The sequence below is a fragment of the Cyprinus carpio genome, chromosome A17 (genome assembly GCF_018340385.1).
Source record: "Cyprinus carpio isolate SPL01 chromosome A17, ASM1834038v1, whole genome shotgun sequence".
NCBI classification, from domain to species: domain Eukaryota; kingdom Metazoa; phylum Chordata; class Actinopteri; order Cypriniformes; family Cyprinidae; genus Cyprinus; species Cyprinus carpio.
The window spans coordinates 8476657-8765014 of NC_056588.1; the positions used below are offsets into that span (position 1 = coordinate 8476657).

The 288358-nt window shown below is 36.7% G+C and overlaps 13 protein-coding genes, 2 long non-coding RNA genes and 1 pseudogene across 28 annotated transcripts; 4 read left to right on the plus strand and 12 right to left on the minus strand.

The window, feature by feature from the left end:
• Positions 1-9771: 9771 nt before the first annotated feature.
• LOC109050938 (ryanodine receptor 2-like) lies at positions 9772-36082 on the minus strand (the record flags this gene model as incomplete). The annotated part of the gene is given in 35 exon segments (XM_042773385.1): positions 9772-9948; positions 10457-10600; positions 10703-10769; positions 10968-11095; positions 12036-12115; positions 12147-12306; positions 13496-14019; positions 15011-15136; positions 16290-16418; positions 16705-16805; positions 17090-17277; positions 18906-19001; positions 19258-19346; positions 20463-20518; positions 20799-20863; positions 21008-21066; positions 21967-22066; positions 22163-22215; positions 23734-23743; positions 24293-24373; positions 24469-24519; positions 24626-24690; positions 24693-24774; positions 25063-25140; positions 25882-25969; positions 26042-26271; positions 26460-26971; positions 27649-27728; positions 29024-29145; positions 30320-30396; positions 31016-31125; positions 31219-31342; positions 33391-33549; positions 33793-33907; positions 33998-36082. Coding segments are annotated over 25 exon segments (2796 nt in total), but the record flags the coding sequence as incomplete, so codon positions are not given.
• On the minus strand, positions 19838-23670 carry LOC109073360. Of its 2 annotated transcripts, XR_006162123.1 has the most exons (6): positions 23646-23670; positions 22983-23091; positions 22266-22359; positions 21967-22066; positions 20787-20863; positions 19838-20314 (listed from the first exon to the last, which is right to left on the minus strand). It is a non-coding gene; the product is annotated as an uncharacterized LOC109073360 (long non-coding RNA). The 2 variants fall into 2 exon arrangements; XR_006162122.1 differs by having other exon boundaries at positions 19838-20863.
• A 297-nt stretch (positions 36083-36379) lies between the features above and the next one.
• Positions 36380-41248, minus strand: LOC122148145. Of its 3 annotated transcripts, none has more exons than XR_006162120.1 (12): positions 41101-41248; positions 39795-39894; positions 39576-39680; positions 39147-39233; positions 38954-39059; positions 38419-38586; positions 37973-38200; positions 37752-37856; positions 37571-37674; positions 37096-37220; positions 36752-36905; positions 36380-36444 (listed from the first exon to the last, which is right to left on the minus strand). It is a non-coding gene; the product is annotated as an uncharacterized LOC122148145 (long non-coding RNA). The 3 variants fall into 3 exon arrangements; XR_006162121.1 differs by having other exon boundaries at positions 38396-38586; XR_006162119.1 differs by having other exon boundaries at positions 37973-38586.
• Positions 41249-41628: 380 nt separating this feature from the next.
• LOC109074501 (actinin, alpha 2b) lies at positions 41629-58892 on the minus strand. 3 transcript variants are annotated; one of them, XM_042773847.1, is made up of 22 exons: positions 58585-58892; positions 56044-56158; positions 55700-55819; positions 55421-55507; positions 55141-55228; positions 54903-54981; positions 52131-52212; positions 51546-51631; positions 51366-51458; positions 51040-51270; positions 50276-50423; positions 49999-50149; positions 47753-47861; positions 47511-47651; positions 46018-46200; positions 45714-45848; positions 45443-45622; positions 44740-44886; positions 44157-44234; positions 43842-43907; positions 43209-43367; positions 41629-43087 (listed from the first exon to the last, which is right to left on the minus strand). In XM_042773847.1, exons 1-22 carry the CDS (start codon positions 58711-58713, stop codon positions 42929-42931), a joined length of 2766 nt encoding a protein of 921 aa, XP_042629781.1. In that variant the 5' UTR covers positions 58714-58892; the 3' UTR covers positions 41629-42928. The 3 variants fall into 3 exon arrangements, with proteins under 3 accessions (XP_042629781.1, XP_042629778.1, XP_042629777.1); XM_042773844.1 differs by lacking the exon at positions 44157-44234 and having other exon boundaries at positions 58585-58886; XM_042773843.1 differs by lacking the exon at positions 44157-44234 and having other exon boundaries at positions 51366-51631; positions 58585-58891.
• A 1411-nt stretch (positions 58893-60303) lies between these two features.
• On the minus strand, positions 60304-69703 carry LOC109074500 (prolyl 4-hydroxylase subunit alpha-1-like). Of its 2 annotated transcripts, none has more exons than XM_042773849.1 (15): positions 69507-69703; positions 67472-67548; positions 67181-67277; positions 66915-67066; positions 66546-66683; positions 65829-66068; positions 65194-65408; positions 64929-65105; positions 63587-63657; positions 62019-62118; positions 61836-61889; positions 61589-61654; positions 61303-61371; positions 61114-61210; positions 60304-60966 (listed from the first exon to the last, which is right to left on the minus strand). In XM_042773849.1, the coding sequence occupies exons 2-15, from the start codon at positions 67545-67547 to the stop codon at positions 60896-60898; spliced, it is 1623 nt and encodes a 540-aa protein (XP_042629783.1). In that variant the 5' UTR covers position 67548; positions 69507-69703; the 3' UTR covers positions 60304-60895. The 2 variants fall into 2 exon arrangements, with proteins under 2 accessions (XP_042629783.1, XP_042629782.1); XM_042773848.1 differs by lacking the exon at positions 63587-63657 and adding an exon at positions 64620-64690 and having other exon boundaries at positions 69507-69701.
• A 611-nt stretch (positions 69704-70314) lies between these two features.
• LOC109053151 (serine/threonine/tyrosine-interacting-like protein 1) lies at positions 70315-74225 on the minus strand. The gene is made up of 5 exons (XM_042773850.1): positions 73566-74225; positions 73138-73277; positions 72833-72986; positions 72544-72680; positions 70315-71860 (listed from the first exon to the last, which is right to left on the minus strand). The coding sequence occupies exons 1-5, from the start codon at positions 73583-73585 to the stop codon at positions 71208-71210; spliced, it is 1104 nt and encodes a 367-aa protein (XP_042629784.1). The 5' UTR covers positions 73586-74225; the 3' UTR covers positions 70315-71207.
• Positions 74226-74468: 243 nt separating this feature from the next.
• LOC109052959 lies at positions 74469-81731 on the plus strand. Of its 4 annotated transcripts, none has more exons than XM_042773852.1 (7): positions 74469-74621; positions 77111-77212; positions 77463-77535; positions 77817-77941; positions 78194-78401; positions 80083-80380; positions 80522-81731. In XM_042773852.1, exons 4-7 carry the CDS (start codon positions 77910-77912, stop codon positions 80908-80910), a joined length of 927 nt encoding a protein of 308 aa, XP_042629786.1. In that variant the 5' UTR covers positions 74469-74621; positions 77111-77212; positions 77463-77535; positions 77817-77909; the 3' UTR covers positions 80911-81731. The 4 variants fall into 4 exon arrangements, with proteins under 4 accessions (XP_042629786.1, XP_042629788.1, XP_018925942.1 ...); XM_042773854.1 differs by having other exon boundaries at positions 77821-77941; XM_042773853.1 differs by lacking the exon at positions 74469-74621 and having other exon boundaries at positions 75964-77212.
• Positions 81732-82169: 438 nt separating this feature from the next.
• On the minus strand, positions 82170-87768 carry LOC109058650 (protein ecdysoneless homolog). Its single transcript, XM_042773851.1, has 13 exons — positions 87613-87768; positions 87267-87497; positions 86939-87144; positions 86550-86728; positions 86255-86447; positions 85997-86125; positions 85688-85813; positions 85470-85555; positions 84368-84474; positions 83979-84189; positions 83816-83883; positions 82771-82982; positions 82170-82683 (listed from the first exon to the last, which is right to left on the minus strand). Exons 2-13 carry the CDS (start codon positions 87469-87471, stop codon positions 82474-82476), a joined length of 1932 nt encoding a protein of 643 aa, XP_042629785.1. The 5' UTR covers positions 87472-87497; positions 87613-87768; the 3' UTR covers positions 82170-82473.
• A 752-nt stretch (positions 87769-88520) lies between these two features.
• LOC109053713 (progonadoliberin-3) lies at positions 88521-90336 on the plus strand. Of its 2 annotated transcripts, none has more exons than XM_019071035.2 (4): positions 88521-89019; positions 89611-89755; positions 89943-90017; positions 90116-90336. In XM_019071035.2, the coding sequence occupies exons 2-4, from the start codon at positions 89618-89620 to the stop codon at positions 90185-90187; spliced, it is 285 nt and encodes a 94-aa protein (XP_018926580.1). In that variant the 5' UTR covers positions 88521-89019; positions 89611-89617; the 3' UTR covers positions 90188-90336. The 2 variants fall into 2 exon arrangements, with proteins under 2 accessions (XP_018926580.1, XP_018926581.1); XM_019071036.2 differs by having other exon boundaries at positions 88522-89019; positions 89617-89755.
• Positions 90337-93120: 2784 nt separating this feature from the next.
• On the minus strand, positions 93121-100936 carry LOC109053710 (BCL2/adenovirus E1B 19 kDa protein-interacting protein 3-like). Of its 2 annotated transcripts, XM_042773858.1 has the most exons (6): positions 100721-100936; positions 100053-100200; positions 99882-99948; positions 98798-99027; positions 98638-98712; positions 93121-93149 (listed from the first exon to the last, which is right to left on the minus strand). In XM_042773858.1, the coding sequence occupies exons 1-5, from the start codon at positions 100761-100763 to the stop codon at positions 98667-98669; spliced, it is 534 nt and encodes a 177-aa protein (XP_042629792.1). In that variant the 5' UTR covers positions 100764-100936; the 3' UTR covers positions 93121-93149; positions 98638-98666. The 2 variants fall into 2 exon arrangements, with proteins under 2 accessions (XP_042629792.1, XP_018926577.1); XM_019071032.2 differs by lacking the exon at positions 93121-93149 and having other exon boundaries at positions 98150-98712.
• Positions 93937-96083, minus strand: LOC122148146 (annotated as a pseudogene).
• A 640-nt stretch (positions 100937-101576) lies between the features above and the next one.
• On the plus strand, positions 101577-104821 carry LOC122134107 (survival of motor neuron-related-splicing factor 30-like). Its single transcript, XM_042773857.1, has 6 exons — positions 101577-101742; positions 102250-102369; positions 102647-102789; positions 102931-103089; positions 103881-104034; positions 104126-104821. Exons 2-6 carry the CDS (start codon positions 102250-102252, stop codon positions 104261-104263), a joined length of 714 nt encoding a protein of 237 aa, XP_042629791.1. The 5' UTR covers positions 101577-101742; the 3' UTR covers positions 104264-104821.
• A 56-nt stretch (positions 104822-104877) lies between these two features.
• LOC109053718 (gamma-adducin-like) lies at positions 104878-114454 on the minus strand. The gene is made up of 15 exons (XM_042773855.1): positions 114321-114454; positions 113200-113447; positions 111418-111553; positions 111103-111254; positions 109813-109893; positions 109503-109652; positions 109206-109349; positions 108848-108946; positions 108407-108577; positions 108002-108262; positions 107434-107550; positions 107248-107337; positions 106696-106813; positions 106156-106263; positions 104878-106032 (listed from the first exon to the last, which is right to left on the minus strand). Exons 2-15 carry the CDS (start codon positions 113419-113421, stop codon positions 105692-105694), a joined length of 2190 nt encoding a protein of 729 aa, XP_042629789.1. The 5' UTR covers positions 113422-113447; positions 114321-114454; the 3' UTR covers positions 104878-105691.
• Positions 114455-127081: 12627 nt separating this feature from the next.
• Positions 127082-182982, minus strand: LOC109106647 (VPS10 domain-containing receptor SorCS3-like). Its single transcript, XM_042773859.1, has 27 exons — positions 182090-182982; positions 164633-164700; positions 159197-159296; positions 158949-159107; positions 158682-158755; positions 156246-156310; positions 153430-153548; positions 151792-151881; positions 151528-151707; positions 150680-150826; positions 149524-149626; positions 147514-147590; positions 147269-147360; positions 144911-145018; positions 144503-144620; positions 143260-143393; positions 141756-141869; positions 141412-141583; positions 140408-140594; positions 140007-140140; positions 134914-135037; positions 134655-134767; positions 133787-133918; positions 132555-132654; positions 129378-129483; positions 128940-129175; positions 127082-127954 (listed from the first exon to the last, which is right to left on the minus strand). The coding sequence occupies exons 1-27, from the start codon at positions 182669-182671 to the stop codon at positions 127893-127895; spliced, it is 3696 nt and encodes a 1231-aa protein (XP_042629793.1). The 5' UTR covers positions 182672-182982; the 3' UTR covers positions 127082-127892.
• A 39915-nt stretch (positions 182983-222897) lies between these two features.
• LOC109074496 (E3 ubiquitin-protein ligase NEURL1-like) lies at positions 222898-234239 on the plus strand. The gene is made up of 6 exons (XM_019090515.2): positions 222898-223356; positions 227448-227656; positions 227993-228314; positions 231926-232555; positions 233127-233282; positions 233398-234239. The coding sequence occupies exons 1-6, from the start codon at positions 223326-223328 to the stop codon at positions 233631-233633; spliced, it is 1584 nt and encodes a 527-aa protein (XP_018946060.1). The 5' UTR covers positions 222898-223325; the 3' UTR covers positions 233634-234239.
• Positions 234240-234549: 310 nt separating this feature from the next.
• On the minus strand, positions 234550-248276 carry LOC109074498 (SH3 and PX domain-containing protein 2A-like). 3 transcript variants are annotated; one of them, XM_042773862.1, is made up of 8 exons: positions 248201-248276; positions 242898-243038; positions 240226-240330; positions 239028-239145; positions 237765-238360; positions 237536-237585; positions 237251-237370; positions 234550-236491 (listed from the first exon to the last, which is right to left on the minus strand). In XM_042773862.1, exons 2-8 carry the CDS (start codon positions 242998-243000, stop codon positions 235007-235009), a joined length of 2577 nt encoding a protein of 858 aa, XP_042629796.1. In that variant the 5' UTR covers positions 243001-243038; positions 248201-248276; the 3' UTR covers positions 234550-235006. The 3 variants fall into 3 exon arrangements, with proteins under 3 accessions (XP_042629796.1, XP_042629795.1, XP_042629794.1); XM_042773861.1 differs by lacking the exon at positions 248201-248276 and adding an exon at positions 243353-243778; XM_042773860.1 differs by lacking the exon at positions 248201-248276 and having other exon boundaries at positions 242898-243779.
• Positions 248277-288358: the final 40082 nt, after the last annotated feature.

The window sequence follows — 288358 nt, forward strand, 5'->3', positions numbered from 1 at the left end:
AATGTTTTACTGTGTGGTGTGTTGATTTATTTTTTTGCAACTGTCCCACAACAAATAAATCATTAGATGATTAAATAGAGATTAAATGATGAAAGTGTTTATTAATGTTAACATTTTAAATTGTAGGTTTGGGTGATATAATCTTTTGAATGAACTGAATACAGTACCTGAAATCACACAGAACAGAATAAAAGAGGTAAAAGCATTGAATCAGTGTAACGGCACTAATAGAAATGAATAATTTTATTCAACACGCATGCATTAAGTTGATCAACTGAAGGGTAAAGACTTTTACATTGTTAATAAAAGACTGCATTTCAAATAAATATATTATTTGATGAATAGAAAGAACAGTATCTAATATATATACACACACACAGGAGTAATGACTGCAGTTTTGCCATCACATTTTACATTATATTTTAAATTAAAAAAAAGTTTAAAAAATATTTCACCATATTGCTGTTTTTTGATACTTCTTTCAAAAACAAAATCTTAAACCCAAAATTTCGAATATTATTTAATCTCAATGGCTAAATACAATAAAATCAACCTATTAAATTTCATGAATTCAGTGTTCTGAACCCACAAAGATTTGTAAACCTGTGTGCATCTCTAAAGTTGCCCATATATAAAATGCTTATATATTTTAAAATGCTGAATGTGTTATTTACATTAAATAAGGGAAATGTACAGTGGCTACAGAAAAGAATCATTAACCTTTTTCTCCATTTTGTGATGTGCTTTGGGTCATTGTCATGTTGGAAGGTAAACCTTCTTCCCATTGACAGCTTTCCAGCAGAGAGCAGCAGAATTTGACAGTATTTCACCCCATCTATTTTTCGTTCTATCCTCCATGTGCTCCAGTCCCTGCTGCAGAGAAACACCCCCATAACAGGACATTACCACCTCAACAGACCACTGCTTTAGGGTGCAAATCGTCATTGTGATTATTTGTAGAAAACAAGCCATGAGATGTAGAAAGGAGGGGTGGAAATTAAATAGAAATGGAGCATGTCATTATTTGAGGATGACATGGGGATGTAAATACAAAGAAGATGAGAGAAAAGTAAAAAGAGAGGAGTGAATGTGGGTATTGGAGCAATCCTCATGCGCTGGCTTTGTGTCTGCATTCCTGCCATACTGGGCTCATTCACGCAGGCAACCATACAGAAGTAGCTGGATCAGGTGGATGCTTGACAGATGTGATCACACAATCTTCTATCATTTGCTTTTTATAGCAGGAAGATTAGCCTCATTCACACAGGTTTTTAAAGGGGGGTTCAGAAAATCTGGAGGATTTAAAAGATCTAGATTAGAAAGTTTGGAAACATTTGAAATGGTTTTAAACATGGGCATATTCCAAATGCTACAAGTAGCCAGACTCCATGAGGATTGGTTTCTAAATCTCTTCTTTCATTGCTTGTTTCAGCACTTTTAAAGTCACCCGGGGGTGGGATCTGGAAGTTTGAACTGAATCCCCTGCTGAAAACACTCATTTAGAGACAATCCTCTGTTAATTTATGGAGAACTATATTTCTTTACTTCATTAGCAGTTTATGAAAGTGAACGATCTGCATTCAAATCCATAAAGTAAGAGCGAGTTCCTAACAGAAGGTGTGTGTTGACTGGGCTGATAGGTTTGCTGTTGGCATCAGGGTTTGTAATCTAAATGGTAATGTCAGGAACTCTATTCGAAGTGAAGGTACGGAGGGCCATCAGCTGCATGCTTTACAACTTCAAGTTGGCAAGACAACCATAAAAACTGCATTTAGGGGAGTGGGTGTGTGAAGAAAAGGCTGATGGATGCATGCCGTGCCCCCTTTAAAATAATTTAATAGAATAAAACTGAATAATAAAATACTTACTACCTCAGTTAATTTGCAAATTAAAAAAAAAAATCAAATAATAAAAAAAATTCTAATGTTACAATATTACTGTTTTTACAGTATTTTTATTAAATAAAATAAAAAATACAGTAAAGTGGTGAGCATAGTTCACACAAAAATTTTAATTCTGTCATCATTTACTCACCCTTACATCGATCCAAACCTGCATGACTTTCTTTTATTTGTGGAACAGAGAAGAAAATATTTTTAAAAAAAATGTCTAAATGTCTAAGTTTAAGTTCAATCAGTTCACTTCATCTTCACAAATGGCACTGACCTTGGAGGCTCTTGAAATGAACCCAAATCCAATGAATCCAAAGGTCACTTTGTGTTTTTGGCCAAGTAGGGCTGATCTTTAAATTAGTCTTTATTGAAACCTGGTGACATGTCTCAACAGGAAGGATGACTGGGCGTACTTTAAATACTCTCTGTTGCCTATTTTGAAAAATGAAAGGATTGAGTTTGTGTCCTTCTCCTTGGAATACATGTGTTTTGTCATCAGATGTCCGTTATATTCAACACTTCATTTTTCAGTGCTTATTTTCTGATAACATGCCAGGCAGATGTGACCTTGGATGCCACATAGCTCATCCGTAATGCATCTGGCATCCCCTTACCTCTATCAACTTTTTAAATGTTACTTTCAGCAAGGATATCTGCAAAATGACTAAATCGAAATTGTACATTTTTCCACTTGTGGTGCCATTTAACTGTCAACCTCAAAGTGACAGTTAAATTCCCCCGCTTCGGTGCCAAACGGAGTGCAGAGAGCCATACTAAGCAGCAAAGGAGCATGAAAAGTCAATTCGCTGGCATATTAAACATGAGGGTGGATGTAGCCTAAGAAGCAGCTTCAGGAACAAATTCTGTTCTTCTAGAGTCATACATAAACTCAGTACAACATAACAAATGTTATAAAGAAATACACAAAGCCATAGGGGGTGCAGTAGTTAAGGGGTGCATTTGTCATTAAGGATCGCAGGAGCCTTTTTTGTAATGCTGTCATTTTAAATTTGAGTTTTGTCATTTTTCAGCTGACAAAACAGCACAGAGGAGTGATTCTAGTGAGTGTAAACCTGCCAAAAATAAAATAAAATAGAATATAAAAAAAAAAAAAACTTAAAGAAATTAAACATGAAATAAAAAACTGATAATCCCTAGTGAGTGGTAAAAACCTGTCCTAAAATAAAATAAAATAAAAATAAAGAGTAATGAGATTTTGAGATCTTTAAGCAAATTAATAACATATTTTTTTAGATTGTGGGGTGAAATATAACCTGAATATTTCCTTTAACTCTCCCTCTCTGTCTACATTTACACAGTTACATGCATTCATTTAGCAGATGCTTTCATCCCAAGTGACTTATATATGAGGAACATCACAAGCAGTTTGTCACAGAGCCAACAATATTCCTATTGCACAAGGCCAAGTTTAGTATCAACTAGATTAGTAAACACACTACAGCAGAAGTGAAACACACAAAGGATCAAAAAGAGAACTTTTGGACTGTATAAATACACAGGGGTAATAATTGTAATAAGTGATTTTGTTTATAGTTATGGATTAGTTAAGTGCTTGCAAAAAAACATGCATTTTTCTCTAACACATGCACACACACAAAGATTCTTATTCCTCTGAAAGCAAAAACTTTTCTCTCTCTCTCCTGTACTCTGTGACTGTTCATGTCCTTGACATTTTGTCGTCATAACTCCTGCATTACTGGTTCTATATGTTTGTATTCAGTGCATTTGTATATTCTTTCTGTATTCTCTCTGGTCAGCTCTGAAGACTGACTGAGAAATTCTTTTGAGATGATGGATCCTGAGAGGAATAAAGACAACTCAGGAGACTGACACAAAAGAAAAATGAGAAGCTAGACGTGAAAGAAGTGAGTCTCCGGCTTCGAGATTTACTTCAGACACTTGATGCCTAAGGCAAATACGCAAACACACACAAATGCACAGTAATTAATTTCATGTGAAGGGTCTGTTGATAAACTTCCACTACGGTCGACTTCATAGTTCCCTCATTAATTTACCCTCATTTTATTGTGAAGAATTCATAATATGTTCTGATAGCCAAAATACTCCATGTCCCTCTTAACCTAGACAAGCTCACATAATAAACGAAAGAGTGAAAACAATTCTTAGTAAAAAAAAAAAAAAAAAAATTACAGTGACGTGACATACAGTGTCCCATACTCAGAATTCATGCTCTGCATTTAACCCATCCAAAGTGCACACACACAGCAGTGAACATACACACACCCGAAGCAGTGGTCAGCCATTTATGCTGCGGCGCCCGGGGAGCAGTTGGGGGTTCGGTGCCTTGCTCAAGGGCACCTCAGTCGTGGTATTGCCGGCCCTAGACTCGAACCCACAACCTTAAGGATAGGAGTCAAACTCTCTAACCATTAGGCCACAACTTCCCCAGTCGTGGACTATAGGGTAGGTCAAAGAACAAACATCATTTGTGAAATAACTAGTGGCTTATGAAGTGTTTACACACCAGCTAGAGTGTCGTAATGACATGCTTGGGTTTGACACTGATACAAATGAAGCCAACACTGAAGACTCTTCATTCTTCTGGAGAACTGCACCAGCTGCTTCAGAAAGAAGCACAACTGAATGTTTGTTCTTTATAAAGTCCTTCTAACTCTTGCAACTCTGCTAACTAGTGCTGAAATGGATGATGGTGTGAGTCTCCTCAAAAACCTTGTTTGAATTTTGTTAAATATATGTTGTAATACTGTATACATTTTAAAATATATTTTCAAAAAACATGCAAAATACATTGGTAGAAAATATATTTACATAAATATATAAGAAAAATTTTAAAATGTTTTTGTTTATAACAAAAATTAGCTGTATAAGTGTATCTGTGCTGTATATCTAGAATTTCTGCCATATTATCCGGTAATACATCAAGTCGTCCAATTAATTTTTGGGGTCACTCACTGTATATCTATAAAAAAAAATAAAAGAAATAAATAAGTACTGTATATCTAAATAATATATATAATGTATATAATTATATTGAACGATAATATAACAATAATATAAAAATATAAAAATGTTAAATGCAATTTTATTTAAAAAATAATACAATTACACATTTTAAATAAATATACAATAAAAATACATTTTTAATCATTAATTATACGTCTCATATAAAACCCCAGCATGATAAATTAAAGTTCTTTGCAGCATCGCAATCCCAGACAAAAATCTATTGACCTTTCAGCCTGACATTCAGTACCTAAAGGATTCAGCAGTTCTTAGATGGGAAGGTTGTTTTATCCCAAAGGTCATGACCGTAGAATCTGAGAAGGACACTTCCAAAACAGGCAATTTTTCTGTCCCAGAACTGCCTTTTCTTCCGTGGAAATACGCAAAATGTAGACAGATGGGACACTGGCTCTGGAATCAGTACCTGGATGGATGGATCCAGAGCCCAGTTCTTCTCTGTCCATTCTCCTCAACCTACCCTATTCAGTTAACCTTCTCTCCGCCATTACTTACAATTAAAACCACCAATATGCTGTAGATTACAGTCCAGTCACTGGTCAGAGCTGTGCAGTGAGCAGACCACAGGCTGGGTACATTACAGAGAGCCCTGACTCATCAATACCTCTGTTCACTCATGCACATTCACAGTCAACCACAAATAGGCCATCCTTTCCAAAAATGACACGATATGATATTTACACAAATATGATATTTTCTTTGGTCTAATTTCTGATTTTAAAAAAAGAACTCCGTAATCATAAAAAGGTTATTCCTATAAATAAATAATATATAAATATAAATAAACTATAATATTTCTATATAATTATTATGTAATATATATTATATAAAAAAAATTAAATAGCAATGCTTAAATAGCAATGTTATTGCAGTACTGCTGATGCTTTTTTCTCTCATTTTCCCGATAATGGTAATCAGTTCTTTTTTGCCTTTGTAATAAGGCTGACAGTAGCAGGACTGCGCAGAGCTCTCGTAGAGGGGAGTTAATGCTTTAACAGCACCTCTGGAATGGCTGGAGATCAATGCGTCATGCCCTGCAGCAGCAACAACTTCGACCAGCCGCATGTGATGTGGGCTGCCGTTTAATTTCACGCTCAGGATCTGAGTGCTGCCTCTCAAGCAGAAGACAGAGTGAGAGAGAAACAGAGAGACGAGAGATGAGAAGCGGAGAGGATGGAGTGGTTGTTGAAAATAAGGTGAGGAAAGGGAGAAGGCTGACAGTGGATGAAGAGATAAGCAAGTAAAGAGAAAGAGATAGAAAAATGATAGGTACAGGTAATTATAGGCAAACAAATGAATACACTTACAGTATATATTTTAAGAATGTTTAGATATTTTTACTGGAAAACAAGGATACTGATTAAGAACTGAATTGCAGCTGAAGGAGTGAGATTCTCCATAACTGATTAATATCAGAAATCAAACATTTAAACTTTATTTCACTAATCGTCCTGTGTCCTATTTGCGCTAAAGACATGAATAATATATCATTACACAAGCGCCACTCATTTTTTTTTTTGCAACAAAAATGTAAAAATCTAGCAATTTACTAATATTTTCAGTACAATGTTGGTTAACCGTGAACATTGACATGGGTTCTGTAACATTTCAAGCTAAAGAAATGCCACATATTACATTTCTACTACTTGCATTCAATCTAAAGTGACAGATTAGATAAAATTGCATTTCATATGCCCAAAAAGTGCAGCATCAAATTAGTTCCTTAAACTCAGCAATACAATTTATTACTAAAATAAATCTGTTGTGTAGAATAAATAATAAGCACCAGACATGCACTCAAAACAGTACTGAGTCACACACCAGCTTCTTATTATCAGAGGAACATTACAGGCATACTTCAAAAGTATTTACCAGCTGAACTATATAAATTGAAATGGAATTCTTCAGCTGAGTTGATCCTCATACAGATACTTTCTCCAACAGGAAAGAACTCCCAGCAGCGTTCCTGGAACATCTTCCACACGTATGATTCCTGTTGTGTGAAAGAGTGCAGCAGTCACAATTCAATTTATAATATATAGTGTATCTCAAGGATCATTTGTCAGTGGTTTTCTCATTTTAATGTATTAAGCACACATCTTTCACTCTGAAAGTCCAAATATCTCTTTTCAAAGATTCATGGCAAGCTGTACCTGTCCGGGATGTTCTGTGACATCCTTATTGATGAGATACATCAGAAAAAACTAGACCTTCTTCCATCTTAATTAGGATTTTTTTCAATGTAATCTGGAGCTGTCTGACCCAGCATAGACAGCAATGCAAGTCCAGAAACGTAGCAAGGAGATCTGTGAATTAATCCATGTGACATCAGTGGTTCATCCGCAATTATACGAAGCTACGAGAATACTTTTTGTGCGCAGATGAAAAAAAAATAACGAATTTATTCATCAGTTTGTCTCCTCCGCATCACCCTGGTGCCATTTTGTAGAATATCTCAGTTGCGTCATGCCGATACGCTGTTTCCATTCAGATCAAACCACAACAACGTAGGAAACATTTCACGGTTGTGACGCAGCTGAGATATTACTACTTGTATAGCCTAGTTCCAATTCTACCAGAAAGTGATGATTTTGTTCTCTTTGTTTTATGCGATATTTCAATTTTGCGCATAAGTTAAATTTGCAATTTGGATGGAAACCAAACCCGGCTAATGATCGCTTATCAGGACCAAAATGCTGGATTTTCAAATCTATGTGAAGTTCTCAGCACCATTGTTCAACGATCATGAATGAATTGCATGTCGGCCTGTTATTGTAGGGACATCGACTTTACATTTTTACATCCCTAAACATGACACTGAATAAAGCGAACTGTGAGTGGTCGTTTTACATGTCGGTCAGAGGTCCCTCTTGGGCGGTCCTTTGGTTTTTGTTGTTGGGGTGAAGTCGAGTTATTATTAGTTTATTTTGTAGGTCTGGCTCAGGAGACTAGCTCTCTGTCCTGACCAGCTGCACAACAGACCAATTTTCCACCAGAATACTAATCTCAGAACAGCCTTTTAAATTGTGACTGGAAAAAATGGACGATGGAAAAGAGGCATAACTGATCTCAGACCTGTTTTTCAAGTCTTTTGTACTCACAGATAGTTGGCCAGGTTGTGCTCTTGCAGCATGTGCAACTCAAAGCCATGGGGCACTGTGTCAAAGAACTTGCTCCCAATGCAACAGATAAAACAATTAGTCTGCAGGAAAAAATCAGACGCCACATTCACTATTTAATTATACATGATCAATTAGCATAAAACCCATAGCTACACCGAAGAGCGGCTGACACAGATTAATGATGTATTTACTCACAGAAATAAAATATTAATTTACAAGTGCAGTGTGGCTCTGATTTATAATTAAAGAAATGTTTAATTTTCGATAAATTAATTTAGTCTGTTAATTGGAACACAAGATGACAGACATCATAAATCTGAATGGATTCACAATGTAGCTAGGTGTTAAAAAAGGCAAATAATTTTAATGTGAAAACTCACCTCCATGTCCTCTTTAACCTGCTCCTGCTGGTCTCTCAACTCACCAAATGCATCAATGATCAGACCTTTCATACTATGACAACAGAGCAATTCACCAGTCACAAACCCAATTTAGTTTATGCCAAATATTTGAATCCTGCGACACTCCTTTAGACACTCCTTTAGCATCATACAGTCCTCAGATCTCTTCCCATAAACCACTCTCAGCATGTGGGAGTGTGATCTTTTAATGAAGCTCTTCAGTGCTGCTCAGCATGACTTGAGTTAGAGGATAAATTAAATAATTAAAACCGAACACTTCGGCTCATTGTCCTTTATTGAAATTTAGTGCACATATTCATTTAAAGTGCTATTTGCAATTTCAGTAAACTGACTCTCACAATTACTCTATCTCTTGAATGATGGTGAGAAGGATGACGATGATGAAGGAGAAGAAATTGATGTCAAAGATGATACGGTAGAACTCAAACTCGTCACCGGGTCTTCGATCTCATCTCCAATCCCTCCTCCGGCTCGCACACCAACGTACATGTGGAACACACATGAACATTAATATTTACAGATTTATTCACTATTTTTTTTTTTTTTGCATTAGTCCTGTCTCGAAACAGTCATAATTTTGTTTCATATAACCATTTTCCACTACGTCTCCTGTTTTTGCAACTGCACCTTTAATGAATCTATATTGATTCTGTAATGATTGGTTACCATTTTTACATGAGAAATTAGCATCAACACCCCTTATAGGTTGCTGAAAAAGAAAGAAATACTTTAATTTACCAAGGATGCATTAAACAGTAAAGTAATTTATAATGTTTCAAAAGATTTATATTTCAAATAAATGCTGTTCTTTTGAACCTTCTGTTCATCAAAAAATTCCAAAAAACAGCACAATTGTTTTCAAACATTCATAATAATAAGAAATGTTTCTTGAGCACCAAATCAGCATATTAGAATGTTTTCTGAAGGGTCAAGTGACACTGAAAATTCAGCTTTGCCTTTTAAATTGTAATAATATTTTACAATATTACTGTTTTTACTGTATTTTTGATCAAATAAATGCAGCCTTGATGAAATAAACCTCAAACCTTTAAACATTAGTTTAAAGGAATATTCCACCCCAAAATTAAAATTTGGTCATTAATTACTTACCACCATGTCATTCCAAACCCATAAAAGCTTAGTTCGTCTTCAGAACACATTTTAAGATATTTTGGATGAAAACCGGGAGGCCTGTGACTGTCCCATAGACTTAAATATCTTAAATTGTATTTCGAAGACGAACTAAGCTTTTATGGGTTTGGAACAACATGGGGGTAAGTGATAAATGAAAAAAAAAATTCATTTTGTTGTGGAGTATCCCTTTAAGTTAATGGTAAAAGATAAAAGAGGGATACTCACTGTGAGCATATCGTCACATTTCATGTCCACTGGTTCGGCGTCTTCACTTTTATTGTAAAATTTGAAGTTAAAGGCAACCACAGTGTAGAGATACAGAACCATGGCCAACAACCCCACTGTCAAAACCAGCTGAAAGACAGGCAACAGCTTTTCATCACAGCTTCTCACATATACAGTGACCCAAACATCTGGACAGTGTCACACTAATAGTTTTATCAACAAAGACATTAAATTGCAGCAATCCTGAAAAAAAAATGTATCATAGTTTTCACTAAAGTATTAATAATCAACATTTTCAATGCTGATAACAATAAGAAATGTTCTTGAGCATCAAATCAGCATATGAGCATGATTTTTGTAGCAACAAGTGGCACTGAAGAGTAATGCCTGCTGAAAATGCCATGACAGGAATAAATTACATTTTTTAATATATTAAAATAGAAAACAGTTGAATGGTAGTATATAAATATAAAAATATAATAAATAAAACCTGACCAGTTAGTTCTAGCATATTTTTGTTACAATAACATTATAATCACAGTATAATGACATTCATATCAAGTGTGACTTGAGGGTCTAAATACATTTTGGGGCCACTATACTGTATATACACACAAACACACACCAAATGTAATACCTCTTTGCCATTATGTGTAACAGATGACAGTATGGTGCGCAGTGTTTTGAAGCCCATGGTGATGTCTAGCAGGTGGGCAGCAAAGAAGAAATTGTTATAATGACCCAGGAGTGACACAAACATACCATGTCAGGTAAAGAAGAACTGAGAGAAAGGAAAACACAATTTAATTTCAAATTTGACTCAATGATGGCCAATTTCTTCAGGTATAATATGTTCAGTATTCAAAGAGTCAGGGGACCTTACATTGTCGGTGAAAAACACTCCCAGCTTCCATATCTGGTACTTCACATCAAAGGTGTTTAATCTAAAGCTGAAAACATGAGAATGATTTATTTGATTTATTTTAAGCCTATCAGATCTAACACTGATGCCATCATCTGGCAAAACAGAAATCATTTTTTCATTGTCAGTGTCAGCAGATGAAGTGATTGGGCTGTTTTGCTGAACAGAAGCTGGTTTGGTTGGTGAAATAAATATGGTAAATAGTCAAGACAGGGTCGTAGCTCACAGGGCAACCTTTTGCACAGATCTCTTGCTCTCCTGAGCCTCTGAGCTGAAGTCCAGAGCAGCTTTATCAAAACCCAGCAGCTCATTGACACGTGCCGATCCATACAGCTCTCCATATTTTGCCATCACCTGCAGCACAGAAAGCCATCACAGAATGAATCAAGCACAGAAAAGCAGTTTGAACCCGCACCTCAAATCACACAGCTTACTGTACCACATCCAGGGAGTAGATTATTATTAGTGGTGCTTAACCCACTAATTAAATTCAGCATGTAATTCATCCCACACCATTCATGCTACAGTTATGAATGATATCTCAAAGCATGTGTCCTATTGTGGAGAGGTCTGCTGTTACTTATAGACACTGGATGTATGATTTCCACCTGGCGGATGATAAATATTTAGCATCCCGCAGAATGACACTGAAAAAGGGACTTGAGACCGTGTCATAGACACTTGGGGGTAAGCCAGTAAATAACCACAAGCAACCAATCAGAACACCCTAGCAACTGCATAGCAACACAGCCAATCACCCACAACACCCTATCATGGCAGTCATTTTTTTTCTTCTAAAATATGTAGAAATCTGTTAAAAACCATAAAACAGAAATTTTACCTGTAAATAAACAATATTTTAAATTGGAAAAAATAAAAAAACTAAGGAAGGATGACCTATGACCTTAAATGAATAAAAATACTTCTGATTCTGCACAATTTCTAGGTCACTTATAGTAAGTACATTTGTGACACTGATCAAGTTACTCTTTGTAGAGATGGTCAGATTTTCCAGAAATGCTCTTTTGATAATCTCCAGACATGTTGGAAAACATGATCTGATTTATGCAGTTCAAGTCAAAAATAGAAGTATTCCTCTACTGTTTTCAGACTTGTGGACCCCTCTGTATGTCTGAGAGGTTTAACAAAAGCCAGAAAGGCGAATTCATTATTTAGACTATCAAAGATATATGTTTAGTTTCCCCACAAGAAATATATAGTGGGTTATTTGCACAGGCACAAAAGTGCCTGTTGTGCTGCGTGAGGCGTGTGTGAGAGAGAGTGTGTGTATAACCTTCAAACAGTAGCCGATGATACAGCAGAGTGAGATGAGTGTTTGCAGGACAGCCAGGCTGTGAAGAATCATTTTCATGTAGCCATTCTTCTCTTCTAGTTCAAAATAAACTTCCTGTGAAAAAACAGACCAGCCTGACCAGCAACATTAAAGCTGATATTTTAGCAGGGAAATCAATACTCACCTTGTAAAACAGAAGAATACAATTGATGGCAAAATTAAGGAACAGAGCCAACAATCTCATGTTGTAGAAATTTCTTGCAAAACAGTTCTGCAGAGAAAAGACATTGCCGGTCATCAGATCACATATGGATGTTCAGGTCCATGTGGTTAAACATATGTTAGTACAGTGTGCTTGTATTGTGCAGCTGGAAAACAATAGAGACAGAGAGAGAGAGAAACATGCCAGCAGTTTGGTCTACTGAGAGCAGATCATTTTCCAAACAGCTGACTCCTGGATTTCAGTTTCATCTAGTTTTGAAGAGCTGAGCTTTCTAAGTCTACATTTAGGCTTCTTTTCCCTTTTATGTTTATCCTCGTCACTGCAAAACTGAAATGCAATATCTTAGTATATAATATTTTCTAACATTGTAAATGTCTTTACTGTCACTTAATCAATGTAATGCATCCTTGCTGAATAAAAGTATTAATTTCTTTCAAAAAATAAATCTTACTGACCCCAGAACTTTGAACAGAGATAGTGTTTTAGACTGATTCAAACCGGCTCATGAGACTAGGAAATCAGACTACACTGGTCACGGTGTATGTTTTTGATTCAAACTATCCAACAAGTCTTCATGTCAAAACTAATTACACCGTTGTCCATTTAGTGACACAAAGTGACACAATTGTAATGTTTTTATTTAAGTTGACAAAGGTACACTCAAGACTATTGACCTGATATTTGGATGCATTAAGAAATTCATCCAGACTGGCATGTTGATCTCTGCTCGACAGTGTGTACTTTCCTCCTTCCTTCTTCAAACACAAGCCAAAAATATCTGTGAGGAGCTGGGGGTCCCTGGACACAGCAGACAGATCCAAACTCATGCCTCTAAGATTGCAGTGATTAGAAAAGGTACGTGTATGACGTGTTATTCTCTCTGACCGCTCCTTCTCCGAGCCCTATGGTTTCAAACATGGTATGTATCCCGAAGGTCACCTAAAAGGGTCGGCCACCTTCATCTCTTTAGCAATGCCAATAATCCATCCTTTCAGGACGATGTGGTTTTAATTATTTTCCACCTTGTCTTTCTCCTCTTTGTCATCCTTCGCTTTCAGTTCCTCTCCACTCTCTGAACCAGATATCTGTGCAGCAAGCTGCATTTCAAAGACGATGTCTTCACAGAAGTGAACAAACAGCTTCCTCTTTTCCTTCTCTCCTCCCTTATTCACAACATCAAAGATATTTGTATAAGACACACATTAGTAGACCACAAAAGCACATGATTGTTTAATACCTGTGGCTTCTCCCACTGTGTGCAGCTGGATTCGCTGATCTCAGCGTAGTCCCTTTCAAACCGTTTCCTGCTGCCCATTATTTCGACCCTTCCCAGGTGAGGATGGAAATACTTAATCATGCTATCTGCCAGCTCTTGGAAATTCTGCAAGCGGGGATCACTGGGCATGTGCTCAGACAGATTGGTCAGAAGAACAGCCATGTTAAAGCCAATATCTTTGGCCAGCTCATGAAACAGCATCACAAAGTTTGGGTAATCCAGAAGCTCGCTTTCTGCTGTCTCTGCACAGGATAACAGGAACTCAGTCTCTGATTGAGTGTAGCACTTGAAACCTTCTGGGTGGAAGTCCTTCTTGGTAATGAGTCCTCTGCCATCTGGGTCATAGTCACGAAAAGCTTCAGATGATGTGAGGTCTTTGAGTTTGAGGAACATATCAAAGAACTTGAGGATCATCTTCACATTGCTGGATGATTCTACTAGCATATCTACCATTTGTTTGCCAATGGTCCCATTCACTACATTTCCTAGAAACACAAAGAAAAATGTATGCACGTCTTCAATAAAGCTGCTTATCACTGAATTGAACTTGTTTCATAATGAATGTATTTTCCACAGTTATTGAACTAAACTGAACCAACACTGAACTGAATGGAGCTGAATAATGGTAATGGAATTTTGGATTTGACTCATTTTCCAAGTTCAACATGTATCTTAATGGATCTGTTTTTTGGTTATGGAATTTTGGATTTGACTCATTTTCCAAGTTTGCATCACTGATTTTTCAGGTAGGATAATTAGACTCTTTCTTCACTGAAGCTTTGCCCGGTTCATTCGAAATTGGTTGGTGCTCTCTGCTTTCCGCATATGGCCGACAATACGGGTTCACAGTTGGTATGAAAAACAAGCCTCCAGCTGGTGCATTAAAAAATGAAGACTTTTGCGATGAGCTCGGCCTAACGATTAAGATGGAAAGCCGGCGCTTTCACCATGCTTTTTGCAGAGTCAGTCTGAAAGCCTTCAGAAGCTCTATTTGGTAGATAATTGCGACACAATTCCCTGCTGAGTTCATCATTTTTCTTTGCAATGAATAACTAGCAAATAATATTTAAAAGTTTTTCTATAGGCTAACCTGAAAAAAACGGCTCAGGTTTACGACTTGTAACGGATGTCTACCTGGTAGGAATGAGACCACTGCGTCCTCAGGGTCGCTATGGGGCACCTCGTCGTAGCCGTGTTTAGCATACAAAGAAAAATACACCAACGAGTTGTGCGCGAGACAGCCTCTACGTCACTACCGGTGCTGCGAATTAAAACAGGCCCGCGACAAAGAAACTTCACCTCTTTCATTTCGCTGCGTTCAAGCCTGCAGGGAGCTCAGGGAGAAGTGGACTCGTTCACCTATCTGGAACGGGCATGGCCGTTACATCGTAACCTCAGACGTTCCCTCCATAAGCGCCAAACGCTTATACTACTGCGGGTCGGAGAAATTGAGAACAGCCTACAACGCCTTCTCACCATGCTGAAGGGAGTGCAGGCCAGAATCTGGGGAAAAACCCAGCAGAGTACTACCTTGTATCAGAAAGGTAAATATACCATTGCCCCCGGACTCTCTTCGTCCGCCGCCATTTGTGAAATAGCCCTCTTTAAACCAAGACAGCACCAGTAATGCTCACGAGCTTAATTCCTCCGTGCTCAGCAACGGCGAGTTAGAAAAGGCTTGAATCAGATGGAAGAGTCCTTTAAAGGGATCCAGCAGGAATAGCATTTTTTACGGATTCTAGCGAAATGACACAGCGGAGATGTTTTTTTCCAGCTTTTTTCGAAAAAAGCTTGCAAGCACGGAGGATTGTCTCCTCACAGAATTCCAGTCGAAACCCTCTTTACGAAGGGGAATCCGACGTATAAGAATGGTGTGTCATAGTGTCAAATAACGCCGACACGGGCTTTTACCAGCTCAAGAAAGGCTACGAACGCAACCGCGCGAAGCCCGGGCCATGATCGACAGTTTAAAAGAACGCCTTAGAGTACTAGGTGATGATCTTACCACAATGTGGATTTCAGAAATGACGTGAGAAAACTTCAGGCACATTACCATATGCTGATTTCATACTGTTCACGGTTAGTGACGTCCGTGGCTGGCAGCGGCCAATCGTTGGTCAGAGATTTATTGATGCATCTCAGACAAGTAGTCACGACGGGGGTCATCAACTCGACCCTAGTGGACGCAGTTCGAAGTTCCCTTGAGCGCTTGGGATATCACTTGTGAACTCAGAATACCATTGAGAGGCGAACTACTAAACCAGAGTTAGACCAATCTCATGTTGTAGACCCTTATTGGAAAAGGGGAGCGCTGCTAAACTACCCGAGAATCGCCCGAATATCAGATATGTTGAGGGAAGCAGGTGCTTGAAGGTATAAACAAACTTAACACAGGTGCCCATGTATTGTGCAGCAAGAAACAATAGTTAATCCTCAAGAAAGAGAACATGCGGAGCGCGTTTGGTCTTACAAGCACAGGATTTTCAAAACAGCTGACGCCTGGATTCTTGCGTGCACTACTTCCCAAGAGCTGTGCATTTAGAAATCTGCGCAAAGTGTTCACGGCACATGACATGCATGTGGTTTCATGCAAAAAGGACACAGCTCTTATCTTGTGTAATAATATTTTTATAACATTGTAAATGTCTTTACGCTGAACCGCACGGGAGATCAATGGAAGAATTTTTATAAACCTGAATAGCGAGGGAAGCAATCACCTGACGGCAGATATACAAGAGACTTCTGTAACTGCCACCTTCACTTTCCCTGAGCATGCGATAGTCAACTAAGCGGCCACGGAGATTCAGGGTGGAACATGCGGACATAGGGAACTGCAGTGCTGTGCAATGGCACTGAGTGTCAAAGGGAGGGGGCCCCGCAGAAACTGTCCAACAGCGTACCGAACATGAAGCAAAAAAAATTAACACTGACGTCCATTTAGTGACACTGTATACTGAGCACTGATCAAAGGATTCTCCCGAGTTTGTTACAAACATAGTAACCAACAGCCATGTAAACATCGTATATTCAGAAAGGGTAATGTTTATACTTTTAACTCCTGCGCTGGAAGCAAAGGTACGGGGCGCCTAAGGACAGTTCCGGACCTGATATTTGAGTTGCAATTAGAAGTAGATCCAGACAAAAACATCATAGGTCTCTGCATAGGAGACTATGCGTGAGGTTTTCCTCCTTCCTTCGATCAGGTGGGAAGCCAGAAAATGGGTCTGGAGAATTAGGGGGGCCCCTGATTATTACAACAGAAGACCGATCCCTAAAGGGAACGAGAGATACTCGGTTATTGGACTCAGAACTGAGAACGCGTTTCGTCTATCACATCCTTAGGACGATTACCCCCTTGTGACATTGTTCTTAAAAACCTCTGACCGCATGTAGGTCGTGAGTTGCTACACTGCCTTCTGTGCCCGCTTTGATACTCGATGAGGACATCCGAAGGTCTATTATGTTCGGCTCAGACCTGCATCTTCGTTTTACGAAGGGATCTGAAAGCAGCGGAGTGCGCCTTCGTATCCCAGGACTTCTGGGTTTCACACTTACGGAAATACCGAAAAGGTCAGAAGGCGAAACATGGAGCAGCCCGAGTTAAGCCTTCTTTCTTCCCGGGATTCTGCCAGGTTATCCACAGACGTCTCTCCAACCCCACACCAGGAACCATAGTACCTGCTGCTTGGCAGACGCTGCCATTTAGCCTGAGAGCGGCATGTGTGCTCGGTTTTGCAGCTCGGCTACCGATCAGTGAAAAAAACATTCGCCACTTTCCAGGTCTCTTAGCAGATCCGTTATTCACAAAGCATGTATATTCAGATAGCCACAGCCTGACATGCTGCTGCGTATGCCTTGCCACAAAAGCACATGATTGCTTTAATTAGATGGCAGGAGGGAGATTCCCAGAGGATGGTCCCAGCAAGAATGAAAGGGATTCTGCAGGGGGCTCCTTCATGTTTCGCTCACGCCTCGATAGTTAGTCACAAATATTATGCTGAACCGATTTCTGTTGAGGAAGGAAACCGGCTCGTTTCATTTCCAGGTGATCTCTGTTAGGAGATACTTGAATCATGCTATATGCTCAGCTTTGGAAATTCTGCAAGATAACGATCTCATGGCGCGGTCCTAGGACTCCAAGTTGGCTACATAAGAACAGAGAGAATTAAGGCTCAGCATCAAGGTTCCGCATCATGAAACACCTATCTCAATGCTTTCTGGTGTAAAAAACCCAGAAGAGCACTCGCCTTCATATCAGAAAGTGTTGCAAGGTATACATCATCCTCTCCGCGGGCCTGAGTGTCGCGCTGCCACATTAGGCGCGAAAGGTAAGTCCCTAATTAAACCTTCATGACGATCCACCTGAAATTTCACGAACGCATATTCACCGTGCCTCAGCAGTGATGCGCGGTCCTTGAACCGTTTGAAGCAGAGGCGCCTTTTTGTTTTTTTTCGGAAAGAGTGTACGAACTAGATCGTCACATGCTTTGGATGAAAAATGCTCGCCATGCATCAGCCATTTGTTTTGCCAATGGCTCGACATTCACTAACTCTTTACCCTCAGAAATCAGTCTCAAGATCGTGTTGTGTATCGGCCGTCAAAGTAAACGCGTATCACTGAATTGATACATGTGTCATAAATGTATTTCATAGTATTCGCCATGAAACAGACCAGACTGAATTGGAGCTGATCTGGAAGGATATTGGCTTTGACTATTTTCAAGTTTGACACGCTTCAATTGTGTTAAAACAGTAAGTGAAGACGAAAGCAAGAGAATGACGGTGTTGTTCCGGTGCTGTTTTATAGTCGCACCTATATAGTCACGTCAAGCTTCCCCAGAGGCTGTCGCCGGCCAAATCGTTGGTAGGTTTTTTCATTTGTATGCTTCAGACACAGGTCACGACGAGGTGTCCCCCATAGCGACCCCTAGAGGACGCAGTTCGAAGTTCCCTTGAAAGGGAACTTCATTTACATATGGGCAAACACATGGAGGAAGTCAACTACAGCGTCCCAGAGACAACTGTAGGCCAAACTCTGCTGCTTACCTTTTTTAAGAAGGTTTTTTTTTTTGTTTTAGAAAGAGATTTTTTTTAAGAGTTTTTTTACAATATAAAAATAATATCCCCACATTATGGTGTGTAAATGAAGACAGACACAGCAGGTGTGGCATTTGGCCTCTAAGTGCATTCATTTGAAAGCAAATATTAAAAGGAGAGAATAACATAGAATCTTAGGACACAGTTATCAAAATATTACTCGGTATCTTTACATTTTGACGAAGCAGATTTTTCACGCAAGCCCCATCACTGCTGACCCATTTGCTTATGTGCATTTACCTGAATGTATTCAGTGAGTGTGTTGAACACTTGCTTGGCCACGTTGATGGCTTTTGGAGAAGTTGTACTGACCACGCTCATCAATCACATCCTTCCCTGAATAATACCAGTAGAAATCGCTGATGGACTCCTGTAGATATGAGGCCATCCTTCATTCTCAGTATTAGACAAACGAAATGGAGGTGGCCTGTCAGCGATTAATGGTTTTATGGAAATATTACTTGGCAACAAGCTCTGTCTCACTGTTATGGGCCCTTCTCCATTCGGTGCTGAAACTCTCAAAATAATTACAGCAGCAAACATGCATTTTTCATTCCTTTTCATGTATATTACAGACAGGCATAATGAAAAATGTAAGAAACTAGGGTTTGAGTCAGTGGGCTTGCCTGGAGCCTGAGCAGATAGTCCACAGTAGAGATGATAATGCTGACTGTTGTGTTGTTTCCAGTTTGAGTCCGCAGGTAGTTCTGGAAGTCTGTGGGGGAAATTTCATTTGTCTCCAGTTTTTACAAAATTAAACCAGAATATTGATGGTGTTTAAGATTAATATGTGCAAAATAGAGCTGTCAATAGAGTACAATAATCAATAATGAATAATCTGGTGATTTTTTGCATAGTTAACATCTTACATTCAGAAGGTACAGACTGTTTTTCCTTTTACAATGACGATATGAAACAAAACAACAAACATGTTTCGATTGCTAGCCTGCAGCTGCAGTACACCAGTGGGCTTCCAATACTTTTGCTTACTGCCAATACTTTGTGGTTCAGAGTGTGCAGATCTGTAAACTAATATATACAGTAAAAATACAGTAAAACAGTAATATTGTAAAATAACATTACAATTAAAAAAAAGATATTTAAAAGTTAATATTACTGAATATAACTGAATTTTCAGCAGCTGTTATTCTAGACTTCAGTGTCACATGATCATTCAGAAATCATTCTTATATGCTGATTTGGTGCTCAAGAGTTGTGCTGCTTAATATTTTTGTGAATATTTGAAATATATATATTTTGTAACATCATAAACTATCACTTCTGAAATCAAAGTTTTTCAGTTTAAAAAAAATCTTACTGACCCCCAGTTTTGAAGGTAGAATAATTCCCATACTGCCATTGCTTGAGCAACTGCTGATATGTTGGACCACTGTTGTGTAGCACTACAGTGTGTACACTCTTTAGGGAAATCAGTTTACAAATGGCTTACTTATAGTATGGTTAAAGTTGGATAGGAGAAAGTATTTTAACAAAGCATATTACACTTCACCTTTTGACGTTGACAACCAAGGTGCAAAAGAACCTTGCATTATAAAACAAAAAAATAAAAATTAAAAAAAAATAAAACATGTTTGTTCTAACCATTATTATGGCCTTCACAAAGAAGCTTGAGGAATCAGAAAAGATCACAGGTCAGCTGTTCATCTGCCATTACTCTATCGCCTGAGAAAGAGAGGAGGAGAAAGAAAAATGCAGTACAAGCAAATCAAGGTCAATAAAAAGAAAGTATCTGCCTCTTCTGATAGACACATTCGTTTTTCAAAGCACTTTGTTGTGGATGTCAGTGATGTAGCTGAATTGTCCCCAGCACCCACTCCTAAACTCTCTGCTTTGATCTGCCTCTCAAATGCATTCAAATCCAGCACGCTGTGACACAGAATTACAACAGCAACATCAAAAACACAGTCCTATTCTTTTTAAAATACAAACTAACACAGACACTTCCAATTACAGCAAAGGAACAGATTGAAAGGTGAAAAAAGTGATAGAAAACTATGTTCTTTTCTCTTGATTATACTAAGTAACTTTGAAATTGAACACAGAAAGACAAAGTATTTATCCACTTTTAGGTGTTTGAGCAGCTGCTTTCTGTCAGGGAAATGTCTCACAATGCATTAGCAAATAACAACTGAACCTGCAAGACTACATTAGGCCGACCAGACTGTGAAAGAAGTCCACATCTCTCTTCTTTCGCGGGTAATCCAGCATTTTCTAGAGAGAATTCAACAACAGAGAGAATAAACATGAAGAAGTTGTTATAGAAAAGTTGGTTTTGGTTTTAAATGTCAAAATCTTGGGGATTTTATGTTGTCGTCCAAACATATCTGTAATCCAGCCTGACCTTTTCAAACCTACCTGCTGGACAGACATGTTTCCTCCATTCAGGATTGCAATGCCCAGCTTTAATGTGGCTGCTACCAGAGGCCCCATATCACATGGTTCAAATATCACATACAACTTAACAGCATAACATTTGAGCACTGACAATAATAGAAGTCATTGCCAGCTGACTCAAGATATCAGGATAAAGTCATGAATGGTGACCTGTGTCTTACACCAGAGGGTTTTCAATCTTTTTTACGCCAAGGACCCCCAAATATGATGGTCCCCATGTGAGGTATCCCTATTCCTAAAATTTTATGGAAGCTTCTTATTCTTTTATATATATATATATATATATATATATATATATATATATATATATATATATATATATATATATATATATATATATATATATACTGTATATAAATGAATACATTTGAGTAATGGTGCATCAAATTAATCAAAAACAAACAGTAAAGACACTTATAATGTTACAAAAGAATGCTATTTAAAATAAATCCTACTCTTTTTAACTGTTTATTCATCAAAGAATCATGAGAAAATGTATCACGGTTTCCATAAAAATATTAAGCAGCACAAAAAATGTAAAAATTTTAAAAATAAGAAACGTTTCTTGAACATTAAATCAGCATATTAGCAACATTTTTGATGCATCATTTTCATGTGACACTCAAAAGTACAGTAATGGCTGTTAAAAAAGTCAGCTTTGCCAGTTTATTGGACTTCTATTGGACTATTGAATATTACCAAGGACAGGGATTAGCCAGGACATTTTGAAAAACAACTCCAATTGTATTCATGTGAAAGAAGAAAATCATATACAACTAGGATGGCTTGAGGGTGAGTAAATCATGGGGTCATTCTTCTTCCCTTTTTTCCATGGACCCCCTTGGGGGTTCTCAGACACCAGTATGAAAATTCCTATCTTAGGGAGAAGATAAAGGAACAGTATGTGTTTTGACTGATACCTTTGCTGGTGCTGAGGTTCTGCAAGACCATCTCAGCAGCTCCGTGTTCATGAAGTCGGGCCTGCTGATACAGCAGCCTCTGCTTTTCCATCTCTTTATCCTAAGACTATTAATTAGTTACTCAATCAATTCACTAAGAAATAAAACATGCCAACTGTGTCTCACTCTATAATTCCTGAAGCCAATCATTGATTACATAATTAATGAACCCACTGTACAGAACTGTGTCAGCATCCTCAGCCTTTTCTCCTACAGTTAAACAGAAAATAACTCAGATTCCCTTCATTTCCATTGTTCACCTCAAATGATTTCAGGCCATCTTTATCCTGGTCTTCCTCACTTTGGCAACTCTGCAATGCAGAGTTACATTTCAGCTTGAATGCTGAATGTGTTCTGCAACAAAAAGGAATAAACTTGTTTAGAAACTCCCAGCAGTGCATCTTACTTTGGCCATTACTTCAGCATAGTACTGTACATGTACAGGTCATCCTTCTCAAGTTTACTGTAGAGACAAGAGACAATAGTGTGAACCAGGTGGGTTTCGATGTGTTTTACAACTTTATCATTTTCAGGCATGGTCCCAATGGAAAAACCAAAATTTAAGCCAGCATGAAATATTTTACATTTTATATATCAAGCATCTCCTTCTATATTAATCTAAGAATGCAATGAGAAACAAGGCAATTTAATATAAATACACTTTTTAGTACCAAGTAAAATATATTGATAGAAAACTGTTCTTATTTCTTCAATATTTGTGTGTGCTACATAATATTTTTCCTGATTTAGCTTAACGACATGTTAATTTGCATTTAACCGTGCTAGCCAAATATCTTGTGGGCCTTTTATGAGACAAGTTGGTCAGGTTGCTTCCAATGTAGACATCTTCCTAGGTTTTCAAACAGAGCTGAAATACTTGCTAAATTGATGTTGAAAATGGTTTTGGCTAGCCTTGATCTACACGCAAACACAAACAAATGCATGAATCAATCACACTAAAACACACACATACAAACCTCCTCTCAGTCAAGGCACTTTGACTGAAAAGACTGATAAGCTGACGGAGTGATCAATGTTGTTTCTCTGCTTTGCTCCCTCCTTCAGGATCTCTACATGAGCTGCTTTCTGATGGGGATAAAAGTATTCCTATTACTATAAAATCAAAAAAAGCTCATGGGTTATATCTGGAATTTTCTTTGGATTCTTACAATTTGAGGTTCACATAACTAGACGAGACTGTCCCATTTTGTTCTAAAACATAAATTATACAGTTACACTACTGTTCAAAAGTTTTTATTTTGTGAAATATTATTACAATTTAATATAACTGTTTTCTATTTTAATATAATTCCAAAGGTAATATATTTCTGAGATGGCAAAGCTGAATTTTCAGCAGTCATTATATTCCAGTTTTCAGTGTCACATGATCCTTCAGAAATCATTCTAACATTCTGATTTGGGGCTCAAGAAACATTTATTATTATCAATGTTTTTGAGTACATAAACTTGCATCATTGTGGTTATATTAATTGTACTCATAAATTGAAAACTGTTATTCAAAAAACCCATTACAAAAACTTCCAAGGGAACCTGTGGTGAATTAGCCTTCCTGGTTGGGCTACAAATACGTCATAATTAAGCAGCTCATCTGGGGAACACAGCCAATCAGAAACACTCACAGCCAAATCCTTAATTAGTCTGTCCTCAGGTGAGTCATGCTCTGCCTTCAGCCAAGCTCTCTCATAACTCCTGCAAGAAAAGGTTCACCACTCAGTGCCTGCAGAAAAAGACAAATCTCATGTTAAAAACGAATTAATGTTGGTTTCAGCCAAATAAAACATAAGGAAGATGACAGAATGTCCTCTTTATCTGAATTAGTTCAACAACATTGCAGCTCTCAAGTATTTCTGCTGCCTTCAGCTTTAATAACTTGGGTAATTCATAATGCAATATGGAGAGTAAATGGACTTGTCATAACTCTCTTTGCAGCAAACCTGGGAAAACTGTACAAAGGAACCATTCTCAAACAAACAACTACAGCCTGTTTGCTCTGCTTAGACAACATCTTATGCCACACTGCCCTCTTCATCTTCTGAGGCCGCTCCACGTGACAAAAACACAACTTTATGTCAAGCATTTATTAGAAAAGAACCATACAAACACCAGAAGTGGGCAAAAATCTCCACCAACGTGCACTGGTTCATGTTTGAATGTATTAATGGCATGACCTTAAAAATTAAATTTTATAGTTCACATCCATTCAGATATCGACATACACAATTTATGCCATCAATTATCATTTGCAGCAATTCATTGCCAGTCTAACCTGATTCAGATGGAAAAGAACACAAGCGATGTTTAAGATCCTCTCAACACTGAGGGAAACTGCTGAGTTTTCACATTGATCCTGGCAAAAAGAAAGAAGAAAAGTGAGCTGAGGAGGCTCAAATAGCATTTTCACAGGACTTTATCGGCTCTTTCACAAGTTGTCTTCTAACTCACCTGTTGCAGGTTGTTGCAAATGTACGCTCTTACCTCATCTTCTGTGTCCCTCTAGAAATAGATGAATGTTTCAGGTATCAGGAAAAAGAATTACAATATTTTTCAAGATGAGGAATGGATTGATTTTGTCATTATTGATCAGTATGAACAGACGTACCTGAGAGAAATGGCTTTTGGGATGACTGACCAGGCCCTGATCTCCATGGTAACACCCATTCATGGTGCCGCCACAATGAGAGAGGTGTGTGTGGAGTAACAATCACCCTTCCTCTTCACCTTTCTCCTCTCCTGGCTGCACACCCTTCCCTAATGAAAAATCATACAATTTAGTTTCATTCAATATTATTGAACAGCATATTTGGGTTGAATAATGACTTGGGCGTTTATTAAAGCCCCTACAGGCCTCTGAGTTTACAGACCAAAGATTAATTTATTTTAAAAAAAACAGTGTAAAAAATTAGGACAAAGCAAACTTGGTCAGAATTTAGAGGAACTAGAAAGCAAAATGTAGTACACAATCATTTACAGAGTTAATGAAGGGAAAAACCGTGTGTGTTCTAAACAATCAATACAGTATTAGTGAAATGAAGAGACCTTATCCATCCTGCTTTTGCTGCTGTTCTCCAGGAATGTCGTGTTGTTGACAAAGCTCTGTTCTTCCCATTTGAAATTCTAAAGAAAAACAAACAAGTGTGTAAATGATGCATTTTTTAAAAATGTAATGAATGCACAAAAGGTACAAATGTATGTCAATAAATTTACATTTTTAACCTTAAAAATAAATATTAACCATAAAAATAATAATGTACATTTTTAGAGATAGATGATACAAAGGGGACATACACAATTTGTTTTGTTTTTTTCTTTTTTCATCATTTGAATTTTTTCCCTGAGGTCATTTTATAACATTAGTCAGACAAAAAATGATCATATCTTTTTTTTTATTACATTATTTGAATTTAGTGTTCAAATAGGCATCATTGACATGTAAATATGGGTGAACATGTGCTGTGTGATGTATTTCTCATGGCAGAAAATCTAATATTTTGGAATGAATATATTTTGGATCCCTGCACATGACAAGAAAAAAATACATATTGTGGCTACAAATTCATTCAAACTATTTATTAATTAATGGCAAACTTCTATTAATTTGTTTTTTCGTTTTAGTTAAATCACGGCCATGTTCTACTAATTTGTTTTCTCATTTCAATTTAGTTAATTTGTGGCCACAGTTAAACAAAAACAAGGGAACACATGAGTACAATATGCCCACAATTGCACTAAAACAAGGGAATTTGTTATTAAAAAGTGGCTATGATTTTATTGTGTGGGTTTCGTATATTTTAGCTTCAAAACATTTTTCAGGACATCGATGACATGGATATCATAAATATCATAAATATTGCTTACATGAGATTTAGCCCAAAAAATGAAGACTTCAGCTACGAGGGAGAAAAGCTTCTCAGCATCTGTGTCCACTTCTCTCACCCAACTCATTCTGATGATACCAAAGATTAACCAACGGTGACTTTAAAACTGAAAACAGGTTGAATACTGCACTGTTTCTCACCTGTAAATGGAATGAGTAAAGGGTAAAATGCATAGATATCTTGGACCAACACAGTAAACCTTTCCTGGATGTCAAACTCCTGCTCTGAGACATAGCTACGCCCCTCTGTCTTCAAATGCTCCTCCTCCAGGAGCACTGACTCCGCCCTCTTCCTTAACGTTTCCATCAAATGAAGGAAATGGCTCTTCAGGAAGTGTGGTTCTGCTTGCTGATGTGAGGCTGGCCAAATACTAAAAGAAATGCTCTGCTATTTATGGCATTTGTGGTTATATTTGGACTTTTCTATGTAATTTGCCATTTGTTATAATCACAAAGTTTTTACAGCACTTCTTTTGGATTTCTTCTAAAATAGATGCTTCAATGACACATTAAAATCTCCATAATCTAGTTATTCACTTCTCTAGTAGGACCAACTCACCTGCGAGACGTTTCGTCCAAGCACTGTCTGCAGTACCCAGGTGGGCGTGGATGATGGAGAGGATGTGACCCAGTAGGGCATTTGCATACTGGGGTGTGACAGAGGAAGAATAGCCCTCCTGGGATGCTTGGTTACCAACCTCCCCCATCGTGAGACATATCTACACAGCAGAGGAAGCGTCACTTCAGTAACCTTTGTCAAAAGGGCATGATGGGCCGCTGGTCCTGCCTCTGAAAGCTCTTCGACCTCTGAGAAAGCCTCCTGCAAAGTGGGGAGGAGCCTACAGGCTCTCCCAGATAAAAAGACCACACCAAAATCCATCAGGAAAAACAGCATGCAGCAACGTGAGTGTGTTCACGTTTTGGCGTTCTATCGAACTTTTCTTGCCTTTACCTTCACCCTCTTCATTACTCATAGTGTCGGAGAGGGAATGAAGGTCAGTCAGCTCCAAGAAACACATAGGAAAGGCTGCAGATAAAGCAGACAGACACTCCCCCAAGACCGACCTCTGCCTATCAAAACAGAGATAAAGGCTTATCGACAGATGAACCAGAAACCTAGACATGAGCTGATAACTATGGAGCACACAAGTTTCATAAGGACAAACTAAACAATAAGTAATAACAACAATAAATAATCAGAATAAAATAATAAGAGCCAAACACCCAAAGTAACATAATTTGAACAACATAAATAAATTTCCTTGCCATCATGTCTGTCCAAACCTGTATGCTGTTTTTTTTCATAGAACTCAACAGGATTTTAGTAGATTATTTATGCATTTATTTTCAATACAGCTGATAGTGACCGTGTCAGAAAAGCCACAAAATTGTTAAATATTTCACAACATTACTGTTTTTAATTATTTTAATGAAATAATTCCAGGATTAGTAAGCATAAGAAAACATTTTAAAAAGTCTTACAGACCCTCAAACTTCACTTGTGTAAATAGTCATCATATCACTGCAGAAGACTTGACGTGCAAAAGTATAGACTACTTTTAAGGTGATTTTATTATGAGTTTTTGGAATTGACAGGCATGGAATAATAATAAAAAAAAAGTTGCATTAACTTCAGCATTTCTTTTTGTTCCAATGAAAAAATAACAGCATGGGTTTGGAACAACATGACAGCAAATACTGCCAGATTTTCATTTTGGAGTGAAATAATCCTTAAGTGACAATGTTACCTCAATGAATGTACCACTGCAGGTGCCAGGAATGTATAAACAGCTGAGGATCCTGTAGCAACAGGAGTGCACTTCATCCACTGAAAGAAAAAACAAATCATAGATTTAAAAATATATATTTTTTCTTCTATAGTTTTTGCAAGCATTCTTGAATCCATGAAGTTCAATGTAAATAAAAAAGCATCTCTGACACGTATGTAATCCTCCAGAAGAAAGGCTGGTTTAAAGTGTTTTTCAATTCATTATGGCATAACTGCACATTTCCTATTAAAATATACACCCAGACACACATGCCCATGATCAAACAAAAGAGGGGTCAAACACAGGGCTGAATCTCATGCAGACATCAAGTGCCATTCTAAATGGCAAAACAGAGGTAACTGGAAAAGGGAAGTGATATGCTCATTCCAAAACTTTTGAGAATATTTTTCAACTGTCTTTCCACAACCTCCATTTATTTTCCCTCCATCTGTTCATTCATCATAGGACACACTAATCTATTCATTATTCATCCAATTAGCTGCAGTCATTTCTTCCACCCATTCCACCCTCTCCCCTTCTCTCTTACCGATCAGTCCCCCTCTGTGCTGCTTCTGGGCATCGTGCAGGAATAGAGCAGTGAGCACCGGGATCAGGACGGAGGTGGTGTATTTTATGACTTCACTGTCTCCCCTGCTCTGGGCTCAGTTCAGTCCGTACTCATCCCAGGTCACATAATCTACCGTTAGCTCGAGATCTTCTGCCGCGGCTTAAAAAAACGACCACAGCAACACCCTGACAGATTCTTTAGCAGTTTTCATTAACATCCTAGAGTCAAATAATTATTTTCAGATATTTTTTACAGGTGCACTCAATAAGATTTTGTTTATGCTTCTCTATCTAAAAAAGAAAAAAAAAGTCTCTTCAATCCACATTTAACATGTTTTTAAGTCATAAATGAACTCTTTCAAAAAGAGTATAAACTCAATACTTGAAATTCATTTGCTGTGTATCCAAAAAAGGATTACATGCCGAGATCTTCTTTTTATTTCAAAGTAAATAATAAATAAATAATAAAGTTATAGCCGTCTTAGACACCAAATGGCATGGATGCACAATCATGCACGTTTTCAGTTATTGATATCATTGCATAAATGCTCTATACTTAGTCGCCCATGATTTATTCCATTAGCAAAAGCTTTCAAATAATGGATGTTAAACTGAGTAGTATTTATCTGGTCATGCGATCTTAACATGGCTGGCCCCATAAGGGGACCCACTCCATGTAAAATAAAGCAGCTTTTATAAAATGACTGAGGACCATTGGCTTATGTAAGAAAAACCTGACCCACATAATCACATGCAAATGTAATGGCAGCCTGTCATCACAAATTACCTTGTGGCCATCTCTTTTTCTTTATTGGTGGACTGGTAGCCATCTCTAAGTGAACACATTGCAGTGGAGAGGAAGTAGAGATTGTGATTTTTGAATTATTGCTCTAATAGTGGCAATACAACCTGGGACAGAAAGAAAAAGAGGCTTGAACACAGACTAAACAACAGAATAAAACAACAGTTACCAGCTGAAGAAATGTTCACTTCAGATTTTTGTAGTTAGGTTTTAAAGATTTTTATTGCACATTAATGAGACTGATAGCTGAGGAGGTCAGGGAACAGCTGACCGTTGTTATTGATCTTCTGAAAGACTCTTAAACGGCATGCAGCATATTGTCTCAGAACAGGGATGGACAGCAAAAAAACATGACATCTAATCAATAATGGAATCAGCAGTGACATGACCCACAGAGATGTCCCTATGAACAACACAAAAACCATAATTATCTGCAACTACACATATTTACCATGACAACTGTGATTCAATTACAACAACATGTAAATGTTAATTGCAAAGCTTTGAAGAAGCTGAGATGTCAGCCTGGTTATCACTTAAAGGGTTAGTTCACCCAAAAATTAAAATTATGTCATTAATGACTCACCCTCATGTCGTTTCAAACTTGTAAGACCTCCGTTCGTCTTCGGAACACAGTTTAAGATATTTTAGATTTAGTCCGAGAGCTTTCTGTCTCTCCATTGAAAATGTATGTACGGTATACTGTCCATGTCCAGAAAGGTAATAAAAACATCATCAAAGTAGTCCATGTGACATCAGAGGGTCAGTTAGAATTTGTTGAAGCACCGAAAATACATTTTGGTCCAAAAATAAAAAAAATTACGACTTTATTCAGCATTGTCCTCTCTTCAGGGTCTGTTGTGAGTGCGTTCAAGACGCTGCTGACGTGTTTTCTGGTGCGCCCAGACAGTATACCGTACATACATTTTAATGGAGGGACAGAAAGCTCTTGGACTAAATCTAAAATATCTTAAACTGTGTTCCGAAGATGAACGGAGGTCTTACGGGTTTGGAACGACATGAGCGTGAGTCATTAATGACATTTTTGGGTGAACTAACCCTTTAAGATACATTAAATAATTCCAATGTACAAACTACACATCTGCAGTGTCTAAAAATAATCCAAAAATCCATTTCATTTGGATAATTATTTGGAGTTCTAATCAGGCAGTCATTTAAATATGTCTGTCATTCTACATTCACTTGGCTGCTATGCCGTAATGAATACCCTTTGATATCAGTTCTGTTCCAAATGTTTGACCTGCAGTAAAGATAACTGACCTTTATTAAAAAATGAATTTATCACTCACAGGGAACTTTCTCAGCCCTGTCAATCTGCCCTCGAGCCTGAGCAACCTCTGCAAAACACAACACATAAATTAAATGAGCAGATTTCAATGCAAGGCATTAACATGCTTCAGACATTAAGAGACCACATAGCTGAAATTAACTGATATCATGATCATTTTAAGGAATAGTTTGCCCCAAAAAAATGTTTTATTCACTTGACAAGGCAACTAACTGAAGTTGTAATTGTAATTTGTTTAAATTTGTAATAATTTTAGTTAAAAATGACCACTGATTCCCACTTTTACTTATTGAACATATCTTTCATATTTGAATATCAACAATGGCTCTATGAATGCTAGTTAGATTTGAAAGCAGATTGAATTACTGATATTAAATGTTGGTCTGTCCCTCTCATAACACTATTATATGACTACTGTTAATGATTTTTCAAGCTTCCAATTCGATTATATAAAAAGAGCTATGTGAAAACTTTTTTCATGAGAATTTGGAAAGGCATGAAGATGATTAAATAACAATTTTCATTTTTGTTTAGACTATCCTTTGAACACCCCTTTCAGATGAGTGAGGCCTTAAAATTACAAGGCAGTTAGATAAAAAGACAGATGTGCAAATAAATAATTGGAGAGAAGTGGAGTGGAAGAACAGGGGAAAGTGTGTGTGTCTAACCCAGGTCTGGTAACAGCTCCTGGGCTTGCTCAGTGAGACAGGGGGCTTGCTGGAGCAGGCCTTAAGCGAATCAGCTTGCAATTGCTGGGAAATCTGCCACCTTTCTGTTCCTGTGCAGTGAGAATCCAGTCAGTGAAAATGAAATGGACACTTCAAAGGGATAATGCTCATTCTAGTATCCAGTAGCAGGAAAGGATCCTCACCTCCTCACTGAGTACCCATTGATGTGGAAGAACTGGAGAACATCTTGAGCTTTGTCTCTGACTCGACTCTTGTCTTTAACACTCAGAGCATCATATGGAACAAGCAGAGGGTGACTGCCCCCACCTGGACAAAATCAGCATCAGCGTAAACAGACTATGGCTTTGCCGCTGTTAAAAGTGTTTTATATAAGGAATGCATTATAATTCATTAAAGTGGTGACAGTTATTAATATTAATTAGTAATTAGTGCATATTATTACACAGCTCTCCGCAATAGCTGATAGTGACTGGTCATTCTAGGTCAAATATTTGTGCATAACTGATTATTACAACATATATATATATATATTGTAATAATCAGGATAGCGCACAATCAGCTGGTTATTATAGCAAATAAATAAATAACCGCACATAAATAAATAAAAAATTCAGGGTGCCACTGGTGATTATTTTGCAACATTATTAGTTTATAAAATATTGTAAAATATGAGTATAAAGTAATTTATTCCTGTGATGGCATAAGTTTGTGGATCATTACTCTAGGTTACAGAATCACAAGAAACTTTAGAAATCATTGCTCAGTTGCTGCTCAATAACTTTTTTATTATTTGCAATGTTGATGTTGTTGGTACATTTGTTTCAGGATTATTTCCTGAATAGAAAGATCAAAAGAATAGCATTTATTTGAAATAAAAATATTTTGTAACATTATAAATGTCTTTACTGTCAATTAAATTTAACAGCCTTGCTGTGTATAAGTATTAATAATTATTTTTGAATGGTAGTGTATATATACACCTGTACAGTGTACATCCACACACCACACACCCAGTATTCCTATTTCACAGTGTTTTTGTTTCACTGTAATACGCAGGTGGCTGCAGGAACCCTAATTTATTTCACTGTATCATTTCTCACAGCGCCCCATCTGTAACAATAGACAGCTATGAAGACAAAACACAATTTATGTTCTCCATAGAAACAAAGAATTTATCTGGTTTGATATCTGTATTGAATGCATTTCTGAATTAGCAATGTCTTTTAAAAACCTAAGAGCTGTTAATTGGTCTATTCTAAACCCCAGTTGCTTTGTGCCATATCTAATACAAAACAGCTGTCCGTACAATTTATGCAGAAAGAGTTTGCCTTGATGTACAGTTGTCAAAGTGGAAAACAAAAACAGCACATTATTGGTCTACTGAAATGCTAAAACATTTTAAGATATGTATACACTGAACATAATGGAAAACAATTATACAAATAAAACAATTAATATTATTTAATATCAAAGTAGTATTGTTTATAATAATATACATTTTTTTATATTTTATTATTAAATGCTGTTCTTCAAGTTCAAAAAAAGTGGAAGCAAAATCACTGAATGTGACTTATACACAGTTGTGAGCCGTATGGAGAATTTTTGGAAGCACGTTTAAGCTTTTATGGATATATTTAATCTTTTCTAATGCTCCAAGCAGGGACCAGCACTGTTTAGACAGACATAGAGCAGCAGTTCTCTGTGAAAGTGTCCATTACCATGCCAGACTGTGAGATCCTCCTAGCTGGGTTGTGAAAGCCTTGTGACTCGCCCTCATTGGTACTCTCAATGGTCCAGCCCAATACCAGCATGCATTTCACAGTCTCTTTAATGACCCCTCGATAACCTTCTTTATCCTCACATGCAGAGCAGCCTCACTGTGTGACAATAAACTGCATGTTTCTTTTTTTATTTCTTTGAAAAATATTGAATATCTGATATCGTTATTTGCAATGTTTCTACATGCTTTGTGTATGAGGAAGCTACCTTCTCAGAAAGAGCTCTGTAAGGTTTTAGGAGTGGATGAACTTTAGCACTCTCAGAAAACTGTTCTCCATAAACCCAGCCGTTACCAAACTAGAAAACAATTATTAAACACAAATGGCTTTAAAACTACAGAATTCCCAAGGTTTCCACAATATTAATAGTGGTTACTCTCAAAAAATTTATTTAAAACTAATGGATTTAAAAGTACAGAATTCCCAAGGTTTCCACAATATTAATAGTGGACTGTCACACTATAATGAATTAGGACTGGATTGTTATGGAACTTCAACTCTATAGAAGATTTCAATCTTACTTTGTTCAGCTGGTTTAGGATGTGTTATGGAACTTCAACTCTATAGAAGTCTTACTTTGAGGTGGCCAGGGGTCGAGGACAAAACTGTCTCTCTGAATCCTGAGTGTCTCTCTCGTCCTCCTGTGCAGCTCGGGTCAAGGTGGTCTGGAGGAATGGCCCCAGCAACTGCACTGAGACAACCCAGGGCCAGTTTGAATAGGTCTGCATCGTAAGACTGTGGACGACATTGAAAAGCAAACATTTTGAGTGTGCAATTAAATATGAGGTTCAAACAGTTTGATGCATAAAAAAAGAACAGACACCATATCCCACAAAAAAAGAAAAAAAAGAGAAAAAAAAACAGTTTAGCAAAATAAGTAAACGCTCTTTTGGAGAAATGAATTGTGGGGTCATATGGTTTGTAATGAAAGAGACTTTTCTGTCTTTTTCACTTTTTTGGCAAGAGAACTGAATGTACCCCAAAACAGCCTTATTGCCAGATGAAGTTCTTCCTCTGTGGCAGAGCCAAAGCCACCCCATCCATCATTCTGACAGTAGTACTTCCTGCTCTACTCATAATTATTGGTCAACAGCTGAAAGCAGAAGTGACCACAGTGATAAGTAGAATTGTTGCAAGAAAACTTTTTTTTATTATTATTTAATTTTATATTTTCTCTTTAGACCTTGAGTGGCATTGTGGAGTTTTCTGATAGTTGAGGGACGTCAAACACAAGATTATGCAGCAGAGATTGCAACATGGAGGGATTCCGTTTTCTGTGGGAAGAAAGTAGAGCAGAGAGGAATACTTACTTAGCAATGGCAGCAGAGCCACACATATGTATCAACTAAGGGGCCAATGCCATATCTGTTCCACCTAACCCCGTCTGCAAAGAGAGAATATATATACACAGCCATTTATGCTGCGGCGCCCGGGGAGTGTTTACTGTTACTTTTGATCAATTTAATGCTTCCTTGCTGAATAAAAGTATTAATTTCTTTTTTCAAAAAATATATTTATTAATCCCAAGCTTTTGGTAATGTGACTTCAGTTCTGCAACCAGAGGACCCACACATCAATAGTATGGCCTGTTTTAGGGGTGGTTGAAATTATGTTTTCTTTTTATGTTGCATTCAGACAGAGCTGTTGAAACATGTAGAACAGAGAGAGCTGTTGGAATATGTCAAATTAAAACTTCAAGCCTTTAGGACCCCCTTAACCTTTATTTTGGCTTCCACTGCGGGATTCAATCCTTAAATAGGGGGTCCACAAACTCAAGATTTTCAGTAAATAAATGACTTAAATTTCAGATTTATTCCTCACACAAAACAATTTGACTTCAAAAGACTTGGAATATAGTGCATGAGTTGAATTGCTTTGATGATGTTTTATGACATTTTGGAGCTCAATAGCTCCATTCCCACTTATTTGCATTATCCCCACTTATTATGGAAAAAAGCACCACAGAGATTCAGCTAAAATTCCTTTTGTGTTTCACAGAGGAAAGGTCAAAAAAAGGTCATATCAGCTTGAAATGACATTATTCAAATTAGGGTGAACTTTTCCTTCATATAATGCCTGTCCCTCTTACAGAATCCATGTTAACAGCTGCTCGCAGGTCCGGCAGGAAACCATTCTCCAGCAGACGTAGTAAGAACTGCATGTCCTGAACTCCGTAAACCTGGTCCAAAAACAGCACCATGGCTGCTTTGTGATCCGGACAAAATATGACATGTCAGACTCCACCACTAGATCATCTGAGTATAACAATCACAAAATATTTTCAACCACCAATGAATCACTTTTAGACATAAAACCTCTACTAACTATCTTTGCCAGCAGCCATGAACTAAATTTACTAAATTTACTGAGCTCAGACTCTCTCTTTACACTGATTTCAGTTAACAATCAAATACATAACAAACAAATGATTTTTGCATCATGAATGTATATTTTATGCACACATTCATACGCACAATTAATTACAATTGATAAACTAAAAGGAATATTGATGATTCCCTCCAGATCCTCTCTGTGGACGAGAGACCGCAAGATCGCCCTGATCCGGATGGCCTCACCCTTCCCCGCTTCTATGAGCTGCAGGCCATTTACACACATAACAGAGAGACCCATTAGCAAACCTTGAAGAACCTTTCAAACCTTTAATGAAAACTGACTGTGCCTTAAAAAGAAGATAAACCCAATAAGGGCTCTGCAACTCAATCCTTCAAACACATTACGAGGCTCTTATCTAGCTTTCCCAGCAGGTTTCCTGAAACACTTACATGCATCTCAGGGGTGCAACGACCCAACAGATCAATGAAAGCAGAGTAGAAGGTCATTATGGCGTGTCCCATGTGGATGACATCATCATCTTCATCATCAAGTGTGTCACTGGACATGCAGGTGAGAAAGAGACATGGACATCTCCAATGTGACCTCTGACCTGATCTCCTCAGGTATACTGTACATAGGGTCATGATCTGTTGGATCTGAGTGTAATAAGCTCTCCAGCCATATCTCTCCTCCAGATGGGCCACTTCCACAGGCTGAGCGTGGTCAGGTACTCGGGTACACCGCACAGTTGTTAGGTGTTGAACACACAGTCTAGGAGGGACCTGAGGCTTTGCATTTCTTCTTTCACTCCGAAAAACTCCAGCTGATAGTGGCATCACATTCTGTGGGCAGCAATACAAATCGATAACCTGCATCAAATATTATAGATAAAACTATATAAAAAAACAAAGTAATTTGATGTTTTCTTTCTTATGTGCAGAAATGAGTTTTTAACTGTGTTTATGTAAAGATAATAAAACAGAAACTTACGTAAGGATATTTAATATAATCTTTAATCTTGTTCTGATCCAAGCCAGAAATGTATGTGTTGTAATCAATTTTAAAAAGACTGATACTGCATTCATGGTTTTTATTTATTAATTTCAAAGGAGACTTTGCTGAAAATGAAATGTGCTATTTAGATGTGTTTTTTTTTAAAAAGATTTGTTCTTTTTGAGATTTTGAGGGTGTGCACTATGGTATAAGAGATTGAATTTTTTCAAAATTTATTTGGTATGGATTTGAACTGGTTGCTTTAGCAAATAAAGCAGGGAAGAGCTTGGTTCCAGGTTCCACCTACAAATGGAGAGACATTGCTGAGGTCAAACTAAAATAGGACAGAAATACTAAATAAGGAGAATGTATGAAAACTAAAGTGTGTAGAAAGTGATTTGCTGTTTGTTTATGGCTAAAATCACAACTAAATAGTCAAGAGATGCTTGAAATTATAGTATTTTTCAAAATATAAGCATAGGCTATTTTACGGGACAGTATAGATCCCAAGATTATTAGTAAACACTAATGCATAACCTAAATGATAAATGGTAAACTATGCCAAGCTAAATATTTGAATGGGACTGCTACACTTCTGACTTCTGTTTACCTGGTAGTACCTGTATGTTGCAAGCTCCTTGCCATGGTAAATGTCAGGAGCCCTGTTGCCGTTTCAACCAGACATCAGGCCACTGGTATTGTGACTATGGGACAAACTACTGCCCTCTGCTGCACACACCATGTAACAGCTGCTACGCTTGACACTAACAAATGAATAAACACATACTAGTATTATTATTAAATAACATACTATTATAGTATTTATTAATATTTTGATTGCGCTTTTCTTAGTAATTATGTTATGTGAGTGTCATTTTTAAAACATTTCTATATAGATTAAATTTTATTTTAAAGATACAGCATCTCTTAAAGGCCCTTTGAGTCTTACAGTACCTCTCATGAACTTTTATCAGCGTTGTTCCTGCTCCAGCGGTTCCACAGTATATCCAAACCTGTTTGATCTTCTCATCCAACAGGCAAAATGGCACTAATTGGGTACTTCTCTTATACATTACATCCTAAAACAAAAAAACAAAGCAGCTGTTAGCACAACACTGTACTGATCCACAGGGGCAGGTTTGTATCCATTCCATAGTTCATACCTGGACAGGTGATGTAATCAGGATTGATTTAACACAATTTTCACTGTTGCATTCATGTAAAGTTTAAATCTCAGATGTCTTAGTGTGGAATCCTATTTTGATATACTTATTTGAAAGGCGGACAGATTTTACATTCTCCTCTGCATGTTCATCAGAGTGTCCAATATGGACACCAAAAGCCAGAAGAGTTCTTCCACAGCACAAAAAGAAGTATGATTAATAATGAAGCGCTAATAGTTTATTAGGCACAATAATCAATGGCATACCTGAGGATATCCTTACATGACTGGAGGTTATGAATTCACTCCTGATTTGGAAGTTTGGAAAACTCAACTAGACACGAGTGTACTTTTTTGCTCTCATCTTTAACCTAGCAGAAGAGATGCCATTTTCAATATACATCAGAATGAGATGAAACTACTGAAAGGATGTTACTCAGTTACTTACAGGTCCGTAGGTCCAGCCCTGCTCTATTTTGTCAGTAAGCCAGAGTTCATGGAGGTTTTCTGCTAATCTTTCTCTGATCTGCTCCAGCTGTGGAGGATATTCAACCTGATAAGATGCAGAGTTGAGTTCAAGGATGTCAAACACTCATACAAGTTGATGCAAGACAGCCTGTAGCTTGAAATAACTGTACTGATGCTAAATTTAAAATAATCAGAGCATACTTAAAATTGAATGAGTACTTCGCTGGAATCCACTGGAATGGGGATAAAGGTCACTGGGCTTATAGGTACAACAGGGCCTAAGAAGTCACATTGACTTTCAGTGTGATTTCGTGAAACAGCTCCAGCTTGCAGCGGATTTTGGGGAGGATAGCTTCAGCGCATAGAGATAAGCCAGCTGGAGGAAGAAACCTAAACTCCCCCTGTTGACCTCCAAACATCACATGCACCCTGATGAAAAAATACAAAACAAATCACTATTAAGCTGTTTTAGGATGTACAGGTCAGATTTAGGGAGATTCATTTAAAACAAAATGAGGTAGAATTGGGGAATCAGAGCATATTTTTAATTGTGTGATGAATCGTGAGCAAACAAACCTACAAGTAACACAACATGCAAAATCAAAATCTATTCATAGGTAACACTGCACTCCCGCTGAGAAGCTGACCACTGGAAACAGCAGTCCATCCACATAGAAGTTCTCCAGCATGCTTTGAACTGGCTGTCCATTGACCCGGAAGGAGATGCAGGTTGAACTAAGGTCAAGACAGCAACTAATGACATCATCCTCCCTTAGCAAGTGCTGATTGGGTGAGGTGACCCTCTGACCTACGTCCTAGGAAAGAATACACAAATAGTGTTTAGATTTCACCAGGCTACATTTATTTGATAAATATACAGTAAAACAGCAATATTGTGAAATATTATTACAATTTAAAATAACTGTTTTCTATTGTAATATATACTGTAAAATGTAATTTAGTCCTGTGATGGCAAAGCTGAATGTTTAGCAACCATTTCAGCAGTCTTCATTGTCACGTGATCCTTCAGAAATGATTAGTTTATGCTCATTTGGTACTAAAGAAATGTTTCTTATGAATATCCATGTTCCAAATAGTTCAAATTTAAAGCATTCTCGCTGAATAACTTTCAAAAAAAGTAAACATTTGAACAGTAGTGTATGTGCTTAGTCTCCATCTTACCTGTCCAGAGCTGGAGTCCATCAAAGCCATAAGAGCAGAGGTCGTCTCGTACACTGTTCGACCCCCAGCGTGACCCCCTGTTGGGGAGGGATGGTACCCTTCAGTGCTTGCCCAAAAAAAAAAGTAAACAGCTCAGATATTATTGCAGTGTGTAGAAAGATAGATGAGCTTTCTCATTTGCTGCAGGTATTACCTCATCTTGGAAGAGATTTTGTCTGTTCTTCAGTGCTCTAATATCTCCCTGTCTGACCTCATGGTCCTTCCCCATTTCAGAACATACCTGAAATACCATACAAACATATCACATTAAAGAGCATGACTGTGAAAAAGGCCTTTAACTTTATACATGGTGTACTTTCAGATTTAAAACTTTGCAGGATGTTTTCATTTACTTAGTGCTGTGTTACACACTGCATGAAAGGTAACTTTCAAAAATCCATAATAGGGCCACTTTAATGCATTTTGTTGAATAAAATTAATGAATTCCTTAAAAAATGTCTAACTGACCCCAAACTTGAATGGTTGTTTATATGGGTGACATATTTAACTGAATATTCTTTGATAACTGTTCACTGTTGCTAAATTCTGAATTGTGTGAATCCCCTTTCACTACATTACCCACCCCTGCATACTGGTCTTCGTGGTTGGCCAACATCTCCTGCAGTGCTCGGACCAACAGACACTGGTCAAGAACAAACACACATACAGAAATGTCTGTGGGAACATTCTGTAAGCAAGAAAAAAGGTTTTTGAGAAGTATGATAATGCACACAGTAGACTGGTCTAACAAACAGAATAGTAACCTGGTTTCAAAATGTTAATAAGCAAATGCACATCGAACCTTTGAGTTGGACTCAAGATAAGACAAACGGTCACTGAATCCTTCTGCAGTTAAACACAGTTTCTGCTGATGAGCAACACCTCAATACCAGCTCATCTCTCTGAAAAACACATACACATTACAGACTGCAGCTACAGCTGTACTGAACTCATTAAAATAAGACCAAAAATGAGAATATGGACTGCTACGTGATCTGATAAAAACTGATCAAGCAAAATGATCAGTTATTCAATTTTAATAAAAAAAAAAAAGTGAACATGCTGCAAAGGCATTACACTCAAAAGGTTTGTATAAATGCACACACACTTCAAAACTAAATACACACACCTCATTTATAGTAAAAATGAACAAAAATCAAGTAAAAATCACAATTAGCAATGTTGTTTAATGAAATTGTTTTGACTATTGGTCAAGAATGTTTTAATGTAATTAATTCACTTTTTTTTTTCTTTTTTTTTTTGGTATCTGTGATTTGAAAAGCCCCACATGCTAGATAAAATGTAATTGCTCCTCTTACATTATAGAAAACAGCAGCAGTGCAGTCTTATAAGGACTGAATCCTGGCTTACCAGTCAGTGAATAGAGAATTCCAACACCTCCAGCTTGTCATATGAGTTTCACTGACCAGCAGTGGGACTCACACACACAAACACACACATTCAGACATTCATGTCACTTTTAAAACCTAACACAATGTGAAACAATTAATGGTTTCCAGCATGTTACAGACGCATGTGCTAAAATACATAGAGAATCATTGCATGTACTGTATGTGTGTGAGAAAGAGAGAGCACAGTATCCCATTTATCTCTTATTTAGAGATATGGAGCTGAGATTAGAGCTCACACATCCAACAGACTCTCCAGCTCATCTGTTACTGATATCACAAAGTAAAAATAGACACCAGTGATATGGGTCAAACTCTCTCAAACATGAATTCAAACACTGTGCATTTATAACCACATATATAAAAACATAGATCCAACAATTAATGATAAATTCACAGTTACAGAATGAGCAATTTATATGTGTGTAAACATACAGTTTGTATTATATTGTATTATATTGTACTAAATAACTCTGTTAAAGTCTGTGGTGCAGATCTAAATTTCGAATATGTTTCCAATATATATTCTTTTGTAACCCATCTGTTAACATCTAATATTAATGTCCAAGAATCTCATTAAGGTCCCATTACATCAATCAGCCCTTTTTTTCTGAAGTTACAAATGCAGTTCAGCGTAAATAGACAAGATATTATTCATTGCATTCAAATTTGTATTTCAATGCAGTCCTTTTTACTTACAGTTGGCAGAAACTGAATTTCATCTTCCGCTTCCCCTAAATCCATGTTCAGTGACTATGTAGCCGGACTTTGGATCTGGTCTGTTGAGGGACCTGTGTGTAAGAACCAGATGACTGAAGAGCTCCACTCACCCAGCCGCAGGTGCTGAACTCATCCTGGGACAGAGAGACCACAATACCAACCATCATGAGATAATGCTGCTGAGATCTGATAAACTTAAAGTGGGAAAGAAAGGGCTTTTCCATATTTGGTAAGTTACATTTTAGATATTTGGTAAGTTACTTTTCAATATTTGGTGAGTTACAGTGGAGAAGAAAAAAAAGAAAAGAAAGAAAGAAAAGCAAAAGAAAAAACAAGAAGCCACCTAAAAAAAAATAACAATTAATGTGAATGATGACCTATTCATTATACAAGTAAAAACATACCATATTATGCAAAACACTCTATTATGTATATACATATTTTAGGCCTACAATATGTTAATTGCATTCTATTCCAAACATTCAATAACAAATCAGAGACTTGGCATTTTCATAAGTAAGGTTTATTTAATTTATATCACTGTAAAACACACATTTGGCTTTCTTGTTCATAGAATTCAACAGCAGACATTCACAAATCACTTCTTTCACATTAAAACTAATTTGATAGGTTAACAAACTGACCAAAAATCAACCAAATGCACTGTCATTGTACACTGAACTAGTGTGACCTATCGAAATCTGCTGTATTCATATAAGCTTGACTGATACTCTGGGATTCACTTACTTTTCCAGTCTTCACTGTGAATGGTTTACATGCTGTTCAATACAGACAAGAAATCAATTGTTTGTGTGTTAAGCAGGCTGTGTTGTCTATTGTTCCAAAGGGTTCACATACTTTAACCCACAACTGTAAATGTTGTATTTTATCATAATTTCTGTTTTTTTTTTTTTGCTTTCTTTATTTGACCAGCCCTGTAAAAGTACATACATTGACACTTCATGTAATCACCAAATTGAAGAAATTGTGCAAGCATCCCCAATATTTAAAACGTCATGTACAACCAAATCAGCCGCTTGTGCTCTTATCTGACTCATTATTAAGAAGGACAAGGATCACCTCTTCCTAATTTATATAAACTGTTACTGCATATGAAATCAGGCACTGTAAGGGTTTTAGGTGATTATGTTGTTAAGAATAGAGCTACTATTCATGTGACTTTTTTTTAAGCAGGGACACTATAGTACACTACAGAAAAAAATAAGAGAAGCATAGTGGTTATGTGAATCTTTCTCAATTTGGGGATAATTCAAATGTGCAAAAGCTTACATAATGTAGGTTTAACACTACCACACAAAATAAATTTCGTTCTGGAAAACGCAAAAAACCTAAAACTACTTAAACGTATTTAATTCTGAATTTAGTGTAACTACAGATTTTGCTGTAATTCAAGTGACATAATCTTTGTAAATTTTCTCTGCATCATAATAGCCTACATGAAGGACAGTAAAAAAAAGTTTCCCATGCCTTGGAATTCGACAATTTATGAGAAAGTGAATCTAAAAATTCACAAGTTTTTTGGATTGCTACAGATAAATAGCTTTTTTTTTGTTTTGTTTCCTTCATTGAATTCTTTTCACTTCCAGACTGCATTCCATGTGTATTGACTTAAACATTTTATATCAATCATCTAGCAAAATACATCAAATAAAGTTGAAAAATGAAATTATGCTCATTTTGTTTATTTGCCATGTTTTCATTTCTTGAGGCTGTTGATCTGATGGGTAAAGAATTTTCTTGGTTAACGAGACAGACGGGGTCGAAAGGGTCAGAGTTGTTGAGAGAGTTAAAGGTCACTCTCTCCATAGAGGGCACTGGAGAAGGCAGTGTAGTCCAGGGCTCCAGGCAGAGCTCCAGGGCCAGAGTATGGGGGCATCCTGCTGATGCAGTACTCTGCCTGGTCTGGAGGAAGCTCTCGTCTCAACTCATCTGCCAGAATATATGGCTATTCAAAACACAATAAACAACAGTTAAGGAATACGGAAAGAATTTTTCAGGTACAAAAGACTGTTCTGAAGAGAACTGTTAAGGTTAAGTAAGCAGCACACACACACACACACACACACCTTGTCTGCAGCGAGGATCCTGAAGGAAGCGATGACCTGTTCAGCTGTGTCTGTGTCCGCTGTCTCTCTTGTCATGAAGTCAATGAAAGACTGGAATGACACAACGCCTGAAGCATTTGGATCAACCAGCATCATGATCCGAGCAAACTCCACCTCACCCTGAAAAAACACACACATACATTTATAGCACCCCACCATTGTAGTGTTGAAATTCATTTGTGTGTATACATTTATTTCTGCATATTATATATATATATATATATATATATATATATATATATATATATATATATATATATATATATATATAAAATAATAATAATAGAAAATTAATAAAATAAATATATTTGATAAAAGAACTATAAAATGAAGAGACTCGTTTTAAGAAAATAAATTCATTATACTTAATATAATATTTTTATTATATAAATTTAGATTTTATAACATTATTAGATTTTATCTTTTAAAAAAATGCCACTCATAAAATTAAAATTAACAGAGCAAAACAATAATAATACAATATAAATTAAATGTATTTTGCTTAGATATTTTATACTTGAAAACAACACAAAAATACTGCTTAAGAATGTTATTTTTTAGTTTGTAGTCAATGAACCCTATTTAAGGCCCTACCAGATCATAACCCATCGAGATCAGACAGGCCCTAAAGTCATCAGAATCCATCGCCCCATTCTTCTTCTGCATGGGAAAGATTTAAGGGCAAAGGTTGAGGATGTGTGGGTGACACAGCAACATGGTTGGAAAAATAAAGCAATGTGGAGCAGGGTAAGAAACAGCACCTAACACAGAAACACACAGACAGAAAAATACACAGGAGAGGTACAGTACATTAGAACTATATTCTGCTGCCCAGGGAATGCATATGTATAAATCTATGCAAAGAACTACACACTGGGGTCAAGGGTTAGAGGTCATGTTGGTTAGTACCTGTTTGTCACTTCCTAAATGTTCAAAACTGATCAGACATGCTCTAAACTCATCAGGCCTCAGTTTACCCCTCTCCTCCTGAGAGCAAGTATCCACAACACACAAAACCATGCACAGGATGTGAGCAAAAAAGTAAAAGGTTATTGATAAAAATAAAACAGCAAAAAATTTATTTGCAAGGATTCGGAAGTGCTATATTCATCATTTTATTAAAAATAGCTTCATTTAACTCTGGTCATCATTTTTAAGCAGATTTTAGCACAAATTGCATCTATTTCACATCTGATTTTAAACAAACTAAAAACAGCAAATGATCTCCCATGTCAAACTAAATATGTTCCAATAAGTGAACGGAAAGATAAATTACCACTCTTGCAATGTGATGCCTCTGAAGAAGTGAAGGCAAGACAACACAAAGCAAATATGAAATGAATGTGTCTCAGCTGAAATAAGAGAGATTTACAGATGTTTGTATAATGCTCAGTCAAAGTGGTGCAGGGTTTAATTTAGTTGGTATGGTTTAATGATGATTAGTATACCATCCATTCAACAAGGAAACAAGCAAGTAGTTAGAGTACAGCACCCGATCAAAGTGGTTGAAAGAGGATCGGAATTCATTCATCTGCTCCTGGCTGATGCCCTTTGCATCACGTGTCAGAATTTGAGTCTCGATTTCATTAATAGTGCGAGCGACTGTAGTCAAAAGGAGCTCCCAGCCAACACGAATATGCTGGAGAGAAAAGAGAAATACTGTTGTAAAAATTCATTGACAATTAAGTGAGAATTCAAACATGTGTGACATACATTTCTATGTACACTCCATTCAAAAGTTTAGGCATTTTTTAATGTTTTTGAAAAAAGTATCTTACTTTCATCAATGCTGCATTAATTTGATAAAAAATATAGTACAAACAGTAACATTGCGAAATATTATTATAATTTAATAGAATTGCTTTCTATTTTAATACATTTTCAAATCTAATTTATTTTTGTGATGGCAAAGCTAATTTTTAAGCAGCGATTACTCACACGGTCCTTCAGAAGTCATCTTTTTGTGATGATTTGTTGTTATTGAAAATTTTATTTTTTTTATTATCAGTGTCGAAAACAGTTGTGCTGCCTAATACTTTTGTGGAAATCAGATTCTTTGATGAATACATTCAAAAGAAGAGCATTTATTTGAAATATAATTTTTTTATAACATTATAAAATGCCTTTATTGACATTTTAGATCAATTTAATGTGTCCTCGCTAGGAAAAAAAAAGATAATTGTGTGTATGTGTACCTCCATAGTGTAGTTAGTATGCTTGTTGTCAAAGATAAGTGACTCCTGGATGAGTTGGTGATCTCCCTCCAGTCTGTCTATGTTGGGTTTATAGCTGACGATCACATGCTCACATTGCTTCAGCTGGGTCATCTGATCCTCCAAAGTCCCGCCCATCGCCATAGAACAACGACCAATTTCCTGATAGAAAGATAGATAGAGAGATTAAAAAACATGTCTTATTTGGGTATATCACATTAGCACAGGTGATGGCTGCGCTTATGTCAGCCACCTCCATCCTGGCCTGTATCCAGGGTCCGATGAGGTTGGCTTGAGCAGCAAACTGGCGTCTGAGCCTTTCGTTAGCATGCTGTAGCGCTAACTCCTCCTGCAGTGCACTGTCACGCTGGGGAACCAGCTTCTTCACCTGAATATACAAACACACATCATTAGCATCATGATCATGAAGACTACAGGAATTGTTTAGAATGGCTTAGAATTAGATATTAGAAGATAAATTTGAGTTTTTAACTTTAAGAACATTTCTGTGCAGTTTATGTGTGGAACAGAATTGAAGTCTGATTTTTGTGTTTGACCTTGTCCCACTTGATGGCAATCTCTTCTGTAGTTATGGTGCTGTAGGGGTTGGTGAGGTCTCCACGAATGCCGTAATTCTGAGAGATCTTCAGGACTTCCTGCTGTATGCCAAGGATCGCCTGCCTTTCTGCATCTGCCTCAGGAAGTGTGGCCTTAAACTGCTCGTGAGCAGCTATCAGAGTCTACACACAATGGATAACTTGTTTTTATATATACACTACCATTCAAAATCTGAGGTCAGTAAAAAAAATACAAATTTTAAGAAATTAATACTTTTAGTGGATAACTTGTTTTTATACGAACCCCGCCCACACAACATTTTTTGGACGGGAAGTTCGGTCTGGACTCGATCCATTGAGGAGTAATTATGCCAGGGCGGGCTTTAATCGATGATGGACAGGCTATCTGCGGTTACGTAAGATAGGGCGTCTTGGAAAGTAGGCTCACGATCTCTTTTCTCTGAAGCCTCAGATGAACACGCGCTTCTTCAGCCTTGTCTCTTTCGTCGTGTTTCCATTTTTTAAAGTTAGTCAAGTCGCGTTGCCAACCGTGTAATAAAGTTGAGACAGGGCTGACAAATGCGATAAGATTTATTTTCATTATTGTCGAGATCTAATCCTAAACAGAGAACTTGTTCGTATATACATGCACCTTTTGTGTTTCTCTCAAAAATGTTATTCGTGCTTGTAAGTACTCCGCGAATTCTTTAATTCTTTTTACAACAGCGGCAAAGATCGTTTACACTCATTACTTTCCTACTTCTTCCAGTTCCAGCGTGCGTGCGTGCAGTTGAACTCTGTTGACAACTATGCGTTGCTCAACATACGTCACTTACTGCGTTGTTCTGATTGGTTGTAGGTCCTATCCAATTGAGTGCAGATTTTTTTTTTTTTTTACTGGTTCGGTTAAGACACGCCCCATAATTCAAGTGCAATGGAGCAGTATCAGACTCACATTCTGCCTAGAATATGAGTATGACGAAGTCAGGCTTCTTTATGGTTAGTTTAATTCATTAGACATAATTAAATTGCAGTGTTTTACATTGTTACAAAATATTTATATTTCAAATAAATGCTTTTCTTTGGAACTCTGTGGTTTCCACAAAAATATTAAGCAACATCTTTTTCTGCATTGATAAGAAATGTTTAAGCACCAAATGAGCTTATTAAAATAATTTTTAAACGATCACGTGATGCTGAAACCTGGAGTAATGGCTGCTGAAAATTAAGCTTTGCCATCGCAGGAATAAAAAATACATTTTAAAATATATTAAAACAAAAAACAGTTATTAAATTGTAAAAATATTTTACAATATACCATTTTATTGCATTTTTATATAATAAAATAAATCCATCCTTGGTGAGCATAAGAGACTTCTTTCAAAACCTTACAAAAAGTCAAAAATACATACAGTAATACATATGTGACAGCAGGGAGCTGTGGAAATACTAGTCTGTTTCACAAAATAAGCATGTAAATTAATTGTGTGTACCTGGACCTCTTCAATGGTGTGCACTATGAACATATCCTGTAAGTCTTCCATGGCTCCCTCCATCCAGTTATTAAAGGGTGCAGATCTCTTTGCGTATTCCAGAAACAACTGCTCCACCGTCTCCAAAAGTTTCTCTGTCCTCTGCAAAAATTTAACACAGATTCAAACCTTTTGCTTTCTTTAATACTTGGATTTATCTAAAATATTCTAGTACAAAACAAGTTGCGACAAAGACAGCATACCTCCAAAGACTCTCTGCGTTTCTGAGTGAGTGTACCCAGTTGGTCCCAGAGGTCACAAATACTTTGACACCTTTGATTCACTGAAGCAACATCATGATAGTCCAGCTCACTTTAGAAATATAAAACAGAAGATAAAAAGATAAAAGACTTTATACCACAACATTGCATTTGATATTGACTCTGTCCCCCTCTACTGGTAAACAAATGTAGTACTCACTAACTTTACATTGATGCGGAATTTTCTACACTTTTGTATTAAATTTCTTTCCATGTAGATCATTTGATAATGTTAGTCAAGGTTTCTTGGATCAAAAAATGTTGTAATTTAGTTTTTCGTGAGCATTTTCCACCCTCTCTCTAAAGGCTGGAATACACTTCATGATTTTTGCACCAATGTTCCGCCGATTTGCAGCTTGGGTAAAGGCGGGTGTAAACAGTGAGATTCTGAACGTCGGAACGTCTTGAGCCCTCGCACAGGTCACGATTGAGTTTATCTGAAAATCGTACGGAGGCAGTCACACATGACACATATTTACTACAATTTTACACACTCTGGCGTAAGCATAACGTTTTTGCTCCATTCATAAAAATATGGGTTCTGAGGATGAAATAGTTTTCTTTGTGGCAGCTATGGCTTGTGACATCCAAAAAAAGAAATTAAGACATGGCAAAGAGAATGTCTGAAAAGCATGGACTTTCTGTTCTTCATAATCGACTCGAGGTGAGAAGGCTATTTCTGAATTTCTGCTTGTTTTGCCGGAAATACAACAGGTATATTCATTCATAAATCTGTTCGTGGCATCTGTGTGGTTGAACGAGATGATTTGGCAATCCATCTGAAGTTGACCAATCAGAAGATGAAAAAACCCACATGTTATGTGTATAAATAGTCTATATAGTAAATCGCACCATGTACGCCCGCCTTAAGTTGACACTAGTTGCCGAAAGTCAGAGTCAGTCTGCAGACTTGAGTTGACAAATTTAATAGAAAATTGTGTAATGTATGATGTTCAGAGACTCCAATTTTTTAGCTTCAGACGATGGATATCAAACATGTTTGATATTTTGAGGCAATTTTAGAACACATTGCTTTCAGTTGTCATGCGTCTCCTAGCAACAAGACACATTTCTGCAAGAGTTTGCTGTGATTGGAACGACTTTAAAGTCTGCTAGTGTATGATCCTCAGTCGTTTAGTGTACGATGACAAGTTTTTCGTCTGTAACTATTACAAAGTCAGTAATGAATGATGCCCAGTATTTTAAGAACTGTTCAGTGTAGTGTATTCCAGCCTTAGACTGTTTTTGATACTCTACCTACAACTGCTGTTATGATTAGCTATCTACATTTCTTTTCTGTGTGCTTTTTGTGTCTACATTAACATTATTATTCTAATCATCATAACTATGCTCCACAGTTTATAAGTAATATCACCCTGTATTAACTGAGACTACATAAAGGTCAGAAGCTGTCAGTTAAGTACTAAATACATGCACACACACACATTCTAACCAGGCCTGCAGGGAGATAATGAATGTTAAAATAGAAAGTCTGCAATATAAGCGTCAAAGTAGGGTGCGTGTATATGTGTGTCTAGTTATGGATAAGTAGTGTGACAGATATGAAGCTATTAAGACCCTGTAAAGTGATGAGATACTGAACGTGACAGCTTAGTTGCAAGGCCAAAGAACTTGTGCACTACCATTCAAACATCTGACATTTATAAGATAATTTTTAATATCTTTTATGCTCGCAGACATATTTATTTGATGAAAATACAATAAAAACAGTAATATTGTGAAATATGAATTATTTAAATTATTTTTTTTTTAAAGGAAATTGATTCTTGTGATGGAAAAGCTGAATTTTCAGCAGCCATTACTCCAGTCTTCAGTGTCCAATGATTTTTTTCGCTATCATTCTAATGCTGATTTGGCGCTCAAGTTACTCTTATCAATGTTGAAAACAGGTTTGTGGAAACCGTGATACATTTTTTTGCAGAATACTTTGAATAGAAAGTTCAAAAGAATAACATTTATTTGAAATAAGTTATTTTTTAATAATGTCAAAGTCTTTACTGTCACTTTTGATCAATTTAATGCATCCTTGCTGAATAAAAAATTATATTACTGACCCCAAGCTTTTGAATGTCAATGCACATACACATTAAAATTAACAGCTAAATTAAATGAAGATCAGCAAAGAAAGTCAAAGGATTTTTGAAGAGGATAAATCTAAAAGATCATACTTGAGCTCCTGAGCAATAGCAGCAATCTGCTCAACTCTGTCCTGGTGGGCGGAAAGGTCACTCTCAAATGCCTCGTGTTTCCTCAGCAAAGCTCGGACTTCCATTAAAGATGCTGACTCGTAGTCCTTCCGGGTCAACATCTCCTCCTTACCTATTGCAAAACACACATCAAGCATATATTAAGCATCATTTAGTGAACTTTCTTATTCAAAGTGGCCTATATTTCTTTTTTAATTAAGTGCAGAATGGTGGTATTTTATTGATGTTCGGGACTCACCTGCAGCCCAGCTCTGATGGTTGGTAGCCTTCTGCCTGAATTTCTCTGCTAGATGATCCAGTCGTTCCAGTCTCCTGATCTCTGTCAGCAGCCATTCCTCATAGCCCTTCTCTACCTGTTCCAGCCCCTGCCATGCACTTGCTATGTCCTAAACAGACAAACACAAACCAAATCATCAACTATGAAACCATTGAGAAACTGTAAGCTGTTACTTATGAAACCTTACTGTTTCATAAGAGTGTATTTGTGACTAATATACCTATAAATCTACATTTTTGTAGATTACTGTTTCATAAGAGTGTATTTGTGACTAATATACCTATAAATATATAAAAAAAAATAAAATAAAATACATATAAAAATAATATTTAATATATTAAATAATAATATATATAAATAAATATAAAATACATAATAAACATATATTAAACATGTATTGATTTATTAAATACGATAAAATATAACAAGCATAAACAAACTAAATAAATATTAAATAAGATTATTAAATATTAAAATAATGTTAAATAAATCAAATTAAATCAATACAATATAATAAACAAACTAGATTTCAAATAAAATAAAATAGAAAATACATATTAAAATAAATAATTCAATACATATAATACAATAAAAAAAAATCAATAAACAGTACAAATAAACAATAAAAAAAATAACCAAACACACAAACAACATCAATGGGAAGTGTACAAAATTAGACATCCAAGTAAAGATGTGTCACATGTAAGTGTGAGTCAAACTCTCACCGAAACCATCTTGCCCTCAGAGGGCATAAACGCAGGCCGGTTGCTAATGCGGAGTTTAGTCTGAAGGGTGTTGAAGCTGATTTCCAGTTGACACTTCTCCTGCACTTTGGGAGGTTTGTGCTTCCTGCGGTAATCTCGGAAATCCTCCAGCTTCCGCTGCATCTCCGACATGGTCTTCTCCGGCACACGATTCTCAAGCCAAGGAATTGTACGTCTGATCCACTCCAACAGCTACAGAGTAGAGGGAATATTCAGGTTAAATGCGTGTTTATGTGCTGTGTGTGGAGTGTATATGATGTGTGTTTAACTAAAATATGTCTCCTGACCTCACTAGCCAGTCTTTCATAGTCCTCCATCAGCTTCTCATTTTCCTGATTCACTCCCAGCACCTTACAGATCCTGTTAGCAGCAGTTTCAGCCTGAGGGAGAGAAACACAGTAAGAACTAAGGTAGAGATGGATGGAAAGATACGATCTGCTAAATCTAGCACATGCAAAACACAATACCTGTTCAGCTCCAGCAAAGGCATGGTAGAAACAGGACACATATGTCATAATAGCTCTCTCATCAGGCTTAGGGGTGTTCAGGATGTCTGCAGGGAGAAGAGATGAGTTAAGGGACAACTACATAAAGTGAAGGTGGAAATAAGGTGCGATGGAAGAAAATATAAATACCACAAGGAAACACAAGTCATGTTCATCTGCTAAAGTGGAAAATGAGGATACTAGGACTGTGGAGCAAAGGCCATATTTTGTAATATTATACAGCTAAAAATAGGGAGTTTGTTGCTTGAAATCTTTAGAATTTGCATCCAGCTTTTAGAATATTGTCTTATTGCTGCTTTATTGTAAGGAACAAAGGACTAGCCTGAGCCTAGAACTTGGTTCCTCCTAAGGTTTCCTACTCAAATAAATTTGAAGGAGTCTCTCCTTGCCACAGTTAACTGTGACATACAGACCTTACTCAGTGTAGATGCCATATTTAAGGTCACCATAACACTTTTGTGAAAGACAGTATAACTGGCTGAAAGCTCTGGATTTAGCTGGAATGTTATATGGAGTATTGGGGAACATCTTATGCTTATTGTTTACCCTCGGCATCCAGCATTTTGGGGATGTCCAAATGTTTTTCAGCAATGTCAAATGCCAAATTCAGATTACCCAGAGGATCATCCTGCAGACAGACAACAAGAGAGAAAAGGCATACTTTACTAATAAATAAAACAAAAGAAATAATCCGACACTAAAAAAAAATAATCAACATAAATCAAAATAATTTCCATGCAAAAGTGAGTGTCAGTATTCAGGTGTTACTAGAGGAAAGAGAAAATGTTTAGCCCTAAAAAAGGATTTCAATTGATAAATTAGTTAAAAGTCATCTGAAAAGGAGGGACTGGCATACAGAAAGACTGGGTGCCCTTTAAATGCAAAGTCTTTTTAAATTATAAAGAAAAAAAAAATAACTACACTACTGTTCAAAAGTAATACTTTTATTTTAGTTAATAAGGATGTGTTCAGTAGATCAAAAGGTACAGTAAAAACAAAAGACCATTTCAAAAAAATGCTGATCTTTAGACATTTCTATTCATCAAAAAATCTTGAAAAAATCTATCAAGGCTTCCATAAAAAATATTAACCGTTTTCAACACTAATAATATATAAAAAAAGGTTTCTTGAGCACCAAATCAGCATATTAGAATGATATCTGAAGGATCATGTGTGACGGAAGTAATGGCTGCAGAAAATTCAGCTTTGCTGTCACTGGAATAAATTTAAAGAATATTAAAATAGAAAAGTTCAAAACGGTACAAAAATTACTGTTTGTACTGTATTTTTCATCAAATAAATGCAGCCTTGGTGAGCATAAAATACTTCTTTCAAAAACATTACTAAAATAGTAATGATTTTTCCATTCTGCATTCTAAATGTGCATGTTTATGGTTATAATTTTTGCAAGTATTTGTGGATGTGTGTGTAAGCAGAGTCTGGGGATCAAGCTTTTGTTCTCTGTGTCAATAAAAGCCGTATTGCAGGACATCAGCAGCTGCAGGGGATCCACAGGGTCCTGGACCCTCCTGATGCTCATGTCCAAACTGGGACCACTGGGGTCCATGCTAAACACTGGATTACCCCATTCAAGCTCACCTGGAGCCGCCAGTGACAGCTGAAAGGGACAGGAATGTCTGTGTGGGGTGAGGGGTCTTTTAGTCACTCACAGATGAACTGACTGACACTGACAAGCTAAATAAATCCTTAATCTTCAACGGTCTGATCTAACCAACTAATAAAAACCATAGTGCACATACACTCATTCCCACAGACTTGGAACATGGCTGGAAAAAAATGCCACATCCTGCTCACCACGCCTTTATGATTCCCTATTCTGGGAACGAAGAAATCAAATCTAACATGTCACTAGAGTACTAACATGCTTCTAGCCCACTTAAAATCCACTTTGAAGGGTCCTGAGACGGAATAAGTTCTAATATGGATTCTTAGAAAGCATCCTTTAGAAACCGTTCTGGTGTTCCTGATATGTGGATTACTTTTTTCTAAGTTCTATTCCGGGTCAGGATTATTGTAAACCCAAACGGTCCTCTGAGAAAATGTATTATGGACCAGGTTTCTCCGATTGCCTCTTGACTGCCATAATTAATAATTTCTGAAGGATCACGTGACACTAAAGACTAGAGTAACGGCTTTTAAAAATTCAGCTTTGCTCTCACAGTAATAAATTAGATTTTAAATTACATTAAAACACGTATTTTAAATTGTAATAATATTTCACAATATTCCTGTTTTTACTGTATTTTAATCAAATAAATGCAGCCTAGGTGAGCGTGAGAGACGACTTTCAAAAACATTTAAAAAATCTTGCTGACCCCAACTTTTGAAAGGTAGTTTAACTACATCAGTATAAGCTAACACAAGCTACCCTCAAATTACAGCTAAAAAAAAAAAATGTCAGCTAACTACACAAATTTGCCATCAATAAAACATCCTGTCCTCAATCAATCCTGCTCTTATGAGATTCAGCAGAATTTAGCTCCAACCATAAAACATACCTGCTAATCAAAATGTAATCACTATATCAAGTCTATAACCTTCCAAATGTGAATTAGAAACACTCTATAGGCAGCAACACTTTTACGCAATAACAAGGTACACATGAAGTGCATAAAATTCTTACTTACTGTAACAAACACAAATGTTAGCCTACATAACACACACAAATAGGCAATTAGGATACTACTTGTTAAAATATAAAATATTGTTTCATCTTGTTAAATGTTTTCCAATCAACTCTGTCTGAGTGCTGTTCTGGATGCAGCCTGCCACTGAGATGACAGATAGCTTTCTCCAAGTACAAGAACTAAACTCTGCAGGAAGACAGATGTCCAGCAGGACTGAGCACCCCTAATCTATTAAATTCAGAGAAAACATTACATCCAACAATAGCATAATATAACACTTATACCACCTCCAGCTTATGAAAGTCAACCAGTTCTGGTTTGTGCCTGTGAATAAGTGCACAGAAGCCCAGTCCATCCTTCCAGCTATTGAAGCCACAAAAAAAGGGAATTTCTGATTGTACATGCAATAAATGAGATCTGGATCTACTACATAATAGAGTCAACCCTTAAATTTTTAAAGAAGGTCCTTAGATTCCTGAGGGTGGGAGTGTGATGAACTGTTGAGTGTATTGAAGATGTTAGACACACATACTGTAAGCACACACCATCTGTGCAGTGATATCAACAAAAGGGAACATCAGAATGTTGTGGCAGACATGCTATTTTTCTACCGACTGTTAGAACAAATGTCTCGGAGGATCAAAGGTTAATCTGGGGTCACACTTGAGACCTTGTTGAGTTTGGCGTAGTCAATGAGGTCAGGCCTGTGCCTGTGGATAAGAGCGCACAGCGCCAATCCATCCTTCCAGCTTCACCAGAGAGAGAGAATCAGGGTCATGTTGGAATTAACATAAAAACTGAAACTTTATAACTAAAAATAATAAAGTATCTGTTTTAACTCATATTAAAATACTCAACATTGATATCTCCTTTCAACGTTTTTTTGCACCCAAAAAAAGAGGCCTCACCTGACATGAAAGTTTTGAACATTGACATTCCTGTAGGGAGCAGTCTTCCTCTGACACCACAGCAGAAGTCCTTCTTTGGCCGAAGTTTCTGAAAGACAATTAGTGAATCATTATATAATTCACACATGACTGAACAATCTAATTGTTGTCATTTGCTATAAAATGATTTAAACATTTCTAGGGGTTGTGAAACGTGCCATTAATAATAATAATATCAGTATATTTTGCTGTTTGTGCAAATGTTTTGTGGCATTTTATGTTTGGGATTTGTTTGCTTTACCTTCAACAGAGATATCCTGAATGGCGAAGCGAAGGATGATGGTCCAGATCATTCCAAGAGTCATTTTCACATTTCCATCCACAATTTCTCAAACATATGAAAGGAAAATCATTGCTCAATAAAAAAAGTGCTATTATAAATAAAAAGATATATAGGATTTTAAAATACGCTATGTGACATGCAAAATTAATAACCTCCATCCCCTAATATTAAATCTGTTTATAAAAAAAAATAAAAATTTAAATACGGATTACATTACAGTTGTACAAAAAAGCATACCTTCAGCTCCAATGGAGACCAGTTTCACTCCTTTACTGGTGATGAAATCAAGGGCTTTGTTGACATTGGCTATCTTGTGAAAACGCATCTTTCCTCTGTCAGGCTTGGGTAACCTCTCACCTGCCAAAATACAACGCAGTATGAAAAATTTAATTGGTATATAGTTGATATTACATATCGTTGAGGAAGTTTACTTTGTATCTGCTTGACTGAACACATTACTTTGAAACATTCATCTCTGACTGATACTTTCTGATTGTAATACTGAAACGTGCATGCAAGCTTCTTTGAAACAATAATGTATTGTGAAAAGTGCTAAACAAATAAACTTAAGATGGATTTACCTGAGATGACTTCAAGCAGCAGCATTAGTTTAAGGCCATTCCTGAAGTCTTCCTCTATGTTCTCAATCTGTGTCCCAGCTTTCCTCAGGTGAGAGTTGCACCAGGCCGTGAACGTCTGGGAAACAAGTAAAATATACATCAACATACAGTTCTCCAACCTCACGTCTTACCTGTCATGCACACTAACATGCAAATCCTACACTCAATATTCATCAAATGCAGAATCCTTGCACAAAACCACAGTGTACAGTTACAAAAACAAATGTGTGACAGTAGACCAGATTTAATCTTAAGACTTAATTCTTAAATCTGCCTTTGACACCATTTTCAGGTCAAAACCTCAATGCATGTGTGACTGCAATGGACCATGCCAACAAAATGAATCTTATCTGGTGGCTACGCCAAGAGAGGAGGTATAGTAGGTAGTTCAACTAGTTCTCAAACTCTATATGAGAAAAGATGGGGAAAAAACATGTGACCGTAAATATGGTCCAAACTCCTGCACTTTATTTAATCAATGATCTTTGAAAGGTATTCTAATTATGAACAGGAAGTGTAATAAGATCAGTCAATAAGACAATAGAATGGCATTGGCATGATAAAAAAAAAACACACACACACACACACTTGCACTGAACACATGAGCATCTACACTTGAGTTGAACACTGAGTTCATCCTCCAAAAATAACCTGCACTTAACTACATGAACAATAAGCTACAAAGCTGGAATCTCCAAGCTGTTGTATAGCATCCTCTGCACCATCCTATGATTGCACTCCAGAACCATATATATTTATACAATATATATATACACGTTTTCTCATTTAAAAATAACAAAAATATTATTTTGGATTCTGCATACTGCATAAGAATAAGGGGCAACATTATGACCCAGTAATGCTGGGTACCGTTTCATGGAACAAAATGTGTCTGTACTGCTGCCCACATCTGTATTAGGTTGCACTCTCAAATCCACCGCTACCCTTTGGCCATTTTTTAGACTCAATGGAGCATCTTTTTAATCCCTCAAAGCAGGTTCAGTCATTGCTGGGCAGATGAAAGCTTTACTGTGGACCCCAGAGTGCATTCCTGCGAGGTACGAGTGTAAATTTAGCTCTCTCCGCAGAGTCTGTTTCTGATAAGAGACCTGATGAAGTAGGCTCACACTGAGGAGAGAGATTTGAGAGCTAATGCAGTGTATATAATGTGTTTATCGCACTGCTGCGTTGTCTAATCGGACAGGAAAGAATTTCATTCATTCTGGAAAACTTTAGGGTGTGTCTGCAGTAACATGCCTGCGTGGGGCAATGGTCTCTAGAAGAATGATTAGACCCTATCATCACAGATCAACAAGCCAAGCAATATAAGACTATGTTTAAAATTTGAGACAAACAGCCATTTATAAATATCTTCTAAGTTGCTTCGGTAAGAAAGGATCTGCTAAGTATAAATACAGTCAGTGAGGTTCAGTTTAAGGCCTAAATGAATTGTAATCTGACCCAACTTGGCCAACCAGATTTAACAGAGGATCTATAGGCAGACCACAAACTAACTTCCTTCCTAAACTTTATTTATTTACTAAATGGGCCTGTATTGTGTGAATAATATAGAAAAAAAAAGATCACTATGGTCATGTTATATTGCTACAACAAGAGAATGAATGAATCATTTTAAGTGAAGGTGAATCTGCAAGAGGGAGAAAGTTCACTTATGTGGTTCTAGTCTATAATAGGACTTAGGATGTGGATAGTTTAGATAAACCAGAGAGTTTAAGATCACCCTGCTCAAAGACAAAGTTTAGAGGCCCTCAAAACATAATCCCACATTAGGAATCCCTTTGTGATTACTCTGACCATTACCTGTCAAAATAAATATATATATCATACACCAAATGTAGAGTTTGATATAATACCAGTTATAGGAAATGACAGTAAAGCACCTGTCCACTTCAGTTCAGTATATATATGAAAACACTATCATAGACTACACAATAAATAAAAGAATTCCCTGCCAAGGACACCGGATTAAGCTACTATGATGACTTTTGGTGGTGTAGTTAAAATTAGCCCCTGCATCCATTCTAATCCCAAGGACGTCACCCTGTGTTGGAAGCATCTGTTGACAGTCCGCATTCCAATCGTATCAGCAACAGAGCCGCGCGCAGCTGCGCTATTGTTAGTTCGGTACCCGCTGCATCCATCCTCAGCGCGCGCTCCCGACAGCCGGAGTCAAACCAGACCCCTCACTGACAGACCACAAGAGCCCATAACGGGACGGGATTCCTTCGCAAACAACTGCTAAATCTAAGCTAAATGATAGTTTAAGATTGATAAATAAATAAATAAAAAAACTTTTAACTTACACTTAGTTAAATGATACATTTAATTTAGACCAAGTTAAATTATATTTCTACTTGAACTAATTATCTATAAATCATTAGCTATATAATTATAATATATATTTCTAAAAATAATATAGGCTATAGTGTGTGTGTGTGTTGTGTGTGTGTGTGTATATATGCAAACTCAACCTCTCCTTACCTTCCGTTGCTGTTTTTCCCAAGCTGGATCTAGCAGTAAATCCCGGTCCCATTCTTCCTCGGGCATCATGTAGTCGTCCGGTTCATATCCATTATCATATGGATCCGAAAGGTCGATCTGATTCATCATTTTCAACCGGTCAAGCGTTATATTCTCCTATTTGATGGGTAAATTGTGATAATCGGCTTCTGAGCTTGAGTTTTTGGTGTAAGTGCCTCAGGTATCTGTGTCTCTTTCGTTCGTGTTGGTTTCCAGTCTCGCGGCCGCAGTGCGCGAGCAGTGACAGCAATGAGAGGAGCGGCTGTCAATTAGTACCGATGGGTCACATGACGTCTTCTCGATCCTTCCACCCGCGGGACCCACAACACCCACAATCTTTATTTTAACGTTCATGCAACAGACAAGCAAACTTCTCCATTACATTTAACAGATGCAGTCACACATTAAAAGCTGCCTAAACTCATAATATTGCATAACTCACACAGATATATCTTTTCAAATTAAAGTAAATAAGTAAAGCGAGCTTCACGGCTTAATTTAATTTAATCACTGGTTCTACCAGAATTGCTTTGATTTTTTTTTATTATTGTGTTCTATTAAAAAGTTAATTTTAGGTATAAATAATTTATGCTGTCATTTCATAGATCAAAGTCACTTTAAATAGTGTTTATAAGGTAGGCTATATAATAGGGGAGGCAATACACTTGTTTTACCTCTTGATGTCCAAACTCAGTGAGGTCTGTCTCGAGATAAAGACACGTTGGTGTCCCATTCATCTCAATGGCAGTTGCCTGAACTGTGTTGTGTAATATTCAGTTCCTCTGAAAAGTGAGGTCTGGCTCGAGATAAAGACACGTTGGTTTCCCATTTTTCTTTTCTTTTTTATAATTGGTTGTTATGTTTTTTCTATTTTGTAATAGGTTTAAAATGTAATTGGAATATAAAAGCTTAGTATTGATTTAATGTGAGTTTTTGATGCTTAATTGGTGTATTAGTTTAGTTATTGTTGAATATATTGTTAAATATGTAAGTTTGTTAAAATTGTGGATATATTATTTTGAGGTTTGTTTTTATTATTAGGTTTCATTATTGAAAGTAGTTATTCCTTAACTTCCTTTGTATAGATTTTTTTATTAGGCAAAGAGTCTGCAGTTTGTACAATGCACAAGAAACTTGGCTATATGTGTATTATATGATCCTGAATGGTACAGAAAAAAAACATTCTTCACTTAAAATAGGGAAGAAAACAGAAAAGGAGGGGGGTAGAAAAATAGGAGGAAGAATCAGCAGAAATCCATCTTGATTACACTACAGTAAACTAACACTCTGAATGCAAAAGAACACATGAGGGTTTTTTATTGTACAAAAATGTTCTCCACAAGATGATCATTGTATTATTCTCAAATTATGCTGGAGAACACAAGTATGTTTTACACAAATGGAGTTAATGCAGCTCAAGTGATGCTCATTAAAGCAAAAGGGCTAAATACCACATTTTTCATTCAACTTTTAACTTAAACTGTTATGCTGTTAATACAATTTGCAATAGGAGACTCTTTATTCAGTCACACATCCTTGTTGTATACTGCTTGAAAATCAATCTCAGAATAACTTCAAGAACAGCCAGTCAACAGCATTTTCTCCACACCATCTTGCATTGTGCAAAATGTGCTCACACATATCATGATTACTTATAAACTGAGGCAAACAAAAGACAACTGAGACTGAGAGCATAGCATTTATTTCTGTAGAAAACTATCACACGCCCATACGCACGAGTACGACAAAAAAAAAAAAAAAAAAAAGAGAACAAATACAAATGAAAGTTGTTCGCATTGGCTGGAATGCAGAAAATACTCTTTGGTACTTTTGTAGGTGTTTCGGGGATTCGTAAAACATATTTTTGTAACAGATCTTTTGGTCTTGCAGTTCGCTGTGTTTCCTGTAACAGTTACACTGAGGTTTATGGAGTGTTCAGTGGTTTAAATGAAAGACTTAAGTAACTTCTCAAAAAATAGAGGTCTGTTGGAGTTTAAGACAAGACAGAAGTTAAAAATCAATTGTTAATAAATAAACTAAAATAAATCATTCGATTGGATCTCTGCATATTCATGGTGCTTACAGTCACGGTATGTACTGCCCAAAAACTTCACAACATTTCTAAGTCTAATATTTAGATAGAAGTGCACAGCGATACAAAAACTGCAAAGAATGATGCACAGTCATTCACTCCTTGTACAGACACTCATCCCATACTGACCAAAACTGACACCATGACACTAAACAGGAAATAAAAGAAGAAAGGGATTTATCATTCATTCTCTGAGATGTCACAGGGCCGTCTGAATTCTTGACCTCGTTCATGTATCCATTTGTTTGATACTGGAGGAAAAGAACAGAAGGAGAGAATTCAATAAGTGAGAAAAAAGTTTGTTATAGATGTTGTTGGCCAAGCATTTACTTTTGCATACTTGCTTCTCAACTAATTAAGGGAATAATACATAAATGCCATATTTACTACAGACTCACCCCATTTGTTCCCTACTAATACCGGACAGGCAGCATGTCTTGTGCTGTAGTCTCCTTCTCCACTGGCAAAAAGGTTATACCAGAATACTGCTGTACCCTGAAAGACAACAACCAAAGAGAGTGAATAGTAAAATTAATCAACTGGTTTACAGATTATGAAAAGTAATTTATTATTAATGGATTTTTAACCTTTTTAGGCCATACTGCTGCTCCGACATCTGTGAAGACTGTAGCGCCGCCTGCTGACACATCACTCATCTGGCAACATATCAAAAATCATGATAGTACAGCATATGTATAATTTTACATTACAATTTGTAGTGAGCATTTTAACAAGCATATTTAGTTATAAAATCAGACATGATAAAGATCATTTTGAAAACCATAAAATGGTTAAAGTAATAGTACCTTATAGTAACAGTGTGTGTTGACAGTGTTATATAAAGTGTGGGCATGTGAAAAACAGGTCACTCACATAAAAGAGCCAAGTGGCTATTCTGTTTCCTGTTCCAAGTTCTTTAAAGGCATCTGGTTCATCTTTCTGTACATATAAAAAAAACACAATGAATAACAGGAGACATATGCTTACACTACTGTTCAAAAGTTTGGAGTCTGAAAGATTATTTTACAAGTTTTCGAAAAAAAATAAAAAAGCTCAAGCTCATCAAGGCTGCATTAATTTAATCAAAAACACAACTCGTGAAAGAAGGACAGGTACTCACTCTTCCAAAGTCAAAATGAGGTTCGTACTGACCGCCAACTCCATAATTTGCAACCAGGTGAAAAACATTGATTTTGACAACATTTTCAACAAAGCAATATTGCAATGGGTGGATTATTGTTACGTGAATGTGCCATCAAGCTAAAAGCATCTTATCGGCTGATTATGTTAAAGCCTCTCTTACCTGCAGTTCTTCTGCTGTGTCCATTTCCAGGCCTGTTATATCCTCGATACGCTGGTTAATCTTTTCAATCGTAGAATGCTCATATCCAGACAGCCAAGCGCTAGAATGAGGAAATGAGTGCAAGTTGAAAAAAAGTGAAACAAATATATACAAAAGCAATTAATATGTCATTTTATATAATAAACAAACCCCATGCCACTACATGCACATGAATGATTTTCAGATGTTTTCACTTCATGTTTGTGGTGAAAAGATTTCTAACGTGCAATAAAATGGATTCATTTATTTGATTTAGTTATTACTGTGAAAATGTCTGATTGTGGAAATGGACAAACAGGTGAAGAGTGGAAAACGGTATTAAAAACAGAAGACAGCAGTCAGCAAAATAAGTTCAATCCTACTTCACATTGAATATCAGAGTAAAGGAAATCAGCAACAGTGAATTCATTCAAGAGAGTGAGAGAGAGAGAGAGAGAGAGAGGCCCCTCAGCTACTGCAAATCAACTAAAACATTAAACTTAACCATATTTTCTCACATAAAACTTATTTTCCCCAAAAATTCATTGCTAACTGATACCTACAACACTGATTAAATGAACAAATTAATTGCATTTCATTCACATTACTCTTCAAAAGTTTGGGGTCAGTGATTTTTTAAAAATGTTTTTCAACAGTAATACTGTGAAATATTATTACAGTTAAAACAAATGTTTTCTATTTTAATAGATTTTAAAATGCAATTTATTTCTGTGATGGCAAAGCTGAATTTCCAGCAGTCATTACTCCAGTCTTCAGTGCCACATGATCGATCAGAAATCATTCTAATATGCTGATTTGGTGATCAAGAATTTATTTGAAACAGAAATCTTTTGTAACATTATAAATATATTTATTGTCACATTTGATCAATTTAATGTGTCCTTGCTGAATAAACGTATTATTTTTTTTTTCAAAAGACTCCTACTGACACAAGCTTTTGAATGGTAGAGTACATATAGTTTATTTTAATATATTTATTCTCTCTGCACTTCTTAAACTCAAAATCCAGCACATTCATAGCTTTTGATGTGAAAGGAATCCTTGAGTATTGCAGCGACTCCACCCAGTCTGTCCATGCTGAGACGTGTGTTCTCAAGCATACACACTCATAATAACTAGGATAAGTTAAACCACTTTGGTGTGGCTGGAAATGTGAGTGAGACAACAGAACTATGTATAGCTCTATTAAAAAAGATATTTTAGGTCACAGACTCCAGCAGCTTGTCATGCAGAAACTCAAGGCACTGTGCTGTACGTGCGCATCCACAATTATTTATTTATCGATTCTCAAATATTTAAAACAGTCAAAATATTAAAGGGATTGTAGTATAAAAAAAGACTCCAACATCTGTTGCCTGTGAAAGTGGGTCACCAAACCTCCTATGGCTAATTTACAGCCAAGTGAAGGTTGGATTTTGGGGCTTGATCCAGTGTCTGAACAAAGTATGAATTTAAATGGGCTCTCTAGAGATGATGATGATGATGATTTTAGATAGGAAGTTTTGACCTTTGACCTTTTGATCCCTTACCTCTTGGAGACTCTGTAATGGGCAGTGGTCAGTTTTCCCGTAACGGGATCGTGCACAGTGGCTCGCTTTAGCTATTCACCATTACACGAAGCAAAGAGAGAGAGAGAGAGAGAGAGAGAGAGAGAGAGAGAGAGAGCAAAGGTTGGAAGAGGAGCAAGAACACACAAAAACATGGACAAAGAAAGTGCAAATAAAAAGAATGAAGAAAAGAGAAAAGGAGAGAGAAAGAGAAAGAGAAGGAGAGAGGTCACTTTAGTGTCATTTCCTGAATTGAAGCTATATAAAGAGCAGGGTCAGAACTGTACACCAGCAGCGATGCAAAATTTCAAATAATTTTGACTCCTCAAGTCATATTTATTAGCATAAATGAATATGAGTTACTAAATCCTAAACTTTCAAATTGTAATTTCGCATCACTCTGTCCCTGTTCAAGCCCTCTGCACAGACCACATGACAACGACTGCAAGAAAAAGTAACAAAGTAGAGAATTTCTTACTCTTTCTTTCTTTTATACAGCACCATGACAAAAAGGCAGCAAAGCAAGACGGACAACTCCTCAGCACGAAAGCAATATCTAGTGTGCGTGTTTACAAAATTACAGTCACAGCTAGTGCCTGTTAACATGATATGAAATATTTTACAGTTTAGATTTCAATATGCTATTAAACAATACTTTTAAAGAAAATAACAAAATATAATTTTAATTATAATTAAAAAAATATTATTTTTTTAGTTATCTATTTAAAATTGTAATAGCAATTAATTGAAATATTTTTTATTCAAGATTTCAGTATGCTATTAAACAATACTTTTAAAGAAAATAACAAAATATAACTTTAATTATAATTATTTATAATTTAAAACTTTTTTGTTATCTAATGAAAATTTTAAAAGCAATTAATTTAACAATTGTGATTTAGGATTAACTATGTTTTACACTGTTTCTGCTAAGGAGTTCTCAGATTCTACGGGTCGGATAGGGCACGACGGTTGATTTTGCTGGTGTTCTAGACTCGCACACTGATTGCCTTACCTCTTACTGATCCTGTAGGGGGCGGTCTCAAGCACGCCCGTGGTGGGATTGGATATAGTAGCCCTACGGAGCTGAGGAGCCAGATAAGAATTACAGGCAGGCTCCTGTATACCATTTTCAACCCTCAATCATATTTACAAAAAAACTACAGTGGACCCTAAACCTCTAAACAGGATTTTACGTTGTTGAGGTGCACATATATAAGACACTGTCTGGAAAAATTATAATCAAAAATGTATAATATATTTATAATTTTTTGGAAATGTCATTATTTGAAGTTTAAAAAAAAAAAAAAAAAACACAACTCACTCTGGGTTTTGCTAACTCCTTCACTGTCATGATCTCACTGTCAGAGATGATGTCATGATAACGAACAATACGTGGGCGGTCCCATTCATCTTCTTGCTTCACTGGAGCCAAAAGCAGTCGTGGGTTACGGTTGTTGTCAAAGTAACGGCAAAACAGTCGACTCTGTCTGCGGGGTGTCTGCGAGTAAAACAAGCAAAAGAAAATTCTGAGAGAATTCAAAACATGTGAAGAGTAAAACAAAACATGTTTTAAAAGTTCTGCTCACCAGTTTGATTCCCTCTCCTCGGCACAGCATTTCATATTTCTTCCTCTCCGGCAGAGGGTCTTTGGACCGTTTCCTCTGAGCGTCACGTTTGTCCAGCACTTTCTTCTCTTTTTTTTTATCTTCCTGTTCCTTCTTCTCGGACTCTGCCTTTCTCTGCTTCTCCAGCTGGAACTCAAAGTACTTTAGGTTCCCATTGGCCCTCTGGTGATTCGGGTCTGAGATTCACACACACACAAAGGAAATTTCAAGTTAGAAAAAACATATTTCACTGCCATCAGTCATCATTTCCATGTCATGAAAGTTCATTGTTTCTGACATTGTCCTTACTAACCCATATATGTCATTCTAATCACTCATTCATTATATTTTAAGTCCCTTTAAGGCAAGTTAGTTCAAACGACAGTCATCATAACCCCAGGCAAGGTTATTTTATATGTAGGTTATAGCCACATGTCCTATCTACTCAAATAAACTAAAAATCAAAAAAATATATACTAAAATTCTGGCCGTTTCAACATCAACATTGTTTTGAACACTGATTGGTTACGTACTTGCTCAATAATTGATTTTGGATCATTTTTAACCAATAAAAAGTTACGCAATGCAGCTTTAAATGATTCGTTGGATTTTTTTACCTAGTTTCAGCATCCTCTTGGTGAGCTCGAGGGCACGCTCTAGTTCACCCTGTTGGTAGATGGCATAACTGAGGTAGTCCATGACTGTGACCTTGTCTATGGTGGATTCATCCCCTTCATCCAGCTGTGTGAGGGCCTGAGCCATCCAGAGCTCTGTATGATAATAATCTGCCTCAGTGTAAGCAATCTTCCCCAGCTCAAAGCAGTCTGCCACTGTCATCTGGCTCTTGTGCACAACACCTGAGGTCACACCAGTGAGGAGACAAAAACAAATGGTCTCAATAATTAAATGTCATATATTGGCTTTCATTGTTCTAACTATAATGAAACTAATATGATTATGATGCTATTTTTAAGATGTCTATTTCACTGCTGTTCCAAAGGACCACCTTCTCAGCTGTCAATCAACCATTATACTACAACGAGGGTTACTTTTCTAAATAACCATTTGAAACAAACATTACTTCCAGGTGAGGTGTAAACAATGAGATGGATCGTAATAACTGGCGTTTTCTTTTTTTTTTTAATGGCACAGGATTTATCACTCTATCCCACGAGAACATTATAAAGATTTTCAAAGAGATATATACACAACTTATCACAGACACAGCATGATGCTTCTCATAGGGTTCACACGGACTCCGGTAATGCGATATACTTGATAAAGATATGCATGGTCTGGAATGCATAAACACAAAGATATGTACAATTGCTCACCAGGCAGGTCTCCATTAGAGATGGTGTATGCAGACAGCTGGTATGTGTCCTGTAATCTAAGCAAAGCTTTGGCTGCTCCTGTCTGGTCCTCGTCTGTTGGGAAAAACTGTCTCTGGAGGGTCAGATTAGAGATAAACCCTAAAAAAGAGAAGAAGCAGGGAAGAGAGGCTTGACCTTGGGGATTACAAGATTACAACAGATTAAGAGGTTTATAACACTTACAGAGACATTTAAGCAAATAATGCAACTACTATTAGCAGTGGGCTGCGCATACAGAAACGTTCAGGAGTAGGCCAACATAAAAATAAATATATTTTTAAAGAGATGTATAATATCATTCTGCCCATCACTAATTACTATGTCACTTACCATTGGCAGTGTCTTTCAGCACCAGGCTCTCCAGATCAGCCCACTCACTGTTGAGTCGTTTCATCAGTTTAAAGGCATTGACCGGGTGCCCCAGGTATCCCTCAGGATCCTGTGTGGCTGTGATTGTCAGTGAGTCCAGTTTGCCTGCCCACCTGTTGCAGGAAAAGAAGCAGAATATTCACAAGCTGTCATGTTATTTGTGAGGCAAAAGACAATCTCAACTCCCCAAGCAGATAGACATGTTGAACATATGCGATTGTACTCACTCTTTGACCTTCTCTAGTCTATTTTCCTCTTGTCTGATGTATTCTTTTAGTGATGTCACCAGGTCCTTCTCTGTGTACAGTAGGTCTGTCATCTGACCTACAGGTCAAAAAGACAAAAAATCAAAAAGGCACAATTTTTCTGATATTTGCTTAATATATATATTAAGCAAATATTAATGCTACCTTTGAATGACCCCTTGCACTTCCTGCCAGTTTTGTATTTTTGGCAGGATGTATAGCCTAATAAGGAATGGATACAGTACAGAACAAAACCATGGAAGAGCAACTCACCTATAGAAGTGAAGAAGTCATTGTGGGCATACAAGGAATGGAAGAGGAAACTCAACAGGTACCAACACAAAGCCATCCTGAAAGAAAGAGAGTGTCATATGGGATACATCTAACAATGCAATGCATCTTCCTGATGATGTCATTAAAAAAAATCTGCCTTTTGAAGTGTTAACACAATCAGATACGACAGCCAACTCTCAGGGCACGGAAAATGCATTACTGAACCAACTAACACACTGAAAATACATTGAAAATTTTGGTTTTGGTTGCCATAACCCCCAGTGCACACCCATTTGGATACACATGGCCCAATTTTGGCACAAATGTGGAATCCATAGGGCAAACAAAGAGCACCACACCAGGCCTGTGGGAAAATCCCTTTTGTGTGCTTAAACCAGTGTCAGCTTGTTTAAACAAGATGTCACGTTTGTTTGTTGAAAAGGACAACTACGGCAAGCAGTCTAAAGCCTCGGGGCAAAGAGAATGCCTCATTAGACAAATATCCTGATTAAACTTACACACACTGAGAGATCCACACAAAGCTCTTACACACAGAATCATAAGAACCTCTTGTATTATCAGTTACAAATGTTGCATCTTAACTGCATATCAGAGTTTAATATTTTGCAGATGTGTCATGGTATGCAAAAAGCATCTGACACATGAAATATGCAGAAGTAATGCCCTTAAGGGACCTGCTCTGCTGTGCTTGCTCATGTGCTCTACAGAAGGAACCTGTCTGAACCAGCAGGCATCTTGCATGAACTACTGGTAATGCCACATGTCAGAATATGATGAAGGCTTTAAGATCATCATGAAGGATTCAACGTGCACATGAACTTGCATGTCTCAACATAGAGAACGGGCTTTATCATAAAGATCTACATAGAAATTACAATCTTAAATCAAATAATTGACTTTCAAAGGTAACATCTAGCATTAGAACATCGTCAACTTTCTTTATTATTCAAAGAGATCAAGGGAAGTCAAGTCATTACTAATTCCCAGAATAATCTCCTCTAAATCTCAAAAACCTAAATCTAATACATATATATTATATTTTGTTTCCTGTGTCCCTTAATATCACTTTCTATGCTACTATCACTATCCTGTTAATCTTTTGTAATATCCTTTTAACCAAAAGCCAGGTTGAAACAAGTATTAGTGGTTGATGAATTGTCATTCTTACAATTTGCATACACTAGTTCAAAAGGTCCTGCATAATTACAGGACAGACCCTAGTGGAGTGCGTGAGCTCGTGAAGGTCCAGCATGGAAGCCGACCGCAGTTCATTGGGTGCAGAGCCACGGAACTGCCACGTCTCCGCCCCGCCCCCTCGAAAACTCGAGAAGAACCGGACTGCAAACTCTTCAAAAAGTTCACAGATAGCAGATTCCCCAAAAAAAGATGTAAAAATCTGTGCAGCAGGACAGATGGGATTATATAAAACACGGAATTCTCTACTAAGTGCAGCAGTGTGTCTGTCCATGAAACTTGCTTGACGCAGAGCAACACTAACATTTTTGTAATACTATTTCGAAACATACAATGCTGCAAATAATGAAATGTTCGTTTGCCTTGTCCAAATCCGCTTTAGACCTATAATCTATACTTATTCTTCATGAGAGAAATAAATAAATAAAAACTTGAAGAGTTTGTCATATATGAAAAACTAAATCCGAAGTCTGACATCTATTCGCTTAATGAGCTTGAAACTATTTTTTCCTAAAGATCTAATCGCTGAAAACTGTTTCTTATTGTGACTATATTACTGAATACTTTGAAGAATGAGTGCAAGATAAACTCGTGCACGTGCGCCAAATTTTCACAACCAAAAGAGTTTTTCCATCTCTTTTTAGATATCAGAGTTTTTAATATCAAAGGAAGGAGTTATGTTTGTATTTTTGGTATTATGTATCACATTACATTTGCTCTACCGATGAAAAAAAAAAAAACATTGCAACAATAATAAATACTTTAACAATAAACCAAACGAAATTTCCTGAGAGAGGTTGGAAAGTAAATATCCTCGTACCTTTCAGGCTGTTACCGCGCGCAGAGAAACAGTGAATCGATCCAGATGTTGCTCTAGTGATGCTGATGAGAAGAGCTCAGCATGGATGGAGAACTGTTTTGTGTTTACGATGCTTGTGGTGTGCTGGGCTTTATCCGAGAGGCTGCACCGCTCTTTTTCTCGCCATCTGGCGGCGGAGATTCCACTGAGCTACGTGCGGAGTCTCACACACGCTTCCAAACTATGGAACCAGGTGGAATTGAACTGCGCTTGCGCATAGTACAGTTCCTACATCTCATTCCATAAGGGCCATCCTTATGATGTGGTACTTGATACAGCTGGGGGTGTTTATTTGTTCTACTACAGAAATTAGATACATATTTAGCAGTTTGTACTGACATTGTATCTAATAAAATTATCCAACATACAGATTAAAAAATATATATATATAATAATTATGTAGAATCCATTATGCATCCTTCATTGAAGAAATAGTTCACCCAAAAATGTTATGGACAGAGAACTCAGCTTGTGGATTACTTACATTACTTGTGAATTATTGTGGTGTTTTTATATCTCATTCTGACAGCACCCATTCACTGCAGAGGATCAAGTGAGCAATGATGTAATGCTAAATTTCTCCAAATCTACATTTTGAATTACCTGAGGGTGAGTAAATTTTCAGATTCAATTCTGAATGCAGCCCTTGCTTTCCAAATTAACGCTGAGCTATAAAAGATTTTTAAAAGTACTTTTTCTGTTTGTTTGTGAAACCATAGCACAATAGAGACACAACGGCACACATTTGTGTTATAATGACAGTTTATTGCACTCAGTGTATAATTGATGTAAAAAAATATTGAGCATTTAAAATAATAAAAAAAGAAAAATTCTGTATTTTTTTTAAATGCTCATTTACAAAAGAATATTTTTTTTTAGCACAATCCTTTGAGAGCTGTCTCCAGTATGTTTTTCAATTAGAATTTTTTTAATCAATTATGAATTCTTGTAATACTCCTGTCATCGCAAAACTAGCCGAACATCTTGCTGTACTACTAAAATGAATTGTGCATGCTCCTGTGAGACTGATTCCAAACTTTTTCTTCATCCCAGTCCTCAGTGTAAATCATTAAGGGAAGAAAAAAGATCCAACACTGCAGACTGCAGCTGTGTATGTTCTGTGCTGTTTGTGTTTACTCCACTGATTCAAACTTGTTTTTTTTTTACTGACTTTATTGCCTTTTTGTCAATAGATCTCTCTCCTTTATTGGAAGAAGCTTAAAAACAAAACATTTATATCATTACAAACCTAAACTAGACACAAATACATTTTGTCACCTTTAGTCCCTCATCCTAAAAGAAAAAAAAATGTAAAAAAGCATTTACTGTTTTGTACCTGTTTAAACAGTGAAATCACATCAAAAACAATTACTTTTTTGCTTTTTCCCCCTCATCCTGATTGAATGTTCATCTTGCTAGTTTTGAGCAAATATGAAAAATTAGCATTGTATAATGATATTTGTCTTCTTTCTTTGGCTTATGATAAAATATATTCACTAGTATTCCTTGATACATTCTATTTTACCTTTTCCATTCTTACTGGAATAAGGCCATCCACACATCCATTTGTGTGAGATTAATGGATGTTTGTGTTTAAGTCATCATATGATGAACAAAGCTTTTCTTCAGTCTGTCAAATTATATATTTTCCTTCAATATTTCTCAGAGACGGATGTCATCCAGTGAGGTGAGCCGATGACCAAACAGCAGTTCCTCATAGTCAGAGAGCTGCTGAAGAAACCCAGCATTTGGGGCAGCGCAAGCACGTCTTTCCTTTAGCCAACGAAAAGCATGTAGCAAAGACCAACGGCGATGCTCCATCAGGAATCCCAACGTCAGCACTGAGCTACGACTCCGGCCGAGGCTGCAGTGCACCAACACCCGGCCGCCTGGTGCCCCCCGCAAAGCCTCAGCAATGAACCGAGAAGCTTCAGGAAGGGCCTGCCGAAGATCCTGCTGTGCGTCATCACTTAGCCGTAGCCAAAGATAGCGTAAAACACCTGGGAAGGCATCTGAGATTTCAGCTGTGGCATTGACCACATGTGTGATGTGGAGGTTTTTGATGATTCTGTAGTCATGTGCCTGTGAGGCAGAGCCCTGGTACAGCGCCCCCTCCAGGATTTCAGAGGGATAGATGGTGAGGGAATGACGCTCTGACTCCAATAGGACCATGCGAGGGGTGCACAGAAAGGGATAGAAAGAGTGAAAAGCAGAATAGCCCCCCTGGAGGATTACAGGGTCCATTCCCAAAGCACTCAGCTGGAAGAAACAGTGCTGGAGAGTAGGAGAGTCAGTGCGTGCCTCCTGACTGCCAACTAGAGCACAAAGCCACATATACATCTATAGTTGTACATTATTATTTTTATATATTTAATAATAATAATAATACAGATAAACAAAATAATATATAAACATACCTTTTAAAAATAACAATAATTTGTTTAAATAATAGGCTAATAATAATGATAATAATTTAGCTAGTAAAATGTCTAAAGTGGGCTATCAGAATAAAGTGTTATCTATTAAACATATTGTCATTTATTTGACATTATAAATTGTATTTATAAATAATACTTTTTATATTAATTTAACAAATTATAACATTGCAATTTATAAAATGTGTTTTTAAACATAATAATATAGCTAAATATTTTTTTTTTAATTATGAGGTTATGTTATACTTCAATTATTGTTATACTTAAATTATCAATTATTTATCAATTAATATAAAGGTATTACAACTTTTTAACATTATTATTATTATTACCATTTTATTTAATATAATAAATTATATTTCTAAATAATGCATTTATATTGATTTATATTGATTTATATATATATATATATATATATAGATATATATATATATATATATATATATATATATATATATATATATATATATATATAAAACAATGTATAAAATGTATTATTTAGCTATATCATTATAATTATTATTATTATTATTTTTTTTATTTACATTATAAGAATGTTATACCTGGACTTTGGCCTTCTTCAGCATATAGCAGTATTATAGAAAACTCCTGCAGCTGAACACAGCTTATCAAACAGCCCAGTTCTGGATGCATCACCGTCACACTGGCACGGGCTGTGACCAGATGACTCTGCTTATATCTGCACATGTATACACACACACACACACACACACACACACACACACACACATACATGCATACACACTAGTTAGTTACCATTAAACTTAATAAAAGACAGAACCACTCACAGTCCTTTCACTGAGCGTATATGTTTATGTGCATCACTGTTACCTCTCTGCAGAGCGGCAGTCCAGTATAAGTATATAATAGGGATCATGCAGTGAAGGCTGGCCCGCTTCAGCATTTAGGAGGTTGTATACCTGCTGTGGGGTCACATAACCTCTTTCTATATTTGCCTTTTCTGGAAGTGCAGGAATCAGAAGCTCTTTCACACAAACATACACACACACACACAATTATTTTAACATTTATCACAGACAGTTCCTACAGACAATCAGTATAACAATGTATCTGTTATACACCCAAGCTGTGATTAGTCTGTGATTAGTCTTTATTCTTTAGTTGTGTTGACGTACCTTCAGTGTTCTGAGAAGATTCAATGAGATTAATTTGGGAGAGTTTGACAGTTCCATTCATCTCCCTACAGGGGGCGCTGTTCTGAACCTGCAGAGAGCCCCGCGAGCCAGTGGAGCTAACCAAACTACATTTATCAGCTCTGAGGAGAGGGAGAAGGAGAGGGAGGGGGAGGGGAGAGAATTCTAGCAATTCATGTGTAAACACTCTATATTCTAGCTAATGTAATCAGCAGTTACACACAGATCCTATCAACCACCACAAGAGATGCACTTAAGAGGCAGATCAGGTGAAGTATTTACATTTATTTTCACAATTATAATCAGATATTTTCACAATTCTTTGTCAGTGTCTGCTTTGTTACCATTTTGTGACCAAATAATATCAGAGAGTGAAAAAAAATAATAAAAATGTTATCAGATGTACTCACCTGGACACCACAATGCCCATGTTTTTGGATGAGAGTCATTCAGGGCCGAAGCTCTCTCTCTCTCTCTTCTATGGGCCCAAAGGTAAGAGAGAGAATACAACCATCCTGATACACACAAACCAGCACCATGCAAAATACACACTGCCTACAGCATTTCTCTGCTCCGATACATTCAAAATCTACCAAAAAAGACAGGAATGTATGTAGATTTTTACATCCTTGTGGTTGTTAAATCGTTCTCCGTATGTCACTGTGTAAAAAAAAAAACAACAACAGCTTTTTTTGTTTTTCTTTCCATTCTTTTCTCTCCCTCCCTCTTTGTCAGGTCCTTATTTTAGTGGGTTGCCGGGGTAATGTGGGACAGTGAAGTGCTCTACATGAGCAGGAGGTGAGCTGGCCGTGACAGGTCAGAGTGTCACACGCAGACACTTGTGAATGAGTCAAATAACAAAATGCATATATATTTTTAATATAATACAAATAGTTTATTAATTTAAACAAACCAAATCTTTTTTTTCTGGGTTCTAAATTTTCTTTAATACACTACCAGTCAGAAGATTGGAATAATTATGACGTTTTAAATGTGTTTTTTTTTTTTTTTTAAAGACATTGGCTCTCCAAAGCTGCATTTATTTGATCAAAAATGCAATGACAACAGAAATATAAAATTGTAAAATATAATTACAAATTGTTTTCCATTTTAATATATTTTAAAATGTAATTGATTCCTGTGCAAAGTTAAATTTCCAGCAGCCATTTCTTTTAGACTACAGGGTTGAATGCTTGAATCTGATTGGCTGACGAACGTTCTGAGGTGTGCAATTATTTTCTGGGAAACGCACGGCGAACGTAGTTCCAGGCAACTCTCCTGACCGCATTACAGTTCCATATCACTTTGCATAGTTAACAGTAATAACGGTCACGCAGTTTGCACAAAAAGTGTTGTCAGCGCTGCCCTGACGATTTTATCAGTTAGCCTATATAGTGTAGCAACTTAAAGGCTACACATGACATTTCTCACTAGCGAGGAGACACGCTGTTTAGAGACGCAAAGAGGTAAGTTAGCCTAATTCAGACAAGATCTCTCTCTCTTTCTCTCTTTGTGTGTCTCTGTTTCTCTCGCTCTCTAATAACTTCATTAATAACTGCATTAGAATGCTATCAACGGTTCAAGCCTCCATTGCCAGCTGGAACTAGCAAAAGAGGCACTAGATGAGACGCAGAAGAAATAGTCCTACTTACAATAGCGATTTAAGTACAAAAACCGGACGAATCCCTTTAAATATATCATCTGATCGATGTCTTGAGGTGTGGTAACCGTAGTATAAGCGGAATAATTGACTCCGGCCTGGCCGTTTAATTATTAGAAAAATAATGCACACCCGAGGTGATGATGCGGACACGACGCGAAGCGGAGTTTTTTCTAATAATTCAACGGCCCGTCGTCAATTATGCCTTACTTCAGTGTCATATGATCCTTCAGAAATCATTCTAATATGCTGATTTGGTGCCCAATAAGCAGTTCTGATTATTATCAATGTAGAAAACAGTTGTGCTGCTTTTTTTTTGCAAATCGTGATACAATATCATTCAAAAGTTTGGGCTAAGTAAGCTTAGAAAAAAAAAGAAAAAGAATGAATTCAACAAGGATGCATTAAATTGATCAAAGGTGACAGTAAAGACATTTATATGCTGTTCTTTTGATCTATTTGTATTCATCAAAGAATGCATCACTGTTCCCACAAAAATATTAAGCAGCAGGAATCAGTTTTCAACATTGATAATAATGAGAACCATTATTAATATTTAAACACCAACAATAATTTGATAATAATTGAGTACTAAATCCGAATATTAGAATGATTTCTGAAGGATCAAAAAGTCCTGAAAATTCAGCTTTGCCATCACAGGAATAAATTACTTTTTAAAATAGTAAACAGTTCTTTTTAAATTCTAATGTATTTTTGATCAAATAAATTAAGCCTTGGTGAGCATTAGAGACTTCTTTACAAAAACATTACAATTCTTAATTAAACTTAATGGGTAGTGTATATTCTAGCTACAAAAATACTATCTCATATAGCCCAAATGGAACAAAAAAAAGAATTTTTCTAGAATATTTGGAATGACATAAGGGTGAGTAAATAATGACTTGGGGGGAATGTCCTTTCTTTTATTGACCCACCATCACTGTGCCATTCCACAGTACTATGATGTCACCATATCGGTATGTTCTCATTGATATTTGACCTGATTAATAAGTGCTGGGTTGCCATGGTGATGCATTGACTGTCTGTTCCATGATTCTCACCCACCTGTCATGGATATAATGTGCTTGTGTGCCCTCAGTACATTTCTCCATTTATTCTGTGGATCCAGCTGCTAGCCATTCAGACAGAAATGTTTGTCGTATTTTTAGTAATTAATCAGGGACCTAACAGATGTTTTATTTACGCTGTTGTAATGCATTCATTTTATCATAGTTCAAACTGGAAGCAATATTAACTTTCAAGCATAACATAAAAGAATCCCTGTTCATTTAAACACCTAAAACAGACCGTAGTTGCATCCTGTGATGGTTAAGGTGAGTCACTCAAGTTTAGTCACTCATAGTATATGAAGGTAGGACGCCACATCCAAACTCAATTTGTGAGATGGCTTTATCTACCTTTATAAAGTCTCCTTTTTCCACAGATGCTGTCTGTGTAGTCATGTCTTGGTTTTGGACAATTTATTCAGTGAATAAATAGAAATAACTAGTGAAAATGTGTTCTTGTAATGTGTACAAGAACAAATTGTGTTGAATGCATGGTTTGTATACAATTGCTTTGATTTGCATACCTGAGCTTTAAAATGTCATATCCTTATTTTTTCTATATATTTGTGGAATGTGTATTTATGCTTTAGTTAGTACCATAACAAATGTCTGGTTATCAAAGTAATAAAGTTTATATGTGGGGGAGGGGTGACTGTCATATGCATATGGCATCATACGGAAAATTTTGGCCCTTCTTCTGTCTGTTTTATATTTATAAGTATACCACTTAATTATTTATCCAATAAAAAAACAAGAAGGGAATCCTCTTAAGTTAACAACAGCATGAGTAAAGCTATACATTTTGGAGGTTCCAGAGCATTTTAGATGAAGCCTTTATTCTCCTTCTACACAATATATTTTAACAGCTTACAACATTCAAACTTTTAATCACCTGCTGGGTTAATTGTGTGTGTGTGTGTGTGTGTGTGTGTGTGTGTGTGTGTGTGTGTGTGGTGCACAACAACATAACTGCTTCGGCAATAAGAAAATATTTACCAAGCAACCTGATGCGCGTTCATGCTGCGAGGTGACGTATTCAATCATTAACTCTGCTTGTCCTCCGGAGTCTATCGCAGGTACAGATATATGTGCTCAATATACTAGAGAGAGGGGAAACGGAAGGACTAAATCCAGGATAAATAGATTTGAATGGCCACAGACAAATGGGTGAAAGAAAACCTCTCATCGACGACAGTTCGTTCAAATAATTCGTATTTTTACCTCTCAGGGTGAGGGGGTCAAAGTTCACTCGTGCTTGTCCGTCATTGAGAGTGAACAGGTTTTAGTCAGTCCGTGGTGGAATAACAAGATCTCATGACGATAAAACGATGTGAGTTGGTCTATCTATTTTTTTTACTTGTTTTGATTCTATTTTGTGCAGTAAAACAGAAAAAAAAGAAAAAAATTTTTTTTTGATTATTGGATTATTTTTTTTTTAATGTTTTTTTTATATTTTGTTATGTTGTTTTATTTTATTTTGTTTATTTTTTTCATATTTTCTATAAAAAAGTTTAAATGTTTAAAGAAGATTTTGGATTTTGTGTTTTTCATACAATACTAATTTTCATGACTTATTACAGGACAAAACAAGACATATAGCAACGTTTTTTGTGTTAATGGCTGAAATGAAGATTACATTGGGCAAAAATAATGGTCAGTGTATTCCTTGATAGCCTATTTATGCTGCTTTTGATTTACTGATAAAAAATATATATATTTCATATATTTCTAAAATCTATATTAGAAGACTTTTGTTTGTAATAGTGATTGTGACAATTTTTTATTATATATATATATGTATATATATATATATATATATATATATATATATAGTATATATATATATATATATATATATATATATATATATATAATTTTTTTTTTTGTTTGATAATTTTTTTTTTTTTTTGTGACAATGTTTGGCTTGTGTGCAGGTAGTTCTGTCCTCCAAGCCCTGATGCTGTAAAGGGGTTAAAATCAAAAACCATATTCTACTTCACCGGTCCTGGGGTGGGTGGACCACTAGTATGGACCCCTGGCAAAATCTGGTGTCCAGATGGTGAGAATTTTTTTTATTTGTTTGTGAATGAATTTTTTGATGAGAAAGATTATTTGTTATTTTTTGTTATTATTAATTGTTGCTTGTTAATGTGCTGCGAACAGTAACCATAAATGAACATCTTTGTCATTAATGCTTGTGAGATTATGCCATTATATTACTTCAGTTCCTTTAATGTGATATTCTTAGATTTAGGGGTAAAAATTACTATATTTAGGCTTAATCAATGTACTGTCTGTCCGTGTGTTTCAGTTCGGCATGGTGGCAGATGCATACGCCGCATGCTTTGAGAGTTTGTGTGTATGAAGTGTGTAAACCTCTGGTGCCACTTCTGCTGGGCATCGCGGCCCTGGTGGCTGTGATTGTGTATGCTCTGGCAGATAATCTACACAGTTTTGTAAGCAGGATCTTCCTTCCCCAGTATCACTATCCTTATGCGGTGCCACTTGCATTCATGCAGGTACTTTGCCCACACAGCTACATCTTTATCAGTTATTTGTCACTTTTATGATCTTTAACATGCAGATTTTAAAGCTGCCTTATAAAACTAATTATCAGAGGATTTTCCTGGCTTTCTAATGCATTTGGGGTAAGTGCAGAAAGCTCTGGGCAGTTTGAAACAGGGTTATTATAGTTAAAGGTGCAGTAGGTGATTGTCTTCAGAAAATTTTTTGTTATGCTAGTTGAAAGTCTCTTCACATCCCGAAAGCAATCATTAAATTAAGTGGTTTAAATTTATTTATCTGTATTTATATATTCTGTGGAAGGCATAGGACCAAGAATTGTCCATCCAATCAAAACGTTTAGTCCGAGGACTGGAATTGGGAACCGCTGATGTAGCCTATTGTAGTAAATAATGCTGTCTCTGGTATTCTGTCTGTGAGCGTATATGCCTTCAGGGGGCGTGGCTTTGGACAGCGATTGCAGGGAGGGTGGGACGTTCGTTTTCAGTTCGCATTTTCCAAGATCTTCTACTGCACCTTTAACTAAAACTAAAACCATTAAAGTTTTTGTTACTTTAAATAAATAAATAAAAATTATAGTTTAAAATTCTGTATAAAATCACTAAAACTGAATAATTGAAAAAATTAAAATGACTGAAACACAACAAAATTACTAAAACTTTAACAAAGTAAAAAAAAAAAGGAAAATATAAAAATAAAAACTGATTTAAAATAATAGAAACTATAGCAGAATCTGCAGAATCTATAATAAAATCTCAATAAAATAAGACTGGTTTTAAAGTATCTAATTTAATTCAGTTGAAAAGATGAGATTTTTTAAGGCAAAACTTAAAAGAATATAAACAATTCTGTCATTTTTCAAAAAAATTTTGCAGTATATTTAAGCTGCTGTTTTACACAATGAAAATTAAAGGGAAGCTCTGATATCGTCAAAAAAGCATATAAATGGTCCATACAACTTCTACATGCTTCTACATAACTTCTGCTACATTCCATGTTTTCTAAAGTCACACAGTATATTTCTATCAGCAAAGTTGCTATTCAGTGGAAAATTTTCCATTCAAACATGAGATGTCCAGGTGTATTATGTAAGAATTATGTCAAATGGACCATTATGTGAAGTCCTAAAGAGTAATGTGCATATATATCATAGGATCAGTGTTAAGTATATCTCATTGTGTACATAGATTGTTTGAAGGGTGTTAAAAACAAGTCTGGGCAGCTCTCTGAATAATCATTAAGTGTGCTACATATGACTAGGGCTATAAACTGGTGGATCATTTTACTGTTTTTGTTTGAATGTTATGGCAGGCTATGTGTTTAAGATGCAAACGGAATATTAGAAGTTGACAAATGAAGGATTTGAGTTAAAATTTATGTCTACAGTGAGGTCAAATATATATATATATAATGTTTCATCATTTTAAAATCTTAAACCTCTGTTTAAATCTGTTTATTTCCAGGTTTAAATTAGATTTTCCCAGATTTTCTATGCAATCTCACAATCTGCATTGGCTCGACTTTTATTTTTATATTTTCCTTTTTTTTTTACTTTGGTTTTGTTAGGTACACAATGAAAACTCTCTGAGCATTTATGACACTGTGTATCAAGTTTTAATCTCCAGTGTGATTTAAGCCATGTTGAACTTCCTTTTGCTTTTGCTTCCTTCCAATCAGGTATTTTTAAATCTCCTGGCACTGCTAGCTTTGCACGGTGTGGGTCTGATCCACCTCAAGCCTTTTTCACTGAGGCTGGGTGAGCGTTTGTTTGTGCCGGCGATCTGTGGGAGCATCCAGTGCATTCTGGCCATATGGGCTGAAGCCTATTCCCACTCTGGCCTGTACCTGCTAATCGCCCGTTTCCTCCCAATGGTCAGTGTGAGCTTGAGTCACCTGTTTGCACTGAGTATGCCAGGCTCCATCCATGTCTCCTGCCTTCTGACTGTGCTCACTTTCGCCTCAGTCACTGTCACAGGTACACTGTTCATGTTTAATTTCTAATTAAAAATGGCTTATATATCAGTTTTTTCATCAGTGCATGATTGCTTCAAATATCTGTAAAGAGGAAAAGGCAGTTTTTTAATGTCATTAATTGCAATTATTTTTGTTTTTTCAGCATGTAAAGGACTTCATGCGATGGAGCCGCTGGAGTATGTCTTCTCTCCCCTCAGCCTTGTCCTCCACAGCCTCTCTCTTGCCTGGCTAGCCAAAGTCTCCCAAATGGAGCGAGGCCATACCTCGACCTTTGACCTTTACTACACTCTGACAGTGACACGTACCCTCTTATTAGGGTTCCTATGTGTTTTGCACCCTGATGGACCAAAGGCACTGATTTATGGCAACTGGCACAGTCTGCTGTTTCTGGGATACATGCTCGGGATGTTACTGCTGGGTGCTGTACAGCTTCTCTTTGTGGATGTAACGGCGCTGTATTTTTCTGCTCTCCCAGCAGCTGTGCTGCATGCGACCAGAGGGCTGGTCCTACCCCTGTTCAGTCTACTATAGGACACACGAACCAATCAGAATGTAGATCATTCTGAAGAGGAAAACAGTTTATGTAGAGTAACCAATCAAATACCTGATACCATGATTGATAATAACAGTATTAGAACTTAATTTATAGACATGACAGCCTCATATATGCTAATTATAATTAATATGGTAATACTACCAGCAAGCACTGATGTGCGACTTCTGTCTTCACTTGCACTGAAACTACGATACAACTAAGACACACATCCTACAAATGGGGTGTTTTCATGAAGGAGCTGATACTTAAGTTCTGGATTTAAATTATAAAGGTAAAATATAGGTTTCTCTGAACAGCTTTTTTGTACAGACTATTATTTCTATATATCAGCTGGAAGTTCTGAGAAAGAAAAAATTATACTTTTTGCATAAAGAAGTGTAAACCTTTTTAGGACCTTTAGGGTATATCCTAAACCACAATTCTTAATACTGATTACAGCAATGCAAAAATAATAAACCTTAAAGGCCCTAAAATTGCTTAATGTTTAATGCAAAATATGAGGGTGAAATATGATCCAAGCATGTTCTTGACAAGCTTTGTGAGATTTACCCAAGTATGCCATTCACCTTAAAATAACCTTACATAGACCAGAGGAGCCTTCACTGTTAAAATGGATGGTTTGTAGAAATCCCAGCTTTAAAGTGCAACGCACAGTAGTGATATACATTGTTCAAATAGAAAACCTGTGACTCATGTTTTTATTTAGCTCCTAATATACAGTACAAACTACAGTATTATTGTTAATGTTTGGAGCAAATAAAACATATTGATGAGGCTTTCGCATGACTAAACCAAATTCCCAAGTGTTTCAGTTTTTCTTGTCATATTTTGGTATAAATATAATTATCACATTTCCAGCACCTTTTCTTTACGATGGAAGCAGTACTTGACGCAGATACAGATCACAAAAGATCCTACTACTGTACCCATTTTCTATTGTTACCAGCATAGGCCAAAGTCTGCCCGAGTGAGAATCTTGAGGTTAAAAAAGTTCAGCATCAGAGCGTTGAGGCTTTGCATCTAATCAGTCATGATTGATTTATCTGTAAACCGTGGTTAATGTTACATGAGCATGCAGTTTGTTTTAGTTTATCAGTAATTCCAGCATAGATAAGCATTGTGAAATATCCCTATTCTTTTTCTCCTATAGATAGCTGTAGCTCATATTTTCTGTTGTAGTGCAAACTTATTGGTTTGATTAATCTAAAAAAAAAAAATAATTACATAATCGTAATTAATGAAACATCCTAGAAAAACATCTTTATTCAAAAAGATAAAGTAATATTTAATTGAGAACAACATGATAAACAATTTCTAAGAGAAGAAATTTCCCAGTTAGTTTTTTGTATGGAAGTGCTCTGTGTTGAAGGCAACACCAATGCTGGGATGTAACAATTCACAATTCAGTACTGGGTGTGGAACAGAACACCATAAATATAGCCATCTGATAGAGAAACTGCTGATGTGCACTAGGTGAAGGAATGCTGAGTGCGTGATAAGTCTCTGGGAGTTGATTTTTCCCACTTCAATTTGACATATCAGGATTGATCTGCATCAGGCGGGATGTGGATGCCAAGACTCTGCAGAAGGTTAGATGCAGGCCCAGCAAGCCCTGCCTGAGAAGCGAGAGACTCTAGTAAATTTGAAACCAGGTTGAGATCCACATCAAGTGGCTGAATTTCTTCCTCAACAAGCTCTGACCCCAATTCGGCCAAAGAGCTTTTAGATGCATCTGCTTTATTACTGGCCTATAAGGAAAGGGAAGAATAAATACATCAAATAAAAGTTTTCACAAGGTTACGTGCACAGGATAAACAACATCTGTGGAGACTCACTCTGTTATTCAGTGTAAAACTTCTGCCAATATTTGTGCTTTGCAGTTCCTGGTCCATTTCATCCATGTATTTCCTCAGATTGTCCAGTGCCTCTGCACCCGCCTGCTCCTGAGACTCGCAATTCTGCACTCCTTCATCCTCATCGACATCATTGTCGTCCTCTTCATCATCATCCTCAAAGTCATCAGAGTCTAACTCTTCATCCTTACTTCCTGTAAAACATGAAGTGCAAATTATTAGTGCTCACTGGTTAGTGCAGATTAGTAGTTGACCGATATATCCACAAGACTGATGTGTCTGCTGATATTTATCAGGTTTTTCCATTTGGCCAATAAATCAGAAGTGGGACATTTTGGTGGTTATTTTGACCGCAGTGAGAACATACGCGCATAGAGCTCAAATTCTCCACCTTCATTAGTTTACGGTCTCTGTTAAAATATTAAACAGAACTGTTAAATAAAGAAAAGACATTATACTGTAGGAAAAACTATTCCAACATTTGCTTTTCTATTACTAGTAATGTTTGAATACTTTCTTAACTACCGCCAGCATTCAGTGTTGGTATATATTTTTTAATAATTTGTTTAAAATATTAAAATAGGATAATAGACAGAATAAATAAGCTGTTTTATGAATAAATGTTTATTTTACAGATTTATTTTTTAAATATTTTTTTAATTATTGTTTTCAAATGTATTCATTTTCAAATTATTCCTAATTTAGTACATTTTAATGTTTAATAAATATGAATTTCGTTTCAACAATTGTTTTGAAAGTGTTTTAACTATTTTAAATTAAACTCTGTGATATTGTATACAAGATTTCAGCAGATATCGACAATCAAAAAAATCTATATCAGTCAACCACTAGTGCAGGCAATTAAATTGGGCATGAAAATAGACAAACATTTTATTTCTAAATAAAATTACAAAGTGTTCAGTTTAAAAAAAATAAATAACTGGCTTTGACAAAAAAAATATAAAACTAAAATATTTTTCAAAAGTGGGATTGATTTAGATCTAATATCACTGAAAATCAAACTCACCTAGAAGTCTATCAAGTGCACTGGTTACTGCATCTGGATCAAAGCTGAAGGGCTGAGCCAAGCAAGAACTGAAACACAATGTGGGAAAAAGAAATACATAAATTATTACGGTGGTATAATAATAACTGGAGTATTGACAATTATTCAGATGGAATATCATTACCTGGGTATTTCAGCTCCTTCATGAGAGGACATGGCATTGATGAAGTTCTTCATGCCTTGTGTTACAGCTATCAGACTGTAGCCAGCTTCTTCCTCCTGAACCTCCTCATCAGGTTGTGCTGTTTTGCAAGTGCCATCGCTCACCCCTCGACCTCCTCTCTCCTCGAGCAGCCTCTCCAGCTCCTGAGGTGAGATGTCTAACCACGCATCACCTACAGAGGGAGATTGAGAGAATTCAGAGAAGACAGAAATCATTTTTGTGCTAAACTCACAAGCTAGATTTGCTTTCAGCAAAAGCAGTGGAAAAAAACTGTGCTAGATTAGTCTCAATATTTGATGTCAATATGTGCAGAAAGCACAGAAAGCAATCTCAGATAAAATGGTACATACTGTCCTCTGGTGGTAGATGTGCCTCTTGATTTTTTAGATCTTCCAAACTGTAAGAGGTGTCCTCCAAGACTTTCAACATCTCTTGACCAGGATTTTGAATAGCAAGGCTTGAAAAAGAGTAACACGAGACAGTTGAAAAATCAGGCGTCAGTAAGATTTTTTATTTACATGTCTTTTATGCTCACCAAGGTTGCATTTATTTGATAAAAATACAGTAAACAGCTATATTTTGAAATATTATTACAATTCAACATAAATGTTCTGTCACATAGTCCTTCAGAAATCATTCTAATATGCTAAGTTGGCGCTAAAGAAACATTTCTTATTATTGTCAATGTTGAAAACAGTTGTGCTATCAGTTGTTTAATGTTTTATGGAAACTGCAATATATTTTTTCAAAAGAAGAGCATTTATTTGAAACAGAAATCCTTTGTAACATTATAAAAAGTCTTGCCGTAACTTTTGACCAATTTACTACATCCTTGCTGACTAAAAAACGTATTAATTTCGTACTGACCCCAAACTTTTCAACAACACATACTGCATTTCCACACAGATTAAACCTGATTTTGAACTGTGACGGCTTGAATTTCGGCGCGGGATTACGCATAATTCTACTGATTCCTGTAGGTTCCGTGCTTGTAACACAGGAAATTCCCGCAAATATTTCAACCTGAAAGACGCTCGCACTAGATGACGGAATGTATCATTTGCACGTACTTTTGAGTCTTACAATTTTAAACATTCAAGTGCTCAATTCAGTACTTGCACGCTCTGTGACTGTGAGGCCTTTTCTGTGAGCCGCCTCACACACCTAAAGCGCGCACATACAGACGTATGTCTTGATGAGTATTCATGTAAACAGTAGATTTATACTAAACATTGTCGGTATACAGGCTATTAAGTTAATGTAAACAGTTGAGAAACAAAAATTGTGTAAAAGTTTGATCCGTGCATGAGGTCTTAAAGAGACAGCAACCTAAATAAACCTGCTGCAGTGTGTCATTAAAAAAAATACCCTAACTCCCCCCTTAAATTAACCTCCCCCTGCCCCCCCCTCCGAAATTCAGGCCCTGTGTGACAATGAAAAAGTCACTCTCACCGGTGAGTGCTGGTTACAGACTGTCTGAAGAAACTCTCTGCTGATGTCATTAGGTCTTTGTATCGAACAGATCCTTCTAGTTCACCCTGGATTCACAAAAATACACACACAGATCAGATGAAAGAGGTGTTTATGTTTTATTACATTTTTCTCTCAGGCAAAGGAATCTTTGCATCATCTGCTTCATTTCAGTATTTTGAACACAAACTCTTTCCTACCTTAAAGTATCCATTCTTTTTGAGACTATCTAAAAAGCCTCTCCACAGTGGGTTACTGCTGACTGAAGCCTCTTTCTCTGAGGAGGACTGTCCACTCTTGGAGCACAGGATTTCAAATCCATGAGCCTTAGACATGAACAGAAAAAAAATGTTTTACGTGGAAAATCGTATTTATGAGCATATTAAGAAATCCAATGGTAAAATACTTGGAGAAACAGATGCTCACCCTTTAAGAGAAAATCTGCAATTTAATAGTCAGCTCTCTGAATACATGACTGGAGAACAAGACACCACATGCCATGAACTCACCAGTTTCATTCCCAGCTCATGAGCTCTGTACTGGGGATGAGAGTGGACAGGAAGCGTGAAACCACTCCGCCGATCTGGAACAAAACTCTGTTGTTGCAGCTGTGCGTACAAGCAGTGAGTAAACTTTACCTTCAGGAAAGGAGGAAGGGAACAGGAGAAGTTTTCAAAACTTACATCAGGTTAAACTACTGTTCAAAAGTTTGGGCTCGGTATCCCTTATAAAGATAAATTCCGAACAAAATTTAGACAGCTTCTTACTGATGTCATAACTCTAGTGTCAGGGGTAAACGTGTGGAAAGTTCGGCAGGCCTGGAGGTCAACAGGGTCACGCAGATAGAAAGCAGACACGGCAGGGGCTATAAGGTCAGGCCTCTTAGACAACACCACAGCGATGCCCGCAGGCACATAACAGTGGGCGCGGTGGAAATTCTGCTGGATTTTATCTGGATACCTACAAACATACACAAACGACTGAGTAAAACCTAAAATAAAGATGCAATGCTTAAACAGAAACAATGTAATTACTTATTTTAAACAATAATGTCACTCTCACCCATCAAGCCTCTTGGTCAGAGCAGCGCATATGGGCTGTTTGGCTAAACAGCTCTCAGTGTGTGAATGCAGCACCTCTAGAGCCTGCGCCACAGTGGGCACTGAGTCTCTGGGCCAGCCAGCCTCTCCAGAATGTGTGCGGTTGGGTAATATGTGCAGCTCTCCCCGGTACAGGAACACCTGAGAAAGATATGGCCAGACAGAAAAACTGATTAGCCAATGGGAACAGAGTATATATGCACCTCCAGATGATAACAAGTTCAACCTTACCTTTAAAAACAAAAACAAAAAAGTATTTTTTAACGTACTTAAAGGAGTACCACGGTATTACTGTATCCAATAAAACATGATAAGATCATCGTATTACCGATTACAATTTCTAATACTAACCCTGTTTTCACTGCTGTCAGGATCCAGCCACTTTGGCAGGTGTTCAGCTGCTTCAATCAGAAGAAACTGTCCATCATTATCACAGACAACAGCGGCTATATCACTAAAGGTGCGTGTGATGTGTTTGAGCAGGTAGACGATGAACCATTCGTCCTCCACATTATCACCGAACTGAGTAACACCGCCCAGGTGCGCAGGCACATCTCCTATGGAGTGTAAATGAAGATGCATTCTGCATATAATTGTCTTGTTTCAAATGCAATTTTGGAGAGTCTATACATGTGACTAAGACCACACACATATATATAATTGATATACATAAATATACCTTTCTCAGGGTGGTATCTTAGATTGAAGGGCTGATGCTGCCAGATGTACTGCACGAGAAGAGGGGCGAGCTCAGCGAGGATGTTTTGCAGGATCTGCTGGAGGAATCTCTCATGGGCTTCTGTTTCTGATGATTCAGGATGAACCAGAAACAGCTGGTACTGGACCGCGTCTTCAGGGATAGAAGGTCTTTGCAAAACATCCATACTGATATCTCATTATACCCTGAAATCTGGAAGGGAGCAGCGTAGGTGATGTCACTAGAGATTCCTGAAACGTGCCTATCGAACACTATACATCACAGGAATTACGCAACATGTGAAATATGTGTTCATGCAGATGATTACCTGTGTGTTTTTATTAGTTATGCGATAGCTTCATCAATAAACGCGTTATAGTGGCGACCATGTGGACAGCTTGACATGTTTAGGAGCTCGAGCTCGCGGGACTTTCCTTACACGCCCCGGAAAAGTCGTAGTTTTGGATACTGGTCCTCAGTTCAAAATAAGGGTCATTTTGAGTTATTTGACATCGAGTTTCTCACAAAATAAGACTAAAAAAAATAAAATCTAAGTATAAACAAATGCTATAGAATACCTTAAAAGGACTGAAATAGTATATGCATATGAATAAATTTTAAATTTGTCCATGTCTATGGTTAGAGGTTTGAATTGTGAATGATGATGTTGTTGTTATTTTACGATAGAGATCAATTAAATTAAAAAATAATAAATTGATACGTTTATTAATCAAGGATGCATTAAATTGATCAAAAGTGGCAGAAAATAAATGTGTAATATTACAAAATATTTTTGAACAATAATAATAATAATAATAATAATAATAATAATAATAATAATAATAATAATAGAATAAATAAATCCTAAAACAAATTTCTTTATTTCCAAATCAGCATTTTAGAAGAATGATTTCTGAAGTATTATGTGGCTGCTGAAAATTCAGCTTTGCCATCACAGGAATAAAATCGATTAAAATTGAAAACAGTTATTTTAAAATGTAATAATATTTCACAATATTTGTGTTTTACTTACTTTTTCATTATATAAATGCAGCTTTGGTAATGGACTACACTCAGAAACATAAAAATAAAAATAAATCACACTAAACCCAAACTTTTAGTGTATATACAAATACAATTCATTACTTATAGAAAAATTACTAATAAAACAACAACAATAATTTCATTAAATTTTTTTGTGTATAAAAATTAATTGACCTAAATTTTTCATATAAATAAATATTATATCAAAAGTGGACATATAGAGAACATAAAAAAGGTTTGTGAGCAAACAATTACCAAATGTAACAGTTAGTTAGTTAGTTCTTTAACATATTTTTATGTAGGTCTATTTAAAAACAGTCCCCAGAAAATACTTGATTGTCTGTCAGATGACTCAGTCTCTGTTTGACACATCCATTGCCTCTTTTGGCCTTTATATATAGTTCATCTGTTCCCCTGTGTGTTGATGTGGCCATCTGAGAGTCTGTTTGAACCATTTAAAGGCATTATTTAATTTATCTCAGGGTTAACAGGTCCATTAGCTGGTCCCCCTGACAGTTATTTTTCAGTTTTGGAAATCCAGCCCCAGGTGTGCATTAGAACATGGATTAGAGAGAAACCTGCACCTGTGGTTGCGAGTCTCCAGATGACGACATAACATTACAACTCATTTTAGGAGGACTGTATAAAGGAGACCAAGAACAACACACTTCATCTTGAACAAAGACAGCAGGTAAGACATTCTTTACTATCAAAATTCTGTATTGTTTTCTGAATATCTAGACAGATTGTGATACATTTGCCAGTTTAGACTTAAAACTTACAGAAGAAAACATTCAAGTAACTCAAAATGTATATTTGAAATCTTAGCTGACCATCATTTTTATAAGACGTTACAACAAACTTTATTATATCCGTATACTTTCACCCACCACTTTAATCTCTTAAAAGTAAAATAGACTTGATTTCCTTTTCATGAACATTTACATTGTTTAGAGAAAGTATAGTATTTCTGTGCATGTTTTGAATGGTTTCTGTGGATCTGTTGCATAAATTGTTAGAATTTTTGGTTGATTGTGTTGAATTTGTTCTTTTTGTATTTTTTTTGTGGTTTTGGTGGAGAGGTACCATATTAATGTTTTAGCTTAATAATTGGGTTTTAATTGATTTATAGAATCAAATGATTGAACGCTGGTTTTTTTTTCCTATTGTAAGAATCTGAACTTGGAGATAATATATTAACTACAACTAAACAACCCACCCAAAGATCATGACTGTTTACTCGAGAGTGCAGTGTTGACTATATGAAATGTCTTTGTTTCAGTTTTAGCATGGAGTGGAAAGGAAGGGTGCTGGTCCAGTTGTTAATGCTAGTGTGTGTGTTGGAGGTTAGTCTTTGCCAGCACTGGTCATACGGTTGGCTTCCTGGTGGAAAGAGAAGCACTGGTGAAGTGGAGGCAACATTTAGGGTGAGCTTATCCTCTTGTTCTCATCTGTCTGCTGATGTTTGTCCACCCCACTGCATCTCAACTTTAGTCCTTTTTAGCAGGGGAATCCGAGAAGTGTTGGAACATGGGGTGGCCATGTAAATCAGAAAATATTCAAAGTACTAATATGTATGAGAACTAACATAGAGTAAAAATCTGTCTTTGTCAGATGATGGATCCCGGTGATGCAGTACTGTCTATTCCTGAAGACAGTCCAATGGAGCGGCTTTCACCGATACGCATAGTAAGTGCATGACTGTTTCTCTTTATTACTGGAAAACATCCACAGCTTCATTTCCCAATGTGAAACTGATCATTGATGTCCTTCTATAATGATTACAGGTGAATGAGGTGGACGCTGAAGGTTTGCCTCTGAAAGAACAGAGATTTTCCAACAGACGAGGAAGAGTTTAAAAACATAAAAGATGAAGATAAACCCTTGGAGCCAATGGGAATAAAATTCAGTTTTATTCCATGGGAATAACATGTTTTATTGAGTCCTGCTGAAATATCCTATTCGTTTGGTTTTAATAAATATACTGCACTGGAGGTATATATAATGTAAATAAGTAGTATGCCTACTTTGTTCAATATAATATTCCATGTGCTCAGAGCTGAAGCAACGGTTGCAGTAATTGATCAAAAAATCTAAGGACTTTTTTCCCAAAATACAGAAACACACAAGTATACATCCACCTTTCTTCCACGTGGTGGCGCTATTTTTATTTAGATATGGCTACAGTGATTTCAGATTATATATATATATATATATATATATATATATATATATATAATAAATATACTGCACTGGAGGTATATATAATGTAAATAAGTAGTATGCCTAGTTTGTTTTTGTTGTGTATAATAAATATATCATGAGTGTTTACTAAGATTAGCCTACCTGTTATCTTATCGCATTTGTTATGATATTTCATTGTTTTCAAAGCACTGAATAATATGATTAAAACTGCGTTGACTATGAAACTATGAAAACTGAATTAAAGTGTAATGCCAAAAACTTGACAATTATTTCGGTATATCAGTAGGCCTGATTGTTCTGCTTAACTGACTAAAGCATCGAGTTCAACTCATTAATTCGATTACATCTGTAAGGTTCAATAAAAGTGTTAATAATACACATTATCAGGACTGACAGGTGGTCAAATAGCTGAGATATTAGCAACTGTACATGTACTTTCTTGAACATATCTTCTATATTTGGACTTTGATTGAGATGGCTTCACCTCTGATACTGACGACTTTGCTCAGTAGCTCCTCATAGTTCACACAATGAAGGGAATTCAGAGAGCTGTTAGTGTAAGTGAAATGTGAGTGTCAAAGGTGAATCTCTGAGGTGATATCTGGGATTGCATGGTGTGAACTACACACAAGTGTGACACATTCATTATATTTAAGTGCTTAGACATTATCACTTCTGAACATGAAGTTTTATGCACCTACACAGCATAATGCATTCCCCTTTGATACAAAATCTTCTTAAAAAAGAATGAACGATCCTGTTATATTCGGAGATTAATATAACACAAAGGTAGTTAAATTTTAGTGTTGACTGCATTCACTAAGCTCAACCATTTAACCTGCTACCAAAGGTACTGTAAGAGAAAATATTAACATATACTTCCTATGAAATATCTATCCCTGTTCTAACATTTATGATATATTCTAAAAGATGCTAGAAACCGTGGACTGCGGCTTGAAACTAGTATGTTATTATACGAGTTATATGAATGACTTCTTGTTTTCCTCATTTGTAAATCATTTTGCATATACATCAGGAGTATCAGGATTATTATCGTAAACTAAAACACTGTTTTTGGAATAAAAAAAAAGATAATTGAAATGAAATTATTAAAACTGTAAATATACGTTTTTCAACAATTAGATAACAACATTGGAACCCTGCTAAGACAGCTTTATTTACAGCAGGCTAAATATACATCCATGTATGTATGTATATACACAGGTGCATCTCAATAAATTAGAATATCATGGAAAAGTTCATTTATTTCAGTAATTCAACTCAAATTGTGAAACTTGAGTATTAAATAAATTCAATGCACATAGACTGAAGTAGTTTAAGTCTGTTTTTTAATTTTTTTTATTTTGATGATTTTGGCTCACGTTTAACAAAAACCCACCAATTCACTATCTCAACAAATTAGAATACTTCATAAGACCAAAAAAAATTACTTTAATTACTGCCTCAATTCGGGGTGGCATGGAGGTGATCAGTTTGTGGCACTGCTGAGGTGGTATGGAAGCCCAGGTTTCTTTGACAGTGGTCTTCAGCTCATCAGCATTTTTTGGTCTCTTGTTTCTCATTTTCCTCTTGACAATACCCCATAGATTCTCTCTGGGGTTCAGGTCTTGTGAGTTTGCTGGCCAGTCAAGCACACCAACACCATGGTCATTTAACCAACTTTTGGTGCTTTTGGCAGTGTGGGCAGGTGCCAAATCCTGCTGGAAAATTAAATCAGCATCTTCAAAAAGCTGGTCAGCAGAAGGAAGCATGAAGTGCTTCAAAATTTCTTGGTAAACGGGTGCAGTGACATTGGTTTTCAAAAAACTTCAAATCGATTTTGCTTGTCTATCCTCATAAGGCTGCGGTTCTCTCGGTTGGTTGTGCTTTTTTCTTCCACACTTTTTCCTTCCACCCTCTTGTGATACAGCAGGGTTTGGCAATGAATGTTTGTGGCTTACCCTTGTGAAGGGTGTCAATGATTGTCTTGTGGACAACTGTCAGATCAGCAGTCTTCCCCATGATTATGTAGCCTAGTGAACCAAACTGAGAGACCATTTTGAAGGCTCAGGAAACCTTTGCAGGTGTTTTTGAGTTGATTAGCTGATTGGCATGTCACCATATTCTAATTTGTTGAGATAGTGAATTGGTGGGTTTTTGTTGAATGTGAGCCAAAATTATCACAATTAAAAGAACCAAAGACTTAAACTACTTCAGTCTGTGTGCACTGAATTTATTTAATATACGAGTTTCACAGTTTTGAGTTGAATTAATGAAATAAATTAACTTTTCCACGAGATTCTAATTTATTGAGATGTACCGGTGTATATATGGCATGCAAAAGTTTGGGAACCCCTTGCAGAATCTGTGAAAATGTGAATAATTTTAAAATAAGAAGGATCATACAAAATGCATGTTATTTTTTTATTTAGTATTGTCCTGAGTACGATCTTTTACATAAAAGATGTTTACATTTAGTCCACAAGAAAAAAAATAGCTGAAATTATTAAAATAACCCATTCAGAAGTTTGGCAAAGGGCAAGGGGTTCCCAAACTTTTGCATGCCACTGCACACACACACACACACACACACACACACACACACACACACACACATATATATATATATATATATATTTATATATATATATTCATTAAAAACATTTTAATTTAAATTTTTTTTTATATATATTTATTGTCACATTATTCAGGTTTTCAGTAACAAAAACTAAACAGATTAGGTAAATTAAAAATATGAAAAAAAAGAAAGAATAGAAAACTGCTATTTTTTTCTGATCATTTACTGAAAAAGAAAATAATCCTTTGTGTGGAAAGTGTCACAGGAAATGGATACAAACTTATACAGCTCCCACACTCCATTGAATGATTTCAAATGATAGGGAGAGTTTGCATTCACAGTCTGAGCATGATCCACCTGTTTTATTCTGTCAGGCACATATTGCTCTTTTGTAAGGTGGCATGATACTGTATGTGAAGGCTCAGTGAAAGATCAGCACAGCCTGAGGCAGTGGAAGCAGCACATGTCACATGTGATCAAACACAATATAAAGCAGTATCACACCACTGACTGTGGAGATTTCCCCAGGGACGCCCCCCTTCATCCTCCCATTAAAGAGATTATGACTGTCTGTCTGACATTGAGAAGAACTAGAGATTGCAAGTGGAAGTGTTTGTATGGCAGCTAAATGGTGATTCTCAGATTATTTCATCTGAAATCTTTGGTATTTGTGCTCAAGAGAATAACTGAATTTGCATTAGGTTAGACACATTATGGAGTAGCACACAATAAAACTATTAATATAGCATGCAAAAATAAATCAATAAATCAATACAATAAAATGAATATAAAAAAAAACAATCAAAATAACTTCTATTTGAATATATTTTGAAATATAATTTATTAACCGTAATGGTAAAGCTGATTTTTCAGCAGCCATTACTCCAGTCTTCAGTGTCACATCATTCTTCAGAAATCATTCTAATATGCTGATTTGGTGCTCAATTATTATCAATTATGATTGGAGATCAATTATTAATAATGGCTCTGATTATAAATGTTGTAAACATTTATACACGTTTAATTTTTGCTTTACAGAGCTGTTTCTTAACTTAAAACCTTTCTATATAACTCTAAATGATATTCAGAATACAAAAATACAAAATGACTGCAAAAAATATCACATATGCATGTCAGGAATAATATATTCTTCTTCTTTCTTTCAAGTAATTTTCCATAATCCTTTGGATTTAACAGCATGTCTACAAAATGATTTTTCAGATTTTAACAATGTCAATGTAACTGACAACCAGAACAAGTAGCCAACCCATCTAACTCTCAAAAACACAATAATCACTGCATCAACTTTAAAAAAAATCAACCTGCATACTGCAATTAAAGCAAAAAAACTAAATAATTAACTGCCACAGACAATATATGGATTATAACAAAGACTGTGTTTGCTAAAGTGGAATATAATTTCTCCAATCAATCAAAAAAAATGTAGTGGACAAACTGAGAAGCAGTGTGAAGTGGTTTTGGGGTCCATCAGATGGATTTTTCACTCTTTGATGCATTGAGCTCCAATGCTTTTTTTCATGAGTGAGCAACCAAACTTTAATATCATCTCCCTTTCCTCCCATATATGAACCACTGTCCCCTGAACTACGCAGCACCCGGTGGCACGGCACGATCAGGGGAATCTGAGTGAACAACACAGATAAAAGACTGCATCAAATAAGAAAAAAAGATACCTCAAGATAAATCAGTCTGTCATGATCAGTGCAACAAACTCACCGGGTTATTCTTCATGGCTGAACCCACTGCTCGTACAGCTTTTGGATTCCCGATCATTTCAGCAAGCTGCTTGTAGGAGACTGTTTTACCAAGTCCCACTTCCTTAAACAGAGTCCACAGCACATGTGCTTTAAATGAGTCTGAGAAAGAGAGAGAGGGAGGAAAACAGTGGCACTTAAAATCCTTGTTTTTACTTTAAGTTAGCTACAGGTGTAGTGGAGTAGTGTGTGTAAGTGACTAACCACTCTGCATTAGCGGATTGTGTAAGGTAGGCAAAGGAAGTGCACTGACAGACTCGGGTTTCATGAAGTAGCACTGAAGCCAGTCAACACAGTGCTGTAACTGAGGGCTCATTTCTGACGGGCCAACAGGGTGTACACTACAACAGGATACACATTAAAGGAAAAAGGGAACATTTGCTGAAAATGCACTGAATATGTAGATTAGGATAAATGTAGCTTTACATAACTTTTTCACCAATGGATCGTCTGCAGTAAATGGGGGTCATCAAAATGAGAGTTCAAACAGCTGATATGAACATAATAATCCACGTTGATGGACTTGTCTTGTGAAGGAGGTTATGTTTCGAGCGCTTCGAAACGGTGAATCATTTTGAGAAACAAATGGTTCAATTGATTCAGAATTGCGAATAGCTTCGTTTCCTCCACTACTAGCAGCTCTATTGTTTACGTGTGCATTGCATGTTATGACTGGCTGACAGTCTGTGTCATGTTTGTGAGGGTTACCTCTCGTCCTTGTCTGTTCCCAGTTTGATATTAATGGTATGAACTCCTATCTCACAGCCGCTCAGCAGGATTTCCCCTACTGGCGAGCAGAGAGTCACTTCCCGCAGCACACAAGAACCGCTGTCAGACATCACATCACAAACTGCACACAGCAAGCAGTCTGGTGTCAAAACACAGTTAAACACATGCAATATATACTGTAGTCACGTGTGACAAAAACTCGCAAAGCACACAAGCAGCTGTCACGCATCATAGTCCCACACGTGCACGCTAAAACATAAAGTTACTTTTTCACGCAGAAGTAACATGCCACAGTTATTTGCAAGATGACACTCCTTTTTATTACAGTTGTGAGCCGTATTAACAAAGAGAAAAATAATAAAAAATACAACCTACATGATAACAAAGAACAATGAACACCAGCGACTTTTTTAAGTGTCTTTGGAACATGACTGAACATGTTGTTAATTTCACTTCCTGCTTAGAAAACGTGATAAACGATGTCATGACACCCGACCAATCAGAGCACAGCATATTTGCGCTCAGCTCTGTGATTGGACAATTTTGCTCTCAATCTGCCTCACCGCCAGCAGCGGTGTAATAACATATTTAATGTCCATGTTTGTCTAGCAAATCATGATAACAGAAAAATTCTATACTTGATTCATACATTAACTCTTATTATTAGGGAGAATAACTATATTTTGTACCCTTATTCTTCACACCATTTCATAAAGACAAACGTGAACAAAAGATAAATCACATTGGTACAGTTGTGAAGGGGTTCAGGTGAATGCGCAGCCTCCTTCTCACACACAGGGAGAACTCACTAATGCGCTTAGTTTTATGAGACGAACTCCATGTTCAGTGTTTGGTTTTATTTTTGATGAATTCACCTTACAGTAAAACTTGGTTGTTTGAAGGAGAGGTAAGCTAATTAATTCAGTGAAGGATCATAGAACCTCCCCTGCCATAAGAACAATTCTCAATCTATATGAGAATTTAATGAGAAGTCAAGAACAGACTTGTAGAGACATGAGCCATGTTAAACTTGGGCTGAAATGAATCCTTACTTTAGTATCAATCCATGTCCTTTGTTTTGATAATTTTTCTTTGCCTTAAATATTGGTAAGTTTTAGCAGACAAATGTTCCCGTAAAAGCTTGGTTTAACTGTAGGAAAATGTCACCAATGACATCACACCAAATTCCATCACAGGAATAAATTACATTTATAACATGTTAAAATAGAAAAGTTATTTTAAATAGTAATAATATTTCACAATGTTAGATCAAATAAATGCAACCTTGGTGAGCATAAGAGGAAATCCTACTGACCCCAAACTTTTGAATGATAGTGTAAATGTAAACATTTCTAGTGCTCATGACAAACTGAGGGAGTAAGTAGCTAATCAGAACTCAGCAAGATAACACACAAACACAAAGTTACCATACAATATGTGGCTTGGGCACAAACCACAAATTCAATAATAATAGAGAGGTGCATACTGTCGACATATTAAAAAGTAAAAAAAATAAAATAAAATAAAAATAAAAAGTTGCTTTATCACCAACCAACATGTTTTCAAATATTTTCTATTGTTTTTGTATTGCCGGCACTGAGAGAACCTTGTTCCCCGACTACAGAGATAACAGATTCTTAACGGAGTTTGTCAATTGTCCATGTTAGTGTGTGACTGGTGTCACTGTTCCAGTCCAGGCTGTAAAAGTCAAACAGAGAATAGACATGAGTCTGTCAAATGTGCACACTCCACAACTATTTATGTTTGTATGTACTGTCACACTCCCTAAGGTAGTATATGGTAGACGAAAAGAGCAGGAGAGAGGAGTTTGTTTATAAAACAAGCATGTCATGTGCTATTACCGTGCAGATGGGAAGACTTAAAGCTTGTGCTGTTAAGGACTGCAGCTTCAGAACTAGAGCAAATGCACTTTTTTGCTTCACTACAGAAATGCATGAAAGAAACGGAGACAATGAAGGTCTAAATGAACATCTAAAACCAGAAATATATATGTATATATATACATATATACTGAACTGCTTGTTTATCACATTAAGTTATTGATCACATATAAAAATGTGTTACTTTTTTATTATTATTATATACTAAATTTTATAAGATAATGAATAACAGATATTTTCATTACGCAATTTGTCAAGTAGCCTAATATTACAAATAAATCTTTCACAACAAAGAAAGAAAATACTGGCAGTCTATAATGAAATGGATGCTGCAATTAATCATATTGCCTGAAAATGTCTATAACACTAATTCTGTTTGGTACGTTTTAAATAAAAGTTATAACTTATAAGAAGTGTCAACTCCTAACAAAAACCAAACAGAAAATCCCAGAAAAATCGGATTACACCGCCACCTGCTGTCCCTGAAATGCCACTACAAAATTTGAGACTTGGTAGCAACTTAAACATGGTTAATTTTCTATTTAAATATTTGCTTGTGTGTACTTAGTAGGATGGATATTAAAAAAATGCGAAATTATTTCTTTTTTCAACAAAAAAGAATTTGAAGATTACTATTTTGGCAGCAAAGTTTATTAGTTTTTCACAGCATGTCACATTAGAGTAAATGTCAGAATAAGTATTTATATGCCTCTGAATTTTCTGTCAAACATACATTTGTATTAAAAAAAAAAAAGATTTAAAATGTTATTTAAAAAGCAGGTCAGCTGAAGGACTACAATGTGACCTGGTAAGTAAAATAATCTTCATGCTCATGTCTTTAATATAACAAACACTTTTAATTCCTAGAAAAAAACGATTAAATCTATTAGGCATATTTCCTGGTTAATCTAACCTGATATCCATACAGAACTGGATTAATCTTTTTTAATTCTGCAATTTTTAAGTCCCCACAGGAGAACCAAAAAAAAAAATATAATGCTGAGAGTTTCTCTCAACATATTTTCACAGTGTCCTCTTACATTGTCCTGCATTTCTCCTGGAGGAAAACTAAAGGGTTCCAGGCTGTCAGGTTCTTTCTAGAGACACTGACACACACACAGCACACACACACACACTCATGTGCTATGACTCAGATAACAGAGCACTGAGTGGAAAGGCGTCGTCCAATACAGATCCTGCAGAGAGAGATTAAAAATAGTCAAACTGTCAACAAAAGATTTGGCAAACAAAGTCAGAATTTATAAGTGAAAAGTGTCTCACCCCAATCCAAGCATGAGAATGTGTGTCAAAACTAGGGAGGGTAGCAGTAACTTCAGCAAGTTTGTGTTCATTTCCTTGTCATTTTTTTCTCTGTTTTTGCTGCACATTCTGTTCCGTTTTGGCCTTTTAATAATAAATGCTGTGTGTGGAACATTCTCTGGCCGGCTGGACCAGTCACAGATCCTTGCGACAGCCTCAGCTTCCTGTTTGCTTTCTGCTACAACTTCCCCCTGGAACAGAAAGAGCACAGCTTCAAAATAATATCTGATCGTTTAGTAATCAAAGATGTAGATGAGTTTGTTGAGATTTGGAGAAATTTAGCATTACATGACTTGCTCCCCAATGTATCCTCTTCAGTGAATGGGTGCCGTCAGAACGAGAGTTTAAACAGCTGATAAAAATGTCACATTAATCCACAAACAATCCACACGACTCCAGACCATCAATTAATGTGTTTTTAAGTGAAAATCTGTGTGTTTGTAAGGAACAAATCAATCATTAAGGCATTTTAACTTTAAACTATCACTTCTGGTCAAAATATCCATATCCAATAGTCCATAATCCATTATAATACTTCCTCCAGTGAAAACATCCATCCTCTGTTGTCCTCTCACATTAAATCCATAGACATATTTGTTTTGGACTGTTTTCGCTTGTAAACAGTGCTTGAATTGTACGTATGCTTCTCCTGATTCAGACAAGATGATGTTTCATGGAGAAAGCAGTATTATTGATAGAGGACTTGTATTTAAGTTAAAAGCAACGTTTCTTACAAATGCACAGCTTTTTGCTTTACAAGATGTTTAATGGTGGATTGGCGTCATGTGGATTACTTGTGGATTATTGTGATGTTTTTATTTGATATGTGAGACATTCATTCTGACGGCATCCATTCATTTAAACAAGTTATGTAATGCGAAATTTCTCCAAATGTGTTCCGATGAAGAAAACATCTCGGATGGCCTGAGGGTGAGTAAATTTAATGCAATATTTGTACTACTTAAATGGTTTGTTGATAAATGTGAGTGTTGTGGAATGGTGTTTATAATTTTTTAAGCAATTGTTCCTCTATTTTTTTTTTTACCTGTGTAATAATGTGTGTGTTGAAGAAGGCTGCACTTATGAGTGGAGGTGTCTGGGCATGTCGGGGACTAGGAGGAAATAAATCACAACAGCCAATGTGATTAGAATGATCATACACTCCCTTCTAAAGTCACATAGTACACGCAGATCACTTGAAGCGGTTTGTACACACCTGCTACAGTGAGAACTTGTCCGTGAACTACTGCTGGATTCCCGTTGTGCTTCCAGAAGCATTTTTTCCAGGTCTATGATATCAGACAGGACTGGTGTGTCCTCATTATGTTCACTACATGAATCAAAGCGGAGCTCTACCCATGAGTCTGGTGGAGAAAGGTACATCAGAGTATTTAGAAATGATCACTAAAAGTAGTGTCTATTTTCAGAAGCGGTGAATGCTTGATTAGGTCTTTTAGACAGCGCTTTACAACAACCACACATACTTAACTACACTTGGTGTAACAGAAACTGAAGCAAAAAGGCTCCAAATAAGTAAAATATTAGTACGTATTTGGGTGTTAGTCCATAAATTCCAATATAATCCGTTCAAAAAGAGAGGCAATGTAAATGCGTCTTGTCCTTCAACAAACATTTGTACCAACAAAAATAAAGCTAATGTTTGTTTTAGCAAACAAGTTGCTGACTTGAAAGTACTACCGGATTTGAACACAAAATTCTTCTTTGTAGAGATTTATAAAATGGAAACACGGTGTACTTTGATATAAAACCTGAGAATGTGAATAAACAACTAATTGTTACTATTAATACTCTTATTGTTTTCGTTAGTTGTCGATGTAACTCTGGTACGTTGTTTATTCGAGCAAAACAGATTGTGTAACTCACCGTGAAGATTTTCTTCCAGAGTTATAAGTTTTTGCGTTGACATCGCTGTTCCTTGGAATTTCAATCACGGTTTGAAATGTATGTTGCTATAGGATTTTGTTTATGTTATTTATTTATTTTTTTGTGAACAAAAGACAAAAAACTAAAGGTTGCTCGACCTGAGAAACATACAGGGCAGTATCGCGCTCCTGGAAAACGGAAAACACTGACGAAATCTTTTGTTTACAGACAGACACTGAGCTCTTATTGGTCAGTCCGTGGACCAATCATCTCAAAGTACGGCGGTCAGTAGAATGTGTGTGTTTTTGGATAGCCTACGTTACATTCATAGACATAAAAATGCCATAAAATATACTTATATTGTTGTACTCTCTCCCTCTCAAGATTCAAGTGGCTTTATTGGCAAGTTTAGTGTTGATGATGAGGTTGTTAAATATGTATGTATATACACATCACACACATCTGAGGTACAGGTGTGTTTGTTTTTGTGAAGTCAGTGTGATTTCTAATGTAGGTGTCAGAATTGTGTGCCTCGACTCGAGCCTTCATTTGCAAACATTCACAGCCACTTTGAATTGCTTTTGTTGGATTATAGTATATAATATAAAACATGTTTTATATGGTCAAATTGCAAAATGTTAGTTTAATTAAAGTCCCTACTTTTCAGAATGTTGCAAAACCATGCTAAGCGTGGCACTGAACTTTAATGCACCTATAATTTTATCATTTAATATAGGCTATAATGTTATATATTTTATTTTATTCTATTTTAATTTTTTATTCTTTTCTATTCTATTCAGCTTTTGCCTTTCCTCTCTGCAAGAGCACAGCAGCGGCAACACCGCGACAACTTTAATCACGCGAGACTGTGGCGTCACATCCGGGAAAAGCTCGAAACGAGAAAAGATACAAGCGTAATAGGAACGGTATTCTTTGCACTAAACGTACAGTCGTTCATGGGATACTTAAACACCTCAATTCATCTGGGTTTCATATAAATATTATACTAGGAATATTTAAAGGTAAGTCGCATGTTCAAGGATGATCCGGTTATCTTGTGTTTATAAATCTAAACCTGTCTTTTGTCGAGCGCGAGGCCTTGTGCTCCGTTTATACATTAACGTTAGTCGCTGGTGTGCGTTTAACTTCAAAACAGACTCGCTTCTAATGCTGTATTAAATAAAGTAAACTTGTATTATAAAACTTAACAAATAAATTCATATGGTCCTGTTAATGTGTAATATTTGTAGTATTTTTCAAATTATGTATCACAAGTAAACATGCCGACATTATTATATTTGAAAAACTTAAAATGGCTTTAAGTCTAAGGGAGTATTTGAAAAACACAGGTCGGATGCAAATAAAAAAAATAATATTTGGGAAACTTGTTCTAGAGAACTGTTAGGTTATTATGAATTTTGTGCTGGTGCAATATAGTAGCAAAAAGTAGATGTTTATACATGTAAAGAAAGAGTGGGTGTTTTGAGACCTATTTTTACTTGTCACTTTAAAAATGTTTGATTTTTCAGATGTCTGAAGAGTTGGTAAAGCAGTTGAGCAATTATAAAGCTCAGCTTGCACAGGTGGAAGCGGCGCTCTCTACAGATCCAGATAATGAAGATCTGCTTAAACTGCAGAAGGACCTTCAGGTTTGGGGCACTGCTTTTTGTGATGCATTACTACAGTAGAGGGGAATTGTGAAGTTTAATGTGTTTAAATGTGTTTTTGTTTTTTTATTTATTAAATAAAAATAAATAAATAAAATGTATATATATTTTTTTAAATGTGTGCATTGTTGAAACTTGGTCTGCCATGTTTTTCAGTGTTCCAGTTGTAGTCACTGACGCTGATAGCCTTTGACAAGATGAAATGTACCTTTCTATGTAAGTATTTTCATCAAATCATTGCTGTTATGTGTCACTATAGGAGGTGATTGAGTTGACAAAAGACCTGTTGACATCACAGCCGGTGGAGGGTGCAGCCAGCACCAAAAGCTCAGAGGCAGTTGCTCCCACTCGCAGCTGGAGGGTCGGAGACCGTTGCATGGCCACCTGGAACAAGGACGGACAGTGAGTATCACACACAAACACACAGTAGGTATATTGATTTTACTTATGGAGTGTTAGGTGGGATTGTGGTTGGCTACATTTGGAGGAGTGATTTGTGTATATATCCGTACTCACCTGCTTACAGTGCTGTGTGATTGGCAGGGTATATGAAGCAGAAATTGAAGAGATTGACACTGAGAACGGCACGGCAGCCATCACCTTTGCTGGCTATGGCAACGCAGAGGTAATGCCGCTTCATGTGCTTAAACCAGTGGAGGAAGGCATGAGTAGAGAAGAGAAGGATGGAAAGCCCAAATCCAAGTAAGTAGATATCAAAATGATGTTTATGTCTGTTTTGATTTAGTCTAATCAGTTCAGCACATCTTTATAAGGTATTTTATGATTTAAAAGCTGTAAATAAGCACAGTTGCTACAATAAATTAAGTCAGTAAAGAAATACTTTTAATATTTATTCATTTTAGTTGTAAGACAAATGATCTCAAAAACTTTTTACATTTATTAACTATAATTAACTATTAAAAGTATAAATTATACCAATATGAAGTATTAAATATGTAGTATTTGTGTTACTTTTGCTTTTTTTTTCTTTTTAGTTACTTCCCAAAAGCATTTAGATAATTTATATACTTTTTTTTTTGAGATTTTCTCTTTTTTTTTTTTTTTTTTTTTTTTCCCTCACCTTGTAACACTTGTGGTGTTCCTGGTCAAAAATGATTTGCCTACAAAAAGTTGTGTAAAAATGTATTGGTGTGCCATACTACCAAATATTGGATTCACTATTTTTATTGGCTTGTTTTCTTCCAATTTGCACTGGTTTTGCAGTGATATTGTTCAGAATTAATCACAAATAGTTTTATCACAAGTAGTCTCAGATCAATAAGATGAATCAATTCCAAAAGAAATACAAAACCTGTGCTATTTGAAAGAAAACAAGTTGATAGAAGGGTTAAATCCAAGATTTGGTGGTAATATAGCATAATGATAGATTTACTAGCTATTTCTAAAAGGCCAGTGACAGAAATGCACTTTAAGAGTTCTTTTTTTATTTATTTTTTATTTTTTGTGTTTTCCCATTGTGTGTTTTCCCTTAGGAAGGAGCTGCTGGCAGAGCAGAGGGAATATAAGAAGAAAAAGACCCAGAAAAAGGTGCAGCGCATGAAGGAGCTGGAGCAGGAGAGAGAAGATCAGAAATCCAAATGGCAGCAGTTTAACAATAAAGCCTATTCCAAGAATAAAAAAGGACAGGTGCGTATCAGAGAAAAAAAGCTGAATATCCTGCTACGTTTTTTTTCTTAACCCTGTCATTATGCTCATGTTGTATGATCATCATCTCCAGGTGAAGAGGAGTATATTTGCATCTCCAGAGAGTGTGAATGGAAAGGTTGGCGTTGGCACGTGTGGTATCGCAGATAAACCCATGACCCAGTACAATGACACTTCAAAATATAATGTCAGGCACCTAATGCCCCAGTGATCTCCTTTGTGTTCTGTCTGTTCCCATCTGTAATCACCAAACATGAAAATGAATCGGACTGAAACCCATTTAGAAATCATAAACAGATCTGATTGGACATGAATTAAGTATAGTAACACATTTCCCCTCTTGTACTATTTCCAGTAATACTGGGTGTTTGTTTTGTGGATGTTAGAGCTGTTCTGTACTGAACGAGTCTCTGGATGTAGTAACGAATAAAACCTCAGTCCTCAGTGAAGCACAGCTCCTGGTTAGTTTTACAGGTTTTCCTCATGCTCTCAGGGCCAAGTCTCTGCAGGAGCTGCTGAGGATGGGGACTCTGCTATATAGTTTTTATAATGTGTTGAACAAACATAAATGAAAACATTGGCCTCCCTCATATATAGTGGAGTTAGGGAAGACCAGTGTCATTGAACAGATGAAGCAGTTTGTTTTGCTCTGTCCAACTCTGTCTAATAAGTATTCTGCTGCAGTCCATTTGTTGTTACATTTGCTTTTCAGTTTTGTATATTTACATATTTTAGAGGAATAAATGTGGATTTGTTGACATTTCTATAACAATTTGTGATTTATTTGCTTTTTTTTGTGTTTTCCAGCTGATATGTGTATTATACTTTTTTTTCTTTGTAAATTTTAGCACACTTTTATTTCAGAAAGGTTACATTCACACACACGACCATGCGACTGCAAATGTCAAAAAGCAGTATTTGACCATGGAAAACAAAAATGACAGGAAAACATCACTGTTAACATAATTACAGTGCAAGTTTTTGATTAAAATCTATGTATTTGAGAGTATAGTCAACATATAGTGGATATAGCCTTTTATATAATCAGTCAACAAACTATTAGTAGAATAACAATCTGTTATCTCCATTTACAAACCAAGTGAATCAACAAAGCTTCATATCACAACGAATGGCTGTTTCCCATTTAAAAATTATTTTCATACTTTAATATTCCTAATATGCAGGAATCCAGTCTCACAGTCTTTCTTACAATTCAATGTCACCTGATTAATTCAGCACACAACATCAATTTATCTACAATACACAATGTAGAGCCATTAAAATATTTCCAACACTTCTCATATTCAGTGAATAGGGCTGTGAATAAGGACTAGAATTTTTCATTTAGTCTGCTTATATTTGTGTGTATAAGAGTGCATTTATGTACAGTTTATAAAAGTGTAGGAGGATATTTTTTCGGCTATTTAGATGTTGATATAGCTGTAGGAAAAATGTGTTGAAATATTCTGTGTTTAACAGCTTAACATACAAGTAATTGCTTTGATGTTAACTGCCCTGTCCCTGCTAGTCATCGCATTTAACACTGCCCCCCCCCCCCCCCGCCCCCCCCCCCCCCAAAACTACTTTTCCCACAAGCCCCTGCACAGTCACATGTCTAACAAGAGCGTTTACTCTTTACTCAGTCCTTCCTGCATTCCTTTTCTTCTTCTATCTCCTTTTCTTCTTGCTCCTTCTCTTTCTCCTTCTCCTTCTCTTTGTCTTTTCCTTTCTCCTTGTCTCTTTGCTCTTTCTTTTTCGTCTTTCGCAGGAAGGAAGGAGTACGAAATTTCTTTTTCTTCTTTTTGGGTGACATTGGCTGGCTTTCAGAAGAGCTGGTGACTGAAATGTTGTTGGCGACGGTGGTTGTTATGGAGACCTGCATCTCTTTAGTGATGCTGAGCTCTGTGACCTGTAGAGTGAGGTCATCATCCTGCGTCAGGTCATCACCATCGCTGCTCTGGAGCAGAGCTGAAAGACAGTCTGAGAACAAGAGGAGGAAACTTTTCAGCATGAGATCGTCTAGTCCAAAACCATAAAACCACAACTAATTTGGTTATCAAAGACCAGTGTGGTAGTATGCAGACTATATGAGAGAATCTATACCTCCTCTTTCAGGGCTCATGAGAGGTGAGATCGACAGGGAAATGGTGGAGCCGTCATATGTAGTCATCTCTCCATCTGTGAATTCCTCATCAGCTTCTGACTGAAGAGCTTAAATGTCAAGAAAACATATTTTGAAAAAGCAAAAATAAAAAACTGTGGTTAAATTGAGGTTTTGAAGGTAGGGAAGTAGTAACATATCCCTGAAGCAGCAATTACTCCAGTCTTCAGTCTCACGTGATCATTCAGAAATCATTCTAATATGCTGTTCAAACATTTCTTATTATTATCCATGTTGAAAACAGCTGTACTGTTGAATATTTATGTATAAACCTTGATGCATTTTTCTGAGGATTCTTTGATGAATATGAAGTTCAACAGAACAGCATTTATTTGAAGTAAAAATATTTTGTAACACACTTTTGCTTAAAAGTGTCCTTGCGGAATAAAACTATTAATTTCTTTTAAAAAATATTTGTGCTGACCACAAAACTTTGATTGGTAGCGCCATTCTATGTCCTTGTATGCAGAGTGTGTGTGTACCTGATTGGCTGTTCTTATTCTCCACAGTTTGTGTGTATTCCTGTATCTCTGCTTCTGATTGGTTGAAAGGGTTGGGTGGTAGAGCAGCTGTCTGCTTCTCATCCTCATAGATGAATGCCTGAAAATAATAATGGCAAAGGGACTGAGTGACAACTGTCTTAGTTATGTCATTTTTAATTATGTTTTGCTATGACGGTGGTTTTGAACTTAATACTGCCAAATATGAAAGCCTATTTCCACCTCAAGAGTAAAAAAATAATAATAATAATAAATCATAAAGGTAATTGTGAGATAAAGTTTCAAATTAGATAAAGTAACTATTTGAGATATTCATGATTACCTTTTTAAGAGGAAATAAAAAACAACAAAAAATCACATGACATGAGTCCCTATGTAGAGTACACAAGCATTTTCTAGGCTGCTGATGTTACTGAGGTTTCATCTCATGTGAGTGTCATCATTTTAAACATACCTTTCAAAAGTACTATCACACTAGAAAAGTTATATAGTGTACTTTTAAAGGGTGTTTGATTTATTGGTGTAGTTACGCACTGGTCCTGGAGGCTTGTCAATAACAATGTCTGCCAGCAGCTGAGACTTGGGTCCAGCTGTCATCAGATCTACTCTGTTCTGCTCTCGAATCTAAACCAGCACAAACAAAGCAGTGCTTTAGTGTACAGAACACAATCTGTGGACAGTCTGTTCAGGCTGTATTTTCTTTCTCTCGGTCAAACATACCTTATTTCTTTTTTCCAATACTTCACCTGGGTTAGTATTAAGTGGGACAAACTGGTTGGGGTCCTCGATCTTAATTGGGGTGTCCTTGCAGTTCCCTGACTCTTCTGATTTCATCCACTAAAAAGAAAGAAAATAATGAATTTAAGAAATATTAGTGAATATTAAACATATACAGAAAACATGCTGAAATGTTTGGCATTCCACCAGTTATTTTATGTATTATATTTTAAATGTTTATATTATATTTATCTACTGGTCTTATCTATGGGAGCTCACTTTCCCTCAGAGTAAAAATAGAAAAAGTTAATTGTGACTTTGTGAAATGATGTATACAGTATTATCTATTTATTGCTTACTTTTAAATATATCTCAACTGGCTTTTTAATTTTTTTTTTTACTCTGAGGTGGTAACATGCTTCCATACTGACCAGTGATTAACAACACTGAACACTAACTTTATGGTCATTAAGCTGATGATGTGAATTTATTGATAATACTAGTTCATAGCAGTGTGAAACCCTTGATGCTGTTTGCAAATATGTTTGCAAGTGATCATATGCAAGGATACCGTGGTTTTGGTCCGGGGGCTGCAGGTCCCGTTGATGGATTCCTCAGGTACATTGACCTTTAAGTAGCTGTTCGGTGAGTTCAGCCATCGTATCCTCTCTCTGTCCCGCTTCTGTGCCAGGAAGTGCAACGGACTCTGTGGAAAGGTGTCCTTTTCCTCTAATCCCACCCCTGTGACAGTTGCTGGGATTTCCACATCATTATGGTGACGGGGCTTCTCTTTAACTATGGGATACCTGTAAGTGTAACCTGTTCTGTAACCCTAGAAACACAAGAGGTGGCATGTTAGCTACCACTATTGTTTTCTACTGTTAAAAATGTAATAATACATGCTTAATGCAGCCCAAAAGACAACATTTAAATGTTGCTGGCACATCTGGTATAGATTAGCTCACAGGCCACTCACTAAGTTATCTAACATCCTCATAAGCGACTCAAACTCTGCCTCTCCAACCCTCCATCGGATCTGTCCGTCTGGCATTTGTCCACTGGTTTTTTTTGTAGGAGCAGTTTTCAGACTTGCTCTGTCTAACACGCACAGGTTGTCAACGCCACCCGCACATAACAGAGCACTAACCTGATGAAAATCAAAGACAGAAAGACAGAGATACTGTTGGACCACTTTAACCACTCTATAAATCTACTTGCAGAGTTTAAACTGAGCTGGAATGATCTGGGTCTTGGAATCAAAAAATGTTTGGTTGTCAATCCATTCCATTTTCTGTGTATTCCAGATTTAATTTAATCCTGTACATACAGTATATTCCTTTTTCATTTGGCTTATGTATTTGTATTAGTTTATTTACTTGCATATGTGTGTGTTTCAGTTTTAAATGTGTGTGTGTACCTGTATCTCACAAGCTTGGTGGCTGTGATACAGATAATGAAAAGCTTCCTCTATCGTCTCTCCAAATGTCAGTAAACCTTGATTCCTCAGGACCAAAACCTAAAAACAAGCAGAATTACATCAGTGTTGCGAATCCACCGTAATAGATCCCAGTAATGCACAAAATATTACTATAAATATGATTCTGTGCAATATTATAATCATAATGACTTTGACTATAAAAAAATTCTAAAGCACATTTTAATTTGGCAATGGTTAGAACCTGCTATTTTTTCCTGCTTAAGCTTTGCCATGCTGTACTATAGTGAACTTCTAATGGTTGTCATGCCAACGAGTAGCAGAATTCACAGACTGTCACCTTGGCAGTGGGACCAAGAGCTTTCTGAAGTTCCATCTTCTCCTGCTCGTTGGCTAAATCACCATGGTAGCTAAAATAAGACACCTCCCCCAGCAGCAAAGCTTCATGGGAAATGGGTAAGATGCCACATTTCATAGAAGAGACCTGCGGGACATACAGAAGTTGCAATGTGTGTGTTATAGGCAGGGTGAATACTGCATATATGTGCCAATGTTTTTAAGGGTCTGGGGCCCACTAGTGGGCCTCAGAAAATTTCAAAAGGGGCCAGAGGACATATGTGTGTGTGTTATTACTCACGGCAGCTGTAGTTGGTGTATATGTATGTATAACACATTTGGCATCTGGTCGGGCAGAATACACTGCAGAATGTGGTTTGAATCCCAAAACATCCACAGGCAATGCAGTGGCTCCCTGATCAACCACCTCACCAATCAGATTCACCTTCACCTTTGAAAAAAAAAAACATTACAAGGATGAGATAAAAATTATTTATTGCATTTATTTCATATATTCATTCACATATTACATATAATGGTGGAATTACATTCAGTTGTCAGGGTTCCCAACTTCATAATTTCATGTTCAGAATGTGTGTGGGTGTGTGTACCAGACTAGCTGCTGTGGCCTCTGAGAACGACAGTCCTTTAGGAAGAATAAGAATATGATCCTGCTCTTTGTTGATACGCAGCTGGAGAAGAAAATAACAGATAAATCGTGAAAGACCGAAGGAAAGAAAGACAGAGAGAGTATAGTATATGTTTTAATAAATAAAACATACAACATAGTGAAATAATATATAATACATATTTCTTTTGAATATAGAAAAGGTCTCTACACATTGCCATTATTTTTACAGTGTTTTCTTGTACAACCGTTGTACAAGACTGGCACACCTCTCTTTTTTCTTTGATGGTCTGGTATTGTGGCACAAGCTATTTCAGAAAAATCCACAATTAAACAGTATGCAAAAATGCCAGTCAGGTGGCCTCTTCCTTTTTAAGTGGGCGACAGTTGGCCAGAATAAGCTAAAATGAGGAACAAATTGTGTTAAAATTTTTTCTTCAAAACAGCAAAAAACAAAACTTGACATTTGATTTTTACAAACTTGATGTAAACCATATGTATATGTTTACATTTAAATGCAATATTTGAAAATGCATTTCAGTCTGAATGGTAGATCATTTTTTTCATCAATCAGGGTGCAAATTAAGTGTGATGTCCTACATCAGGAGTGTCCAAACTTGTTCCTGGATGGCCACTGTCCTGCAGAGTTTATTTGATGTTTTAATTAAGGGGTGCTGAACCAGCTAATCAAGGTCTTCAGACTTACTAGAAACTTCCAGGTAAGTGAGTTGGAGCAGGCTGGAACTAAAATCTGTAGGACGTTGGCCCTCCAGGAGCAACATTGGACACCCCTGTCCTACATTAAGTGAACTTTTGAGGACAGCCATCTCAATTCACTTATTTGCACTCGCAAATCAACTGTGAATATATTGGAATATGCACTTTTAGAAAAAAAGGTACAAAAGCAGTCAATAAGATGGTATCTTTTCGAAGGCACACCTTTGTACCTAAAAAGTAAAACACAGTAATCCATGCCATTGTAATTTGATAAGTTCAGCATCATAGAGAGATGTCATGTCAGATCAGAGCAAAAGTAGAATTTACAGTTTTCCGTCTGTTCTTTCCAGAATGGCAGCTATTCTCTTGTCTCTCTGAATTGTTCTGACACTCAAGCCATTACTATGGTAACCAATGTTGTGTGAACAAAAGCATCTGATTTTATTACATGCAAAATGACAGTGAACACAGTCAGTCCTAGTTCGGATTTGAAAAACAGTTTGCATGCTGTGTGGGGGAAAAAAAGCCACAATGTGAAATAAATGTGAGTACTCACAGTTATATACGTAATTGGGAAGTGGCCATTTCCGTATAGGTCCAGCAGCCGGTACAAGCAGGCGAGTTTACAGCGCCCCTGCCTCTCAGCTTTAGAACAACTAAACCACTCCACCCCACACAGATCATTCACTGGACTAATTGACCCTGCACCTGGAAACACACACACAGCCAAGCAACAAAAATAAATATCTGGCTTTATCTGAGTTCTAGCCGATAACCATACAGAATTACACGCTTGCCATCTGTTGACCATGGCAACAACAAATAATCTTCAATGGGAAGGTATAAAGTGTCAATGAAAGTGTGTACTCACTGCTGGGACTGTATACTCCAGTGTTGCTAAGTGTATTGCTGATGATGAGGTGTGCGATATGACCAAGGAGACCACTGGAGTTACTGCCTTTGGAGCACTGCTCCTTTACCATGCACTCCAACTCCTCCTTAAAGTCCTGCAACAAACACACAAATACATTTTAAAATGTTATTAACACATGTATGTCAATGCATTAGATAACAAAATATCAAACCAAGAGGCATTTATTTTAAAGAAATGTTTATTTTCCAAACAAAATATTTCACAAAAATACATTTGGTAAGGTTTTAAAATAATCAATATTCTGTTTATTAATTTCATGCATAAACTGACTTTTGCAGTCACTAGAAAGACCAGTTGGTTAAATGTAATTGAAAGAAATGCAAGAAAAGTAGTTCTGAGAAAAGGTTTTGCATAAGCTGCTGCTTCTCCATATTTTTATGATTTATTTATATTTATTTGATCTACACTAACATTCAAAAGGTTGGGGTCAATAATGTTTGTTCAGCAAAGATGCAATAAAAATGTATCATGGTCTCCACAAAAATATTAAACAGCACTGTTTTCAACATAACAATAATAAATGTTTTTGAGCATCAAATCATTATATTAGAATAATTTCTTAAGGATCAGGTGAAACTGAAGACTGAAGTAAATGTGGCTGAAAATTCAGCCTTTCCTCACCGGAATAAATTTCATTTTTTCAAACATATTAAAATAGAAAACAATTATTTTAAATAGTAATAATATTTGACAATATTTATATATTATATATTTAATCAACTTCAACATTAAAAAAATTAACCAATCCCAAACTTTTGAACAGTACTGTATATGCAATAAAATGTATTTCATTTTAAGTGTGACAGTGTTCTCATATATAGGACATTTCTGATTTGTTCATAGCTCATTCTTTCATAGTAATTAATAATCACTGAGAGCAAAACAGGCTTTAAGGGAAAAGTTCAGTAAACAGAACATCCAGTCATGTGTCTTTGGCATGAAATAGTTCAGAGAAGTTGACATGCCCTGCAGTGAATTTGTATTTTTCATGGAATTTTTCATGGAATTTGGTGTGACCTTATGCATGCAGCTTTTATGGTCTCAAACATGAATATTTGTACTTTAACATGCAAATATGCCACACCAAAGGACCATATAATCCACTCATGAAGAAAAAACAGTAAATAAAATGATAAAAACAAACATGCTGACCAGTTACAGAATAAGAAGACATACGCTTTATGTCCATTTTAACTTATAATAGTGATGCTGATTTAAAAAACAAAAATAATGGACATCACATCATTCAAATTTAATTTAAGTTGAATCTATGAACTTCAACCTCAAAGCCTCAGGGCTGCAAACTATGAAAGATTTTACTGTGTATTAAGCCGAATCCAGGACATGAACGTCATGGAGTTTTGTTGATTATACAGCTTCAAATTTTGCATTTTATATGGATTTTAAAAATAGATCAAGCTATAATCAGATAAGAGACTGAGCTTCAGGCATCAGAAATGTGCCTCTAGAGTTACGGCCCTCAAAGTACTGCTACAACATGATGCACAGAAATCACTTCGGGTTCTTTATTCAATTCACCCACTCCCAGCATCTCTGATGATCTGTGCATGGTTACTAATGGCAACGGATCTCCACTTTTTGGTTGTTATGCAATCAAACGAGCGTGGGCTCCTCTTAAAATGCAAAGGGAGGGGGAGAGAGAGAAAGAGCATGCGAATTCTCACTTTGGTGCGAGTGTGTGTGGGAGTGACGTCTTACTGGACTCTGTAGAATCTGTGTGACTCTCTTTCTCTGCTCCATCATGTTGAAGTCCTGCCTCAGGTCAGGTGACATAGCATTGCTTCTCAGAGCCTCAGGGGACTGGAGTTCTTCTGCGCTCTCACTGTAGACCTTCTTCACATTTAGACTGGATGGGGGGCGGATGCGTAAACCGCCCTCTTCATCGCCTGCACTCATCTCAACACACTCACCCTCGCTCATACATAAACACAACACACAACCTTGTGCTTCAGAGAGAGAGAGAGAAACAAAGGGGTGGGCTGAGTGTTTTTTTTTTTTTATATCTACTTGCTGTGTTCACAATTGCTGCATGAATACAAAAAGGTCAGGGCAATTTGGATTACAAATGAATTGTCTAAACACACACATAAAAATAAACACTCTCACACACCTGCATGTCTGCTCTCCAGCTGACATCCTATATAAGTCATGCATATCTGCACGCACCCCACAGAGAACAATTCACACCTTTAATGCCCCTTTCCACCCTGATAGCCCGAAATCACCCCAACACCCCCAACAGAACTTTTGTTTTGCACCTGAATTCAATTTGTTTGAATTTATATCTCTAAACCTTGTACAATTGTTTTGACTCTATACTGAATCTACATGTCTATTACGTATCTTATCATGTATATGACGTATGCAAGCATCTATAAGCAAAGAAGAATATAGAATACCTTAAGTAAAAGATGAACCCCCTTCTATGTCTGGAAAAGTCGTTTTCGCACAAAAAAATAAAAAATAAAAAAATAAAAAACTGTCGCGTCCTGAATCCGCGTTTCGAATCGGTTTGGAACAGAACTGCGCAAACATGTAATGCCCCGAAATGCTGTCTATGAAGGCAAAGGTATTGATGCACTACGTTCATATTGTGTAGCTGCTGCATTATATAACTCAATATGAAATTTAAGATTCACATCCATAAAGATTAGAATTCTTTATAATCGAACATAGTCCTACTTATTTTTAATGCATTTAAAGATCACATATAATAGGAAAAGTCGCAGAGTTCTTGCTTTGCAGTAGCACTTTATCAAACATTTTGCGTTCATCCATCTAAACAAGTCCATTAATTACATAAAGGAGTATATACTCACTTTTCTCGGTCTCAGTTTAATCCCAGAATTGCAGTGGGAAACATAATAACTAACTAAATAAATCTGTTAGGATAACTAACAACAGCACATCAGACGCATCCGAGTTTGTTCTCTCTGGAACTGTAGGACTGTGTCCGAGTTTTTTGTCTGTGTTGCTGTTGGAGGGCCGCGTGGATGTGTGAGAAGTGTTTTGCGTGGGAACTTGGTGAGAGGATCACGTGACCAGTCCTGTCCGCCCACTGATACTCGCGCCTTGGCAGGACCACCACGACCTCCCCGATTATCTTTAAAATACACAGATAGAGTTTATACAAACGCGAAGATCCAGATGTTAGACATCAAACACATATTTATACAAATAAAAATCGTACTGCATGTATATCGCACATTTAAACTGACCCTGAGGCTTTTGGTTTTTATTTGTGAGCCTCTGTCTGAGTGTAAGTAAAAAATAATGCTATAAGGCTTTACTTCATAAACCTGACCTATGTTATTACTTTTTTAATGACATGTCTTAAAAAGAACCAGGATTATCCCCCATAACACAAGTTGGTTTAGCTCCAAACTCTCAGCAAGCACTGAGCTAAAATTCCCTAGATAAAAATAGAATAAGAAAACAAAGTGAAGTTGGAAAGTTGTCTCCTTTTCATGATGTTTCTAATGATTTCAGTTTCACACAAATACACACTTTATAACACAGTACAAACCTTATCTATGTCAAAACAGCTCTGAACTTGAGTTTAGTCTCCTGGATCTGACATCTCTCATGACTGGTTCTGTTCTTTTTCATCCACCATACATTGTTCTCTCAGTGAATCATTTAACCCTGCACACGCCAGCGCTGTGTGACCAACATTTACCTTTATAAAAGGGGACAATTACTTCAGTACCTGAGCAAACAAATGACTAACAATGATTCATTATTCTTCAAATGATCCTGCACATGAGCACGTGCTTTTGTTTGGCTGATATATCCTAAGAGAATCTCCTCCAAATTAGAATGAAGGAATAATCTATTCCTTATATTAGATATATATTATAGCCTAACATTTTAAAAAATAACAAAATATATACACATACATACAGCTAGGCTCAAATGTGTTAATTAGATGTAAATTTATGAGACTGTAATTTAATTATGCTTGTTTGAATTGCAAGAATAAAAAAAGAGTACATTATAGTCTGTAAAAATTGTGTACTGTGTTAATATGAAGGAATTTTCTGTATTGATTTTTTTAAAGGTGTCTTTCTTGTATTTTTAATTATGCAATAATCTGTAAACCTCAACCATTTTCCATTTTTGTATTTCTTTTCACAGGGTAGAACAGTTAGTTATGGGAGTAACATGTAGTTATTACAGTTTTTAGAAAACTTGCTTCAATTTGAATAAATAGAGTTTGTAACTTGTGTACTACAACAACTCCTTTAGGATGATGGAGTTCGAAAGAAAGACATGGTTGACATAAAAGTCAGTCCCATGTGCATATTATTCCACCGCTGACCTTATGAAAATGGCAAATACAAGTTGAGCACATCTATGTTGTGTTCCATTACACTCATGACCTCTGTTCATAACTCTTGTCATTAAGACAGGTTGGGGTGCAGGTCCATAAATTGTTTGTATATCATTTTTTAAATAGATCTGGAGGAGGGTGACTGCTTCTATGTCTTTGTGTTTCCAGATGTCACAGAACAGTATAAATAGGCTAACTGAAGTGGACATTTTAAAGACAGAAAAAAGCAAGTAAAAAGTCTCATGTCTCAAGTTAGGCACATCTGTCCAATTTCCCACAAGGATCTTGCATAACTGCAGGGCTGTTTATTCTTGAAACATACACACAAACTGTTGACTCTGTCTTCCCATTCTGCTCCGTTCAATTCAGATGATCTGTTTAGGAGATGGTTTTAATGTCATCATGATATCATATGACTGTAATTAAGCTCTGTTGGAACTGAAAATTACACTGATGTTTTTGTGCAGTAGTTGAATAATTAAAGTATCATGCATTACAATACTTTGCATTTCAGTCTGTGGTGTTTTAGTTAGTGCTTTTTTAGCAGGCGACATGATTGCTGGCATTTTAGAGGCTATTTATATTGGAAATTTCACCAGTTGCTTTTGTGTTGCTGTAGGCTTGCAGCTGACATGTTTGGTTGTAATTTGTTTTGCATGTGATACTGCACATGAGCAGCCTGTGACACATTTTAAGGCCATGTAAAATCAAAATGGTGTTTTGTGGCTCACATTAAATCGAGTTTCTGCATGCATCTTTAAAGTTTCAGCAGTGCTGTAGTAATACCATGATAGTGTAGTAACCATGATGTATTGTTAGTGAATATTATGTGTGCATGCTACTGCTGCATACAGTACAGTGAGCTTCTGCAGTGTCTCTTCCTTTACAATCCGCACTCACCTCCGCCTACACTCACTCCATACAGCCTGACTCATGTTCATGTATCTGAGAGACAGAACAAGGGACAGACAAAATACTAGATAGAGAAAATGTAATGTATTTTGAAATCATATAGAGTGCAAGTGATCAACCTAGCATCTGCTTCTATATGCATGTCAGTGAGATAACATAATAAAGTAATGCTTTGTTCTCAATCTCTGATTTTTCCTCTATTTTTCATAATCTATTATTAAAAATTCACATGTAGAATAAAAATGCTGATCTGAGATCAGCTCCCGCTGTTAACTGAATCGTTTTTATTGGAATATAAAGGAGTCTCCTCTCATCATGGAGTCATGCTGTTCTCTGGTGGATGTTTGTTGAACTACAGAGAAATAAGAGAATGTTGATGTCTTAGAACTACTGAACAAACTTAAAGGGGTAGTTCACACACACACACACACACATACACACACACACACACACACACACACACACACACACACACACACACACACAAAAATCTCTTAATTTTTTAATTGTTTATATGTATCTGTATGTCTGTTTGTTTTCTGTAATTTAAGTGGAATAAAAGCTGTCACAGTAAAATGTACATATCAGTAGGCCTACCTAAATGATACATTTCTGTAACTTTTGAAAAGGTACTGGCCCAGTGACAGCTTTCGTACCTTTGTTTCTGAGTTTGTGTGTGCCAAAAAAATAAACAAATTCAAAAATTACAAAAATGCATATCAAACATAAAAGAACAAACAAACATACATTGCTATTTGAACCCAACATTTTATAAAGTGTATTCTTCTTAAAAATAAATAAATACATACACTTTAAAAATGTTGGGTTGTTTCATCCCAACTTTGGGTCAAATATGGACTAACCGTTGGGGTAAATTTTTACATAAAATTTTTAACCCAAAAGTTGGGTTAGACCATATTTGACCCAAGGTTGGCATGAAACCCATTTTTTAGAGTGTACAAACATACATATAAACAAACATACATATATATACATTTTCAAAATACCAGTCTTTCCTGTTTGGAAGCATATGGGTAGCAGAATTCAATATTTCAAATTTATACCCATATGCTTCCATATTCCAGATCCACATTTCTTGGATAATTTCACAATCCAGGGTTTACTATAGGGTCTGTAAAAGTACTGCAAGGATATTTATACAAATTTTTAAGTTCCTATGCATTTGTTAATTTCACGTTTTCTAGATTAGGCAACATTAGCTAACATGCATTATGAAGGAAAATTAATCAACAATGAACAATAATATACTTAAAAAATTAAATTAACCAAGATTTAATAAATACTGTAAACGTGTTGTTCATTGTTTATGGTACATAATTACAAATATTAACCTTATTGTATATATAACCTTAGTGTAAAGTGTTACCATAAATTCTGGAATAAACATTAACTCATGATCTGATAAGAAATTATAAAGCCCATACTGTAATAATGTTTTACTTAATATTATTATTATAAGAAAATCTTTTTTTATATCAGTAGTCCTTCTAGGTGTATATAACATAATATTCACGTAAGGCAGTGGTCTCAAACTCAGTTCCTGGAGGGCCACAGCTCTACAAAGTTTTGCTCCAACCCTAACCAAACAGACCTGATCCAGCTGAGCAAGGTCTTCGGGATTAGAATTGTGTTTGAGACCACTGATGTAAGTCATATTTGAAACACTAGGTGGCAGTATAGATTTAATCAATGCCGCGTGCTTTAATAAGGCACTGGAGTGTTACAACATCTTCACTAATGAATACTATCTTTTAATTAAACTGGTTCAAATGGATGCTCATGAATATAATATTTTTTTTTATGTCATATTATTACCATTTCAATGCACAAACTTAAAACCCAGGCAAAATTAGAATTGTAAAGAATTATTGATGATAATTTATTGGGGAGTGGTGGTTGTTCTTGTTGTTCAATTACCTCATGCTGCTGGCCTGCTTTTGAATCATCTGAACCCTGAAACCAACAAATGAAAGGAGGACACCGCCCAGGGCATCAAATCAATCTCTCCCGCTTTCTCTCCCTCTGTCCTGTTGTGAGATACCTGAATAATATTAGTTACATACAGCACATTTGTCTTTATTACACACACACACACACACACACACACACACACACACACACACACACACACACACACACACACACACACACACAAGCACAGCCCGTATCCTACCATTAGCAGAAACCATTTAGCATATTTACATATTCATTAATTCATGAATTAGCATAATGCAGGTTTTACTATCCTTGTGGTGACATTTGGCTCCCACAATGTAGTCAAAAGCAGACCCATATAAACAATCATATTAATCATATTCCCACACTATATTTTGTATCAAATTCAGTGCTTTTAAGCCTGCATTTGTGTGTCTGTGCTCATATCTCATAATAATTCAAGGCCACTCTCCAACACAAGAACAAAAAGAATAAAACATCCTCCATCCACAGGAGGATCTGTCTCACCTGATTCCCGTTCAGATTAATGTGACAGATGCCCTCTGATTGTTTGGAGCAGATTATTTAAACCGTCCTTTTCAACTCTAAGTCCAAGTATAAATGTGTTTCGCTTTACTGTGATGCTTTGACACGTATGATTAAATAGAGAGGGGTCAGAGGTCAAGGCTTAGGATTCGTATACCTATCCACCTCAGCTCTTCTTTATTATAAAATGATGGCTACTAAAGGCGACACTCACATCAGTTACAAGGAATTTTCTCACCTCCAACTTGAAAATAACAACTGGAACAGCGCTCTAAAGGCCTGCTGACACCAAGGCGATAACTATAACTGTAAAGTATTAATTATTTAATAATTTTATGAGAATAGGGATGTCCACACCACAACTACAAAACAGAGGAACAATATTGTTGGAATCCCTTTCAGAACTTTTTTTTTCCCAAGCTGATGTGTGATAAAAACATTGACAGTCAATCAGAATCCACCTGACATTAAAGAGCTCAAGCCTTGGCATGGCAGACAACATAAATGCAGCACGCTTATAATAAACAGAATGTTATTGTGCATTGGTGTGGATGCTAATACACTATAGTTATCTTTATGGTTATATTATCACGGGGGTTTCAATCAACCCCAACATCAACAAAAAGTGTCCTTTAATGTCTTATAATCCAAAAATTAAAAAAAAGAAAAAAAGAAAATAAATGCATAATAAGTGCTCTTTAACAAGTAATTTGCATAACAACTGTTACTGTTAGGCCTGTTGTGGTTTTGTTTATTCATTATCAGATTTCACAGATTCATTTTGGCATCAATAAAGTTCTAACACATGAACAGTGCTGGGTTGTCATCTATTAATTATGGTAATTATGACATGGGTGAATTCACTATAAGTTTACAAGCTATTATTACACAGCTCTCTGAAATACTTGATTCTGACTGGTCAGTTGCAACATTCTGACAAGGTTAGTTATTCCCCAGTAACGACCCTTTGTCAATAGCAGTGCCAAAGCCACTGGAAGGCAAGTCTGCAACCTTCAGCCAAAAAAGTGTAACAGCTAATGCGAACGCATTTTTGTCATTTTTTAGAATAAGAACGTGTTCATATTGAGTCATGGTGCCAGTCTGTGGTCTACGCATGCCTGTGACGCGTGATAGACAGGAAGGCATTGAGGTTGGAAGTGGGAATATGAAATTTCCGCACTGGTGTTTTGGCCTCTGTCTTGCTGGTATAACCCACCCGTGCACAGTTCAGCAGCAGAGCAACATGTCATTGAAAAGTAACATGCATTGAATTGATTATAAATGTTAAATAATGCATGAATTATAGTTTTATACGTTAATAACTGAACCTCTGCACTTAAAGAGTCATGTTTTGCTTGTTGTCTGGACTAGGCTGCTTGTCTGCAACCTGGTTGCTTTGTTGTAATACATCAGGCGTTCAGATTTAAATGGGTTAGTAGTTTATTCAAGCACTGGGCGCATTACAACTTCCATGACCTTACTGTAATTCTCACTCCCTAGAAAACCACAATTTCTCATACACCCTCACTATATCCACTGCCCTCAGCAGCTGCACCGCCTTTAAACTAACACGTTTTCACTTGTGAGTGTTTATGGATAATACAGTCTACAGGGGTTGGCAGCTCATTACTCCACACTGCAGTCATGACCATAGCATATTACTCATATACGAACTGCAGCCATTCAGAATGATGGGAAAAATGCCCTAAAGCGATGGATTGAGTAAACACTGTTGTTGCTGACAACATGTGTACCAAACCTCTATTATAGCTTGACATCAGAAGAGGTTGATGACCTCACTGATGGCTATGATTGTGAATATGCAAATGGGGAATGAGTGCATTGTTAACAAGGCTGTCAGGTTTGAATCAGCACTGTTAACTAGACACAGTTCAGTTTCTGGGTTTATCACATTTGACTTGTGGGGAGGCTATTGTGATTTTTATTATTTACTTGTTTTTAATTTGACTTCTAAAAGACATAGTCCTACTACATACTCAACTGTGTTATGAATCGACTTTTAGAGACATCAATATTACTGTTGGTGTCACTAGATGTCACTGCATGTTCATTTAATAAACCAAGTTTGATAGAACTCAGTCATATTTAAATGAGATAAAGTTGTACACGCTGCTCAACTCTGTTGAAACCCAGTAGTTCTAACCATTAAAGAACATAGAAAGATTTTGCCTCTGGACAACACTGGCAAGAAGGATTGACCCTAGAAACTGGAAAATGATATAAGTATTTTTCATTTTACTTTGCCATGAAAAAATACATTTAAAGAGTTGAAAATAAAAGCTGGCACTTGCATTTGGCCATTTGAGTTATTCTAAAAGTTTGTCAGACTAGATGTCACCGTTATGTGCCATTCATAGACTTTTAGTTTGTTTTCTTTCATGTTTCCCTTGACCTAGTTTTCCCTCATGTCTGATTAGTTCATTCTGTTCACCTGTGTTAGTTAATTATCCTTGGTTGTGTATTTAAGTTGCTCCCTTTCAGTTCTTCCTGGCCGGTTATTAGTTGTGTACTGTATGCTGTTTGTGTTACCCTGTGTTTTGTATAAATCTTCATCAAAATCAAGTACCTAGACAATTACACTTCCGTTCAAAACTTTTGTTATGCAAAAGTGACAGCAGACACTTGTAATGTTAGAAAAGATTTCTATTTGAAATATGAACTTTTCTTTTGAACTTTTGTATTTATCAAAGTATCCTGAAAAAAAGCATCACTGTTTCCACAAAAATATTTTGCATCACATTGTTAAAAATAGTAAGAAATGTTTTTTTGAGCACCAAATTATTTAAAGCATAGTAGAATAATTTTTGAAGGACTGGAATGATGGCTGCTGAAAATTTGCAGTCACAGAAATAATACATTTTATTTCAAATTAAATTAAAACATAGATATATTAAAGTGTCAAAGACAAGAAATTCATTCAGGAAAAGTAGCCTTGAAAGATCAAGTATAGCCTCCTTTGCAAAATGCTAGTGTCACCTGTCCTTCTTCTTCATAGATCCACTGATATTTTCCAGTAAACCATTTTTTTCAATGGGTCAGTGAATTGGATCTGCAAAACAGACAATTATTTCAAAGTTCAAACAATAGTTTAATTTGTGGTTTCTTTTTATAGGCATAATTTATACAGTGGAGAGAATCCTGGTTGAAGGCATAATCTGCTGTCTGTAAGTCAGTCTTGTTAGGCTATTGAAAATAATAATTATGCAGTGAAAAGAACTGAGTAGCAGTTTGATTTTCACGCTTGCATAGATGAAATTCATCTAAATGAACACTAGAAATGTACATAATTTTTCAGCTCTAATTAAAGATGATTTATAGCAGTAGAATAAACAATGGGCAGATGTTAGTTTTACAGTTTGATGGCATTGAAATGATTAAGATTGGTAGTTAGTTGTCATTATTATTCAGTATAATTCCATCATAAGTCCACACTGTGGTGTGGGAGTCTGAAAGTCCTCAGTGGAGCGTTAACACATACACACGCACATGCAATCTCATTCATAGTATGTGTAATATATCAGTGGTGACAGGCTGAGAGAGATGTGTCTGCTTCTTTATTAGAATGTGTAATTGATTTACTGACCCTTGTATGGGCCATAAGACACCATCATTAGTTACAGATTAGGAGTTACCATGTGTGCGTGAGGATATGTGTCCGCAGTAATGCTTTTTAGAGTGTGTGTGTGTGAGAGAGAGAGTGTAACGGGTCCCAGTATAGGATGTTAGAGACAGTCATTAGTCAGACCGGACTCCTCCTCAGCAGTGACACACTGAGGAGTCAGTAGAGAAATTCTGCACTAGTGAGGATGAATTCACCTCTCTGTCCCTGTGTACTGCACTTTTGTGCATGAGACCGCTTTAGTCCACAAATCTGAGAACAGTGCTTTACTGCATTAATCACTGAGTCTTTTCACTTAACGGACTCTCAACATTAAACTCAGACTTAATAAAAACACTAGCGATAACGAGCTGCTTGATGTAATGGAAATGATGATAAAGAGCGCGAAGGTCGGCTATTTATTTCCCAGGGTTCCTGGTTGGCCCTGATCGTTCTGAAGCACCTGGACCCAGAAGTCCTGGTTTAAGTCTTTAAACTGTTTCCAGGTCAATAAACACATCCTGATACACTTGACATCATTAGTAGTGCTTGCTAAGGATGGCAGCACTGTTGCTATTACTAAAATATTTCATTCCTTAACCGTAAGTATTAAAATTGGTAATGTAACTAAACATGCCCTGTGCTATGGATGTAAACTTGGTAATTTTGTATTCATGAAAACCGTTTTTAACATAAGGAAATAAATAGCATGTTTTATTTGGGCCAGTAAGCAACACGCTAGCAACCACCCCAAAAACCACTTAGCAACTGTATAGCATCACCCTAGCAACCCTGTTATTCAGAAAATCTAATTAACATATGTCCTCAAATTTATTCATTCTAGATGATTACTTAGCTAAAAAGTCTCATGAAAATGTCATTTTGATTTAGTAAAACATATCAACTAATAAATATAATTGATGTAAATAGAATTCTTGCAGTCAAAAACTTGCATGTTTTCTCACTTAAATAGTCTAGAATCACTCTTAACAGTAAAATCTCTTAGGGATTCTACTGCATAAAATGCAAACATTTAAATTACACTTCATTGCCCATTAAAAATGGACATTTGGAAAATTCATGGTTCACTAGATGCCTGATGGTAAAAATTAGGATATGAAATCCTTAAGAATATGGAATCACTCAGCAGATCTGTAGATACACAGATGAACAGCAGTAAATGAGAAACATGGTCACATTAGCACAAAACAAATAAATTGTAATTCTGTAATGTCTAAGGGGAGAGGGGGTTCTTGTAAATATAAGCATAATAATTAGTTTGATATCACTAAGGACAACCATCTCGTTTAAAATCCTGTAATGAAGCACATAAAACAGAATGGCGTTTCATAAAGTCTCACAATTGCAAGGTCACCATAGAAAAGGATATTTCCTATATCAGTCTCTGGCTCAGATTTTATCCAGTCGGGAGGCGAGTTGGCATCCAAATATGAAGCCTGGCAGTTTTTGGCGCAAGTGAATATATTTCACTGTATATATTAATGCCCAGTCTGTTGAATTTATATAGTCAAAATTTCAGGCAACGCAATGTCTCCCGCTGCTCTAATGATATGTTTCGACAACTCTGTGACAACATCTCATTTCATTGTATTATTTATTCATTTATTATTATTATTTTATAGAAATTTATAAAGGTCATGAATAATGATTGTGCATGAAAAAAAATGAACACGATTGTTTTTCTAACAGTTGCACCAGTCAGAATGGCACTGAAGTGAAACGGATGGAGGAGACAGGGGTACTCAAACCAAAACAGGCCTTTTTAATAATTCATCAGACATTAAATAATCCCTCTGACTTTATCAGTGTTTCTCCATCTCTGAAAGCTCAGAATGACCTTTGGAAAATGTTAAATCTTTTTCACACGAGGCAGTGATGAGTCTGGCAGGAAAGGTTGAAACCTAAACAGTCCGTCAGCTACAGCAAGAAATACTCACACACGTGCACACACATACTCACACACTGACAGCCAAAGCTCAATCACTCCGACATAGATTCAGTTTTCAGACTAGAGTGACAGCTGTCTGTCTTTTTCAAAAAGTTAACAGAAGTTGAAATACATAAACTTCAGTCTGAAACCTGAATTTTATAGCACCGCTCCCTGGCTGACAGTATATTATAATAATGGCTTATTAATATTTTAGCAATTAATGTTCACACAGATCCATAAATGCACAAATAGGGAAAATAAAACTTGCAAAATAGTTGAAGTTGAGCAGAGCAGGACATTTTTGCAAAACAATAATGTTATGTACAGTGTTTTGGGACATGCAGTTTTACCATTTGCGTATAGTCTCATTAACTTGCAATTATACAGGCCACATGTGAATATTGACTGAATTTAAAGTAGGCCCATCACAACAAAATACAAAACATGTAGCGTAGAGTGTGTGATGAGACATCCAACTATTTTCTTTGCTTTACATTCAATCATAATGGTAAATGAGATTTTAAAGGAAGCAGAACAGTCCTTGGAGGCAAAGCTCTGTGTGCTATATCATAAAATCACTCAAGCTCTTATCCTACCCTTCTCTCCCTTATCACATAAACATGACGACTAGGGCTCCTTGGACGAGATAAAGCTAACTTTGTTTCATGCAGAGTGCTCTTTTGTCCAATGTTACTCAACTTTATTTTTCAAATGCTACCATATAAACATTGAAAAATGCTTAGCGTCGTCTGCAGTTGTACCTGTGTGTATGGTGTGCATATGTGAGAGAGAGAGTGGGAGAGAGAGCTAAAATAATGAAAAATATGACATTCTAAAGGCTACTGTGGTGCAGGGTATTTAGACAGCCTTTGTCCAGACCAACAGCCTGCACATTTATGGGTGGATATTGAATAGATGACTGTTTGCATTTCCTTTGTGTACAGAGTCTTTGAACAGCTTCAGAAGATCCCAGAGTCATAAAACCGTAACATACTGAACACTTTTTTATTTCCTGTTTTGTTCACCAGATGCACTCTCCGTGTCCTTCTCAAAGTACTGAACCATTTCAATTTGGAGTTTTGTCAAAACTAGTGATTAATGAATTTGCTCAATTAAATATTTGTCTTGTTAGTTTAATTCTGGCTACACTACCATTGCTACACTTTATTTATATGATCAAAAATTACTGACACTGAAAACAGTTTTTTAATTGTAATAATATTTCACAGTATTATTGTTTTCTAGGCAAGGCAAGGCAAGGCAAGGCAAGTTTATTTATATAGCACATTTCATACACAATGGTAATTCAAAGTGCTTTACATAAAAGAAAGTAAAATAATCATAAAAAAGTGTATATTATAATATTAAGCTGAATAATTTATTTCTGTGATGGCAAAGCTGAATTTTCAACAGCCAATACTCCATTCTTCGGTGTTATGATCCTTAAGAAATAATTCTAATATGCTGATTTGGTGCTGATGAAACATTAATTATTTTTATTAGTATTAAAAACAGTTGTGCTGTTTAATATTTTTGTGAATACCTTTTTCTCCAGAATTATTGGATAAATAGAAAATACAAAAGAACAGCATTCATTTTGAAAAAAAAAAAAAAAACTTTTACTGTCACTTTTGATCAATTTAGTACATCCTTGCTGAATAAAAGTATTAATTTATTCGAAACATTTAGTGTACTTAAAAAAAAAAAATAATAATATTTAGCAAATATATAAATGTTCAGTCTTTCTCTTTTGGGAAAATGGACTAAAATATGATGACTGACTACTTCAGGTTTTTGTCCAATCAAATGCTCTCTAGAATAAGAATGTTCCTCCCACTCATGCCACCCCATAATAACTGGCAAGTAGCAAACCATGTTTCATGTTTCGTAATGGGGAAAAAAGGCTAAGCAGAATTTGAGTCCCACCCAAAATTCCTGTTTTAACAGGAAAAAATTCAACACACGAAAGCAACTGAGAGAAAACAGAAAATATACCTGGAATAGTGCAAAATACAGATTATGCCGAATCACACTGTTTACTTTCATTTCAGTAGAGAATCTCTTTTGTATCCTTTCATTTAACGTTATCCTATTAAAGATTTTTCATATCACAAGTCATCTTCTGTGGGCTATTTACTGGAGAAATGAAAAGATCATAGGTGTTTGGAAACTGCCTTGAGATACTGGGATACACAGACCATTCAATTGTTACAGAAATGTCATGAAAATCCATTGTAAAAAAATCAGTGGGCAGTCACTAATGTAAAAATACATTTATTCAGATTAAAGTAACTTTCAGTTCACATTCAAATATAAAACTGGCTGTCAGTTATTAGTAGTGATGAAACATGCACTCCAAATGAGTATACGTCTAAGAATATAGTATTGTGAATACTAACCAAATTAAGAATAAGTTGCCAACTTACAATAGTAACACACATTGCCAAGGCACAAATGGACACGTTCAGCAGATGATGCTTCTACACAGATGAAGGTACCAACCTCTATTTGTGCCATGTACATCTATTTGACCCTAAAACTATGCTCCTTATGACTTCTTAACATTAAATCAGATGATGTAAGCATCAATATAAACATACATAAAGCTAAGCATATTTCAAATGATCAAATGTTGATTTTTCTGTATGAAACCGTAACATATGATTTGTGAACTCTAAAAGTAAGCTGTTTTACAAATGTGAGGCAGTTAATATATCTACAAGTTAGCATGCGGAGAATGATCTCTTACGTTTACAAAAGGAATTGGGTGCCCCTGCTTAGGATCAGTTTCTCTGATTATCGTTTTAAGAAAGAATTGTGAAAGAAACTACTCCTTAAGTGCTGATATTATATATAATTCTACTGCTTTCGATAGAGATTTTGATTTAATTTACGTCTGTAATTAAAAATGCCTTGATTAACACTTAAGGAATTGTTCATTTATAGAGCTCAAATGTAAAACACCACAATAATAAAAAGGCATAAGCACCACAATAACAGGAAAAGTTAAGGAAAAAAAGTATAATTGTACATGTAATACAGTTGATATCATCATCAAACCTTCCTTCATCATTTCAGACATTGGTGCAGTTTGGAATCTGTCTGGTCCTTTGTCGCTCTCCAACCCCAAGGCCTCCTAAACACACACACACACACACACACACACACAAAAAGCAGAAAATCACTGTAATTGCAACCAACAGGCAAGGGCAACTCTGTGATCAATGCTTTCCACTTCACTGTCACGGGATCAGTCCTTGATTACTGTTAATCAAAAAGTCCTGGGACACACAGAAGACAATCACCTTCTTTGACAGCAGAGTAATAAAAGTAGAATGAATGAATTGGGGTTCATCCACTGACCTCACGCTTACAAACAACAGATACACACAAAAAACAAGCATGTCTCTCTTCATGCTCCTTGAGTGCAAATTGCATCTTTATGAACATTAAAGATGACAGAAAAGGACTTTCCTTGTAAAAAAAAAGGGGGGGGGGGAGGGGGGGCTTCATTGTAGTGAATGTTTACTTGTGTACTTCAAATCTTAATATATTTTTAAAAAGATTTACTTGTAGATAGCATATTAATAATGATATAAAAGACCATTAAAGTGTACTTAAAAAGGCAAGACATTTAACACTTTTAAGTGCACTTTGTAATCATGTCAAATTAAAAGTTGTATTAAGTACATTTTAAATTGTTGTTTTAAACTTTTGACATGCTTTAAAGATGTACACTTATTTTACTTTTAAGTACACTTTGTAATCATGTCAAATTAAAAGTTGTTATTGTTGTTTTAAACTTTTGACATGCTTTAAAGATGTATAATTTTTTTTTAGTTTTTTAATCGCAACTTCATCTTAAATGAGTCAAAAAAGCACTCTTAGGTTTAACTAACTGCATTTTATATAAATTTAATCTACAATACATTTTCATTTAATTGTAAATAACATGCAGCTAAGTGCTCAAAAACATTGCATTCAGTTTGCACTCAAGTATATTCTTTAAAAAGTAAATTATTTCCATAAAAAGCATGCTTTTATAAGTATGCAACACAAGATTTGTTAAGAACAAGAAAATCTTGCATAAATATTGTGTATGGGACAATCATTTATCTAACCTGTGTTATGAGCCTCCAGCTCTTTCTCCTTCAGTTCTCTTGGAGGTGGCAGATGGCTGAAGCTGTTGTGTGTTCCGGTGTTGGAGGGAAATGGTGTTTGTGTTGTGTGTGTGTTGCACACTGTGAATGAAGTGGCTGTTGTATGCGTGCCGTTCTTCTCCTGTCCGACAGCACTGATCATCTCGGGCTCCTTCTCATGGGTGTCCTCTGTCTCCACATGGATCCATGGGATTTTACTAGTGTTGTGGGAACAAAAAATTGGATGGGTTTTTGTTTCTAGTCCAAGTAGACCAGATCAAGAGGAAACAGTCACTGATGCTAAGCGAGCATCATTTGTCAGCACTGGTTGGTATTTCCAGGGCATATCAAAATGACAGTGTATAAATTAGCCCAGATTTGTTTAGCAGAACTGGGAGATTTGGGAAATGCAAGGCTTACCGTTTGAACTTGTAGATGAAGAGAATGGCCAATCCCACCAGACCCAGAGAAACCAGTAACAGCATGGCAGAGCCACTGTGGAGAACACTGGAGTCGACCAGAGGTGCTGCGGGCAATACACAGCACAGCTCAATATCAAATCTTACAGTCTGTATATAAAAAGCGTGCATGTAATGACTCCGAAGTTACATACATTGCATTCAAGGTACACATTTTTATCACTTGCTCTCCTTGGGAATCAAACCCATGACCTTTGCTTTCCTAGTTTTTTTTTTTTTTTTCAGCTACAGGAAGGCAAATTATTTCATAATGCTTTCTGTGCTTTATAATCAATTGTATATTCTTATAATAAATATATATAAAATATAGTTATAGTTTATTATATTATGAATAGATATGAAGCCTATAATTGTGTATGCATATTTGCCTTTCTACAGCCTCATTATCATGATCAGTACTTAATAAAATAACAGCAAGAATAACTTGATATTGATTTATTGCCTTATTGATATTATAAAATTTATGATTTCTATGCTTTATGTTTCATATATTGTTTATAAAGACTAATCATATTAAAAAATATCAGATATGTTACAGGTATAGGCCTATTTATCTTGATCATTAATGCAATGGCCATTTCATAATGCATTATGCTCATTAAAATAAAAATGGCCATTCAATCATTTAATAATTGTATAAAAATAGATAAATATCAATTTTAGAACTTTACCTGCTCTATCATTATTCAAATCTCAGTGATTTTCACTATAACTCTTGGTAACATTATTTATTAATGATAAATATAAATGGAGGAAGAATATATTAGGGCTGTTACGATTCCTTGATTAAATTCTAGTACTCTATTATAAAAAAAAATCCTCTACCGTGTCGATTAACCAGCAAAATACCCGAAATGGCGAGTTCCACGGATGAGAATCAATGGAAAGCATTATTAGTTTTCTAAGGCTACACAAAATATTAAAACCATTTAAAAATCTAAATAAAGCATAGAGCTATTGTGAATTCACAAAGGCTGTGATTCAATTAAATATATGCACTGCAGGTTTAATATGGGTTTTATTTATATGCGTTTAGGTTACAGCTTTGTTCACAGTAAATGCTGCTCCACACAAACAGTTATCATTTACATGTGCGGATGTCTCAAACTCCATCTTTGCATATGCTGTGAGTCTGAGTTGCTTATAACATTCATCTGGGAACAATGTCAAGGTAAATCATTTATAAACCTATGCCAACACAGGAGAACACATCATTATGCTAATTGTTCACCGCAACTTCAGAATACAAATTTAAACCCTCACTCTGAGCTTGCATGTTTTGATGTCCACGTTCTTGTTCAAGAAATGACAGTGCCTGTACCATTTCTATCATAAAGAAGAGGCCAAATATTAAAGATTAAGTGGACATTTGAATTAAATGTTGTTTAGTCAATATTAAACAGGCCGTTGACACCCTCTACAGGCATTTGATATAATACATAATGTACATAAGTTAGCCTACGATTATATTGTTTTATTGCATTATGTGTTTTAACTGTTTTGTTCAATAACATCGCCTCATTGCCAATATATATGTATTTTAAGTACAGTATATTTATTTTAAGTCATTTTAAAAAAAATTGTTTGCTTAAGTCTATTTTTATTACCACAAAATGTATCAGATTTCTTGATTAATCGTTAGAATAATCGACTGATTATTCAATTAGCAAAATATTTGTTAGTGACAGCCCTAGAATATTACTGTAATATAGAATATTATATTACCAGTATATGCTATTGGTATAACAACAGCTAACTGTGAAAACAAAAAGTCTGTCGACCATGAATGTCTTTGCTGTCTCTCAGAGTGTGTCTGATGTGTGAGAGGCATATCCATTTCAGTAATTCTAAAAATTGTCTCACTCGTTCACTGCACACACACACACACACACACACACTGCAGTCCATCCTTCAGCCCTTTGAGGGTTGTCGCATGATGATTGTGACCTTTCGGCAGAATGCAGGAGGCAATCTGAACCTTTTCCTGTTTGGAGCAATGAAGACAAATGGCTGTGTCTGAAAAGGGTAGAATTATATGTGGCAGAGAGACACTTTTTATGATCCTGTAATGTCATTTCAAACTCACTATACTGGTCATGCTCAGACAGGCTCCACATTATCAATATTAATCTAAAGTCCAGGGTGGAGTATTTGTTCTCTAGGTTTTCTAGCACCAAGAGAAGGTTGAGGTATTTGACACAATGGATCGTCAGCAAAGTAATCATGTAGTGTATTTTATGTAACCACAGAAGCATAAATTCACCTCACATATCACAGACACCACTGTAATTTACCACAAAGAGGCAGCAATTAAATGCAGAACACAATGCGGTAGACAGTTAATAGCCCCTTTCACACATACTATCTTTACTGGTAAATTACCGTTAAGAGATCATGTGTGAACAGGACCTTTTCAGAAATACTGCTAAATTAATTCTGGCAATTTACCGGTATGAGAAGTTGTAACATTGCCAGTAAATTACCAGTAATGTGCTCTGTGTGAACACAGCACAAGATTACCGGTATGAGCACATACGAGTTCAGAATGAGCTGACGTAAGACATCTACTGGGCCAATCATAACATTCTGAAGCAGATGATGCATGCATCTACTCCGTGTTGTTTTCGGAAGTCAAAAAAATGTTAAATGTAATCTAATACGATGTGTCTGGGCCAAAAGCAGTGGCATGAATGTGAACGTTTGACACAAAAGTGAAGACAACAACAAAAACACTGACCGCATATACCCCTCTGCATGTTTATAAACACCGGGAAGCGGAGCTGTCTGAAGGTCATTTTCAGTTAATGATGTCACAGAATTTACCGATATTTTGAAATTGATGTGCGAATGGTGCTTTACCAGAAATAAAATGGAACGTCATTGCCTTTGTGAACAGTGCATTTTTGAATTTACTGGTAAAGTCGTTCTGGTAATTTTATGGCAATTTACTGGTATTACTGAGTGAAAGGGGCTAATGTAACTCAACCACAGACAGCAGTGCAAAATAAGCCCTATAACTACAGACAGAAGCAGTGCAGTGCATTTTGTGTATGCATTTTGGGTCATCAGAGAACATTGATTAAAATCTTAGGAACAGAAACTTGTGTTCAGGTCTTACCCAGTGTGAGCTGAGACACAGACACTGTGACCCGTGTGTCAGGCTTCAGATCGAAGTGGATCAGGTTCTGATTTAAAGCGTTCATGAAGACCTCTGACATCTGAAACAAGAGAATGATGAAGGTGACAGTAATGTTGAGGAATAGGAGAGTTCCTAAAACCTTGTTTTAATCTATAATTTTTAATATTTTAAAATATGAAAAAAATATGAACAAATATTTAATACGCAGTGTTACACCATTAAAGCAGTATATGTTTGTGAATAATGATTTCACTTACTAAAATCATAGTAATTATTTCAACATGTGGACATATATTACCATTCAGTTTGGGGTTGGTAAGATTTTTAAAATATTTTTAAAAGACTGCATTAATTTGATCAAAAATATAGTAAAAAAAGTAATATTATCACAATATAAAATGTAATTTATTCATGTGATGCAAATCTGAATTTTCAGAAGCCATTACTCCAGTCTTCAGTGTCACATAATCCTTCAGCAATCTTTTTGATTTGGTGCTCAAAAAAACAAAAAAGATTTTTTTTTTTTATCAGTGTAGAAAACAGTAGTGTAATATTTTTGTTTAATATCTTTTTCAAGATTCTTTGATTAATTGAACGTTCAAAAGAACAGCATTTATTTGAAACAAAAATCTTTTGTAACTTTATAAATGTTGTTACTGTCCTTTTTAAGCTTTTGAATGTATCCTTGCTTAATAAATAACAACTTAAAAAACAAAAACAAATCATACTGATCCCAAACATTTGAACAGTAGTCTATTTGTGTTGAGTTATTAAAAAACATTTCTAAAGGCTGCAAAAAGCTTTATTTACATAAAGCTTATGAATTTGAATCTTTTGCCATTTAAAATTATCATGCTACATTTTTCATTTCGGTAAGCTGTAGGTTATAACCCTACATAAACTGAGAATGCAATAAAGAATACTGCTGTTTTAGCATAAATTTGAATTATTGTACAAATTTAACTGGAGTTTTTATTTCTCTTTGTGGTTGCTGGGCATTACAATTCAGCCAATTACATTTTTAAAGTGAGTGCTTGTAGTTTGCAGCAGTAATAAAGCCTATTTTTATTGCCACTATAATTTATTTAGCCATCAGAGAATCATAATAGGTTATTTTAACAGATTGTATCAATCATCAGACCTTGTCATTTGGGGGATCATAGCAAAGCATTTTGTTTCAATATGTGTGCATGTGTGTGTGTGGTTCTTGCCTTATCAAGCTGTTCCTCTGTGTGTGATCTGAATTCTGACTGGTTTGTCTTGGGTAGGATAAAAAGCTCAGCGGCAGTTGGAGATCCAGGAAACACAGAGACCAACATCTGGTCCTCAGGGAAGCCGCAAACCTGGAGAAAAACACAAACACACACACACACACACACACACACACACAAACACACATTTCTCAAATGCTAGTAAACAATAAATTAAACAATTTTATCAGCATGCAACATTCATGACAGGATCTAATTCATGCGTAAAAGCTAGTCAATCATTTCATGCCCGTTTGCACATTAATAATATCTCAGTTAATGTTTGCAAATAATACTAAGTCATTCCAGTGAATCTCAAGATGGTTGTAATATTTATGATATGATGTGTAACTGTATTGAAAGCTCTCTGTTCAAGTTGAAAATCCAGAGGTTTTGGGAGACCATTATATTTGTGCTTGAGCAACTTATTGTAATGGAGTTCTTTGGCTCTGTTCTTTAATTGGCTGACTGGCTTTAGAGTCTCTCTGTTGCCGCATCAATATTCACTCTGAACTCCTGTGATTCACTCTCGCCAGTAGCACTACATTACCCTATCTCTCGCTCTCAGACTGAAGGGAAATCAGTTGGATGCATGAGAGCACGTAAAGCCTCTCAGCCAAAAACAAACCTCACTGGAGAGCCCAGAAAGAGCCATCATGCTTTAAACCAGCAGAGTTTGAGAGAGAGGAAAGAGAATAGCTGAAGAGAGAGGAAGTGTGGTGAGCTATCAGCAGCCTTTCAAGAAATTTCATGAGTTCTTTTCAGCAGTTTACTGACATGAACAGAGTACTCCAACAGGAACTGATGATAGACTTTACAGTCAGTATACCTGAGAGAGTGTTGCCCTGACAACGCGCCCCACGTCCTGTCTCCATTCGGCAATGGATGGGTTGTGCTCTTCCAGGTTAGGAGAGAACGACAGCAGTAAAGAACGGAAGAAGTCTGGGAATGAGAGATTATGGATGGATGGGAACAGAGATGAAACTCTGCCAAAAAAATTCTTCCTCATTCTGAATATGTCTCTGTCAAACTAAAAATATCACATCTCAAAAAACACTGCAATGTTTGTAACAAAAGGAGGTCTTCACCTTTGACAGTGATGATTTTCACATCCTGTAGGACTGTGCCTCCTGTCGACACCTGTACTGTGACAGAGTTCGGTCCCTCTCGTGTGAATGTGTATGAAATACTTCCTTCCAGTGTGATCAGCGGCTAAAAACACACACATACGAGACGTTTGGTTCAAGATTAACTGCACTGGGAAACAGGAAAGCAAATCACAACTCTGACTGATGTGTGAGTGGCAGAATCATTTATAGCAGAAACCAGTTACAGCGCTATATGACCAAGCTCCTGCTGTGTTTTACGGTTCAGTTGTCATGTTTTTGATCTCAGGGCTTTCCGTAGATATATTGGTCTTAAGGATCTTCATGCTATTTCCTAGTATTTCTTAACAAGCCGCTCCTTTCCTGAGATTTACTTGTAATTTATGGAGGGCTTGCTGATCTTTTGTATTGTTCTAGCACAAGATGGGCACATTGGGCAGCATCACTGAAATAGACTGGCATTTGTAAGTGACATTTCAACATTATTATTCATTCAAAACAATGCAGTTACATTTTAATCCTGCCTTATTTTTCATAGAAATTAAAGTAGTGAATACAAAAACATACCTTCAGTGTATAATAGGTTAATGCATTTACTTCATTTAAATTTACAAGCATAATTTTTAATATTGCTAACACACTAGAGGGTCTGATTTTTGCCTGGTTGTGCTCTTTGTTGTATATGATTACTTTATTAAACATTAAAAGCAACTGCAAACAATACAGCTGGCTTATAAAGCAAACCTGGACAACATTTTTGTTGCTTTCAATGGAACTGTGTTCTGTTTGCCTCACTCTAAAATAAACCTAAAAGCCTGTATTATATTTATGTCACAAATCAAGCCAGAGACTTCAGGTAAGTGAAATGACATGATGATTTTTTGACAGGCTTGATGGCAGAGTTAATGGCAGGTGAGAATATAGGCAATAGCAACAGTTCAGTGGGTCTTAGCTGACGGTGGATAATGGTACTTGGTAGCAGGATCTTCAGAGATGGGAACCAGGGAACAGGGAGTACAACGAGGGAGAAGTCACAGGAGGATCGTCTAGAGTTCTGAAGGCAAATATACACAAATTAGAGCACATTGAGTCTCTGGTAATAGGTCGGGGTTGTGAACGGTAGACCGGACGCTGACAAACTGTGGGTAAGAATGTTTTGTAGCTGACTTGATTGGTGGGTGCAGGTGCGGGTGATCAGTAATCAGGTGACAGGGATCTGGTGTGAGTGGGAGCAGGTGACTGTGATGACGGAGGTGGCTGTGACTGTGGTGAATTGCTGACAATATATTTGGACTCAGGCACAATTTTTTATTATTTTAGCGGTTGACCAAAACATATTCAAGTTACAGTTATATAATGAATATGGGCTTTAAGTGCACACTCTGTGCTCTAATTTGAGAGTATCTCATAAAAATTGGAGGAAAGGTTAACAAATTACAGTAAATGTACAACTCTTGCTGTGAACCCACATCATGTGGTTAAAGGAGCTCTCCATGTAAGTGAAAAAGACAATTGTTTGGCTTCAAAACAAAACAAATCAGTCAGAGAGTTAGCAGGAACACTAGGAGTGGTCAAATCAACAGTTTGGTACATTCTGAGAAAAAAAGAATGCACTGGTGAGCTCAGCAACATGAAAAGGCCTGGACATCCATGGGGGACAACAGTTGTGGATGATCCGAGGATCCTCTCCATCGCAAAGAAAAACCCTTTCATAACATTCAGCCAAGTGAAGAACACTCTCCAGGAGGTAGGAGTGTCATTGTCAAAGTCTACAATCAAGAGAAGACTTCACGAGAGCAAATACAGAGGGTTCACCACAAGGTGCAAACCATTCATAAGCCCCAAGCATTTAAAGGCCAGATTAGACTAACATCTAACATCTAAAAATGCCAGACCACTTCTGGAAAAGCATTCTTTGGACAGGTGAAACTAAAATCAACCTGTACCAGAATAACGGGAAGAAAAAAGTATGGAGAAGGCTTGTTACAGCTCATGATCCAAAGCATACAACATCATCTGTGAAACCTGGTGGAAGCAGTGTGATGGCATGGGCATGCATGGCTTCCAGTGGCACTGGGTTAGTGGTGTTAATTGATGACGTGACAGAAGCAACCGGATGAATTGTGTAAGTGTACTGTCCGCCCAGATTCAGCCAAACCAGATTTAGCACTAGAACTTATTAAAAGCTGCCCTGCCACTTTTTAAGTGTTTCACCTCAAAAATGTTAAACAGACCTGAACTGAATGATCTCATAGTGTAATTAAGAACATAATTCAGTTATGTTTGAAAGCATCATAAAATAGTGATTCATATGCCGATAATAACTTTAGTTTAAATCCATCCCAATCCTTCAAGAAACCAGTATAATGATGTCAGAATGATTGATTGAGATGAATCAAAGGTAAAAACATATGTCAAAATATGTCAGCAATATTAACAATATAGACTACTGTTCAAAAGTGTGGGGTTATTTGATCAAAAATACAGTCAAAACAGTAATATTGTGAAATATTATTAACAATTTAATAATTGTTTTCTATTTGAATATATTTTAAAAAGTAATTTCTAACTGTGATGCAAAGCTGAATTTTCAGCAGCCATTATTCCAGTCTTCAGTGTCACATGATCCTATAGAAAATCTCTCAAATATGCCGATCACAGACTGTAAAAAACAAAAGATGGATGACGCACCTCCACTTCTTTCCAAAGTGAAGCCAAAACATCTCAGTATGAGATCATGTCAAAATCACGTCATTTGGAGTCAGAGTCTGCGCAGTAGTGATTAATTTGGAGCCTGAGTAGTGATTGTGAGGTGGAACCGTGGTATCCCGCCCAAACTCTCGCAGACCCAATACCAAGGTCACAGTTATTACACCTCACCTCATTTTTATGGCAACAAATAACTAATTAAAAGCAAACTTATTAGAAAAACAAACACTTCAACATACATCAGCATAAGAACAATACCTAAAATGATGGAAACCATATTTGGAAAACATTTATTTGAAGTGTAATTTGATTATTTAGTTTGTCTCATGTCCCATTAGATTACATGGATAGGGTGGGGTTAAAGACATATACTGGATCCAGCTACCTGGGGGCGATCAAAACATTTTGGCTTCACTTTTCAGCACTTTGATGAAAAAGTTAGAAAGAATAGAAATATAATTATTTTGTAGTATTATGTACATATGATCTTTGCTTGCAGACTAAAGTATTAACTGCTTAAAAAAACAGTCATAGTGACCTCAAAATTTTGAACAATAGAGTAAATGCCCAATAAAATTCTACCTTGTGACAAGCTATCTACAGGTCCTTCTCAAAAAATTAGCATATTGTGAAAAAGTTCATTATTTTCCATAATGTAATGATAAAAATTTTACTTTCAAATATTTTAGATTCATTCCACACCAACTGAAATATTTCAGGTCTTTTATTGTTTTAATACTGATGATTTTGGCATACAGCTCATGAAAACCCAAAATTCCTATCTCAAAAAAATTAGCATATCATGAAAAGGTTCTCTAAACGAGCTATTAACCTAATCATCTGAATCAACTAATTAACTCTAAACACCTGCAAAAGATTCCTGAGGCTTTTAAAAACTCCCAGCGTGGTTCATTACTCAAAACCGCAATCATGGGTAAGACTGCCGACCTGACTGCTGTCCAGAAGGCCATCATTGACACACTCAAGCGAGAGGGTAAGACACAGAAATAAATTTCTGAAGAATAGGCTGTTCCCAGAGTGCTGTATCAAGGCACCTCAGTGGGAAGTCTGTGGGAAGGAAAAAGTGTGGCAAAAAAATGCTGCACAACAAGAAGAGGTGACCGGACCCTGAGGAAGATTGTGGAGAAGGACCGATTCCAGACCTTGGGGGACCTGCGGAAGCAGTGGACTGAGTCTGGAGTAGAAACATCCAGAGCCACCGTGCACAGGCGTGTGCTTTTGAACCAGAAACAGCGGCAGAAGCGCCTGACCTGGGCTACAGAGAAGCAGCACTGGACTGTTGCTCAGTGATCCAAAGTACTTTTTTCGGGATGATGAAAGCAAATTTTGCATGTCATTCGGAAATCAAGGTGCCAGAGTCTGGAGGAAGACTGGGGAGAAGGAAATGCCAAAATGCCTGAAGTCCAGTGTCAAGTACCCACAGTCAGTGATGGTCTGGGGTGCCATGTCAGCTGCTGGTGTTGGTCCACTGTGTTCTGTATCAAGGGCAGGGTCAATGCAGCTAGCTGTCAGGAGATTTTGGAGCACTTCATGCGTCCATCTGCTGAAAAGCTTTATGGAGAAGAAGATTTCGTTTTTCAGCACGACCTGGCACCTGCTCACAGTGCCAAAACCACTGGTAAATGGTTTACTGACCATGGTATTACTGTGCTCAATTGGCCTGCCAACTCTCCTGACCTGAACCCCATAGAGAATCTGTGTGATATTGTGAAGAGAAAGTTGAGAGACGCAAGAACCAACACTCTGGATGAGCTTAAGGCCGCTATCGAAGCATCCTGGGCCTCCATAACACCTCAGCAGTGCCACAGGCTGATTGCCTCCATGCCACGCCACATTGAAGCAGTCATTTCTGCAAAAGGATTTCCGACCAAGTACTGAGTGCATAACTGAACATAATTATTTGAAGGTTGACTTTTTTTGTATTAAAAACACTTTTCTTTTATTGGTTGGATAAAATATGCTAATTTTTTGAGATAGGAATTTTGGGTTTTCATGAGCTGTATGCCAAAATCATCAGTATTAAAACAATAAAAGACCTGAAATATTTCAGTTTTTGTGCAATGAATCTAAAATATATGAAAGTTTAATTTTTATCATTACATTATGGAAAATAATGAACTTTTTCACAATATGCTAATTTTTTGAGAAGGACCTGTACTTATTTGACCCCAATCCAAATCCATCCTAATAACAGGTTTACCTATCTGACCCCGGTAACCAGAACATCTTTGGCAGGGCCCTTGTTTTGTTAGAGGTCAAAAGTAATACTGGAATAGCTGTCTAACCATTCTGGGCCTCTAGGCCACACACACATACAAATATATATATATACTCAGCGTTTGAACCTCTGTGCTGTTACTGAACCACCAGTAGAAAGTAGCGGTCCTGGGCTGACTGGGCCACAGCACTGCTGTCAAGTTGGCCTCGTTTCCTCTGATGACGACCACCGGTGCCGAAAGAAAGATACGCTCCACAGGACCTAACATGACACATCGGACATGATATCTCATCAGACACAATATAAAGTCAGTAACGATCACATTTAGAACTAAACACAACAACAAGCAATTTCTTCTTCTACACATCCTTCATTGAGAACTGGTTCTGAAATAGACCGTCTAGATGTGCAGTCAGCGGTGTAGAGGTAATTTAGTCTGACAGGAAAGAGTTTTTTTATAGTAATGGCAGTGGCTTCTTATAAAGAATTCAAATTTTTTGAAATATATGTGCGTGCTCATGTACATACTAGTGATGTGCAGATAGAGAAAGCTGCTGTCAGACCCCTGACTGTTCTGAGCACGTGCGGTGACCCTGAATATCCCAGCGACCCTGTACATGTGTGTGATGCTGTCACCAAGGCGACTTATATTGGAGTATGACACAGAGATGCCATCTCCAAAGTCCACATGGAGACTTGTAGACAGTGATTCACCCTATAGAAAAAAGGCAAAAAAGACAGATATATTCTGTGCTTTTGCATGTAAAGACTTTGAGGTGTCTGTGTACATTACCATTCAAAGATTTGGGTGCAGGAAAATTTTGTTTTCGAAAGAAGTCTCTTTTATCAGCTAAGGTTGCTTTAGTTTGATCAAAAATACAGTAAAAGAGTAATATTGTGAAATTTCATTACAGTTTAAAATAATTGTTTTCTGTTTTATTATATTTTAAAATTTAATAAATTTCTGTTATGACAAAGCTAAATTTTCAGCATCATTACTCCAGTCTTCAGTGTCACATGATCAATCTAATACGCTGATTTGGTGCTCAAAAAATATTTCTTTTTATGATTCATATTTTTGTAGAAACCATGATGAATTGAACAAAGTTCAAAAGAACAGTGTTTATTTGAAATAGAAATTGTTTGTAAATGTCTATACTGTAACTTTTGTTCAATTTAATGCTTTTGTGATATATTAATTGAAAAAAGAAAAAAAAATCTTACTGGCCCCAAACTTTTGAACAATTATGTATCCAAGTTCGTTTCTAACCTAGTTAGTAAGTCAAGTTAATTTCATTGAAATGAAAAGCAGCAGCCTTGTCAAATTATGGATTGGTGGCACAAGGCAAGATTGACGAAAAGGACATAAAGTGAGACCCCCTTATGAGATTTGATGAGGGGTTTCAGGGGTTTGGTGGTTTAGAAAATGTTTTACTCGTAAAGTTGGTCTGCCATCTTAAAAAGTTTTGAGTTGAGTTGAAAGCACAAAACCTTATGAATGACTTTGTGTGTCTGTGCACCTGCTGACTCACATTTTGCAATGCTACTCTGAAGGTGATGTTGGTTCCCAGTACAGCAGTGAGCTGGGAGTTGATGGTGCTCAGCTGTAGGCCATTGGGTGCTATGGGTTTACACTGTTGCATTTTGGGACTTAGTGTATCTTTCAGACCCTCTCTACAGTTATTCAACAGCACTTGCCTGTACCTGCACCGACACACACAAAGACTTTAGAAAACACCCTCTGCTACCAGCAGAAACACAAAAAGAGACATGTAGTTAATACACAAACACTCTTATGAAGACTGTCACAAAGAGATTCATTTTGCACTTATGGATCATACTGCAGTGTGTGTGTGTATCTGTGAGTGTGTGTTACCCTGTGCTGTTACGGTAGTGCTGTCCATGGCTGCAGGTGTGTGCTGGTAAATTGACATCATACCAGAATGCAGGTGCACATTTTCCACTGGCCTGTCTCTCAAACCCATAATCACTGCAGGGAAAATCATAAAAACACATCAATTATTCAGTTTGGTTAAGCTCCTCTCTATGATGCAACAGCAGTCTATAGAGAGAAGTGGCTTGGATATGTGCTTTATAGACTGTACTTTACATACACTGTAAAATAAACGTTGAAAATAAAGGTTTTCTCACGCACCTTAGGATCAACTAAAACCACTTTTTACTGTATTGTTCTTGTGTTGACTATGTGAAAGGTTCCCACACTTTCTGACAAACATATTTCTATGATTTTTCCTTGACCTTTCCAGTTGTTTGCTATAAGGACTCTTGAAAATATAGTTTTATAGAGATTGCACTTACAAGAGTAACTGGCAGCCCTTAATATTTTGAAACCAAACATTTAAATTTACATCGATTTATTTGAAAATTAATTTAAAGTTTACCCACCGTTATCTGTTTTATTTGATTAATTTCTAAAGATTAATGCAACTTGCTACACATCCATTGCCACATTATGTGCCACATTATCTGTTGAGTACTTCAGCAGTTAAAATCACCAAATTATACTTGGAATAGTGTTATTTTAGTATTATTTATATAATATTTATTAATTTTTTTAATTAATATTTTGCTTTTATTTTTATATTTTCAGTTTTCATTTCAGTTTTAGTTTTAGTTATTTTGTTTTAAATCATTTAGGTTTTAATTTATTTTTATTTCAGTTTGTCATTTTAATACTTTTAATACTTTAATACTAAAACTTAAACATCAACTTTTGTTTCAGCAACATTTTAGCAGCATGGTAGCCTTAAGTTGTGATTGGTTAGTGCGTTTACAAGGTATAAACTGCAGTAGGGGATCAGTGCTAAACTCAGTAACACCAGCTCCTTCAGGCTAATCAGATCACTGCCACATTTAAATATTCATTACATATTCATTTGGAGATAATTAATCATTTGACATTATGCAAATTTTGCGCGCCTCTCATTCATATGTGTAATTTGCCTAAGAGCAGACGACTCTAATGGAGCCTGTGTGTGGTACAAGGGAGATTTATGTCGTCGTTTTGATCAGTGCAGGAGTGTGTATCCATGTGCATCGGGGTGGGTTTGTCAAATCTCCATCAGTATAGCGATATGATTATGACAGACTGATGTAAAACCAGGTTTTTAACTTGCTGCCTCAAAATCAAGCCAATTTAAGTGACCGCATAAAGGGAAAAACCTTTTTTTTTTTTTTCATTCAAATGCCACTTGATTCATCTGTATAATTGGTTAGATCCCTGCAGCTTTTGTTCTCTGCATGCAACATTGAGTCCTTTGATCCACAAGAGTTACTGTCACTCATTTCCTCCATTGGAAAAGCAGCTTCTCTGCTTTTTCACGTGTGTGCACGTATGCATATGTGTGCGTGTGACTCACCACTCAAAGTCATAGAGGGTGCAGATACAGGGCTCAGCTGAAACAACTCGAGAATATTCCCGACCCAGAGTGCAACGTGTGCCGGGCTTCCTCTTCATATACACCTGTCTCTCTCCCATCACACACACCTCACCCTGAAATACAAATTAATCCTAGATAAATAACTAGCAAAGTCACCAAACTGCTCGTGGAACAGTGTTATTTTAGTATCAGTATACTATTAAAATATTAATTCATATTTTACATTGGATTTTATTTTATATTTTCAGTTTTCATTTCAATTTTAGTTTCGCTGTTATAGTTTTTTTTTTTTTTTTGTAAATTTGTCAATTTATATTTAGCTTTAATTTATTTATATTTCAGTTTTAGTTTTTGTAATTTTAATACTTAAACTTTTATTTCAGTAACATTTCTAGTTTCCATTTTTTTTTTTTTTTTTTTTTTTTTAGGTTTACGACTTTTATTTTATTGCAGCTATATTTCAATTAACAAAAAATAATTTTAATTGTTTTATTTACTAATAGATTTACGCTGCTTGAAATCAGGCCGTCAAATTTTTTTTTTTTTTTTAAAGCTATTATAGTAAATGTAGTTTAGAATATGGCAAATGTATTGTGAAGAAAAATGTGCATATAAATACATATATATTCACAGAAGGGAGGGTTGCCAGGTCTGGGAAAAATAAAACCAGCCCAATTGCTATTCAAAACTAGACCAACCGCGTTTTTTCTGCAGTTTTCCATTCCGTTGGGGATCTTCTCCATCAAAATAGCTTTAACCCGTGAAATAAAAAACAACTCAAGGCAACAGTGTAAAAGTAGCCCAGTTCCGCGGGTATAGTGATAAAAACGTTTTCTAGTTACTTCTGCTTAGCTGAGGATGGATACAGTAGTTAGTATGAATTTTAGAAAATGTATTGTGCTTCCCAGGAAACAGATTTGACATGCAATAGATGCTGACTCTGAAACTCTGTAAAACCACAAGTGAGAGTCAAGGCTGATGGACAACATGTCACCAATATTATGTGCTGAGGTCTGTTGCAAAAATCCATTACGACTCCATTAATTTCCATTCTGCTTGGGCATGTTACCCCAGAGGTAATGTAGTAATAATCTCCCTTGCCACCCGAATCACTAACGCATGCAGTGCCAAAAGAAACTCATGTTGAATGTTGAGTGAGTGAATTACTGCTTTGCTGTTGAGACTGAACAGTAAGGCGTGCTGATAAATGTGAGGTGACAACCTTGTTATGCAGGTGCCATGTCTGAAAGTCTCCGTCTGTGCATTTCCGCCCAAACAGGGAGCTGTAGTCAATCTTTATCAGCTGCCAGTCAGAGTGGTAATTAAAGTGCCCGAAGAATCTACGAGGATAGAGATCCTTAAGCACAACAGTATCGGTTTACGTTTACATTCTTTACAATTGCTTAAAGGACACATATTGCTATGGCAAATCCATAAATGACTAACAAGAAGGAAGTGTCAGTGTTATCAGTACTAGAAAGTGTGAGGGTCATAGTCCAGGCATGCAGACATGCAAATGAAAAGATTTAATCTGATAATAATGATCCCAAGTAAGTGAAGGTTCATTACTGACACCTCCTGGACCATTTGGATCAGTGTGACTGAGAAGACGAGGTGAAATGATTCTTACGTAATGATGTGATTCTCAGTCTCTGGAGTCATCAAAACCCCATCAACAAATAGGGGTGTAGACGAAAAGCTGAGTTTGTCCCACTTCCGGCCTTCATCCAAACTAATCCTAGACACACATACATTTCACAAAACATTTTACTTGCAAAGCAGATTCGGTTCATATTCTGATTAATATACTGTACAGTGCACATTTGACAAAGACATAAAAATAGAAGATGCATTTGTTCAGTCATCTGAGAATATTATCCGATCCACAGAAACAAGTCATTCTGGAGTCACTGCATTAACATTCAATATGGGTTACATCTGCATAATTACATTAAAATCAAATCTAATATATGCTCATTGAAAAATATCAAGACAAAATGATTCACTTGTGTTTACATTACCCTCTAATCATTATTAGTCATGTAAAATGCATATTATGTCTCATTACACATTCAGTTTATTTTGCATTTCATTGTTCTTTTAGTTGCATTTCTTTATTCTACTTTCTGTCCTTTGCGTTATTATTTTACTCTGGGTAAGTGGCTCCTCACTGTGTTTTCTTTTCAGATTTTGGTCTTTCAATGAATGCCTTGTATTCTAAAGCACCTGATTGTGTCTGTGAGATCTGTTATTGTATATTTAGAGCCCTCCTGTTTGCTTTGTTTTGTAAGCATTGAATGTTCAACCTACATTTACTGGTTAGGCATAGTCGTGTTTTTGGGGATCTTAGTTTAGATTAAGTTCATTTCAGCAAAAAAAAAAAAAAAAAAAAAAAAAAATTCTTACTTACTTTCAATAACTAAAGCAACTCTCACATTGCTGAGTCTGCAGAATTCTGCATAAATCCCATAAAATCAGCACACATTCTGTGTGGAATTGGTATGCTTTTAATACACACAGTTAGTGCACAACATATATCGCTTTTTCATTTTATACAACCTATCGTGTATAGAAGTTTGGGAACAGTATGATTTTTTTTTTTAAGGAAATTAATACTTTTATTCAGTGAGGATGCAATAAATTGATCAACAGTGACAGTAAAGTCATTTAAGCTACAAAAGACTTTCTTCAAATAAATGCTGTTTTTTGAGTTTTCTATTAATCAATTAACCCCGAGTCTCTTCGTGGCATCTTTTCATGTAGAAAGCAAATATTTTGTGGTTTGGTGTTGTTGTTGTTGTAGATATGGGTCAAAGTCGCCCGAGTTGATGGCTGAACACCCGCACACACATCTGACTCCTGTTCTAACAGCAACCCACAGGAGGATACAAATTATCTTCCGCAGCCTAATTGATCCTGACAACATTTCAGAGCTTAACACATCAAAGCCGCGTATGTGATGTGGCAGGAACAACATGTGAACGGAAGCCCACTGAATCCCACCTCTGCTTCAAACCTTAAAACCCCCAACATGAGCATAAAAGCCCTAGCAAACACAGCCACCTGCACTACAAAGCCATGACAGACACTTGTGCTGAAAGGATTCCAAATGTTTGATATGATAAGACCTATTGCCTGCTGCTTCTATCTACCAGTCCTCATATCAAAGCTGATGTTTAAGCATGTGGGAACTTCAAAAACTTAGTCTGAATAAAAAATATCCAAAAAGCTAGAAATAAACTGCAATAAACTCAAAAATGCATAATCTCTCTAGTGTTCTGTTTTATATACATATAATGTGTCAAATCATCTTTATTTTATACAACAGAGGTTGTTTCAAAGCAGCTTCACAGTATAAAACAGGAAAGTAACCTAATCAATGACGCAAACTTTAAAAATGCAAAAAAATTCTAAATCCAAATTCTGCTATACAGAAGCTGTAACAAGACAGTGTCATTATTTAGCTCCAGTCATTTTAGTGTTGATTCAGTTCAGTTCAATAACTATGTAAAAATTCAATTCAGTGATAAGCAGCTCTGCTGAAGTATAGTGTAATACAATAGTGAAGTTATTCAGTTCGAGTCAGAAAAATGTTGATTCAATTCAATAACAGTGTCAATGTTGCAAAATATGTCAATTATGAACACATTTCAGCTATAAAGCAGCTCTACAGAAGAAAATAGTGGAATTAATCAGCTAAGTTCAGTTCACATTTTGTACTAATCTGTGTTAGTTCCATCAAATCTATAATGTTTTTGAATATTAAGTGTCTTTTAAACCCCAACTAAGCAAACCAAAGGCAACAGGTGACAGAAATTAAGAAAAAATCTTAGGAGAAACCAGGTTTAGTCAGGTGACTAGTTCTTCTCTGGCCTAAATGGATGAACATGGAGTAAAATAGATTTCAGGCTGCATCACAAATCCGATTTGTGGATTGATGTTATTCAATAAAATTTGCAAGGCGGTGCATTTATGTGCATTGTCTTACCATAAATGGCGTGTTGGTACAGCAGATTGTGTAACAGCTAATAAAGCCCCTCCATGGTCCAAAAACCAGACACCATGCTCCTCCTCAAAAATCTAAAGACAGTGTTTACAGAGTCAAAATCCAACAAGGTATTTCAGCATTCTGTCTCTTTGTGTTTCTCACATTTCTTTTAGTTTCAATTAGTTTGAGAGGTGATCAGGGTCTATAATTATGTCTAGGTGACACTGAGCATGTGACTGGTTTACCTTTCTCCATGTGTTGCCAGCATCAGAAGAAATGAACATCCCTGTATTAGAGAAGGAAAGCTCGGGCCCAATGTTACCTGAGAGAGAAAATATTGCTGTAACTCCGACAGACAGATTATTCACCATGCATATGCTGGAGATATATTGGTGGATGAGATCTGATTCTATTACACTAGAGTATATTAGAATAGAAAATAATATATAAATATAAAAATAAAAATAAATAATAAATGCTAAGATCAAATACAATAAAAAAAATTACAAAATCAAACAAAACAAATAAACAAAACCAAGCATATTTGGGTGATTACTGTATGCACCACAAAGGCAAAACTATTGATACTAATATATATACAATATATATATATATATATATATATATATATATATATATATATATATATATATATATATATATATATATACAATACTAATATATTTCCTTTTGTTTGGAAACAACACCAAGCCTCTCATGAGAAGAGATTATAAACAAATATTTTTTACATTTTGGTAAGTTTTTAACAAATCAAAACATACTCGTTTTTTTAACAGCATTACAGTTTTATTTAATCAGAAACACAGTCTTAGTTTTATTTGTGTATTTTACTTTCATTTTATTTTACAAGTAGTCCAACAGCACCCCCAAAGTAGATAAAATGCCTAACAAGGCGGGCAATAGGCAGGGCCAGCCCGTCGCATAGGTGAAATTCTAGGGGCGCCATCCATCCATAGGAGCGCCCAAAAGAGTTTTTTTTTAATATATATATAATTTTTTTTTAAGGGGTGCACTATATAGTGACATATAATCAATATCACATTATGGCTTAATGCCATAGTCATATTGCGAAGGTTGCATCTAATTAAATAAAAATATCTATGCGCTGCAGTTTTCAGAGTGAAGCGGTAATGTGTTCGAGTGCAGCCCATGAAACGCAGCGCTGTGTCACTCTGAAACATGCAGCACATTTATTTATTTGATGGCAAACCACCAAAATAAAACCAGTTTAATATTTGAATTTGGGCAGAGATGCACCGATAGACCATTGGCTATAAATCGGAAACCGAACGTTTTTTTGTTTTACAGTATTTCAGAGTCTGTAAACGGCATTAACAGAGGCCAGAGATCCAAAGATATTTACTTTTTAAGCCATTATTGGATGATTCCAATAACGTTCCTATAATATGATGATATTATAAACTTTGATGAATATAAAAATTGTGTTTCATTAATATTTTAATTTAAATTTCCCCCTAATATTTTGTGCCCCTTTGCAGCCCCCATAGGGTGTCCTTGGATTTCTATTAATCAATGAATTAAGGAAGTCCAGTTTGAAAACACCTTGTCTACGAGACCTGATTGAAGTGATTGAAGGGTTACCAATTTTTTTTTACAATTTTAAACACAATTTTTGCCACTGCACAGAAGTATAATTTTAAATGTATAATCTATGATTTCACAATAAATTCCTGGTGCATATTGTTTGGTGGGTATGAGTGCCCTCAAAGACCACAATCATCATGCCGCCTGATGATGAACGTTTGGTAAAGCTGCTGTCAGTAACAAAACAAAACAAACAAACAAACAAACAAACAAACATTTTTTCAAATCCCATATTTATACACTGAGCATAGGAAAGTGATTGCAGAACAGCTGTTGGACATGACAGGCAATTATGAATGTGCAAGACACTGGTCATATTTTCTGCGTGCTCTGCATGACTAACTTTTTGAGTGAGCATCTATCTAGTCTCATGCAGGAAGCTTTTTGGGCTTGAATTTTGAAGATAACTTTATAATGAGTCTGACAAGCAAAATTACATAATGAAATTAGTTTTTGTTCCAATCATGCCAAACTCTGCATCTGAAAAACACAAAGATGTAACAACTCCATCTGCATTGCACATTCATACCCATTTTTCCCTCTAATTTGTCAGAAACTCCTGGGGGACTCAAGACGCCACAAGCATAAAAACAATAAAGGAAGTGGCACAGTTAAACACACACACACACCTGTGGCCACTATAATCCCTGGAGCGGAGTGTTTGGTGGAGATGGTGTCAGGTGTGTAGGGGTTTTCAGACATCTGCAGGAGAAGGTGCAAGGAGCACGAGGGCTGAAAATTAGAACATTACACAGTATTAAATTATATTTCAATACATTTACATCTATCTACATAGTCTCCCCTATATTAACCGACTGTAGCATCAGCTTTCAAAAGCCATGCAAATGAATCTGCTTTGGATCTCTGCTGCTTTTGTCCATATTTTTGGTATCCCTTACAATTAGTGTGACCCAGTTTTTTTGGAAACAAAAAAATAAAATCTTTTATTTCAGAACTTCAGAAAAATGAATGTAATTATGGCAATTAGAATTCAGTGTCAATACAGTGTCAAAAATCAGTACATTTAAATGCAATCAACCATCTAGTGATTCAAAACTAATTTCATATGCAAGTAAGCAATACACTTTTATTCTGTGTGTACAAGTGTCTGAAGTCTTGAACCAGCAGTTGTTTAAAGTGGGTAATAAGTCCCAAAATACCCAAAGCACAAGGAATGGGGGAAAAAAAAACTTGTTTCATCTTGTCTTTCTAAAGAATGACAACACGTGTGCAAACAGTGAACCCACTGTCTTTTGGTGCAGCAGAAAAAAAAGTAATTAAGACTTTCTGAGATCTGCTGATAAATGGACTCCAGTTGTTCAATGTATGTCTTAATTGAAATCACCAATCTTTCAGAACAGTGTAAAACATCAGTGAAAGTCATTACAAAGATACAGAGAAGGTAGTGTGTCTTAATCAAACCATCAGAAAGCACTGAATTCAGAGCTATTGTTTGGTAGCTGGCGGTTCACTCTCATTTCACTGTGAAACTAAAGGAGTTCTTCTCTGCAGGGCTTCATGTAAAAATGCATCAAATGAAAACGTGTCAACACTGTAATGTAATGTAGGTGGGTCTGAGTATAATGTAATGAATATAGTGAGTGTGACTGGCTCTGATGGAGTGCTGTGCTTGAAGTGGATGTGTCTCTATAATAGGATCAACATTATTAATAGCTGTTTTATGTTAAATAGTATTTCACCTACTTTTATGTTGGTGACCTATGCTTTTTTGGCAATGTCTTCATGTTTAGTAGGAAATATGTGGATGAGTTCATTGGGTCTCACCAGGTTGCAGTTGATGTCATGTCCTGTGGTGTCTTTTACTGGAGGCTGTAGTAAGCTCCATGTCTGGCCTTTGTTGTAGGTGATGTACGTTCTCATCTGTGAGTCTTCTTTCTTATTGGCTATGATCAATCCACTAACACCCGCCACCTTTACAGGACAGGAAAAAAGTGATCGGAACTCAAATACTTGGATTTCCTCTTTTTTGTGATGATGATGATGATGGTAATAATAATAATAATAATAATAAAGTAGTATATTATTGTTATTATTAACAACAAAATACTCATTTATTAGTATTATTACTGTTATATATGTTATTATTATATTCTTATGATTATTTATAGTAGTAATAGTAGTAGTAATAAAATAATTATAATAATCTTATGATTTTTACTGTTAGTAAGATTATTACTGTAAAAATATTATCATTTTATTTTTCATTATTTTTAATTTTTTTACAATTACAGATATTAGTTGGTGTTTTTTGCCTAGATGAAGGAAAAGAGGAGAACAAAAAAATATCAGGTTCTACATTATTGCAGATAAGCATCGTTTCTCTTTGCATTTTTGCTTACACTTCAGTTTCTATATGTTTTGAGTTGTTCTCATTATCAGATTTTCTTCTTCTCTTTGTATTCATTGCGATTAATTGCATAACTTCAAACACTGCTGTTTTGTGCTGCATTGCATTATTCCCTGTTCTACTTTCAAAAATTCCTGGCGAAAACCATGTTAATTACCGAAGTTTTCCTAATTGCACACAACCTTCATACGTGAACATTCAAGATAGTTGACTTCTTAAACTTAATTGGGAAGCACCATCAGGCCATACAATCATATTTGCAGACCTTGTAGACATCCACAATGAGGTTTCCTGTGAGACTGCGGAAGGTATGGAGGTTTGGGAGTGAGCGGGTGAAGTAAACTCCAGGTGTGTCAGAGATGTACAGACTGTAGGTGTCATTTTCGTTCCACTCCTGCACTGCTGCCAGCACTTGTCCCTCATCTGTACTGACAATGTGCATGTCCTGCATGGAGAACAGCTGTTAGAGCCACATACATTTCATCTGACAACTTATTTGTGACAGCTAGTGCTGTGTCATGTATCTTACTTTGGGTAGACAGTATTTAGGGAGCTGTATGGTCCTGAAGGGCCCTCGCTGATAGGACACAAAGTACATAGTTCTTCCTGCTGTGGTTAACTGATACACACACACACACACACACACACACACACACACAAAGTCAGAGAAAGCACAGTTACAAGGATTTACAACAGATCAGCACTTCACACCAGTCAGAACCCATGTTTTCTTATCTATCATAGAGGACACTTTCCGTCGCTTATGATCCAATGTTTTCAGCGTCTCAGAGCGGCTTGGTTCATGGTACATGCAGTGAACTCTATTGCTGCCTGTGCTGTGAGCATTTGGGTACACAGTGTTTGCCATTCACATAATTTCGTACATTTTTGTAGATAGATAATTACATAATTTCACTACATTTGTAATGAAACATTATGTGAAACAATATCACAAAACGGCAGTTTCCTCCTAAATAAAAGCCAGAGGGTTTAACTTTTGCAAACTACACTGTAGTCTAAAGTAAAGTGTAAAGTATTTTTTTTCAATTAACAGAATAATAATAATAATAATAATAATAATAATAATAATAATAATAATAATACATTATTTCAGCTGAGGAATCTCATAAAACTTTTCAACTTTTTCTTAACTTAAAAGTAAATCAAATTTAGTATTTTTGTGCCAGTTTTTCCCTGTGGTATTGAACATGATATTATATATAATAAAAAAAGAAAATACAAATATTAAATATAAATATGGAAATATTTTTAAGCTATTGCTAGAGTTAGAAATTGCAGTATTGTGAAAACACTACCTCACACAATTTTTTTTCAATTGTAATTTTACAATTTTACTACTATTATTATTATTATTATTATTATTCTTTAGTTTTATAATGTTTTTAAACTTTTTTGTTTAGAGGAAAGGGGGAGATAAGGGGGTATACAATGTAAGTGTACTGTAAGTACTGTAGACATGTTGGCCAAAGCCAAGATACAATCGCATAATCAAATTCTCTTAGTCCGAATTCACAAAAACCTAAAAAACATTTTGGTAGCAAACTATTGTATGAATGTATTGAATGTTAGCAAAACCTGACCTACACACATGTTGTACTGTACACACTATCAAGTAAATTGTAGCTGTTAGGCTAATGTTCATCTAACGAATCTAATGCTTCGATTGATCAAGTGACAACAGAGCTTGGATGTCCAAAGTATTAGGCAGTGTGTCTATGTGTGTGTCCACTTTACAGGATGAGCATGGTGCTACACTGTGATTTTTGTGCGAGAGGTGTGGGGTGTCAGACAGTCTCTTGTTCCTGTGCTTTTTGAATCAATAACCTCATTATTCTCTGTTTTCTAAATTAAATCAGATTGATTCAAGAAAAGTAAGTAAAGAGAGTTTTTTTTGTTTTGAAGGAGGAGGGTCCAGATTTGGAATTCTCACTCAAAACCTTTTCCTCTCTTCCCCTGGCCTGCTGTTAAAGATGAAGAGGCTGGTTTCAATGGTTATCACTCACTTACACGGCACTGACAGAGATAAAAGGAGGGCTATAAAAAGAGTCATGACACACACACACACACACACACATTTTTGAAATCTCCCACACCAATCTAAATCACAAACGCTTATGCACTTAATGAAACGCACATACATCTGTACCTGTAAGAAGATGTATTGGTCTTGCACTACGAGTGAGTTGGTGTCAATTCGGCCGCTAAATGGATACTGCCTACCCTCCTCTGAACACTTTTGTGCTCGGCAGGTAATATACTGCATTTCTGTGAGACACACACACAGATTTATCAACACAGGATACGCTTGTGCACAAGAACGCCTTGATCTACACCAAACAAAAAACAGATGATCAATATCTCTCTCACTCTCACTGGCACACACCCACCCACACAACAAACACAAGTCTCTCAGTCTCTCTACTAGCTATCCATCCTCACTCAGAGGGGAGAGAAAGAGGGGGTGGGAGTAAAAGTACAGAGAAAGACAGAAGGGAGAGAGCAAAGACAGAAAGAAAATAAGAGCCCAACAAAGAAACAACAGATTAGGAATATCTTTTTTATCTGTTTGAGGTATCTCTGAACAAAATGAAGAGTAGGAGATATAATGTCTTTCATAACTATTTTATATATTTTTTGTTATACCTTTTGAGATCAAATTTAAGGAAGGAGTTCTTTTTACATGGATTAAATAGCTTTAAATATCTTTACAAAGTTCATAAAGAACTTAAAAATCCATTTCAAACCTCTACTTGAATATCAATATTCTATTATCAACAAACACCATCACTGACAACTTGAAGACTGAGGACATAGTTCACACAAAAATTATATTATATTCAAGATCTGTTACTTTATCTCAAAAATCTCTCAAATCAGTTGCCCTTTCACTTTGCAACGCCAATATATCATGTTTGATAAAAAAAAAAATAATAATAAAAAAATAATAATAAAAAAAAAAAAAACAGAGGTGTCACTGATGTCAAGTATGTCTCAGTATGCAGAATGTCTTAATTGTTTTAAGATTGAATATGCTCCATGTTAAAAAAATATATATATATGATTTGTGTTTATGGCAAAAGTATAGCCACTAGCCTATGGTGATTTTAACAAATAACTTTGAGAGAATGATTAAATTTGAATTAGCACTAAGAATAATAACTCTGGTTGATAATTTAGTCTGTTTCTAATATAATATAAAAAAAGTATCTGGACTACTTTTAAGGTGCCTTTGGTTATTTTGGGGCTTGATACTGTAGCACCTGTTTACTCTCTGCTTTTACTAGTTAGAAAAGAATGTGTGATTATTGTTAAACATTTCTCGTTTTGTGTTTCAAGGAAGAAAGAAAGTCAAAACAAAATCAGTTTGATTTTTTGGTCAATACTTATACTTATTTAACTATCTATAGCAGTGATCCTCAAATCTGGCTCGCGAGATCCACTTTTCTGCAGAGTTTAGCTCCAACCCTAATCAAACAAACCTGCCTGTGATTTTCTAATGATCCTGAAGGCATTCTCTGACAAACAGACAAATTCAGACAAACTCAGGTGTGTTTGATTAGGGTTAGAGCTAAATTCTGCAGGAAAGTGGATCTCGCGAGCCAGATTTGAGGATCACTGATGTATAGCATGTGACTGATATAACAATGCAACTCAATGTGTCTTAAATGTAGAGTGTAATTTAAACCAGCAAAATCCCTGTTCATTCTGGGCACAGGCCCCCAGCAAAAAAGTCTGCCCATATTTTTTTACTCTTTTTTTTAAAAAAAAAAAAAACGGTTTTGGACATTAAAGTATATAAATTGTCTTTATCTGCAGTACAGAGTTGTTTACAAGCAGCACACACACTATAAAGAGCTGCTTCGTGTTTGAAAAGTAGATTTGCAATTAGTACATGTGCAAGTTTTGTTTTCTACAATTAACTGTAGCTAAATATCAACCTCATCCAGCATTATTTTGTTTTCTTATGAAATTTCCCATTATTGTTTCAGTGTGAGAAACCACTTCGAACAGGAAACCACTGCAGTGCGTGAGTGAATGGCCTGAATGAATCAAACTGAATCACAAACAGTTTCTGGCCTTTTTGCAAACCTATTTGACTGATTAGATCAAATGAGTCATTCATTTGCAAATCTGGCTAGCTCTGATTCTAAACAGCTGGTAGAAAACACACATGACATATAAGGATTTAGCAAGAATATTTACAGGGGCACGGTTGTATTTTAAGGGTCTAGTGACACCTCTGCCTGTGTGAATGTTTTTAAAATACAATTCACTAAATTCCTCTTCCTGTCATTCCAATTCAACTTTCTTCAGGGTGTGGCCAATTTAATTCAATTAGCAGCTCATGAATTGAAAAAGAGCCAATTTTCATTCTAAATTTTGCCCAACTCTGATTCCACATGCCTTCTTTACTTTGAAGGCACGGACAGATAAGATGGCCTATTAAATATTTCTGATGAACGGATTGAAAGAACTGGATCAAATCCTTCTTTTAGAAGAGGTTTGATTATTACCGCTTAAAAATTAAAGAAGCTTTTGCCACCATCTCCATTTCCCTGTGCTTCAAATTTAGTTTGGTGTATCACTCATAACACATTTAAATGTATTGTTGTTGTTAGACTGTCTGTAGCTTAGGGCCTGTTGTGTTGTGTCAGTCTTATATCAATAGAGTTTAATGCACAACACTGTCCCACAAGGATAAAACATAAGCGCAACAGTCTGCCAGAACCAAGCCAGAATCATTTACTATTGAATTTACTGTTGTCTACAATTCATCTGTTCATTTTTCTCTGCGACACCGGAAAAAAAAAAAAAAAAAAGCATAGGAAGCTGGGGAGAAAGTAAGAAATACAAGGTGAGAGCGATAGGAGCGGAGGAAGAGAAAAACTGAAAAAAACAGGAAAAAGAAAGACAAAAATTAAGAGGCAAAGCAGGGAAAAGAAGGAAAAGAAAGAGACTAACGTCCATTGTCAGTTCGAGCCTCAATGTGCACCAGGTCTGCCTCTTTATCCAGACCATTCAGCGCCCTAAAAATGAAAAAAGAAGAAGTCATAAAACAAAAAAGAACAGGAAGGAAAACGATCAGGAAGGGCTCCAGTGGAGAGGAGATGAAGAAGGAAGGAAAGAGAAGGAGGTGCCAGCAGGGGACGGACGGATGAATACGGTAATAGCATGAGAGTGATGGAATGATGGAAGAGGAGAGGGGAAGGATGGAGGGGTAGTGATAGACAGCATAATTTCACTGCTACTGTAGGAGACAGTCTGTCTCCAGTGAATCCTTATTGTTGCTCTGATAGCAATTAATCTCACACACACACACAGAGAGAGAGAGAGAGAGTGAGACCCACAAACCATTCTCCATCACATACACACTTTCATTTCTTACCTATTTTCACCTGTGCCGCACACACACTCACCATCATATCCTCTTTCTGAGGTTTTTAATCATCTTAATGTCTTGTCTTTTTGACATCCATATTTTCTTTTGAGACAGTTTGAACACAGTTACAATCTGATATTAAGTCATTCTTACAATCCAAAATTAAACCTTTCAGTAAAATTCTGATATTCTACCTCTCCAGAGCCCTTAATATTAAGTCCTATTTACAGTCTCAATCTCAGTTTAATATTAATCTCGGTCTGAATTAGCATCTCTCTCATTACATGTCTGATATCAAACCCCTTCTAAACTTCTTTATCAGTTCAAGTCTGACATTAAACCCCCCTTAAAATGTTGTTTTCTTGAGATCAAAATGCAATTTTCTTGCCATCTCAACATTGATCTCGACTTAAAAACGGCATGTTGCTCACCATTTCTATGGTCAGCCACAAACTGCTGAAGTCCCGGTCCCTTGAGTTGGCAGGCAATGAAATTAAAGATAAAGTTGTAGGCTCAATCTCAAGTGTCAGACTGTGATTTGGATGTGGTCCATTACTGACGGACATTGAGATATATCAGCTGGAGTGAGTTCCAGATGAAAGTAAAACCAATTTGCTCATCTATGATGCAGCATTACTATATGTACACTACCATTTAAAAATTTGAGATTTTTTTTAGAATAAATTAAAACTTTTATTTTAATGGAAGGGTGCGTTAAATTTCTCAAAAGTAACAGTAAAGATATTTATAATATTTTAAAAGTTGTATATTTCAAATAAACTTTTTATTCATAGAAGAATCCTAAAAATCCTTTTTTTTTCCAAATGTTTTTCAAAATAAGTAATTAAAAGAAAAATTAAGATAAAAATATCATTTTACAAGGTTTAATTCATTAACATTAATTAATGCATAATGAAGTAACAGCCTTTTTACAGCATTTATTAATCCAGATAATTATTCATTTATAATTTACTTGAACCTGAAATGTCACAAATGTATTGGTATGTGTAGAAATTAACATTGATCAAGATTAATAAATGCTGTAAATGTATTGTTCATTGTTAGTTCATGATACCTAATGCATTATCTGATGTTAACAAATTGAATCTTATTGAAAGTTTTATCAAAATAATACTACATTTAAACACCTTTAATAATCACAGTCGGAGTTTAAATATCTCTCTCAGTCCCAGTCTAAGATTAAAGCACTTCTCAAAAATTTCAGACTGAAAATAACCCCTCTTTCAATTATCTGTCTGAGATTCAACATCTCTCTCAATCCCATTAAGACGATAATTGAACGGGGGTTAAACATTCCTCTCAAACCCAGTCTGATACCGAAACCCATTATAGTCTGCGGTTAAACTTTTTCATTTTCCATTTTTGTAGTCACCAAACCTGACACAGCAGGGCTTCAGTGACACAAACACAATCAGAACAGTCTACAGTATGTGTGTGTGTGTTGCAATACAAACCAACAAAGAAAAGATGTATTATATATTTTTAAAAGGATGTAGAGAAATGTGTGTGTGCATAGGGACGTTAAACCCAGGGGTGAAGACATGTTGTTGGCTGTCTCCACAGCTCATCGAGTTATTTTGACTACACCCCACACAAACACACACTGATGGGATTAAAATATAAAACCTGATCAAAATTCCACACATACGCTAATATGAAGCACAGGGAAGAGAGAAGTGACATGACAGTGAGATGGAGGTAGATAGAGAAAGAGAGAAGGGAAAGAGACATGTATATAAGTTTATCAGTGTCAGTGTAGAGAGTGGGTTTAATATTGGATTAATTTTCAGTGTGTGATTGTGTGTGTGTTTGTGTGTGCATGCAGGTATATTCTTGCAGTCAGATTAATTTTCAGTGTGAAATTGCACTGTAGGCGTGTTATATGAGATTGATGACCAGTAAAAAAATTACTCCATCTGTGTGTGTGTGTGTGTGTGTGTGTGTGTGTGTGAGAGAGAGAGAGAGAGAGAGAGAGAGAGAGAGAGAGAGACTCGTACCAGTAGAATCGCCCTGGAGTTACTCTCTCATGAACAAGAATCCACTTTTTACCAAAGTCCACCGAGCTATAAAGCTACAGCCAAAAGAGAAATAGACACATTCACTGTAAGATCCCTAACTGCAGCCAACAAAGGTAATTATCTTGCTCACACTTAATTATCCACATTATCTGCTTTTAATTGTTCAGTAGAAGTAGAACCTCTTGAGGCAGTGTTTGTGTGTGTGTGTGTGTGTGTGTGTGTGTGTGTGTGTGTGTGTGTGTATACCCCTGTGTGTGTGTGTGTGTGTGTGTTCCAATTCTCCTGAGTAGGGTGAAACAGAAGACTCATGATATAGAAGTTAATATTGAACTTTTGAAAAGTGGCTCCTTCATCAGAACTGATAAGTAAACTACTTTCCACCTCCGGATCAGATAAAATCAGGATCTGAGGAAGAGGAAGAGTTATATTAGCTTGATATTTTCTATCTGACAGTTTTGTAAATCTGTATCTCTGATGCATTTCAATACACTCACCTTCCTCTTATTGGTTGGACAGACGTACAGATAGCTCAGCATCGTTCTGATCATCACTTTATCCGTCAGCTTCTCATATGTTGTCCCAAAATCTACTGACCTACAAATACATACAAAGGCCACTGATGTAATCCCCATATTTTTTTAATCTATTAATTTATTTGAAATATGGAAACACTTTACATTTCTACATTAGTTAATATAAACTAACAAAAATACCTCTACATCATTTATTAATCTTAGTTTATGTTCATGTCAACATTTATTAATACATTATTAAAAGTTGTATCTGTTAATATTATTTAATGGAACTGTAAGTATTTTTCATTGCTAGTTCAATTTAATATATATATTTAACAAGTAATGGAACCATATTAGTGTTACATTAAATTCAATTCATACAATGACTTGAATACACCTCTTTTATGATTTCATATGATTATGATTTTTTTGTGTGACTCCTGCAAAACTATGACATTAATATTTAGTAATTCATGTTTGAAAGAAAAATAAATATATATGTATACATGCCAAAATAATGATTTGTCATGTACACTGACACAAGAAACATGTACAAGAAAAATGTTACTTGATGAATACACCACGAGTCATTAAACTGAAACTTTTTTTAAATGGCGTAGTAGTTTTTCAAAACACTATGAAAGCAATAAAAAGAGTATATTTCTAGGCACTTGAACCATGTCTTTAGATTTTCCTTATTTTAATGATGTTTCCTTTTCTTTATTGTTGAAACTCGTATGTCATTGACCCACACAGACATTTGATTTCAAACAAAGCACAAACCAAAGTGAAAATACAAAAGAAAAGCTGAGGTGTGACACTAGAAGTTTCCCAAATTATATAATTTTTCTGTCCTGACTGAAAGTGCAAAAGCGACAAAAGAGACATTATGAACATATGTGATGTTGAATATACTGCTATGTGGATCAAGATTTCAGACCAGTTAGATTTCACAAACTGCTACCTAGAAGGACAGAGACAGAAACCACACGACCAAAACATCTCGTAGTGCTTCCCTTGTTGCCATCACAGCTGGTTAGAACAAAAACTTAAAAAAACATGGACATGTGGACACAGTCTTTTGGCTTTTTATTAGAGAGGCCAAATAAAGGGTTACAGGAAACATCATCGGCCACGTTAGAACCAGCATACCCCACACGAGCACTGTAACTCAACGTGTCAGGAGCACGGCGCGCCACATCTGCAGCGAAGCTGAGAGTTTTAGAAGTCATCGGCGTAATTAACTGAAGCTGTTGTGTGTGTGCACATCTCCGTTCCATCAGAACTCATTAACACCGTCTCTTCTCTAGCAGGTACGACAGCAGTCAGGAGAGACTGCTGAACTCCTACAAGTATAACATTGCTAATGGTTTTAGGCCAGATAGTTACACATTGCTGAGACGGAGAAGCACACTTGTATGTGTTGTCTGAAGCATTATCTCCTCGAGTGCTCATCTCTGAATGCGCTAAGAGTGCTCAAATTCTGACACTTTTACCATTGGATACAATTACACTGCCGTTCTGAGCTGTTGAGGTTATTTGGGTTGTGTAAGCTGTAGTGGCACAGGTGAAGAGGAAGATGGTTCTCTGAGCACACTCGAACATTGCTGAGTGCCTGCCCTAAAAAGCTCCTCTGACGTTTCCGGCCTGGTCAAGCTTCTCTCTCTCTCTCTCTCTCTCTCTCATTCCTCCAGCAGATCTGCACTGTACTCAAGGGGATATTACTTCTCCTCTCAGGACAAATACACCTGGGTATGTGTGTGTAATTTAACAATTGCATGCTGGATACTTTTAGAGCATGCATCTTTATTTTAAAACACAGGAGAGTGTAATTAACTAGCTCGTCTGAATGAGCCGTGATTTGTCTTCATATTTTTTTTTTCTCCTTTTATGCCTCCAACAGCAACATCCATTAATCATTCATACTGTTATTACCGACATCAATTACTATAGCCTGCAAGCTGAGCTTTACCATTCACCTCTTTTAATAACATGAAGCCACATCCCTCCCCCCACTACTGTCTATCTCTCTCTCTCTTTCTTCCATTCGCTCTTACTTTGTTCCTCCTTCTCTCCCATTCCTCCACTTTCCTCTTCCTCATTTCCTGTTTATGCCATTTCTGTTTGTGGAAGTTTGATAATGGCTTTCTGTTGTTTCTCACTGTAAACCCCCCCAGCTCACCTCCCTCTGTGTGACACACACCAGGCGAGGAAATCTTATCAGGGCTTGCAGCCAAAAAGAAATTAAACAAAGCCTTCCTTCAAGGTGATTGCAGTGTGTATGTGTGTGGGAGGGCGAGTGTTTGTGTCTATGCACGTGTTTGCAGTGATGGCATGATGATAAAGGATGATGTCATATTAAATATCTCCCAAAACATATCAAGCAGTCCATTTAATTATTGCAACATTGTTTGCATTGTTCTTTTAATTAAAATGGACAAAAGTCCATCCAACTATCAGCTGTACTGATGATGATGATCATGTTGCGCTTGTGGCTACAATTACACTTTAGTTCAATTCCACTCACGTGTTATTCATAGAGTTTTTGTGTAAATCACAACTTTAATAAGTGGATGAATATCAAGCACATAACTATAATAAACAGAGTAAATTAAAACAAATTTAAGATGCAGAGAGGTGGTTATAAAACTGATAATAACATGTTGTATTACTATTCAGACTGACTTATAAAGCACTTATCATTTTAGTTTTGTCCCAAAAACTTTCATTAATATTTAAATTAAATTAAGATCAAAAGAATTGTCAATTCAACATCTTTGAAACCCCACCTTAACTGGTCTGAACAGTACAGTACAGAAGCATAAAAGTAAAGGGACTATACTAGTTCACACAGAACCAGTTAACCATTAAATAATTGAGGGTCTAGGGTTTTTAAATTTAATTAAAGGTACTTTAATCACAGTGAACTTTCGATTTTACTGGGAGCCATTTAAATGGATAAAATAGTTTGGAAATGCTCAAGTGAGAAACGCCTCAGTTAAGCAGGGAATTTTTAAACAGACCCTTTCAGACAGCCAGAGAGAAATATCCCGCAACTGACTAATCTGAAACTTAAAAAAGCATACTAAAGTACGACGAGCTTCGCAGTAACTTGTAAAAAGCCAGAAAAAAAGGTGTTTTGTGAATAGTGAGGGTTTATAAATGAGTAAATGATTGTTCTCTGTGATGTGAAGTCGAAATTAATGGGGGAAAATTTTCAAAAAGTGAGCTGACAGAATGTACAGTCAGTGCTTTCTTTCTCTGTGTACAAGCCTGGCTTACACAGCTACCTTGCAGTTCTTTTCTTTCCATTGTCTATGCACTATGACAGAAAGAGAGAGAGTCGGGTCATGGTACAGAGTACTTCAAAGTACTTCACCCAGGGGCATACAGTATCAGCAATGGTTAGTGAAAGTGTTTCCGAGCAGAATTTCATCCCAGATCTTTGCCATTCATATAGTCTGGTGTACTTGCCACTAACGCACTTGTGGCTAATCTAAGAATGTGTGTTGATTTGAAATGGGCTAGAAGCATAATACTAAAACCACAGTTTTATCTGATCATTTCATTTAGGCTGGTTCAGCAGTGCTGTAGCGGTTAGAAGGATCACACCAGATAATATTGGAAGAATACATGCTTAATGTTCCTGCCCTTTTCCTAGCACTGTTGCAAAATGGTCCCTGTGCTCTCACTATAAAATACTGAGTAAAAAATATTGAGTCCTTAACACACACCCATGAGGAACAGCAAATTTTACATACAGAAGGTGTACAACAGAGGATTCTGTATTTACATGAATTTATGATGAGCTGCCCCTTATGAAAAAGAGGTGCACTTAATTCTATTGAATGTGCTTCAAAACTTAAAAGTATATTTAAAAAAACAGTTTCTTAACATACTTATGTACACTTTAAAACGTGAACTGTAATAGTGTCAAAATAAATGTTTTAAGTAAATTGTAATAATTGGTTAATTGATAATTTGTCATGCTTTAAAGTTCCATTTGATGTGTAACTAACATACTAAAGCACATGTAACATATTTGATTATAATACAGTTTTATTGTTATATAATGGGAATGTAATTATAATTGGTTAAAACTGTAGGTGCCTTATTTGATATATAATACAGTTTTATTGTTATATACTATCACAAGTAATACATAGAAATACATGTAACAAGTTTTCATATGAATTTGACAAATGTGCAATTACAAATACATTGAAATACATGCTAAACAAGTTTCAATAGAAATTATGTTATGTTACCATAAATTTCATAAAAAGATGTACTTAAATCCTACCTTAGTGGTTCAAAAAATCACTTTAAGTTAAACTAATTGCATTTAATATAAATTTAAACTATAATACATTTTCATTTTATTGCAGTTATCATGCAGGAAACATTACATTCAGTTTGCTTTTAAGTATATTATTTTAAAGTATCCCTCCTGGGATTTCTAACTTGCCTAAAATGTCTGGCTTTTAACTTTGTTTTTCTATTGGCATGCTCATACATTATTTGCAGTTATAAATACCACAACAAAAATTTACCTAAAAGATGACACACATGGTTCTTAAAATTTTATCTATCACTTTAAGTTAAACTAATTGCATTTGATATACCCACCTTTAAACTATAGAAACACATTTTCATTAAACTGCAGTTATCCATCACATACAGGGAAAATTAGTATTTGCCTTTATCCAATTTATTCAAAATAGAAAGATATATCTCCTAAGGGAAAGTATCCCTCCTGGGATTTCTAACTTGCCTAAAATGTCTGGCTTTTAACTTTGTGCTCATACATTATATAAAACTAGTGTTGTCACATACCTCACGGGAAAACTAAAAATATCTGCTTTTACCAGTCCACATTTACAAAAAGTCTCAACAGTTTACTTTTATTTTAAAGGTTACACCTGGTCTCCCCATACACACAACAAAAAATTGCTAAAACAACAGGAAAAAAGTTAGTGCATGGCAGATGCACATTACATATTATAGACTTAAGTGTATATTTTTAATAATAATGAAAAGTTAGTGCATAATAGATTTAAAACATATTGTAGAGTTAGTGTTTAATATTTTTTTATCTTTTTATAGACTTAAGGTTATGATTTGTTTTATCTATATTTTTCTTAATACTTTTCCATCATTACCTTCAGCAAGTATGAAAACAACAGGAAAACCAAGCCAAAACCCGGACACTTTAGGCAATTTAGAAATCCAAACCAGGACATGTCTGGGAAAAAGAGGACATTTGGTCACCCAATAAGTACATCCAAAAAGTTTACTTTTAATAGGTGAAATATGCTAATGTGTACTTTGTTTTCACAAGGGGTACCAGAGCACTGATGCTTAAAAGACTTTGAATAAACTCCATGGTGTTTCCATTTATAGAAGTGGGTTTACCTCCAGAGCGAACTCTCCGTCACAGTTCCCAGGTTAAAGTCGAACAGTTTTGTCAAAATAAGGATCACCTGAAAGAAAAACACGCAGACAGTTAACAAATCAGCCAGTAATCTCCATTTACACATTTCCCCAGCTACAGCGCCCTTAATGTGCTAAGCTAAATGATAAAATGTCTGTCAGGCAGCCTTGCAGTGATGGATGAGAGTAAATATCAGGTGTGAATTTTATTATCTTGAGATGACAGCAGAATAAGAGGCAATGCACTCAGAGCCAGGACAGCCTGATGGAGGTAATGATGATCAGGGGGGAAGGAGAGAGAGAGAGAGAAAGAGAGAGAGAGGGAGGGAGGGAGGAAAAAAACTGTAACTGATGCTGTACACACATACGCTAAAACACAAACACGCTCAAGCTGTCAAATGTCACACTGAAACGTGGCAGGTAAAATGCTTTTCTCTTCCCACATGACAAAACATTCTGAGCACACACTCATAAACAACAGTGAACAAACAAGCATCTGTCTTTCCACTGTGAGTTTTAACACACACACAAAAAAAGAAAGGGATAGAGAGAGACTTTGAATCAAAAGCAGACAGTAAGTGGTCCCTTTGCGACCATGTCTGTGTGAGAACACAGTCTTCAGTATCGCCTCTACACACTAATGAATATTAGTCTAAAAGGTCCAATATTTCATTTCACACTCCATGATTGTTCCCTAATGAGAGTTCAGTCAACAGGAGTATTGTCATTAACCTAAAAGAACATTGAGTAATGATTTACGAAACGGATGCAGATGCAAACACAGCTGTTATAGAAAAACCTATTCCAGCATAGTCTTTGACTTTACTAACGCCGCTATACCGGGTGCTGTTTTTGCGTATGGGTGTGTGCGCAACCTTCACTCCTCACAATGACGGGACATTTTCATCTGAGGTTAATTAACCAATCAGAAGAGGACAAACTATTAGCATATCCAAATACAGCATATCTGAAAGACCAAAACCCCAGTCAAACTCACTCAGCTTCCTGAACAGCAAAACCACCGTGATACTGGAACTAATTACATTTCCTGAAAGAGTGAAAGAGCGACAGAGAGACCGGTGTCCATGGGGCTGAAAATGAATATTAATATCAAAGTCGATGTTTCTATTCTAAATTTCTATGAGGTCAATAATATGTGCAGGGATGTTATGCAGATTTAATCACATTTGCATATGAATGGTGGGTTTGATCAGTTCATGTTCTAGCTAAGATCAGATTCAGTTCAAACATAAATGAATTACTGTCATGTTACAGTCAATATGCTGAGGTCTGTTCAGTCAAATACATGAAAAAGCTTCACCATTACATTCATCTTTTTGTTCCTCTACCTTTTGTTCTCTCTGAAATAAATGTTTCATTACATGCAAAACATGTCAACATTGTTGAAGACTTAACATTCCTGTCTTTTTCAGCTAGAGCCAGTATGTCATAAAATCCATATTACACGCTGAATCCTACAACTGAACATTTCCATTTTCCATAATTCCCATATCTATTTTATTTACTTTATTGCATTTGCCCATGAAATATGATTATCTAAATTGCAGCTTATAGTGCTGTGTATGGCCATTTTGTTGTGCTCTGTGTGATACCATGGAAACAACTCCTGCTAAGACCAATCAGTATCCATTGAAGGTTGCTCACTTGACAGCGACAACAAGTAGAGGTGAAATCAAAAACAATAACAATAACAAGAACAGATGGCATAGTACTACTAACATAGCTGATGTTTCTTCCAAAGGAAGCTGACAACACTTTATAAAGCTTTTGCAACTGAGCCGGCAAGACATATCACTTTAAGATCTGTTCCAAACTGGACATTTACTCTGGTGCCTATGAGCATTAAAAAAACATGACTAAGAGTGTACTGCATGCAAGTATATTTTCATATTGCACAAAAAGATTTACATAGTAAAAAGGCACATGCAACATGAACAACATTAACTAGCTTATTGTTTTGAACTGAATATAAACCAGTTTTTGCCTTTAAGTTACCTGCAAAAGCATGTAGTCAATTTTTTTTACATTAAAATGACATAAACAGTGTCTACTGAAAAATTATACTGAGGCCCAGTACTTAAAAATGTTGGAATAATATTTATGGAATAAAATATATGATTATATTAAACTATAATTTGATAATTCACAATATTAATATAAATTAATGTACACTATGTGTTTCAGTCCTATTCAATAAGATCCGGAAATAATATGTACCCAGTGGCTTAAATAACAATGCTTTAATTTATTAGTCTTTTTAATCATAATTAAATCAGTGCAGAATCTGTGCCTACAGAATTCCTCAGAAACTTTAGCAGAATTACAACATACATATTGCATGCTCATTTATTAAAGACATCATAAAGGTGATGATGCTTTCAGAAACTAATATAAGAGCAGTACTCTAATCACATTTAACATATTTTACCATATTTGTATAAACTCATTAGAGGTCTACAATCTGCATGTTTACCCCCTAAATAAGTACAGAACACATTTTAAAAAATTGAGCAAATTTCTACGTTTGTCCAATTCACAATAATATTAAGCGCCTTTCGGCACAAATAAGCATAATTTCTTTTTTCTCCACTGATACTATTTTCCAAGTGACAACCCTACTAAAATTATTCTGTTTTATTTATGTTGTTGTGGACCATGACATTTTGAAGAAGACTCAAGGCTATTCTCAAAGTGGACCATAAGCCTTTTAAAATCCACTCATGGGAAATAATGATACACTTGTAAACCTCAGCTTTTAAGCTATAACTTTTTAAAAGTGAAATAATATATAGAGTGGGACAGGTTGACATTTTAAATCAATTTGTTGACTGAAAGTCTTACTTTCTCCATCTTTCTCTTGAACCCATTATAGAATGTTGTAGCCTATTCTTTATTTTTTCTGAGGCAAGAATAAGGCCTGTGAGGTTTTCTAATTTCCTAACCACAGAACATAAATGACACCACTCTTGGCTTAACTACATGCAACTTGAACTGGGGAGTATTGTTGCATTGATACCAACATTTTGGCTTTAGTACAATACAGCCTCTGGCACCTCAACTAAATCAACATCTCAAAAGGGGTCATATGATGTGATTTCAATTTTTCCTTTTTCTTTGGAGTGTTACAAGCTCTTGGTGCATAAAGAAGATCTGTAAAGTTGCAAAGAATAAAGTCTCAAATCCAAAGAGATATTCTTTATAAAAGTTAAGACTTGTCCACACCCCCCTGAAACGGCTCGTTTTACCACGCCTCACTCAAGGCCTCCGGCCTCTGCTCACTCAAGGCCACGGTGTGTGATGCTGTTTCGTTGAGAAAGTGAAACTACTTTGTTTGGCCTTCCAAAAGAGGACATGACTAGAAATCATGTTTATATCATGTTTATAATGGGTTTAATGTTATTATCTCGTCGCTCCGGCCGGACAGGGCATCACAATATGTTAAGGGGCGTAACATTTCCATCACACGCTTGAGGTATTCGGCCAATCACAACGCATTGGACAGCTTTTCAGTTAGAGCACACCTCATTTTTCAGAGCGATGAACCTTGTAAAAATCAAAGTGTTTCAGAAGGCGGGGCATAGAGGAGAAACAATAATGTACAGTATGTGGAAAATAATGTGTTTTTTAACCTTAAACTGCATAAACTCATTTCATTACACCAAATACACAAAATAATGTTCTTTTTAGCAGCATCATATGACCCCTTTAAACAACAAATAAACAGCCTCAGGCAAAATGAAATGAAACTACTGTTGGACTGTGAAATAGGCCCAGTGTCAATAATTTATGATTAATCTCATCACTTCTTCCAGTTGACACATTAACGCATTTACAGTAGTTCGTTAATAATGTGTAAATGTTAGGTACAATTCTCCAATTTGTCAAAATGCACAGGAAATGGAAATTCTGAACCAATGCAAAGGTGCAATGAGTAAATTATATATATATATATATATATATATATTTTACATACAATTACATATGAAAAAGATGTTTTGCTGATTGTCTTCAGTAATGTTTGTACAATAGTACAACATTTTTTTTTTTTTAGCTTTGATGACAAATCCCACCATACCAAGAATGCATATAACTTGACTTCTGTTAATCCCATCTAGATTTGATTTGATTCAAAAGATAAATGTGTTAAAAAACATAATACATTTAATGAATCTCCCACATCAACACATTCACTTTTATGCTTCAAGTCACAGTTCCTAAAATGCCAAACTATGCTAAAGAGTGGAACATTATTGACTAGGCCAAGTAACAATATTTGCCAAATTACTTTTTTAGTGCCAGTATACCAATCAGCCTTACCGGAGAGTAAAACAGACGCTTATGATTCCCCAGAAGGTTGTCTGAGGCAAAAATAACCTAGCAAAACCATGCAAGTACTCGAGAGCAAACAGCGGCAATCTGGGACCGCAAGCACAGACAATCAAGAAAACATGAAGACCCATTTTAAGTGGTAATTTTACTGCAAATGATAAAGCCCATAATTAAAACTGTTTCCGAAACTCTACACAACAAAATCACATTAACACGGTAGGTGATTAAAAAGTCTATATGTTCTGTGTCAGTTTTCGGTCAGAGACTTTGTTTTCGAACACTCAGATGAGTTCAGTTAAAATGGTGAGATGAAATGGAACTACCTGCTCATTGTTCCAGTGGCATTCTTACAGCAATGTTCTACAGAACCCAAAGAACAACACTGAATTCTCAACTGCGATACTTTTTCTATGAGAGCAGAGAAACGTTCATTGCAGTTCTGTTCTCAAAGGAGTCATGCAGCACATTGTGACTTTTGTTTCTCTCTGGTGAACTTTGCAGCTCATATCTCAGTGTTTTTGGCACTAATTTGTTTCTGTGTACTGTAATACACCCCCTGAGTTAGCGGCAAACTGAAATTTATGCTCACAATTTGAATAAAACACAAAGGATGGAGGAATCTTTATTCTTTTAATCCAGCGATCATGAACAGACTGGGCATAATATATCAGTTTAACTCGAGTGGAATTGAAACAATCAGTTTCAGTGTGTGCTTGGAGTGTGTGGAATATTAATCCAACATTCTTCACTTTTTCATTCCCTTTTATATTGTTTCCTCCTCAATCTGTCTTCTAGTGCTCTCTGAGTATCATGTTTAGACACTGCCGTATGAATAAATAAACCTAAAGCCATTAAAATATGGAACAAAAAATGGAGGGAGGGGAATTTTTCTTTATTTTTATTTTTTTTATAAAATACAGCTGTATTATCATATGCTTCGCATGTCTGAATATAGTATAACAAGGCAGGGCAAAAATGGATGTTGAATGGAAGGGGTGCATTCACATCAGATTGAGCAGCAGTAATCAAATCTTAGACACATTTGTACTACTGTTTGTTTGTGACCGGTGGTTAATTTGGGGCTTTAGGGTATCGTACCGCTTTCACTCTAATGATAAACCATCAAGGTAAATGAAAGACTTTCTGTGTTTTGTGTTTGCAAGCATGTCAGAGCTCTCACAGCATGATTTGAAATGCAAACACTCACAGCATGAAATAGAGTTTATGGGGATAATACACACAATAGATGAATTTAAAGAACGAGTTTGTGCTTTGGGGCGAGAGACGTTTTCTCATCAGTCAAAAATGCAAAAGATGTGCGCTCTCACACACATACACACACCTAGAAAAGGAGAATACTTATTCATATTTATGTTTTATTAATGCTCACTGCTTTGCCTTAGGAAAATCCACAAATCATCGCATTGCTCGATTCTGCCTGGCTGAAAATTTCAATCATTTTCACACTTCTGGATCTTATTTTTGTGTTTATTCACCAGAAAGCCTGGGGGCCACACAGGGCAATAATAAAAACTCTGTACATTTTCCAGCTCCTTAAACATAATCCTCAAGGACACATCTCTATATGAATATACATGTGTGAATATAAATGATCTTTAAATGCATGGCTCTGAGATGATCCCCAGTGAGAGCGCGAGCAGGTGAACATATGCGGTCATATGCAACACACATACACATGCAATGCATAAAGTTTCTACTGAAAGCAGCAGCCTTCATAACACTGCCAAAAGCTGAGAGGTTTATTTTACTGCACGATATAAGTATACACATAAACACACACACACATATAAATCTTTACATGTAACCAAACTTAGATATTTTGTGCATATTTTGAGCTCCTCTTTTTTTTATGTGGGTTTTGTATTCTTGTGCTTTTTACACGTTTTCTATTGTTTATTTTGATTCTTTCTACAGCTTTGACTTCTGGTTGCAAAACTCTAGCTTCTGCCAGCATATTGTACATACAAACAAATCATAAAGTCAATCAGCTAGTACTTTGGATACTTGTTATTATTTGTTATACTTTTATTTTCTTACTTTTTAGGCAGACTTCTGAAAATGTTGTCACAAATGACCTCTTAAAACTAATTTTTGAGAAATAAAGGTTGAAATAAAGGTTCATAAATAACCAAGTAACATCTTAGTTAAAATCTGAAAATGTTTAGTAGGAATACATATTTTTAGATGTATTAGAGGAAGGTCTTCGCAAGTACACATGTACAATTTAGCTTAACATACATATGATTAATGAGTGCATGTGTTACTGATGGCTTTATCTTGCCCAATGTAATGATTAAATGCAGTTAAAAACGCTCCGTTTCCACCTAAAGAAATATTCTGGACGACTGTGACATTCTGCTGATTACCACAGAAATTAATTTAGACTTTCAGAGATTACTTCAGAGATTTGTTTCTTGGTTACAAATGCAAAACACAAGTGCCCTTATATACTTATATCTATGCAGTCATACAGTTTTTGAATTGAACTTTGAACATTAGAAATACGCATATTTCTTCATACAGTTTTTACAAGTGTAAGTGCTTTAAAAAAACTTGCTTCACACTTTAGTAGAATGATTCCATAGACTTTTATTGTTAGTACATTATTAAACACACTAATTTTTGGTAACACTTTATAATAACTGCACGCTATTAATCATTAGTTAAGCATTAGGAAACAGTTAATTCATCATTTATAAACCATTAATAGACATTAATAAGCAGTTTATAAATACAGATATAAATGCGTTATACTTGATTTAAAAGCATATCTATAATGTATTTAATAATTGTTTTTTCATACTTTATTAATGATCAATTTATCATTTCTAAATGAAGTATAGCATTATTTACACACCAGTTATAAAGGAGTTGTCAGTGGTTCATAAGATCACTTAGAAATTGTAAGTAAATGATTAATAAACTATTTAAATGTGCATTCATACATCTTTATTATTCAGACATAGTTATAGTTACTTAGAGTGTTAATAAATGGTTTATTAACATGTATTTCTACTGTAATTCAGGGTTAATTCAGGTAGTTATAAAACATATGTAGTTGTTAGTTAACTATTTTTGTGAGCTCATCTAAAGTGAGGGACTATTTATGCCTTGTAAAGCATTTACAAATGAGATTTAAAGGCTGTTAATATTTCTATGTTCTGTATCACTGTGTTGTGTGTTTGTTTCCTTTTCCTGTTTAGAAGATAACTGAGCCTTTAAATATCCTATATAAATGCTTTACAAGGCATAACTAGTCCTCACTTTAGATGAGCTCACATAAATAGTTAACTGACCAGTACTAAATGCTTTATAAATACCTGAATTTACTACATTTACTTACAATTTCTTGTGATCTTATGAATCACTGGCAACTCCTAAATTAACTGGTTTGTAAATAATGCTATACTTCATTGAGAAATGATAAATTGATCATGAAATAAAGTATGACAATAAAGTTATTAAACACATTATAGATATGCTTTTAAATCAAGAATACAGCATTTATATCTGTATTTATAAACTACTTATTAATGTCTATTAATGCTTTATAAATTATGAATTATCTGTTTACTAATGCTAAATTAATGATTAATAGTGTGCAGTTATTATAAAGTGTTACCTAATTTTTTTCTATTTAAAAACTTAAGGGCAAATCAAATCATTATTTTTTAACCTTGTGAGACGCGGCAAAACATTTTAGGAAAATTTTTTTATTTTTTCATGCCATTACATTGTTTAGAGCATTAAATTTAAAAAAAAAATAATAATAAATATTAACAATTAACAATTATATTTTACTCATAGATGCTACGTCCTTGGTAGAGGACATCAGTACTCAATTTAAACGATATACTAAAATAAAAAGACATGAATGAACATGCATAGGCAAAAACAATTGATTTCATTTTTTTTTTTTTTTTTTTTTTTAAATCACAAATAAATTTTTAGTTTTCTTTTTTTTTTTTTTTTTAAGCTTTGTTTTGTGTATAGTTATTTACTATGTTATGACAGAATGATTTGATATACCATTTTTCTTTATGCAAAATGTGTGTAAAATGGCCATAAACAGGTTTTCTCATTATATATAATGTATCTGTAAACTAAATCTAATTTGCATATTAATATGTTTTTGGGGCAACATGTAATAAAAAAAAGAAGTGTAATAATGGGAGTAATAACTGACAAGATTTTCATAATTATATATAATATTTCATAGGAATATTGAAATATAATTTCTTTCCCTATTCATTTGTTGTGTCTCCCAAAATGCATAATAAACATGCTTTTATTCCTGGTGTCCTCAATAAGGACATGAATGAAATCAACGTCCTGTTTCATAACAGAAAGTCATATTTTGATTTGAAACCCCATAACTTTTTCCTGAGATGTTGATTTATGACACACAGTTTAAAAAATTGTCAAATTTAAATGATAATTACAAAATAACTTTCTAGTGACTAAAAAATAAACCGTAAACACCAATAACATTCTCAGATGAACCAAACCTGACATGTGAGCCAAGAAAAACAAATTATAGTGATATTAAACTAGTGTAGTAGAGTTATTCTGTTACATTAAAAGTGCAAGACTACTAATAATACAAAGATAAAGCAAGATATTTTGTCTAAATTGTGTTCTAAAGTTACATAAACTAATGAACCTGTGAATGGACAATTAAAGGAAACTACTTTAACTGGCTACTTAAAGGTTAAGCTAAGTTGGTGGTTTTTTTTTTTTTTTTTTTTTTTTTTTAAAGCCTAAGTTAAACCAAATAGCTTATTATTATAATTCTCCTAACTGTGGGTCACTGGCATTTTGGAAAATCAAAGGAAACTGCACCCCCTGGCTGTGTAAACTAGTCTAACAGAGCCTAAATGTAATGTTTATCTTTGCCAATATATTTAACTGAAACAACAACAAAAAATGAGCAAAGAGAAAGACAGACCATTTATTTTAAAATTCCCACTGAGGAGAAACTGAAAGATGCTTGGAGCACATCATGTGAAGAATGAGCAAAAACAAATGTGAAGAAAAAAATGAGAAATGCTTTGTTTTTTGACTTTTAAATAATAATAATAATAATAATAATAATAATAATAATAATAATAATAATAATAATAATAATAATAAATGTTAAATATGTTAGATGAACAGTGAGCTGTTTAGCTCCTTGAAAAATCTGCTGTGAGATTATTGGCACATATAAAGCGGTAAATATTCATGGTCCTTCTCCATACAATGTTAAACAGAGGTTTTAGTCATTTTTTAAAAAGGATGTAGCCTTTTAGAGCAGATTTATTTTTCAGACCTGCGACAGAACAGTAGCGCAAGCTGCCACTGGGGTTAAAGGGCTAGAAATATGAGCGAATGTTTTGCCATTGAGGTAAAAATAGATTGAACTGAGCTGACATCTGAACAAAGTCAAAATAAAGAGAGTCAGACTAAAACAAAAAGGTTGCATCATTAACATTAAAGACACTCAAGGGTTTTAACTTTGACTTGAACGTATCTAAACACAAATTCTGTGATGTCACTTCCTTTCTGTGTCAGAACTGGGTTATAATAGCTTGCACTCTAAATATCGAGTGACCTCTATGTTATGCTATTTTATTTTGATCTGACTTCCTTTGTTTTTTTTGTTCACTAGCTTCCTTTGCTCTTCTCTATGTCTTTCACCGCAGTTCTCTGAAGTCTGGATACCCACTCGACCTCTGTTGCCTCTGCCTTTAATTAAAAAGACATAGAGACAAGCTGACTCTCTACAGACCAGTAATTAGACACACACACGGACACACACAGGTCTCAAAGACATTCACAGGCATACACACACACACACACACACACACACACATCAGTGGCAAACACATATACACACTTATGCACACACACTCTCTAAAGACTAATGACAAATGCTCTCATCTCCCATCTCCAGGTCACTTCTGAGACTTGCTCCCTACATCCCTGGAAATTGTACAATAACCACAATTAATCTGCATGCGCATTAATATCCAGTACTGTTACAAAGCATGGATAGCAGCTCATAATGAATAAATCTGTCACCACAAATTCCATTAGAAATAAAATCAGGTCACTGGTCTGCATACATTTGAATGTGAAGGGTGCATGGCTGCTTTCACATATTTTGTTATTAATTTTCAGTTGTTTTACTTCAATGAAAGGTTATAAGTTTGTGAATTGTGAAAGTTCAAAAAGATAAATGATGCAGATTTATTTTCACAGCCACATTTGCTCATATTTACCAATGTGGCAATATTAGTGGAGGGCACTGTAAATCTATAATCATTAACTATATATTCTTATTTGTACTGTTACTTTAATGCATATTTTGGTATTTTGATTATATAATCATCAGGTGTTTAAATTAAACTCAGAGCATACCAGAAAAATGCAACTATGTGGAGATGTGCCCTGCCAGCACATACTACTTCATCTGGGAAAAAGAAATCATAAATCTTACATAAATCTGTCTTTATAGTCTAATATTATTAGTATTGCAGAATTATTACTATAAAAGACATGATGCATGGACATGATTTATATTACCATTGGGTTGCTCATGTTCACGTTGACAGATAATTTCAGGTAAGAAAATTAAGCAAAAACAGCTTAAATGACATCTAGTAGTACACTGTATATTATTGAATGTCATTTAAGCTGTCTATGCTTAATTTATGGCCAATTTTCTAGTTAGTACATTTGTTTTTAACACATGAGCTTTTTTACACCTTGGTATTGGTAATATCTATGGTCAACCTTTTAATTAAAATGAGCAATATTTACTGATGTACAAAAAACCTACACTGTATACACATTTTAATAACTGAATTGACAAAAGTGTTATACTGCAGTTCCCTTTACAGAAGTGATAGTTGGAAATTTCAACTTTACTGAACTAACCATCTCTACCACATTTGTGTCAGCAAATATTTGAGTAATGGAGCTTTAGAAATGGGCACATATATCTGGATAAACTGAAAAGGTCAGGAATATAAAAAGAAATCGAATTATTTAGGTTTTTTAGGTTTAAGGATGACTCTAAGGAACCAGTATTAGATTTGTATATATGTAATTCTCTAATTTAAGATTGCTAAGCTTTACAACAACATTTTTTACAATGACAAGAGAAAGATTTTTTTTATTCCGGCTATTTATAATCCTCGGCTGTGGAAATGCTGAGAGTAGGGCTGTTTGTTTCATTTTCCTTTCAAATTGTACATAAATCTCTGCTGAGCAAATTACAAATTATTTCAGTTTCAAACTTTTATTGGTACTGGATATTCTTATATTTTAAGAATGGCTGTGTCTCATAAATCATATGATTTTAAAATGATTAGTTAGTGGCACAAAACATGAATCTGTAAAACAGGGAGTTTAACTAAATATATTCACATTGCTCTGGTAGATCCTAATAATGATTATGAGATTTCAGGGTTTGAGAGAACAAATCCCGAGGTTATGCAAGCAGCTCTGCACATTACTGTAAGTGACAAATTATAGAAGACTGTGCATAGATTCACTTTTTAAGGGTAATGCAGGTAAATGGATATGACTTGCTGTCCATAGCAGAGGGACTGGAGCTCTAAAATGCCCCACTACACTACTTAAGTAAGTTTTAGCAAGTTAGTTATTGTATAGCTAATATCAGAAGGTTGATGTCACAGGAGGTAAGTACTCTAACTTAATTTTTGTATTAAAGTATAGTTTGCTGAAACATTTTACATCTTTCATCATCTTTGTGCAAATTACAGAAAAAGGAAGAAAGGAACATAAAAAAGAGACATGATTAACATACGCTACTGTTCAAACATCTGGGGTCAGTGATATATTCTTTTGAGAAATTAATACTTTTATACAGCATGGATGCATTAAATTGATCAAAGTGAAGTCATATTATAAGATTTACAAAAGATATCTATGTTATTATAATAAATGCTGTTCCTTTGAACCTTCTATTCATCAAAGAATCCTGGAAAAATTATTTCACAGTTTCTTCAAAAATATTGTTCATGTTTCTTGACCACCAAATCAGCATATTAAAATGATATCTAAAGGACCATGTGACACTCAAGACTGGAGTAATTAAAAAAGATATTTCAGCTGACATCAAAGGAATAAATTAAAAAGTGTCTTGTTGCAAAACTGCAGTAAAACAGTGGCATCCTCTCAAAATGCCCTAATATCGAAAGGTCCTTTAAAACTAACCAGGCTTGATGTTTTCCCGAGTCAGAGTGTTTACTGCTACAAGCTCTGCCACTCTGCTGCCCTGAGATAGAGAGGACACGCACACATACACACACAAGTGAACACACACACACACACACACACACACACACAACCACTTTGGCTGTCACTCCAGAGTGAAACTGTTGGAGGATGTGTAGACATTTGGATGGACAGCCAAACTCTTCAAGGACATCCCTCATGCTCTCCGCAGGCCATGAATACCCACACGAACACATGCGCACACAACCCTTGAAAGTTTCACATGAACGCACGCACAAGCCCACACTTGGACGTACTTGACTGCCATCTTCCTGTAGGGCACCAACAGAGCATCAACATGAAACTTGAGCGTAACAGACAGACAAACAAGGGGAAGTCATGGCCTAATGGTTAGAGAGTTTGACTCCTAACCCTAAGGTTGTGGGTTTGAGTCTCGGGCCGGCAATACCATGACTGAGGTGCCCTTGAGTAAGGTACCGAACCCCAAACTGCTCCCCAGGCGCCGCAGCACAAATGGCTACCCACTGCTCCCAGTGTGTGTTCACAGTGTGTGTTCACTGCTGTGTGTGTGCACTTTGGATGGGTTAAATGCAGAGCACAAATTCTGAGTATGGGTCACCATACTTGGCTGTATGTCACATCACTTTCACTTACACAAAATAAACCCCGCGCAACCTATGATTGTACAGCCATAATCTGTGATTCTCTCACAGCAGGTTGGAGAGTATTTTAGAACGATAAAATCACTGCTCGATCACAATCAAACTCCCGTGGAGCGACTTCCCATTGGGAATGTGCTTCCTTAGCCACATTTGCATAAAATCTGTTTTGTCTAGACAACAAAATATACAAACCCCACCTTCACAATGATTTCTCCATGGGGGCTCCTCTCAGAGAAAATGTCATCGTGGACTTTGGAGGGCAAACTATGGATCAGGACCCAAGGGCAAGTGCAGCAGGGGCCACAGAATGATTCTCTTGCATTTCCATCATCTTTATGGATTTTCATTGATTGTTTTTACAATTGAGAAAGTGGCCAAACAGCCTCTCCATTGCCGTGAATCAAAAGTGAAAGCTTTCAGCTTTCAGTGACATTAGGCCTAAGAGAGTACGCTTTCAGCAGAACACACAGTTTCTTGCTCTCTCTGACACAAACACAAACACAAACACACACACACACACACACACACACACACACACACACACACACACACATACTCACTCTGCTTCAGGAAAACTGCTGAACGCTATGGATCAATCTGGTCACTAAAGCCACTAACGCCAAAATATAGCAAATGCTTCAAACATGCAAATGTTACTCTAGTTGAAAACCATACAGCCAAATGAGTATCATCATAAAAATGTAAACTGTACAGTAGCTTCGTTCCAATTGGTAGAATCCCTATGCAATGTTCACTTCTCTCTACTTACCTACTATTGAAGTTAACTTAACTTGTCAAAATGCATTTATTTGGAACACCTTGCAACATCATCACAAATGTACAAAACTTGAGTCGCTCAGACTAGATCCATGTGCATTTATTTAAATATAAATGTATTATTAATTTAATCAATATAAATTGTCATATTTTAAAGCACTAAACTGAGTGATAAAACATCTGTTACTTTGTTTAATATGACAATTTGGCAACACAATTTGGTTATATTAAAATTGTATTAAATCTGTTCATCATACACTGTAATTAAAGCAAATACATACAGGTATTTTACAGTTTAAGAAATGTCATTTTCTACATGAACTACATAAAAACTCATGTCAGACCAACAGAGTTCCCCCAAATGTTTCCCCAAAGAATGAAATAGTGAGAATTTAACATTTAAAATTATCATACCAAGAATTTAACATTTATGAATAAATTATGTTTACATAAAATTGTTGTTTTGTTGTTTGCTGACTTAATTTAAAAATTTGTTTTTATACTGTCATTATTGTTAAATATTGTGTTGTGATTTCTTGATTGTCACCATTCTTGGGTTTTGTGTGTCAAGTGTTGAGGCCTGCATTATATACAACCATAAAAAAATCTTTGCTACGTCCAACATATGAAGTGTCCTATAAGACTATGCAGTATATATGGCTATAATATATATATATATAATTTTTTGCTGAATAAAAAAATATAAATTGCTGAACATGAGATCTGTTGTCTTGACAAACTTATCGGCTAAATGAGGCATTTTGCATTTAATGAACAAACAAATTCAAAATAATGCTACATAGTATAATTAAGACAATCATTGGGACAACTTATCTGAATGCATCATGTTGACCTGGATTTATGACCTTTTTCAACCACTTATTTTCTCTTCATAAGACTTGGATTAAACAACTTGATTAATTTGGATTAATTTGACAATGACTTTATAACCTTTTTTTAATGTTTTGATTGCATGGACTTTCAATGGAAAGACAAAAACCAATGATATTTCATTAAAAATATATATTCTTCAAAGATTAACCAAATTCTTGGGGATTGACATGATGACAGAATTTTCATTTTTAGGTGAACCATCCCTTTAAAATTGTGAAATAACCTGTAAAGTCCACTTCTCAGGGCACTTACAACAGAATGGAACACCTTGTCTCTAATTCTTCCGTGATGTCATCACACACACATGCATGGCCTTTGAGTGTAGCTGTATCCTGGTATTATACTTTACAGGTATCTGTCCATCTGCTCTCACCTTCTGGAGCAAAGAAGGGTATTTAAGATAGGCTGCTCTATAATAACAGTAAAATTAGCATCATTATTATTGCCTCCTAAATGCGTAAATAAAACTTGTATGTGTGCGTGTCAGTGATTGAGCAAGGTACAACAGAGGTGCGAAAGCCCAGACATTAGCTTTATCACTTGTGTGGTAATAAGTCAGAGTGTCTACAGGAAGCAACGGGAAAGGTTTCACATTATATGAAAACTGGCATGACATAGGGCATCATTTGTTGCTTGCCACTGAGAGGCTACCGGTGTCATCTCTTCTTGTGCTAACATAATTTTCTAAACGGATCTTTTGAAAATACCATATGGGCCTCATTTTTCATTTAATGTCATGATTGTGTAGGATGCTTTTTAAATATATTATTAAGTGTTATTCTTTAAACAATTTGCTGCTTCGTTATGTATAGGAGTGTCAAATGTGTCAAATCAATACAGTGAATGTCTATGTGCCATGAAATAAATGTGAGTATGCCAAGACGAGATAGAGACAGAAAGAGTTTCAGGGGATGCTATCTGTTCCCTGATGTTCAGTTTGCATCTGTGGCATCGCAAAACATCACTCATGCGGTTTGGTGAAAGATAAACCAATGGCATCAGCAGTACTGCAGAAACACGCACACACACATAAATTCTGCAGGTATTACTCTGCCAATCTAAAAGTCTGCTGACAGAGTCAGTCATTTATATTTCAGATGAGGCACAGAAGTTGTGAAGGAAAAGTAATGAGTTTGGGTTTCAAAAAATAGGTGTCATTCACACTCAAAACAAAGTAGCATATGGAGAAATACAAGCTGAGCACCCTGGGCGCTAGAGATGTAGATATCTAGCAGATGCAGCAAATAGATTATTGATTAAAGAAATTAATTGTTTGTAAAGTAAAGTGGTGCAGGCAGATTCTTCTGAACTGTGCACTGAACCGTGTTCTTATTGGCAGGTTCTTCTGAAACATCTGCATCCCTGAACAGATGCCCCAATGAAGTATGCATCAAACCAGAGGTGATGGAAAATGAGACGAAAGCTGTGTCCAAAATCCTGTAAGTTCTTAGTATGCGCTGGATTCGAATAAACTGCTTCTCCACACTTCATCCACCATGTTGAAACTTTACTAACAACAACAAAATAATAATGTGTTAAATATTTAGTCACAAGAAACTACTTTCTTACCAAAAGCACTTGGCTCACAGTTCTTTTTTTATCCTACTTCTCTCAGCTACCATGGCATTATGAGACAGAAAAGTGTCCACTAGCTGGACACTTCATTATCTCAGCAGATGCACTACTGTAGGTCATTGGAGTATTGGTTGCATACAGTTTCATAAATACTACATATTCTGACATTCTACTCTTTTTGCATAGTGCGTAGCAAGGAAGTACACGAGAAACAAGAAGTCTTGTATGAAATATGATGCTCATAAAATAAATACAAATAAATGCAGAGTAACAAATCTTTCATACAATCTTTCCATATAAATAAAGACTTGAAGAGAAATTTCAGAGAAAGTTACAAAATGAGACAAGAAAAATGAAAGACTATTAAGCTCACACATACTTAGAAATCATCAGAATAAGAGATAAATAATTGTATGGGTCTTTTGAAAACTAGTTGCTTTCAATAATCAATATAATCATTTATGGAAAGTACACATTCATTAAAGAAATGCTAATATTAAGGGGAAACAGACTGACTTTGATTGAATTGTTTTCATTTATGGATTATGTTCTCACTGCCTATTTATTCGGTGTCTGCCAAATGCTTGAGCAAGGAATTTGTGCACTTTCTTTACCGATGCTTTAGATTATACGCTTTGATTGCAGTCTCTGTTCATAAAAAAAAAAAAAAAAAAAAAACAGAAATTGTGTTTTTGCTATAAAGAAACAAAAAAAGGTGACGCACGCGTGCGCGCTCTGGTGTTGCAGCTGCCGTGCGCCAGTCCTGCTTGTGGACTACTCAAAGCCATCACAATACAAAACTACAGATAAGATGACCCACAAGTTCCATTTTAACTTTACAAGCATATATTATTAACAATTACCAAAGTAAGGCTCTTTCAAGCGAAATACGTTGGATAAAGTTTACACTCACGCTGCTGTTGGGTCCGGACCACAGCACCATGGCCTGATTATGAGCCGAATCTGCGGACAGAGCAAAGGTGGACGTGATCAGGTGTGGCTCATTCTGCCTCGGGCTCTTCCCGGTACCGTCAACTCCTCCGGTACGCCTGAACTCGAACCGGGAACCGGCCGCGCTCTCAGGCGGAAACAGACTGCGCTTTTCTCTCCTGTTCACTTTGGGTTCCTCTGGAGACGATGTTGGATAAACTTTTCCGTCTTTTTCTTCAGCTGGGCTAGTCCGTTCCGCTCTGGATATGTTCGCGTTCTGCAGTTTCTCTATCCAGGACACGGAAGGAGATTTTTCGTGCGCTTCGGGGGAAAGTTGAGCTCCATCAAGTCTCCATTTCCAGTTTTTATCAGTACTGCCGTCCGGTGCACTTCCAAAATCACGGCTGACAAAAGCTGCCCGACGTATTGGTGCGAAGCACGAGGCGCAAGTGATTTCTGCACGCACTGGGAGCGGCACGAGAGCGCAGAGAAAAAACAGCGTCCAGTACGTCCAGCTCGACTCGAACCCCAAGACATTCTTCGTCTTAATCATCCTCCCTCTCATTTTTACCTTTTAGACCCTACCAAGTCCACGTAAGTTCCCCTAAAACCCCAGCATAAACAACTAAAATAACTTTTCGCCACGGTAGTGACGTTGGGGGCATAGCCTACCTGTATAACGGTGAATGTGTCTGATGTGCGGGTTCGGTCGGTTCTGAGCGGGGTGTAGTTACCGGAGGGGTGGAGCCGCTGAGTGACACGCTCTCACTCACTCACTCCTGCTTGGATCGAGCTCGGGAGCAGAGTGTGTGACAGGTGCGCGCGCGGGGTATAGCTATGGCCCCGAGGGTATCCGCGAGCAGAGACATCTGGAGCAGTCGAGACTGCATCTTTTCATGTTAATATGTAAGCAGGAATACAGATAACCTCTTCTGCCGTCCCACAGTGAGAGACATTTTAAACACGGAAACAAAATGAAAACCAGTGATAAGTCTTAATTTTAAGAAATGAATTGTGTAACAGTGACTGACGCTCCTTAAACCTTTTAACTTGTATCATTTACTCTCCCTATTGTCCTTATAAACGTGTTGAACATATATTGTAAAGAATCAGTATACATAACTTTTCCATATACTGGCAGGTCATTGTGACCACATCTATATCAGTCTCCATAAATGATCAAAAAGACCATTAAAAGCACAGTGGAAGCTGTACATACGACGTTTTTGAGGCCATATAAGTATGAAAATTTAGACTGATATTCCCTCATACTCTATCTAATTTCACTATCAATTCTGCAGATTCAAAGTGGTGAGTTGCTTTGAAAACACGTGATAATGTGTGTTAAAGATAGCAAGGTGGATTGACATGCAATCTTTTAAATTTAAATTCGGATGCTAATGAGATTTCAGAGCTTCAGTGGAGGGAAAGAAGGAATTTTTAACAGCTTATATTTTAGTTTGTTCATCACACAAAGCTATAGAAGTTTAAAATAATCTCGCAATCAACATTTATACAATGTACCAAAATATAAACAGTTTTCTTTTTAATCAAATTTAGTAGCTTAATGTTTTCTTAGAAATCTTGTCAAGTTTTCTTCAGTCTCTCAAGCTTACAGAAATGAAGAACAAAGAAGATTTTTACAAAGATGCATGATTTACAAAACATGATACCAGAAAGATATTGGCCCTGCATGGTTTGTTATACCACCATATAGTTCATAAATACCAGTGATGTTTTAATGTGTGACTGCATAATTGTGCAGGAAGTTGAGTCATCTGTGTCCCAATTTTAAAGTTTATCAATGTGCTTTCTAGTGCCAAAATTCATGTTTATAATAGGTTGATTGACACATCAGAATATATAAGTAGTGTGATGTAGTTTTATGGAGTTTTTTTTTTTTTTTTTTTTTTTGGTCATTATGAAAACTCTTGTGATAAATAAGGTTGCTATTGTGAGATCTTATTTGTTTCCTCAGTGAAAGAATCCGGCTTCTGTACACTGAAAGAAAAAAAGGTTAAAAAAAAATACTGGTAAGTTTCTGCCAGGACATTACCTGTTAAGCTTACAGACATTTCATTAACCCTAAAACTCAACACAATGCAATGTGCGACTCAAAATACAGTTTAAACATCTGTGAAAAATCAATACTGAACATTCTTTTATATTAACACAGTACACTGGGCCCTAGTTTTATGGACTTTTCCTAGACTGTATGTTCGAATGACACCACAGTAAGTAAATAATGACAGAAATTTCATTTTCCATGAGCTATTCCTTTAATTTCAAAGTTAGAACCTGAAAACAAGAGGTTTAGTATTGAGCCGTTGCAAGACATAACAAACAGTAATCTATATATAAGTTTTAAGCAATTAAACTTATATAGATTATTTATATAAATATCCTAATCAATTTGGGAAAGATTAAAAAAAGGGAAAGCAAGCATGAAGAAGTTTTGCATTCATTATTAATTTAAAACAACCTGTTGATTGCATGATTAGAGACAGAAACATACATTGATGAAGAGGGAGAGAGAGAGGGCAAGAGATGTCTTTCCTCTCTTTTGGGAATGAATTGGCACATGTTTGAAGCAGGAGGGGGTAAAGAAAACACTTTATGCAGCAGTGTTAAAATATGCACAATTACAACTGGCTCTCTGTATGAACTGGAACACTTTCACACATGGACACACACACATACAAACATGCATGTTCAGCCTGACATGGGAAAGGTCAGAAATATCTGGTGCCCTTTTTTTCACCACAATTAAGGTGATCTGGAAATTACTCTAGCTCTGTCCATCAAAGAAAACCCAGAGGATTTACAAAAGTGCCATAGATATCTTTATTTTCCAGCACTCAGCTGAACTCTAACCCTTGCTAACAGCTAGAATGATTTATTGAACTGTATTGCAGTCACTGTCTTAACTCATCAACTGACCTACCTGTTAAGTTGACCTGACCTAATTTATTAGTACATTGAAGTTGAATAAACACATTATCCAATATGCAATGTTACCGAGTGTGTGAGACAATTTTTTTTTTTAATACAAGTTTTTGTTCTGCTGAAGAAAAAAAAACATATTTTGAGGAAATTAACAGTTTCGATTTCCATTGACTTCCAATGCGTGAAAAAACATAAAATAGAAGTCTATCTATCTATCTATCTATCTATCTATCTATCTATCTATCTATCTATCTATCTATCTATCTATCTATCTATCTATCTATCTATCTCAGTCCGTCTGTCCGTCCGACCGGCCATCCATCCATCCATCTATCTGTCTGTCTGTCTGTCTGTCTGTCTGTCTGTCTGCCTGTCTGTCTGCATCCATCCATCCATCCATTCAAACTTTAAGCTTTTCACAGTTGTGCAAAGGAATGGTATAGTCACTAATTTACCTGTTTTTATATGCATGTGAATTTTCAATATAGTAACCACTATCTTTCACCATCTGAATGCAATGTTTTTTAAGTATTGTTATAGTTATTAGTCAATCAACTATAAAAAACAACAACAACAACCTTTTACAGTTTTTTTCTCAGTCGCTTTTGTGCATTTCTCAAATCAGAAATGAAATTCTCAAAACTACTTGTACAACCTCCACATCATCTATTCATTTTTACACATCATAAAACTACTAGTTTCTCATTCTTTTGAACAAGCTGCGATTGCGTTTGGATTGCTTTGGTACTCTACATTCATGCAATTTCTGTGGTTTCCTACATTATCAGTTGCTCATGTCATGTTGCTCAAAATGTATTACATAGTTGTCTGTGCAATAGTCTTATCTCTCAAAACATCTAGTCTTTAGTTTGTGTGTAAGTCATTGAATGCAGAATGGTTCATGCAGTTGTCATAAACTGTCAAGCACATTTATTTTTTATACACATTATTATTAGATTTTTTGTAAATTTGGCATGAATTGTGCAAGCGAATCTTGACTAATGAAGAGAATGTAGATCAACAAATGGTAAACCATTTCTCTGAAATAGCTCAAAGGTTCATCTCATGAATCTTCAGTTGGAAAGCATATACTGTATAGACAGAGTACAACACAAGAGTTACAAATTGTGACAGTGGACTTATGTTTTTATTTTCATCTTTGTGCCCATATTTATTTTTTCCTTTTCTAAATCAGAATGACATTGTGAAGGGTTTTTTTGTTGTTTGTTGGTCAGACCACTAGTAAAGTGTAACTGGGAATTCTATCCAGTCTCTTTCATTCAATATCCCACATACAGTAATGGGTAAATTTGTACTTTTGAAATGGATATATGTGGCATACTGTTCAATGTTACCATAGTTTTACTTAAGGTAATACTAACAAAGTGCACTGTTATATTGACAACATGACTAAGCATTTTGACTATCTTGTTTGTGAACAATGACACAAGGACTTTTCATTCTGATGGCACTGACATGTTCTTTGACATAAAGACTTGCTTTTGAGAGATGAACTAAAGATTCTGAGTAAGTTACAGGCTTTTGCAGGTAATGCATTGTGTGGTGCTGTTTGTATGAACTGTTTTGAGAAATTTACATACTTCTTTGCAAATATTAAGGATGATTCGAGAAATGCACCAAAGCGACTGAGAAAAACTGTATATGTTAAGGATCTGAAGATTCATTGGTTGATCTACATTCTCTTCATTAGTCAAGATCACTTGCACAATTCATGCCAAATTTACAAAAAGTCTAATAATAATGTGTAATTTTTTTTTTTTAAATAAATAAAAAATGTGCTTGGCAGTTTTATGACAACTAGATGCTTTCACCATCTGAATGCAAAACCATTTTGCATTTAATGACTTATACAATGAACTAAAGACTAGATGCACAGAAAACTATATAATACATTTTGAGCAGCATGACATTAGCAACCTATAATGTAGGAAATCGCAGATATATGTACATAATCAATTGCATGAATGTACAAAAGCAATCGCAACTTATTCAAAAGAATGAGAAACTGGTTTTATGATGAGTATAAATCACTAGATGATGTGGAGGTTGTACAAGTAGTTTTGAGAATTTCGTTTCTGATTTGTTTATTGTATTTTGGGGAATGTGTAAAAGTGTATGTGAAATAATGTTGTTTCACTATACATAAATAATTGCAGCATCAGTTTTTTTTCAGTGGGATTCCTTCCCCTTGTTGTATTCATAAATCATTTGTTTGTTTTGAAAGGAAGCTTTTCCTGGCGGAATGCTTGCTGTAGTCACAATGTAAAGGTGACTGATGGGATGGTTTGCATGTATTGGATTATTGGAATTTCACTAATCACTTATTGCTGTGTCAATGCTTTGTCAGATTTTCTGTCAGTTTCAATAGTAATAAATCAATAACCTCTTCCTCTGTGACATTTTTACTTTAGGGCAGACTCTGTCAGGATTTCCCAATGATTCCAGCCTTGAATACTCCACTGGTTTGCCGGGAGCAATGGTATGACTTAAAAAAAAACAAAAAACAAATATACATGCGGTTCATGGCTCTTAGTCCACTCACATCCCCCAGTATATCACACATCTATCACACTCAGACACAAACAGACACAGTCTTCTCTGCAGTTTACGATATACTGTACTGCGGCAAAATATAGACACTTACTGTCACATTCTTCAGACTGACGTATGTTCATGCACATTCAAACACATTAGTGTGCAAAGACTGGCTGCCTCCAGGCAGTGTTCCATTTGTAGTGTTCTCAGTCCATGCAGGAGCTTGTTAGCTCTGACACTCCGGTATAAGATCTGACAGACACTGAAATGGCCTCCTCCTGCACACACACTCACACACACACACACACACACACACACACACACACACACGCACACACACACACACACACACACACACACACAAACACACACACATATGCAGACATGTGAAAGAGACTGCTGCAGAGCTTTTATCACTGCAGTTGCCATTGTGTGTAGCAAAACACACACACACATAAGCGCACTTTCATTGGTCCTAGTGGATGGTTTCTCTGTTGCACAGAAACAGTCAACTGAAAGAAAGAGAGAAAGACCAGAAACTGACATAATGAAGCAGCTACATTCAGACTGGTTGGATTTATTTAAAAAAAATAACAAAGGAAATGGAGAGAAGAGCAATGAAATTCCTAAAACTGAATAATCCATATTAGATTAATTGTTTTTACGAAGACAATGCTCTTTTGTTTATTACGGCTCATTATCTGTGCAGTTTTTTTCTCATCATTATGGCTAATTATCTAGGCAATGTTCACAGTCAGAATAAATCTCTGGATTTCAAAAATGATTCAAATACAGTCTCAAACTACTGGTGTGATGCATTCTTAAACTGCAGAGCCTGGATTTTTTTTTTTTGGTAAACACATGGGTATGAGTCTCCAACAGGGTCAGCAAAGGTCTACCCTGATCAACACAAGCCTTTGTTATTGCAGAACTGAAAATAGCATGTCAGTGGCAACATTATAGACTGAACTTTTAAAAGCATTTTCTCTTGGCTGTTATGGTAGGGCTCAAGTGAAAGTCTGAAGCTTAAAGTGTTAGTTCACCGACCTGTCATTATTTACGCATCCTCATGTCATTCCAGCCGTATGACTTTTTTCTTCTGTGGTGCACACAGTTTTGAAACGTTCATGCAATTCTTTTCCATACAATAGGGATGGATGCTATCAAGTCCTAAAATGCATGGTAAAAGTCTCATAAATTCCGTACAACTCTAGTACTATATTTCAAGTCTTCTGAAGCCATATGGTATTTGTGTGATGAAAGGACAGAAATGAACAATCCTTAAAATATTCCACCCTGATGTGCTTAAATCTAATTCATGTGTCAGTTTGACATCAGTGATGCTCATGTGTCTTGTAACTAGTTGTTGTGTGACAAGATTTAAAATGCTGTGAGATATTATTCAGTGAATAATGATTTAAAAAATAAATCAAAAAGCCATTCACAAAGCTTCAGAACATTTAGCTACAGAGTCAATTTGAAAATGCTCCCTAACATCTTGTTTTTTCTGTTTCACAGAAGAAAAAAATGCATGTTAGTTTGTAATTACATGAGGGTGAGTAAATGATGACTGAATTTTATTTTTGGGTGAACTATTCCTTTAACTATTCCTGAATCATTAATTTATGTAAAATCTTTTAAATATCAGACCAATGTTTAAAGAACGGTAGTGCAAAAGATATTTTGGAACTGCTGTAATGTGTAAAAGTCAAACTGATTTGAAACAACACGAGGGTGTGGAAATGAGACAGATTTTTCATTTTTGGTGAACTATCCCATTAAATTGCTTTACCTAGACATAAATATGGAGAGAAACAATTCAGAAGTGTTCTATGAGAGTTCGTTAAACAGGTTTTATGTACAAATTTGCTCTTCTAAAATTACAGGAACTGCATCAGTGCTCAAGTACTCAAAAAAAAAAAAAAAATCACAATTGAGAAGAGTTAAAGATGCTCCATTTACACATTGTTTCGTTGGCTTATCAACCTGTCGTCATGGCAATTATGTGACTGATGAATAAAATGTCTATTTTTTTATGTAACAAAATTATAGTCAACAGGATTAGGAATACGAGTAACTGATTGGTACCTCTTACAATAAATCTCCTGTTAAACTTGCTAAATATGAAAACAGTGACAAACATCTTGAGGGCAATAAACACAATCAGTTTGAGACCAAGCTATCAGTTACAATTACGCTGGCAAATTAACTATTAATGAATAATGAAGACCACTGCACACAAGATGTGGTTTGTCTTTAATGGGGTTTTGGAATCATTCTCTCTGTGTTTTAATGTTGACTCTCTCTCTCTCGCTCCTTTTCCTCGCTCTCCAATTACGCTGCAGCTTCACCATTCAAAATCTTAATCAGCAAGCAGCCTATTCATTTATATACGGGCATCCATGCATATTAGCAATACAAACACATGCAGGCACACACATATTCTCAGGTCTTTATGGCTCTGCTGAGTGCATTTGTTTATTGCAACAGGAAATCAAACATCATCTGTTAATGAACAAACTCTCTGACCCACTTAATATTATTCAGTCTCTTTTAGCTTTACACATGCACATGTTCCAGACAGACAGAAGTTCATACTGTACGTGTGTCATTTGAGACAGAAAAGAATACTGTTCTTCAGATACATAGAATAAACTGAATCAGTTTGTGCCATGTAATGTTTTTCCAAGGCACTGCATGAATCCATACTATCAGATTGACTTTGGCTTTCTGGGAAAACAAATCAATAAATAAGTTGTTTTCTATATGAGTTCCTTAATAGACATGAATCAAAAGAAGAGCCTATGAGATGTGCAGTGGATTAAAAGAGAGCCAAAGAGAGCCAGAGAGAGATGTCTGCCTCTCTTTTATTGAAAAGCTTAAATAATGTGTAAGAACCATAAGTGTATATTTGCACCATAACCATACATTCAAACAATGACAAGTAGACTAAAAAGGGGGTTTATAAGATGCATTGTGCCTGTTATATTGTATTTAAAGTAGACTAAAAAGGGGGTTTATAAGATGCATTGTGCCTGTTATATTGTATTTACAATATGTATTTGTGTGTGTGCTGTGAAGGTGACTGAAAAAAAAGCCAAACATAGTAAGATATTTAACAAATATTATTTTCTGTGTGCGTGTGTGTAATTTGTCCAAAGAAGTAAAAAAAAAATCTATGCTGGCAGTTTGTGTGTGTGTGTGTGTGTGTGTGTGTGTGTGTGTGTGTGTGTGTGTGTGTGTGTGTGTGTGTGTGTTAATGAGGAGGAAAAATGAGTGGTTGAAAATTAACCAGTTGCCAGGTGCATACTGTCAAACACACCACATTGAGAAAAAAAAAAGAAAGAAAAAAAAACCTATTCAAATGACTCAGCAGAATTTTCCCAAATATGGCTTTTAAAAAGCAGGCTGCTGTGGGAGTACCACGTGATACCAGTGATGATATCAGATGCTAATACCAGGTGTAAAATCAGATCAGATTGATATTTATGTACAATGGTATTTGAATTGCTATCTAATCACTTTAATGCAAGAATTGGCGTGGCCTCAAAAATAGCCTGTTATGCTGCTTGATATTGCAAATTAGTATTTCTTATCACATTATTTTAATTTATTATGATAGTGTGGTGAACAGCACATTCCAGGGCCCAGTTTATGGCAGGGGCCCTCTCTGACCACAACAATGGAGATAGGTTTGCTATATTTTCATTGGATCTTGGTGGACTAACATAAGCAAACTGTCCAACACCATCAGATAAAGAGGTAACACTTTATTTTGATGGTCCATTTTAAATATTAAGTTGACAATAAATAACGTTACACCTACATGAAACTCACATTAGAGTATTAGTAGGCTTTTATGCTTAATATCTGCTAACTCTTTATTGTGATGGTCTCCCGACAGACATTCTACTGACTATAAGTAATTTTGCAAGTACATGTCAACTTATTCTAACCCTAACCCTACCAGTCTACTAATAATCTACTAACACTCTAATGAGAGTCAGTAGACATGTAGGTACAACGTTTCCTATAGTCAACAGAATGTGTTAAAGGGACCATCAAAATAAAGTGAAACTGATAAGGATGCTAGGACAACAGCTAGACACCTCTTGGGCAAGAACAGGACCTCTGGTACCAAGCCCAGGAAGGACAGGACTTCTCATTGGTCACAATACAGTTTCTGCCCTTCACTCACAGAGACTGATTCCTAAGGTTTGGCCTCTGACCGCCATAAAAATTCCTTAGGACCTCTGGATGCAGAAGCAGTGGGTGAAACAAAGATAGATAACACAGATCCATTCATGGAAACAGCCAATCACAGCACAGAATTGGAAATGCCAAATTGCGAGAGACATCAACAGACCACGTTCTGAGTCTCCGGCCTGTGAGGAAAAAGATACCCTGATAAAGGAAAAAGATACCCTATGTATCTTCAAGATGATGAAGATAATGCTGGATGTGCTGCATCTGTTGTTTACTGGTGAAAGCAAATTCACTACAATATTCATAAGCACACTGGATTGTAACACAAGTAGTTTCGCCATTTACTGCACTTTGTTATTCTTATAGTTATTTATCTATAGCAGCTAATCAATCGGAAGTCTTGCACATTCACAGAAAATAGCTTTTTGTTACTTCAAGTGTTTTTTGATTGGTGAAAAATGTTTTTACTTGCCATACATGCAGGTGTTGAACCTAAATGAAGACGATCTTAATCTCTGCCAAAGGATAGGATGCAATTGCATGTTTCAAAGGATTGTGGGTAAGTATCCACTTCAAGCAGTGTTCATATTGTTCTCTCTCTCTCTTTCTCTCTCTCTCTCTCTCTCTCTCTCTTTCTCTGTGTGTGTGTGTGTTTAAATATCCCATTACTTTGAGTGTGAGCTGTCTGAATGATTCACATTTGCTAGTTCTGATTCAAAACAGCTGACAGAAAATACTGGACAAGCAAATTCACTGCTGAAATATTGTCAGTGAAAATGTAATGCTATAGTGTTTGTCAGCAGTACCCCGCTGCTTCATCAATAAAGTAAAGCTCCCTACTCAGAAATGTATTAAACTAATGACGCCATTGCACTGCACTGATTCCTTTAAATCTGAATTGTTGATATATGTAAAAACTTAAAATTTGCCCAATGTCTAAGATTATTAGTCAGTAGTGAAAATGTTGTTTTAGCACAAAGCACAAAGCAAAACACTGCTCAAGATCTTTTAGAAGAGCTCCTGGCCATGTAATGTGTCCTGGTAAAAGTCCTCATTCTACCTGCCCTGAAAAAATAAAAATAAAAAATCGATAAATTCAGGCCCTAGAGTCCAGATCAGTTTAAACCAGTGCATGGAGAGAGAGAGATAGCACAGAGCAAATGTCAGGCTTTTAGTCGCTCTTTTCCACTCTCTAGATTTTGGAGCAAAATGAATAGAAGAGTGTCTTTTGACTTCACAGGGCCTGAGAGGCTGATAAAAACCCTAATGATTGTTAAGACAACAGGGTGTTGAAAAGACAGGCTCGTCTGTGTTGCATCAGTCTTTAATCAGTGTAATCCAGTCTTGAAATCAGTTGAATCCAGTTTTAAAACTTGAGATTGAGTTCAAAAACAGTTTTAAGAGCAGATATAGCAAAGAATCCAGGAAAAGTTATTGCAGGCCATAAGTTAACAAAACTAAGTTGTATAGAAGACTGGATTTTTTGTCTTGTACTAGACAGAAAACTTTCTCAAAGAGCTTCGTTGTTGAGAACCAGTTGTGCTTCCATATCTTGCGTCATGAGTTTACTTTATTGCTAGATTTTCCAAAATTGCTATCCTGAAAGAGATGCAATGGTCAGGTGAGCTGCCAGACTTATAAATAGCAGTATTCTGTGCAAATCACAACAAAGTAATTTTGAAATTTGCCAATTTTGAAATGTCATTTGGTCCCTTAGGAAGCTTTTACTGCATACCTTAGGCTTAGCAAAAAAGAAAAAAAACTCTTAAAAATTAACTCTGAGAAACTGAAGTAGGCTAAATGTTTTTTTTTTCCTCAACAGATAATCTGGTATACATAGGTATGTTGCCTTCATAAAATGTTGATTTTCACCCTGGGAACACAAAATATTATATGTGTGTTTTATTTTCTATTTATTTTAGAGGTTTGCAGGTTTTTTGGGACATGTTTTACAGTTAAACCCTGAAGTATATATTTATATTAAAGAAAAATAATCCAGAATGGGTAACAGAGTTTCTGTGTAAGGAGATCTGAGATCTGCTTGAGGATGTCTGAGGTCTTACAACAGCTATATGAGAGAATGTCTTGTGCAGAAATATTTCTCTTTCATTTTCCTTTTCAACTTTGTCTCTTCTTCTCACTCCTGTGAATATGTGAATGATAACAAGTGAATACAAGAGCATCTCATATATATGTGTGTGCTGTGGGGGAGATCATTTATTTTACACAAACCATATAACATGTGGGTCAAGATCTGTCGATTTAAAATATTTCACTGTGGGGTTTTTATTTCCCCTGATTTTGTAATTGTAATGTTTACTGTGACCCCATGCCATGTTCTATTGCTCAGCTATTGGGGCTATTGCTCAATCAGGATTTAATATTCCTGGGATAAAAGACACTACACTTACTAGTGTATATGTATGCATGTGTATGTGTATGTGTATGTGTGTTCATGTAAGTGAAAGTGTGTTTTGATCCTTTTGAGTAATTATTGATGTTTAGATGCTTTTAGATAGCAGATGAGTGGGTAACTAGATTGCAGATTTATCTTAAAGTAATATGTCACTTTTTAGGAGCCAGATAGCTTGGTACCAAAATGTTAGTTTTAAGTATTGGTAAATGTATTTCCCCCCATACATTAAATTACATTTTTGTGTGATAATTATTTTAAAAAATGTTAGGATGAGGTTGAAATGCAATCAACACTACAATTTGTGTTTTGAAATTTATATTATATTACATTTTTGTTATATATTTATTTTAAGAAATGTTATGGAAAAAATGTATTACTTTGGATTAGTATTATATTTGAATGTGATTTCAAGGGGAAAAATATGACATGATATTCCTTACTGTTAGATTCAGTGAGGTTAAAATATATATATATATATACATATTAAGGGTCTAAAATAATGATATTCCTTACTGAGTGACAAAATATATATATATATACACTTTATAGGCTACTTGCATTTTGAAGTTTTTTTAGTTAATGTTTGATGCCATGTTAGATGCAGATTCAATTTCAACTTTTGCAGTTTAAAGAGCAGGTTATATGGTATTTTTAAAGTGTCTTAATATTGTGTTGGAGTCCCCTAAAACAGGTTTAAATGCATCTAAGGTCAGAAAACATTGTAATTTTCTCAAAATATACATTTAATATTAGAGTCATTTGCCAATGATTTCGAAACGATTCTAGAGCAAGTTCGGAGCAAACCCCTCCCTTCCATAAGCCTACTCTGTTCTGATTGGTCAGCTGGACAAGCCTGTTGTGATTGGCACAGAGGAGTCATTGAGCCAGTTAGCCAGCGCTACCATTGACAAAGCACCCTTATATAAAACAGTTATATAGTGCCCCAATCCGTTCTTATAATAATGACATAAAATACAAAAACACTTATCCAAGCGAATCGTGCCCACAGCTAAAGTTTAGCTGCTAAATTGTGAACACTTGGTGGATACATTAGCCGAGTGCTAACGTGACTAACTGATGAAACAATACAGTTTGTAAACTAAAATATGTCTACTGTAATGATTGAAGAATGACAGACAAAAGACGCTCTGTCTTAACTTTTAATCAGAACGCAGAACAGCTATATCAGGTGCAGCAGCCTAACACTCGCTCGTCTCTACCGCATTAACCCATAACTGCCGGTGCAGTAAAATAAACACAATGATTATAAAGTCTGTGTGCTACACTAAATTCTTTAATTATTAAACAAAGTAATAAGAACAACATCAGTATACAATGATCAACACATTCTTAGGAAATAGTGGGTGCAGTGAATTATCAGAACTACTTCAGTAAGACAGTAATATGCTTTACCTGTAAACCTAAAGCTGCACTAGGTATACATCACATATTACCACAAAAAAATTTTGAGCACTCAATTGAAAATGTACACAACAAATAAATCATACTTACAGGTTGTGGTTCAGAGAGCTTGTTAGTCCAAATTAACAAGATTAGAAGCCAACGAAGATAAAAGCCAAATTTAGAGAATCAGTCCTTTGTAAAATGACATGCACACAACAAAAGGTTCGAATTGTATTTCTGTGGTATCCTTGAACACAGCGTCTTTTTAAACATGATGTAAACACCCTAACTAGCAGAAGTGTTTGTGGCAGGTCAAACTCTGTTGGTATTTTGCGGGCAGGTGGGGATTATGCAAATGTGTTACCCAGTGACGTATACCTGTAACAGGCAAAAGATTCAAAAAATATCACGACTCGTTGAAGACAATTAAGAACTGACTCTCACTTTTGAGAGACAATATCTTTATTTATTATGCACTTTTTTATTAACAACTTTGCAGATCGTTTTCATTTAAGGATAGCTACATTATAAACTGCAAAAAAGATATTTTTCAAAAACCCATATGACCTGCTCTTTAAACATGGCATTTGTTCATAAAATTCTATTGGTATTTAATTGGTTCAATTTAAGTATTTGACACTAAAGATGACACAGATACATTTAATTCACACACAATTTTGTAAATGCTCTAATTAAGATATTTTTTCGACTAAACAAAACAATGGTACAGTGCAATACACTACAGAGTAGCAACCTGTAGATGAGGTTAAGTGCTTTAAAAAAGGGCTCAGTGTTGATTGAACTGGACTCTAGCAGTCGCTGCTCATTTCCAGGGTCAGCCGCACTTGAGTTTGCATCTGCACTGCTTGTTTCTGAGCCACATTCCTATCAACCCATTATAGCCTTTGCCCTATCCTAACTTTAACCCTTCCCCAACAGTCAGAGGTCAATGCAAGTAGGGTTCGCTGCAGACCAAAATATCCAGGGGGCGTGGTTGGATCCACATCTAGGGAGTGGAGAATGGTAGGTTTATGGGTGGAGATGGGTAGGTTTAGGGATCAGGGGTAGGTTTAGGTAAATGTAAGGTGGGAGTGGTTGGATCTAGATCCAAGCACGCCCCCTGGATCTTGTGGTCTGCAGCGAGACGCTTCACGGTCAATGACGTTTACATGAAGAGTAATAGTTGTTGACCCAGGAACATTTCATGTCGAGCACTCTGTGTGCATGTAGACTCAGATCCCCCCTCCCTTTGCACTAGAGTTCATCCTTAAAACTCTTGTAAAAGTCACTCCATGCAGCGCTGCAGGTGCCATATTAGATCCAAGAAAAAGCCCCATCCTGCAGATGGCCACGTCCCAGTCTCTTCAACTAGACAGTTCTTCTTAACTTCTCTGCTGTGGACGCACGGCATTATATAAGGAGACTGCTGGCAAGATGCAGCTTTAGTTCAGGGCATGTGTAATAGCAGCCTCAGACAGACAACATTAGACAGTAACATGAATAACAGATGGAGCAGAGTGCTGTTATGTTCTCGTCTAAATTCCCCAAACACCCTATACTACTCTCTCTCTCTCCCTCTGCTTTTCGCTTTCCTTTACTCTCACTTTCTCTCCACGTAAAATAGATTGGCACATTGCTGCTCGAGGATGTCTGAAATATTACAGCAGCTATATGAGAGTATGTTGTGCAGAAAGAATTCTCTTTCATTTTATCCTCTGACTTTGTCTCTTTCTTTCACTCCTGTGAATATGTGAATGATAACAAGTGAATACGAGAGCAACTCGTGTACAGTATGTGTGTGCTGTGGGGGAGATCATTTATTTTGCACACAATATTATATGTGGGTCAAGATCTGTTGATTTCAAATCTCACAATATTTCACTGGATTTTTTTTTTTTTTTTTTTGGATGACTTTATTGTAATGTTTATTGTTTATTGTGACCCTGTGTCATGTTCTGCAGGGCTATTGGCCAGTCAGGATTTAATATGCCTTTGATAACAGTCTTTATACTTTGTAGAAAGATAGATCTACTGTATAGTGTATATGAATATGTTTAAATGAATGTGAACAAGGAATAATTGATGTGTAGATGCTTTTAGGAGGCAGATGAGTCCAATCATGCATAATTACACGCAGTCGTATACACACAATCGCCCTTATAAGTTGCCCTTACACAGAGGCACTTGAGTCAGTTCATATATAATTACCCTCATTTAAATGACCAAATGTTCAAGTGCAGCCTGACACTCATCTGATGTGACATGCGAACACACACACACTCTTAGCTGTCCATCGTGTTCGATGATAACGCTTGCTCTAGGGATAGGGATGGGGGGTGGGGGTTCAGCAACCATGCCGCTGGTGCCACTTCTCATGGGCGTAAAGTCCGATCCTTGATCCGCACACTCGACCGCAGATGGAGCAGGGGAAACCAGATACCAGGGGGGTGCCAGCCACCCGTTGGTGTCTCTTGATTCGCCTCATGGATCGTTGGTCTTGGTTGGTTTGGTGTATTTGAGACCGACCGCAGCGGCACAGGTGGCCTGCCAGGCTGATCGGTCAAGTGCCAGAGATTCTAGCTTCGTGAGGGGGGCTGTTTGCCCGCTTTAGGAGGTCCCTGGTATAGTCCTTTAAAACGACGCTTTTGCCCTCCGGCGGAACGGTTTAGCACCCACTAGTTGACTGTAAAGGACTTGGCGGGGCAGGCGATGTTCAGGGCATGCGTATGGTGTGCCCTATCCAACGCAGATGTTTTCTGGCCACAGCAGCTTCCATACAGATTGAGTCGGTGTTGCTGAGGATGACTGTTTGGGGGATTCGATCTTTCCAGGACAAGCTGAGGATTTTTTGTAAGCAGCGAATATGGAAGGCCTCTAGGTGGATGATGTGCTGGCGGTATGGGGTCCATGACTCTGCCCCATAAAGAAGAGTGGAGAGACATACCGCATTGTAAACAGCAACCTTGGTACTGACCTTCAGGTTACGATTTTCAAAGACCCTGCTGCGTAGGCGTCCAAAAGATGATGAGGCTTTATTTATCCGAGTGTGTATTTCTGTATCTAGGGAGCTGCTTGAGGACAGAGTGGAGCCGAGGTAGGTGAAGTGGTCCACTGATTTAAGTGGGACACCATTTATGTGAAAACTGGGGGGTGCGGGAACGGGGGTGGTGAGATGGAACATGACCTCGGTTTTTTGAGTGTTAACCTGTAGGCCGAAAGATTGGTACAGACTGGATATTATGTTAAGGGCGTACTGCATAGAGTCTGGGCTGTGGGCTAAGATTGCACAGTCATCAGCATACTGAAGCTCGCAGATCTGGCGGATCTTTGTCTTTGTGTGAGCTTGGAGCCGACGAATGTTGAAGAGGCTTCCGTCAAGTCGGTATTCCACATGGACACCGTTCTTCATGTCCCAGGACACGGTGGAAAAAGGCATGTGATGGCAGAGAGGAGGATGTTAAAGAGCATCGGAGCCAAGACACAGCCTTGCTTCACCCCAACGTTTACCCTGAAAGACTCTGATTGGAGTTCTCCCATGAGGACTCTGGCTTGCATCCCGTCATGCAGCTGCTGTAGGATGCTGAGAAACTTGGGTGGTACCCCAATTTTGGATAGGTGTTTCCAGAGCAACTCACGGTTGATGGGTGTCAAAGGCTTTGCTGAGATCGATGAAGGCTACGAAAAGGTCTTTGTGATGCTCTCGACTCTTCTCCAGCAGCTGCCTCAAGACAAAAACCATGTCTGTTGTGGATCTGGTCTTCCGGAAGCTACACTGCGTTTCCGGAAGCACAGTTTCCGAGATGTGCTCAACCAGTCTGCTGAGCATGATCTTGGCCAGTACTTTCCCTGCGATGGAGAGGAGAGATATCCCACGGCTGTTGCCACAGACTGCTCTGTCTCCTTTCTGCTTGTATATGACAACAATGTTAGCATCCTTCCAGTCCTGTGGGAGGGTCCCATGTTCCCAGATGTTTTTGAATAAGGAGGTGCAGGCGACGCGTGAGGGTGTATCCTCCATGTTTGAAAACCTCTGCAGGGATTCCATCGGGTCCAGCGCTTTTGTTGTTTTTCAGCCCTGAAATAGCTTGCCGGAGTTCTGAGAAAAGTGGTGGAGTATCCAGGTGCATGGTTGGTGGCAAGTCTGGCAGATTATCCAGGATGTGTTGGTCAACAGGGTTGGTTTGGTTGAAGAGATTCTCAAAATGATTTACCCAACGGGCAAGAATCTCGTGGCGGTCCTTGAAGAGCGTAGACCCCTCAGCTGATCGGACTGGAGCAATCACCCGCTTCCTGGGGCCGTACAATGCTTTTATGGCATCGTAAAAGCCTTGAGTGTTATTGCAGTCTGCCAGGTTTTGGATTTCGTGCGCCTTTTTCACCCACCAGATGTTCTCCATAGTCCGAAGGGCTCGCTGGGTTTCTGCTCTTGCAGCAGTGAAGGTGGCTTTATGGGTAGGAGATCCAGGGCAGGACAAGAGAGCTTTATGGGCTTCATGCTTGGTTTTAAGAAGTGACTGTATCTCAGCTGAGTTGCAGTCAAACCAGTCCTGGTGATGTTTCCTTGATTGGCCAAGAGCTTCTGAAGCAGCGTTATGAATAGCCTGGCGTATAGCTGGCCAATCGGCTGATTCCTCCGGGATCATGTTGAGGTTTTCGGCAAGGAGCCGTCGGAGGTTGTCTTTGATGGTGAGGTTGTTCAAAGCTGTGCAGTTTAGTTTCTTTTTTGGGGCTCGCCTCGGAACACGAGGTTGAATACTCATGAGTAATTTGGATCTGACCATGAGATGGTCAGTCCAGCACTCAGCTCCGCGCATAAAACACGAGTGGTAAGGACATCTCGTCTATCCTTTTGACGGACAATCACGTAATCCAGGAGATGCCAGTGTTTTGAGCGGGGGTGCTGCCAGGTGGTCTTGAGCCAGTTCTTCATCTGGAAAATGGTGTTAGTTATGACCAGCTGGTGCTCTGCACAGAGAGAGAGGAGTCTGAGCCGTGTTAGTGATGACTAGCTGGTGCTTTGTGGAGGGTGAGTTTAGTCTATGCCATATGCTCCGAACCCACTCTAGCATTGAAGTCTCCCATGAGTATGATTCTGTCTGTAGCTGGGGTTTTCTGTAGGATGGCATCAAGAGCTCTATAGAAATCCTCTTTGATGTTGTACTCGGCATCAAGAGTTGGAGCATATGCACTAATGAGAGTGGCGAATCGTTCCTTTGCCAGGGGAATGCGCCATGTCATCAATCTTTCATTGATGCCGATAGGGGTTTCCGGAATGCGCTGCAGCAGTTTAGACTTCACAGCAAAGCCAACTCCATGATTACGACGAATGCCTTCGGGGACCCCGTTCCAGAAGAAGGTGTACCAAGCACCGACCTCTGTCAAGGAGTCCTCCCCATGTAGTCTGGTCTCGCTGAGAGCAGCAATATCGATATCATATCTTGCAAGCTCCAGGGCCACCAGTGCTGTCCTGCGGTGGGGCCTGTCCGGGGGTTTCGACCAGGTCCAGCAGTGTTCGAACGTTCCACGAAGCAATGCTTAGCTTATTTTTTTTCACTTTAATTTTTCGACCGCGAGGGGGGGATGCTCCGACGGTTGCGGTTTACCGTCCGGAGTGTAGGGAGCAGACAATTTTTGGACCACCTTTTCCAGGTCCTTCCCCATCACAGGGGTGAGCAGTGTGGGGCTGCTCAGTCGCAGTGGAAGCTGCCGAAAAGACTCGCTGCTCCATCCCGCAGTCCTAGCGACCATCACTCCATTGCCGCCTGTGTGCATAGTTTGGCTAGACACTCCCAGCCACATCCTTGGCCTGTGCCCACCACCATTCCACATCGCCACAGGACTTTTATGGGGGGGGGGGGGGGGCAAGAAGCTTGCGCATAGGTGAGGATTAAGGTGAGGGTGAGGGTGCGCAAACCTAACTCCCACCATCTTCACTCCTGCCAGATGGACCTCCAGTGGCATGAGGGAACCCATGAGACCCTTCGTCTGGCAGGAAGTTGCAGGGGGCTGCCGGTGGTCCGGTCAGTTGGACTCCGCCTATGCCTGTCCCCAAGTGCAGATTTGTCTTCGGGGTTTACTCCCCTAGCCACTGTACCCTCCCGAGTTAACCCACGTGGCAGGGGGTTTGCCTTCATCCGCCTTCCCAGCCGTTGTGGTGGTTCTCACACCACCATCTTCCGTCTGCGCCGCCGTTGGGGTCTTTGCTATTTGCCCATAGTTGGGACTATTTACCCATAGCTGGGACAGTGGTTGACGGGCAGCAGGGCATTTCCATTCACTGATGGGCCTGCATGCCACGTCTCTGGGGCCCCACTGCTGCTCCGAGATCCCGTGCAAACTTAGCCTGGAACCGCAAGGGGCCCAGTTACCATGTGTGCCGCGAGGAGGCGTGAACGAGATCTTGGCAGTGGAGAGGCTATGTACCGGCTGAGGAGGCTTACACACTCGGCTCCTCTTTTCGCCCCTGAAAAAAACAAGGGGCTATCCGGTGGCAGCAGCTGAAAGCAGAAAGTAGCCAGCAGAACTACAAGACCTACAAGCACTACTACTCCAACACTGCTGCACTGACGCGTCACACGCCCTGTGTGCACACACACACACACACACACACACACACACACACTTAGACCTCTCAAGGGATTTCAGAGTACCTTTGCCTCACCTAAACTCTTTGAACAAATGAGTCAGGACATTCAGCAATATATGTTCATTAAAACACTACCACAGATCCAGGAGATCCATTATGTGTCTTAATTCAAAATATCAAGTATCAAAATATTAGTATTATTTATATTCTGTTAAAATGTATTAAGACTTTGAATGAGCTCTTATTTTTACATTTTAGTTTAAGCAGTAATTTTGGTAATGCTAGTCATTTGAGTACTTCAGTGTACAGCCAAGGCAACATTTCTGATCTTTAAGTTTACTTTTTTTTTTCCTCTAATATTGGTATTTTGATTTATTTCAGCTTTATTTAAATTCACAAAAAGTTTTACTTTTAGTTTTAGTTAACTATAACAAAACTGATATCAGTATAACAATAAAAATTATATTAATAGAGTTCCAAAAGGATGGAAAATTTCCAAAACCTTTCCAAAGTTTCTGAAAATTTGCAAAATTTTTCCAAAGGATTCCAAAAATTCCTGAAAAGTTTCAGGAAATTTACTGGAAATTTTCCAACCCTTTGCAACCCTAAATAACAATGCTGTATTTTATGTTGTAGGAAATAAATGTAATAAAAGCCCTTTTTTTTAGATTTCAAAAATAGAAATTAAACTTATGCATTTCTATGCACTATTATTAATTTAGTGCAGTTTGTGCATTGTATAAAATAACACTACACTTTCTATTAAAAAAAATACAGTATATGTTTATGTCCCATTATGCTTATTATAGTAGTTTGTTTTGACATAGTATAATTATTAATACTTTTTCTTATTGCTCTTCTGTGGGCTAGCATGTGTGTACCCACATGGATAGTAAAACCTAAAATCACAAACACTGAGCCAGCCAGCAGTCCCATACTGGATCTGAATGTACTCAGAGGGGGATTCAATGCAGATGGCTAAATAAAACATGTAACGTTTTATGACATTTTTAACATCTGCCTAATTTAACGAGCGATATATCAAGCATTATGTATTTTATTGTATAATGCAGTAACACTACTGTTCATAATGAAAGTTATACAAATTCTACAGAGTTACTGAGAAAATCTTGTTCTCATACTGGACATGCTTTGGGTTGACTGAGAGTCTGAGTGAAGCATGAACCCCTGGGTTAGAGGATAGAAAATATTATTAGCTCTGTAAAAAAACATAGCCAATGGAAAGTCCTCACCATGAAGAAAAAACAAACGAGTGTCTGTGTGTGTGTATATACTGTATATGTGTGTGTGTGTGTGATAAATTTGCAGTATTTATCAGTCTCTTTTAATCTTCACATCTCTTTGTTCTAGTTGAACACTTCAGACAAGACTTTATTAAACTATATTTCTCTTACAGTTGGTTTAATTGGCATCAGAACTGGCCGATAGAAGGGATGTGTTTGAAGGCTTAAATGTTGTCTTGAAAATGCATTAGATTGATTTATGCGGGTCTGAATGTGAAGGTATACTATTATCCAAAGAGAATTACACTGTCAGAAAATTTGCTCTAATAGTTTGATTTTAGTTCTTATTCTCTGTTATTGCTGGCAGACTTTTTTTTCTTAGAATATGTTCCTGGTATGTTCCAGTAATATTGTTTCAGTGTTTGAGACAAAGATGCAAATTGAATGATGTGGTGTAGTATTTGAATATCTAAGGACTGTAAAGTGATTTGTGTCATTTTTACTTATATATCAGCTTAAATATGCAGAGTCAACTATAAATTAGCCCTCGGTAGATTGACTTCCTGAAAAGTGTTAACTCTTGCTCTGTGGCGCTTTCATAACATCCTGCCCAGCCTAACATAGCAACAGTGGCTCTGTCAAGTACACAAGGTTAAATTTACCTAATATTTGCACATGCAACTTTTAATGCTTATCACAGGGTGTAAATTCCCTGTTGTTAAATTGTTAAACTCTATTGGAATCAATAGTGAGCCATATTTCCCATGCACTGCTCTGGTTGCATCACAGGCTCACTGGAAAAATGTGCCTCTTAACTCCAATTCATGGGTTCACCTGCCCTTCCAGTCCTGATGGTTAATGGTAAACACACTTGGCTTGCTATCCTCAATGGAGTCTCGAACTTGAGGCTCGGCTTGAGCACAAATTCAACACCTCCCCACTGCGGTACTACATAGATGGAGAATAAGAGAAATAGAGGAGGAGATGGGGAGGTGGAGGGATGCCGGAAGAACACCGAAGTCGCTGGGAAGGTAGAATGACTGCTGCTTATATAGGCTCATAAAGATGATTGACAGGACTGAATGATAAGGCTCCTCCCAAACATATATTTGGAGCTTCATTAAATTGAAGGAAATTACAGGTAAATTTCAGAAACATTTTCAAAGAAACAGCAAGTAACACATTGAAATAAATGAGAAATTTTTAAGTTAGAAAAACCCAAATAGTATTTTCTTCTAAAATGTACGCTTTTTATATAAGTTTTTTACAGTGTACTGTATACATACAATTCACTGCAGTTTCCAACTAAAATGAAAACTGGTGCAACTTTTCAGAAATTATATTACTTTTCACACAAATTATAATTAAAGCAGCTGATTATTGGTTAATTAAGAATTATTTCCCGGCACAGTACCATTTTATGACCTAAAAACATTACCACAGTGCATGATTTGTAGACAGATAAATTTTCACGTTTCCATTACATATTGTAATAAATGTGCTCAGTAGCTCACCTCTGTATCACCATGATATGTACAACATCTAATGTAATAAATTATCACATTCACATTTATCTGTCTCTCATTCCCATCACCTAGCTGTCAGTGACACCTCATTCAAGTTTTAAAGATTATTAAAAGTATTTCATTCTACGTATATGTTGTACACCTGATAAGCTGCTAATCCAGTCCAAAGGCAGTAAAATAAAGAGCAGACTTTGATATTCTTTCTCCCCGATATATCTCTTCTTCTCTTTCTTATGTGACTTTTGACAACAATTTCAACCTGCGGTGTCCGCTGGACATGAGAAATGTCAGACACTATGGCACAGGAAACAGAAAATCAGAGAGGAAGTAGCTCTGATGGAACGTCACAGCCCTGGAGATGAGAATGAAAGTATGGAGAGGTTGTGTGCGCCTGTGAGAGACAGAGAGAAAATGAGTGAGTGTGCGTGCATGCATGTAAGTGAGAGAGCTTGAGTGTGTTGGTCAGCTCCTGTCGTTCAATCTCTGAGTGGATCTGGGAGATCAAACGCTGGTGAAAATAAATCTCTTTATATGTCTCTGAGGGCAGTGAGAGAGACGCTCTGATCTAGGAATGTGAGGCGGCTGTTGGTTCGAATCCATAACAGACTCATTATGGTATGGAGACAGATAAGTCTCAAATATAATTCACGCAAAAAACACGATTCACACATGCGTAAACAATTTCACATGCATGAAACCTAATCACACGTACACACAAAAAAAATTCACGTGCGTGAAAAAAAAATATATATTCACAAAAAAGCATTCACATGCGCAAAATAAAATTATATATTCATAAAATACATTTCACAAATGCAAAACACAATTTCGTAGATATACAACTGTGCACAAAAACCTTTGAATGTTTAAAATGTACGAGTGTCTGAATGTACCAAATCGTCATTTACTACGAATCCACTCGGATTTGTGTGTGTGTGTTTTTGAGACTTTCCTGGCAGAGCTCTCTTCCCACGTGGGTCTGTCGTACTCTTTTTGCCAATCAGATGCGAGCTTACGATTCAACCAATCATATCATAAGCCACCGAAGTGCATTCAGAAGCTCGCAGGCAATCGGGTTCAAGAGAGAAGCCCATAGAAGCCCTGCGAAAATACTATACAAAATAATTGATCAGAATACTTACTCCTGCTCACTCACGCCAAAGAACTCCCAGCTCAAGCTCGCCGTCTCTGCAAGATTAACGATGGCAGTTTGCACGCACAGCTACTAGAAGATTTACATCTGTCAGACAGGTTGCTGACGTCATCAAGCTTAGTTTTGAGTGTCAGAAACGGAAGTTCTTCGCTAAAAATGGGCTTCTTGTCTCAATTGAGTTCCAATTGGGTCTGTGTCCATTTCAAACTGTCTATGGATTACTGATGTAAAAATAAAATCATATTGCGCAAAAGGTGCGCAGAAATCGTGTCCTTGAATGCACTCTCAGTGGCTTATGATATGATTGGTTGAAGAGCTCGCATCTGATTGGCTAAAGATACGACAGACCCACGTAGAGAGCTCTGCCAGGCACACTGTTGGATTCGTAGTAAATGACGATTTGTACATTCAACACTCGTAATTTTAAACATTCAAAGGTTTTTGTGCACACCATTCAACCAATCATATCATAAGCCATTTGTGAAATGTATTTTATGAATATGTATTTTTATTTTGCGCATGTGAATTGCTTTTTGTGAATATATATTTTTTTTTCACGCACGTGAATTTTTTGTGTGTGTACGTGAATTAGGTTTCATGCATGTGAAATTGTCTACGCTATGAATTGTTTTTACGTGAATTATATTTGAACTCATCTGGAAAAAAAAATTGTTACATCATAATCATGGAAAAATTTTTTTTTTTTATTTATTATCTAGATTTTGGTGCTTTTGCTGAATATTAATGTGAGTATTTGCTGAATATTAATAATAAATTAACATTCTGCCATTATTCCAAATCATCATTCTCCTTTTTTTCTGAAGAAAGAGGACATTTTGATTATGGTTTCCATGTTATTTTTCATGTAATTACAATAAACATGGACTGAAGCTTTTTAAAATTAAAAACAAACATGAAAGAATCATAAATGTGGTCCACATGATGCATACTCTATAAAAGGCATACAATAAAATTGTGAGACTGAAAAATGTAAACATGCTTTTTATACATGCACTCATGAGATAAGTAGCATGTCCAATTTGTGACCAAATCATTTTTGTGAGCCTGTTTTATTTCTTTGAATCTTTGATTAATTTCACAAAACTAGTCTCAGTTAGTTAGAGTCATATCTTTTCATTGAATCTTTGATTTGGTTCACAAAACCAGCCTGAATTATTTTTTTCATGAATCATTCTTTTGAGACAGATCTTTTAATTGAATCTTTGATTTGGTTCATAAAAGAAGCTTGCGAGCTTCATTCTACATTCACTGTACTGCATGGAAAACAGTGCCAACATTAGTTTTAAAAGGACAAAAATTTCATTTTGGGGTAAACTGTCTTTAAAATGATAGATATAGTTCATGATTTCTGAAACACCATCGTTAATACTTCCACAGCACATCTCTCCTGTGAACGCCATCTAATGAGCGAGAAGTCTGGCCTTTAGCTCACTAGCTAACACTCATAGTTTCCCGTCCTGAAAATGTCACATGTTCAAATCTGGCACAAAACAAATTGAGGTCTGTCATTTAGTTGAGGTCTGTGCTGAAAGATTCAGAAAGAAATGAAAGCAAGTGGGTTCCATTGATCTTTCGTGGTATGAATGAGAGGGAATGATATTATGATGACCTATCCTTCAGGCTGGCCGAAAAAGAAAGAAATCTTTCACTCTTTTCCGTACACTGTCAAAATACAGACGTGTGCAGCTCTGTAATTTTAGGATTCTTCTATTACCATCAAGAACGGATTCCACGGATTTTTGCGTAAATCAGTCATTCGCCCTTTTTTTTTTCTAAAAAACATTAAAGCCTTGATCTCTCAGAGCCTGAGGGGATGGAGAAGCTTATCTCATTAAACACCCATCTGCAGAGTATCGCCAGTCATTAGGATTGCTTAACTAATTTCATGATAATTTAACAAATTAAGTTACAGATTAAATATGTATTAGATATTAATATAAGATAATGCCTGGAGCTGCTCAGAGTCATTTGGAAGCACCCTGTTTTAATGAACAGTTTCTTTCTTTCTTTGAATGTGTGTGTGTAGATGTGTAAAACCTGTAAAACACTCCTGTGATGAACAGGAGGCTCGGAAAGCTGCGGTTCGTTAAAGCTGGAGGTATTTTGTAGCTTTAGGAGGCTCATAGTGTCTTTGAACAGCTCATCATATGCTAATAAGGGAACTTTAATCAAGGTTCCTCGTTAAGGTCTCATTTAGAGCCCCTGTGGGGGCTCGTTAAGGTAAACCTGCCCCAGTATTACACCTAATTAACAAACTCTAAACCAAGCGGAAAAATGACCAGCGCTGAGAACTAGCAATAGGTTTGTGAATGCGGAAGGGTGTTTTTCCTCTAAATGCCTCCTGAATATTAAGCTCCATCCCTTGGGTGTTGTTTGAAATGCTCCCGTAGTTTTATCTCCATAATGACTCCATCAAATTACCTTAGCTCAGTGTTACAATTTCTCAGCTCCCTATAATCATCTGGTTCAGGTCAGTTCGAGGGCAGTAAAGCCTTCTAATGTTTATTTGTTTTTCCCTTGTTATCTTTATCAAAGACTATGACTTGTCTTTATGCACCGTGAACACGTGTCCAAACGCGTTCGCTGCTTGGTGGGTTCTCGTTGGGTGTTTAAACATCTCACGCTGTGGATACTTCTGACTGATGTTCTTCGGCAGTACTCAAATATGTAATTAATTCAATGGAGCCAATTAAACTCCCTTCTGACTTCCATCTCTAAGTGTGTGTGCACATGAGAGAGACTAATTTTTGCAATAGTCTCTTGGTCAGCATTACTGGAGCCTTTGATTTTTCTAGGACTCCATGATCACGGGTTTAATTTATCCTAGGAATTTCGACTTTCTCCGGTCGACTGGCTTTGCACCGATTGTATACTGATGGTTCTGCAGTATGACTGAAGCATAAATTAGAGGCGGCAGATCGCCTCGGGCTGACCTGTGGTGAGGCCGATAAGACAGCTTACCTATGGTGAATTATAATATCTCTCAAATACACGCTCAAAAACAAAAATCAGTTAGCTCACATCCCAGAAACACGTGTTTTGGATTGTTGCCATGTATAAAGCGCACCTTTAATTGTGAGCCTGCCTGTGTATCCACGAATGTGAATCTTTGTACCTGTGTATCAGTCGGTCTGTCTGTCTGCCTGTGTACCTGTGCGCCTACGTGTGTGTGTTATTGATGTAAGAAACCTATAAAGAGTTTTGCTGATCGATTTTACGTCTGAATCGGCGCTAACGAATTTCAGTCTCGTCAAGTTGAGCCTTTGAGCTTTCTGCCATTGGAAACTCGAATAACAATGACTGTAAATAAACATCGAATCACAATGACTGTTAAAAAAAAAAAAAGTCTGATTTCTGGGATGCCCAAATTCCTCACACCTCTCCATCCTCTCTCTCTCTCTGTATCACTCTGTTCTGTCATCCCTGAATCGCTTCATCACTTCATTCTTAGAATTCATCTCACACATCATTCATCTCCGGAAAGGAGAAAATAACAATATACAAATATTTATTATGTGGCTAATTCTCACCCTGAGAGCAGTGAACCAAAAGCATATCAAAAACTAGTGACAGCGGCTAAAAAGCATGAATATCAAATGGGCTTATTCTGACACATACATAGTGGTGTAGTCACACCAAATAGCTTTCCATTTAGTTAATTGTGTGTCATTGTGAACATCTGGCTCTCAGATGCTTTTGTGCATCAGTTGTATGTATATTCAGTCATTTCTGAAGTGTGGACACTCAATCTTTGTACTGTCAGTAGAGCTGTGCTTAGTTTTCTTTAAATTAATGATTTATAATGTGGGAACCATTTTTTAAAACTAATGTTTCATCCAGCTACCCTGCTGTAAATGTTTGAAGATGTTAACGGCATAATTTCTTATTGATCTCTCCCTGTCTGTCTCTCACATGCAGTAAGCCGTCTCTGTAGGCATCATAGGTGCACTCCCGTTGCAAAGACTGTTCACTAAGGAAGGCAATTTAATTATGCTTTTTCTGAAGATACCTCATTTGTCCAAATTCCAAAGAGGGGTTCACACTAACAACGATTTGCACTGTCAAAGCGATCATCACTCATTTTGAATTAAATAGAAATGCAGACTTAAAAAATATTTGAACAACAAGTAGTTCCAGTCCTCAAATTTGATTGGCAGCACAGCACTTTTTCCAGTGTTGTTATCCAAACTTGTTTGTGTTTGCATGTTCCAGACAGAAGTAGGTGGTGACAAGTGATTGGACTGATTCATTTAAATTCACGGATTCATTCAGTGACAAAACAAGTGACTGTCATTATATCATAATCGTCATAATATCATTCACTCAACCAGTTCATTCAAAAACACAGATATTTAGGATTTTTACACATTGTTTATCATTGACCAGTTCATTCAAAACTTTGAATTGTTCAGAAAGGAATCAAGTGACTGTCTTTGAGAAAACAATGATTAATTCAAAGAAAAACAAAAAAATCATATTCTTCAAAGAATCCTGAGAAGGGAAAAAAAAAGTAAACTTTCACCACTGATAATAATAATAAAAAGGTTCGAGCAGCAAATCAGCATATTAGAATGATTTTCTGAAGGATCATGTGACACTCAAGACTGAAATAATGGCTGCTTTGCTATTGAATTAATAAATTACATTTTTAAATATTAAAATGGAAACAGATATCAAAATTGTAATAGCATTTCACAATGTTACTGTATTTACTTTACTTTTGTTAAAAATTCAGCCTTGCTGAGCATAAGATACTACTTTTAAAAACTTAATAACAATAATAATAATTTTGAACCCCAAAATTTTGAATGGTAATGTGTTAGTCAGTATTAACTTCCTGTTTATTGAACTGCTATTTAAAAGCAATATTACAAGCATTATATCTCTCTGACTTCCTCCTTTCTTCCTGATTCTGCCTTTAACAGACAGAGAGAAACAGATTTGTTTTTAAAGACTTCCTACGTTTTTTGTTCTTCAGATCCTGCTTCTATACAGGAAGCTTCTTGTGGCCTCAGTCATAATACACTGTGTTCTGCTGAGCTTTCTGAGATGGTGCTGTGAATGAAAAGATGTTTTTGCAAGTATTTATATTTTTGAGTCTAGCTGTATGTGTTTTCCATTTGGCAAGTGATGTTTAAATGGATGTCAAAAGAGAAAGAAGATGAAATGGTGCACTCTCACAGTGCGTCATGAACGAGCAACACTAAGTGTGTGTACACCTACACAAGTCTGTGTGGAAAAGACAGCAGGGGATGGAGATTCTCACTCTTTGAGAGTATAAACAGAAACAAGTCTTCGCTATCCTTTCCCTTATTATGTCATTAACAGCAGACAGAGCTGCAGAGACACAAGACATACAGCTTTATATTAGGATAGAGATCAACAAGCCTGTAGTTTATAACCCATTTAGGCTGTTTGGAAGGGAATATCAGCATACTGCTTACTGCACAAGTCATGATGCATACCTACCACTGTCTGTTTATCTGTCTGTCTGTGCTCAAAAACCTCTTGTTTGCTTCTTGTTCAATTTGCTTAATTAAAATGAGCTAATGCAACAGTTCTTGATTTGTATGAGTTATTGAAATTTGTTTTAGAGAATAAAACTAACTATAGCCAATTGATAAAAATGTATGACATACTGTTTTTTTATTATATATATATATATATATATATATATATATATATATATATATTAATCATAATAATTATATGGTGTTGGAGTAGGGTAACTTCATCAGATGATCAAAGTCTGATATACTGCTTGGTAGACATAAAATAAATACATAAAATATTATGATATAAAGTTATAAAACAAATCCTTTTGATCATTATTAAGTTTAACAATAATTTAGTAAGTAAATCTGTTTTTTTTTATGTATACATCCATCCATCTATTTCTTGTTTAATTTACTTACTTAATATAAGCAAATCAAACATAATTCTTGTAAATTTTTTCCCAAAATGCATTTTGTGTGATGATTTTATAAAGTAACAATGTTATTTTATTTTTAATATGTTAAGGTTGAGTGGCTTCATCAGTTGACTGTAGTCTGATATATTATTGGCATGAAACTAAAACAATTTTTTTTTTTATTAATGGTCAAATGCCTGTCTGTCTGTCTATAATCTATCTATGGCTTCAGGGAGTTGGGGACATCCAGCAGTATTATAGGAGCATGATTCCCTTTGGTTTCATTGAAAGCAAGGTGTGTGTGGTGTGTGTGTGTAAGCCCAGCTTTATCCATTACAGAACTCATCGCGGTGGAGGTCAAAGGTTCCTCCTGCAGAGAGAGGCTGTAACCTGTTAAAAGCAGAGAGAGAGACAAGAGAGGGAGAGAGATGGGAGCTGGTGGAGGGGGCTCTGTTTGTAATGAGCTTGGCGTATGTCCAGTCTCAGAGCTGTGAGCTTAAAACTTTCCGTCTGTTTGAGTGAGGTTACCAGGTATGTGTGTGTGTCCATTTGTGTGCTTTAGGTCCAGGGGTCTGATCTAATCTCTGAATTACAGAAACACTTTCTCCTTCCATTCCATCCCACCTTCTCATGGTTCCCCTCGCTCTTTATTCTATTTTTCCGAGACAATTACTTTCTCCTGTCAGAGCAGGCCCTCATATTTCTGCCCTTTCTTAAACAGTGCATTTCACTACTTGTCTGTCCATCTGTCCATCCTGACAGCTCCCCGCCGGATTGCTCACTGTGCGTAATTGTTTCTTGCCTTCTTGTTTTTCCTTCTCGGGTTTCTGTGTTTATGTGCATGTCTGTCCTGTCATCTCTTAGTTGAGCTCATTCTCATTTCCTGCACCAGTGAAATCACTGAGCCGCAAACAAGCCGATCTTAACAAGAAAATCTAAATTCACACCCATCCTCCTTCGCTTATGAGAGAGAGAGCACAAAAATAAAGGAACAGAAAAAAAGGTTTTATGTCATGTAAAATGAGAGATTTATCCCATATTAAAAGAGTTTGCAGGAATTTCCTGTCAAGCATTTTACTCAGATCCGACCTGTCTGTTTTGTAAACTCAGTTTAGAGAAGCATTGTGTGCTTTGAGATAAAAGAACTGACAGAGATAATCTTACACATACACACACCGGAGACACACTCATTCTTTCCAAAAGCCTTGACAACATGATTTTTTTTTTTGGAATATTATTTAATTGAACATGATGACTCCTGTACAAATCCAACATGTTTATTTTTCCTAATGGGATATTTCTCTGCTCTCTATTTTCAGATAAGCTGGAGATGTGTGTGTGTGTGTGTGTGTGTGTGTGTGTGTGTGTGTGTGTGTGTGTGTGTGTGTGTGTGTGTGTGTGAATTCAACACTTAAAGCCTTTAAAGTTGCATTACTTTATATCCACCCAAATTTCCTGCTAGCTTTTGATGATGCCTTGAAGTGAAGTGTAAATAAAAGACTGATGTCCTAATCCATAAATGCACCAGTAAAATTTCTGTTTTATGGAGAACAAAATGTAAAGGAATCACAGTCCCTCACTGTCCACAACTATGAAAACTCGTATTTTATGAGCCAACCTTGGCTGTACGGACAAGAGAGTTAGTGGTTGTGATTGATTATAGTTTATCATATATCTTTCTGACGACTTTCTCTCTCTCTCTCTCTCTCTCTCTCTCTCTCTCTTATTCTTTCTTTCTTTCCTACTTATTGTTCTTTTACCTTGAAACCTTAAGACAGGGTTAGAAAAGGCTTACAGGTAAAATGCCAAGATTTCACATACCACAACATCAAAGATGTTCTTCGGGAGGAATCCCTAAAGGGTATGTCACCTGTCAGAAACAGTTCAAGCTTGCATAAATGAGACGTTACATTCTGAGTTGTCTAAACTACTTTGGAGGGATTAAAGCATTGAACATATGCTAATAAGAGAACACACATAGGACTGCAGTAAAGGGGTCATTGAATGAGAAATCTCATTTTCTTACTGTATTTTCAGATTATGTAAGATATGAAAAAAATACATTAATACTTGTCAAGTACCCTTTATGTCTATAGCGCTTTATACAACAGAGATTGTTTCAAAGCAACTTCATCCTTTTTAAGACATTTTTAAGACATTTTTGATCCTGTTAAACAGTTCTGTCTGTCATTTTAGTATTGGCGAAAATAATATTGAACCCAGTTATTTAAAAGGATCGTTATCACAACCCCCCCCCCCCCCCCAAAAAATCATCTAATCACTCATTTAAACTTGTATTTTTTTTTTTTCCTCTGCAAAATACAAATAATAATAATAAATAAATATTTTGGGTATACAATTCTTTTAAAGTAAATGTGGATTGCAGGGGCATCTAATTAGCTATAATAGACGTGGGGTCTAATACTTTAATTTAGCAATGATGAATTAAATTCAAAACCAAAAGTGATAGTTCTGCATCATTTCAAAATGATTTTGTTATTTTGGACTTATCTTATGACCTTTTTTATATTTATCACCAAATCAGCATATTAGAATGAATTCTGAAGGACATGTGACACTGACAACTAACAATCTTAAAAAGATGTTTCAAAACATTGTTTAATTCAATGGGTGGAATCCAGAAAAAAAAAAATCTTACACTTTAAAGGGATAGTTTGCCTGTTCATCTTTGTACCACAAATTGAGATATTTTTGATGAAATCCGAAATTTTTCTGACCCTCCATAGACAGCAAGGGAACTACCACTTTCGAGACCCAGAAACATAGAAAGGACATTGTTAAAATAGTCCATGTGACACCAGTGGTTCAACCTTAATTTTATGAAGCTACAAGAATACTTTTTATGCACAAAGAAAACCAAAGTAATGACTTTATTCAAAAAAATTTTTCTCTTCCAGTCAGTCTCTGTCACCATTCACGACAGTACCATGATTCATGCGTGTGAAGCTGCTGACACAGGAGATGGCGTTCTGACGTAGAACACAAATGTGCTGAGCCTTGTTTACAAACAGAGGAGTCCAAGTTCAAAATAAAACTGTATGAACCCCTCCACTGTGAATGTATGGAGCTGTATGAACCACTACAAGCTGTAAAGTAAACAGGAAGCGTTTGTCAGAACTCAACTGGTTTGGCAAGAGAATGCAAAAGTTTTGCGAGTGAACGCAAAGTTTATCGGGGGAACAGAACAGTTTTGCGATGGAATGCAAAAGTTTTGAAAAATATTTTTCCTCCCACCTTGTATTTTTCCCACCACCATGTCCCTTTAGGAGCTCCATAATATTCTGCACATTTTGACAAATGTCATTTCTGAGCATATATTTGAATATTGCAAAAAAAGTGTGTACACTTGAAAAAAAAGGAAAAAAAAGGAAAAACTGGGATGGCACCCTTCCAAAAGGTACAAATATTTACACTTTAGGAATTAATATGTACATAAGTACAAATACATATGTTTAAGCTAGTATTTAGGAGTAAAATACAAAGATTTGCAGGTTTTGTACCTTAGGGTTCCACCCCAGTGATAGCTTTTACCTTTTTTCTGCAAGTGTAGTGTAGTAGTGTACTATTCTGGACCCTTTGTTGCGTTTTTTTTTTTTTTTTTTTTTTTCTCTCCCTAGTTTTTAAACTGCTCCTTATCCCGCAATGTGCAATGAAGGAACTGATAACTCTTTAATTGGCCTGGCCACACTCTGCCACCTTCACCAATGAGAGAGCTTCTTTCATTACTGCTGCCAATAACTAACAGTTGTTTTGGCATGGAAGCAAGGTTTTACAACACCAGTTGGACAGCCAGTTCAGGAGGAGAGGGAATATGCAGTTTTATGGTTATTTTTTTCAAGATGTCTGTCTGGTCCTAGTCTTGTATTCCTTTTGCGCATTATGTTTGTTTCTGTTTGCCTGTGTGGCTGTACTGTGGTATTACAGCGACTTAAAACATGAAAATCAAGTAATTTCACAGAGCTTTTTCTTTGTTTATTGATGGATCGTAATGATTCTGTAGAACACTGTTAGTTCATTATCAGTAGAAGAAATTTCCATTGTATTTCAGTATGCATATATTATTAATTGTTCCTGTAGCTCAATTGGTAGAGCATGGCTTTAGCAACAGCAAGGTCATGTGACTGATTCCCACGGAACAGGCATATTGATCAAATGTATGAACATTGAATACAACATGAACCTTCTGGAAAAAAGAATGAATAAATAGAAAATGGACCTTTGCATCAGTAACCCATACAAAAGATGAAAATTGAGGTTTCTCTCTTTGTTGTTATGAGACATTTCATACAAACAGTGAAGGCAGCTCACTGTGTTAAAATCATGTTGTAATGCAAATGAACATTATAAAGGCATAAATTGTAAAAGAATATCGATGGATTCGTTTTTTTATGTCTGCATATGATTTTTTTTTACACCAAGTTAAAATAAAAATGAGAAATGTCGCCTTCGTAAATGCATTGATTTATTTATTTTTGTTACAATTTATTTTATTTTAAGTCAAGAAAATGTTTTTTATGGTTCTAGTTTTGCTTAACTATAATATCCCTGCTCCTCGTCTAACAGGTTTGTGTGAACTGTGTGAAACTGCCAAACTCATTTCCCATCATTCTCTATGGCTGATAATAAAAGGATGATAAAATACACTCAATTGCAACTCTGGATTGTTTGTTCTTTATTTTGTAACAACCTATTTATTCTGACCAAACTTACACACAACTCAGTGTATCTGTGGTTTCTGAACTCCAAAATAGGAACTTCTTCAGAAAGACTTGAGCATTTCACACAGCCTGTCTGTTGTGAGATCATCTTTAAAACCTTTCACATTAAAGCTCTATCATTGCCACTTATGTAAGACGCTGAGCATGTAATGCAGGCCCTGAGAGTGAAAGATCTTCCCATGAGAGTAAACACTTTCACCCCAGAGAGGCACTTAACATTAACAAAACATAACTTAACAACAATGCACCACAATATTATGAGACTAGACAATATGAGACTAGACAATGTGACACTATGTGCATTTGGAAGCATCACTTCTCTGATGTTAAGGCTGGATGTTAATTCATCCAGCCCATGAACACAACAAAAATGTGCCTTGTGGTCCATCACAAGCCATGACTGATGTTGTTTATGTATGATGTTTATGAACAGAATGTGCACTGGAGCAGAAGAATGTGACTTGGGCGCACTGTAAAAGTGCTGATGTTACCCCAGAGGGGCATTTAGTGAATATGGTGGTGAGAAAAACTGAGGTGAGGACGGAGAGTAGAGATGGAAGTTTTTCTGGTTCAGGTTCATGGGGCTAAGTCTGGTTTAGAAACTACTTGTAACACAAATGGTCAGCTGAAGAACTTCTTTTCTTGTATAATGCAACGTTTTACCGGAATTGGATACACACATTACATACAATAATAAGTTTCCTTAAAAATATATACGCAAATCTTATAAAACACAGGGAAAAACATTAGTATTTGCTGAGAATATACTATTCTTGTCACTCCGCTTAGCATGTATTTACTTTTTTAAACTATTTTTATTTCATTGTATTCTGTATTTAATTGTGAATGTGACCAATAAGATTTTGAAACTTTACACACAGCCATCAGAACCACCCTTACGAAAAATAAGTTTATTCAAGTGTGCTATTAGTATACTTCTTTTAAACCAAAAATAGGAAAGTACACTTTTAGTTTACTTTTTATGTACTTCTCAGAAATTGGCTTTGTACTCCTTAGAAATATACTTAAAATTACATTTAAGTATACTTGACTTATACTTACAAAAAATCTAAATATATTTTAGCTATACTTGTGCTCTTAGAATCCGTGTTATCATTGTTATATGGTTGAGGGCGCTAGTACACATCTTCTGTACAGAATTTCCAAAAGAAAAAGAAACAACAGATACTAACACATGTAACACGATCATCTGACATGAAACAGCATCAAAACTGTAACATTATGGAATAAAATTTTGACCGATGAGGAGGTAATAATTATAACCAAGCTTTGGGTGGTGATCGACTCCATCTACGTTTTGATTATCATTCTGAATCCAAATTAATAGTCTTTTTTTAGCTTTTTGTTCAAAATGTTATTTCTTTAATTTTATGAAACTTACCCACATTAAAGTGTTTAAAAAAAGAATGCATGAAGCTAGAATAAAATGTTTTTGTTTACAAGCAGATACCCTGTTCTTTCTTTGGATGTTTTGTATGTTCAGATATTCATTTAACAAAATATGTACAAATTAAAACCTAAATAGGGACATAGTAGTACACTTAAAGTATGACGTAAAGTTCACTTAAAGAAAACTTATGAGTATACTTGCAGTATAAGACTACTAAACTAGTAATTTACTGAGACTATACTGTACTTCAAAGTGTACTAAGTATTTAATTAGTAAACTATCAGTATACCTATAAGTTCACTTTTAGTATAATTGCAGTACAAACTACAAACATAGAGGTAAACTAATGTGTACTTAAAGTTTGCTACTGTTATACTTGAAGTATACTTAAAAGTATACTTTTATATACTAGAAAGTGGGCCAATTTAGTCCCAAGGAGTACTTGAAACAGTACACTTACAAGTATACTACTAGAACACTGATATTTGTATACTTGCTACATAAAGTATACTTAAAATATACTTGAACTTTACTTAAGAAGTTTACTACTTTTTGGTAAGGGCAATGATCCAGTAAGAATCACACATAAAGGGATATTTAAACATTTAGCAACAATTAGTTATAACGAAAGCAAAGAACAATAGACCATAGTCAGGGTAGAGTTATATTTAATTTTTGATAGAAATGAAAACAAGGTGGGATATTGTACAATAGCCTTATACTTAAAATGGGTTGTACTGTTGTTTACAAACATACTCAGCTGATGAAACGTCTCTCAAAAAAAAAAATAATGATAAAAAGAAAAAAACATCAACAAAAAAATGTGAGTTGTGAAATTGGTGATCTAGAACTTTTATGTGCCATTGCAAAAACTTTACGTCTATTCCTCACAGCCTTGTCGTCATCCGTGTTAAATTGGAGTCTAACCTGACTAAGGTCTATATCAAGTTAAAGCATTACTGTAATAATATTTTAAAGAATAAGTAAGAATATTGTGATCTGTAAGTTTTGTGCTATATAAATAAAGTTTTACTTATTTTTAATACAGTCATGCAGTGGCCAATAGAGGGAAAAGTTGGTTGATTTATTAAGGTCTTTATTTATTTGTTTGTTCATTTATGTTTTATTTTTAAAACATTAAAAAGGTTATTTGTGTGTCTTAAAGTTAAAAAATATATATATAGATGGTGTAACTGTAGATCGTACAAGTAAAAAGTTTTAAAAATTTGAAAAAAAGAAACATTGTTTAGCATAAGTAATATTATTGTTATTATTTTAAAATGAGAAGAATTTTTTTTAAAAACTGTTTTTCTGCCTTTTTTCCTTCTTGTGCTCTTGCTTGGTCAATTTTTATTTATTTTTTTAATTACACTGAGCAATAATGTAAAATAGATATTTAAGACAATGGATAAAAGTATCATTTTGGTTGTGTCTGCACAAGTGAGATGTCTTAATCTGCATTATTTCTGTTTTTTAAGGACTCCTAATTAGAAATGAGCACAAAGTTGTGCATGAATTTTTGAACAGTGCACCAAAAGTGCAAATTGTGTGAAGGCAATAAGAACGTCAACAGTTCTGCAGAAATTATATTTTTTCCCAGCACATGAGCAATGATGCCTTGGTGTATGGCTGCAGTCAAAAATGTTGTAAGTACATAGATATTTTCCAATCACTTTGCATTTATATCATATACTGACTTAAAAAATGGCAATTATAGTTTATAAAAGATAGGAGAAATCTATTTAAAGGCCTTGATGTCTTGATGGCATGGTCTCACTCTCCCTGTTAAAGTGGCAGTGTGGGTGCGTGCATGTGATGCTGTCATACCCGGTTGAGACTGACAGCTTTGATATTTATGACGTAGGCTGATAAAAGAGAGCATTCGGCATGAGTGTGTGTGTGTGTGTGTGTGTGTGTGTGTGTGTGTGTGTGTGTGTGTGTGTGTGTGTGTGTGTGTGTGTGTGTGTGTGTGTGTGTGTGTGTGTGTGTGTGTTGATTGCTGGGCTATGATGGGTTCACTGTTGGTAGTCTTCTAAGACTTAGTGCACACATCTCTCTAAACCGCTAATAAGGTCATACTGGCCACACAAACATGTACACACACACACACACACACACACACACACAGTTCTCTCTAATTCACACCGTCACACAATAACACAAAATATATATAATTTGGCTATTTCTAAAAGAAACAAGATCATTTGCTTTTGTCTGCTAAACAGCACGTAATGCTCTATTCAGTATTCAAATCAAATCTTACTCTTCCCCACATCATGGACAATTGTTACGTTCTTAAAGATTCAGGGAGTATGTATTGTAGTATATTTATGATAGACACAATGCAACAGACTTAATATTCTTGAAACATTTTTTATATTATCGATGTATCCTGGAGTTCTGCTCAGTCACATTACAGCTTGTCACATGGAGCTTGTTGGTGGTGACATTTAGACTTATAAAATCAAACTCTGGCTTTTTAGCACGAGTTTTTGACCTATGCTCTTTTCACTTTGCTTGCTGTCAGACAGTTAAACAGTTATTTGCTGAGAGTGAGACAGAGAGAGAGATGTTCCTAAATTGTCTGAAAAAGATTCTACTGCATGGGGGAGAACAGTTATTCGTCTGCAAAATGTATACTTTAAATTATGTCCTATTTAACTTCACAACTTTAATTGTATCCATGAATTGTCTCTATACATTCGTACAATAGAATTTTCTTAAAACTTATATAAATAATAATAATTAAATAAAATAACATTGATTGAATAAAATTTAGTATTGTCATTTTTCCTTCATTTAAAAAGTTAAGAAATTAATAGAAGGCTACTTTATTATTAATGGTATTTCTATAATTTCATTTTCTTAAAATGCATTAATAATTATCATACTGATTAAATTAAATCAAATAAGCTTTTTAAAAATGTAAAATACTTTTGTAACTTTTCCTTCATTCACACAAAAGTTTAAAACATAAAGCATCTTATAATAGACATTAATATAACTTTAAAATTATTATTATTATTATTATTATTAATGCTTTTTAAAGAAAATTCTATCATTATTTGTCCTGCAGTGCCTGTGTATAAATGCTAGAAGAACTTTTTTACATTCTGAACAAAAGTTGGTTCATTCCACATTCATTCAGGTCAGCCATGAGACTCTGCAACTTTTTACTGCTGTCTTTCTCTCTGTCGGACTCGGACTTTCATTCCTTTTACTTATTTCCTCTTCCTCTACCCTCTCTCACTCTTAAGCTTCTGAATCTGTCAGGGCCTCGAGAGGCTTAATCAGTGTCAGAACGGCCTTCACCAGAGCCTCCAGCTGTGGACATATTAGTTTACACACACACACACGCACACACACACACACACACACACACATGCACACACACACACACACACACACACACACACACACACACACACACACACACACACACACACATATATATATATATGTCTTTTGTTTCCCTGCAGAGGAAATTGTTCAAACTATTGGACACAGAATTAGACTGTGTAAGAGGATGCTGAGGGGAAGCATATAGGGGCAGAACATCACCAGAAGACACACACACACACATACACCATCTGCAGCTGTATGAATAAAATTCTGATCTTTTGCCAAAGTTTGTCCTTGGTAGAACAACCATCTACCAGCGTTGTTCAAAATGATGCATGAAATGCATAGAATGTTGATGAATATTCTAAACTTGAGGACCGGTGAGACTGAAACGTGAACGGCTACATGAGAAATGTTTGGTGAGCGCAGGGCACCCTTCAGTGGACGACAGAGAAACTGCACTGCCTTATCGGATTAAAAATGATTCCTGTACTTCTTTGTGGTCTCATGTAAATTGCTTTCCTGTATCGCGTGAATCTACAGCGACACGGTAAAATAAATAATATTTCACTGGAATCCTGAATGTGAATTTTCAGTGTGTATTAAATGTGATTCAATGAGACCATGTATTGCGAAATAATAGCAAGTAACGTCTTTCAATAGAGTTGAACTGCGCTCACAAACATACCACGTGAACAAAAAAGTAGTCCGATCAGCGAATAAACGACTATTATTTTACCGAGTCAAAATTGTACAGAATTTTTATTTGAATTTTTTTTTCATTTTTTAAGTGAAGAGTGGGGTCTCCCCCCGCTGCCAAAACAGAATTCAGTAGGAAACACTATTTGGGTTTGTGTACTTTGTTCATTCAATCATGATGAGTTTGGGAAAGAAACTGATGAATGATGTCTTCTGTTCGTTTTGACCTGTATGTACACACAAAGTGTTTGCAGGTATGATTGTACACACACACACACACACACAGAGAGAGAGAGAGAGAGAGATTAATAGGCCTACTCTGAATTCAGTGATTATCAATAAGATAATCATCTGAAGTGAAGCTGATTTGATCAAGACACACACTCACAGATTAATAGGCCTACAGGTACGTGTCGACTGAATTCAGGGATTATCAATAAGATAATCATCTGAAGTGAAGATGATTTGATCAAGACAGTGACTGCTACTCAACGAGATACTGTTATTTAAAACAGTTTTTCTTTAGCCTATTTTGTAATGCTAGAAATGTGGTCAAGCATAACATCTAAGAGATTGTCAGTTTCGTACTATTTTCAATCTACTAAAACCACGGGGATAGTTATGGATTCTAAAAGTGCGGATTATTTTATTCCCTGTCATTTTATTGGCAGCGCATGTACATTTACGGGTCAGTCAGAAGTGCGAAATTGAATATTAGCCTACTGTCCATACTATTAATCGAGTCATTCAGACGTTGCCAGAGACAATAGTAACTTTCAGAGAGCGTCCAGTCACGTAAGCTAATTCATCTACACGAGCCAATCAATGACCAGTAGACCTCCCAAGCCCCGCCCCCTATGCTAATACGAGTCCTTCCTTGCTGAAGTGTCTCGTTAAATGGGAGCGCGTTTGCATGGTGTCTACAGGCACTGTACTATCACACACCAGAGGAGTGTCTGGAACATACTTTGAGTTACTTTATTTGAAATGCAAAGCTACTGAAGACCAGAATCAAGATATTTTTGCAGGATTTTATTGTGTGAACTTCGCTGTGCTGAAATGGGTGGCCAGGTAACCCGTACCTCTTTAGGTGAGTGACAGTAAAATTGCATCTTTTCATTATAATTTCGAAGAACTTGTTTGATCTAATATTTGAATATAAGTTATGTGAATTATTCTTTGAAAATTATATGAAGAATTTTGTCTGCATTTTCCTCAAATTATCTGAATGAAAATTTGTTTTTTTTTTCTTCATTATTATAAAGACGTTATTGTAACTTAAACATAGCATGCTTGTTGCTCAGTCCTCTCATCAAACAAATCACTTTATTCTCTTCTGTTTCTCCAACATAAATGGGTTTTTGTAATGGTTTGTACTGTAGATCAATACTGATCAACAGTTTGTCTTTCAGGGATCCATTAAAATTAGCCTACTATATAATAACTCTAATCATAACCTGTAAGAGAGTTTTATTTTATTTTTTTTATAATTAAATTAATAATAATAATAAAAAAAATTATTTGCTTTATTTAGCATTACTTTTGAGTGCTTTTTACTTTTGAGTAGGCTATGTCCTCAAAGGGACATTTTTTTGTGTGCCTGTAATAGTATATCCTCACACACATACACATAGTTTTAGATTTGTCAGTTATATAGGTTTTACTCTTTCTTGCTGTGAACAAGAAAAGTAGGCATAATAGAGCATTTCAGATTTATACCCACTCAGTAAACTGAGCTGACACTGAGTCAACCTGACACTTAGGCCTGTTATTGCCTACAGCACTGAGAGAGAGAGAGAGAGAGAGAGAGAGAGAGTCCACACATATAATGGGACATGACATTAGTACCAAGAGAACATCTCTAACATCTCTTTAAACCAAGAGGGAAAACAAGAGATATTGAAATATGTGATTAGTGATTACATATGTGGGGCACTTTTTGTCAAGACCAGCAACTGCCCCCATGAAATAATGTCATAATGAAAAGATTAAAATGTGAAATGTTTTCTTTGAAGATTTAGGTTTATGTGATAGTAAATGTATTTTGATCAGTCAAACAAAATGTATAATGAAAATCAACAGTATGAAAACACAAACACATTTATTGGTTTTATATGTACAGTATTTGTCATGACATACAGTAAAAATATTTGTTTGATCCCCTGCTGATTTTGTAAGTTTGCCCACTTACAAAAAAAATGAAGAGTCTGTCATTTTTATGGTAGGTTTATTTTAACATATAGAGACAGAATACCAACCAGTGTTCATTGGCAAACTTTAAACGGGCCTGTACATGTGCCTTCTTGAGCTGGGGGACTTGCAGGCACTGCAGGATTTCAGTCCATTGCGGCGTAGTGTGTTAATGTTTTGTGTAGTGACTGTGGTCCCAACTGCCTTAAGATTAGGGTTGGGAATCGTTAGAAATTTTCCGGTTCCGGTTCCGCCTAACGGTTCCGGTTCCGATTCCAGTTCCATTAAAATTATTAAACGACTATTAAAAAAATAGTGGTAAGGAAAAATGCTCAATACTGTTTATTATTTACTGTCAACTTAATTTAAAGGTTGTCAATGTCAAAATTCAATATATATATTACAGTATACAAATTTTCTGGTTCCGATTCCATTTAAATAAACTATTATTATGTTTTTTTTACTATTTTACCTTCATTGGATGTAGTGTTGCTGGAAGATAGTAAGTAATGTTGAGTAATGCAAGTCCATCAATTAGCATGTGCTTAATAGTTGGTGTTTTTTAGGTTATGGATAACATTTTGCTTTTCAAGCAGGAATAAGGTTGGCCAAATAGTCCCTTGAGGGCTGAGACACTTGTTCATTTTCCTAAATTAATGAAATATAAACTGTTGTACTTATAACCATGTATACACACACTCCATAAAGCCCATATTTTACAAATAATAATGCAGTCAGGAGATGCTGTGATGCAATGAGCGGTTTCCACATTTTTAAACATTTGAAATGCATGAAAATAAATATTTTCTATCACTTTGTTTATCACTCTTGAAATGAGCTGTACACTAAATAATCTAACCCTCATACTTACATCACAATAGCAGTCTATTTATTTAGTGGTCCAAGTTAAAGTCAGTATGTATATTAATGACAATATGGGACAAATATAATGTAATTTTGTGGCGGCAGTTGCTGCACGCTGCCGGTACATGTACAGTCAGACAAAACGATGGCTGCTCACAGCGCTTGGTCACGTGTTGCACCACAACCGTTTTTGGAACCGAAACTTAGAAATTGCTCACGGTTCCGGTTCTTTTCAAAAAAACAGAACAGGTTCTCAATAAGAACCGGTTCTCGTTTCCCAACCCTACTTAAGATCATTAACAAGCTCCCCCCATGTAGTTCAGGGCTGATCCCTCACCTTTCTCATGATCATCCTTACCCCATGAGCCAAGATCTTGCACAGAGCTACAGACCAAGGCCGATTTATGGTTGTTTTGTATTTCTTCCACTTTCGAATATTTGCATCAGCAGTTGTCTCCTTCTCACCAAGCTTCTTGCTGATGGTCTTGTAGCCCATTCCAGCCTTGTGCAGATCTACAATCTTGTCTCTGACATCCTTTGACAGCTCTTTGGTCTTGCCCGAATCAGCAGGGGATCAAATAAATATTTTCCCCACTGTAGAGGTCAGGGGTTTGTAGTTGGAATATTATTTTCATTTATTTATGTGTGTGTGTGTATATACAAACTGTCTCATGATTCCCATATAAACACATACACAAATACACTCACATCTGCAACTGCATGTCCTCATTTGCCCACACAGAGATCATGCAGATAAAGTGGGAGAAGTATGTAGAATCAGTCTCTCTCTTGTGCAACTAAAAGCTAAAGTTTCAATTGTTGACTCACACCCAGTGAAATGTCAACAGCGGTTAATTAAAGAGAGTAATGTCTCTGAAATAAGATAGTGTCCTTGACTTTATACTTCGGATAGGTCTGGGAAAATATGAAATGTTGAGGAGTGAGTGTTTGATCTGTCTGTGAGAATCAGTGCGCATCGGATCTGGTCCTCATTAACGGCTATTTATATTTTTAATTACTTTATATATAGTCTAATTCATCATTATAGAATTGTGTGCTATATATGTTATGTACTGTACTATACTATATATTGTATATATCTAAACTGTTTACCACTGTATTTTTTTTACTCATCTACAATACCTGTCACTGCATTCCACCTTTATGCTACAACGCTCAAGAATGCTTGATTCTGATTGGACATTTTGAGGTGTTTTTTTTTTTTTTCAGTAACTGTATAGCCATTGCGTAGTTCCAGAAATGGACCATATTGCAGTTCCAAATCACAGCAAATTATTTCAGTAGTTTAAAATAATAATACAACCACCTAATAAGTTTGATTTGTTTATTTGCTAATCTATTTGTTTATTTGTTTGCTTGTTTTTGTTCTAGTCAGTCCAATAATTCAGGTTTCACCAGCTCCACTACAACAAATACTTCAGCAATGAAAAAACATTTTTGTTATATCAAAAAGAAGTATATTCATATTTTTCAGTAAACGTTTTCCTAAACAAAAAGATCTAATATGTATCTTGCAGCAATAACAATAAATTACTGTATATACTACTTTAGGTTGAAAATGGGCCTACATACTGTGGGGTGACATGATTAATTTTTAACACGTTCAAACTGATGCTTTCAAAACTATTGTGAAACATTCTCAAATATCACAATTGTTACATAACCTTACTTTATTAAAGTTTGCATGGCATAAAAACATGTAGAAATCATCAACAAAAGTAGTTGTCTGATGTTGAATAGAGATGTTGACTTTCTAGTGTGTGAGTATTTGTGTGTGTGTGTGTGTGTGTGTGTGTGTGTGTGTGTGTGTGTGTGTGTGTGTGTGTGTGTGTGTGTGTGTGTGTGTGTGTGTGTGTGTGTGTGTGGAGACATAACCTAATTTTTGACACCCTGAATAGCAGAAACCTGTATCCTCTCGGTGTCTCTTTTGTAGTCTCTCTCTTCTTGATAAAACTTTTCATTCAGAGATGGTAGTCACTGTCCTCTCTCTTTTCTGTAAACCCAGCACAAAACTCTTCGAAAGAAAAACAGTGCCAGTCAGGATTTACATTGTTGTGAGTGCCTGTTGAATGTATAATTATTTAATTTTTTTGGTCCATCTCTCAGACGGAGGAACCCTTCGCTGCCATCCCTTGAAAGTGAACATGTGCCCACAGCTGCCAGCAACCCCGCCGATCTGTTTCCACGCCAACACGAAAGGGTCTCAAATCGTGATGGACAAGATGCAGCGCAGCGTGTGCCGAATTGCCAGCTTCTGTAATGCCATCACCTTCACCAACCGGCCAGTCAGAATTTATGAACAGGTTCGGCTCAAGGTATGGTTAACTCTCTATAACTCTCACCCATTTCCACATGGCATCCTGTAAAGCACTTTGTGTGGTCCCAAAATTGCCCTTTTTCATATCACTCCATCTCAAACTTTCCTGAGAAGGGGAAAACAGAAAGAGAATGCTAGAAATGCTAACATGTGAGGTAGTGCTGTTATCTCGTTCTGGTGAATGAGGTTGTTTGGAAATCTGTGTCTGATAAATACGTCTGCTGGTCTCCATTTATCACACTTGTCACACAATAACTTTAACATTTATTTCTTGAAATATGTATAATTTAAGCTAACTCTCTCGGTTTCTCTCATTTTTGGTCACTTCTTTTAGATCACAAAGAGACAGGGATGTTGGAATGGTGCTCTCCGAGTGGGTTTCAGTACGGTGGATCCATCTGATTTAAGTTCAGCATGGCTGCCACAGTTCACCTGCCCAGATCTAGTTAGCGAAAGGGGATTTTGGGCCCGAGCGCTTCCTGAGGAACAATGTGAAGAAGGAACCATTCTGTCCTTCTGGTTGGATAACACAGGGCGAGTGTTTTACCGGGTTAACTCCGGCCCTCCGATCTTCTTCTTCGGCGGTGTACCAGCCGGAGAGCTGGTTTGGGCGATCATTGACATTTACGGGCTGACACGTGGAGTACAGCTACTTGGTAAGTTCAAATTTCTCTCACATGAAATATCAGATTTTACAAATTTATAATGTCTTTTTACGTTCTAAACCAAGCAGTCATCAAACTGCCTGAAGCTGGTTAGCTGGACGTCTCTGTGAAGTAACTCTCTACACAGATCAGATGACGTGCCATTCAGAGTTTGCTCCGAGTGGAATTGCTGAGCCATGGTTGGCATGTAATGTGCGCCAGTATCTGAGCTGTGCTTCACTGAGCACATGCTGATCGCTTGATGAGTTGTAAAGTTCACAGAGGCCAATGCATTTTTGCTGTGCCGAGCATGTTTAAACAATTTAAATTCACAACATTTAAAAATAGAATTCTAGATTTATACCCTCTTATCCTTAATTACAAGAACTGCCCAATGGAAAAAGATGGGAGAGATTGGAACGGTTGCCTAGCAACACTTTTACTTTTAAAATGAAAAACATATGCCAGGGAATTCCAGAATGCTGGCAAAGTGAGAAAAACAATTTGTGTTGAACAAAATCAATAAACCCAGTTGAATGGAAAATAATTATTCCATTCATAATTTAGTTTTAGTGAGATTCTGTAGGAACAAGGTCAGGTTTAATTAAGCCGATTAAGCATGTCTTAATCATTGTTTATTTGTTAAGGCATTGGTAACGCATACAGATTGAGAATACAGTTGTTGTTTGGTATTATTATTCTCTTTTTTCCACTTAAAAAAGGTGGCTGCTGTAATATGGTCAAAAGTTGACAGTATTTAGGAAACTTTTGAAATTGTAGCTTGTCAAGTGACTGTACCCATACATTTTTCCTCATATCCTGCAGAGAAACACCCCCTAACAGAATATTATCACCTCCATGCTTTACTGTAGCAATGCTGTTATTTGGATGCTGAGCTGTATTGGATTTCCAACAGACGTATCGTTTGGTGTTGAGGCCAAATAATTCAATTTTATGCTCATCTGCCTCAGAATCTTCAAGGTGCGTTTTGGCAAAGCTCAGTCGTGATTGCATGTGGCCTTTCTTGAGGAGTGGCTTTTTTCTTGCAACCCTCCCATACAAGCTACATTTATGGAGATTTTGTGTTATTGTTTTCACATGCACACAATGACCACTCTTTGTCATAAATTCCTGCAATTGCTTCAGAGTTACTGTAGGCCTCTTGGTAGCCTCTCTGACCAGTTTCCTCCTGGCACTTTCATCCAGGTTGGAGCGACGTCCTGATCCAGGGAGGGTCTGTGTTTGTACCAAATACAATCACTGTGCTTCTAGCCATAATTTATCTAGCCATAATAAAGGCTTTGAAATTTTTTGGGATCTATCTCCTGACTTGTGCATGTCCACAACTTTATCCCGGAGATCTTTTGACAGTGCCTTGCCATCCATAGTTGATTGTTTGCTTCAGCTGCAGTACCAATGACTGAAATGCTCCAGGAAAGCTCTTTTCATGCTGAGCTAATCAAAATGACCACAGCTGATCACAGCTGATCAGTGGCTTTGTGTGCCATTGAGAAGGTGATTAGTTACACCTGATTGAGTTTACAAGTCACTTTAAGGAGGGGGTTGATCCTTTTTCCAACTCAGTGATTCTGTGTTTTCTTTTTTTCTGACATGTTGGTGTTATACCTTTCAATTGTAAATACAACTGGATAAAACAAAAACTGCAAAGCAACAAAATGTGATTATTGTAAGGGGGGGTGGGATTCTTTTCTATACCCACTCTAAAAACAAAGTAAATATTCATCATTCAAAAGTTAGAATTAAATAGTTTTAGATCAAATTTTGATTAAAAAAATATTATAAAAACTGTAATATTGTAAACTATTATTACAATATAAAATACTCTTGTTATATATTTTAAAATATAATGTATTCCTATAATGGCAAAGCTGAATTTTCAACAGCTATTATTGCCATCTTCAGTGTCAAATGATCTTTCAGAAATCATTCTATTCTGATTTGATGCTTAAACATTTTTGACTTTTTTTTTTTTGCTCAATATTTTTTTTTTTTTTTTTGTGGAAATTATTTTTTTTCTTTTTTTTTTTGTGGTAAATAGGATTTGATTTTAATGATGTTTAAATGAATATGTTTGATTAGGACCTAATTTATCTCAGCTACAGCTACTCAGCTATCTGTGTGTGCAAAAAAAAGAAATGTATTTGGAAAAGAAAAGTTTGGAAAAAGTAGCTTGTTACTGAAGAAACTACATTATTTTGAATAGAGCTGAGCTGTCACACTACAAAAACACGAACCTGATTTAGTAGGATGGCTAGTTTTAGTTAATTGCTCCCTTACACTTGTGTTGTAAACAGTAATGAAAAACAAAGCTACAGTAATCGAAAAATAAGTTGTTTTCATGTGCTTTTGTACAATTCTAATACATTTTAGTGAATGCATTACTATATAATTTTTAACAGATCTCTTTTCCACAGAGTCAGATAGCAGTATGTCTTAGCAGTGAGAACGGGGTGTGTTAAAAAGCATAGACACAGACAGCATGTATGTGTATTGATATCAGGGCTCAGTGTTGGTGTAACATCACTTAGCCCTTGGGACAACTAGACTAATTTAACCTTCACTATATAACCTGATCTCAGCTTTTAAACCTAGAGACGCAAATACACATCTACACACCCAGTTATATTTTGCTTCTTATCTAGCTAGCAACCTCCTGTTCACACTAATGTAGATCACATCACATCTGGCATTTAGTCAAAGTGGCTCAGTGCTGGGTAGAAGGTCCCTTGTACTGTAGGTTATCACGTATTAACTACATGTGCATTGTTTTGTAAAAATAAAATGCATGATTTTATATAGATCAAGAAACTGTAAACAACCAAGAGAGGAACATATACCGCGTAGGAGAACGTTTCTGCTGATGCAGTTGCAGTGAAAGTTATAACAGACCAGTAATTTCCATCACTGAAGCTCTGGTGTTCTCATCAGCGGCTGTCCACTGTGGATGGCCAGTGGCAACATTTTTACTGACTGAGGTCAAAATGAAAAACCATCCAGTACAATTATACTGATGATGCTGATTGCAGGCTACATGAGCAATATATTTTTATGAAGAAAATATGAATAGTGCTTCTGCATGCAAAACTCACTGCCACAATGCTAGTGTTGTGGATGGTTGCCAGGGTGTTGCTATGCAGTTGCTATTTTATTTTTCAATCAATATCAGGAAATTCAGAATAAATGAATATTAAAATAATATAATTTAAAATTAGTTTATAAACAGTACTGTTCAAAAGTTTTAGGTCGGTAAGATGTTGTTTCTTTTTTTTTTAATTCTTATGCTCAACAAGGCAGCATTTATTAAAAAATACAGCAAGTTGTGAAATATTATTTCATTACAAAAAAATAATTAGAATTCCTATTTATAAATTATATTATATAATATTATATTATTCCTGTGGTAGTGTAAATGTAAAAACAGGTGAAATAATGTACAAATAATTTTGATGTGGTTGCTAATGTTTTCTGGTTGGTTGCTAGACAGTTGCCTTTCCTTTTTGAAATTATTATTACCCACCAAGCAGAAAAATGTAAGTTCAACCACTTGGAAAAATAATAGCATGATCCTGATTATGAATGCAGAGTGTATTTGTGTTTTCCAGACAGTAAGATGGTGCCACCTGAATATCTCTGTCCTACTGTGACTCATGAAGGCATGGATGAGTGGCATCTGTCAAGCAGCTGCTCTGAGCTTGACCTCCAGGAAGATCTGCCATCCTTCTCAAATTCTCCAAACGCTCTAAACTCAGTGCTGTCATGTCAGCTCAATGATGACTTGCATTTCCATTGTGTTCATGGCAAAGGTCTGCGTCTGCTGACTGAACACAGAGTGGTGCGTTGTTATAACAGACGTGAGGATTGTGCTCTGGCGTTCACTCATCGGCCGTTGCGCTGTGGAGAGTGTGTGTTCCTGAAGGTCTCGTTGAGGTCTTCTGCTCTGAATGGATTTTTGTCTTATGGATTCACTTCCTGTAACCCAGCCCATATTAACCCAAAGCACCTGCCGGTCAATCCAGATGACCTGATAGACCGCAAAGAATTCTGGGCTTTTAGCTGCCTGACTTCACCGCTTGTGGGTGGGGATGTCATCGGTTTCCGGGCAACTGCAAAAGGGGAAGTGCTTGTGAGTCATAATGGAGGCAGGGCCTGCAGAGAGATATGTGTGGATAACTCCGCTCCTCTGTGGATGATCTTCCACTTACAGCCACACATCAAGCAAATCAGCATACTAGGTAAAAAAATGTAATTATAAAAATTATTGCTCTGGCATTAGGTGATGATGTTTATTATTTTTTATCCAACTTTTCATAAGTGACTTCAATTGATTATTGATTATAATTAAATTATAATATGATATAATTTAAATTATAAATATTTATTCACCTTTTTTAATGATTCCTCTGGCATAATGTGAAGATTTGTTTAATTTTTTCCTATATCCAATTTTACCAATTTACTTTAATTGATTTTAATTATAATTAATTAATTAATAATATAATATAACACTTATTTGCTTACTTTTTGTACTGAACAGTCATTTTTATGACATAAAAGGTATGATTGACAATTTTATTTAATTTAATTTTATTTAATATTAGTGCAAGGTTAATGCATTTTTAATTATTGCTTTGGTATGACGTGAAGATGTTTAGGTTGTTTTATTTTTTCTTATATCCAGTTTTACATAAGTAACTTAAATTGATTTTTTATTAAAATTAAATTATAATGTCATATAATTTTAATTATTTATTATTATTTGTGCAGGGTTAATGTATTTTTTTTCTTTCTTTTTTATTTTTGAAGGGACTTCCAGTTGTGACTCTCCATCATGTTCAGAAGTACAGAGGTCCATCTTTACTGATGCCAGTCACCTCTCAGCCAATCAGATTACCAGTACAGCAGTCAGGGGCTTTATGGACGGCTTTCAGTCCCACCCACAGTGTCTCAGCAGTTCTGCAGGTTTGTTCCTGTCTTTCATTCTTTTATGTTCTATTACTTTGTTAATTAATCAAATTCCTCAACTAAAAATATAATTTCTCATTGCTGTTTTCTCTGTGATTGATGTGGTAACCAGGGAAAACATTCAGTTCGCTGTCCTCAGAATCTCCCAGTACCCCTTCATGCTGTGCGATTACTGGTGAGCCGTGTTTGATTTGCTGTGAGAGGGCAGTGGACTCGGTGCTGTACGCATGCGGACACATGTGCATGTGCTCCGTCTGTGGTGGGAAGCTAATGGAGATGTCAAACCCGTCTTGCCCCATGTGTCGCAGCCCAATCAGAGACATCATCAAAATATTCGGCAGCATGTAACCTGGAAACCACCTCTCTGACAAATAGGATCCCAGTACCTGGGTGAATCTGAAGAGGCTCCCTTACAGGTCACTATCTCGTTCCCACAATTCCATTTAAAAGACTGCTTGTTTGAGCTCAGCAAGGAAGAGGTACTAATGACTGCTTAATGTACTAAATGTCTGACCAAAAATGCTGAGAAAACCCAAAAGTAACTGCTTAAGTGAATGGCACATCCCAGATACTATAAATCTCTATTGACAAATGGCAAGATATGCATAATGGAAAATCAAGCTACTATGAGACTTATTCTGATTTTCAGTAAACTAGTAACTTCATGCAAAACTGTTCACGTTTTAAAATGTTTGTTCCCACACTATCTATTCATATTTACTTGTATGAACTTGTATATGTTCAATTAATCCAGAATCAGAATCTGAAAACTCCACTGCAGATTTGATGTGTTGATAAATGTATTTTTTACAAAACATTAAACAGAAAAACAAAAAAAATGTTTTATATACCAAAGTAGACATTCACAAAATTGTAATAAGTGCCAATAACTGTTATTTATGTTCAATGTGGAATTAAACTAAAACTGTAATGCTACCCAACAGAAGAGCCTGTATTTATTATTGTAAATATTAAAATATAATAATATATATTTTGTAAGGCTTTTATATTAAGCATTTATCATCTGTATGTACAAACACTTGTTTGTTTGAGGGTTACCCTTGTTTCTCATGAATAATGCAGTGATTGACCACTTGAATGATTGATTTAGTGATTTAGTTAACCTACATACGCCCTATATTAATGAATTGAGACATATATTAATGCATGGTCAAGATATTGTGATTAGGATAAAGATTTTGTGTTTGAGATTTATTATAAGGTTTGGTTTGAAAATGAAGTGATTTAATAGGAATAGCACCATGTTTAATTACACATTCACTGACAGATAGCTAGATAGATAGATAGATAGATAGATAGATAGATAGATAGATAGATAGATAGATAGATAGATAGATAGATAGATAGAAAGTGCATTTATTCTGTAAACAGACCCTGATATTTATTTAGTAAAAAGGAAAAAAACAAAGAGACACATTTTAACGGAAACCATCTGCAGCATATTAAGACCAGCTAAGAGCAATAACTAAAAATCTGTTCAGTGACAATAACATCACATCATCCAGCACAAGCAGGAGTATACAGCATACAAACAAGGTGTCAGTCAACAAGAGAATTCACTTGTGACTGACTCTTTAGTGTTCCCTTTGATTTTGTGAACAGAGATAGCCATGTCTTGTATGAATTAAAAAGGGAACATGTTTTAATTGGGTCATGGTCAAGATAGAGAGTATGATTTGGTAATTAATTTTGGTAACCCACTAGCTCCTCCTCTCCAGGAAGTTGGAGGGCACCCATCCGTTTTGTGTTTTAGTTGTGTCGAGCACACGGCAGTACCACCATCCATTAGGGTTTCTCTCCAGGACCTCCAGCCTCGTGCCAGCGGGGAAGCTCATGCTCTCTGCGTCACCGTGATAGTCGGCGATAGAAACATACTCCTCGCGTAGGTTGTTGTGGATCAGATGCGGTTTAGGCTTCACCATTGACACCGGTACTTTACGTCTCACGCTCTCGGTATTAACTGCACAGGAAGAGGTGGTTTGATCATTGTAGCTATAATTAGGCAGCGCATCATTCCTCCATCCTGCGGGAGTTGTGTGTGTATTAGTGTTGTCCTTGAGGACGTTCTGAGGTCTGACAGCGAGCTGCTTCACGCCGACCCGGCAGTTCTGTTGGTTAAATAGGTGTCCGCTCTTCAGGCTTTGGTTAACACGCTGCTCATTCTTCTCCAAACTTACGCATATACCCATCTTTCCAACATCTCCTTGCAATGAAATCTCCAACTCGGGAGCCGCAGACCAAGACGTCTCAGAATTAACCTTCTCTGTGGTTTTGGCTTCTGTACCGCTTGTTTCTGAGCTTTTGATTGCCTGTAAGTAGTAAGTGGGCACCCAACCCTCTTCGTTCCCCCAGCGGATGAACCACCAGCCGCTCTCCTGCTTCTCCAGAACCTCTACCTGCACTCCCGCAGGAAAGCTGAGCTCACTCGGCTCTTCCCGTTGGTATGACGCAGTAGTTTGGTACAAAAAGGAAGGTGGATTAGAGAACGTCTGGAAGTTCTCAGAGTCGTTCTCGGAGTCCTCAGATGTGCGGGAGGTCCTGAAATGTTTCTGGCCTGGTTGCTCCTGGTTCTGGGGTCTTCTGATGGAACTACAGTCTTGGTTTGCAGGTTTTGGATGCACGGATGGTTTGGATTTCAACTCATCAGCCTGCTGTTTGAGCTTAGATTGCTTTGTGTGTGCGTAGAGTGTTGTATTGGTCTCAATGTTGGGCTCGATTGTTGGGGCGTCATATTCCGGTGGATCCCACATAGATGCCCGGTGAGCCGCAGACGATGAGTATGTGTCCGCTCTGAAGCCACCGTTCGCATAAACACCCTCATCATCCTCTTCATCCCCTTCACCCAATGTAAAAGAAACAATACGCTGACTCAAAGGAGGAGGGGCTTTAGTTGGTGGGTCTCCTGGAAGAAACTCCTGCTTAGGGTCGAATTCAAGGCCCACTGCTGGAACATCATATTCTGGTTCCTCGTACACCCTTGGACTCACAGAATCATACTCTACACATGGAAGCGAGTTCTGCTTTTTGATTGGCGGAGCAGGAGGTGGGACCTTTGGCCGGGTCAGTGTACTGGTTTGGCGGTTCAAGGTGGGTTTCTTGCGTTTGTCGATGTAAGAACATGGGGCCCAACCCTCCTTTTCTCCAATCTGGACATACCACCAGCCTCCGGAGTTCTTGTCAATGACCTGTAAACATACACAGTTTCCAGACCATCTGTAGAAATACTTATATTTAATGTTATTTGCAGCTAATAGGCAACATTGGAGTAAGTTGTCACACTTTTTACTGAATATTTTAGATCAGTTTCTGTATAGATACAAACCTTTAAGTTCTATACAGTTTTGACCAATGATATAGTTGTTATATAGGCAAAGCTGTCACAATGGAAACCACTTTTTTGTCACTGATTTAGAAACAGTACTTAAAAAAAAAAAAAAATAATAATAAAAAAAAAGTTTTTGAAAGAAGTCTCTTCTTTGCTCACCAAGGCAACATTTATTTGATCAAAAATCCACAATGGTAATATTGTGAAAATTTATTACAATTTTCTATTTGAATATATTTCAAAATGTAATTAAATTAAATGTAATTCTAAATTTCTAAATCAGCTATTACTTCCATCTTCATTGCCACAGTCTTTCAGAAATCATTTTATATATGCTTATTTCCTGCTCAATAAACATTATAATTATCAATACTACAAACAGTTGTGCCGCTTATATTATGGAAAACTGTCATAATTATTCTTTCAGGATTCTTTAAAAAAACAGGAAGTTTAAAAGAACAGCATTTATTGGAAACAGAAATATTTTGTAACTTCATAGATGTCTTTAATGTCAGTTTTGTTTAATTTAATGCATCCTTGCTGAATAACAGTACTTTGTTTATTTATTTATTTAAAAAAAACTAATCCCCAAAACTGATTGAAGAGTGAAGTGTCTTACCTCAGCTTTCTGTCCTCCACTGAAACTGATCCCATCTGTCAAGCAGGACCTGAACTCAGCGATGGTGTAATACTCAGCTTCAACAGTAGGGGGATCCGGGGGCTGCGGTAACTGAAATCCCTGAGAGCAAATAGAAGAATATGCTGTTCAGCATATTATAAACCACAAAATTACCTATTTGTGTGTGTGTGTGTGTGTGTGTGTGTGTGTGTGTGTGTGTGTGTGTGTGTGTGTGTACTGGAGAGAAAGAGGAAAAAAGAAACGGGAATGGGAAAACACACTGACCAGGCTGTTTTCTCGACGGGGAGGTGGTTTTTGATTGTTTGATGGTGATCCTAGGGAAAACAAATCCGAAATCAAAATGTGTTTAGTATCACATAACATGGTTCAAAAACATTATAGATAATGCATAAAGAAAAAAAAGAAAGAAAGAAGACAAAAGGAAATGAGGAGAATGAAAATAAAAAAATAAAAACAAAAGGTAATAGTGAAAATTAAAGAAAAAGATTCTCACTGGTCTCAACACTGTGGAATCTCTGAGGTGCGACTCGAGCAATGGCAGGAGATGTAGGGACGGTTTTGGTCTTTATTGCTGATAATGTTGAAGACACACTTGCTTCAGAAACAGATGCAGTTCCACAAGCATCCGACACTGACACAGACACACTGCTGTCTGAGACAGACAGACGCACACTGGTGTCTGTGTGCTGGGTGGCCTGATCAACAGAGTCTCTCTCTAAACCACTACTGCCTGTATTAGCTGCTGTGCTAATGCTGCTGCTGCTGTTTCTATGGGTGTGTATATTGTTAACGTAAGCATCAGTCTGCTCCGCATCGCCGTTGTACTGTGTATATGTGTCAGTCTGTGAGTGCCTGTATGTGTTTGTGTTACTGTTACGGTGTGCATTGGTGTCAGTTTGTGTGTGTGAGTGTCGTTCATTGGCAGGTTTCTTGTTCAGGAGGTTGCTGATCTCCATAAGGTTTCCAATGATTTCCACCTGACCCTGCACAGCTGGTTTATTGGTCTCTGTTGCCTGGTTACCGGCTATGACACCATCTTGCATTTTCCTCAAGTAGGCAGCTGGAGCCCATCCCTCCTTACCACCATAACTGAGAGAAGAACAGAGAGAGAGATAATTCACACACTCCCAATACATAAAACCAACCAAGGGCATTTTCTCAATAAAACTATATACAATACCATTCCTAAGCTTGGGGTTAGTGAGACTTTTTTTCTATTTTAGAAAGAAATTATTCCTTTTATTCAGCAAAGATGAATTAAATTGCTCAAAAGTGTCAGTAAAGACATTAAAAAAAAATATTTCAAATAAATACTGTTCCTTTGAACTTTTTATTCATCAAAGAATACTGACAAATGTACTGTGGTTTCCACAAAAATATTAAGCAGCACAATGTTTTCAACATTGATAATAAGATTCTTGAGCACCAAATCAGCATATTAGAATGATTTTAAATCAGAAGCATATTAGAAGAATCTTGTTACACTAAACCTTTTAGGTTCTTTACCTTAGGGTACCATCTAGTGCCAACTTTGTACCTTTATTTCTGACTGAGTGAGTGAGAGTTTAAGGCTATGAGTAACTGGAGAGCTTCCTGTTTGTCATCAATGATTGTTCAAAAGCAAGCTTTACAATTTTTTTTTTTCTGCAAAAACCCATTAAATATTGAGACAATTCCAGCTAAAGAAAGCAAAGGATTTTTGAAGCATATTGAAGTAGTTTAAAGAGAAGAATAAACAGGTGGAAGATGAGTTTACCGTATGAACCACCAGCCCTCCAGATTCCTCTGGATGACTTCAACAATGACGCCACTCTCAAATCCCACCTCATCCTGACTTGAAGTGTTGAAAGACTGAACCGTAATATACCTCTCTTACAGACAAAAGAGGAAAGAGCACAATGTACACCGTCCTGCTACAATATATAATGTACATAGACATACAAATTCAAAGCTTTGAAAAAAAGCATAGAACAAATATTTTGTAAATCTGTCTAGGAGTGTGTAGCTGTCCTGCACGTGTACTTGTACAGTAGCCTCAAAAATGATTCGGACACTTACACTTAAAAATGTACAGAATTTGGTTAATTGTATTAGGTGTGAAATCAGTGAAAAAACTTTTCTTGGAACTAACATTTCTGAAACTAGAGGGGATATATAATGTTTTTTTTTTTATTTTTATTTTTTATTTTAAACAGATATATAATGTTTTTTTTTTATTTTAAACATTCAGTTTTATCATTTAAAACTGAACTTTTTTTTTTTTTAAGATTTGTTTTGCTTATATTTTGTATTTTTTATCTAATGCAATGAAATTCATACATTTTTAAATGTGCTTTAAGTGTCCAAATCATTTTGGCCCACTTTAAGTAATGCTTGTGTGTTTAGTTTGTTTGCTATTTTGGTGTAGAAGTGGAAACCCCAAATGAAACATGCAGACATTGCAGAATCTCTCCACCACAAGTCACGTTCTCTCTCTGTAATATGGGTCAGTGTGCGCTAGTCCTGGTTGTACAGTAAAAGCTTCTGGACCAGGAGATGGAAAATCTGACATCTCTGCTGGAATTTCCACTCCCAGGCTGTTAAATGCTCCAAGAACTGTGTGTGTGTGTGCTTGTGGAACAAGGGGGTCCCTTGGCTATGATGCAATGCCTGTATGGTTTTCATCCAAGCAAGACTATGTGCTGACATGGCATGAACTTGAGTCCATAACAGAATTCACCGACAGTTTTCATCCATAAATCTTTTGAAACAAATGAATTTGAAACTGTTAAGAGTTAAGGGTTGCGCAAGACAAAGAAAAACAGGACATTTGGCCACTGCTTGTGTTTTACACAAGCCAGCCGCTCTGATATCTGTTGTAAAAGATGTGCCTTGTTTGTTCAACGGTTCTTGATTCAGTTTAGTGGCAGCATGGGTGATTAAATGGGTAGTTTAGCAGTGTATCTTTGTCTTACTCTCTCCATTTGGTGCTTTGTGGCTGTCTCGATGTCCTGTGAGAGAGACAAGGTATGTCGCTGGAACCCAGCCTTGTTCTTCAGCTGTTCTTACAAACCACCACCCTGAAGAGAAAGAGAAAGAGTCCGTGAGCAAATACCACTAATGTAACTGATTCCAGCTGTTCATTTGAATTGGGTCACTTCCCTTCTGTCTTCATAGTTTAACTAGTCCTGAATACATCAATATGTCTTCATAGTTTAACTAGTCCTGAATACATCAATATAAACAAAAATCAGATCATTAAATAATATCTTTAGGGAAAAGGGATATGGCAAAAAGCATCTGTGATTTCTGTAATGCAACCATTTTCATTACATAGTGTATAAATATGAATGCTGCATGCCTTGGCCTTAATTAGCATGCATATAGTATCATATTATTAATTTAAGTTAAACTGCAAAGCCATTAAATTATCTGTATTGACGTGCAAAGTCAGGTACATAACATTATATTTTTAATGGAGGGACAATTAAACATTTAGCTGAACTTTAACTTCAGAAGTTAAGAATATCATATTTCTGTAAGATTTTTTTTGCTCACCAATGCTGCATTTGTTTGATGAAAAACGGTAATATTGCAAAATATTATTACAAATTAAAATAACAGTTTTCTATTTAAATATATTTTAAAAATTCAATTATTTCTGTGATAGAAAATCTGAATTTTCAGCAGAAATGACTCCAAACTGCAGAGTCACATGATCTTTCAGAAACAGTTCTTTTAAAAATCCTGAAAACATTTAAGCAGTAGCGTATTTCACATCAGTTTAATTTTCCAATTAATTTTTAACCCTTATATCTGTATACTTCACTAATGTTTTAAAATAGCCTTAAAATAGTAAAAACCACAAAACTGTTTAGGCGGAGCACAAGCACACTGTCAATGGTTGCAAACACCTGCCATGAGTTAGTGCTCACAGTGTGAGATGCTCATTAGAGCAAACAAACACACGCACTAAGTTGCCAGATTCCCAGTTTATTATGCTCTGTTAAAAAAATACCTTTAGGAAAATAAATGGACAGATTGACTCATGTAAGTACAGTACATCAGATATCTGCAGTCTTTTTGTTAGCATATATTGCACATGCCTTCATCCATTTGTGTGTATGCATGTGTTAAAGGACAGAATCCGAACATTCCAAACTAATGTAAGACAGAGAGACATCATAACAGATAAAACATAACAGTCACTGATGAGGAAGAGAAAAAAGAGAAGAGTTCATGGAAAGTTAGGAAGGCTGTCTTGGCTTATTAAGCTCATTATGACTTTAACAAAGAGTTTAGCAACACACACTCACACAAAGACACACAAACAAATACACATACGCATATGAACACACACTTTTTCTGCTGAGGAAAGATTCTGGCAGATCCATTAAGATGATCTAAATACCTTCACTCAAATACGAGTCTCTGGCTGTGGTGGGCATTTTCCAGACTTACGCAAACTCTTCTACTGCTCTAAAATGACTCAATATAATTTAATTCACTGTCTTTGCATGTTCAAGTTTTCAAATTTCAAAGCAGTATTTCAGTAAAAAAAAATAATAATAATAAAATAAAAAAAAATTCACTAAATTCTCTCCAGACACACTATTTGTTTCAAACACACAGTGTAGGCTGGAAACTTTCCATTTCTCCAAGAGAAATCCAACTGCTGCTTTAAATTCTGGTAAGATGTGTTTTTTTGTTGTTGTTGTTTTTTTTTTGTACTTATAAAGCTGGTACAAATTTTCCGACATCCAAATAGATGTAGAATGGTAAATATTGCTACTTTTGAAAAAAATAAAAAATAAAAACAGTTTTTGCTGTGAAGGTGATTTCTGATGAATGAGTACGTTTGAGGTTTTTTTTTTTTTTTTGCTTGTCTTTGGAATTAAATAGGTCATTTTGTGGTAGCTATATACCATTATTCAGTCATTTAGCTTCCAAAGCAGCCATAAAAATAATAATTGTGACATCAGAAAAATAAGCACAGCTGCCATGAAAGACAGTTTACAAAAGGTCAAAGTAATGCATTAACAATAAGTCACGAGGACAGCATAAGTTTGTTGCATCGTCACAGTTTGAAATGCACTTTTAAAGAACACATTTTCTTTTATTTTTATTAAAACAAAAAATAAATTGTTTTTATTTTCTTTTTTTTGAGTGTATATGTTTGTTAGTATATTAGTGGATGTTCAAAAGTGTGAGTATTGAAAATCTGGTATCTAAAATCTAATTATGTTAATAAATATTATAATTTAAAATAAAACAAAAAACATTGAAGATTGTGTTCAGTTTTAGGTTAATAATCAAACAGCTAAATTTGTGACATTGATCATGTGACTCTTTGTTCAGACAGTCAGATGTTCTTGCTGAAGGACTGGAGGACAAGATGCTCTTTGGATCATTTCAAAACATGCTGGAGAACTTTCTGAAATTCATGTTCTTTTTTTCAATTTAAATAATAATAAAAAATAAAAAATAAAACTCAAATTGTGATGCTTATTATGCAAGTTGTATTTAAAAATGTTGCATTTCATTTTAAAAATGCAAAGTACAAGCATTTTTACCAGTGATTTCTGACGTTTGGACCCCACTGTACGTACAAGACTATGTTGTGTGTGTATGAATGTGTGTCACTCACCACTCTCACTTTTTTCAATCACCTCGACTCTCTCTCCTGCTTTCAGGCTGATTTCTGTATTTTCCTGACACTGGTAGTCTGCCGTCACCACATACACACACATACACTCCTCTGCACCCAGGGCTTCTCCATGCTCCCTCCCTGAGGATGATGGAAAAAAACAGGCAGTGAGCCAGCTGCCTCCACCCCCGCGTCCACCTGAACTGCGCCGCGCCATTCACCTACTGTACACCAACACAGCCCCAGCCAATCAGCACGTGGTACCAGATCAACGGCTCATCCAAGAATCAACAACAACACTGGCCCAAAGAGGCTCAGATCTGTGGAGTTAATGTCTCAACAAGCAAAAAAGGCTCAGGTAAAACAAATCCTACTTTCATCCAGTCTCATCACACCTTAAAGTTCCAAGGTAAAAGGTTTTGAGCAAGCACAGTTCAACTTGAAGCACATCCTACCGGCCCTGGGCCAAGGGGTCCAACCAACGATTCATATGGGCTCTGGCATCTCCTCTAAGAGTTTCAGATCCCTTCTGCAGCAGGACACAGGCCTGACTAAATAAAGAAATGGAGCAAAGGGGGAAAAGAAAGACAGAGAGAAAAGGAAAAGGAGTAGCTGACGAAAGGAGTGAAAGATGAGATGAGGAAAATAAACCAAGAGCTATGGACTCAAGGGGCGGGCAATAGAGAAAGGGGAAACAGATCCCAATCAAATGATGCTCCACCCCTTTAAAACAGTTTAAACAGAAGCATATGGCCTATGAAAATAGAGTATACTCACACACTCAGCACATACTCGCATTCTCTCCAGCTTTGTTCACATTCTCTGAAACATATCCTGCTGCTCTCCGACACAAAAACAGCATGGTCACATTTGAAACACTGATTCTTTATTTTCAAAGAAGAAACAAAGACTACATTAATGGTAGTTTTTAGCATTAGCTTTAGGGCTCAGTCCAACTCTATTAAAAACATTATGATGCTTTTGGAATTTATACTAATTGAAAAAAATGCTTTATACAGTAAAAATATAGTAGTGTAATATGGCACTTTACAGAAAGACTGTGTGTATGTGTGTGTGTATATATATATATATACACCTTCACACTTTGCCTTCAGAACTGATAGCAGTAGGTGACTGTGGTGACTGTGGAGGATATTTGAACTCATTGTCATGTTCAAGAAACAGTCTGAGATGATTTGAGCTTTGTGACATGGTGCATTATCCTGCTGGAAGTAGTACACCGTAGTCATAAAGGGATGGATATGGTCAGCAACAATACTCAGGTAGGCTGTGGCATTTAAATTATGCTCAATTGGTACTAAGGGGTCAAAAGTGTGCCAAGAAAATATCCCCCACACCATTACACCACCACCACCAGCCTGAACCGTTGAGACAAGGCAGGATGGATCCATGCTTTAATGTTCTTTACTCCAAATTCTGACCCAACCATCTGAATGTCGCAGCAGAAATCGAGACTCATCAGACCAGGCAACGTTTTTCCAATCTTCCATTATCTAATTTTGTTGAGCCTGTGTGAATTGTAGCCTCAGTTTCTTGTTCTTAGCTGACAGGATCGGCACCCGGTGTGGTCTTCTGCTGCTGTAGCCCATCTGCTTCAGGGTTCAATGTGTTTCAGAGACGGTATTCTGCATGCCTTGGTTGTAACAAGTGGTTATTTGAGTTACTGTTGCCTTTCTATAATCTCTAACCAGTCTGCTCCTTCTCCTCTGACCTCTGACATCAACGAGGCATTTACGTCCACACAACTGCCGCTCACTGGATATTTGCTCTTTTTCGGACCATTCTCTGTAAACCCCTGAGATGGTTGTGTGTGAAAATCCCAGTAGATCAGCAGTTTTTGAAATATTCAGACCAGTCCGTCTGGCACCAACAACCATTCTACATTCAAAGTCACTTAAATCCACTTTCTTCCCCATTCTGATGCTCGGTTTGAACTTCAGCAAGTCGTCTTCACCACATCTAGATGCCTAAATGCATTAAGTTGCTGCCATGTGATTGGCTGATTAGCAATTTGTATTACCCACTAAGTCAAATAATGAGAAGGAACCAAATTGCATATCATAGCTATGCTGATGATACACAGATTTACCTAGCCTTATCTCCAAATGACTACAGCCCCATTGACTCCCTCTGCCAATGTATTGATGAAATTAATAGTTGGATGTGCCAGAACTTTCTTCAGTTAAAAAAGGTAAAAACTGTTATTGCATTTGGAAGTTATTGCATTTGGAAACAAAGATTAAGTTTTCAAGGTGAATGCACACCTTGATTCTAGGGGTCAAACAACTAAAAATCAAGTCAGGAATCTTGGTGTGATTCTGGAGACAGACCTTAGTTTTTTCAGTAGTAACTAAATCAGCATACTTTCATCTAAAAAAACATTGCAAGAATTAGATGTTTTGTTTCCAGTCAAGACTTGGAGAAACTTGTCCATGCCTTTATCACCAGCAGGGTGGACTATTGTAATGGTCTCCTCACCGGCCTTCCAAAAAGACCATTAGACAGCTGCAGCTGCGGCTGAATGCTGATGGCTGGTTTCTGGATTGTGACTGGAAATATGAGAATATCTGAGCATTTCTCAGGTGTTTTCAGTTGCTTACAGTTGCTTTTAGGATTGATTTTAAAGTACTTTTACTCATTTATAAATAACTCAATGACCTAGGACCAAAATATATTGCAGATATGTTCACTGAATATAAAACCTAACAGACCACTCAGATCATTAGGATTGAGTCAGTTTTAAAATACCAAGGGGAGTCCGCCTTTAGTTACTATGCCGCCCGCAGTTGGAATCAGCTTCCAGAAGAGATCAGATGTGCTAAAACATTAGTCACATTTAAATCTAGACTCAAAACTCATCAGTTTAGCTGTGCATTTATTGAATGAGCACTGTGCAATGTCCGAACTGATTGCACTGTATTTTTACATATTGACTGTTATATTTTTACCTGTTTTAAATTCATTTTAAATAAGTCAATTTTTAAATCATTTCCAAAGTTTTAAAATTGCTTTTTATTTTTGTTATTATTTTTCTTCATGATTATTTTACTTTTTTTATGTAAAGCACTTTGAATTACCATTGTGTACGAAATGTGCTATATAAATAAACTTGCCTTGCCTTGCCATGCCTTACCGAGCAACTGAACAGGTGTACCTAATAAAGTGGCCGGTGAGTGTATATATATATATATATATATATATATATATATATATAGTAGTCAACATTTGAAGTGGATCAAAACCTTATATCAAAGTTGTCGTAAAACCAAAACAATACCCTTTCTTGTCTTAAGAAAACTTTGATGAACTTTTTTGATCAACTGTTGACTACTGCATATATATATATATATATATATACACACACGCACACACTGCCTACAATATTACTGTTTTTTTTGTTCAAATAACTGTAGCCTTGACCTCTCAAAAACATTAAAAAAGAAAAAAAAAACTTTACCAAACCCAAACTTCTGAACAGTGTAACTTTGAACAAAAAGGTTACTAAGCGATTCTTTCACTCATGTAATATAGTCTTTGTGGCTTTATTTAAAACAATGTGTTTATGTTAATGTTTGTTCTGGTGCAATTGTTCTTCTACTGTACACATATTGTAATTGTAATTTTATCACTGACTTTATTTTATTTTTTAAGGTCGCATCACATATTCAAAACAACATCACACTTGTTGAAATTTTATAAACAGACCAAGTCCTCATCTTTATACATTTGTATTTAAAGCATTTTTGCAGGATGCTGTTATTTGGAGTGATTATTCTTTAAAAGTATTCTGAGTATTTCACCTCTATTTTCCAGTCCTCGTCCTCAAAGCTGCACACACACAGAGTTTGATAAACTTTTAATTTTCACTGTGTACAAATAAAGGGATCTTTTATTCCCTTTTTACAGTCCCTCTTTCTCTGTTTTGCTCTTATTTTTTCTCTTTCCTTCCCTCCCATGGCTCCCCCCTCCTCACTCCTCACTCCCCCATCACACTGAAGCCACTTCCTTTCTGCCACGTCAACGGCCTCCCTCTGAACTGCTTTTTCTTCAACATCACAGAATCCCTTTCTCTCTTTTTCTGACTCTTCTTTCTCCCAATTACTCTCTCTCTTTCTCTGTCTCTCTGACCCCTATATCATATTTTACATGGACTGCATGTCATTGTTGCTTATTTCTGCAGTAGGCCTTTGTTTTTCTGCAGGAATTCAGCTGACCTCATGAACAAACAGGCACAATGTACTTTCTTACATTATAAATCTTACATTATAGCTGCACATTTAGTACTGCTCACTAAATTAATCAAGTACATAAATGTGTAACAACTCAGCTTGGTTTGACATGAAAATGGAAATGAGTGATTAAGGTACTGTGCACTAAATCAGGAAATATGTAATAATTTGTTTGTTTTTGTTATTTTTGTGGTTTTATGATTGATTTATTTTTTTTTTTTGCCTAGAATAGAGACAAAACTGCTGAAAATATCTTGCTTGAATCGTTGAAGAGAATGCAGGGGTCTCAATATGTCTTTTTGAAGTTAAATTACATTTAGTTTTACACGCCATCTTAAAATGAACTGCTCATAAAACCAGTCACTGAAAAAACAGCAAAACATAATGCAATGGCCAATGACATCAGTCTGTCTCATACATATATAGACCAACAATTAACATTTCAGACTCAGAAAGAATTCACATATGACCAAACCATGCAAACTGAATTGCTTGGAACCCATGGCGAATTAATCTTCCAGGTATTGGCATAACGGCTGAAGCACTCTTCAGTAATCTGCATTTCATGGAATTAATTCGATTATACTTTTAATTGGTTGACATCCTTAACATATAAAACATGTTTTGAAATTATGGGTAACTTTAAACTATATGATATTTCAGTACTAAATACAGACAGTTTATGTAGTGCACAGTGAAAACAACAGAACTCATTTTCGTTGTCTTTCTTTCCAATAACCCCGAGGAGGACTTTGTGCTGGCCTACATATCACATCCACACACACATAAGTATTTCCATTTGACTATAGTGGAGGAATGCAGAGTTGCATAACTAAGGCAGCAGAACTGAGATCTCATTTCAGACACTCAAGAGCAGAAAGAGAAAATACACACATAATAACATTGTTATATTTAACTATGTGTTTAGAATATCAAATTCACCTCTCCAACACACATCATGTTTAAATGATATCCCTTTTTTTGTTGCACACACACTATGATATTGGGAGGTAATTATTATCGTACATTATCTTGCAGATGTAACCCGCTTACCTTCACATCAGCAGTCCAGGGGATCTTAACAAGGATATTTCTGTGCAAATTAACTCCAGCTGTTCCTCTTCTTTTTTGTTGAAATGATGCGCTCCCCGTGATGTAATGTTAAAGTAGCTTTTCCTGAGAAAGCACTTCTTATCAGTCTTGCAGGACACCTACTGCTAAGTCAACCTGAAAAAAAGAGTGGTGAGTACCACTCATCTTTAATTTTATACATTTTACCACCTAATATCCTTACAAAACCTAACTCAACTGCAATCTATGTACAACAGCACAACCTAGTGTACAAAGACCAACTCCGTATGACACTATAAGAAAATAAAATGATAATGTCCTGTCCTGTAATGTAATCTTCACCTTCCCAAACTGAGGTCACAATATGTAGTCTCACCACTTAATCAGATCACACAGTTGCAGTTTCAGAGGATTCCTGACCAAAGAGTAACTGTGTGAAAGAGAGAAAGAGGTCAGACAGTTAGATTGTTGGAGTGACCACAGCACCGCGCTTCACACTCCACAATTCTCTATTTTGGTTTCTTTAAAACTCAGTATCTGTACTCAGCCAATTTCCAGGGCATTACATTCAGGTATGCTACGGCCATAGGCAGGATGCACATTTTCAGAGGAGAATAACTGACTGTAGCATTGTTTTTCAGATAAACAAGTATGTTAACTTAGCATGTTTCTTAAATATCTGCAAACATATTATGCTATTGTTATGTTTTAGTAGAGTCAAAATCTTAAATACAGCACCTTTAAGTTTGAAACTTAAACTTCAAAAGCTTATATTTACAACAACTTTTTTGTAGCGTTGAGCGATGTAGCCAGTCTGTTGATTTACTGAACACTCCTGATTGGCCATTGCATTCAGAATTACTCAGAAACCACTCAACCCGTTTTTTTTTTTTTTTTAAGAATTCTGCAAGTTCCCGAATCCTCTCATTATAACCAGGGCTGGCATTTTTTGGTCCAGGCAGCCTACCACCAGTTCGAAAGATGTAAAATGTAATTTATTCCTGTGATTTCAAAGCTGAATTTTTAGCACCATTACTCCAGTCACATGATCCTTCAGAAATCATTCAACTATTCTGATTTGCTGCTCAAAAAACATTTATTATTATCATGTTGAAAAGAGCTGAGTATAATTTTTTTCAGGTTTCTTTGATGGATAGAAAGTTCAGAAGAACAGCATTTATCTGAATTTTATTTTTTTGTATCATTATAAATGTCTTTATCGTAACTTTTGATCAGTTTAAAGCACCTTTAAGTTTGAAACTTAAACTTCAAAAGCTTATATTTACAACAACTTTTTTGTAGCGTTGAGCGATGTAGCCAGTCTGTTGATTTACTGAACACTCCTGATTGGCCATTGCATTCAGAATTACTCAGAAACCACTCAACATGTTTTTTTTTAAAGAATTCTGCAAGTTCCCGAATCCTCTCATTATAACCAGGGCTGGCATTTTTTGGTCCAGGCAGCCCACCACCACTTCAAAAGATGTAAAATGTAATTTATTCCTGTGATTTCAAAGCTGAATTTTTAGCACCATTACTCCAGTCACATGATCCTTCAGAAATCATTCAACTATTCTGATTTGCTGCTCAAAAAACATTTATTATTATCATGTTGAAAACAGCTGAGTATAATTTTTTTCAGGTTTCTTTGATGGATAGAAAGTTCAGAAGAACAGCATTTATCTGAAATTTATTTTTTGTAGCATTATAAATGTCTTTATCGTAACTTTTGATCAGTTTAAAGCATCCTAGCTAAATAAAAGTATTCATTTCTATAATCACCCCCCCCCCCCCCCCAAAAAAAAAAAATAAATAAATAAATAAAAAATTATTAATAAATAAATAAATTATACTGACTCTAAGCTTTTGAATGGTACATGTAACGTTACAAAAGCTTTTTATTTTAGAAATCTTTGGATCTTTCTATTGGATCTTTCTTACTGTTCAAAATGTTTTGACTGGTAGTGTATGTATGTAGCCTATGTATCACACTCATAGCACATCTTGTTTTGGATAATAAAACGTCAGGTCCGACAATATCGTGTCTTTTTTAATTCATAGCTTAATTTGCATTGGCCCATGGAAACCTCTATGAACACACTTGACTTGTGTGCTCGCAGGGGACTAATTTTTGTTTAATTAAAAAGTGTTTACATATTCTACACTCATGGCCCACGCACACATTAGGATAGGTTAGATGCCTGCCTCCGTTGCGAGTCCCTATCAAGCACTTTACTGATTCAACTACTCTCTTCTTCTCCTCCTGCCTGGCTCTTTGGTCTGCATCACTCACCGCAGAGCAAGCCTGTTCTTGATCAAGCTGCTGTGTAAACGTAGGAAAAGCCAACGAGGAAGAAGTTAGGCTGGTGCGATCTTTATATAGGTGCAGCAAAATACTTAATTAATTGCTCCGTCTATAGCGCATTGTGATTGGATGTTTACACTGTCAATACAGGATACAAACAAATGGGCCACTGGCTGCTCACTGTCCCTGCGTGATGGCAAAAAACAAACAAAATAAAACATTCTGTCAGCCCATAAGGTACGTCGGCCCACCGAGAAAATGCCCTGTATGACCGATTACCAATCCAGCCCTGCACTGTGTTTACCATGACCTCTGACTGACCTGAGAAACATTTTCCCTGCAAATATTTCAGCAGTTTTAACTAGCTATGTCTGTTTCGTCTGTCAAATAAACCAGCGATGACAATTGACGTCTCTCAATATGCGATAGTAATGGGACGATTGATACAGAGGCTCCAACGCAGTTTTCAAAGCAGTATTGTATCACACACTGTGGCGACACTTGTATCGAAATGGAAAAAAAACACGTGATTGATGACGTTTGAAGCTTCGAACGTCATGCTGTATCGGAAGGTCAGGACAGCTGGTTTGAAAAAAATCGGTTCTTCGTATGACTCTGTTTGACTTTAAATTGACTTGGTTGTGTGTGTGTGTCTGTGTACACTTATCTGGGATTCAGTAGAATAGTTTAGAATAACTTCAACACCAGACAGAAACTGAATGCACGTCACACCTCTATTGCATTTTATCATGTTCTATATAGCTGGGGTCTCAGAGACCCCGAACAGCTCACCCAAAATATTTTTGCTACTACTCATGTCAATTATTAATTATAAATCACACACTTGTATATTTAATATTATTAATCAATATGTGAATCCGTTGACCAGACTAAGCATGACACGAGTTGGCACGGATTAAAAACCATCCTCTGCGATGTTTTGTTAGATTTGGTGGAGAAACCAAGTCTGACCACCAGATGTCACTAATGAGCACTGTGTTAAAAGCCTCGAGTAATGAACCGTTTTTCGGCACAATTTCGTGAAAGCCTCAAACGGTTAAGAAAGCCTTGATTTCCCATCACTAATATGCGATCTTGCGTACTTGAGCCCATCATACACCCAGTATAAGGCGTGGCTCAAGTGTTTTTGCTAGTTTCAGCCTGACGCAGTTCTCATTTTCATGTCCTGTGCCACGTCGTTTAAATGGCAAATGCATTTGCACCCATTTGTGCGCCCATGGGCGTGCTGGTCTAAAAAAGAGGTGTGTTCAGGTGCATTGTTGGTGCGTTGCTATGTTGAGGAACTGAAAATAGACTGCACAATGGACTCAAACCTGGTCTAAAGTCTGGCACAGTATTTTTTCTTTGTTATTTAAAGAGCGCGTTAGTAATATGTGCCTATAGGTGGGTGCACAACGTGCGTACACTCTGCTTATTTTACACACAAGGAAGTGTGCAGAAGCACAAAAAAAATGTAAAATTACATTCTGCCATCATGTAAATAGTGAACCCGCCATGGCGCGAGCGCAACTGGCTTTTAAATGGGATGGGAGATGAGACTCTGATTGGTTTATTGCACGTTACACCCCAAAAAACACCAATTTCTCATTAAGAGAATAGGGACAACCCGTTTAGACCATGCACCTGGGCGCGCAGACCGTTTTTCCCGTTGTTGAACTAGCAAAAGGGGATTCGGACACGCCCTGAGTGCACCCGCGCCGTGCGCTTTAGACCATGCGCTTAAATCGTTAGAACAGGGCCTCTTGTGTTCTTACTGTATGTCATCATTAACCCAGGGGTTAAAGCAAAAAAACTATTTTCTAATGCAGTTGTATTTCTAATCTAATCTAGGGCTGTAACTAATGATTATTTTGATAATCAAGTAATCTACTGATTATTTTGACAACTGAGTAATCTGATATATTTTAGCAACACAAATAGACCTATGTGAAAATCGGGCTTTAGTATGACTATAAACTAAAGATGAGGCAATAATAATTGGCTCAAATAAAATACCAAAACTGTAGAGTTAAGTGGTACTAACTTAACAGATAAACACAGAGATACATGTCCAACGTGTGCTCTCTAAGCATGACTTTATTAAAGTGCTTGGTTTACCACTTCCCCCACCTAACCACAAGGGGGCAACGTCACATCATGTGTCCTATAAAATCCCTTAACACTACATCCCTCTTTATAAGATCAGTTGTACTGATATATAACACAAGATTACACGAACCCCTCTGTACTGTAACAGACTATATCAAAAGTTAACTGTTCCCAATTCAAACTGTTGCACTTTGCATAAGGCAACATCACCCATTGTCTTTTTCTCAAATAATCATGTAAAACTGTAAATCAAATGGTATCTTAAGAACAATAAGCAAGTGAACATTAGCTGAAAATCTGAACTAAGAAGGTGGGGTTGACTACCCAATCCTTCTACTGAGTGTGGGGGTTTATTCTGCCCCATAGAAATCACTCAGTCTCACCAGGGGTACCCGCTATTTAGCCACAAAATCCTTCAGGTACCCTGGAGGTCGTCTCTCTCTTGCAGGGTAACGTGCCAGAGGCTCAGGACTGCATGGTTGAACTGGGCCCTGCTCTGCATGATCTGACCTCACTGGCTGACTCACTGGCTGACTGGCTGATCTCAGTCTCTTTTTCCGTTCCTCCTCTTTGAGTTCGGTTATGTCAGTCCAGCCTGGGTTGAGAGATGACAGAGTGACTGGAATTGTTGTTCTGAGCTGCCGGCCTATTGACAGCTGTGCTGGACTGTTGGCGAGTGGTGTGGCTCTGAAAGCCATGAGTGCCAGAAATGGGTCTTTTTCTTTCTGGAGGAGGCCTTTAACTGTCCGCACAGCTCGCTCTGCCTCTCCATTGTCTTGAGCGTATCTGGGGCTGGACGTTGTGTGTGTGAAGTGTGTGTGTGTTGCGAATTTGTTGAGGAATTATTGAGGGAACTGGGGTCCATTATCTGTCATGACCTCGGACGGTATGCCATGCCTGGCGAAGATAGACTTGTTTAGCTACCTCAATGAAACCTCATTGAGTTTAGCTACCTCAATGAAACGGGAAAAGTAATCTACCACCAGTAGATACTGGTTATCGTTCCACTGAAACAAGTCAGCACCCACCTTTGCCCATGGTCTATCAGGGAATTCTGTAGGCAGCAGTGGCTCTTTGGGGTTGATTCTTTCTTTTGCACATGTGTTGCAGCCCTCGACCACTTTCTGAAGCTGTGTACACAGTCCCGGCCACCAGACAGATTGCTTGGCTCTTTCACGACACTTTGCTATACCCTGGTGTCCTGCGTGCAGTTTCTGAAGGATGTCTCTCTGTAGCAGCTTGGGAATAACTAGTCTACATCCTTTCAGTAATAAGCCGTTCTCCACTGATAGCTCTTCCACGACATGTGCATACGGTAGGTAAGCTCTGTCTATTGTGGATCTGTCTGGCCAGCCCTCAGTACAGTACCTTTTCACTTGACTCAGTATTCCATCACAATCTTGATGTTCCCTTATTTCTTGTAGCCTCTTTTATGTAGCTGGGAGGGTTGACATGATCATGTTTACATACAGGTTGCCTTCCTCTTCCTGCTCCAGCTGCCCTCTGTCTCGCAATGGCGCCCTTGATAGCACGTCCGCCGTGGCCAGTTTCTTGCCGGCCACATGGGAGATGGAGAAACTGAAAGCCATCAGTTTTATTCTGAGTCTCTGAATGCGTGGCGGGAGCTCATCCAGGCTCCTGGAGCCTAGTAACGGAACCAGAGGCTTGTGGTCCGTTTCAACGTGAAATGTGATGCCCACCAAGAAGTCTGAGAAACACTCGCATGCCCATGTGATTGCCCAAGCCTCTTTCTCAATCTGTGCGTACATTTTCTCAGTGTCTGTGAGTGCTCTGGAGTTATACGCAACTGGCTTGAGGTGGCCATCCTCCTGTCTCTGGAGTAGCACAGCTCCCAGTCCAAATGATGACGCGTCAGCTGAGACAACTGTCTCCACTTTTGCGTTGTAGAGCGCCAGCCCAGGTGGCGTGCTCAGATCCTCTTTGATGTTGTTGAATGCTCTTTGTTGATCATGCCCCCACTGAAACACGTTTTGCTTCTTTAACAGGTCCCGGAGTGGCTGTGTCTTTTCTGCCTGATGAGGTAAGTACTTTCCTAGGTGATTCACCATCCCGAGGAATCGTCTCACTCCGCTCGCGTCTTCAGGCTCCTCCATGTCGGTCACTGCCCTCACTTTGTTAGGATCTGCTCTCACGCCGGCTGCATCTATGATCTGTCCGAGAAATTTGACATGGCCTTTTGAGAATTCACATTTCTCACCTCTCAGCGTGACGCCTGCCTCCTGCAGCCTCCCCAGCACCGCAAGCAGTCATGTGTTGTGCTGGGTCTGTGTGTCCGTACACGAGCACGTCATCCATTTGGCACAGGACACCATCGAGTCCCTCCAGTATCTAAGACATTCTCTTCTGGTAGTGTTCAGGCGCTGAGGATATGCCGAAGTAGAGGCGGTTAAAGCAAAACCTCCCAAAGGGAGTGAGGAACGTTGTGAGGAGAGCGGACTCCTTGGCAAGGGGAATTTGCCAAAACCCTGAGTTTGCATAAATTTTTGAGAATACTTTGGCGCCCTCTAGCTGTCCAAGTGTGTGTTCGACTGACGGGAGCATATGTCTCTCCCTCTTGACTGACTCGTTCAATTTGGTCAGATCCATGCAGATGCGCACCTCATCTTTGCCTGGTTTTGGGACAGTGACCATACCGGCGCACCAGTCTGTGGGTTGTTCAACCCTTGAGATCACCCCCATCTCTTCCATGCGCGTGAGTTCTTTTTTTACTTTAGACATGAGAGGCAGCGGGATTCGTCGTGGGGTTGATATGGAGAATGGTTTGGCGTCTGCTTTAAGCTCTATCTTGTATTCACCCTCCATCTTGCCTAGCCCTTTGAACATTGTGGGGAACTGCTCCTTGACTCTCTCGACTGAATCCAGTGCCACTGTGTCTACTCTAGCCACTAGCCCTAATGCCTGGATAGCTGGACGTCCCAGTAGGCTAAACTTCAGACCCGGGACTACATACACTTCCTGTGTGGTGCTTTTACTGTCTGTTCCTATAGTGACTGTGAACTTCCCCTTCACTGTGATGGGTGTCAGACCTGAACCCTGCAGCAATTTCTTTGCTCTCTCTAGCTCCGGAAACTGCCCTTTCTGAAATACATCTTCAGATAGCACTGTTACGTCTGCCCCTGTATCTATTTTGAATACAGCTGTGTGCTCATTCACTTTAAGGTTGATTATAGATGTTTTATATTTTGAACTGTATCTATTTTGAATAAGCTATTTTCCTCCTCTCTCTGACTCTGCTGTGTTAACTTCATTGAGAGCCCCTGACCTCCACACTTTTGCGTAGTGACCCTTTTTCTGACACCGGTTACATGCTACTTCTCTAGCTGGGCACTGATTTTTGCTGTGTGCTGGCGTTCTACCACACAACATGCATCATGTCTGGTTACCTGTCTATGTCTGATAACTGATATATCATTTGGCCTGCATTTTCTGCTGTCTTCCTTTGCATTTGTCTGTTTTGTTGTTTGAATGCTGTCCACGTCTGTGGTGCCTTTAAAGTTACTCTTCAACAGATCCTGTTGTTTTTTCACACTTTCGCTCTGACGCGCGTGTCATCGCTCACCGTCCAGCGTTAGCTCCGAGTCCAGCTGCAGTTGCTCCGACAGCTTTTTATCGCGCAAGCCTACAACAAGTCTGTCATGGACCAGTTCGTCGTGCAGCTGTCCATAGCCGCAGTGCTCTGACAAGCAGTGGAGTGCGGTGATAAAAACTGTCCACAGTCTCTCCTTGTTCCTGCTGTCTCTGGTTGAATTTGGCTCGCTCAAAAATAACATTTCTCCTCACCACGAAATGTCCCTCTAGCTTTTCTTTGACAGTGTTGTATACACTTGCCTCCTCCTCCGTCATACGAAGTGAAGTCACGATATCTTCCGCCTCGTCCCCCATAGTATAGATTAAAGTGTTCACCTGGTTTTCATCCGGCTGTAGCTCTAGACCCGATTTGGAATCTCTTAAAACCTTCGAATCCACTTGGGCCACTCTTCTAGCTTTGTGAAGTAAAACTTGGGTGGTGGGGGGAATCTGGAATCACTCCATTTTCTTTGTCCTTTCTCGTCCGCGCGCGAACTTCACGTTAGTTTTGCAAGCTAGCTAAACTTCAGACTTACTAACTAAAGTTACGTGAGTTCTCTCCAGTTAAATCGGCAAAACCACATCTCATGTTTACCCGACTTGGAGAAACTGAAGTCACTTCTGACTCCATGTAGAGTTAAGTGGTACTAACTTAACAGATGATACATGCCCAACATGTGTGCTCTCTAAGCATGATTTTATTAAAGTGCTTGGTTTTACCACTTCCCCCACCTAACCACAAGGGGGCAACGTCCCCCTATAAATGACTCCCCTATAAATCATGTGTCCTATAAAATCCCTTAATTTACCCTTCACCATTACATGGTTTAATTCAGTGGGTTCTCAACATCACAAATTCAAATGCGGCCCAGACTTTCAGTTTTACAATTCATTTTAGTTTTTACATTCATTTAAAAATGTACTAAATAAATATAAGCTATAGCCTAATGTTTTTATGTAAAATTATTTTTGTTTTTCATATATTATTTTCAGACATGACTGCAGACCTACTCACATAACGTTCCGCATTTAACGAACACATACATGCCGCACTTTGGCAGAATTATTCAAATATTCATCAACAGCCATTGTAAAATGAGACATCAGATTTGTTTTTTTTGAGACAAAATTTGTTTTTTAAGGGAGTAAAAAGAAATGTGTGAAAATGTCAGCGAATGAACTCATACTGTACAAACAAGAATAGCCACAGTATCAGCAGTGAAGGAGAGTGCTGGATTTTCGGTTTGCTCCGTAACTCACTTGAAGAAGTTCAGGTAAATAGAACCACCCATAGGCTACTAAGCAGCAATCATCCTTAATTGCAGAAATGTGGCAAAACATCTCTGGAGAGAACCTCATATTATTAAATTCGAAAGTGCTTTCCATATTTGGATCAACATAGGCTACATTTGTGAACGCACATTTTCTGCAATGTCGCGCGTCAAGTCATGCTTCCGTGAGCGTCTTACAGACTGCAACTTAAAATCGCAACTTCATTGTGCTGTTACTCCTTTCGAGCCGAATTTCACAAAATTGGTCAGCTCCCGACAGCATCAGGTGTTTTATTTATGGGGAGTAGAATTATTAATTTATTTCAATGAATGTAATCGATTAAATATCATAATATTTAGGCTAAAATATTATAAATCAGGTTGGTTTATATTGGTGACGCGTGCGGCCCGCGAGACTTGCACTTGGACCATAGTGCGGCCCGGTGGAAAAAAAGGTTGAGAATCACTGGTTTAATTGAACAACACTGATAAAATACATAATGTAATGTTCCTATACATAATATGAACATAACCAACTTAAGTACATTATGTATTATAACAAATACCTACAGAGGTTGAAAATAGCCTGGTTAAGTTTATTTTGTATTATTAATTATACGTTGTTTGGTTGTATTTAATTTTAATATTTGGCCACATGCAAACTCAGAAATTTTATTTTAAAATTGCGATGTACAATAAATGGCATATTTAGAAACAGGTTAATGTATTCTCCTGTGTTGGCAAAAGTTTATAAATGATTTACGTTACAAATCTAGTGAGATAATGCACACTTTTTTCCCAGACAAACGTTAAGCAATTCAAATTCACAGCATAGCCTATACAGAGGAAGAGTTTAGTCCCTTTCACACATACAGTTTTTACTGGTAAATTACCAGTAAATTGCCATTAAGAGATCATGTGTGAAGTTCAGGCCCTTTTCAAAAAGGCTGCCAACTCTCACGCATTCAGCGTGAGACTCACACAACTGAAACTTTTCTCACGCCACACATCCATTTTCTCACACAATCAAAAGCACCCTCGGTTAAAACAATAATAATAAGATGATATCTGCAAATGTGCATGAACAGGCTGTAGATGAACAATTCTGCATATTTACAATGGATTAAAATCCAGAGAAACCCAGATAAATCATTTTATTGTATATTCAGATCATACAGTTATGCCGTTATTTCATTTGTAATATTTTTCACCCAGTGAAAAACTTATTCCATAGACGTGTGATTGCATCCAGTTGTGTTAGGCAAATGTGCATGGTTTGGTGTGGTCTGAAATAAGTGCTAGGGTGAAGGAGCAGGTTGTTTTGTTAACAACCATCTCACATTCATCAGGGCACTCTATTGCTCTTGGGATCCTACACACACACACACACACACACACACACACACACACACACACACACACACACACACACACACACACACAGACAAGATCATGTATATAAGTAAGCTTTGTAAACTGAATGGTCATGAAAACACTAAATAAATTACGTCTAACTAGTGTTAAACTTACTTGTTATAGCATGCCAAACAGTGTACAAAGACAGTTGTAACAGTCGTTCTCCCATTCAGAGTTGGTCATGGAGAGCTTACAAAAATGAACTTTTACTTGATCATTTTGATCTAACAGCTGTGGTTTATCCTTTTAAGATAGCATGTAAAGAACATATGTCAGGGTTATTCAAATCTTGCCCTGGAGGGCCAATGTGGTGCAGAGTTTTTGAATGTAGCACTCAGCACTACAGGAGACTACCATGAAAAGAAGTATACACACTCTCAGCAAACACACCTGAAGATAAGGAGAAGTTACTGGACTGTTAAATATGTCAAGACATCATGCCAATAAATAAAATAATGATAGATGAAACGTGTATTAAAAATTAATATTCCAGCAATGAAATAAGAATGTTAATTTTTAAAAATGATTAATTACAGACACTTCCCTATTGTAGTATAAGACAGAGCTGATACCAAATGCAGTATTTTGTTGTGGTAAATAATAATACTATACATTATAATTGAAAAGACCTAATAAGCTGTACTGTACCATATTATCTTAGGACCTTGCTTTTTGGCGAAATATGGTAGGTCATACTTATAATGTATAGTACATTATTTACCACAACAAAATACTGCATTTGGTATCAGCTCTGTCTTATACTACAATAGGGAAGTTTCTGTAATTAATCATTTAAAAAATGTACGTTCTTATTTCATTGCTGGAATATACATTTTTAATTTAAACAAACTGGATTGGCAATACCATGAACATCAGATGGTGGAGTCATGAAAGTTAACTTGCTTCTAGAAATTTTAATTCTTCAAAATTGAAAAGCCAGTTAACCTTGATTAAAATCAGGTTGGTGTGTGGCCAACCAGTGATTTCCAGTTTATGAGCTGTGGTTCCAGTATCCAGGGGGCTCCTGAGTCTGTCTTTAGCCCGATTCGAAATAAATTTACATATCACGCTGAGGTTGTCTGTGATCTTAATCCCTTGCGAATCGGCCATGTCTGTAATTTGTAAAGTAAAAATTCATTTGGTATTGCCAATCCAGTTTGTTTTTTGGCCCCTCTAAGGTCCGTAGTTAACAACAACAAGATTTTGGAACTGAATATATATAAAATTATATAAAGACTTTTTTTTTTTTTGATGAGGAATATCCATATAGATCATGATTTTTGTACAGTACAAACTTAATCTATAATCTATAGTTTGTTGGCCACTTTTCTTTTGCTGTCTTGACCCAAATCACTCAAACTGTGGCCCAATGTGTGTGTGTGTGTGTGTGCACGTTTTTTTTTTTTTTTAATGATAGCCATTTGTTGGACACCTTTCTGGCCCAAATTGTTTGTTATATTGTTTTTACAATTTTAGTACAGTTTTAATTTTGAGAAGAAATTCACTTCACTAAAAACTTTGTTTTAATAAACCAAAATCGGTGCTGTGTGTCAGTGGATGTATATCAGATGAAACTCATCCAAATGGCTTTAAGATTTATTAACAACAGGCCGTTTGTTCGTGCAGTGTTGTGCAAGAGGACAGACACTTGGTTTTAACCACTTTGTAAATGTCCCTGAATCAATAATTCATCTTGGTACGAAGTGGCAGTATTCCTGTATGTGTGTACAGTATTTGTGTTAACACCAAATGCTTGTGATCACTTTATTGTTATCTGAAATATACTGGGACTGTTTTTGTTGAGGTTTATTGATTTAAGAAGCTTCCACTGAATGTTGTAAATGCTTTTTCCAGTCATTCTGGTTCCAGGAATGACACGTTTGACAGTCTGTCATTAAGAATCGTTTGTGTGTGAATATGTCAGCATGGCTAGAAATGTTTGCTCATTTTTAGTATCCTGTTGTACCAGTAGGTCTCACATAGAAGCTCATGTTGTTACAAACCTGAATTACTTTCTTTCTACTGCGGAACAAAAAATATATTTTGAAGAACACTGAAATCAGACAACTTTGGAACCCATTGTCTTCCATTGTATGGACCAAAAACAGACATTTCTCAAAATATCTTCTTACACAAAAGAAAATAAGTCATAGAGGTTTGGAATGACTTGAGGATAGGCGAATGATGACATTTAAATTTTTCGGTGATCTATCCCTTAAAAGAGATAGTTCACCCAAAAATGAAAATTATCTCATGATTTGCTCACCCTCAAGCCATACCTGCAAAGTTTATGACTTCTACTTTCAGACGAATACAATTGGAGTTATAGTAAAAAATGTCCTGACTCTTCCAAGCTTTATAATGGAAATGAATGGGGGTCGAGATTTTGAAGCACTTTTCCCGAGGGCAGGGTTTATCTGGGTTTGTTACATCACAAGTTAGTAACTTGTTGTAGTCCCTACCAGCCGTTTTTGTTGGCATTAAACTGCCAGAATTTTATCTGCCAGAACGATATCTCCATTTGCATTGAACTTTCAGCTTCGTAACTTTGCAGATACTGTTTATGCTCAAACAGCAACATTATGCATATATTATGTATATTAAATGTACATCCAACTTTGCTTGTTTTTGTTCACAATTCAGTTAAATGAGAAGTATATTTTAATAACTGTTTTTCCTCAGTAATTTTTTCTTGTGGCTTGGGACTGTTAATATCAAGAATTATGACTCTTGTTGTTTATGTGCCAGTGTTCCCAGAATTCCCTGGGCGTTCACCATGGCTGAAGCATGTGCAGTGGTGTCGAGTTCCATATTAATGCTGGTGGTGTTAATGCTCAAACACAGGTAAACACACAGACAAAGAGTCAAAATGCAACCCAGCCCTTAGAAACATTTAAAAAAGTTTACTGTGGTCTCAGGACTCTGCTGTGTAGTTAGAATATTCTCAGCGACAATGCAGTCATTTTCAGAAATTGCTGATACTTCTGAAAATGCTTCATCATGATGAAAATCCCTTGTAAATGTGTTGAATTTTAAATGTGAATGTAAATTTGAAGTGAATATTATATTGTGTATATTATTACTGTTATATATTGCTCACTGTGGACTCATAATCAGTTTCTTTTTCCATCTTTCTGTGACTTTTCTGGTCCATTTTGTTTCGCAGGCTGGGTCACAATGTTTGTTACTTCACTGTCTGTATCTGGTCATCATCTACAATGTTCAGGCAAGGTGAGGAGGAGCACATAAATAGACATGCCATCTGTCTTTCTCATTCTTTGTCTTAGAGGTGCCTTTGGGGTGGGCAATGAAGTAAGACATAGTTTATTGTAGGTACTCCTTCAATATTCTTTTAAACAAGACAAATGCAAATCTTGTTTCTCAGGTGACTGAATCTCTTTGAAAATAATTATTTAATATTATATTACTTATTTAATATTATCAATGCCCAAATTAAGGAGATTCATTCTAGATTGTAGAGGGAAAAACTGATTGTAATCATTTCAAGATTCAAGATTTTTATTTGTCATGTACAGTACATGGTTATACGGAGAGCATATGACCATAAGTGAAATGTAAGTCAGGTCCATTCCATGGACAGCGCAATTATTAAAGAATACAAACATAAGAAAATTATATATAAATATGGTATGGAAAAAGTAAGATAAAAAAAGAATAAAATAAAATGCTTATAAAATAAAATGTGCAGGACAGTATACTGTAGACTTAATAAATATTAAGATGAGCAGGATTGTACAAGAGAAGAATGTGCAAACAGGTTGTACAGGGTATTTACATAGCAGCAATAGTGGTAGTAAAAAAAAAGTAAATAAATAAAAGTAGAAAATTATTGAAAATGCTGTGTGCTAGTGACAATGTCAGTATGTTAAGTATCTTACTGATAATTAAGTGAAGTCATGTAGAAGTTAAGAGACTGAGTTTGAGTTTAGGAGCCTGATGGCCTGGGGGAAGAAGCTCCTCCTAAGTCTCTCGGTTTTTGCCATCATGTTACGGAAGCACTTACCAGATGGCAGTAAGATGAAAAGACATTTACCAGGGTGGTTAGAGTCCTTAATGATTTTAACAGCTCTGCTTTTGTAGCGTTTGAGGTAGATGTCCTGCAGTGAGGGGAGAGCAGACCCTGAGATGCGCTCAGCTAAGCGCAGAACTCTCTGCAGGGCTTTGCAGTCCTGAGCTGTTCCAATACTACACTGAGATAGCCTATTGTATCTATTGTACGTTGTAACAATATAAAAACTCCATAATCACGGGAAGAAGGAGGCGGGAACCGGCGAACATTCAAATAAAACTTTAATAACCAAATAAAGACAAAACAGCGCGACAGCCCCTCACGGGCGACTGCCGCGCACAAACAAAAATAAAACCCAGGCCTGGTCCTCTCTCGTCCTTCACTGTCGTCGCTCCTCTTGTATCCTCCCAATCTCCTCCGTGGGACTCGAGACCGGTGAGTGGAGCAGGTGTCGCTCATTTCCCAATCACTCCACCGGCCTCGCTCCGTTCCCACGGCTCTCGGCCCCGCCCCACTCGTCACATACGTATGTTGTCACTTGAGCTCCTTGGCAATTGATTTTTAACTACAAAACATATAAAACAACAGTTATTAGATTAGACTAAATAAAAGTTATTAATTTCAGGATTATTTGTAATCAACATTTTACAACAATATAAATATAAAATATGTATGTTAAGATTTTTCGGATTGTTTTTGATAAACAAATACAGTAAAACAGTAATATTATGAAATACTTATACATATTAATAATAAATTAACTTTACTGTCATTTTATCAATTTAATGCATCCTTGCTGAATAGGGTGACGTGGAAATATGTCGAGTCAAATTCTGTGGTCTTATTTGGAAATTTCATGTTGGAGATCTTATTTCATGTACTAGACTTATTAATATTCATCTCTCCACAAGAAATCCAACTCAAACAATGTACTCACCCTCAATTTGGAAATTTTTTTTTTTTAATTTTTTTAAGAAGAGTGGTGTGGTTATTATTGGTGGTGATAATGTTGTTTATTGGTTAAATAAATCCAGTAGGAAACAACTCAAAGAACTAACATCAAAATATGACTTTCATTTTTTTGTTGGTCCCACTCGCTTGACAAAAACATCACAGACAGCAATAGATTTAGCATTCTCAAATAAGCCGGAAAGAGTCTTAAAAACATACAATCTGGTGTGTGGCTTATCAGATCATAACATGATATTAATTTCCAGAAAACTTTCAAAAATTCGTCTAAATGAATATAAATATGACCGAAAGGCAACCAAGTTAATAATCCCCCGCAAGGATCTTATTAAATTTGAGAATGAGTTAGCAAACACTAATTGGGATAAGGTCTCACAACATAGTCAAGTGAACGAGTGTTGTGACATATTTACTTCTACAATGAGTAACATTTTAAATAAGTCCTTAAAACAATGTAAAAGGCCACAAAGAAAAGTACAGCTTCCATGGGTAAGTGATGAAGTACGACAGTTAATAAAAAAAAGAAATTTTGCTTTAAAAACCTGTCTTAAAACCAGATATGACACAGATCTGATGTTATTTAAAGGTTTACGAAATCAAGTAGTGAAAGAATTGCGGAACTTAAAAGCAAACTATTATATGAAAATTCTAACTGAAGCTAAAGGAAATTGTAAAGTAATGTGGAAACAAATTAATAGTCTAATTAAACCTAATGCAAATACAAATAACTCATATGAACTAAAATGTGAAGAAAAAAACATATCAGACCCTGTCCAAGTTGCTAATGCTTTTAATAAATTTTTTATTAAATCAGTACAAGACCTTGCTTCTAATTTTTTAGATGACGAGCCCAATAGTGTCAATTTAAACATATTGCCATCAGCAAATGAGAATTCTTTTAAAATTAGAGAAGTGGATCAGGCAGTGGTAATGAAAGCTATTTCAGATCTGAATACTAATTTATCCAAAGACAACTATAACATAGACACAACTTTCCTCAAAAAATATGCTCAAATTATTATTCAACCTTTGACCTACATTATAAATGTTTCGATTAAAACTGGAATATTTCCAGACGCGTGGAAAAAGGCACTGGTTAAACCCATCTTTAAGTCCGGGAATACCACAGACGTTAGTAACTATCGACCAATAAGTCTAGTTCCGGTAATGTCAAAAATACTAGAAAAAATTGTTTCAGAAAAGCTAACACAATATTTAGAAATACATCAGTATATACACGCTCAACAGTATGGTTTCAGACAGAACCATTCCACTGAATCAGCTATATGCGCATTTTTGGACAATATTGTGCAGCCGCTTGATAGAGGAACCATCGTGAGTGCGGTATTTCTAGACTTAAAGAGGGCATTCGATACAGTAAACCATGGCCATCTTATTTCAAAACTGTCATCTTATAATATGTCACCCCAAGCATTATCATGGTTTGAGTCATACTTGCAGGGCAGAGAACAATGTGTAGTTATTGATCATGTAAAATCTGCCCCATGTAAAATTAAGACCGGAATTCCTCAGGGAACCATATTGGGACCGATTCTCTTTAGCCTGTATGTGAACGAGCTGCCTGAAGTGTGTCCTGAAGTTGGCCTTCAGATGTATGCCGATGACACTGTGGTTTATGTGTCTGGCAAGAGCCCTGTTGTTATCGGCAATACACTGACCAAAAGTCTGGAGAAAGTGTCTAATTGGCTAAATAAATCATGTTTAACACTTAATCTGAGGAAAACTAAATCAATGTGTTTCTCTATACAAAGAACAAGGATAATAAATGACCTTGACGTTAAAATGAATGGTGAACTTATTGATCAGGTAGAACAAGAAAAATATTTAGGAGTGATTTTAGATTCTCAGTTAAATTTTAAAAGTCATATTAAAAATATCTCAAGAAAAATGAAGGTCAGTATAAACTGTTTCAGAATGATCAGGAACAGTCTAACTTTTGAATGTGCTCATGTCTTTCTGAACACTATGATCATGTCCCACTTGTCGTACTGCACCACTGTTTGGTCCCAGACTAGCCAAACTACTCTAAAGCCTATTGAGAGGCTTTATAATTGTGCCTTAAAAATTTTTAGATAAAAAGCCCATTCGATTCCATCACTGTTACATCTTAAGTAAGCATAAAATCTTAAATTTTGTTAATTTTGTTAATTTTAGACACATAAAGTTGTTTTTTAAATGTTTGACTGGTTTTAGATGAGCCACTTTGTAAATTTGTGAACAGACTGGATACTTCCAGATCAACAAGAGCGGCTACAGGTGGAGACTGTAAAGTCCCGTTTTGTAAAACATCTTTTGCCCAAAAATGTTTTTTCTGTGAAAGGAGCCAATTTGTGGAACTGCCTTCCTACAAATATAAAGACTTTAACTAAACTGTCCACCTTTAAAAAACTTACAAAAGACTGGCTCGTAGAGCAGCAGCAGTGTGATCATGCCATATGAGATGTGTAGCTGGGTGTATGTGAGGTGTGCATCTGTGTGAGTTCGAGTAAATGTATTTATTTATAATACTTATCTTTATTGGGGCTAACTGGTTTTTGGACATTTCATTGTATTTGCTGTAATATTTTTTTTTTTTCTTTAATTTTTCTTTTCTCATTAACTTGACTGTTAAAAGCTCTTCTAGGGACAGGTGTTGAGAATTAGCCATGGCTATAAACACTGTGATACATGCATCAGATTGTTCTTTATGTAATAATCTATGTTTAATTTTGTATCTGTCCCTATTCAAATAAACAACAAATAAATAAATAAATAAATACTCTAATTTGAACTGCAAGGTACAAAGACATTCACAAACAATCCTGCTTGATCTGATCAACTTACTTTAATAATGTCATCGGCTAGCAACCACACCCTAGCATTGTGGCCACGACTTTTACACAGGCAAAATACCATCATATATATAGATAGATAGATAGATAGATAGATATATATATATATATAATATATATATATATACAGATAGATATATATAGATTATATATATATATTATAGATAGATAGATAGATAGATAGATAGATAGATAGATAGATAGATAGATAGATAGATCTGGCCACTTTATTAGGTATACCTTGCTAGTACTGGGTTGGACCCCCTTTTGCCTTCAGAACTGCCTTAATTCTTTGTGGCATAGATTTAACAAGGTGCTGGAAACATTCCTAAGAGATTTTGCTCCATATTGACATGGTAGCATCACGCAGTTGCTGCAGATTTGTCAGCTGCACATCCATGATGCGACTCTCCCGTTCCACCACATCCAAAAGCTGCTCTATTGGATTGAGATCTGGTGACTGTGGAGGCCATTTGAGTAAAGTGAACTCATTGTCATGTTCAAGAAAACCAGTCTGAGATGATTTGAGCTTTGTGACATGGAGCATTATCCTGCTGGAAGTCAGAAGATGGGTACACTGTAGTCATAAAGGGATGGACATGGTCAGCAACAATACTCAGGTAGGCTGTGGCGTTTAAACGATGCTCAATTGGTACTAAGGGGCCCAAAGTGTGCCAAGAAAATATACCCCACACCATTACACCACCACCACCAACCTGAACCAGGCAGGATGGATCCATGCTTTCATGTTCTTTACGCCAAATTCTGACCCTACCATCTGATAGTCGCAGCAGAAATCGAGACTCATCAGACCAGGCAACGTTTTTCCAATTTTCTATTATCCAATTTTGGTGAGCCTGTGCGAATTGTAGCCTCAGTTTCTTGTTCTTAGCTGACAGGAGCGGCAGCCGGTGTGGTCTTCTGCTGCTGTAGCCCATTTGCTTCAGGGTTCGATGTGTTTCAGAGATGGTATTCTGCATGCCTTGGTTGTAACAAGTGGTTATTTGAGTTACTGTTGCCTTTCTATCATCTCTAACCAGTCTGCCCCTCTGACCTCTGACATCAACAAGGCATTTTCGTCCACACAACTGCCACTCACTGGATATTTTCTCTTTTTTGGACCATTCTCTGTAAATCCTTGAGATGGTTGTGCATGAAAATCCCAGTAGATCAGCAGTTTTTGAAATATTCAGACCAGCCCGTCTGGAAACCAACAACCATTCTACGTTCAAAGTCACTTAAATCCCCTTTCTTCCCCATTCTGATGCTCGGTTTGAACTTCAGTTCAAGTCGTCTTCACCACATCTAGATGCCTAAATTCATTAAGTTGCTGCCATGTGATTGGCTGTTTTTATTTTGTAATTTGTGTTACCAAGCAATTGAACAGATGTACCTAATAAAGTGGCCGGTGAGTGTGTGTATGTGTATGTATATATATATATATATATATATATACACGGTATATATAAATATAATATTTTATTAATATTATTTGTAATTTTGTGTTTTTAATAATATAATTTTAATTTATTTTTATATTTATATATATATATATATATATATATATATATATATATATATATATATATATATATATATATATATATGTAAAATCTCATTATTTATTACCCTCTTACACTTAAGCCTGACCGTCATCCATCTGTACAGTGTACAAGCATTAATATGCATATCTGTGTTTTGCAGATATAAGGTGATGCATGGGCAAAAGTGCAGCAAGCATTGGAAATCTGGAGTGGGCTTGGCATGTCTTTAACCTGTGTTCATTCATTTGGTGATTACATGTTCAGTGGTCACACTGTTGTTCTAACAATGCTCAACTTTTTTGTCACTGAATGTGAGTATGCAAACATTGTGGAGAGTTTTACTCATCAAAAATATCAACAATGCTCAACTTTTTTGTCACTGAATGTGAGTATGCAAACATTGATGGCGATGTTTAGACACGCCACGTAACTGGAACTTCATCCACATCACATCTTGGGTGCTAAACCAAATCTCTTGAACATTACTCCATTAATGTCTTCATTGCATTCTACATGACTGTTCCCGTACTACCACATGCTAGCCCACACAAGCTTATAAGCACAGCCGCCGAGCACGTATCTGGTTCCCTCTGTTCTCATTCTTTGAGTGCGATGACATTGTGGAGAGTTTTACTGAGTATGGTTGGCCATTTTCCAAACCCGGATACTTCTAGGATGTTTTTATGTTTAGTTTAACCTTAGGCTTCACAGTCTTTATGTTTGGAGTCATGGGAAAATTATTTGAAACCGTGGTGAAACCGTTTTGAGAGCTTACAATTGCAGATTTAAGTTACACTTACCATTAAGCGCATAATATTTAAACTCCTGGAAACATACAGTATGTTTAAGTGGAAAAGCGGTAATATACATTTAGTCTTTATTACATTTACATTTAGTCATTTAGCAGACGCTTTTATCCAAAGTGACTTACAAATGAGGACAATGGAAGCAATCAAAATCAATAAAAGAGCAATGATATACAAGTGCTATAAGTCTCAGTTAGCTTAACGCAGTACACGTAGCAAGGGCTTTTAAATAATATAATAAATAAAAAGAAAACAGATGGAATAGAAAAAGAATAGAGCAAGCTAGTGTTAGAGGTATTTTTTGCTTTTGTTAACTGTATAATAAATGAAAAGAAAACAGATAGAATACAAAAAGATTAGAAAGCTAGTTAGATTTTTTTTTTTTAAGAATAGAATTAGAATAGTGAATGCTAAAGTTAGAGGGTCAAATAAAGATGACCTTTTTTACTTTTGTGACCTTGGGTTGCTCGTAGCTATTAAATTGTCGACCAAATTGACTACGCCACCCACAAGTTCTGGGATGGGGGACCCTAATAATGACCTGATCTTTTTTCTTGTTCGCACAGGCAGTTCAAATAAATGAGCTAGAAGCCAGAGTACAAAAGAGGGTTGATTTATTTTATAAAATGAGAAATACCGTTCTTCTTTTATGGCTGAAATGACTTGGTAACACTTTTCATAACACAACAGAAAATAAACAAACTACAACAATTCAACACCACTCTAAATGAATTTAAAGTTAACTTAACCAAATTAATTTTCAAAAGAAATAGAAACAATGCTCCAAACAAATCAAAATCAAACTAAAATAGTACAATTAGAAAAATAAATAATTAATCTAAAATTCAGATTAATTAAACAAACAAATCATAATTTAGATCAAAAAGAAAAACATAATAAGAATGACACTCAAAGTAGCAACAATCCACCTAGAATCATAAAATGGGAAATACACCACATGGGAGGAACAAATCAAACCCAAAGAAAATCAAACCCAATCAAACCATAATATGTAAAACACACAACCAAATAAGACCTCCCAATACAGTGATATACCACTTAAATAAGACAGGCAGATCTCACAAAATGAATGCCACAAATCAAAACATCACAAATAAAAAAATAAAGCAACCAAATTTCAAATTCAGTGGGGAAAAAAACGATGGCCACTTGCCAAGAAAGGTTTTGATGTCCAGTGGCCGTAACCAAACACAAAATGGCACGCACACTATGTTCTCACATCAGTCATTCGTACAGGAGAAATCTTCTGAATTGTCGGGCACAGTGGGTCAAACTGTTCTTTCAACGTGCCAGCAGAGGAAGAAACACAAACTCGCTCGCCAAGCGTAGAAAACTGAGAGCAAAAACTGTTTCCTTGACGCCCGCGAGACTTTAAACACAGCCTACCCATTACGTCATCTGCCCACTTAACAGCACAACATACTCATTCCGGTTACACTTTATTAAATAATAATACATGATGCTTCCTATTCTACATCTTAATAGTGCATATTTAAAGTCTTACAGCCACAGATATATAATATTTACATTTTGCAAACACATTTTTTGACACATTTTTTTTTTTTTTAATAAGTGACCATTTATTTTTTATGTGATTCCAGGAATAGATAAGTATTCTGAAATGTTTTGCCAATATCAGCATCATATATACCCTTACCAAAAAGTAGTATACTTCAGGTTTATTTTATTAAGTATACTTAAGTAAAGTTCAAGTATATTTAGACTTTTTGTAAGTATAAGTCAAGTATACTTAATTGTCATTATAAGTATGTATCTTAGAAGTACATAAAGCCCATTTCTGAGAAGTACATAAAAAGTAAACTAAAAGTATACTTTCCTATTTTTTAGTTTAAAATAAGTATACTAATAGCACACTTGAATAAACTTCTTTTTCGTAAGGGTAGGCCTATATTCAGAATTTTTATATGGACTTTAAACGGAGATACAGCATGTTCATTTACCAGTATGATTTGTGTGTTTGTATGATGTGTGCATGAGACATTTGTGAATGTAACTGATTTATAAAACTGTTTCTTTTTTGCTTTTTTATTTAAATGTACCTTGATGCTAACAAAAGTCTTATCAATTGGAGTACCTGGGGTATATTTGTACTGGAATAAAAATTTATAGACTGAGGGTGTAGCCTTACTCACATTAGGCAATCTTAACCTTAATCGTTTAGCTGTCCCTGGCCCGGTCTGAGAGGTGGGACAGAGCATGGTTCAGTTGGGTTCGGTCACGGTAAGCATGTAGTGTCGAGCGCTAACCACGCCGGAGCACGGAACATGGACTGTTTTGTGTGATCTACTGTCATCATTACAACCGCAAACATATAATATTACTACTACTGCACTACACTACACTTTTCAATTAATTTAATTCAGTCAAGTATATTTACGTTTATAATGGGTCTGGTTCTCAACTTACTGATGAACTGGAATTAAAGCTGCAAATTCTTTCATTAACGTCATCTGCCTCCGTAATAATTCTCTGATAAGATTACTTACAAGTGAAAATCAAGGCACAGCATAAATTGCAAATTCATTAGACAGAATATTAGCGAAAGTGGGTTTCTCTGTTATCTCGCACATGATGTAAGCGTGCTCTGGGCCGGAAAGTTTAGTACAAGTGTGAGTGCAGGCCATAGACTGTATAAAAACGATAGAAACAGGTGCAGGCCAGCGAGGGAAGGGGGATAATCGCGCTCGGGCTCAGTTCAAGGCAACCGTGACTGTGTGATTAGGCTACACCTTCAATAAACACATTAATGTGTGTGTTTTAGTATGACAAATGTTGAATGTGTTGAAGATTTGTAGACTTATTACAGTTTCTATTTATACAGTTAGGTGTGATGTATCAAGTATTAGGCTACTCAACAATAACAGCGCTGTTTGACTAGATATTAAATGATTTAACTCTCCCAACCTGATTTGACTGCTAATTTTGACAACATTTTGATGTTGTTTTATTTTGGTGCCAGTAATCATTATATAAAAGCACAGGTAGACAGTTATAGACAGTTCTCCCTTTCCCTTCATTTTCTACTGCCCTTCATTGCTTGACTCTAGAGGATCAATGTGATATAAGACATGAAAACTCTGAACCCTGTGAGCAATATTGTAGATGTTGATGCAGAATGCACTTCTTTCCCTTAATTTTCTACTGCCGTAGATTTTGATGAGGTATTAATTTTTGTGATTATTTGAAGTTATTATTAATTTTGAAATTTTAGTCATTTATATAAGTTCTATATGATTCATATGGAGTGTTTTATTCTATTTATTAATTTAATACTTATTTATGTATGATTCTTACATATGAATTATTTAAAGATTAGTTCATATAGTCATTCAAAATATGTTATTATTCTTTAAAAAAAATTATTTTTGAGTGTATTGGCTGAATTCTGTATATAGAGATAGCAAAAAGGCTCTTTATATTTATTTTATGCAATTGTGTTGAATGCCAACACATACAAAATGAAGCGACATGATCAAACATAGGCTAAGTGTATTTATTAATTGCTCTGGATAAAAGACCTTACCTTCCCATCATGAGTAAAACCAGCTCCTGTTTAATTAATGGAGGACAAGCTTGTCAGTTTTGATTTATCACAGCAATGTTGTGATATAAAAGGTGTGAGAGTGTCCATTCAGCCACTGGTTGAACTGACCCTCATCAGCACTTGCTTTAGCTGGAACTTTTACAACATGGTACAGTACAGCTTATTAGGTCTTTTCAATTATAATGTATAGTACATTTTTTACCACAACAAAATACTGCATTTGGTATCAGCTCTGTCTTATACTACAATATGGAAGTTTATGTAATTCATCATTTTTAAAAAATTAACGTTCTTATTTCATTGCTAGAATATTCATTTTTAATAAACTTTTCATCTATCATTATTTTATTTATTGGCATGATGTCTTGACATATTTAACAGCCCAGTAACTTCTCCTGATCTTCAGGTGTGTTTGCTGAGAGTGTGTATACTTCTCTTCATGGTAGTCTCCTGTAGTGCCGAGTGCTACATTTAAAAACCAGAAGTGGATTTTTTTTATCTGTCAATGACATAACAGACCATCTACAAGGTAACCAAAACTGTCCAAAGCTTTTTCTTTCTGAAATAAGTTTCTACTAAAATATTTTGATTAAATATATTTATTTTGTACATTAACATTTAAATTAATATATTTCATGTTTATAAATGAAATAGACCTATTTTCTTTAAATACTATCTTAAAAGGATAAACCACAGCTGTTAGATCAAAATGATCAAGTAAAATATAATTTTTGTAAGCTCTCTGTCTAATGTCCCCTGATTTAAATAATCATTGTAAATTATCTTAAATAACAATATTTTGCTTTTACAGTTTTTAAATGGTCCTATGTGTGCTGGTTTATTTAAGTTGTGTCGACTCTGATGGAGTAATCCATGACTTCAACTCTTAATGGGAGAAGGACTGTTACAACTGTCTTTGTAGATGTAGATGGATTACTGAAGTTTTTTTTTCAGTTTCTGTTTTGTGTTTGCTGTTTTTTGAATGCAAAGTTTTTCATTTTTTTTCGTGTTTTATACATTGTAACAAACCAAGAAGTGTCCATGTACATGATTACTGTATAGCTGTCTTTAAAAATATGTGAATAATTTATAGGCCTACTTCATTATTCATTTTTATTTGACTTAGCTAATGTAAAAAAAAAAAAAAAAAAAAAAAAAAACATCAAGTTCCAGGGATTTCTTTGAATATCTTTACTTCCCTTTTAGGTTTGCTCTTGAATTTAGGCTTGCTCTCTTCGATGAGGCCGGTAAACAAGAACAGCTAATGTGGAGGGCAAAATTGGCAAAATATTACATGTCATGGATTCATTTTATTGAGTAATACACTATTTTGTAGAGGGCGGGTCAAAATGACAGTTTTCACCTGAGATCTGGAGCCTATAGATCGCAGATTAGCCTAGACACTCGGATCCCCCAGCTCCACCTCAGGGCTCCAAGCCCAGAACTCCAATTCAATCTGTGGACCCATCGAGACCCAACTGAGTGTGTCTTTGGGTGTCAGAAACCTCGGACATGTAGGTACATACTTTCTAAAATGCTCACTTGGCGTAGTTTTTTTCAAAACGCCTTCAAACGTTCTGTCAAACAAACGGCTCCTGAAGACAACAAAAGTTGGTGACATGTTTGGCAGGCTTCCTCTTAAACTTCTTCTATATGTCTGCTAGAGGACTCAGTGCGAGTTCCCTAGATTTTATTTATTATTCATTTTATGTAGAGGAGAAGTTTTTTTGTGTAACGTTTGTGCATTTTTTTACTTAAGATTAAAAAAAAATGTTTTTGGTGCAACACAGTGGAAATCTCCTCTAAGCACCTTAATGTGATTTGAAACATGTCTGTGGATTTGGAAGCATATTTTGAAAGGTACATGTGCATTTCTTGCACAAACCTCACTTCTCTTTGTTTAATTTTTGATTAATATAAAACGTCCCAGGTTACGTATGTAACCATGGTTCCCCGAAGGGAACGAGACGCTGCATCCGAAAATGCTATGGGAACGCCCTTCAGCGTGACCAGCTCTGAATAACATGTGTAATCAGTCCCATGAATGGGCGAGACGTCATAGGCGGGTGACGTAGCGACCAGGAAGCTATAAAAGCATGTGAGGTGGAACGAGCATCAGCTACTAGGAATGAAGCAAGCTCTGGAAGGGAGACCATAAAATCTGACAAACGTGAGGGGCGTGGACCACCCAGCTGCGTTGCAAATGTCCTGCATAGACACACCTGACAAGAAGGCCTTGAAGGCCACCATACTACGGGTCGAGTGAGCCTTGACTCCCAATGGTGAGGGGGGATCAGGGGACTAGTAGGCAATAGTAATCGCATCCACTATCCACCGACTGAGGGTCTGTTTTGTGGCTGGAAGACCTCTCTTAGGGGGACCATAGCATACAAGTTGTTGGTCCACCTTTCTCCACAGGGCAGCTCTGTGGACATATGTGTCCAGTGCAGTTTAGAAATTTGTTGGTGGGACTTTAGCAGGGAGGAGGGACTGAAGGCTTGTAGCACGATAGGCTGCGGTATAACTGAGGGAACCTTCGGGACATACCCTGCTCGGGGGGTAGAGAAACAGTTTGGGAGTTTTCTGGGTGCAAAGTCTAAGTAGGAAGGGGCCACTGAGAGGGCCTGAAGATCCCCAACTCTCTTTAGAGAAGTAATAGCTAGAAGAAAGGCAGTCTTAATCATGAGATAGCGATCAGCAACTTCTTCAATAGGCTCGAAAGGAGGCTTACAGAGAGCTCCTAGCATCACAGCCAGGTCCCCAGTTTCCTCGTAGAGGGAGCTCTGAAATGGGGCTACTAATAGAAGACAGACCCCGTCCCGGGTACACTGAGCTTGAACTCCCCGGGAGCAGGGGAGCTATCAGGGGAAAAGCGTACAGACAAAGCCTCGGACAAGTTTTGCACCATGGCATCCAGCCCCGGTGGAGTCGGATAAGTCAGAGAGAACCCAAGGGGACAGTGGGATGTCATCTGAGTCGCAAACAGATTCACCTGAGCCTGACCAAATCTTCTCCATAGGGCTTCACCACCTAGGGGTGGAAGAAGCCTCCATTCCCCAGGCCTCGGCCCCTGCCAAAGGTCCACCTTTCTCCACAGGGCAGCTCTGTGGACATATGTGTCCAGTGCAGTTTAGAGTTTGCCCTGGGACCACACAAGGATCTGGTACGCTAGTTTGTACAAACGGTGTGAGCGCAGACCTCCTTGGTGGTTGATATAAGAGACCACTGCTATGTTGTTGGTGCGCATCAACACATGGTGATCTCTCAGGTCTGGGAGAAAATGATTCAATGCTCAAAATACGGCTAGCATCTCCAGGCAGTTGATGTGCCACGTGAGATGATGACCACTCCACAGACCGCGGGGAGGGTGGCCACTCATCACTACCCAGGGCATCGATCTGTAACCGCATTCACCCAACACCGCCACATTGCCGTAATAATCAGAGGCGGGGACGAATAAGCGGGCCGAGAATGGTTACGCCCACGATCGGGGAAAAAATGCAGGCTCCGGCGTGGAGGTGGTGGCCGAGATCGTAAAAACCGCTCATCTAATTTACTTTTTTGCGGTTCGACTTGTTTCTCGGCAGGCCAATCGATGTTTAACTTGGCTACCACATGAGTAACCACCTCCAACAACTCCTCATACTGGGGTGACTGAGAGGGCGATTCATCGATGCTCTCCACATCCACCTCCTTGGAGGCAGATAGGAGGAGTGTCGCGTCCGCTTCCCGGGGGAAGTAGCGCCAAAGCACGCTTCCGATCCCAGAGAGTGGGCGCTGGATTTGGCAGGTGAGGAAGAAGATAGGGACTCGCCCATCTCCATTCCCTCTGCCAAATCTAACTGCGAACCCCACGAATGCAGCTGCCGCTCTGCCTCAGCGGGAGGGGGCCAGCACCGTGAAGAATGCTCGTGAAGGCTCCCTCCTTGAAGAGAAGCCTCCGGTAGCGAAGCGTGCGCAGTGGAAGCCGCTCACAATGCGGGCAGTCGGCTCCCTCGATAGCCAACTCTGTGTGCTCCACTCCCAAGCAGACCACGCACAGACTGTGTGTATCGCCGCTCGTGATGTAGCGTAAGCAGGAAGGAACACACAGTCTGAAATCTGATCCACTTTCGCCCAAATGCTTTGTCTTATTCTCAGCCTTCTTTGCCATGTTGTGATTGTGCAACTTTTCTTTGACAAACAACAGTAAATAAGACTGACAGGCACGAATGGTATGACTGACACACACACAGAGTTTCGCTGAATGACAGAAATCTGATGCTCGTTCCACCTCACGTGTTTTATAGCTTCCTGGTCGCTACGTCACCCGCCTATGACATCTCGCCCATTCATGGGACTGATTACACCTGTTATTCAGAGCCAGTCACGCTGAAGGGCGTTCCAATAGCGTTTTCAGACGCAGCTTGAGTTCCTGAAGGGTAACTATTATAACTCTATTAACCTGTCTTCATGCTTGTGTGTGCAAGGGTGTGGAACAGAATTGAAAGCGCCAACACCGTCTCATCAGAAAACACCACCACCGCTTAAATCTTTTATGATTTCTTTGATGCATTCGATTGGACCACGGAGTGCACAAAGAACCATTAATGTAAAATCCTGTTTTACTCTTTTACAGAAAAAGAAAAAAAGAAAATAATAATAATAATTAAAAGCTAATTCTTAGTTATGCCATTTTTAAAATGAATGAAACCCTTGTGAACAGCATGTATTTGTGTTTTGCATGTGAACCATGACCTTTTCATTTCTAGCGCCAAGTTCTATTTTAGCTACAAGAAAGTTCTCAAATAATCAAAGTCAGTTTGTTACTTAGTGTTGTCAATGTTCCTGACAAAACTCATCAAGAAGCCTGTAGAAAATTATTTAACAATAAAAATATGCCTACTCCAAACTATTTGTGTGTTGGGACAGGAATGACAACATTCCTGCGACAGCGACAGTGAAGTAACATCCTGAGTGGGCAATAATGACCAGGTTAAGCCTTGCTGAATGAGCTGATTTAAACATTATTTTAAATAAACGTACTAAGAGCATGCATCTGTGCTTGTTTGTGCATTTCTAAAAAATCTCATTTGTTTTCATGTTAGACTTCAGTGGTGTACCAGCACCTGTAAATAAAAGAATCCGAAGAGGATGCAGAGCCTACAGCAAAATGAAACCCAGCAAAATGGTTCCTAGAGAGAAAGCACACTTTAATATAATATAATATAATATAATATAATATAATATAATATAATATAATATAATATAATATAATATAATATAATATAATATAATATAATATAATATAATATAATATAATATTAGTTTGAAAGGTCACAAAAAATTATTAAATTATTATATTCATGTACATGTACCACTAGTTCTTAAATTAATTTGAACAGCTTTATTTAAATTTTACAAATCAATTATATAAACATAAAACAATGTAAATAGTTTGGTTTTGAATTGATGCTGCAGCTTTTGTAACTAATTACACATTCACACAAACACATTTTTGCCATTTTATTTCTAAAAAAAATAGTGAGAGAATTGACAGCAAAGTTGTTGTGATAAATGAAAATATCTTTGAGGGTATTTAGCTCCTATATCAGACTTACATGTAGAATATCGATCATGTTATACAAAAATATTTATATTTAAGACAGATTAAGTAATGTTGTAGCTAGGAAAACATAGATCATTAAAGACCAGTATTTAAAGTTTTGCAAATATATTTGAAATGTTGTAAAACAGTTTAACAGTTTTTTGCAAGGCAAGATACTTGCATGTGAACTTTTGTATATTGAGCATAATCTGATTGAACAGAAACATTAAGTCATGTTTTATTATTTGTAAAGTCACCTTAAATTAACATCAACTAATTCATTTGCATTCAGCACTCTTAAGAATCCAGTTCTTAAGAATATTTACCCAAGAGAAATTTGAATAGAAGCTTTTTTTGAATTTCAGTTATCAAATGAAAGTTTAAATCTATCTAATTTCTACACTGACCCCACCAATGTAAATTATTTGGTTTTAGATTAGTCTTGCAGTTTTTCACCAGTCACAGAAGTAACAATTAAACAGACCAATTGAAGCAGAAAACTTGGAAGGAGGGGGGGGGGGGGGGTCATAATTATTCATTTTACCCATTCATGCCACCATACAATTGCTGCTCACTGGTTGGAAGAAAAGTCTTTCAGTCACATATGTTTATTTAGAGGTAGTATTTATTGTAGCATTTGAAGAGAGTTCCTAAAGTGTCTGTCGTGTTTGACTAAACAGTCTTTTTGTATTGCTCACCACATCTCACCACAACATGGTACTGTACAATTTTTATCCTATGGCTTGTTTATGGGGTCTCTTTCACATCTTTTCACAAGATGCTGTTTTGGGGTCTCTTCAGGTAGTGAATATTGTGTACAAGTTGTCTTCTCTAATAGAGTGCAATGCAATTTTCTGTAACATATAGAATTAACTTATATGGGGCTGAAATTGTATTTTATTTATGGGTCTTATGTACAATATGGATGTATTTAGATGTATTTTGTAGATGTGTTTATATGTCTCCACTCCAGTTATGCAACTGCTATTTAAAATGCAATTTTTATTTTTAGATTTTTAGAGCCTTCGTAATGTTGATTTTTTTTGCAGCATATATTTACAACAAATGTTATTTAAAATCAATCCATGTTAATGTCTCTTTATATATTTGTCCTATCTTTCAGCTGAGACTGTTTGTGTTGCTTACAGCAGTGGTCTGCTGTAATGCCTGCAGATTAGAAATGTTTCCCACTCAAGATTCCACTAGCAGCCCACAAGGTGATGTTACTACTTTGTCTATTGGGAAAAACGTATGCCCACATTTTTGCAAAACTTTAAGTGAAAGGCCCACCTAGTGACGCTATAACGTGTGTTTTGGGAGATGAAAATTACAAATAATTTTCTTGTTGCTCGCTGTCTATCTCCACTTCTGTCTGTGATAGTGTTTTTTTTTAAGACAATCGCTGTCTTAAATGGCCATTGGGTTTAGACCTGTGCATATCAAGTAAAAGCGTATTTTTGTGTTTGTGTGTATTAATAATCCTGGACAACAAATTAGTTATATTTGAAATACATGTCTATTTAGGTTGTGCTGACTCTGATGGAAATCTCCATGATTTTTTCTCTGAGTGGGAGAGTGGACCCGAAACATGTGTCTGTGTGGATTTTGGAACCATCTGTTGTAAACGGTAGCTTGTATTTTCAACCAAAATCATCACAATTAAAAGAACCAAAGACTTAAACTACTTCAGTCTGTGTGCATTGAATTTATTTAATATACGAGTTTCACAATTTGAGTTGAATTACTGAAATAAATGAACTTTTCCACGACATTCTAATTTATTGAGATGCACCTCTATATAGTAGGGAAGTATCATGTTAATAAAATTGTACTAGTATTTAGACTGATTGAAGTACCCTAATTTGTTAAATTTAACTATTGTACGTAAAAAACAAGAAAGATAGACCACCTTTAATAAAGGTGTTATTAAAATGACCATTGTTATGCCTTTGTGTTTGTGTGTGTTGTAACAGATTTGGTAATTGGGGACCGACCGATCATGACTACGGCATTATGGATGGTGAAGGGTAAGTTGTTCTAATGAACATTACATTTTACAGTTTACAGTTAATTAAGACAGAAGTACAGTGAGAGAGAGAGAGAGCAATGCTTATTCAGCAGTTAAGAACTTACAAAATAAGATTTTTAAAATAAATATTTACTGACATTCAGTAAAGTACAAAGGCTTCGTTATGTTATATAAGTGGTGTTATTTCTTTTTTTACATTTAAACATTTAGCAGATGCTTTTATCCAAAGCAAGTTACATTTACTGTAGCAATATAAAACATATACCAAACCATTTGTGTAATTATTTGTTGGGACAGAGGCGATAGTTGGCATGACATTTACTGCGTTACCCAACCAAAATCCCTTTCAAGGAAAGTCCGTTCATGAATGGTGGAATCATCAAATTTCAAAAACTGCTTGCTGAACAAATTGATTAAATGACATTTCAAATCAGCAACCAAATCTGAAATGAAGTGCCCTATAAATGTTGTTTTTTATGCTCAATAGCATTAAAAAAGCTTATTTTTCAGACTACACCAGCCAATGCGTATGTGCAGTCATAAGCGTGAGTCTCGGTTTTCAATGGGAACCAGAGCCTCTAATGGTAGCTTCAGTGACACAGTGACTTCACAGTTTTATTCAGAAGGCGGGACTATACCACCATATTGTGCGTTACAGTTTCTTCCATTCGTAAGTAATAGGAGTGAATGGTCTTTGAATATCTATACGGTGCATCCGAAATCGCGTACTGTCTGAGTAGGTACTACAACATTTGAATTTGAATTTACTAACCATTAAAAAGTATGTTCTATATGGTATGAATATGGGTAGTATGAAATTTGGACATACTACCAAAGCCCCTAGAAGGCAAGCCTGCAACCTTTAGCCAAAAAAGCATAACGGCTAATGTTAATGCTTCCGCTTTGGCAGTACATGGGAAAGTAGACCAGAGGCCGTTTTCTTTAATGGATGTCAGTGGAGGAGAGGCTTCACTGCGCTGAATAAACAGCTTTTTAGAGGAAACTGCTTATCATTTAATTAATCAACAGCCTATCGGCTAATCTTCAACATGTTTTACACTAAACAATACTTTTTGGTTGAACTATTTTTAGCTTACACCCAAAAAAATGCTGTTTCATAAGAGAAGTCACTGACCTCTTGCGAAAGTTGCGATTCAGTTACGGAAATTCTCATTCATAAACGGAGACTGAGTGTCGCACAGCTCTGACTGAAATTCAATGACATCAAGGCTGTAATGTGATTGGTTTTCAAGGCGCACTTGATCCAAGTTAATGTTATGCTTTCTCCAAGTAATAAATAGGCATTTTTTAACACTATTTGAGCAAAAAAAACAACATTTATGAGACAGTTCTTGTCAATTTTCATTGGTGATTACAAATATGAAATTTAATCTTAAACTTGGTGAACAGTTTTGGAGAATTTGATATTTCCCCATTCATAGAGCTGCACTTGCCTGCCCGAGAGACTTTTCAAAGATGGCCATTGAGTGACATGACTTATCTTAAAGGGTCTTTGGTAATACAGACCCTTTCATCTCCCAATAGTAAGACAATCTCTGGTACTACATCCACTTTGATGTTACTGTCACATGACCTACCAGCGTCAGTTGCGTTGCTTCACTGCCATTCATAAATCCTCTCATGTGGCCTCATGGGATAGTAAAGTGCCCATTGAATGTGCAATTCAGAATCCGAGAGGGAGAATTAGGATATTTAGGTACTTTTCGCTTACTGATTTTCGAATACAATGAATTCGGACATAGTACTCGCCTCACATACTGTTTTTCACGTACTATATGGTAGGGAAGTATGTTAATAAAATTGTACTAGTATTTAGACTGATTGAAGTACCCTAATTTGTTAAATTTAACTATTGTACATAAAAGACAACAAAGATAGGCCATCTTTAATAAAGGTGTTATTAAAATGACCATTGTTATGCCTTTGTGTTTGTGTGTGTTGTAACAGATTTGGTATATGGGGACTGACTGATCATGACTACATAACTATTGATGATGAAGGGTAAGTCGTTTTAATGAACATTGCATTTTACAGTTTACAGTTAATTAAGACAGAAGTACAGTGAGAAAGAGAAAGCAAAGCTTATTCAGCAGTTACTAGTTACAGTACTACATCCATTATGATGTTACTGTCACATGACCTACCAGCGTCAGTTGCGTTGCTTCTCTGCCATTCATAAATCCTCTGATGTGGCCTCATGGGATAGTAAAGTGTTGTGAAAAAAATTGAGAGCTGTAATGTGTAATGTGTCATGTGTAAATGATATATAATCTCTAGATTAAAATTTAAAATACAATTTTAAAAACATATTAAACTCAATTTGTATATTTGTGTGTTTGAACAGATATGTCCATGATGTAATCACTGCTCAGACCCCTGGTGATTACCAAGTGGCTGAGGACACAGAATCAGAAAAGTAATGAGTGAGTGGGGGAGAAAAAAAAGAAAAAAAAATCTCATATATGACCTGGCTAAACCCTGCTGAATGAGCTGATTTAAACAGCATTTTAAATAAACATACCTAAGAGCATGCATCTATGCTTGTTTGTGCATTTCTAAATAATGTAATGTGTTTTAATGTTAGACTTGAATGTGTTTCCAGCAGGCTTAAATAAAAAACCTCAAGATGACATGCAGTGCCACAGGTGGGAAGCAAACAGTGTATTAAAGGGGTTTAGAGGAGATGACGACAGCCTTCACGTGGCCCCCTCCGTGAGTAGCAAGAAATGGTGCAAGACCAGCTTGCGAAACTAATGTCGCCAACCAGTCATTATCTAGCTGGCAGACCGAGGTACAAGAGACCGAAGGGACATGGTGCGTCCATGTCAGGACGAGTGACCATCCCGACCATCGAGTACCAAGGTCTGTCGGTGTTCCAACCTTAATGTAGAGGGGCCTTACCACCGCCAAAATGGAAGTCATCTACCACCTCGCTGACTCCCACAAAGTGCAGCCGTCCTCCTCCAGGAGACACACCGTGACAGTAGTAACATCCTCAAGCTGCCCCGGTTTCCAGCTTGCTGGGTCTACCCACAGCAAACAGCACGGACTTGCAACCTTTGTAAGGAACAACCTTAGTTGGACAGCCACTGGCCAATCTCCACCAGGCTCGAGTATCGAATGGCTGTCCACTAAGGTGCAGACCACAACGGTTGTCAATGTCTACAAGCCCCCACCATCAATGCTGACCATGGCATCACTTCCACCGGCACCTGCACCCGCCATCTATGCAGGGGACTTTAACTGCCAACACATAGATTGGGGTTACAGCCATACTACACCAAATGGAGAGATATTAAGCCAATGGGCCTCCAGTGCCAATGCGTTGCTGCTGTTCGACCCCAAAGAACCTCCAAGCTTCTTTTCAGCACGCTGGAATACCCACACCAACCCGGACCTGGCTTTCGTTGTGTGGCACACGGCTCAAAAGCCAGAGAGAGACGTGTCCTGGATAGATTCCCCCGCTCACACCACCGACCGTCCATCATAAAGGTCCCATCCCTGGTGCAGCCAGTTGTAGGGAAACCCGTCAGGAGATGGAACTTTCGTAAGGCAAATTGGCAGTCATTCACTGAGGAGACAGAAAAAGCATCATTTTGTCTCCCAGATCCAGACAACGCTGATGTGGATGCTGGGTATGCAGCTTACTGCAGAGTACTCCTTGGGGCAGCAAGGAAAACCATCCCCCGTGGCTTTAACACAAATTACATCCCGGGCTGGGATGGAGAATGCAGCCACCTCCTGCATGTCCACCAGCAGGCAAGCTCCAGGGAGGAAGTTGAAGAATCTGCAACGGTACTTCTGCAGAAGCTAGATGCCACCCGTAGGTCAAGGTGGATAGAAGTAGTTCAGTCAATTGACTTCACCCACTCCAGCCGTAAGCGTGGCGGACAATAAACCAGCTGACAGGTAAAACACCATCGACCTCCCGTGTGCCCAATAACAGCAAATGCCATCGCATCCCAGCTCCTTAAGAACAGCTGTTTCCCTGATGCTGATAAGAACTTTGCCCGCACAATATCACACCAGGTGACTTCCCTGTATAGAGCAGCTAGTGTGGACGCCAACTTGTCAGGGGAATTTACAACAGCTGAACTCCAGACTGCCTTGAGTAAGACCAAACAAGGGAAAGCACCAATGATTACATCCACTCTGAGTTTGTGACTCACCAGAGTGTAAGAACATCTGTATGGCTCTGCTCATTCTATCGACATGCCTTCGGATCCAAGCTCCCGAAGATATGGCGCCGCGCTGCTGTTATAGCCCTTCCAAAAACCAAACAAGCCTGCGGAAGACCCCAAATCCTACCGACCCATCTCACTGCTCTGTGTTCCATTTAAAACCCTGGAGAGGCTGATCTATAATCGTATCGAGCCAATAGTGGACCCTCAACTCCCCACGGGAACAAGCTGGCTTCCGGCGCGGTCGGTCAACGGTTGACCAGGTGACACTGCTCACCCAAGACATTGAGGACAGCTTTCAGGAAAAACAGAAGGCTGGAGTAGTGCTGCTTGATCTTACAGCCGCTTACGATACAGCCGCTTCGAATATCAACAGTAGCTCTCGTCTTCTCCACAGCTGAATACTGTGCCCCAGCCTGGTGCAGAAGTCCACACGCCAGGAAAGTCGACACTGCCATAAACACCGCCCTTCGGACTATAACTGGCTGCCTGAATGCTACCCCTGTCTACCAAACACTAGCAAATTGCCTCCGACGAGAGGCTGCTACCCTCGCTCTTGCAAGGAAAGCCCAAAGATGCAACTGGCATATCCTGCACAATACCACCACAACAGCACTGCCTCCTCATAGACTAAAGTCCCGCCACCCGTACAACAAGGCGGCACAAGACCTGCTCAGGTCCATCCCTGAGGACCTGTCTACAGAGGAATGGCTCGCGGCAGCTTGGAAGCAGGAGTGGGAAGTCAGCAGGACCCTCACGAATCCACCGTTACATCTTTGACCCTGGAGGCGGTCTTGAAGGAGAGGATCTGCCACGTCGGCAATGGACTCTGCTAAACCGCCTGCGAACTGGGGTGGGACGTTACAAAGCATCGATGAGGAAGTGGGCCTGGAGGACAGAGCAGTGTGTGAGTGTGGGGAGCCAGAGCAGACCGCTGAGCACATAATCACCACCTGTCCACTGTATAAACCAGGCCGGCCTCTTCGACGTGGGACCTGAGATGAGAACGTGGCTGAGTTCTACTGAGCTGGACATTTGATGACGACACACGAAAGAAGAAGAAGAAGAAAGGGGTTTTGCTAATACAACAAAATGAAGCACAGAATAAAGATGTCATATAGTTTTGGTCATTTTCAGTAGTAAAATCATCCAGGTTTTTGCAAAAGGTTGTAAATGCATTTGCTCTATGTGAAATCGAACTGGGCTATGTCAAAGTTCCTTTCAAGGAAAGTCTGTTCATTCGGCGGCCATATTTGCAATGCCTTCGGGCAGCTATTTCAGCCATCCAAGACCAAGTTAGGAATGGGCTTATCGATCCTGAAGTATCGATACTCATATTAAAAATATCAATACTAAGGTGTTTTATTTACCAATGATTTTGTTTATTTAACAAAATAAATAATGCGTACAATATGCATTGAATCTGACGAATAACCCATGTTAGCGAATAATCTTGTAGGATAGAACTATTTTCCTGCTCATCTGAACACACACAAATGTTGCAAGTCAGTCAATCAATCACAGAGAGCATTCACTCACTTCTGACAGTGGCTGTGTTTCCTGAAAGTATCATAAGAAACAATTGATGCTTTTGGGAACGGCAGCCCAGAACAATGCTCATGAGAGTACAGAAAAAAAAAATCATATATGTTTGAGTTATTTCGCAATAAATAAACTGAATAGCCTACATAGTTTGTGCAATCACATTTATTTAAAGTCAACATTAAAAGTTCATATTGATCATGTTCTGTAATGTTAGCATAAATAATACACTGTCAGAATAAAAAGGTTGCATGCAACAGCCTTTCACTGGCAGTCCCTTATGAAAATGAACCATGGTTTTACTAAAGTGAACGTAGTTCAACTATAGTATCATTAACAATGTTACTCTTAACAATTTAATAAATTTTAAAATGTAAAAGTTCAGTTTAGATATCGTATCAGTATCGATATCAACGATACTGGCCTTAAAAAGTATCAGTATTGTATCGAAAACAATATAAGTGGTATCGTCCACTGCTCTCTGTGGTCCTCTTATAATGTTATCAAGACTTTTACATAAAAAAAAATACATAATTTAGAATAGGCTATATTTTTTCTCCTGTTTTGACCCCACTCATTGGAATGCTCCGTTTGAATAGGCGTGGCGGATTGTAGACTCGGAAGTAAACACCCACTGCTATGAATGACTAACACTTGTGTATGTTTGACAGCCTTTTTGAAAGACAAAGCAAAAGTGACCACCCAATAAAAACAGTTACTCACACTTGTGTGCTGCAACATTTCTGTCAGATCCAATTAGTTGCCATTTTTGTCGGATTGTGTTTTGGAAGAAAAGGCATTGTTTTTTAGTTTCGTTCCTTGTTTGTAAATGAATCCATGGTAAAAATGAAGTGAACAAAGGACCAAATTTTTACTGACGTGGTCTGGATCTTCATTAAAAATAATAATAATAATAATAATAATGTTCTTTTTTGTGTGAACATTTCAATTCAAAACATTTTACACACATTTTTATAATTAAAAATGCATCAATTCATATTCACCTTCCAGAGTTCACTTCCGAAATATTCCATCTGCTTAAAAATACGATGTATAATATTCAACAGGCAATTTTTTTTTGTCCATTTTTTTTTTTCACTTTACAAATTCGCTTCCACAAATTCAGTGGTTCAAAATCAGCAGAAAATCCAGCATTGCACATCCGGGAACTGCAGGAATAGCAGTAGAGTACCGATGCAATGTTCTGTATCTCCTGTTAGTCGCTCACCAGCACGTGGCGCAAGTGGGTGTTGATGAAGACCAAAGCAACAGGTAGAGCAAGTCATTCATTCACAAAAACTGATTTGCAGAAATGGAGCAAGCGGTAGGTAGAACTTATGATTATCAGGGCCAGTATGTATATGCAGAAAAACTGATTAAGACTGAAAAGCTGTGTTTATGTTTAATTCAGCATCTTCGCTGTTTTCCCAGTGTACCCACATGTAAGCAGCTTTCTCTACCAAAGGAGATTATAATGCTAGTTTACCCTACACTGATATACAGAATATTACATCTAAGACATATTTTGTTTTTGGCTCCTTAGTTTCCTTAACTTTATATCATGGCTTGAGTGACGCTGAGTTGTAATACTGGGGTTTCCCTCTTATGTTACACTCTAGTCGCCTGTAGCATTAAGTGAGATAAACAAACTCAGAGTTGCAGAGTAAGTCTTGAGTTGACAAAACCCGATAAAGCCAACCTTGTTAAGATCAGGTTCACTGGGCACACAAAGCTCGATATAAACCTTCTCTCCCAACTCAGAGTTTGAACCAGAGTTTGTGAGCGAATTATAAACAATTACAATTGATATAATATAAATATAATAAATAAGTAGCTTCAAAAGTCGGCCAATTTTGTCTCTAAAATTCTGTGACTGTAAGCTACTTTAATTTGGAGTGAGAGATAAGGAGGAGTGGTTTCATTGCATCAGATATATGTCACTTTGCTCCCAGCTGATTGGTCCAGTTTGGGTTTGTGATCTCTAATCCAGAATAAAACCTGCTCCAAAATAAGGTAGCCGTGTAGCATAAGTTACCATGGCGACGAAACCCGCTAAAAACCAACCCACCTTCTTGAGCCCGAAAACTCAAGAGTTTGCTCAAACTAAACATGAACTTACCTGGGTAAAAACTGAAAGTGGCTTTGTGCTACAGACCAAAGAATTCCCCAACGATGCTTAATGTGCCTAGATGAACTAACAGAGTGATATAAACAAGACCTCAAATCTCAGTATACACTTTACTGATGATGCTAACTATATCTGGGGGTTAAATACAAGAAAAACATATTAATGTTGCCTCTCCA

Bases quoted from the DNA above. Each gene is read 5' to 3' on its own strand.
- LOC109074498 (XM_042773860.1), bottom strand. From the start codon at position 243,114: ATGGCGCGGCGCAGTTCAGGTGGACGCGGGGGTGGAGGCAGCTGGCTC. The intron at 240,331-242,897 runs GTGAGTGACACA...CTTTCTCTTCAG, and splicing joins GATTGAAAAAAGTGAGAGTG to GGTGGTGGTTTGTAAGAACA. The intron at 239,146-240,225 runs GTAAGACAAAGA...TCTTTTGTCTGT, and splicing joins CAAAGCACCAAATGGAGAGA to AAGAGAGGTATATTACGGTT.
- LOC109053151 (XM_042773850.1), bottom strand. From the start codon at position 73,585: ATGGGCATTGTGGTGTCCAG. The intron at 72,987-73,137 runs GTACGTCAACAC...TTTGTGTGAAAG, and splicing joins ATCTTCTCAGAACACTGAAG to AGCTTCTGATTCCTGCACTT. The intron at 72,681-72,832 runs GTAACAGTGATG...ATACATGTGCAG, and splicing joins GACTGCCGCTCTGCAGAGAG to ATATAAGCAGAGTCATCTGG.
- LOC109053718 (XM_042773855.1), bottom strand. From the start codon at position 113,421: ATGAGCGAGGGTGAGTGTGTTGAGATGAGTGCAGGCGATGAAGAGGGC. The intron at 108,263-108,406 runs GTGAGTGGCCTG...TTGTGTTTCTAG, and splicing joins TGAGGATGTTAGATAACTTA to GGTTACAGAACAGGTTACAC. The intron at 107,338-107,433 runs GTATGTTTGACC...GTGCTGGTTTAG, and splicing joins TATTGGAAAAAAGAAATAAG to ATTCGAGAGCAGAACAGAGT.
- LOC109074501 (XM_042773843.1), bottom strand. From the start codon at position 58,713: ATGATGAATCAGATCGACCTTTCGGATCCATATGATAATGGATATGAA. The intron at 50,424-51,039 runs GTGAGAGTTTGA...TTGTCTGTTTAG, and splicing joins CTGAGGGCAAGATGGTTTCG to GACATAGCAAGTGCATGGCA. The intron at 44,887-45,442 runs GTACACATACAC...TTTTCTCTCCAG, and splicing joins ATACTAACTACACTATGGAG to CATATTCGTGTTGGCTGGGA.
- LOC109053713 (XM_019071035.2), top strand. From the start codon at position 89,618: ATGGAGTGGAAAGGAAGGGTGCTGGTCCAGTTGTTAATGCTAGTGTGT. The intron at 89,756-89,942 runs GTGAGCTTATCC...TGTCTTTGTCAG, and splicing joins AAGTGGAGGCAACATTTAGG to ATGATGGATCCCGGTGATGC. The intron at 90,018-90,115 runs GTAAGTGCATGA...TAATGATTACAG, and splicing joins GGCTTTCACCGATACGCATA to GTGAATGAGGTGGACGCTGA.
- LOC109053710 (XM_042773858.1), bottom strand. From the start codon at position 100,763: ATGTCAACGCAAAAACTTATAACTCTGGAAGAAAATCTTCACG. The intron at 99,949-100,052 runs GTGTGTACAAAC...ATTTCCTCCTAG, and splicing joins ACAAGTTCTCACTGTAGCAG to TCCCCGACATGCCCAGACAC. The intron at 99,028-99,881 runs GTAAAAAAAAAA...TTTCTGTTCCAG, and splicing joins ACACACACATTATTACACAG to GGGGAAGTTGTAGCAGAAAG.
- LOC109074500 (XM_042773849.1), bottom strand. From the start codon at position 67,547: ATGGCTTTGTGTTGGTACCTGTTGAGTTTCCTCTTCCATTCCTTGTAT. The intron at 62,119-63,586 runs GTAAGGGATCAA...TCCTCATTCTAG, and splicing joins CATTACAGAGTCTCCAAGAG to CGCTTGGCTGTCTGGATATG. The intron at 61,890-62,018 runs GTAAGAGAGGCT...GTTTTTCACCTG, and splicing joins ACACAGCAGAAGAACTGCAG to GTTGCAAATTATGGAGTTGG.
- LOC109106647 (XM_042773859.1), bottom strand. From the start codon at position 182,671: ATGAGAGGGAGGATGATTAAGACGAAGAATGTCTTGGGGTTCGAGTCG. The intron at 158,756-158,948 runs GTATACACACAC...TTTTGGCTGTAG, and splicing joins ACACACACACACACACAGGG to CTTTATAGCTCGGTGGACTT. The intron at 127,955-128,939 runs GTTAGATAAATG...GTGTGTGTTTAG, and splicing joins GCTGGAGGCTCATAACACAG to GAGGCCTTGGGGTTGGAGAG.
- LOC109058650 (XM_042773851.1), bottom strand. From the start codon at position 87,471: ATGGATGTTTTGCAAAGACCTTCTATCCCTGAAGACGCGGTCCAGTAC. The intron at 85,556-85,687 runs GTAGGAAAGAGT...TTGTGAATCCAG, and splicing joins AAAAGAATGGATACTTTAAG to GGTGAACTAGAAGGATCTGT. The intron at 84,190-84,367 runs GTATGTACCATT...CTCCCTCTGTAG, and splicing joins ACATCTACCACCAGAGGACA to GTGATGCGTGGTTAGACATC.
- LOC122134107 (XM_042773857.1), top strand. From the start codon at position 102,250: ATGTCTGAAGAGTTGGTAAAGCAGTTGAGCAATTATAAAGCTCAGCTT. The intron at 102,370-102,646 runs GTTTGGGGCACT...GTGTCACTATAG, and splicing joins AACTGCAGAAGGACCTTCAG to GAGGTGATTGAGTTGACAAA. The intron at 104,035-104,125 runs GTGCGTATCAGA...CATCATCTCCAG, and splicing joins CCAAGAATAAAAAAGGACAG to GTGAAGAGGAGTATATTTGC.
- LOC109052959 (XM_042773852.1), top strand. From the start codon at position 77,910: ATGGACCCCTGGCAAAATCTGGTGTCCAGATG. The intron at 78,402-80,082 runs GTACTTTGCCCA...CCTTCCAATCAG, and splicing joins TGCCACTTGCATTCATGCAG to GTATTTTTAAATCTCCTGGC. The intron at 80,381-80,521 runs GTACACTGTTCA...TTGTTTTTTCAG, and splicing joins CGCCTCAGTCACTGTCACAG to CATGTAAAGGACTTCATGCG.
- LOC109074496 (XM_019090515.2), top strand. From the start codon at position 223,326: ATGGGTGGCCAGGTAACCCGTACCTCTTTAG. The intron at 228,315-231,925 runs GTAAGTTCAAAT...TGTGTTTTCCAG, and splicing joins ACGTGGAGTACAGCTACTTG to ACAGTAAGATGGTGCCACCT. The intron at 232,556-233,126 runs GTAAAAAAATGT...TTATTTTTGAAG, and splicing joins CAAGCAAATCAGCATACTAG to GGACTTCCAGTTGTGACTCT.